Below are 231,893 nucleotides of genomic sequence, written 5' to 3'. Positions count from 1 at the left end.
TCAATATAATCAAGGTAAGACAGCCCGCCTGCACTGGACCGCCGGGAGTCGCCGTGTGTATCCATCTACTGCGACTCTTAACATTTGCAGTTGGTTTAACCGCATCGGCATCTAAACAAATTGCTTATTTACATAGATGCTGCCAGATAATAGGCCAGCATTCTATGCGAAATTATCATCCCTTTAGCAATTTGTGGCTTGGCATTTTGGAAATTTTGATTGTTTTCACTCGGATTATGTCAAAGGTCATACGCAGAATAGTTAATTTGGCCAATCATTCAACCATTGTGGCTGCTTAAATGTGTTTACATTGTTAACGAAAATCTCTTTAAATGAAATCTTAAGTAAGTGTCAGCTGCATCTCTGATTGGTTTAGTTGGGTAAATTGTTCAAATATTTGACTTTTAATTAGGCTGTCTATTTCGGCAACCATTTTGATACAGAATTCTGTTTTCAAGCTTTCAAGATTTTTGGCAAAATTCAATTAAAATGTTTTTAGCTTGAATTGAAATGCAGCACAGTTGTTGGTTCGACCCGACGGGCAGATATACTGGTGATTCGCGTGTGAAACGATCTGATGAATGGGCTCACAAACTTTTGTTTAAGGATCAAACTTCTATATAATATTCCAGGCACTTTCACAGCTGTGGCAGGTCTTGACCTTTGACACCTTGTTCCTTGTACCTTCTGAAAATTGAATCTTGCTTAAATTCTTTGTCCCATCAATATTCAGTTTTCGAACTGAAATTAAAAGTAAAATAAATTACCCGTGCATAATATTTGTCTGGCTTTTTAATCATTGCCACAAATAATTTTGATGATTGGATTGTTAGCGGAAGAATCTAGATTTTCTCACAATCGTTTAGCTAGTCAAATATGCAATTATTTTAAATTAAAATTTCAAACTAGAACGGATTAAATTTGTTTGTCACAAACGTCCGTTTGCTCTCGATACGATGGAATTAATCAATTTCCAGTGCAAATCACCATGCAATATGTGTACGTGCAAATCTTTATAAATCCCAATTTAGTTATTGACAGTGTGTATTGAAATTTCGACAACAAATTAAATTTGCAAAACAAAAAACATAAATGCATATAAGTATTTTGCCTGTTGGATTTCCAGATTTCATACGAATCTCGTAATGATACCCTGCTCAAATTGTTAAGAAGGTTATGTGCAGGCTGTGCAAATGTTCGTAACAGGCAGTAGGAAATGTGGTAGTTATCTGTCAACTGAGGGCTTACTTAGACCAATTGTTCGATTTAGATGTGTGATTTTACATACATGGAGAGAATATAAATAAATGAATTATGGTAATTAATAGTGATCTAAAATATATAAAGTCAGCTTTAAGCTATATTATATATATTATATTATATTTATATATATATATTATATATTATAAATAATATTAATGCCACACAGTTTTCTCAGATTCAGTTGAAGTGTATTTTGCATATTTCTACAAAGTATATTATACCCCCTTTTAATTATAACATAATCTTCTAAGAAATTCCAGAAAATTACACCCTTTCAGTCTTTCTTTCTTTGATTCTGGGAAAATTTAGTTGCCTGGCTTCAGAAAAGCAGAAAGTTCTTGGTATTTGGTTGCAAGAGTTTGGATTGAATCCTTTGCTATGCCTCTATGCATGTTGCATTAGCTACACGGTATTTGCTAGTCGAGCACACTTATCGACAACATACTTATTTGGGCTTTTCTGACAATTTTGTAAGCTGCCGCTCGTTTTTGACTGCAAATCTTTTTTCTTTTATTCGCATTTACCTATAAATGCGAAAATTGTTTTCGCGCATTAGATTAAAGTATGTCAGTTGGCAGCAACAATTTTTTATAGCACACACTCAAACGTACACACGCGCACAAACTTGTGGATAGCCCCTGAATATAGTACATAAATTTAATTACACGTCCGTTTTGGCATATTTACGAGTCTGTTTGTGTTTGTGTGTGTGTGTGTATGCGCGACACACACACATCTACGCATATGTTTGTATATATATATTTGGCACGAAAATGTATTTATGGTCATGTCAAATAGGCTAAAGTTCTCAATGCCATATAAATTGAACACACAAACAAACACAAATCAAATATGCAAACGAACAAATTGCTGTGTATGTGAGTGTATGAATAATGTCGTTGTCGAGGTGTTTGTGTCAAACAGCCTCATCTAAACCCAACGAAGTTTCAACCACAACTCCCTTCTAGTCGGGGCCGCAGCTTTGTTGTTCATGCATATGATTTTGAATATTTAACAGGTGCCACGGTTTCTGGACTGCATCTCGGCTCACTCGCTTCTGTTGCATACTTTATGGCGTGCGCTATATGCATGCGAGTATAGCTCAGTCGACCATGCATTTTCCATTTTGTTTAGCAACAACTGTGGTTGAAACAAAACGAATACCAAATCAAATTTGCAGGGTATTGACATGCGATGCAGCATTAACGCTTGCCCAGAGCAACACCTGCCATTGAATACGTAAGAAGTTGAAGGTTTGGATTGTACAGAAAAAATTTCAGTTTGAAAATAATTATTAAATAAATGTAGTGTAGCGTACATGGGGTCAGTCTGTTGCGAGACATGTGCTGACTGCATCTGAAATGCTTTGTAAAAAGAGTATTGGACCGTCGCGTTTATATTTTGATTTCCAATTTCCATATTATCATTCCATTCCCCTCTAGAGTATGCCTGTATTTGCATTTGCTGATTTTGGTTAGGATATCTTACGAAACAAACATGTTTTCCATAAAAAAATCAATTCTTCCTATAGAGCTCTAATCATACTTCATCAGAAGTAGTCCAATGTTGATATGTCCGGAGCATGGGAGTAACGCCATTAAGGCTCGGAAATATACCAGGAATGACCAGCTCGAAGGATTTTACTGTAAGCAGCATTGCATAGCTACGAAATATCCCACGAGGACCACAAAGGCGCCCATTTTATAAATATATATTTCTTTAAAATACTCCTTAAATTGCCCTCAAACATTTTTCACTACATAAATAACAAGTCAATGTTCAAGCTTGTACGACACGCTGTTAATTTGAATTCCCTTAAAGCATATTCATTTGTTTGCTTTTGCTAATGCCGCTTGAATTGAAACAAATGGCCATAATAGTTATTCAGCAAATAAATGAAATTAAAAACCATTTAAATTAAATATAGTTGAATTGCTGGTGACTTAAAGCTGCAGATGTCATTAAATCAACAAGAAGGCAAAATGGCTATGCTGCAAATAGTTTAAATTCCTTTCGCTCGGGGCCCACTGTCAAGAAAAAGTAGCAGGCGATGAAAGCTATGCAGCGACATGGAAAAGACCACAGCAGGGAATGCAGCTAGAGAAAATAGTGAGATGCCACTGAGGCTGAGGATAGGGGCTAAGACTGAGACTAAAGCTGGCGAAGCGTTTGAGCAGCTGTCTCAGGCTCAAATCCCAAATGCATAGACAGCTGCTCTGCTGTATCTGCTGCAGCAGCAATGTGGGCCAGGAGGTCAGGGGGGGGGGGGAAAGGGGCAGATGGCCAACAGTCGACGAGTGCTGGCTACCAGCTTGAAAAAGCAATTCAAGTGGAATTTAATGCCATTTTAATTGAGCTCTATGTCTTTGCTACTGAATGTAGCTCAGTTACTACTCGTTCTCTCTTGCTCCAACACTTTCTCTCTCACTCTCTCTCAATCTCCATCTCTACTTTGCAGTTTGGATTCACTTAAGTTATTTATGGTAAACACGTTGTGTTAAGAGGTTTTTCACTTGCCATTGCTCTAGGATGAAAATTCGATTTGCATTTTATTCAATCGGTTGCTTCGAATTGGCAACTGCTTTGAACTTGTTGTTATTATTGTGGCTAACACATAAATTTGTGCAACCACAATGCATCAATTTTAATTTGCAGCCAGTCGGCGAGCATATTTATTTAAAATGCATAAATAAATTACTCCAAATGATGCGTTACATGCTGCAAATGAAAATAAAACTCCCTAGTTCTGCCTATCATAAGCCCAGCAACTTTTGGAATCCTTCGCTGTGCACCCTCATGTTTAGACTCAGCGTAGTTGATGTGCAGCATCAGCAAGAAGACAATTTCAATTTATCATAATTTGCTCGCAAATTACTTTTTCGCCAACGCTTGCCAACTCACGTTGCCAATTTGGTAGCGCCGCGAGTCGAGGCCGACGACAGGTGAATCGGGTTTCCAGTTGGTTGTAGAAATGTGGAAATGGGAGCTTGGCAAATATGGCAGCCATTAAAGTGATAAACCTCAAGCCAACAGCTGTGTAAACACATTGGACCCATAGGCATTTGTTTGGGCCTAAGCAGTTTTCCATTTGTGTGTGTGTGTGTGTGTGTTGGTGGGTGGGTGTTGGGCATGTATACATGTATTTTGTACATATAAGTGCGCAGTTATATATGTGTGTGGGGTATGCACAAGGGCTCAATTTGTCTAGACCAACTGACTGTGCTCATGTTCTGGTGCACATTGATACCCTATCTCCATTTAATAGTTCAAATATGTTGCCCTTGGGCCAAACATGAAGCCTTTATTGTAGCTGTTATTAAAAGCAATTGAATTGTAAAATTAGCCTAGCTAAGGCTTTTATACGCATATGCTGGAAGTCTGTTAATGATAAAACCATCCGTATGTATGCCTATTCCCTTTATAACGATTGACTAATATTTCAGCTAAATTGTTTTTGTTGATGAGTCATTCAGTCTAAGATCGTAATATATTTAGATCTTATGTAAATACGATGGCTTAGCGTCTGTGCATCCAGTTATAAATTCAAAATTGGGCTCCTTAAATATAGAATACTAAGTTTATAATAAATTACATAATTTATTTAATGAATTTGTGCATTTGTATTTGTGTTTCATATTTAGAGTTCTTAAACTTACTGTGGAAACTTAAGGGTTTTATAAACTAAGATTAAGTTCAGGTTTAGTTTCATTCAAATACTATTCCGATTTAAGGCTTCGTTCGAGGTACACAAATAACCCGGATTCCAGGATCAAACCTGTTTACAGCCATAAAAATAATGACATGGCTTACTTTAAAATAACATCTGACCTTTATTCAATTTTCATTAACACTTTTTTCTAAAATGAACTTTGCGGGGTATGTTTCAGTCAAGCATGCCTCATATCTTTTTGTTGATTGTATTGTTCAAAGCACTTTGTAGATACACAAGCACCCACTCACAGATACATTCGCACTCTCACACACACACTCACACACAAACGCACACCCACACGCACTCACACTCGCTGCCAACGAGCTGTCATAAAAATTGAGAAATGTGACTGCGATGAGTGTGCACCATTTGGATGTTGTTTTACTTGCTTGTTGTTGTTTCGTGTCGCTTTCTATATACACTTTTGTTGTCTACCCTGCGTGTGTGTGCTTACCTGTGCACGCCATTTGCCTTTTTAATTGTTTAGGTCAGACTTAACAATGGGGACTTGCTGAGTTCTATTTTTTTTTGTATGTGATGCAATGTTCGAGCACCCTCCAAAAGCGGTTAGCCTCAAAAATTGTCTGTCATTGACTATGTCAGCTGGCAACAGGTTTTTTTTGTTGCCGTTGCTGTTGTTGTTGTTGTTGTTGTGCACACAGTTCGACTTAAATGGTTGATAGAAGTGAATGCACTGTGACACTTTAGTTTAGCACTATTCAGTCTAGGCCTTCTCCAGGGTTCACCGATTTCGAGCATCTCACATCATTTGTCTGCTGACAACGCAGATGTTTCCATGATTTTGCATTTATCCGTCCGACATTTTGCACCTGAGCATGGTCTGAATTTAAATTCTATCTGAAAATCGAATCTAGCGCATCCTTGGATTATGGTCGTGCAATGCCTCCTGTTCGTCTTACCTTGGGGCCATCTTTGTCTCGGCTTTGTTGCTTCAAATTGGCTGCCTGACTGCCTGACTGCCTTACTGCCTGGCTGATAATATAAATATCATTGCTGCTTGCACATAATTAAGCAGGAGAGTAAATGGAGCTGCCGGTTGCTGCTAAGCCTAACGAGACCCCGTAGAAAACTTGCTGCCAATGGCTCTACTGGCATTAATTCTATTTGTATGCGTAGCTGTCTGTGTGCGCCTGTATGTGTGTTTGGATTTTGGCTTAATGCGCCAGTCTGTTGACTTTCAGCTCTGTCGCTAATTAAGCCTGTTTATCGGCGTTAGTTTGGTGCTCAACTTTCTCAGTAGACATCATCGGGGCAGGTTTTATCAGGCAACTCATGTGTGTTTGCTGTTTCTCTCTCTCTATATATATATGCCCAGCTCGCGTCTGTTGTAACAAGCAAGTACCCTTCTTATGCGTATCGAGATGCCAATTCCCATTTCGATTGCCATTCCCACTTCATATGCCCCTACTTCTTGCAGATTGAGTGCAATAATAAAGCGATTCTCCCAAATGCCACAAAGCCTTCAAGTTCTAGTCTAATTGAGTAAATTGTCCAGGGAAATGAAAATGGCATAGCACATGAGTCTGTGGAATTGTCATTGAAACACACACACTGACACACAAATAAACAGACGCACATCTAAGTGCCTCGTTTAGTTGTGTGCGTGTGTTTTGCTGTCGTCTGTTTTGTGGTCGATGCGCAAAATCTCAAACAGCTCGCAAACAAAGCAAAAAATGCAATTTGAAAACTCGCACACACACACGAACACACGTACAGACACACACACCACACACACACACACACACACACACACACACATACGTACTTCGAAGGACTCAATTGTTTGTGGCTTGCGTGGCCAGTGACATTCTATTAGCAGATAAAACTAATTACATGAAAATCTATTGCGAATGACAGCGACCACATTGCGCAATTTGCCAGCACAGCCCGAAAGTAGGCAGCACTTTCTGTCTGCTCGTAAAATAGTAAAGTTTGTGTGTCTGTTTTTTCCGGCAACTTTAACTTTTGCCTGCTGCCATGTTTAGTGGTCTCTGCAAATGAAAACATTTAAATATGCATCACACATGACCACGCACACAGACAAGAAATTTTATCGCACAGGGGTCACCTGGCAATTGGGCGAATAACCAAATGATTTATCACGTTGATGCATATTCCCAACTGCTGTTGCAGTTGCCATTAAACTGTGGCACAGGCACTTCTGCATGCTGACAGTTTTGTAACCTGCTCAATTTAACCTTTGACCAGCCGGGCTGTTTAGGCTAGACACGTGTGAGTGCAGTTAACATACCCTGTATGTGGCTTAAAGCTATGCCAAAAACAAAGGGTAACAGGAATAATTTAATAATAATGGCTTGCACAATATAATAGATTCAAGTGTATGTTAATTTAACGGAAAAGAATTTGCAGAGTGACTTCTAGTCATGCATTGGCTAGAATATATTTACTGAATTGATTTATTTTTTATGCACTTGTATACGTTTTCTATTAGCTTTATTTATTTGGATTAAATTGCCTTGCAAAAATCCAACAATTAAGTCAAGGTCCTTTTTAGTTATGTGATTTGGGCTTTTATATCCTGTAAAAAGTTAAAGTTATGCTAAAGAGTGATCAATCTCTTTTGTTGGTTGTTTAAAAGGGGAAGTTCCAATAATTTAAATGACAAATTTCTGTCAAAGGGCAGTTTCTAGGTAAAAATAATCATGCAGTTACTCCAGCATACTGGGTATCTATTCTTTCGAATCTATAATTCCTGCCTGCTTTAAATAACATTTTCCAAGGAAAAGCCTGCAGTGAACGGAAAATGGTCAACCCATTTTTTAAACTTATTTTAGTTTGCGGAAAACGTAAAATGTTTCTCAGATTGATTTTAAACGGTATTCAAAGCATGCCTGAGCTTATAATCGAATTACAAAGTGTGACAAGTGGGGAAGGAAAAATGTGTACACAAAAGCACGGTCAACTATTTCCGGTTCACTCGGCATTTCACTGGCAAAAATTTTATTGTTGTTTTTGTTGTTGTTGTTGCTGCCATTGCGGCTCGTTGTCAAGTTAAAACCGAGCTTACAATAGTAAATACCATGTGTATGTATATCGATTGTATGACTGTGTGGCAACGGTGCGTATGATTGTTGCTTTTGATTTACCTGTGGGATAAAGTGGGATGTTGTTGTGGGCAGAGCGGGTGGCTTAGAAGTTAGTAAAAATAGAGACACATATAAATTGCACGTTAGACATGTTCGAAGGTACTCGGCAATATCAATGCATAGCACAGCTTTTCACCCCAGCAGGCACGCATTACCATGGCAATTAAGTAGAGCTGTCCAAGCACGGCAGCAGCCAAATCCCAGCCTGTAGATATCCGTTTTGTGCGCACTAGATATCTGTACAGTTAAAATTCTCCTAACGAACATCCTTCTTCGGCAGACACTTCCTCTTGAACCATTATGAATTAGGCCCTCTATTAGGCGCACACCCCTCTTGAGCGACCGTCCACGCGAGTTTTCACTGTACATGTTTTTGTCAATGGTTCCAATAAATGCTCTGCTAACATTTTGTTTTCTTTTGCGACCTCTCGTCTAGTGCAGTTTTCATAAATATTTGGGCAAATGGTGGCTCTGCTGAGTCCAGCATGCTTTATTGTTTCTCGGAAATGGCAATTAGAGTGATGTCTCAGAAAAGGTTACCAGAATTTGAGCTGGATTGATTTCCGCTTAATACAGATCTTCCAATTTTCGATTAGCTCCCCGAATTCATAACAGAGGAATTGTAACAGAAAAAAACGATTTGAAAAGTGTACAGAAACAGGACAAAATTTGTCATCTTAATATTAACATTAATAAATAAAGTCTAAAAGTATTAGAATTTTGGTTAGGGAATATCTGGTTATTTTCCAGCTTAATCAGGTCGGAAAAGGTTGGACTTGTTCGGAAAAATTCTAATGGGCAATCGTGGCTACCTTCCGCTTTGCTATTAGCTCTCGGCAGAATGCATAATTATTGTTTATAGAAAATGAGAAAAGCTTAAACTACAGTAATTTGCACTGTTCACTTGATGTGCAACAAGTTATGTCTGCTTGTTACTTATCTTGACGCTGAATAGGGGAAAGGGGGCGTTGTATTTGGGCGCCGGCTGCTCGGCGTTGTTTGTTGTTTTCCGTCGAGCACTGATAAGTGAACTTGTTGACATAGAGCTGCTGATGCTGCTGCTGCTGCTGTTGCTGTTGCTGCTAATTAGACTAATTGGCGCTTGCTGCATGACAAGCCACTGACGCACAGGTGAAAGGAAATTCTTGTAATTGCCAAGCTCAATGGCTTGGCTATAAAAGCGGTCGCTTGGGATGCCTACAACAATATTCGAAGCGGCAAGCTCAGTGATTATGTTGCAACTGAAGCATTTGACGCTATTTTGCGGACTGCTCGCTGCTGTAATTAGTTTTCAGGATCATGTCCAGGCTGATGTGCAAAATAGGGCGCCCTCTCTAGGCGGCGGCAAGACCACCACCACGTGTGAGCCTGACTTAGATGAAGACAAGCCTGGAGACAATTTTGGAGAGAATCCTGGAGACGACGATAACAATGGTGATCGCGATAACGAAACTTTATGCAACAGCTTCCAGGCACTGCGTGCGACCATCGAAAAGGATACTCTGGTGGATCTCATACAGTCACACTATCAGTGCAATTCCAAGTTTCGCAAAGCCTTGTGCTACTACAATACGACACGTTTCCAATTGGTTGCCCAGGAGCTGCAGCAAAGCGAAGTCTTCAACACAATGCTGGAAGAGCTGCGCAATGCTGGTGTAGACACTACTGATATTGAGAATATTGTGGACATTTTTGCCTGCTTGCTGGTGCCGGCACCGCAGCCCGACAAGAGCTGCGATTGCAAGGCACTGCGCGGTCACACTTTCGTCGGCGATCTCCTGGCTGCCATGCCCCAACAAGCCGTGCATGACTATACGACATCTGCCCGTAAAAATCAAACCAATTACGCCCGGTTTGTGGACACTGTGAGCTCGTCGGGCTTCCAGTCCCGTATGCGTGCCAACATGGTGAGTATTTGAGGTACCTCAGACTGTTAACTTATTGCGATAACTGTTGACAGATGAAACGCGATGTGACACGTCCACTTCGTACTCTCCGCCGCAATGGCTGGGATATGCCGGAGCTGCTGCGCGCCGTAACGTCCATTCTCTCCTGGTGAAAACGAGGACAGCAGCTAAATAACTTCCATTTGTGACATGGCAATTCATTGTATTCCAAATATAGCAAAATGTCTAGTAAAATGAGAAGTTGAATTAATGTCTTAACGTAGCTTCTTTACTTTATGAGGTCGCTGCTCAGGTATACAGCATTGCTAAGAGTCTAAAAAGAAGTCGTTGGTTCAAACCAGAGTCTTACCTTGATACTTGGTTTGTGAACCTGTTTTTCTCAATTTATCGTCATTAGTTAAATTTACGTCTACCTCTCACATGTTTAGAATGAGCTTTAAGTAGCTTTTCATCCTACGGGGTCGTTGCTCAGGTATACATCATGTTTCAAACCAAAGACTTACCTTGATAGTTGGTTTATGAACCTGCTAAATGTATCGTGCATACGTAAAATTTAATACTCTCCTCCGAACACATATAGTATATAGAATATATATATTCTTGTTCAGGCTGTTCGACATGCGAGCTGGTCTCTCTGCCGACTTGATTAAAATTCGCATCGTTTCATTTTGAGTTTTTGTTTATTTACGCACTCGAAATTCCATTTAATTATTTTATGAATTTTGTATTTCATTTATAAACTTGTCTAAGCATGCAATTAGGACTTATTTAAGACAATTATCGGTTTTCTATAAGCATCTATGGGATATTTAATTATGTCTAAATTGGATATAAAGGATGCATTATTTAATGTAGCATCGCTTGGCACAGCTCCCAGTTGGCTAGTGTGGATTTTGGCGCACTGGACTCGCATAATTTCCATTTAGCGAGCCAAGTGCCAGCTCAGGCACTTGGCGCGCTTGACAAACAAATTAACGCTCGTTACACTTTCATTGCATGCGCTCAATTTACGGCCCAAACGGACGACGCCGGGCAGTTGCTAGTTTCCCCGATGCCAGCTGTCGTTTTGCCAAGCAACGGCAACAACATTTACAACAACAACAAGAACAATGGGCACGCCGATCCTTAAATACCCTTGCAGAATTCGGGCTTTAAAGTCGTATTGTGCAGAAGCTTTACATCTCACCTATTGTATAGTAATTCGAGTATTAATTCATTTTGGTCATTAAATTATACAAGAATTTAATTTCAAACCAATTATTGCGATGGTTACAATATGATATATGCATATATATCTTCGATCCTGATCAAGAGTGTATTCTATATGCTCTATAGGATCAAAGACGTCTACGTCTGCTTAACATATTTCGTGGAATAATTATAATATTCTCTGCCAGGTTACAATAACAACTGTAACAAGTGCAGAGGCTGTTCGGGCTACTCCTTGGCATACGCCTCCCTCCTTGTTGTGGTTGGGGTGTGGGCCTCTACGTAGAAGGCATGCAGTTTTCATGTCGCTGAGCGCCTTCTCATGGCAATTGATTTATGCGCGCGACGTGACTTCATTTTGGGCAGATGGGCGGGCAATCGGGCGTGGCTGCGGCACCTGTTGTGTGTCGCCGGTGCGCTTATTAAATTAACAAAATAACGATCTGTTTCGCTATCTGCGTGCGCGTCTGCCTGATTTGTCTCGTGTGCGTGTGAGCCAAATTCAATGCCATTATGCATTATAACTGTATAAACAAATCGCACGCCCACGTGTACGTGCGTGCCCAAAAATAAACACAGTCACGCACACACACACACACACATAGCAGCAGTTCGGGAAACTCTCCAGTGTCAATCAAGTTAAATGTTAATGAATTACTCGGCATCGGCACAAGGACATGCTGACAGGACAACGCTGGCAAGACTGACAAGTTGTTTTGGTTTCCATGTGCTTAACGATATTGTGGTCGCTTTTTTTTCTTCCTCTAGTGTTTGCTCTGCGGCCACTGCTACTCGAAGGGAGAATGTTTGTCGAGCAAGGCAGTGGCAGTGGAAGTCCGAGTGGTTGGCCTGTCAGCGCACAAAAGCGAAATAAATCGTAGCATACTTACGTGCGCAAAAAATTTTTCCCGTTTGCTACACCCTGTAAACATAGATTCTATAAAAGTAAGCGTGTAGTAGACGAATGAAAATTAATCAATTTCAAAAATTAGCTTTTTTCAGACAATTATCAAGACTTTAATTTCAATTCTTGACTTTTATCCTGTAAAGGGTTCTGCTTGTTGCACTTATATGTCGTGTATCGTATGGTTACTTAACTTTATTTAAAATCGTCTGTACACTTATTCGTTTATCATCAAATCGAGATAGACAGCAGGTAAAATCTGTTGTCCATAACTTTGTTATATATGTTTCAAATAAAAGTTTGTACTCGAACCCTTAGAGAGTGGGTGGGATAGGGTAACTGCCCGTCGAGCTCATTCGGTTGCTTTGCTTGGCTTCGTTTTCACTTACCCTCTCGTTGGATTTTCCACGTTGTTTTGCCGGGCAATACGTGTCATTGAATTCATTATGCTGTCAGCATGTTAGTCGCTTGCCGGGTGCCCGATTCTGATGGGGGCGTGGCTATGCTACGTGCAGCAGATTAAAAATATGCATTGCGAAATTAATTAATTAACGCTGCTCTTGTTAGCTGCCATTAAATCAGTTGGTGCTACTGGCATTTTTCACATTTCTCGCGTTTTATTTATTTATTTATTTTGTGTGGCAACAAGCGCTCGACAATTGTTACAAATTAATTTTACTGTGCAAATTGAATGCAAAAACATGTTTGATTTATGTTTGTTTAAATAACTTTACGTAAAACAAACATACTTTGCGAAATTGATTCAAAATTAATTAGTCCAATTAAGTTTAATGGCAGCTTTAAAATTCAAATTCTATAAATTAATATATATTTAAAAATAAAATATTGGGCGCATTTATGAACTTTATGAAGTGAGGCCAATTAACAATTATTTATTATAATCAGAATTGTTTTCTACATACATTTAATGACAAATCAACACAAATTAATAGAGCTGACGAACTTTATAATTGACAAGAATAAGGCTGCCAGATTTAGATGCCAAATTGATATAGAGGCCAAACCACGACCAAAGAGCCAAACATTATGAAACTCCGTTGAGTTTTGACCGAGCTATGAGGTTTGGAAATGTTAACCTATGTCTACATAATATATAATAATAATAAGTAATAATTGCGGATATAGCCCGGCCTTGCCCGTGGCACTTTTAAAATTAGTTCGCCCAAAGATATTTAAAATGAGTTTAAAAGCGATTTATCTTCATTGTTTAACTATATGAGATCAAAAATACCTGGTGACTTATATTTTCTATAAAATTCCTTTAAATGTTAATAGGATGCTCTTGTTAGACATGCATACTCAATGCTAGCATCCATTATTCGACCGACATAATTGTTTGAACCAAACTCGAATTCGAACACATCGCGTAGCCGCAACACAATCCAGTTGTGTCCTCCAGCGCCAGCAGTGTGCATAGGTAAATGAATTGCCCAACCCGTGTGGGATTATCAGCTTTCTGACAGGAAATTCCGTGCATAGCACTCCATTTAGTAGTTCAGTTTATTGTCAATCAAGTTGAACAGGAGCACGCGACTGGCCGTGCACAATGGCCACCGGAAACATGTTGGCAGTTCCCAAAACAACAATAGAAACAAACAAAAGCAGCTCCACAGGCCATAATTACCTGATGAGTTGATAATTTCACACCGCTTGTCCCATCGCCACGTTTATGTTCTCGCTCTCCTTGACGCAAGCCGATGCGCTAATTCGCCAGCGTATATTCCGTATAACTAGGCGTGTATGTGTGAATATTATGCAGAAAGTTTTTTAATATTGGAAAATTTAAGTCAAGTTTAAGTTTGAGTGCTTGAGAAGCAAGGCAGTAGTGCACTACTAACATATTCGCTGTGTGTAAAAATTAAAAGGTAATCTTAAAGGAGAGTTGTTTTTTTCCATGACTTAAAGGAAGTTAATACGACTTAACATATGCTCAATAAAAAATAATTAAGAAAATCATGAAAATTGCATAGAAAGGCGATATTTAGGGGAGAGAGAGAGCAAGAGAGAGAGAGAGAGATTGACTGAAAGACCCTCAATTATATATTATTAAGAGAAAATCTTAAGAAAATTAATTTTAATTTACATACACACGCTGGCTTGAATATATTTTCGAAGGAAATCAATTTGGTACTACAACAAAATTTATTTAAGAGACATTTATATAATGAATGTGTTATATTCCCTGTCAAGATTTGTTTAAGTTCACTTTTTCATATAAAAAAAAAAACGTGACCTGCATCCGAATTGTCTACAAGAACCTTATCTTAAAAGTTTGACCTGAATTCTTCATTAACCATGCAATCTGTGGGGGAATTGTAACAAATTGTTGGCTTGATTTGTTCTAAAATTGCATTACGGTAACGATCTGGGGACAGTGCCTCGATTGCAACTGCAACTGCAACTGCATTTGTGTGGCACTGGCTCTATATGGTTAGCTTGTGGCTGAGGCATTTCAAATGGCTGCCGCAATTGTGGCAAATGCGATTTGAGGCCCGCATTTGAGGCAGGCGAAAGGCATGTGGGCTCCCAAATGCATTACAGTTGTTCGATTTCCTTACATTTTTTTTTGCAATAAATTGAGTTTGTCAGTTTGCAAGTTTCTTTTTTCGACAACAATTCGAGTGACAAATTGTTCAATTCATTACAGAAAAGTCTTTTACTTAGAATGCATTTATAGAATTAAATTTAGCAACGTTTATTTAAATTTACCTGACTAAAAGCTGAAGCTAATACTGAAGACTTTGGTAATCGCCAAAAGATATTAAGTGTGTATAATAACATTCTACATTTGCTTTATTATTTATTTATTTATTCATTTACATAAATTTGATCATTTCCTCTTTTACTTTTAGATTAAATAAACGATGTGAAATTTGGAATTTCGAAACTATAAATTGGCAAACTTTTTCAATTTGTAAATTTACTCAAAATAACCAAAAGAACTGGAACGTAAAACACAATTGGATAAAAGTTGGTAAGTTTCAGTAACTGAACCAGTTACTTTGTAAATTTTTTGCGGGAAGTGCCACAAGGCATTACTTGTAGCTGGATATTGCACCGAACTGCCCCACCAGTTAATACTATCTCAGCCATTGGCCCAGCGGCAATGTTTTTGGTAGCTTTTTTGTTTTGTGGATTGACCAAGTCGGTGTTTGGTTGTGGATGGGGTTGAGCTTCCTGGTAATGTGTTCGTTGATAAAGCAACAGCTATTGCTCAATACTCGTAATGTTGAAGATTTATGAGGGAGCTGCTATCGGTTTGGTAGTTGGCCAGTTGGCCAGTTGGCCGGGAACGAACAATGTGTAAGTGAAACCAAGCGCAACAGCTATAAATAAATGCTGATGCTCGGTCATAGCTAAAGAAATGGCCACCATCCGGAGTATCGGTTGACAAATCTCATTATGGGCCACTGGTTATGATTTGTGGCTCCCGCTGGGCATCCAAATGGTGTTCGGCTGCTTATCTGGGAACTGCTGCAGCATTCTTGTTGTCTATTCGAAATCGGATTGATTGCCATTGATTCTCGAATGTTATTCTCTTTGATTCTTTTCTGTAATTGATAAATAAAATATTGCGCAACAAGATTTCATTACCGTTCTGCTCATGTATGCATTTTAAGTGCAATTTGCGGTTGTCAACAATACATAAATTAATTCCGTCTGTCCCGAGTTGCCGAGCTTGAAATGCGTACAATGGATACTGCCCCCCAAAAGTGTTGGCATTTTAATGAGCAGAACTGCACGACAGTCCAAAAAAGAGGGCTCCAGTGTGGTGTGCGCGACTAGCAGATACCCTGCACCAAGCGTCCAATTGCCTTAACAAATACTTAAGCTTTCTTTTGTGCACACATATAGAAAAGCAGAAATACATAGATATACACACACACAAGCAAGCACACACGCTGCTTGCAGCTCAGCTTAGTTTACGGCTTGCTTCTTCTTCTCTTCGCCTCACCCTATTTACAAGCTATAAATTCTCTACTGACTTCGCAGCTTATAGTCCGATCCGTATAAAATTCGGGGCTTAAACATGCCGCACAAAAGTGTATACGTTCCAAAGCACAAGGTTCTACCCTTAAAAATTAGGCCTTTCCTACAACACGTTTCACATTGCGTGACATGCGTATGATACCCTCTACAAGGATTACAAAAAATGAGTGAGAAAATGCATGCAAAATGGATAAAACAAAACAAAGAAAAATTGGCGAAATGCCAGTAAAAGTGAATTTAAAAAAAAAATGGGAAAAAAAATGGAAAATGTTTTTGCAAGGTCGATTGCCATGCAATTATAATGAAATTCGAGTGCGTGGCAGCGTGGCAAATATTGCAATTGCAATTGCTGCTGATGTAGCAGCAGCTGCACATCATGTGTGGCATACTTTCGGATTGTTGCCCCCCTATTTCGTCCTTTGGTCTGGCCAGTGCAGGGGCAGCTCTGACACCAGCAGCTCTTTTGTTTTTTTTTTTTTTTTTTTTTTTCGGTTTCTTCAGCTTTGTTTGCAGTTGCCGCTTATCTCAGCCCGCCTTTAAACAACTAGCTGAACTATTACTGTTGCGTTTGCTACAGCACCCGTTGCTGCTGCTGCTGTTGCTGTTGCCTTTGGCTTGGCCAAAGTGGCCATGCGGGATGTTGGTTCTTAACCAGCGCAAATATGTTAACCTACAACGACAGCAGCGCTACAGCTAGTTAAATAAATGCGCTCGAGATAAACTAGCGCTTTGTGTGCCATTTTCATGAGGGAAAGCTCAATCTCTGCCGTTTCAGTGATCTTAAAGCTCTGGCCATTGCTTAAAGTCTTCGTTGGCATGCAAAAATGTTTGCCACACGCCCAGTAGGCTGCCCAATATGCCGCACCGTCCACTGGCCCCGCTGTGTACGTGACTTTGGCGCCTGAAAACTACGCGCTGTACTCAACCCGAGCACCAGCCACGAGAACATTTGGTATTGTTGGTCATTAATTTGAAGACAAAGTCTGTTTTTGGGGCTTAACCAGCGCGAGCCTTTCACAGCTAACAGGGTGCACATTTCATAATTTATGGCATGATTAGAATAAGAAAATCTGCTTAATCAGTTTCCTTACATCTACGGCATCTATAACTAGGATAGATTTAAAACCATTAACCGGCAGATTTGCATGGAAGTCAAAAAACTAACGATAACCCAACGACCCAGCATTAAACTACGCGAGTTTTAAGCAATCCTTTTACGAATACTAAAATGTTCTAAATTTTTCACAAAGTAAGAAAGAGTTACTAGGTTGTTTAATGGGTAGATTACTGAAGACCTTTTTCAAGATTAGGTCAAGAATTTGAAATAAAATACTTCATACCTTCCACAGTTTCAAGGATTCACATAAATATTAAACAGAGTATTGCGCATTCGAATGCATCCGATCGCAATGTACTCAATAGTTTTAATTGTTCGTTTTGTCAACTGAGTGTACATTTAGGATTATAGGGACAGTAGAATATAAAACAAAGAAAATCAATACCGAGAACAAAAATATATTTAATCTAGAGTATCTGTTGCAAATGAATTTTCTCGCTGATTTATCAAAACTGTATTCCGACTGAAAAAATATGTGCGCGTGATGGATTAAACACAAAACGTTATGAACACAAAGAACCAATCCATATAATAGGAAGCCTTTTAAAAACATTGAAAAGCTTCTATTATATATTTCGCTCTTTACTGAAATTTCAATAAAGTGCACTATATCGGGAAAGCGCAGTGCTAGAGTGCAGTGCAGTGCATCTGCTAGAGGTTACTTTAGAAAGGGCGCCATCTAATCTTTCTCGAGAACCAAGTGTTTGCGATAAAAAAACACAAATAGCGTAGAGCACAAAGGACTTCTCCTTTTGACGAATGTCTGAACATATGCAAAAACTACGGATTCTCGCAGGCTTCCTGCGGACGATGATACGTGCACAGTCTGTCTTGAGATTGAATAAACTCCTGAGCCGATTCTAAAGGCATGTCCATGTCTGTAAGCCGGCTGAGGCATGCTCAGCTGCGCTTTGGAGAAATGAGAGCTTTGCAGGCAGGGGTCGCTTTTCAGTGAAAGGTAGAATAGTTTGTCACAGTGTACTTGACTCTAACAATCCATTTTTGAATATATGATTTTTCGTGCAATTATCACAAAATTCGCTATAGAACGTCTTATCTTTCTTTATTGTTTTATTATACTTTGACGGACAGAGACTAACTAACTAGTGAAGGCAAAAGGAAAGCCCAAGCCGCTCAAAGCTAGTTTATTTTATCTAGCCGTATTATAAGAAAAATGCTTTATAAATTGTTTTTACCGTTGGGAGCTTTCGTTTTTCAACTTTTTAAAAGGATTTGGGAGTGCATCAGTTTTAAATGTAACACCCTGTATATGTTTATATGTATAGCTGCTTTGTCACACAGCGCACGTACGTGGTACGTATGCTGGCTGAAAAGGATTGGAAGCGTCCACGCTTTTGGTCAGCGCGAGCATCGGTCTTGGCCATCAACTCGTTTTGATGTTGTGGTCTGGCCCCACTGTGGTTTTGTCTTGCGGCTGCCACCGCTGACCCGCTGTCTGAACCTTCGTCTAATGGCTTAGCGGGCGCCTGAGAGGCAGAGAAAGAGTACGACAGAGAAGAGAGAAAGGAGCGCGTAAAAAAAATGTTTTAGCAGCGCATTTTTGAGGTTAACAGCGTGGACGTGCTAGCAGGGGCACCAGGACCAGGACAGGACCAAAGGTGGCAACAAAAACAGCTCCATTGCGATGGCGCTGAGTGCTGGGGCAGCTGGCCAAGATTTATCAAGCACTGGAGTACGTGACGGCAAATCGTGTCAACTGCTTGGAGCGACACGAATTATGACGAATGTCGCCCTGCAAATCTCAACTGGCATTTGCAGACACATGCCAGCAAATAACTCCTAATTTTGTTTTCATTGTCTTGTCACAGCTCGCAGCACGCAGCTTGCAATTGCCTGCGAATCGCTGACCCAGAGCCAGAGGCTGCCAAAAAAGGTTTAATGGATTTTTGGTCAAACCAGGTTCAAGTTAAGCGCTTAAAATAGTAATTATAATATTGTGGGAGTCTCATAAAAGAGAGTTGGGCGGCATTGGGATATACTTAGAACCTACACTCTGTGTCAGAAGAAAGCTACATTTTGCGGAGATTATCCTATCGAGCTGCTTAGCTAGTCCGAGTTCCTTGCTAAAGTACTAGATGTTTCTCATTCCTTCATTCCATGACTTTGGCTCACACCATGACTTTGGTTCACGCCAATGGAATACCACATCGAGCCTCTGGCTCAATTGAGGGTAGCCTGACCCGGCATTTACGAGCCCCTCCACAACTTCCTTGCCAAAAAGCGTGGTTCGATAGCTGCAGGAGTGCCTGCAGTCAGCTACAAGTATCGAGCTTAAGAGCTTATTAATGGTTACTGGCAGAGCATTGTTTTTAAGGCGAGTCGATTCAGGGAGCTATTACAAAATTTACGATTGTCTGTAATCGGTTTGGAGCTCCTCTAGCAGCTACCCGTAAACCGAACCGAAGTTTGCGATTGCAAATGAAAGCCAAACGGTAGGCGTTTAATAGACAATAGGCAACTGCAAGCACTATTCCACTCACAATGGCGTCACTCTTGGCCAAACAAACCGCCGGCTCTGGCCTATGGCAAATGCCCCTGCCTCTTGGCCAATGCAATTTGCAAACGCCAAATACCAAGTATAGACCATCGAGAACGATTGTTTGCCAGACGTTATCTACGATTGCGCTCTGTGAGACCCAAAATAACAGACTTGGTTTAGGTTTTTGGCAATGCGCCGCGTGCTGTTGGCCCTGGCAACGATTTGCTGCATTCTCACGCATTGCGGGCTTTGCCCACACTTGCCAACACTCACACACACGCGCGCACACGTATCCAACCAAAGTCCAAGTTTAGCATTTAAATAGGCTCTTAATGCCTTAACACTGCCCGGCTGTTTGTTTATGTTGCAGCTTTTGTCCTAAGTGCCAACAGGAGGCTTAAGTTTCCATAAGCAATTTGCGTGCTGAAATTTTCCAGCCCAAAATCGGATCTGCCAGATTCCAGTCAATTGGATAGTGAATATTGAACCCATGCAAATACATTAAAAACTTGGCTAATTTTTGTTATTGGCAAGTAAAATATTTTATTCCAAAAGGCTTTTTGTTGTAAGGCTCACATATTCGAGCAAAAATTGAATTTTGATTTACTGAGCAGACACAGAGAATATTATATATGTGTGCGTCAGAGAAATGCGAGTGTCGAGCATGCTCAACTAGAAGATACCCCGTAAATAAATAAACCTTTAGCCAGAGGCTATATTTCTTCAAAACTCTGCTTCAGCATTTGAAATATTTGTTTCCAAGGCTTGAGACCTGTGAAATATCCGTGCGGCACGACAATTTGTTAACATAAAAAAAGAAGCGAATATGGGCAAGGATACTACTTATAGCCCTTATCGACTTATAGTTATAGCCCTTATTTTCAATGGGCATAGGTTCTAAGCACACACTCACGTACATACATATCCGCACACAAACACACCCACACACAATCACATCCACACATATCAATGCGGACTGATGCAAGTGGAGAGCAAACAAATTGAAATAGTTTGCATTGTTTGTTATAGTGACAATATCAACTATGCTTCTCAGTGAATATTTAGTTGAGGGAAACGAATACAAATTGCAAATTTGTCGACTGCCTTCTCATTTGAAATTTTTTCAAATAATATTTATTTTGTTGACTCGTTATTCCGATTGTTTAATATAGCACTTCTTTTTAAATACACAATTATTATAGTTATTTTATATAAAATTACTTTAAGAAGTTCTTTGGTAAAATGCTTTCTACTAATCAAAAGAATCTGCTGAAAAATATAATTTTCGCGGAAAGTTTATGTTACTTTAGTATGTTAATACCAAAAACCGTTCCAAGAATTGAATCAAGAGTTCCATGAACGGAAGGGATACACATTTTAAATAAATGTTGATTCAAATTGTTTGCATTACATGTAAATGGTAATAAAATGAATTTTGCGAATATATTCATGACATTCAAACAGTTCAAACAGTAATGTTATGTTTTAAAGCGAAAGTTCATTTTGACACATTTAACGCAAAAAATGTAAAATGAATAGAGTGGGAAGATAATTATGTTCACAACCGCATCTTTAAACTTACATGTGTGCACTGTAGTATATTCAGTTAAACATTAATGACGTTGTCAATTCGAGCCACCAAACGGCGCTGCTAGCAGCCCGGGGCCCAGTCACGTTTTCGCTTGGCTTCTCTTTTATAATAGAGCCCTGTGATATGTGCCTTGGCCTCTGTCGCCGTTGCTGCCAAGTATCCAATATATTTGATGTATATATACATATGTACCGATGTGTGTGGGTGTGAACAAACTTGCATGCGGTTGTCTGTGTGCAAGTGTTGGCGGTGGGCAGGAGGGAGGCAGGGAGGAAGGGAGGGGTAACCATCACTATCATAAACATTAACGGCTTTTACTTACCCGCCGCTCGTGGCTGGCAGTCACTTTTGCACTTGACACAAAAGCGAAATGTAGGCAAGCTGCTGAAATTCTTTTATGAAGCATACTTTTCAGCGTTCCTGCTGTGATTTTTCACAAGCAGCCGAGACATGTGGAGCACGTCAGGCACGCAAAACTTTGACCTATAGCCGAGCCGAGCAGAGCAGAACAGAGCAGAGCAAAGAAGACCCAGGCCCAGAGCGCTGAGGCATGTGTCAGGGGCTTATAATAAAAGGCGACAAAATGTTGTCGCTGTCTTGCCATATAAGTTCCGTTGGCACTTTTAAAGCGTTTATTTCTTATTTGAAAAGTTGCAACGAGTGTACATATATGAACTACGATGAAAGGTGGCCCTTTGGCACTTAACTGCTTACCGCGAACCACATAAAAGCACCACTCAAGACACACATAGGCGCCGTTTTGGTGGCCAACTTTTAATGCGGTTGCTTGACCACACTCCTTACGGTCACAGCCATCAAAAGGCAACCCTTGCCATTGGGGCGCTTACTTGGCAGCATCAGCATGCCCGGCACGTTCCGTTTCATTTAAAAGTTTGCCGGCATCGGGTAAAAATCAAATAGAATTAGCACAAGACGCGCATGTGTAAGTAATGGAAAATTGTTTTCAATTTGCGCCAGGTATATATATATATATATTCCTACACACGGCAACAGGCACCAACTGGCCATGCTACGAGTCTGAATGTCTTCAATGGAGAGCTTACACCGTATGCCTTAGTCGCAATTGTATAAGTAGTATATATAAGTTTGTGGGTGCTTCTTAACATTTTAAGTGCGCTTTAGCAAGGATTTACGCAAATACAATACAAATAGAAAGCAGGGAAAGCAAAGAGCGCTTGGAGGCAGGCTTTTGGATTAGACAAACTGTTGTGCTCTGTGACTAGTATTAATAATTTCCCATTTAATGCAAATTAAATAGCGACGCGCAATGCAGAGTAAATGATCTACGAAAGGCTCGTAAAGTGTGACTGTGTATATATAACAAATTGTTTTTTATTATTTGTATGAATGTATTTTGTCTACTCACTTGTAAGTTAAGTGAGAAACATATTCAAATAATTTAAAATGCAAAATATTGAAATTAAAATTCGACTTTTTGGTCATTTTAAATTAAACAAATACGAAGAAATTCTTAAACTCGAAGCCTAGACACAACATTGAGTTAGTTCATATATTAAATTAACAAGCAAAGTGATTACAATTTAAAGTAAATATAAAGATGTGCTGATAGCACACCAAAAATAAATTTGTTAATTCACACAAATTGTTGCACAATCTTTTAGAATTATTTACTCAATCAGCAAAATCGTCAGGTGATGACAGTAATTAAATGCTATTCAAATTAAAAGCTTGGCCATATTGGTCAGCTCATATTAATTTACTTAAATTTCGCATATGCATTTATTTAATTTTCGCATTTTGTACTTATAAACTTAGTCAAAATAAAGCCGATTAAATTTGCGCGTGTACTTTAATCAGGCATTCACACACACATTTACACACTCATAGACATACATAAGTGCACAGATGTCACGGGTTGCCGCGGCGCACTGGCATTCAATAAATATAAAACATATTCATCAATGTCAGTTTACGGGGCGAATTGTGCTTTAATTTTACGCCTATGTCCTTGCGGCGGCGCACTGGGCGTGGCTTTAAAGTCGCATATAAGATTTAATGTGCCGGCAGGATGTTAATCGAACCAAGGTTTATTAAACGAAGTTATTAAGCAAAGCAATTAAAAACACGTTTTGATTTTAGAGCCCGTTCAGCTTATAAAAATGTGTGTAATTCAATATTTTAATTCAAAACAAATTTTAATTCAAAATAAATTTTTTGCAAGAGTTAAACAATGTATAAAACCCAAAAAATGCCTTTCTTATGACTCAAACTGTTTTCATTAAAATTTTAGTTGGATTACTCTATCAATGAATATTAAAGAATTGCACTGTTCAGATAAAAGCGTTGTAGCTTATAGAGTCAAATCAAGCACTCCGTAAGACGAAAGCTCGCCTTTAATTTTACCATTTAATATTGAGAACGGAAGTTATTTAAATTAAAGTTCCTCTGATAATTATGTAATGTAATCAATGTACCAATGTAATATGGGTGGTAAAAGGCTTCGAAGCTTAACAGAACGAGCATTAATGACTTTATTTCCATACGTAGGGATTAACGAATTATAATTTGAGACATCTTGCAGCTAGTTTCCTGTAGCTCAAAGTCGCTAGGTGGGCCCCGTAATCTGTTCCGGCAAATATTGATAGCCAGTGCAGAGTGCCTGTGGATGTGGGCACGAACACGAGACACATTCATTATATTACTTAGAATATCTCTGATCGTTCGACAGACAGTGCTCCAAAATGTTGTAATGTCTAATGCATTTATATTGATTATATAGATATATATCTGTGTGTGAGTTTGTGTGTGTGCACTTAAGTTAGTAAATGCACCGATTGGCTTACTATGTGTACAACCGCACAACCGACTTTGGCGAAATTTCAAATTCAAATTTCGGCTAAGCAATTAGGGCGCAGCTTTGATGTGGCTTCTGGTTTGGCTTTGAATTTGACGACCATGACGGCATAAATAAGTAAATAACCAGCGCAAAATGTGTGTTTGTGTGAAAAATGCTCGAAAAATTCTTAAAGACCTACAACATTTTTCTTAAGGTACCCGCCGAATGTAAAACCTTGATTGCAGCGAGACAACGGCAAAGGGTATAACTTTTAATGGGTAATTAAGCAGAGTTCGAAAGGATGCCATTACCTGCCCGGCCGAGTGGCGTAATTGCAAAGTGTGCAGGTGTATTACATATGAAAAGAATGCTAGAGGTGGGCCAGAAGGCTGGACGAGCAGAAGGGTGTTGGCATGTGTGTGTGTGTGTCTGTGTGTGTTGCCTTTGCTAAACATGGCGCTCATCGGTTTTATTGAACTGTTTTTATTGAGTTCGCTGTGCCGCAATGTAGGCCCAGCCGATGAGTTTTTAATTAACTTTTGGCATGGCTGTTGCCATTGACGGATTCCTGAAAATCGTTTCGAAGCAGCGCTTTAATTAGTTATGCGCTTCAAAGGCGTTCAGAGGCTGTGCTACAAGAGAGTAGCCTAATGCGTGTGCGTGTGCTTGTGAGTGTATGCCTGTGTGTGTGTGTGTGTGTGTGCGTTCGTGGCATATGAAAAAATTGTAAAATTGCGTATGCTTGCCGGCGCACCACATGGCGTATGATTAATGCGAACATTTTGTAAATTTTATTAAATAAATTGTAATTTATCATTGTGCAACAACGCAGCGAAAGCAAATCAAATAAATTACGCAGCACTCGAGCAAAAACTTTGACCATTAAACGCTCTAAACAAACGGAAGCCAATGACGATATCAGCTCCCACTTTCCCCAACGGGGCGTTGGGCTCTTGTTTGTTTGTTTTTTTTTTTTTTTTTTTTTTTTTTTTGTCTGTGGTGTTTTGTCTGTTTGCTTTCTGTTTGTGTTCATTTGCTGGGGCATTTTATTGCAATTGATTTTTGGTGTCGTCAGCTGCACGCTCAGACGGACAGCCGGTGGAGAGATACGGGCTGTTCAGACTCGGACAAGTGTTGCGGCTGCGGCTTAAGTTTGTCGACAAATTGAAAACTTTTTCGTTGGCCAAGAAAAAGCAAACGCCCACAGTAAAATAAATGAAAACAGCATTGGCCAAGCCGCAAAGCCGCCAGCCAAACCAAAGTCTTTTGGCTGCCGCAACCCAAACCAAAATCAGAAACCAGCTAGAATGCCAAGCTGGCAGATACCCTGAGCCCAGCGCCAAGCTGTTGTTACCAATATTTTAGCTTTCTTCAATGCATGAGACGCAAAAACACCCATACCCAACAAATTCAAGCTGCTCACTTTAGGCAGCGGCTGTGCTGTTTTTTCCCTTGCTGCACGCTTTTAATGGAAAGTATATTCTTGATGAACTTCGGTGCTTATAGTCTGAACCGTATGAAATCTTGAAGGCCCAAATATGGTCAAATGCTATTTTTTGCACACTCGGATGTGATCTTTTCCTCTTCCCACGCCCTCTAGAATATATACATATTCCTGATTAACTTTGATGTTTAGAGTTAATAGTTATACCTAAGAATCATTCTACTTTTTAACTTTTTTAATTGAAATGGGAAGGTATCCAATTATGGAATATTATATTTCCTATTGCAAGTATCTAGCTCGGCACGTTAATACAGACAGATGACTAGATCGGCTTAGATCCTAACTCTCGGACAAAACCAATATATCCCTTTCAACTATTTTGAATAGGTTTAGTGTATAAATATGAAAAATATATACAATCAAACTAAGCGAGCAACAAATGCGTCTCGACTTTAAATTTACGCGTCTTTGGGCATTAAAGTTTGTGCTACGCAAATTGCGTACAGAAAGGTGCTGAAAGTTGTGGCTTATTTATAAATAAATAAACGGTTGCTGCTGCTGATGCTGCACAGTGGTCGGAAAGTAGTTGGCCAATTGTGCAGTAATCATATTGGCTACAAAAGGCAGTCGGCTAAGCAGCTTAGCCCAGCTATAAAACATGCATGCAGTATATGTTGTGTGTATGCGTGAGTTGAAAAGTTCAGAAGTATTTTCGTTTTTGCTCTAGGCGCCACCGGCAGAGCTGCAGCACACGCTGTAGATGGACTGTGGTCGATAATGGGGCACATGCACCTGGACATGGTGCTGCACCTCGTCCATCTGTACATCGCTGCTGGAGAAGGGTGAGGCGCCGGTTATCTGGTTAAAGCGCGACTCGTGTGTGCGTATGGATGCGATGCGTTCGCGCCAAGTATGCCAGAAATATTGCTTGTGTATGTGGCCACCAAATTCAAAGATCATGGGCTTTTCTGCCGGCAGATGTTGCTCCAGCGGCTGAACGCTGAGCATCATTAGGCAGCGTTCACGCTTGCGATAGAAATTGAAGCGTATATACTCCAGCGGCACCATGCTGATCAGGTCGAAGCACTCGATCTCCGGATCCTGGCCGAGACAATACCAGTTGGGCTCACTGCCGTATTCCTCGTGCTTAAAGAAATTGTCGCAGCCAAAGAGCAGTTTGGTACCGGTGAGGGCGATGTGATACTGGCGCAATCCCACTCCGTGTGCATCCACTAGCGTGAAGGGACTTTCCACCATTACCGGTTCGTAGATCTCCTGGTATTCGGTGAGTAAAACTTTTTGCACTCGAAACATCTTGTCAGCGGCAATCGCAATGACTTTGCCAACGACTTTGGCTATAATTTAATTGAAATGTCAATCAAAGTTTCGCTGCTCCTTCGTCTGTCTGTCCGGGCGGCCGCCTCTGTCTCCTCTGTCGATTTGTTTGTTTTGAGTCAAGTTTGGGTTTGGGTTTTGGTTTTGGGGTTTTCGGGCTTTTGGGTTCGGACTTGCCCCAGTCACAGTCACTGTCACAGTCGCAGCGCCTGCTCTGTTATCGAAACTGTGCTGCAAAGTCGATTAGGCGAATGCAAATCAATTCTGGCCAACCACATTGTGGCCCAGCCCATTTGCATCTGAATTTAAATTGGTATTTGTAATTCGCACAGCTCGCCAAATGCCTGCATTTCGTGCAGTCTGCTGACTGTCAAGTGTTAACTGACTAGATGGGCATAGAAACGCTTCCAACAGTCGAACTTAATAAATCTGAATGGAGTTGTGCTTGTAAATACTCTTTAATTGCTGAGATTCTACGTAGATAGAAATATAACAGATTTATTAGTTTTTATTTCGTACACAATTAGCAACTGATTCAATTGAATTTTAATTCAAAGTATATTAATTAGATAAGTACAATTTGTATTTAAACAATTAATTCGATTAACATATGGCAAAAGAGAACATATAAAATCTGAAAGCGATATAGACTAATAAATCAGCTCTTAATTCTTATTATTATTTTTATAATTCAATTTATACTATTATTATTATCATTTTATTTATTTATATTTTCCAACAATACATAAGCTTGTGATTCCAAAACCGAAATCTCGCTGGGAAGAAGACACTTTTTAGCTCTTGTTAACGACTTATCAACCTTTAGATAACTATCTAATTTTATTTTTAAATTTCGATCAGGGTATCAAGGTGCTCACGGGGTCGATAATAAATTTCATTCGCTTGTTCTTGGCTTCTCGCTGTCAGCGCAGACAATTTTTAGATTTTGTGATTTATGGCAAGTGTTCGCTGTCCATTACCTACGCTATCAAGTGTCGTTAGGGGACTTGGCTTTACACTAAACTGCAATTGGTGACAAATTTCTATAATAAAATCCTTTTAGTCGTGTGCCAAAAGTGCGGCTGCTGTTCACTTGATCTCAAGAGAGTCGAGAGTGCGGCTGAGCACGATGAGATAAGCAGCATATTTGCCATTTCCAGAGCAATTAACTTCTAGCAGAAACCCATAGACTTTTGTTCAGCTCAGGAAGATGGCATAATGGCAAATACTTAAAGCTGTCATATCCGCAAATGGTTTAGTTTTCAAGTGTGTCATGCAATATTTGCTGTGTGTTAATCGTCGATTGATTAACTTTAGTGGCAATACTGTCCAAATTGCCACAAATTCAATTGCACGCACGAATAGACACACAAATTCTGAAATTAATTAAAGCCATTTTCTAGGCAAAATTTATGATGGTGCTGGAGCCGTTAATGTGCCACTTACGATACGATAAATTCAAAGCCACAATGTTTCGAACCTATTAACAATGTTGCAAGTTGTGCTGCCTGCCACACATTTAGATGCGTTAATTAACGCAACAAATGTATTTAACTTATTTAAGACGCTTCTGTGATTCGCAACACTTGATTTCAAGTGCGCTTTGAAACAGTTTGCACATCTCATTTAAGTGGAGAAGTGCCTTAAACCACCTCATTGCCTTTGGGCCTTGAAGTGGGGCGCAAATGTAATACTTGGCCGGACCAGCCCGTTAGGGCCAGGTCACAAGAGCTTTCTTCCTGCCCACTCGACTGGCTGTACACGTCAATTGTGCTTAAGCATAGACTGAGTGCAGCAATTAGGTAAAAGTGGCTGTAACAACAATATTACACACAAAGCACATTTAAACACACACGTGATTCGTGAACTAGTGTCTAAGTGTATGTGTGTGTGTGTGTGTGTGTGTGTGGTTTATAACCGCTTTGAGCTTTTCATTACTAACATTTCAGGTTTTATTGTTAAATGCGACGCTACATAAAGTAGAGAATCCACCATTGCTCATATGCTGCTTCACACAGTCACAAATAAACTTACAAGAACAGCTACAGATACGTCTACAGATACATCTACAAATGCAGATACAGATACAGTTTCGTTGGTCGTGGTTCCAGGCGGAAATGTGTGGTGGCTACAATGCCCGCACTTGTATTCGTATTTGTATTCGCACATTCGTACGTACATATACACACCTTGTGCCATATACTGTACAGTTTCCGGCTCAGTTTCTATATCTATTGTACTATGTACCTGTCGCCGCTCTGCTTTGTAATGTGTACTTTGTGGCTCACTTTGCTGCACATTTCAGCCAGTGGGTTTTTTCTTTCTTTTTTTTTTTGGTGTAATGCAGAGTGCATAAAAGCTCTATTAGCATTAAAGTGCCGTACGATGTCAAGAGTGCGCACTGTAAATGGCTCGAGCTTTATGTATATATAGATATATGTATATGTATATTTAATACGATTATAAATGTATATATAGTCAACTGCTGGAGCAGCAGAGCAGACAAAATATGCAATTTCTTTGACGCCGTTTGTTTTTGTAATTGCAAGTAAAATACATTTCAAATTGCATTTGCATTGATGCCATTAAATAATTAACGCTTATTTGATCGGCATTCATAGTAGCTGCAATCTGTTTATGCTCATTTATATTATTTCAATTATGTTCATATTCTTCACATCACATGATTAAAATATTTAATTTAAATATAGTGCATATTGGATATCTTTAAATACTTATTTAAATTAATTATCAGATAAAATGGCTTAATACCCTTTAATAAATGGCTTAAAAGTGTTTAGAATATATATATAATATATACCTCCAATTAGTTTTTGCTTAATTGTTAGCTCTTTACCAGATATTATCAGATTCCCGATTGGATATACCCTGTAAAAAATAGTTTAATTTTTGAAGTCGATCTATTGCTGATATTTTGGCCTAGCTGTTATTATTAATTATTTAATGCTATTTAATTAAAATGAAACACAAGAGCAGCTTTAAAGTATTAAAACTGTCGTAAAAATAGAGAGTGAAACTTTGTATAGTCGACCCTGGGTAAGTGGCATTTCCCTGTTAAGTCTCTCGTCAGACGCGCTTCACTTTGACATTTGTCCCACACAAGCTTTTTATGTAATTAATCCGGTTTTTATTAATTGCAAACTTAGTTGCCTTGGGCGCTACCCACTCGCAAGTTTTACTCTAGCTAGCATCATAAATGGCTAACAGGTAGCTGCTGTTTCTTACCATTTGAGTAACTTTGACAAATTTGCTGACAAGCTGAAATTTGACAAATGGATTCAGCTCTAGGCATAATATGCATTTAAGACTTAAAAGCCAGAGTTCCACATATTTTTTGTAGTGTTCGGTTTTTCGTGGACTTCAAGTGATTCCTCTTCATTTCAGCCATGAAAGAAAATCTCATGTGGTTACATTTGCACGCTCAATTGAAGCAGCCGTTAAAATGCGTACTGAAATGGTGGATAAAATACGAGACAGCGTACAGCATGCATATGTTCTATTAAGTGGGAGTTACCGAAATGGAGGTTGTCAAACCAAAGACACGGCGCAGCCATAAGCTCGACACTAAAACACAGTTGCCGGCTAGTCCCTTATTCTGTTTTCTGATACCCTGTAAATGCTCAAATTCGAGAAAACGGATTTCTTGACTGGCATTTAATAGTTTGTAGTAGAGCGAGTAATATGGTTACTCTACTTAATACCCTTAAATCGAGTCCATCTATCCACAGTAGTTACCTATTATGATGCAAATGCTCACAGCCTTCGGCTGGGCATGGTCGTATAAAACTGTCTAGTTTTCTACTTTTGTCTTGCTGATTGTTTTTCTATTAAGAAGAAACTTTTCTTATATCGTACATCTTTATCCTTCCATGGATATGCAGCTAGTACGTAAGCGTAATAAGAAAAAAAAGTGAACCTCTTTTAACAATAAACACGGTATGTTTTACTTCAGCTCTCTCGGCTAAAATATTTTCGTTGGGAGTTTTCATTTTTTTTTTTTGTTTTCTTTCGGAAAATGGTAAAAATGAGAAGGAAACTATTTACACCCTTTATCTTTATATGCATCGCACAGTCGCCGAGCTTATACTCAATTTTTGCATTCGGCGCTTATCGCACATCCGCATCTCATCCAAATAGCAACCGACACATTTGCACAATTGCTTGTAACTGATACGTCAGACAGACAGACAGACAGACAGCCTGCCAGTAGTCATAGTCAAAGTCGTGACATAGGTAGAAGCCAATCCTTGAGTGCGGCAAGCTGCTGAACGGATGTGGGTACAAGCAAGGCACTTGGAGCCTGCCAACAATGTCTGTATTCAAATGATTTTGTTTAAGGGAGTTTGTGTGTGTGCGAATGTGTGTACGTGTGTGTGTGTGTGCTAGACAGGTGTGGGACTACAATCTTTGCACTTGAAGCAGATTTATTTTATACGTGCATATATGTAAATGCTGGCAACTTTCTAATGCAATTCACGTGCACACTCAAATGCAGTTGTGCGTGTGGCTGTTTCTTTTTCAGTTGTTTTTTTTTATGCACTGTTTTTTCCTAAAAGTTGGCCAAATAGGGTATTATGATTACCCTATGGCTGATGCAAGTGACAGGCAAAAGAAGGCTTCTCCTTCAAGAAGGCTTCTCTTCGCGTCTATCGCGGACTTTCCCAGACACAAGAATGCATTTTCCTCAGCGCAAGGCAGCAAAGCAGATGCCCAGCTCGTCAGTGCACTCAGTGCTTGGTATTTACTAGTCAAGCACGCCCGACTCGTGCCCTCTTAGTTGTTGTTTTCTTTTTGTTTTTCACTTTCCTTTTGATATCTAACTGGACTTGCATGCTGCACTCGTTACGCACAGGTAGACTTCATATAATATGTGAGTGCCTCAGTGCGGCTGCCAGGATAATGTATATATTTTATATGCAATAGTATGAAAATATATGAAAATTGCCCAGATGTCGGTTGGCTCGTTGTTATTCCCTTTCCTCGCTGCAAAGTGCTGTGTGCAGCATTTACAAAAAAAGCGCTTGAGTTACAGAGCTATGCAAACAGAGCTACAGATTAGTTTTTATCTGATCAAAATATTTACAAAGCTTTTGCCTCAACCAATTAACAGCAAACCAGTCGAGAGAACAGTTTTTAAGTCAGCTTTAAGTCACATGAGGACAAGTGGCCGCAATTTGAGTCTTTACTAACTGTCTGGCAGAAGCTGGAGGAGCAGAGAAAATGCCTATCGCCCAGCTGGTGATTGTTTCGCATTTTAAATACCCTTATCACAAACATCGAGTTGTATACACTCTTGAGTTGCAGTTGCAACTGGATAATATGATTGCATCAAAGGAATGTGGATGGATTGCTCTTAAATGCTATTAATAACCAACATTACTTTTTCTTTGATATGAGAGATTGAATACTTAAGAAAGTAATGAGCATTTATGTCAATGAAAGAGAAACATTTTGAAAAAAATCGAAAGTTAGGCTCTTAAAGTTAATCTGTTTAGTTAAAATAGTTAATTTAACATATGTGGGAAATATTCGTTATTCGTAATTATATAATGAAGAATTAATGTTAGCCTGCGAAGCGGAAGGCTTAGGTGTCAAGTCCCTGCCAGGTTAGGATATTTTTATTAAATTAAATTATATAATAATTATTTTTGATTTGAATAAATTGAAACAGAAGAGTTTCTTTTGTGCAAGTGAATTGAAACTAAATATGTAGGTGAATGCATAGATTTTCTTTGGACTGAATTGCACTTGAATTTTTAGCAATATTTATTTGAGCCTGACGAAAATAGGTATTTTGTTCTATTAATAATTAGATCCAGGTGTGTCTTCGCCTACGTAACTCATGCCTTCAGAATTTAAACAACTATTTGTACAGCCAAGTTGTATGTTATTCGTTATGTTGACTTAAATTAAATTAAATTAAAAGACAAGTTGCCCCAGGCCCAGGTCCATATTAGTTAGTTTTGCAGGGTATAGGCGCAACGTGGCAACAAAGATGGGGCTTCTCTTGTTCGCTGTTTCTTATTTTTTACTTTGCAAAAGTACAACATTATGGCAGAACAAAAAACAAAAAAAAAAAAAAGGAAAATTGAAAAGGCAACACGAGGAACAAGGCATTACTAGACGTCGAAACAAGTGATTGGGTCGGGTAATTTTCCCAATCTCTTGTTGGCTTTTCTCGTTATTATTTTTTTTTTTTTTTGTTTTTCCTTGATATTGGCGGAGAGACAGCTGCCGTTAATAAGGTGTTGTTGAGCAATTTAATTTTATTGGACTTCTTTTTTGGCAGTCAAGCAGACACACACCCACACACTCACACACCCACACACTCGCTTCTCCACATATACAGTCCAGCCTGTGCGTACTTTAATTTTAATTGGCCCAACGCACGTGAGCCCAAAAATGTTGTCGTCTTTGGTTGTTGTTGTTGATGTTGCATGTGCTGTGCCCTCTTGTTGTTTTTCTGTCGACATTTTCCTCTATCACATTTTAACAGAATGCTCAGTGTGTGTATTTTGTCGCTTTATTGTTTCGCATATAAATTTGCTCTGAGCTTTTTGCTGTTCGGTTTTTGCAATTTTTTGGGCTGCAAGTCGTTAACATGTTCTTTTTTTTTATATTTAATGCCATTTTGATGTGGCGCAAAGAAATTTCCACTGGCATTTATTGCCGTAATTAAGTGATGAAAAATGTTTGAAATTCTGCAGCCCCCCAAACTCTGGTCTGAATAACGCATTTACCAGTCGGCGCTCCTTCTCCTGCACGTTGCCATCAAAGGTCATCAGCATCGACATGGTTATAAATTCTGAACCACTGCCAAACAAAGAGCAATTCACATTGCTCTTAAGTGCCTTTATTCTGTTATTTAGAACGCTTCACCGAATGCTCTAACTTAGTCAGATCTCAAATTTATGACCAGCCAAAATAAAGCTCCTGACTTTTGCACCAATTACAACAGGCGCTTCATTAAATTTTTTTGTTGAAGCAATTTATATTTTTTTCTCTTTTTTTTTTTTGATAAAAAAAGAAGGTTAAATGCCATAAATTGAATTCCATAAGCTGTCTATTAACTTAATTTTTTGCATGCAACTTTATTAGTTTAAATTGATATACAATTGGTTTAAAATGTTATTAAGATATCCTGTATTTATCCATTTTTTGAAAAGAGGCATGATTAAATACATGGATAGGTGTGCAACACTTAAAGGTTTCATTCTTATGAAGTGCTTTGGTTTCTGGAGACTGCTCCTTAAAACCATTTCATCTTTCTACTTTAATATCTTGCCGGGTACGTGCTATTTATTATTATTTACTTCAAGTTTGGCACAGGGTACCTTTTTTTTGGAGCCAGCTGAGCCAGCGCATTGTTACTTGTTTTTATATATAGAGCTTCTTTTTTAAGTTCGTTAAAGTATTTTTTTGATATAGTTTTTATATAGTATAGTTTTTTTTTCTTCTTGCCTTTAGCAGTTGAAATTTTTATATTTGTTTATTGTTCGCGCTTTAACCATTTAAATGATACAGAGACTTTGAAATTGGTTGAGGTACTTTTCAGTAAATTTTTATGGTATAACTTTCTTGCTGAGAAAACCTGAAAGTTTCATTTAAATCGTCACGTACCAAGTGAATAAAAAGAGCTCATCGAGAGGCGATAAGAATACCTTCTATATCCAAGCCTGAAATTCAAATTTCGTTTTATATTGTTTCTTTTAAGGACTTAGGATATGTTTAGTTCTAAAACTTAAAAATTCTCTTGGCTATTTCATCATTTGCTTTACTTATTTTATGATGTTTTGTACGAAACTGGATATTTATTATGCATTTTAAGCCCTAAGATTTCCGCAAGGGCATTAAATAAGCAAAAATAATAAAAATTTTAAATGCGTGACGTAAGAGTTGCCTTTTCAAGCAGTACACCAAGAGACAGCTTTAAATTAATTTAAGTTAAAATGTTGCCGCTTCCGTAAGATGCTTAAAGTTCAATACACGCACTTTCACAGCAAGAGTCCTTTATAAACTTGATAACACTTGGGCCGTGTCGTATAATGGTTCACGCATGCGGGTGTGAGCGTGTGTGTGTGTGTGTGTGTTTGTTTGAGGGTCTTTAACAGAAACTGTCAGCCGGCTGGGAATTTTAATTTGGAAGGCAAACAACAAACATCAGATGAGGCGGCACTGAAAAGATCGACAGGCAAATGCTGTAAAAACATTTAAATTAACGTCTCCTTTAAAACGCTTCATATAGTCTATGTGTGTCTGTGTGTTTGTTTGTGTGTTGAAAAAGCATTCATAAAACGAGCCCATAAATGGCAAAAAGGGTCACACAAACACAAACAAACACGCACGCACATGCACATAGGCATGTCCATAAAGATAAAGACCATAACGTGCCCATAAACAGAAAGAGTCGTCGAGTATGTGTGTTATTTTTTGTCTCATTTTTCTTTGCACAAGCTAATGTTGCTGTTAGCCAATAGAGGTGTACACATACCTACCCGAAAAGCGAGCGATGAGCGATGAAAGCAATTTTCCAAACTGGCCACCGGGCGTATGCGTAATATTGCATTTGGGCTTCGATTAATGTCAGCGGCAGTAGTTGAATTCGCATTCGCACAGTTTGTTCCCATTTACAGATACATTTATATTGAACCTTTATTCATTTTTATATAGTTAAATAACATTTGCATTTTTCTCGTACATTGAATGTATTTGAAAATGTTTTTTTTTTTTTTTTTAATTTATAACTGCAAAACTTAACTAAATATTTGTGAACAATGCTAAATCAAAATTTAGCTGTATTTTTAGTTACAATTTATTTATAGTATTTATGCTTTTATTTGTTTATTTTTGTTTAGCGGGGCAATTGTTAGTAATTTTTAATTGTTAGCTATAATTAAACTAAGCTCTGAATTGTGAGCATTGTATTTATTTAACTTTAAATTTTTATTTATTTTTTATTTTTTTTTTGGCTGAGATATGTTTATTTTACAGTTTACAACTAGAAGTACGAAAAGTAATTATTATAATATTTAATACATACATATATTCTGCTCGATTAGAATGCCAAAAACATGTCCTAATTAATTATATAATTAATATGAATATTATTATTAATGAATAACATGTTTGCTTTGGCTGATTTTGGTTGTTGCTCTTTAAGTTTCTGGGCGTTGCAAAATTAGCTTAATTATTGCGTATGCAATTTAAATTCAAATTCAATTTATGGCGGCCTCTATTTACCTCTCCCTCTCTCGCTCTGCCAAAACGCATGACTTACAACAAAATGGCGATGCGCTGCTTGTTTACCTATGCACAAATTTATGTGCACGTGTTTGTGTGTGTGTGTCTGTGTGTGTAATTATGTGTGTTTGGCAAGAGCAAAATATTCACAACATGGGGCTCATTATAGTTGCAAATACTTTGCGCCTGCTTGCAATGCTAATCGCTGACCGTTTTTTTTTTGGCTTCACTGTAATCAGACGTTTTAGCCCACTCGCTCAAGTTATTATTATTATTGTTATGTTTTAAGCGCATAATATATGTATGTATGTCAAGTTAGTTGCTATATTAATACAATTAAATTTCATAAAGTCTTTTGTTATTTAATTTCCATTAACATAATCATTTACCGATTTGCGATCAAAGAACACGCCTCGCCCTATACAGAAACCTCCTTGGTGTATTTGGACCGATCGTTCAGGTCGAGCATCAGCTTGTCGGGTCGCTTGGGTCGACTCGTACCGCTGCCGCTCGTCTTGTCCGTTTGGCTAGTGGAATTGTTTGATGCGTTGGACACGTTGCCCAGCGACATGGTCGCCTCTGCCGATGGCTGTGCCATCGGCTGACTGTCGCTGTCTCCACCGGCCCCACCCGCTGCCAATGCCAAGATGTTGCTCGTATACAGGGCTATGTCATCTGTGGAGCGTGCCACTTTGGCCACAGCTACACAACTGACAACCGTCTCGGTACGATCCAGCAGCTCGCTGCTTCTCGTTTGTGTGGGCGGCGCCTGTGGATCGGCCTGTGTACAGCTGCCGCTGCGTCTTCTGCCGGCCGGGGCCGGCTTATCGTTAAGCCTATACTTACTTCTACAGTTATCACAAATTTGATACGAAATGCTAACCTCGGCTTCGAGTAGATTGCGGGCGCCACGCTTACAGCTGGTGGGCGGCGTATTGGTGGCTGCTGTGCGCGTGGCAGCGGGTCGTCGCTGTGACCTCTGCGTCTGGTCCAGATCATCCGACTGGGAGCACATGCAGTCCAGCTTGATATTGGCGAAGCTCAAGCTGCCCTCTTGCTGCGGGGAGCCCAGCTGCTCGCAGGCGCTGCGCGGCGGACAGCAATAGTAGTGCTCCCTGGACGCGTCCAGGCAGCGGCTGCAGATGATGTGCCCGTCGGCGCTGCGGCGCAGCAGCAGCTGTTCACGAAAATCATCGCCGCTCAGCTCCGTATTGGTGGCGCGCTCCTCGTAGGCAGCTGTGGGTGTCGGTGTTGCCGTCGAGGGCGGCGTCTCCAGCACCATGGTGGGTATGCTGCCACGCGCAGCGGCCGCAGCGGCTGCAGCTCTGCCATTGGCATTGTTGTTCTGCTGCAGCTGCTGGCTGTACTTTTGCATCTCGGCGTTGAGTGCAAGCAGCGGCAGCGCACTTTGCCGCGTGGCAGTTGCCGCACTGCCGCTGGTCGCATGCGTGGCGGCGGCAGCGACTATCATCATGCCACCTGGCGTCTTGAGACCATCCAGCAGGCTCGATATGGTCATCACAGCCACGCCCTTGGGCGGCGCCATTTCCTGTATGCGCTGCAGCTGCATGCTCAGCTGTCGAATCTCCTCCAGGGCCTCCTGGTCGGACAGCTTGGTTTCTGCAAATGGAAGCGATGGCTTAATGAAATCGTACGGTTTCTCAGCCCCAAACAATTGCAATTGTTGAATAAGTGCGGCAGTCACACAAAAAGCGTCGTTTACACGCAGCCTCAACTTTCAACTGAAAAAGTTGCTAGCCCAGTCCGGTTCGGCCCGGCCCAGATACCCCCCTCACAACTTTTGCACTAAAAAAGTTGCGTTCGTGTCAGAAGTTGCATAAGTAATGCCTGCTCGTTCTGCACCGCAACGCCCCGCGCTCCCGCGAGGACAATTTAAATGCGTATTCCTGTAGCTGTGGCAGCCAACAAAACAGGCAACATGGAAATGAAAATGGACGCTGTTGCGGCTATGAGTTGTGGGCTCTGGGTTCTGGGTTCTTTCTTTCACTCAAGACAGCCTACAGTGTGTGAGTGTGTGTTTTGTGGTGTGTGTGTGTGTGTGTATGTGTGTGCTGTTTGGATGATGATAAATGGCCGTTCAATTCAACTGAAAGCCTGTCAGTGTGATTTAAGTGAGTCCACTCAGCGCCACTTGACGCGACTTTCGAATACAAAAAAAAAAAAAAATAAATAAAAAAGAGAAAATAAAGGAAAGTGGCAACTTTTTGGTGGCTGGATTTAGATTTATGGCTGTGAAATTAAGCGAGAGCAGCGGCAGTGGCCAGAATTGAATTTATTATGTTCCCCAGCCCCTATCCCATGCAAGTATGCTACATATTTGCACAAAAAATATTTAAAATTCAACACACAAATACAAATTGTCTGCGTGTGCGTGTGTGTGTGTGTGAGTCGGGTATATTTGGCATCTTTGTTATTGTTTAATTTAAATATGCAAATTGACGGCAGGCCGCTTAAAAACGCGCACGCAATGAAAGCGCGTCTCTAGCGCAAAAATATTTTGAAATTTAACGCACAATTTAACTAACGTCTTGCGGTGGCAGCAGACGCTACCAAAATAGAAATACGAGCAATAAAAAATTAAATATATAAAAAGAGGCGCCAATGAGAAAAGGTCGCTCATAAAGCATTAAAACATAAAGCGGCACTTTCTCTCTCTATCTCCCCCACTCTCTCTCTCTCTCTCTCTCTCTCTCTCTCTCTCTCTCTCTCTCTCTCTCTCTCTCTCTCTCTCTCTCTCTCTCTCTCTCTCTCTCTCGCTGTTGGTAATAAACATCGCCGGCAAATTAAATTGCGGCACTAGACACAAACCGCTTGTAACTCGTCTGAATTACGCCCAATAATAAACTTTTTACCGGATCTTAATCAGTTTGGGTGGCCACGCCCAGCTTTTTCGCCGCCCCCATTCGATGCGGAACTGAAAAACTTTTGCCGCCGTCTAATTTGAACTACCTCGCCATTAAATCAGTGATTCGCTATTTGGCGACATCCTATCAAAAGAACATCATCAGGCGGCATTGAGAGACTTCTGGGAAAAGACCCTTAACAAATTTCGTGGCTCTTTTGCCAACGCTCTACATAAATAAATAAATGTATCTTTGAGATCTTCTGGGAAGTTTTCGCTTGGCTGCTGTTGATTCCTGCCACACACAAAGGCACGCACACACTCACACACAGACACACACACACGCTGACACACACACACACACGGTAGTTGTTAAGGTTAACCGCATCAAGCATGTGCGACATTTTGTGCGCACATAAATCAACGTTGAAGTTGACATAAGATAACTGCGAATATTCGAGCATATTCATATGCCATATATAATGTATATATATATAGATATATTTTTATGTTTTGTTTCATAGGGCTTCGATCCCTAAACTTTGTGCTCAGCCCAGTGAACTACGCAAGCATTTAAAGCTGGGCAACGATGCCAGCGATAAGCTGACGCCACTCGCAATCTGTTTATTTTTTAATTCGCCAAATAGAGTGCCATAAATAAAATTCCAAACGCCACAGATGAGTTGACTTAATCGGCATGCTTGAACTGCGTGTTGCCGTGCATAAATTTGGTAGGGCAATTGTGGCGCCACACGGACAACATGGAACATTTGTCAAAGTGGACAAGCAGCAATTTTCTGGCTGTCAGGACACGTCTCGTTAGTCATAAGCATCGATATGCAGTCGGCTTCTGCTGGCCATAATGATGCAATTAGTTACCTGCCGAGGTGGTGCCAGCTGCAGGCGCCGTTGATGTTGTCACCGAACTGGGATGGGCGAAGGTGCGCACTTGTGGTCGAAAATTGAATTTGGCACCCGATGCCTTGGCTCCCATGCCAATGTTTTCCTGATGCGACTTCCCGCTGCGTAGCACAATGTAAACCTGTGTGTGAGAAAAGCAAAAAAAAAAAAAAAAAAACGAAAAACGAAAAAGAAAATGGACAACAGCTACAATCCAAATAATCTCTCAAGTGTTTGCGGTACTACGTACCTTGCTGCCAAAAATGAGAGCCAGCAGCAGGGTCACCGTCAGCTGTGTGTGGCAGAAGAATATGATATAGAGCAGATCCGGATTGGCCGGCGACTGCAGGAAGAGCCTGTCAAGGATAAACAAAGAGTAAGGTAAATGTTAAATCAAAGAAAGCTCAGCAATAATACGAAAAACGCAATCGAAATTTAAATCGATAGCGAATGCAACTCCAGAATATTCAGTTTTGCTTTTGCTGACAATTGAAAACTTAGTACTTGGTACTTGGTACTTACATGGACACGTTGAGGAAGCAGGTGAGCAGAAACTCGTTGTATATGGCCATTGATATGAAACGGCTCTCGTTGAATTCCGAGGGAGCCTTCCGCACCATGATACAGAGTCGGACGCCCCAGGCCAAGAATAATACTTCCACTGTTTTTGACGGTACGGAGAAAAGAGAACCGGGCACAAGGCACAGATTTTTGCTGGTTAGTTGATTGCTTTGTGCATTTGTCTGGCTTTTAGCTTTGGCTTGGAGTTTTAATTAAAAACTTCAGCACTCAACGTGTGCGCCAGCTGCTTAATTAGAAGGCAATGCCTACGAGCCTTATGATTATATTATGTATTATAATTACATGGTGGTCTTCAGTATTCTTTACAAAATGTTCAAAAAGTCATTCAACGCACGTTTAACCAACACACAATGTTTCGATTCATTTTCAATTTTTGTTGCCCTGAACACGAATTTGCAGCATACTTTTCAGCGCAAAGTAGCAAAATTAATGCACTCGACACGCAGCCGTTTGTCCTTGATTTTTTTAATGCGCGTTTCGTATTGTCCCATGGAATGCGCACTTTATTAAAATAAAGTTAAAGCTCCCATTTCTGCCGTTGTCATAGTGCAGCCTGTCATCAATGCACCAAAGCGCATAGATACCTTTACAGAGTATCGAAGTTTTTTAATTAGCTGCCACTTGCTTCAGCAATGCTTTTGTGGCTGCCACCCTTTGCTACTCGGCTTTTTCTTTTCATACCGATGCACTATCAGTCAGTCCTATACGCCGGGCGAACAACCAGCGACCAGCACAAGTTGTGCGGGAAACTGCATAGCTCTGACTATGATTTATAAGTCACAGTAACAAATAAAAAAAAAAATTAAACTCTCTAGTATTAATTTTTCCTAGTTTTTCTTTTTTTTTTTAATTTCAATTAGAAACTTAAGCTTGAGTGCTAAAGATGTTCGCACTCAAAGTTCGTCATTTTTAGTTTTTAAATCGCTGAGGGCTTTTCTTTTTGTTGGAAACCTTATAAAATTCATCATTCATTTTATTCACGATTTATAATTTACTTAGATTTGTTTAATTAAATATTGCTGTATTTCTTTAATTAAGAAATATTAAGTTCTTGCGCTTGTTTGTGCGACGCTGAGGCACATGCACTTTACAGCCCTTTGACATCGTATTGGCAAATCCCACAGATTATGTCATCTGACTTCAGCCAATCATCTTGTCAGCCGGTCAGTCAGTCAATCACTCAGTTAATCAGTCATCAGTCAGTCAGTCAGTTTGTTATTCACTGCGTTAGTCAGTTACTCAGTGAGTGCAATCGCATTATTATTTATTTTATTCTCTTGTAAACTAAACTTTAATCTTATTCAGCTAGCCAACTGTTGTAATTGTAAATCTATCTATAAAGCATATCTTTCTCTGAAAATGCCTTTATAATACAGTTCATGTGACCTCCAAAATGGCGCTCACAATGAACAGCAAATGGGCATTTGGTGAATGGCAACTATTGCACTGTATATGGCTGACTTGCTATTTGCGAATAAGCGTTATACAGTCCGTGGGAGCTGCCTTTTGACGCATCACAACGGGAGCCACGGTCGCACAAAAAGTCGCATTTAGCTGCTGCACTGGCTGCTGGGACAACGGTCTGTGGCCTCGTGACTGGATTTTAATTTAAGCCCGAAGCACACACATGTTGTCAGCCGCCCTTTGCCCGTTGTCCTGGCTACGTTGGAATTTCAATATTTTTGCACTTTGCCTTATGTATTTCTTTTGCCATGGCACACGGTGCGTATACGTAATACTGCCTGCTGTTATTTTTTACAGCTATCGCTTTGTGTGTGTGTGTGTGTGATGGGTATGATTTTAAGTGGCTTCAGGCTCAATCAAGTGTACTTTATCATGTGTGCCAAGCATATCAAATTATTTTTGAATCTCTCTCTCCCTCCGTACTTACTCGATGTAAATGTATAGTCCCACCAATCGGTTTTGCATAGAAACGCTTTGAGGTCATCCGCAGTGCGTCCGACGACAACGTCCGGTGGCGATACTAAAGTCCGGACCAGCAAACATGTCCCAATGGCACCGCAGATTATGCCCAGGCGCTTGAGCAGCGCCGCATCTGTTATTTTGACAGCCTTCGCGGAGCGCACGCGGAATATCACCGAGATGCTGCAGAATATTTGGTTATGGATAAGTTAAAACGGCCAGAAATGGGCTACTACGGCAAGCCAAAGTCTAAATACTCTTGCAGACATGCGGCTTAGCAGTGTCCTCTATTGGAAAGCTCTGTTCATACCGACTTTTATTGTAAAGTTGTATAAAGTAGTTCGATCTGACATAATTGCTGAGCTAAGTCAAGATATTTTTAAAAGCAACTTAGTTCTTCATACTGAAGTAGAATATATATATTTTGTTTTCTTGGAGACGTCTCCTTCTACACGTTACACATTTCTCTTAGTGTATAAAAATGAATGCGTTGCCAACTTACCGCCAGGTTTTTAGCATCAGTGCACCGTAGGTTAGGGAGAAGCCAATCTCGCGCAGCCAGATGCGTGCGGTGCATGTGTAGAGATTCGGATTCGGGTACATTACAATGTTCTGTGTTGGGGATAAAAAAGAAAATAAAAGGAAATGCAAATAACTTAGACCACTCGAATGCCTGATTGTTGTCAGACCGTTCGGCCATTTAGAATTGCAAAATAAAAATGTATTTCTTTTGGCTGTTGCCAACGTCCTGTGACAGGAACTGGAACCAGACGCATAAATACGAATAGGAAATAGCAAAAGAAATAGGTACGACAACATTTTGTCCATTCAACTGTAAATTTTGAGCTATTCGAGCACAACAAAACAACATTCAACATTTTGCATGAACATTTTTTTTGTATTGTTGCTAGCTGTGCGTAAAATGTAATGTATTTCCGTTTATTCTGAAATATTAATAAATCGAGAGCCCAGTCAAGAACAACAACAACAGAAGATAGAGATCGTTGCTTTCTGCCACTAAGCGCAATTTAAAAAATCATAAAGCAACAAAATTCCTTCCCTCCGCACTTGTATCTTCGGTTGGGGCTTCACTTATTGTGTTGCCAAGTGGCAAGCACCTCGGTTCAGATAAATAGCACAATATATCTTTTGCCTCGCATTGTCTGCTGTTGGCATGTATACACACACATATATACATATATATATATATATAAATGTGTGTGTGTGTGTGTGTGGATAACGATGAACTCTCGTTTAAAGCTCTTTATTTGGCCAGTGTGGCATTATTTTTTGAGTCACGAGCCATAAATCAATCAAATTAAATTGTAAAGTAATCTATTTGAATTGGGTCCTGGTCATTGTTACGTGCTGAGTCAGTTTTTCTTAGCTCAACATGCATAGCTTTATCTAGCTACTAGTTATGCAAATTGTATTCTATGATGAATATGACAGTTTTGCCTACAATAAACCGAGTTCATCCTAAATAAACTTATTTACCTGTGGGCGAGTATATAAAATTCAAAAATATAATAAATACAAAATATTATGCTTGACTTCTCGAGTCCATTGCTGGTGGAGTTTCTCCTTTTGTCATTCAATTGCTACCCACTTGATTTAAGTGTATCCAAATAATTTAATCTGCTGATGTTGAGTCAATAAGGTTTTGGAAAGTAATTTTAACCGACTATTAAAGAGCCACTTGTCAGATTTTGGGCAGCAAGGCATATAAGGCTTCACGGTTTGACTGGGCTAAAGTGTTAAACTATTTGTTTAACACGAATTCGGAGGCTTAATTCACTCAAAAACAGTTTTTTTACAATTTTGACAACTTGCCGTTAATTAAAATTAAACTTTTTTCCTTATATTCGAAACTATTTCTAGAAAATATATATATACGGAAATTTATTAATATGATTTAAAATTTTCGAAATTCTTTTTCGAAATGTTTATTTTATGGGATATTTTTTCTAAATGGGATGCATTTATTTATTTTAAATATATTTTTTATTTGATGGATGTTTTTCAAAAGTTTAGATTCAAATTTGTACTTTTGCTACAAATAGCTTACTTGAAATCTGATTCAAGTATCTAAAATGAATTAAACGTTTTCATGTGCTTAGACACTGCCAAACCAAAATACCCAAATTCCCTTTCTGGGCACAGTGTGAAAACGAAATGTATGCGCCGCTATCAATTTCAAGTGCTCTACCCCTTTCGCATATTATTCAAATTGACAATCAAAAACTTTTACGAAATCTCTTTGTTTTAAGTATGCAATGAAGTTTACCAAGCTGTAAACAGTGTTGAGTATTTTAGGTCTAGCTTAAGTCTATGACTAAAGAACATTCGTATTGACTTACCGTGCAGTAGATAAAGAAGGCGCCCAGTGCGATGACCCGTAAAAGAGCTGGACTAGCGGCGCGCACAACCTGCAATTGTTAAATACAAAAAGTTGTTGAATGGCTTAAGACTAGTTTGAAGGCAGCTATAGTATATCAGCTGAGTGCTGAGCGGAATAAGAGTTAAGCACGTGGCGTGGCTTAGCTTAAATTCAAAATTGAAATCGTCTCATCTGCACAATTGCGCAAAGCATCAGCTACAAAGAGGTCACCCAAAAGGCGGAGAGCGTAGAGCTATCCAGACGCGAGCTATTTACTACCACTCGCAGTCACACTTGGCTGCTTGTCAGACTGAGTAGGACTTAGCGGCATTTAATTAGTTTTGCACTGGCACTGCCGACGGGGCAATGTAGAATCTACTAGCGACATCGACCTCGAGAGACGCCGACATTAATGCGACAGAATCGCATTTGAAATAAAAACAGTTTAGTTGGCTGACTGCGCTGATTCGCACCACTGAGGCACAGACAGAAGCAACAGGGGCAAAGGAAATTTAATAATTCACTCTGCTTGCATATAGAATGTACACATTGCCGTAGTACTACGACTTTCCCTCCCACATTGCGCCCGTTATAAAGTTCAAAACGGTTTAAAACTATACGCCAGAGACAGTCTCTGCTCCATGGACGAACCTAATGAGCGCTCAAGTGGCATCCGACCGGCCGCATTCGGCAGTCTGAAGTCGCTGGATAACTCTCCTTCCATCTCACTCCCTCTGTCTCTTTCTCCAGCTCTGTGTGTGTACGAATGTTTGCACTTCCGTTTATGCGGAACCATATCCTTTTCCGTTATTGTTGGTCCACAACGAGCACACGGATACGGAAAAAACACAGACGCACACAGCACGTACAAAATTAACTTGAAACTAACAATGCTAAGCAGCTTAGCATTCCAATGACAGCAGCTTAGGTTGGCCTCGTCCAGCAGCTGACAGCACAGCCAGTTGACAGCGGCGCTAAAGTCAATTTTGCTTAAGCCCCTCCACAGTTCGAGCGCTGGCTTATAAAAAGTTCGCTGGCAATTTCAAACAACCGGAGGGAGGAACACCAACTTACTTAATGTAGAGCTAACAGAATAATTCTATTTGGCCATTGCTGAGAATTGTGAAACATGTGCTGACCACTTACCTTGACTTGTTGATAGCGAAATGTGAACCAGGCGGCCGGTGGCAGCAGGCCGATGACGATGCACGCCAGCGCCAGGATGCTGGTGCGCATGGGCCAATTGAGGGCCGCAATGCAGGGCGAGGCATCTTCACAGGAGTCACAGCCCTCGGCACAGGGCTGGCATTCGTATTCGTTGTTGCTATTATACGTTGAGTTCTTGCCCTGCGGAAATCAGCCGGAGATATGGGGGTTACATTTTAAATGAGAGTTTCGGTTAAGCTTTGCCAATTACTGCAAGCACACCTGACTCAGCGAATTGTGTTATTCTGTGCTGCTTCCGTTACCATTACACAGACGATGTGTTGATGGTAATTTATACCGTAATATGTTTCAACCTACCAGCATCAGTTTCTCGTACTCCTCCTCAAGCAGGCTGCCATTAAAGAACTTGTGCAGCGAGGCGACGTCGGGAAAGTAAAAGCCCTTGCGGCACAGGCATTTGTAGGAGCCCCGCCGAAAGCCCAGACCCATAATCGGCTCGCACTGTGTGAAATTGAAAATGGAAATGCAAATGAAAATGAATGTGAAACCAATTGACTTCTGATTGCTGCTCTAACGTATTTTAACTACCCACCATTGTGGTGCGCTGTTTACACTTGTCGGTGCCGGCAAAAATGTTCAGCGGCCGTTTCGTGCCGGGTGTATGCCGCTGCGGGCATTGGTCGATGTCCACGCGTCGCAAGTCAATATCAATGCCAGATGTGCCCCTGAAAGTAGGCAACAACGAGCAGACAGAATGAGGAAGTGTCGCATTGATCAGTGGAGGGCATTAAAAATGTTCGTTATTAATTTATCAATTTAACAATCAACTGGGTGGCACTTAAGCCAAATGGCGTCATTTATAAAATCAATTCAATAAAACGTGCAGCCAGCGGCTCATATTTATGTGTTCGTAAGTAAATAAGTGTGTGTGAGGGGAAGGTTCGGGCCAGTCCATGCCAGACTAAAGGGCATTCTGTGCCCAGCCACAGAATCGCATTCTGTTGTGTGTGTTGGCTTCTTTTTTTTTTTATTTTTTTGTTTTGTACTGCGAGCGATAACAAACAATAAATTCCGCCTTTGATTGCGCATATGTGCGTGTGTGTCTGTGTGTGAGTCGGAAATAGAAAGGATAAAGGATAAAGGCCAGGCGGAAACTAACAAGCGTGTTATGGTTCCGGTTTCTCAATGAAAATGAACGCAAAAAAATAGTAGAAAATTATTTTCTTGTCCTACCGCTGTCGCTGCCTGCTGCCCTGTCGTTTCACAAAGACATAAAGCCATGAAAAGGGTGCACTAAGTCCGCCACCCGACAGCCGTTAAAGCCAACCCAGACGACTCGCACAACAGTCTAGAAATTCTATATGTGTACGAATAGGCATGGGCATCCGGCAACACCCAATTACACGCATTCCCAAGCAGCCCGGCCAGGCCAGCCGGAACACATCGAGAATTTTACGCATAATCCAAGGCTTACATTTGCACAGTGGCTCGAAATAATATATTATTAAAGTTAATTTTTTATTAAAGAGATTTTGTATAAAACTACGAGAAAAACTTAATGTTTTAGAAGTCTTTGCCGCATCTATCTACTTTTGGAATCTACTTTTTTTTTCTAACATAGTTTTGTTGATTATATATTTATTTTATTATATAATTATTTATTTTTTTTAATTTTTCTTATATTTTAAACCAAATTTTTAATGAATCTTTTTTTTTTGTAATTGAAAGAATTGTATGATGCTTATTTTCCCATAATATTCTTTCCAAACGAAAATCGTTTAAAAAGTATTTTAATATATGCGGGTCGTTTAATTTTATTTTATATGCACACATTTTTTTTGTATCTTTTAAATTTTTGTAGGACAAATTGATGCTTAATTGTGGTTATTTATATTTATTGATTGATTGCTTTATGCTAGCATATCATCAAGATAAATAATTAATTTTAACGGGTTTATGTGTTATCTTTAATGTGTTTTTTGGGCCTTTTATATTGCTTGGAACAGTTTAACCAGCCTGTATTTGTATGTCAATTATTTTGTATATTTCCTTGTCAATTGCTTTTCAATTCAAAACAGAACAAGTGGACAATTTATTTGTATATATATAATTATATATATAATTATATATAATTTTTGATTGCAATTTAAAAATGTTTGTAGGCCCAATGTGTCTCGTGTCGACTGCCCGTCTGAACGACGCATCAGTTGGGAGACCTTTTCTTTTTTTTAGCACACTCTGTGGCACACATAGTTAGGCCTAATGTGCGGGTCCCGGGTCCCGGGTCCCGGATCCCATGCCGTATCGGGTCCGGAGTTTCATGCGGCTGTCAGTTAATATTGACATATCAGTTTGTATTTATTTGATTGTTTCTGACAACTTATTGATTGCAAAAAGGGATATCTGGGCGCATCGGGGCGCACGATGTAGCAGAACTACACAATGCCCATATTACATTATAATAATGATTATGTTAATTCTCCTATGGTTGATCCCCGAACGCCTTTGTGTGTCGCACGACCAGGATCATTTTCTCATTGCCATTCTTATTTGGTTGCCTTTTATTTGCTGTGGTTTCGTTTTGTCAGCGCTGCTGATGTTGCTGTTGTTGCTGCTTTTGTTGTTGACAGTTTTGAAGATAATTTGTAAACGGATATCGGAAAATAAGCTTATCGAGCGGACCGGGTATGTGCCCCAATGAGTTTTGTGCGGCTTATATTGATTTATTAGTTTGCCGCCGTTGGCACTGTCTGCGTGAAGAGGATACATTGGCCATTTTTAATAGCAGCAGTCACATTCTGATGTGGCAGTGTGCCGTGCCTGGTGGCGTATACTTGATGTGCCTTTGATTAAGTGTTGCCCAATGCCTACAAATGAGCTGTCAATTAATGGCTGTCGTCAGATTTTGCGCTTCCGCTTCCAATTCTCTTTTTATTTAAATGCCTGTTGATTTTCAATTTTGTTGCAGAAGAAAAAACAATGCGGATGGCATGGCTTTTATTAAGCTTTTTACGTTCTTGGCCTTCTACTGGGCCATGGGGTCACTTGTGCCACAGCGTTCAGATGATTAGCATAATTGGTTTTTCCAGCTTGCGCTTGTAGCTGGCTTTGCTCAGCGTAGTCGTATTCGAAAATTGTCTAATTAAACGTTGTCTTTACGCGTAGCAGCTGGCAACAGGCCATAGAAACTTGAAATACACTTAATTTGCGCTTTAAAAGGGTATATTTATATTGTTGTCAGTGTTTGAAGTGAATTTCATGTAAATATTTGACTAGACAATAGCAAACAAGAACAGGATGCAGTAAATGATTACACTCGGTAGCTACTAAGCTTGAACTGTGTGTGTGTGTGTGTGTAACAAACACTTAAGCCCAGCCAAGCACGTGCACAGCTCACGGAATACGTGCACAGCTGAAATGCATTCTTGCAGCTTAAACAGAAAAACATGACACACACGCACAGCACGTGCGCGTCATTTAAAAATTGTGACAGCTAATACGCATACGCTGCCACACACAATCACACACACACACACACTTGCTCCCTCTATTGTTGTTTGTGTGTGTGTGTGTGTGTGTGTGCGTTGTTGTCGAGTGCATTAAGTTTGCTTTGCTGGTGCTAGTGCGTATTTTGGCTATGAGCACAACAACACATGAGTGTGTGTATGTGGCAAATGCCAGACCCTTTCACTCCTCAACACACGCACGCAGTTTGTAAACAACTCGCCTGGTTGGATTTGTTGCCGCATTACGTATACGCCATGCACGCACCTATTTGCCAATGTGCGGCAAACTACTTCACACGACAGTCAGGCAGGCGAGTGTGCGGCCTCAACTAATGCACATAATCAGCTTCACTTTTGCAGTTTTCACCTCGATGACATTGTTGGTAAGCCATCTAAATATGCGGTCACATGCCCAAAATTGATCCCAAAATTGTGCACAGGCAGAATCGAGGCTATGCAAATGCCAAATTTAGTAGTTGTGCTACGTTGAGTTCGTCTACATTTTAAATAGCCTAATAAACTGTAGGTCCGACAATTTGTATAACAGGTGTACATAAAATGGATGGAAGTGGGAGGAAAATAATGTTCGGGAACTGCTTGTCAGCAGGCAGGGGGATGGATGCTTAGCTGACCTGCGGAATAAATTAGTATTAAAATTGTTTTTTGGCCATTTTCCTTTTTGCTTTTCCTGCTGTTCCCCCACCGTGAAGAAAGTCTATACATCGAGTATAGTCCAACGTGTTCTTGGTTGATTTTTATCTGAAGCTAAGAAGACGCTGAGGGTAACTGCTAGTCGAGCACTGTCAACTGCATTACTCCTATTTGTTCAATTAACACAGAACAGAACAATCTTGAATAGAAAATATTAATTTTCGTTTTTCATGTGTGCATTGAATAGCAAAGCAATTTGCAATTATTACTTGAGTTCACTACACAAAAAATAGAAAACCCGACTGAATGGAGAAAGTCTTTTGCTGTTGTTGATTGTTGGCCTTTTGGCCTTCTTATTGTTTTTTGTCTTCATCAATTGGAAATAGCTGCACTTGGCAGTTGTGGCTGGATCAAAAGGCCAATGCGCTGGCAAGGACACGAGCTGTCTTTGTTGTTATCGTTGCTGTCGTCGCTGCAATGTTGCGTGTAATTGGCTGCTGACAGACATTGACATTGTGGCCATTGTATACATTGTCAAATGGCAAGTTGTTACAGTTTGAAGCAAAGTTGGCACCCTAAGCATAACCGGCAGGTGGACTTTAGTTGGAATGGTTACATGAGTGCGTTGACATGCAATATGAGTTGCACTAGGAATGTAAACGACATCCTTTGAGATTGGAGCGAATCTTCACTTCAGAGTTGGGCAAACAGGGAAAACAACACACCCACCCACACACACACACACATATGACTGGCATAAATCTAGCATGAGAACGAGCAGACTCATGTAGCAGTTAAGTACTTGCATATAGGTATGGGCGCCGGCATTGGCATCGCCAAGTCATAATCATGTATATTCAGACGTTGCAGCTCGACAGCTCGCCGGCTAACAAGCCACTGTCGATCATCCACAAGCCCCTGGCCAACAGTCGATGCACGTTGTACACACTCAAAAGGCGTGCTTATTGCAATATTTGATACATCCGGTTCCGTTTGCCTCATTATGCTTTGGCAGTCTTTGCATATATACATAACATATAAATATATATTTACAATGTCTGAATGTGTGTTCTACATATTACTGCAAATGTCAAATAAATACAACGCTCGGTTTATTTGAATACCAGCCCTGCAACCATAACCCTGTTCCGCTTCCCTGGCGTAATATTGTAAATTTGTTGCAAACAGCGCACGCTAAGCGAAACTTAAATGAAATCCAATAAAATTATTGCCCCAGCAAGAATGCCTGAGCAGACCACGCGCCCGGGACATCGCCCAAGCTCACTGGCGGCATGTCCTTTCTCTGCGCTCACAGCGGGCGCTTAATGTGATTTGTGCTTTATACTTATTTGAGTTCCAGTTCCAGTTTGAGGTTGAGTTTGAGGTGGTCGGTCGCTTGAGACGGTCTGGTTGGGGTTCTGGTCTCTGTTTGTTTTTCTTGCTCCTAACTAATGCGCATTTTGCTGGCCCTTCGAAGTGCCAAATAATTTTTAATATTATTAAGTTAATGTTGCTTGCCAACAATGGCCCATTGTTGTCCGCCTGCATTTATCATGGTATATAGCACAGCATAATACATAAATTAAATCAATTAGCAAACTTTGCTCGCCGCCGTCCCGACTTCAAGTTGGCCACGTTGGCCCGTTACAGTCAGTTGCTTCCAGGACGTAAACAAATTAATTTTGCGGCTAGTCTCACAATTAATGGAATACTGATAGCCATACCATTATTAACACGACCCAGTTGGCAAGTTCAACTTAAGCCTGCACTGGTGGCGAGCACCAACCTTTTTATAACCCTATATACATGGGGTGTTATGAATTAGTCTAGAAAAATTCAACGTACTCTAATGGGCGTATTCTATTAAATTAGTTATTCACATAGCATATATTCTTGATTGGCTTGTGAAACTATGGCCATATAGAGTGCTTTTCTATACATCCCAATTATTGTATTATTTTATTTTATTTTATATTATTTTATTTAGTTATAAACTATTTTTTTTTTGTTGAATAGCACTCTCGATCCCTCATTGTTCGCTTGCCTAACTGATTGGGTTACTTGGAAGTTTATATATTTTATTTGAAAATTTAATAGAGCTGACAGTATCAGACGAATTACAAATATAAAATTTATTATACCCAGACTAAAAACTAGTTTTGGGCTCCTATAAGAAATGTTCAAAATTATAAGCTATCTTTTCTTTAAAACTTAAGTTAAATAATAATTTTATTTAAAGATTCTTTACTTTTGATTGTCAAGTCTGATTTTGCCTATGAGTGTATCGTTGAAATTAAAGGTTTCTAAACGAAATATAATTTATAATAAAATAATTATAATTATTTCTTGTTTCAAATCAAATACAAGAAATGATAAGAAAGAATACAATAAATTTTAAATGTAAATTAGTTTAGTTTTATATTTATACTTGACATTAGTTTAACAAAGTTGTAATGTCGTTAGCAAGAGAATTAGATGATCAGGTTTCGTATGTTTAAAAAACACAGCTGTAAGGGCATTTGAACTTCGGCAGCTCTCAGTGCACTTTTCATTCAACTTAGTTGTTTATATATTTCCTTTTTCGCTAAGGTTCGACGCTGCGTTTTTAAGCTTCTGAAATAAATGAGCTTTGTTTTTGGCTGTGGCTGCTGCAACATAATGTGGGCGCATGGGGCAGTGCACCTAAATGAACTAAACGAACTTTTAACATTTCGACATTAATTTTGCTGCAGCCGTCCATTAGGCGGCCAAATTTATGTTGCAACTAATTGCAGGCAGTTACCGTGCTTCCGCTCTGCCAGCCAGCGACAGACAGTTGCCTTTTTTGATGCTTACAGGCGGTGTATTCGAGTGTGTGTGTGTGTGTGTGTGTGTGTGTGTGTGTGTAGTATGTGTGAAATTTATCGAGCGTGCAAAGTCATTGAGCATTAAATGGCGTATCTAGGCATGTGCGTGGGCGTTCGCCATGTCTGCTGCTCTTTATAATTGATTACTTTCATTTAATATTGTCTGCCACCCACCTGTGGCAAACTGAGCAGCTGTAACTGGAGCTGAAGCTGAAAGTGCTGCTGGGACACGGTGATAGGAACTGGCGCGGTTAATGAAATTTGGCACGCCTTGGCCGTGAAGTGACTGTAACTGTTATAATTACGGAATCCATTAGCAAAACTTGCACAAGCGTTAAATTTCATTTGTCAGTATTGCTGCAAAATGTTGTTCGACTCGTTGACAAGTCAGCTGCTGCTGCTGCTCGCTCTGCTGATGGCGACCATAGGTCCCCCACCAAGCGCTGGTACAAAAGAAAGTGCTCCACTCACTCGGCAGCAAAGACAGTACTACCAGTCGAGCTGTAAGTGCGCACAACGCCTCATCTGCTGATAATTGATGGCCGATTGGTTTCCTTACAGGGAAGCAGCGCATAAGATTTACCACTACACCGCAGCCTGGTTCTACGCCGGAACCAGAGGAGCTGCGTAAGGTTTATCCCTGCTACTGCTACAAGCCTCCGCAGCCAGGGGAACCCACAACCGAGGGCTATGAAAAGTACATGACTGAGAGCAAAGATATATTTATATTAAATAAATAAATACAAAGCTTATTGGCAAAGTAGCTCACAACGTTAAGCACAACCCAAAGTTAACTTTTATAATCGCGCTAAAAGTTTTTTTTTTGTTTTTTAACCGAACTGCTTTAGGTTAGTTTTCAAAGATCTGAGTAAAAATGCAATTCTTGTCCTTATCCGGTCTTATTTTCATGTAAGAAAAAAGTGATTGTCCAGTAAATCATGGAATCAACTGCCAGATATGTCTACGGCTTTACCGAATTTGAATAATAAATGATAGTTTAAACGACTATTATTTTAATTATCGTAATTAGTGTGGTCACGCACCATCATGACTATAATTACGAGTATTTAATTATACAGGCAATTTCAAAGACTATTATAGAATGATTATGAAATCGGGACACCAGCAAATGGCTCAATCAGCAGCAGAACGTCGAAGAAGGACTACGTCATGCTCATCAACAGCTTAAGTTTCTTCAGGAGTCACTGGACTGTCTGGAAAATAATTGGAGTTACCTACAAAAAGGTGAAATGGACACAGCTTTACATCGTCTATAGTCTCCTATCGAACCTTATAGTAACCGTTTGGTATCCATTGCATTTGGGCATAATGCTGTTTAGAAACAAAAACTTTTCGGATGATATCTTAAACCTCACGACATTCGCGACCTGCTTGGCCTGTTCACTAAAGACCGCTTTATACGCCTATAACTTTGAAAAGGTCGAGCAAATGGAACAACTGCTAAAGCTACTGGACTTGCGGATCAAGAGTGCGCCAGAGAAAGCCATCTACAGCCAGTTGAGAACACAGCTGAGAAACATTCTCTATGTTGTTATTGGCATCTATCTGCCAATTGGTGTTTTTGCCGAATTTTCATTCATTTTTAAGGCGGAGCCTGCTCTCATGTATCCGGCCTGGTTTCCCTTTGATTACGTCAACTCGACGCGCAACTTCTACATCGCCCACGTATATCAGATTATGGGAATTGGCTTTCAAATACTGCAGAACTATGCGAACGACTGCTTTCCCGCCGTAATGTTGTGCCTGATCTCAGCTCACATAAAGATGCTCTACGTGCGCTTCGAGCAGGTGGGAGAGGATGATGCTAAGGATGCTGAGGATCAGCTGGAGGCATGCATAACCGATCACAAGCGTTTGCTAGAGTAGGTAACCTCTCGAAAGCATCCTCTGCAGTATTTTATTGACTTTGCTCGTTTGCAGACTGTTTCGCACCATTGAGTCCTTCATGTCGCTGCCCATGCTGATTCAGTTCGCGGTGACTGGGCTGAATATATGTACTAGCATTGCGGGGTTGCTCTTTTTTGTTACTGAGCCCATGAGTATAACATATTTCTTATTTTATGCCTTGGCTATTCCGCTGCAAATCTTTCCCATCTGCTACTATGGCAAAGACAATGAGCTTTGGTTTGGAAAGCTGCACTATTCGGCATTCAGCTGCAATTGGACAGCGCAGCATCGTAGTTTTAAGAAGAAGCTGATGATGTTTGTGGAGCGCTCATTGAAAAAGAGCACTGCAATGGCGGGTGGCATGCTACGCATTCACGTGGACACATTTTTCTCAACTCTCAAGTTTGCCTACTCCCTGTTCACGATCATAATACGCATGCGAAAGTAATTGGTACAATAAAAGTCCGGAAAAATGTTCATTTATCTATCATATGTTTATATATATATATCTGTATGTGGGGACATCTGTATATGAGGGTTTTTGCTTCGCTGGATAACAACAAAAAAAATGTAGTTTTAGTAATCGCCTTAATGGATTGAAGTTTCAGTGTTATAATAAGTTTTATGTTAACTATATAGTTGTGTTGGCAATCTAATATCTGTTCGAATTCTAGCTATATAATTTTTATATTTTTAAGTTTTTCTCTCTTCTATATGTCTTTCTTTTTCATACTCTGATTCTAACCTCTTATTTCTCTTGCTTTCAGTGATGGATATTATAGCTAACTTCCTCTTTTTACAAATGATAATACGATAACCGTGCATGCGTATGTGTATTTTTGGGTAAGTACTTCTTTACTTACATGTTTAATAATAAATCGACCTGCAATGCAGACATGGGCATAATAAACGCAAACCGATAAATACAAAGGTTTTGAATTGTTTGACATTATCATAAAGCGCTTGAAAAATTGAAAAAAAGTTATTTGAACGAATATTAAGCTTAACCACTTTACTTCTGTATTAGATTCCTAATAATATTCTGATAACATCTAAATTCGTTCCTGGAAAACTACAGAAAATACTTAGATTAGAACCACAGGACGCTGACTAAAAAACAGATTGTCCGCTGGAATTTGTTGTTGTCCGTTGCCAAGCAATAATTACAAATTATGCATGAAACGATGTGGAAGTGCGTACAGCGACGACGACTGGCTAATTGTGCAGAGGCAGAGCTCTGCCCAACCCCGACATACTTCGCTTCACCTCACCCAAATCCCTAACCGCCCACGCCCGGCATGTTCGCAATTTAGTCATAAACAAGAGAATAGCTTTCAGCTGTCATTATGTTGATGGGGATGCAACATTGAGGCACTCTGTTTGATGTTGTAGCTAACTGTTCATTGGGGCTATACGATTTCAGTCAACCAGGCTGTAAATTGTGCACAAGTTGTTGCTATACCCTGTTTAAATTGCGAATGGGTAGCATAGGGTTTTGGTTTGGTGCGCTTGTTTACAAAAGGAAAATGAAGGAAGATCTTAAACAGAAGCAATATCCGGGATCAAGTTTATTTCACAAAATCTATTCAAATCGCGTTTTGGTTTCGATTTTGTGTATGTATGTGTACAAATTTGTACATGTAGGTTCTCAGATTGTATACACAGATCCAAAATATTCAAATTTCGGATATCCAACCCACTGCACATTAAACTGGAATGTATTTTAGGTGGTATATAATCAGTGTAGGGTATCGCCTAGTCGATTATTCCCGTCCAGAACACTTGTACACATTTTTATTTGTAGCTTCAGTTGTTTTAGTTTTTGTTGTTGCCCATCCAATAGCCTTGTTTATGGTAAAAGCCGCGTGCTTAGTTCCATTAAGGGTTTTTGGGCTCGCAAATATTTCGAATAAAGCAACTGACACTTACAGCTGATTTAACAAATTTAATGAAAGGAACACATCTTTTTGTATTGTCTGCTCACACCACGTCGCAGTCTCCTGTCAGCCAAGTGAATTAATTAGATATGCTCAAAGTGCACTCTTCATTCCCAGAGAGGCCCCTTAAAAAAAACGAAATGTTTCAAATTTATTGATTTGGCCAACCGTCTCGGGCCAACATCAATGAAATTTTCATTAAATTGTGTAACTTCCTTGAGTCCTCCTCAATTCTGACTTTTCCCACAGTTTGCCAACTTTTGCTATAACATTCAATTGAGAAAGTTTTCCCAAAGAGAACTATGCTCAAAAAGAAAATAAAGCGAACAAAAAAATTACAAAATTTTGTTAAAAGTAGAATGTTGGTGTGGGCAGCGCGTCATAAAGTTTCAGAAGTATGTATAGTGTCCATGTTAACGTATTCCGTTTGCCGGTGCGTGATTGAAATTTTTCCAACTGTCCGCCAAAGTTCCTGCCACTCCGGATGCTGCACGTTCAGCATAGGAAGCAAGATCTGTGGCACTCATTGTTATTGCTACCAATGGGTCACTTCTCAGCTACACTGAGACTGCTTAGCTGCTTAACAGCTCAGCTCTGGCAAGGAAAGGACATTACATTTCATATTTTGTCATTCGTGGCGGCAACTGTAGCTGACAGCGGAAAAATGCTGCCCGCCAAAACAATAAGAGCGAAAACAATGTCTTGAAGAACTGAGCAATGGCAACTTTCAGACCATTTAATTTTTATATGCATCCAGAGAATCGGGAGACGTCTTTGCTTTCACAAATAATATATATATATATAAATATACTAAATAAGTACTCATGCGTTAAGCCAAGCTTAGCTTCCTGTTTAAATGTTTCTCTCTCTCACTTTGAATAGGATGAAAAATGTCGGCATTTATAAGTTTGGCTGTGCTGTTAATATATAAGATTAATCTTATCAGAGGCCGACTTCTTTATCATATGATGACTGCTTTATCATCTATGGAAAAGATTTCGTTATTATTAATCAACGTTTTTTTTTCAAGATATCCTCAGCAACTAGCATATCTACAGACTGTCTAAAATTGTCCTACTGTTTTGTTATGGTTCTTATAGGAACAATCGCTGGGAAATAAATAATTTGTATAAACGTCCTGAAGGGTATTTAATCTTCGTTCTACTGCAGATAGCCATTCCTTCTTGTTTCTGCATCCTTTTTGTGTAAATTATTTATAAAATGGGCAACACCCACACACATTCATCCACATTCAGCCCACTTTGGCCATCATTTCCCTTGAGATCTACTTTCCGATTTGTGTATTGCAATTGTTTTTGACTTTTCTGCTGTTACTTACTTGAAGTGATAGCTGCCATTCTCATAGCCAAAGAATGGCACCGTGTACGTTAGCATCCAAATGTTGCCACCGCCGCAGTCGTAATATGGCTTTGACCATCTGCCATCCTCGTACTTCACGGCCAGCGTATCGTCCTCGACGCGTTCTTCGGTTCGGTTCGAGTACAGGTGGAAGGCTGCAAGGTAAAAAAAAAAAGCAAAAAGGTAACTTATAAAAGAATTGTTTGACTGAAATAATCGATAGACATGCCAAATTCTGATCAACTATGCATCAACTAGACACGAGCTTAGGGTAATGCGATTATGCAAGGGCACCGGTAACATTTCTGTCCAAACGCTAAGCGCTTTGTCCTGCTGAATAAGCTAATATAATAAGTGCAGCTCAAGTTGAGAATCCCTGACTGGGCTACTAGATTTGACATTTTTTACACGAATTGTTGAATAAAGGATTCACTTCTTAAATGCCATTTAAGCTTCTCGTAAATAGAAGAGCATTCAACAATTTTTTTCGAAATCTGCCAATAACTTGTTAGTTAATATTATAATTTTTGATCATCCAATTCCTTAGTGCTTGTCAATAGAGGAAACAATACAATGTTCGACATTTATTAGATTTGACTTGTACTCGTATTTTTCCTTAAAGTTCGTAAAATGTGAATCTATAATATAATTTTATTTATGCTAAATAGCATACCTTAAGAATTCAAAAGCTATTTCCTTCGTCAACTTTATTTTATTTTCTCCAGCTAAATAGCATACCTGAAGAATTCAATAGCTATTTCCTTCGTCAGCTTTATTTTATTTTCTCCAAGTTAATTTCTGCTAGTTTTCAGTTTTCCTAGAAGCCCATTCAATTGGCAATGTCAAAGCAAAAATCCACAAAATAACAATATATTTGCTGTTGAAAGGCTTTTCTGTAAGCGGTAAGAATATTCTGGTTGTCATAGCTAAAAATTCTCGGAAAACATAATTTTATTCCAAGCGACAAGTCAAGTTGGTTGTTGATCAACTAGACACTGCCAACCGATGGCCATTCTTGGAACTTGCCCCATTTATTATCAATAGTGCAGCTTTAAATTTATAATAATTAATTTTCAGTGTGAATCGACGAACGCTGGTGTTGATTTAATAATATCAACAGCATTCCTTATTCATTATATTGACCCAAACTTAGTGCAGAGGAATAATAATATTTTCAATTGAAACATTTACGTTCAATTAATTCTTAATATGAGCCATGCAAACAGCCAGTCGCGAGAATCGAGCAGCTGCCCAGCTTGTTTCACCTGGTACTTGTATAAAAGCCGCCTGCTGGTATTAGCTGCAAAACAAAAGTGTTTGGCTATTGCAATGGCCCCGACATTCAAGTTAATAAAACCAGCGCCGCTCACGGAGCGGATCGCCTCTCGGGATGGCTGCATCTACATGTATAGAGGCATGTGGGTAATTGGCTGGTTGCCACCAAAGGCGGGCAAGGGTCGGTATGTGTATCTCATCTGGACATTTGTGACCTACTTCTTTGGAGTGTTCTATCTGCCTGTCGCGTTCGTCATTAGCTATGTGAGGGAGTTCAGCAATTTTGAGCCCGGCGAGTTTTTCACCTCATTGCAGCTGGCCGTTAATGTGTACGGTGCATCGGCCAAGTCGCTTGTCACGTGCAGTTACCTACGACGTCTGAGCCAAACAAGAATCTTGCTGGACAGACTGGATGAGCGTTTGCTGAACGACGACGATCGCAAGAAGATTCACACTGTAGTGGCGCGCTGCAATTACGCCTTTCTGATCTATACTTTCATCTATTGCGGCTTTGCGGGCTCCACGTTCCTGTCGATGGTGCTTAGCGGTACTTCGCCCTGGGCCATATATATTCCATTTTTGGACTGGCGTGATGGCCCGCTCAGCTTATGGATGCACTCGATCCTTGAGTATTTCACCATGTCTTTTGCCGTGCTGCAAGCTCAATTGTCCGACACGTATCCGCTAATGTTCACGCTCATCTTTCGCGCTCATTTGGAAGTGCTTAAGGATCACATACGCAATTTGCGCATGAATCCAACCAGGACCGAGAGGGAGAACTATGAGGACCTTATCGATTGCATAATGGATCACAAACTAGTTCTCAGGTGAGACTGTCAATTGTGAAGGTTGCGTGTTTGAGCAATGTGACAAATAAAATCTGATCTGCTAGATGCTGCAACCAGCTACGTCCAATTATATATGGCACGATATTTGTGCAGTTTCTGCTCATAGGCCTGGTATTGGGCTTGACCCTGATCAACTTATTCTTCTTCTCAAACTTCTGGCAAGGTTTCGGTTCCGTTTTGTTTGTCCTTACCATTCTGCTAGAGACGTTTCCCTTCTGCTATACCTGCAATTTACTGATAGATGACAGCGAGGACTTGGCCAACACAATTTTCCAATCCAATTGGATCGATGCGGAGCCGCGCTATAAAACAACCATGATTAACTTCATGCACCACGTACAACAACCAATCATTTTTATAGCCGGCGGCATCTTTCCCATCTCAATGAACAGCAATATAAGTGTGAGTACTTCTGAGATATTATAAAGGTCACAAAATCTACAAAGGTCCTGCGAATCTCATTTTTCCAGGTGGCCAAATTTGCATTCAGCATTATTACCATAGTGCGGCAAATGAATCTCGCCGATCAGTTTCAGTAAAAAGGTTTCACTGTGCATTAGGGTTTATCCCATTTTATATTTTAACGTAAATTATCATCTTTATTTATTGCACCCTTAAACGAGTCTGGCGCGTGCCAAGTGCTCGTCTGCAATTGCCCCTCATACAGACGCCCCCCAGTAAAAAATGTAACACACACACACACACATGTATGCATACCCGCTTGGGTCGGCATTGTTTCGTGGCTGGCATTTGCATAGAATTTGTATATGTTATAGTTTATCTCGTAAGATTTAGCTGATTTAGTTGTGCTTTGCAATTGCGAGGCCCAAAATGGTAATGGAAATGAAAAGCCGCAAGCGAACGGAACTCAAATCCCAGCGGGAGCCGGGCAAAAATTTGCAAATTGTGTTAACAGACGGAAATTACAAGAAGAAGAAAAACAACCACAATCCACGAGTCCATGCTACCAATGTCATGAAAATAATCAGTGCACATAAAAAGAGCAGACAGAGTAAAGACGGCCATGGAGTGATGCTTCCTTTGGAAAGCGAAGCTTTCGCAGGAAATACGCACATACGTATTACTGTTTACATATTGTATGTGATTTTTATTTAAATTTTATGTTAAACAAGTGACGGGTAGACAGGAAAATATCATATCTATATATATGCATATATGCATGTATGTTTATCCACTCAGAAAACAAACAGCACGAAATCGGCTTTATTATTTGATCTTAAGCAATTTATATAAAAAAATATCTGCAAAGTAAAGCATGTTTTAAAAATCAAATAAACCATTGCTTAAATGCAGAAAATATATTTTATAAAAAGGCATATACAATTTTCTAAACGATATTTTTCAAGTTTATGTTTTCTTTATGTAAGAAACAATTTTAAAAATCTGTTCTCTGACATTGGAAAAGCTTACGTTTATTGGCAAATTTGTTTATTTTTTTTTTTAATAATGGAACAATTCTTTTTTTTAAGTGCATGCATATGCATTAAAACATGTAACGTAACAACTGAACCAGCCACGTTGACGGCAGCAGCAACAACAATGGCCAATTCGGCGTTCGAGAAAAATGCAAATATTATGACAAAGTTTTGCGGTTTTTCACACACATACACACCGACGCACATCAAATAAATGCAGCTGCTTTAAAAATGCATTTGCAGTCTATATTAAAAAAAAAGAATGAATATGTAACATAAGATATATGTCGTCATATGTCTGTCAAATGCTTGCAAGGCTATCATTTCAAATATTAAAGTTGTCTTAAAATGAGTTAGTTATTTTTTAATCTTTAGCATTATGCTTTCTTATTTAATTGCAATTCACAATTTTTTACGCCATCAATGCATGCGGAATACCAAATGTAAATGGCATAATTTGTGCGCATTAATTATTTTGTAGGCTATAAACAGCATTAACAAGCAATTCGTGTGCAACATTATGAAAATTATACAAAGAGAACAACAAAACTGATGTTTCGAATTTATTCATTGCTCCATTAATATATTATATTTCAATTTTGCATTGTGCTGGTTCTAATCAAGGGACGCGCGCTCTGCTAGTTGTATTCAAATTCAAATTGATTGCAATTGTTATAAATGATTTGCAATTGGCCATTTGCTGGTTACAAAATGTTGACGCTGGCACCGTAATTATGGCACATTAAGTGCATTGGCTTGGAATTGATTTTCATTTTTTTATAGTTACAATTAATTGATACGCGTCTCTTATTTATTTTTGATAAAATCAACTCTGGCAATAATTACGCAATTTAGCGCTGATTGCTGTCTAGCATGCCGAAAAATAAAATAAATTATGTAATGGCAAAAATGAAATCAAAGAAACGATTGCGAGTTTTTTTATACCCTGAACCCATTAAAATTGGGTATAAGGGTATATTGTATTTGTGCAAAATCCAAATGTATGTAACAGGCAGAAGAAAGCACCTCCGACCCCATAAAGTATATAAATTCTTGATCAGCACCAATAGCCGAGTCGATCTAGCCATGTCCGTCTGTCTGTCCGTCCGTTCGTCCGTCCGTAGGTATGAACGCAAGGATCTCAGAACCTAGAGATTTGAAATTTTAGATGTAGGTGCTTCTAGTGCCTACGCAGATCGAGTTTGTTTCTGATAATCGATAACATAATCCGTTTCCAAGCAATCGATAAAAATCTATATCGATATCCTGTTTTTTTTGGGAAATTTTGGTAAATAATAAGAGCTAGAGTCACCAAACGTGACATATAGCTTCTAAAATAGAATATATATATGATATAGGATTTTTCTTCATGGTTTTCCCTCTAGATTAATCTGGCATTCAAATCTGAACATCGATTTTTAGTCGAAATTCATGTCCAAATCTTACCCCAAGATTCGTATATAGACATGGGTCAAAAATTACCACCCCCATAACTCGGTCAAATCTCATCCGATTTTCACGAAGTTTGGTTTTTTCTTCATGGTTTTCCTTCTAGATTAATCTGGCATCCAAATCTCGACACTGATTTGTTGGTCGAAATTCATGTCCAAATCTCACCTCAAGATTCGTATATAGACATGGGTCAAAAATTACCACCCCCATAACTCGGTCAAATCTCATCCGATTTTCACGAAGTTTGGGTGTTTCTTCATGGGTTTCCCTCTAGATTAATGTGGCATTCAAATCTTGACACCGATTTTTTGGTCGAAATTCATGTCCAAATCTTACCCCAAGATTCGTATATAGACATGGGTCAAAAATTACCACCCCCATATCTCGGCCAAATCTCATCCGATTTTCACAAAGTTTGGCTTTTTCTTCATGGTTTTCCCTCTAGATTAATGTGGCATTCAAATCTCGACACCGATTTTTTGGTCGAAATTCATGTCCAAATCTTACCTCAAGATTCGTATATAGACATGGGTCAAAAATTACCACCCCCATAACTCGGTCAAATCTCATCCGAATTTCACGAAGTTTGGCTTTTTCTTTATGGTTTTTACTTTAGATTAATCTGGCATTCAAATCTCGACACCGATTTTTTAGTCGAAATTCATGTCCAAATCTTACCCCAAGATTCGTATATAGACATGGGTCAAAAATTACCACCCCCATATCTCGGCCAAATCTCATCCGATTTTCACGAAGTTTGGCGTTTTCTTCATGGTTTTCCTTCTACATTAATCTGGCATCCAAATCTCGACACCGATTTTTTGGTCGAAATTCATGTCCAAATCTTACCCCAAGATTCGTATAAAGACATGGGTCAAAAATTACCACCCCCATAACTCGGTCAAATCTCATCCGATTTTCACGAAGTTTTGTTTTTTCTTCATGAGTTTCCCTCTTGATTAATGTGGCATTCAAATCTCGACACCGATTTTTTGGTCGAAATTCATGTCCAAATCTTACCCCAAGATTCGTATATAGACATGGGTCAAAAATTACCACCCCCATAACTCGGTCAAATCTCATCCGATTTTCACGAAGTTTGGTTTTTTCTTCATGGTTTTCCTTCTAGATTAATCTGGCATCCAAATCTCGACACTGATTTGTTGGTCGAAATTCATGTCCAAATCTCACCTCAAGATTCGTATATAGACATGGGTCAAAAATTACCACCCCCATAACTCGGTCAAATCTCATCCGATTTTCACGAAGTTTGGGTGTTTCTTCATGGGTTTCCCTCTAGATTAATGTGGCATTCAAATCTTGACACCGATTTTTTGGTCGAAATTCATGTCCAAATCTTACCCCAAGATTCGTATATAGACATGGGTCAAAAATTACCACCCCCATATCTCGGCCAAATCTCATCCGATTTTCACAAAGTTTGGCTTTTTCTTCATGGTTTTCCCTCTAGATTAATGTGGCATTCAAATCTCGACACCGATTTTTTGGTCGAAATTCATGTCCAAATCTTACCTCAAGATTCGTATATAGACATGGGTCAAAAATTACCACCCCCATAACTCGGTCAAATCTCATCCGAATTTCACGAAGTTTGGCTTTTTCTTCATGGTTTTCCTTCTACATTAATCTGGCATCCAAATCTCGACACCGATTTTTTGGTCGAAATTCATGTCCAAATCTTACCCCAAGATTCGTATATAGACATGGGTCAAAAATTACCACCCCCATAACTCGGTCAAATCTCATCCGATTTTCACGAAGTTTGGTTTTTTCTTCATGGTTTTCCTTCTAGATTAATCTGGCATCCAAATCTCGACACTGATTTGTTGGTCGAAATTCATGTCCAAATCTCACCTCAAGATTCGTATATAGACATGGGTCAAAAATTACCACCCCCATAACTCGGTCAAATCTCATCCGATTTTCACGAAGTTTGGGTGTTTCTTCATGGGTTTCCCTCTAGATTAATGTGGCATTCAAATCTTGACACCGATTTTTTGGTCGAAATTCATGTCCAAATCTTACCCCAAGATTCGTATATAGACATGGGTCAAAAATTACCACCCCCATATCTCGGCCAAATCTCATCCGATTTTCACAAAGTTTGGCTTTTTCTTCATGGTTTTCCCTCTAGATTAATGTGGCATTCAAATCTCGACACCGATTTTTTGGTCGAAATTCATGTCCAAATCTTACCTCAAGATTCGTATATAGACATGGGTCAAAAATTACCACCCCCATAACTCGGTCAAATCTCATCCGAATTTCACGAAGTTTGGCTTTTTCTTCATGGTTTTCCTTCTACATTAATCTGGCATCCAAATCTCGACACCGATTTTTTGGTCGAAATTCATGTCCAAATCTTACCCCAAGATTCGTATAAAGACATGGGTCAAAAATTACCACCCCCATAACTCGGTCAAATCTCATCCGATTTTCACGAAGTTTGGTTTTTTCTTCATGAGTTTCCCTCTTGATTAATGTGGCATTCAAATCTCGACACCGATTTTTTGGTCGAAATTCATGTCCAAATCTTACCTCAAGATTCGTATATAGACATGGGTCAAAAATTACCCCCATAACTCGGTCAAATCTCATCCGATTTTCACGAAGTTTGGTTTTTTCTTCATGGGTTTCCCTGTAGATTAATGTGGCATTCAAATCTCGACACCGATTTTTTGGTCGAAATTCATGTCCAAATCTTACCCCAAGATTCGTATAAAGACATGGGTCAAAGTTTACCACCCCCATATCTCGGTCAAATCTCATCCGATTTTCACGAAGTTTGGCGTTTCCTTCATGGTTTTCCTTCTACATTAATCTGGCATCCAAATCTCGACACCGATTTTTTGGTCGAAATTCATGTCCAAATCTTACCGTATAAAGACATGGGTCAAAAATTACCACCCCCATATCTCGGCCAAATCTCATCCGATTTTCACGAAGTTTGGCTTTTTCTTCATGGTTTTCCCTCTAGATTAATGTGGCATTCAAATCTCGACACCGATTTTTTGGTCGAAATTCATGTCCAAATCTTACCCCAAGATTCGTATATAGACATGGGTCAAAGTTTACCACCCCCATAACTCGGTCAAATCTCATCCGATTTTCACGAAGTTTGGCGTTTTCTTCATGGTTTTCCTTCTACATTAATTTAGCATCCAAATCTCGACACCGATTTTTTGGTCGAAATTCATGTCCAAATCTTACCTCAAGATTCGTATATAGACATGGGTCAAAAATTACCACCCCCATAACTCGGTCAAATCTCAACGTAATTTCACGAAGTTTGGCTTTTTCTTTATGGTTTTTACTTTAGATTAATCTGGCATTCAAATCTCGACACCGATTTTTTAGTCGAAATCATGTCCAAATCTTACCCCAAGATTCGTATATAGACATGGGTCAAAAATTACCACCCCCAAAACTCGGTCAAATCTTATCCGATTTTCACGAAGTTTGGGTTTTTCTTCATGGGTTTCCTTCTAGATTAATGTGGCATTCAAATCTTGACACCGATTTTTTGGTCGAAATTCATGTCCAAATCTTACCCCAAGATTCGTATATAGACATGGGTCAAAAATTACCACTCCCATATCTCGGCCAAATCTCATCCGATTTTCAAGAAGTTTGGTTTTTTCTTCATGGTTTTCCTTCTACATTAATCTGGCATCCAAATCTCGACACTGATTTTTTGGTCGAAATTCATGTCCAAATCTTACCTCAAGATTCGTATATAGACATGGGTCAAAAATTACCACCCCCATAACTCGGTCAAATCTCATCCGAATTTCACGAAGTTTGGCTTTTTCTTTATGGTTTTCCTTCTACATTAATCTGGCATCCAAATCTCGACACTGATTTTTTGGTCGAAATTCATGTCCAAATCTTACCTCAAGATTCGTATAAAGACATGGGTCAAAAATTACCACCCCCATATCTCGGCCAAATCTCATCCGATTTTCACGAAGCTTGGCTTTTTCTACATGGTTTTCCCTCTAGATTAATGTGGCATTCAAATCTCGACACTGATTTTTTGGTCGAAATTCATGTCCAAATCTTACCTCAAGATTCGTATATAGACATGGGTCAAAAATTACCACCCCCATAACTCGGTCAAATCTCATCCGAATTTCACGAAGTTTGGCTTTTTCTTTATGGTTTTCCTTCTACATTAATCTGGCATCCAAATCTCGACACTGATTTTTTGGTCGAAATTCATGTCCAAATCTTACCTCAAGATTCGTATAAAGACATGGGTCAAAGTTTACCACCCCCATAACTCGGTCAAATCTCATCCGATTTTCACGAAGTTTGGCGTTTTCTTCATGGTTTTCCTTCTACATTAATATGGCATCCAAGTCTCGACACCGATTTTTTGGTCGAAATTCATGTCCAAATCTTACCTCAAGATTCGTATATAGACATGGGTCAAAAATTACCACCCCCATAACTCGGTCAAATCTCATCCGATTTTCACAAAGTTTGGTTTTTTCTTCATGAGTTTCCCTCTTGATTAATGTGGCATTCAAATCCCGACACCGATTTTTTGGTCGGAATTCATGTCCAAATCTTACCCCAAGATTCGTATATAGACATGGGTCAAAAATTACCACCCCCATAACTCGGTCAAATCTCATCCGATTTTCACGAAGTTTGGTTTTTTCTTCATGGTTTTCCTTCTAGATTAATCTGGCATCCAAATCTCGACACTGATTTTTTGGTCGAAATTCATGTCCAAATCTTACCTCAAGATTCGTATATAGACATGGGTCAAAAATTACCACCCCCATAACTCGGTCAAATCTCATCCGATTTTCACGAAGTTTGGTTTTTTCTTCATGGGTTTCCATCTTGATTAATGTGGCATTCAAATCTCGACACCGATTTTTTGGTCGAAATTCATGTCCAAATCCTACCCCAAGATTCGTATATAGACATGGGTCAAAGTTTACCACCCCCATAACTCGGTCAAATCTCATCCGATTTTCACGAACTTTGGCTTTTTCTTTGTGGTTTTCCTTCTAGATTAATCTGGCATCCAAATCTCGACACCGATTTTTTGGTCGAAATTCATGTCCAAATCTTACCTCAAGATTCGTATATAGACATGGGTCAAAAATTACCACCCCCATAACTCGGTCAAATCTCATCCGATTTTCACGAAGTTTGGTTTTTTCTTCATGAGTTTCCCTCTTGATTAATGTGGCATTCAAATCTCGACACCGATTTTTTGGTCGAAATTCATGTCCAAATCTTACCCCAAGATTCGTATATAGACATGGGTCAAAAATTACCACCCCCATAACTCGGTCGAATCTCATCCGATTTTCACGAAGTTTGGGTTTTTCTTCATGGTTTTCCTTCTAGATTAATCTGGCATCCAAATCTCGACACTGATTTTTTGGTCGAAATTCATGTCCAAATCTTACCTCAAGATTCGTATATAGACATGGGTCAAAAATTACCCCCATAACTCGGTCAAATCTCATCCGATTTTCACGAAGTTTGGTTTTTTCTTCATGGGTTTCCCTGTAGATTAATGTGGCATTCAAATCTCGACACCGATTTTTTGGTCGAAATTCATGTCCAAATCTTACCCCAAGATTCGTATAAAGACATGGGTCAAAGTTTACCACCCCCATATCTCGGTCAAATCTCATCCGATTTTCACGAAGTTTGGCGTTTCCTTCATGGCTTTCCTTCTACATTAATCTGGCATCCAAATCTCGACACCGATTTTTTGGTCGAATTTCATGTCCAAATCTTACCCCAAGATTCGTATAAAGACATGGGTCAAAAATTACCACCCCCATATCTCGGCCAAATCTCATCCGATTTTCACGAAGTTTGGCTTTTTCTTCATGGTTTTCCCTCTAGATTAATGTGGCATTCAAATCTCGACACCGATTTTTTGGTCGAAATTCATGTCCAAATCTTACTCCAAGATTCGTATATAGACATGGGTCAAAGTTTACCACCCCCATAACTCGGTCAAATCTCATCCGATTTTCACGAAGTTTGGCGTTTTCTTCATGGTTTTCCTTCTACATTAATTTGGCATCCAAATCTCGACACCGATTTTTTGGTCGAAATTCATGTCCAAATCTTACCTCAAGATTCGTATATAGACATGGGTCAAAAATTACCACCCCCATAACTCGGTCAAATCTCAACGTAATTTCACGAAGTTTGGCTTTTTCTTTATGGTTTTTACTTTAGATTAATCTGGCATTCAAATCTCGACACCGATTTTTTAGTCGAAATCATGTCCAAATCTTACCCCAAGATTCGTATATAGACATGGGTCAAAAATTACCACCCCCAAAACTCGGTCAAATCTTATCCGATTTTCACGAAGTTTGGGTTTTTCTTCATGGGTTTCCTTCTAGATTAATGTGGCATTCAAATCTTGACACCGATTTTTTGGTCGAAATTCATGTCCAAATCTTACCCCAAGATTCGTATATAGACATGGGTCAAAAATTACCACTCCCATATCTCGGCCAAATCTCATCCGATTTTCAAGAAGTTTGGTTTTTTCTTCATGGTTTTCCTTCTACATTAATCTGGCATCCAAATCTCGACACTGATTTTTTGGTCGAAATTCATGTCCAAATCTTACCTCAAGATTCGTATATAGACATGGGTCAAAAATTACCACCCCCATAACTCGGTCAAATCTCATCCGAATTTCACGAAGTTTGGCTTTTTCTTTATGGTTTTCCTTCTACATTAATCTGGCATCCAAATCTCGACACTGATTTTTTGGTCGAAATTCATGTCCAAATCTTACCTCAAGATTCGTATAAAGACATGGGTCAAAAATTACCACCCCCATATCTCGGCCAAATCTCATCCGATTTTCACGAAGTTTGGCTTTTTCTACATGGTTTTCCCTCTAGATTAATGTGGCATTCAAATCTCGACACTGATTTTTTGGTCGAAATTCATGTCCAAATCTTACCTCAAGATTCGTATATAGACATGGGTCAAAAATTACCACCCCCATAACTCGGTCAAATCTCATCCGAATTTCACGAAGTTTGGCTTTTTCTTTATGGTTTTCCTTCTACATTAATCTGGCATCCAAATCTCGACACTGATTTTTTGGTCGAAATTCATGTCCAAATCTTACCTCAAGATTCGTATAAAGACATGGGTCAAAGTTTACCACCCCCATAACTCGGTCAAATCTCATCCGATTTTCACGAAGTTTGGCGTTTTCTTCATGGTTTTCCTTCTACATTAATATGGCATCCAAGTCTCGACACCGATTTTTTGGTCGAAATTCATGTCCAAATCTTACCTCAAGATTCGTATATAGACATGGGTCAAAAATTACCACCCCCATAACTCGGTCAAATCTCATCCGATTTTCACAAAGTTTGGTTTTTTCTTCATGAGTTTCCCTCTTGATTAATGTGGCATTCAAATCCCGACACCGATTTTTTGGTCGGAATTCATGTCCAAATCTTACCCCAAGATTCGTATATAGACATGGGTCAAAAATTACCACCCCCATAACTCGGTCAAATCTCATCCGAATTTCACGAAGTTTGGCTTTTTCTTTATGGTTTTCCTTCTACATTAATCTGGCATCCAAATCTCGACACTGATTTTTTGGTCGAAATTCATGTCCAAATCTTACCTCAAGATTCGTATAAAGACATGGGTCAAAGTTTACCACCCCCATAACTCGGTCAAATCTCATCCGATTTTCACGAAGTTTGGCGTTTTCTTCATGGTTTTCCTTCTACATTAATTTAGCATCCAAATCTCGACACCGATTTTTTGGTCGAAATTCATGTCCAAATCTTACCTCAAGATTCGTATATAGACATGGGTCAAAAATTACCACCCCCATAACTCGGTCAAATCTCAACGTAATTTCACGAAGTTTGGCTTTTTCTTTATGGTTTTTACTTTAGATTAATCTGGCATTCAAATCTCGACACCGATTTTTTAGTCGAAATCATGTCCAAATCTTACCCCAAGATTCGTATATAGACATGGGTCAAAAATTACCACCCCCAAAACTCGGTCAAATCTTATCCGATTTTCACGAAGTTTGGGTTTTTCTTCATGGGTTTCCTTCTAGATTAATGTGGCATTCAAATCTTGACACCGATTTTTTGGTCGAAATTCATGTCCAAATCTTACCCCAAGATTCGTATATAGACATGGGTCAAAAATTACCACTCCCATATCTCGGCCAAATCTCATCCGATTTTCAAGAAGTTTGGTTTTTTCTTCATGGTTTTCCTTCTACATTAATCTGGCATCCAAATCTCGACACTGATTTTTTGGTCGAAATTCATGTCCAAATCTTACCTCAAGATTCGTATATAGACATGGGTCAAAAATTACCACCCCCATAACTCGGTCAAATCTCATCCGAATTTCACGAAGTTTGGCTTTTTCTTTATGGTTTTCCTTCTACATTAATCTGGCATCCAAATCTCGACACTGATTTTTTGGTCGAAATTCATGTCCAAATCTTACCTCAAGATTCGTATAAAGACATGGGTCAAAAATTACCACCCCCATATCTCGGCCAAATCTCATCCGATTTTCACGAAGCTTGGCTTTTTCTACATGGTTTTCCCTCTAGATTAATGTGGCATTCAAATCTCGACACTGATTTTTTGGTCGAAATTCATGTCCAAATCTTACCTCAAGATTCGTATATAGACATGGGTCAAAAATTACCACCCCCATAACTCGGTCAAATCTCATCCGAATTTCACGAAGTTTGGCTTTTTCTTTATGGTTTTCCTTCTACATTAATCTGGCATCCAAATCTCGACACTGATTTTTTGGTCGAAATTCATGTCCAAATCTTACCTCAAGATTCGTATAAAGACATGGGTCAAAGTTTACCACCCCCATAACTCGGTCAAATCTCATCCGATTTTCACGAAGTTTGGCGTTTTCTTCATGGTTTTCCTTCTACATTAATATGGCATCCAAGTCTCGACACCGATTTTTTGGTCGAAATTCATGTCCAAATCTTACCTCAAGATTCGTATATAGACATGGGTCAAAAATTACCACCCCCATAACTCGGTCAAATCTCATCCGATTTTCACAAAGTTTGGTTTTTTCTTCATGAGTTTCCCTCTTGATTAATGTGGCATTCAAATCCCGACACCGATTTTTTGGTCGGAATTCATGTCCAAATCTTACCCCAAGATTCGTATATAGACATGGGTCAAAAATTACCACCCCCATAACTCGGTCAAATCTCATCCGATTTTCACGAAGTTTGGTTTTTTCTTCATGGTTTTCCTTCTAGATTAATCTGGCATCCAAATCTCGACACTGATTTTTTGGTCGAAATTCATGTCCAAATCTTACCTCAAGATTCGTATATAGACATGGGTCAAAAATTACCACCCCCATAACTCGGTCAAATCTCATCCGATTTTCACGAAGTTTGGTTTTTTCTTCATGGGTTTCCATCTTGATTAATGTGGCATTCAAATCTCGACACCGATTTTTTGGTCGAAATTCATGTCCAAATCCTACCCCAAGATTCGTATATAGACATGGGTCAAAGTTTACCACCCCCATAACTCGGTCAAATCTCATCCGATTTTCACGAACTTTGGCTTTTTCTTTGTGGTTTTCCTTCTAGATTAATCTGGCATCCAAATCTCGACACCGATTTTTTGGTCGAAATTCATGTCCAAATCTTACCTCAAGATTCGTATATAGACATGGGTCAAAAATTACCACCCCCATAACTCGGTCAAATCTCATCCGATTTTCACGAAGTTTGGTTTTTTCTTCATGAGTTTCCCTCTTGATTAATGTGGCATTCAAATCTCGACACCGATTTTTTGGTCGAAATTCATGTCCAAATCTTACCCCAAGATTCGTATATAGACATGGGTCAAAAATTACCACCCCCATAACTCGGTCGAATCTCATCCGATTTTCACGAAGTTTGGGTTTTTCTTCATGGTTTTCCTTCTAGATTAATCTGGCATCCAAATCTCGACACTGATTTTTTGGTCGAAATTCATGTCCAAATCTTACCTCAAGATTCGTATATAGACATGGGTCAAAAATTACCCCCATAACTCGGTCAAATCTCATCCGATTTTCACGAAGTTTGGTTTTTTCTTCATGGGTTTCCCTGTAGATTAATGTGGCATTCAAATCTCGACACCGATTTTTTGGTCGAAATTCATGTCCAAATCTTACCCCAAGATTCGTATAAAGACATGGGTCAAAGTTTACCACCCCCATATCTCGGTCAAATCTCATCCGATTTTCACGAAGTTTGGCGTTTCCTTCATGGCTTTCCTTCTACATTAATCTGGCATCCAAATCTCGACACCGATTTTTTGGTCGAATTTCATGTCCAAATCTTACCCCAAGATTCGTATAAAGACATGGGTCAAAAATTACCACCCCCATATCTCGGCCAAATCTCATCCGATTTTCACGAAGTTTGGCTTTTTCTTCATGGTTTTCCCTCTAGATTAATGTGGCATTCAAATCTCGACACCGATTTTTTGGTCGAAATTCATGTCCAAATCTTACTCCAAGATTCGTATATAGACATGGGTCAAAGTTTACCACCCCCATAACTCGGTCAAATCTCATCCGATTTTCACGAAGTTTGGCGTTTTCTTCATGGTTTTCCTTCTACATTAATTTGGCATCCAAATCTCGACACCGATTTTTTGGTCGAAATTCATGTCCAAATCTTACCTCAAGATTCGTATATAGACATGGGTCAAAAATTACCACCCCCATAACTCGGTCAAATCTCAACGTAATTTCACGAAGTTTGGCTTTTTCTTTATGGTTTTTACTTTAGATTAATCTGGCATTCAAATCTCGACACCGATTTTTTAGTCGAAATCATGTCCAAATCTTACCCCAAGATTCGTATATAGACATGGGTCAAAAATTACCACCCCCAAAACTCGGTCAAATCTTATCCGATTTTCACGAAGTTTGGGTTTTTCTTCATGGGTTTCCTTCTAGATTAATGTGGCATTCAAATCTTGACACCGATTTTTTGGTCGAAATTCATGTCCAAATCTTACCCCAAGATTCGTATATAGACATGGGTCAAAAATTACCACTCCCATATCTCGGCCAAATCTCATCCGATTTTCAAGAAGTTTGGTTTTTTCTTCATGGTTTTCCTTCTACATTAATCTGGCATCCAAATCTCGACACTGATTTTTTGGTCGAAATTCATGTCCAAATCTTACCTCAAGATTCGTATATAGACATGGGTCAAAAATTACCACCCCCATAACTCGGTCAAATCTCATCCGAATTTCACGAAGTTTGGCTTTTTCTTTATGGTTTTCCTTCTACATTAATCTGGCATCCAAATCTCGACACTGATTTTTTGGTCGAAATTCATGTCCAAATCTTACCTCAAGATTCGTATAAAGACATGGGTCAAAAATTACCACCCCCATATCTCGGCCAAATCTCATCCGATTTTCACGAAGTTTGGCTTTTTCTACATGGTTTTCCCTCTAGATTAATGTGGCATTCAAATCTCGACACTGATTTTTTGGTCGAAATTCATGTCCAAATCTTACCTCAAGATTCGTATATAGACATGGGTCAAAAATTACCACCCCCATAACTCGGTCAAATCTCATCCGAATTTCACGAAGTTTGGCTTTTTCTTTATGGTTTTCCTTCTACATTAATCTGGCATCCAAATCTCGACACTGATTTTTTGGTCGAAATTCATGTCCAAATCTTACCTCAAGATTCGTATAAAGACATGGGTCAAAGTTTACCACCCCCATAACTCGGTCAAATCTCATCCGATTTTCACGAAGTTTGGCGTTTTCTTCATGGTTTTCCTTCTACATTAATATGGCATCCAAGTCTCGACACCGATTTTTTGGTCGAAATTCATGTCCAAATCTTACCTCAAGATTCGTATATAGACATGGGTCAAAAATTACCACCCCCATAACTCGGTCAAATCTCATCCGATTTTCACAAAGTTTGGTTTTTTCTTCATGAGTTTCCCTCTTGATTAATGTGGCATTCAAATCCCGACACCGATTTTTTGGTCGGAATTCATGTCCAAATCTTACCTCAAGATTCGTATATAGACATGGGTCAAAGTTTCCCACCCCCATAACTCGGTCAAATCTCATCCGATTTTCAAGAAGTTTGGTTTTTTCTTCATGGTTTTCCTTCTACATTAATCTGGCATCCAAATCTCGACACTGATTTTTTGGTCGAAATTCATGTCCAAATCTTACCTCAAGATTCGTATATAGACATGGGTCAAAAATTACCACCCCCATAACTCGGTCAAATCTCATCCGAATTTCACGAAGTTTGGCTTTTTCTTTATGGTTTTCCTTCTACATTAATCTGGCATCCAAATCTCGACACTGATTTTTTGGTCGAAATTCATGTCCAAATCTTACCTCAAGATTCGTATAAAGACATGGGTCAAAAATTACCACCCCCATATCTCGGCCAAATCTCATCCGATTTTCACGAAGTTTGGCTTTTTCTACATGGTTTTCCCTCTAGATTAATGTGGCATTCAAATCTCGACACTGATTTTTTGGTCGAAATTCATGTCCAAATCTTACCTCAAGATTCGTATATAGACATGGGTCAAAAATTACCACCCCCATAACTCGGTCAAATCTCATCCGAATTTCACGAAGTTTGGCTTTTTCTTTATGGTTTTCCTTCTACATTAATCTGGCATCCAAATCTCGACACTGATTTTTTGGTCGAAATTCATGTCCAAATCTTACCTCAAGATTCGTATAAAGACATGGGTCAAAGTTTACCACCCCCATAACTCGGTCAAATCTCATCCGATTTTCACGAAGTTTGGCGTTTTCTTCATGGTTTTCCTTCTACATTAATATGGCATCCAAGTCTCGACACCGATTTTTTGGTCGAAATTCATGTCCAAATCTTACCTCAAGATTCGTATATAGACATGGGTCAAAAATTACCACCCCCATAACTCGGTCAAATCTCATCCGATTTTCACAAAGTTTGGTTTTTTCTTCATGAGTTTCCCTCTTGATTAATGTGGCATTCAAATCCCGACACCGATTTTTTGGTCGGAATTCATGTCCAAATCTTACCCCAAGATTCGTATATAGACATGGGTCAAAAATTACCACCCCCATAACTCGGTCAAATCTCATCCGATTTTCACGAAGTTTGGTTTTTTCTTCATGGTTTTCCTTCTAGATTAATCTGGCATCCAAATCTCGACACTGATTTTTTGGTCGAAATTCATGTCCAAATCTTACCTCAAGATTCGTATATAGACATGGGTCAAAAATTACCACCCCCATAACTCGGTCAAATCTCATCCGATTTTCACGAAGTTTGGTTTTTTCTTCATGGGTTTCCATCTTGATTAATGTGGCATTCAAATCTCGACACCGATTTTTTGGTCGAAATTCATGTCCAAATCCTACCCCAAGATTCGTATATAGACATGGGTCAAAGTTTACCACCCCCATAACTCGGTCAAATCTCATCCGATTTTCACGAAGTTTGGCTTTTTCTTTGTGGTTTTCCTTCTAGATTAATCTGGCATCCAAATCTCGACACCGATTTTTTGGTCGAAATTCATGTCCAAATCTTACCTCAAGATTCGTATATAGACATGGGTCAAAAATTACCACCCCCATAACTCGGTCAAATCTCATCCGAATTTCACGAAGTTTGGCTTTTTCTTTATGGTTTTCCTTCTACATTAATCTGGCATCCAAATCTCGACACTGATTTTTTGGTCGAAATTCATGTCCAAATCTTACCTCAAGATTCGTATATAGACATGGGTCAAAAATTACCACCCCCATAACTCGGTCAAATCTCATCCGATTTTCACGAAGTTTGGTTTTTTCTTCATGGTTTTCCCTCTTGATTAATGTGGCATTCAAATCTCGACACCGATTTTTTAGTCGAAATTCATGTCCAAATCTTACCCCAAGATTCGTATATAGACATGGGTCAAAAATTACCACCCCCATAACTCGGTCAAATCTCATCCGATTTTCACGAAGTTTGGTTTTTTCTTCATGGGTTTCCCTCTAGATTAATGTGGCATTCAAATCTCGACACTGATTTTTTGGTCGAAATTCATGTCCAAATCTTACCTCAAGATTCGTATATAGACATGGGTCAAAAATTACCACCCCCATAACTCGGTCAAATCTCATCCGAATTTCACGAAGTTTGGCTTTTTCTTTATGGTTTTCCTTCTACATTAATCTGGCATCCAAATCTCGACACTGATTTTTTGGTCGAAATTCATGTCCAAATCTTACCTCAAGATTCGTATAAAGACATGGGTCAAAGTTTACCACCCCCATAACTCGGTCAAATCTCATCCGATTTTCACGAAGTTTGGCGTTTTCTTCATGGTTTTCCTTCTACATTAATATGGCATCCAAGTCTCGACACCGATTTTTTGGTCGAAATTCATGTCCAAATCTTACCTCAAGATTCGTATATAGACATGGGTCAAAAATTACCACCCCCATAACTCGGTCAAATCTCATCCGATTTTCACAAAGTTTGGTTTTTTCTTCATGAGTTTCCCTCTTGATTAATGTGGCATTCAAATCCCGACACCGATTTTTTGGTCGGAATTCATGTCCAAATCTTACCCCAAGATTCGTATATAGACATGGGTCAAAAATTACCACCCCCATAACTCGGTCAAATCTCATCCGATTTTCACGAAGTTTGGTTTTTTCTTCATGGTTTTCCTTCTAGATTAATCTGGCATCCAAATCTCGACACTGATTTTTTGGTCGAAATTCATGTCCAAATCTTACCTCAAGATTCGTATATAGACATGGGTCAAAAATTACCACCCCCATAACTCGGTCAAATCTCATCCGATTTTCACGAAGTTTGGTTTTTTCTTCATGGGTTTCCATCTTGATTAATGTGGCATTCAAATCTCGACACCGATTTTTTGGTCGAAATTCATGTCCAAATCCTACCCCAAGATTCGTATATAGACATGGGTCAAAGTTTACCACCCCCATAACTCGGTCAAATCTCATCCGATTTTCACGAAGTTTGGCTTTTTCTTTGTGGTTTTCCTTCTAGATTAATCTGGCATCCAAATCTCGACACCGATTTTTTGGTCGAAATTCATGCCCAAATCTTACCTCAAGATTCGTATATAGACATGGGTCAAAAATTACCACCCCCATAACTCGGTCAAATCTCATCCGAATTTCACGAAGTTTGGCTTTTTCTTTATGGTTTTCCTTCTACATTAATCTGGCATCCAAATCTCGACACTGATTTTTTGGTCGAAATTCATGTCCAAATCTTACCTCAAGATTCGTATATAGACATGGGTCAAAAATTACCACCCCCATAACTCGGTCAAATCTCATCCGATTTTCACGAAGTTTGGTTTTTTCTTCATGGTTTTCCCTCTTGATTAATGTGGCATTCAAATCTCGACACCGATTTTTTAGTCGAAATTCATGTCCAAATCTTACCCCAAGATTCGTATATAGACATGGGTCAAAAATTACCACCCCCATAACTCGGTCAAATCTCATCCGATTTTCACGAAGTTTGGTTTTTTCTTCATGGGTTTCCCTCTAGATTAATGTGGCATTCAAATCTCGACACCGATTTTTTGGTCGAAATTCATGTCCAAATCTTACCCCAAGATTCGTATGAAGACATGGGTCAAAAATTACCACCCCCATATCTCGGCCAAATCTCATCCGATTTTCACGAAGTTTGGCTTTTTCTTCATGGTTTTCCCTCTAGATTAATGTGGCATTCAAATCTCGACACTGATTTTTTGGTCGAAATTCATGTCCAAATCTTACCTCAAGATTCGTATATAGACATGGGTCAAAAATTACCACCCCCATAACTCGGTCAAATCTCATCCGAATTTCACGAAGTTTGGCTTTTTCTTTATGGTTTTCCTTCTACATTAATCTGGCATCCAAATCTCGACACTGATTTTTTGGTCGAAATTCATGTCCAAATCTTACCTCAAGATTCGTATATAGACATGGGTCAAAAATTACCACCCCCATAACTCGGTCAAATCTCATCCGATTTTCACGAAGTTTGGTTTTTTCTTCATGGGTTTCCCTCTTGATTAATGTGGCATTCAAATCTCGACACCGATTTTTAGTCGAAATTCATGTCCAAATCTTACCCCAAGATTCGTATATAGACATGGGTCAAAAATGACCACCCCCATAACTCGGTCAAATCTCATCCGATTTTCACGAAGTTTGGTTTTTTCTTCATGGGTTTCCCTCTAGATTAATGTGGCATTCAAATCTCGACACCGATTTTTTGGTCGAAATTCATGTCCAAATCTTACCCCAAGATTCGTATAAAGACATGGGTCAAAAATTACCACCCCCATATCTCGGCCAAATCTCATCCGATTTTCACGAAGTTTGGCGTTTTCTTCATGGTTTTCCTTCTACATTAATATGGCATCCAAATCTCGACACCGATTTTTTGGTCGAAATTCATGTCCAAATCTTACCTCAAGATTCGTATATAGACATGGGTCAAAAATTACCACCCCCATAACTCGGTCAAATCTCATCCGATTTTCACGAAGTTTGGTTTTTTCTTCATGAGTTTCCCTCTTGATTAATGTGGCATTCAAATCCCGACACCGACTTTTTGGTCGGAATTCATGTCCAAATCTTACCCCAAGATTCGTATATAGACATGAGTCAAAAATTACCACCCCCATAACTCGGTCAAATCTCATCCGATTTTCACGAAGTTTGGTTTTTTCTTCATGGGTTTCCATCTTGATTAATGTGGCATTCAAATCTCGACACCGATTTTTTGGTCGAAATTCATGTCCAAATCCTACCCCAAGATTCGTATATAGACATGGGTCAAAGTTTACCACCCCCATAACTCGGTCAAATCTCATCCGATTTTCACGAAGTTTGGCTTTTTCTTTGTGGTTTTCCTTCTAGATTAATCTGGCATCCAAATCTCGACACCGATTTTTTGGTCGAAATTCATGTCCAAATCTTACCTCAAGATTCGTATATAGACATGGGTCAAAAATTACCACCCCCATAACTCGGTCAAATCTCATCCGAATTTCACGAAGCTTGGCTTTTTCTTTATGGTTTTCCTTCTACATTAATCTGGCATCCAAATCTCGACACTGATTTTTTGGTCGAAATTCATGTCCAAATCTTACCTCAAGATTCGTATATAGACATGGGTCAAAAATTACCACCCCCATAACTCGGTCAAATCTCATCCGATTTTCACGAAGTTTGGTTTTTTCTTCATGGTTTTCCCTCTTGATTAATGTGGCATTCAAATCTCGACACCGATTTTTTAGTCGAAATTCATGTCCAAATCTTACCCCAAGATTCGTATATAGACATGGGTCAAAAATTACCACCCCCATAACTCGGTCAAATCTCATCCGAATTTCACGAAGTTTGGCTTTTTCTTTATGGTTTTCCTTCTACATTAATCTGGCATCCAAATCTCGACACTGATTTTTTGGTCGAAATTCATGTCCAAATCTTACCTCAAGATTCGTATATAGACATGGGTCAAAAATTACCACCCCCATAACTCGGTCAAATCTCATCCGATTTTCACGAAGTTTGGTTTTTTCTTCATGGGTTTCCCTCTTGATTAATGTGGCATTCAAATCTCGACACCGATTTTTAGTCGAAATTCATGTCCAAATCTTACCCCAAGATTCGTATATAGACATGGGTCAAAAATTACCACCCCCATAACTCGGTCAAATCTCATCCGATTTTCACGAAGTTTGGTTTTTTCTTCATGGGTTTCCCTCTAGATTAATGTGGCATTCAAATCTCGACACCGATTTTTTGGTCGAAATTCATGTCCAAATCTTACCCCAAGATTCGTATAAAGACATGGGTCAAAAATTACCACCCCCATATCTCGGCCAAATCTCATCCGATTTTCACGAAGTTTGGCGTTTTCTTCATGGTTTTCCTTCTACATTAATATGGCATCCAAATCTCGACACCGATTTTTTGGTCGAAATTCATGTCCAAATCTTACCTCAAGATTCGTATATAGACATGGGTCAAAAATTACCACCCCCATAACTCGGTCAAATCTCATCCGATTTTCACGAAGTTTGGTTTTTTCTTCATGAGTTTCCCTCTTGATTAATGTGGCATTCAAATCCCGACACCGACTTTTTGGTCGGAATTCATGTCCAAATCTTACCCCAAGATTCGTATATAGACATGGGTCAAAAATTACCACCCCCATAACTCGGTCAAATCTCATCCGATTTTCACGAAGTTTGGTTTTTTCTTCATGGTTTTCCTTCTAGATTAATCTGACATCCAAATCTCGACACTGATTTTTTGGTCGAAATTCATGTCCAAATCTTACCTCAAGATTCGTATATAGACATGGGTCAAAAATTACCACCCCCATAACTCGGTCAAATCTCATCCGATTTTCACGAAGTTTGGTTTTTTCTTCATGGGTTTCTATCTTGATTAATGTGGCATTCAAATCTCGACACCGATTTTTTGGTCGAAATTCATGTCCAAATCCTACCCCAAGATTCGTATATAGACATGGGTCAAAGTTTACCACCCCCATAACTCCGTCAAATCTCATCCGATTTTCACGAAGTTTGGCTTTTTCTTTGTGGTTTTCCTTCTAGATTAATCTGGCATCCAAACCTCGACACCGATTTTTTGGTCGGAATTCATGTCCAAATCTTACCTCAAGATTCGTATATAGACATGGGTCAAAAATTACCACCCCCATAACTCGGTCAAATCTCATCCGATTTTCACGAAGTTTGGTTTTTTCTTCATGGGTTTCCCTCTAGATTAATGTGGCATTCAAATCTCGACACCGATTTTTTGGTCGAAATTCATGTCCAAATCTTACCCCAAGATTCGTATATAGACATGGGTCAAAAATTACCACCCCCATAACTCGGTCAAATCTCATCCGGGTTTCATGAAGTTTGGAGTTTTCTTCATGGTTTTGCTTCTTGATTAATCTGGCATTCAAATCTCGACACCGATTTTTTAGTCGAAATTCATGTCCAAATCTTACCCCAAGATTCGTATATAGACATGGGTCAAAAATTACCACCCCCATATCTCGGCCAGATCTCATCCGATATTCACGAAGTTTGGCGTTTTCTTCATGGTTTTCCCTCTAGATTAATGTGGCATTCAAATCTCGACACCGATTATCTGGTCGAAATTCATGTCCAAATCTTACCCCAAGATTCGTATATAGACATGGGTCAAAAATTACCACACCCATAACTCGGTCAAATCTCATCCGATTATCACGAAGTTTGGCTTTTATACCCTGAACCCATTAAAAATGGGTATAAGGGTATATTGTATTTGTGCAAAATCCAAATGTATGTAACAGGCAGAAGGAAGCACCTCCGACCCCATAAAGTATATAAATTCTTGATCAGCACCAATAGCCGAGTCGATCTAGCCATGTCCGTCTGTCTGTCCGTCCGTTCGTCCGTCCGTAGGTAGAACGCAAGGATCTCAGAACCTAGAGATTTGAAATTTTAGATGTAGGTGCTTCTAGTGCCTTCGCAGATCGAGTTTGTTTCCGATAATCGATAACTTAATCCGTTTCCAAGCAATCGATAAAAATCTATATCGATATCCTGTTTTTTAGGAAATTTTGGTAAATAATAATAGCTAGAGTCACCAAACTTGACATATAGCTTCTAAAATAGAATATATATATGTATTTGATGTTGGAAGAAAAGGGTTCAGGGTATCGCCTAGTCGGGAGCTCCCGACTAGAACCTCTTACTTGTTTATTTTTGTATTCGTGGAAAGGCTCGTCATGATTTTCCGTTCGATAATTATTTAAAAAATACGATTCGTATTACTTAACACCGCAAAAAAATAATCAAATTAATTGCGCTTGAATTGGCCGGCAATTTGTTGTGCCTGCAAAAAATGTATATATATAAATGTCTATATGTATTTATCAGCTGGCGTGAGAAAATCCCTGAAAATTTAATAATCTTTCTTGCCGCTTGCATTTTATGGTGCAGCCGCAGCGCGACTTTTGCGCCAGGCCAAACTTTTCCCGATAAACTTGAATGCGGCCACGAGCACGCCAGGGGACCAAGGCGAACGGAACGAAACCGTGGCAGAGTCTTAGGCTGCGGCTGGGGCAAGTTCAAATATGTAAATGCATATAAATTGAAAGTCAGCTGCGCTATGCAGATATTTCAGCAGCGATGCTGACCTTAAGGCGCAATTTAGCGAGCTCTGGAGGTTGAGCTGTTGCGAAATGTCTGTTATCCACATAGGCACATATGCAAACACACACATGTGTGTATATACACACATTTATAGCTGTGGCTGACCGTAAATCATAGTGGCTATACCGTGAGGCATCTTTCAAATAAGTTTTATTCTAGCCACGACGACGAACCGAGGTCGCCGGTTGCCATAGATATATGACCCGCTGTCAAAATGGTGGTCAACACAGACACACACGCACGAGCATATAGACATGCATGCACAAGCACCCTATCAATGCATGAAAAATGATTTTGTTTTCTTTTTATACCCTATGGAACATTTCATAATTCTGCCACGAAATGTGTAATGGAGATGTTGTTTTCAGACTCATATAGTATACCTATATACATATATTGATAAGTAATAACAGCCGATTCGATATAGATTAACATATATCGCTAAAGCTATCGACCTGCTGCCTGTGTTTCTGTTGCACAAAGTTTATGTCGTAAGCAGCCGGATTGGACCATTATATCATATGTCACTCATAGATCGGATGAAACATTAGGGTTTTTACTAAAAAATACTTTGTTATTTTAACTTGGCATATAAAAGCTCTTCATATGAGAAAACGGTTATCAGCATCGGACCAATGTATCATTGAAGAGAACAGTTGGGGTATTTCCTCTTCGGTGCTCCGTAAATTCATTCCCATTTGTATTTTTATTATTTTATTTATTTAGTATTAAGGTAAAAAACTGTTATGCTGAACGCAGACTTTTTACCTGGATTATATAAATAAAAGCATATGGCTACATGAAAAATGAGACCATGCTTTTTCACTATTGGAAGGTGCGACAGTATTTGCTTTATCTTTTGAAAATATGAAACACCTTACAGGTTAAACAGTTCAACATATATGGGCTTGAATCCAACCGATTCAAGGTGATATTTAATATTTCCTGAAACGTCCGCTGCAAGAAGTACATTTTTGTGGCAAACGAGTCCGACAGGGGTAGACGACATGCAGCACGGCTTTGTGCTGAATATTTGGGCAAAAAATAATATTTCAACGACTTTTTTTTTCGGGTTTCAATTACCCCCCACTAGGAGCAACAGCGGTAAGCAAATAAACGGGCCAACAAATGGAGGGAACAAATGAATTTTCATCTGTGGCAAATAGTTGCCTTCCACAGCTTTTGTTTGCCTGCCCGAAGCAGGCTGCAATCTGTAGTGGCTCCCAAAAAAAAAAAAAAAAACGGCATTAGCATGCAGTGGAGCCTTAGCGGCAGGCTGTGTTTGTTTGCTTTCAATTCCGTTTGTCATTTCGGCGTTTGTGAGCTGGTGCACCATCGAGCGTAGATCACATGGAAACTGTTTTGGGGCAGCTGGAAAATGTCTGTCTGCCCAGCGCTAAGTAATAGTCGGGCACTCGCGTGCACAAATAGCACACGTACATTAAGTGTACATTGGTTTATTTGTATGCCTGCAGTCAAGCAGGCAAATAATTTGCATATGCCCAGCATGAGCAGCCCGCATCGCAAACACGACACGTGACGTATACGTAACCTTTAATTTGCTGGCTTCATCGACATGCATTAACAGCTGTGTGTGCGCGTGTGCGTGTCTCTGTGTGTGTGCGCGTGTGTAAACTGTGTGTAAATTAAAAGATTGACTGGCCAACTGTCTGATTGACTGATGAAGGGGACGCAACAGGCGCTCATAATTGAATGTAATGTGAGAAAATTGTTGCATTAAATGCAACTGATTGAAATTCGTTTTCAACTTTCAGTAAGTGTCCAAACGTGACTCGACTTCATAAGATTGAGTCGATGCTGAAATTCTACTGAAATTGTACGCAGTTAAAAAATAAAAGGAACTACGACACATATGTACATGCATAAATTGCACAATTTTCGGCTTGGTTGGTTCAGCTCAGCTCGGTCCCAGGTGCGCATTCAAGAATCACAACTAATTAGAAAGGCGTGACGGGTACGATACTTTTGGGCCCATTCATTTACATTTTAAGTGGCCTTCTCTTATACTATATATGCACATAGTATTTCGAGTCTATGCGGGCATTTTCTTCTTATTTATTTGCTTAATTGTTGGGCTATGATAGAAATTTGCCCAACTGGCAATGATAAAGCGACAGTAAAATATGCGACTCTAAATGGGTAGCGACGGCATCGCAATTAGGCAGCAGCAGCAGTAGCAGCAGTAACAGTCGCAGTAGCTCTCTTTTATGGCCTGGTGGCTCCCATAGCGTCTTGGCTAAATGTCCCTGATGTCGTCTGGACAGTGACTAATGAAGTCACAGATTAAAGCACGCAGCAAATATAAATATTCAATGCCATACACAAAGATCTATCGGCGCATAAATAAGCTGGCAAACAACCGGGCTCCCCTTCGCGCCAGTCCGCAGAGGGTGCATAAATCAGAAGCTACTTACATTTCAGGTATTGCTCGTTGCGTGCTATCACCTTCTCGGCGTTCTTGCGTGCGAGAAAGAACCATTCGGATGTGTTGCCCAGATAATGATACTCCATGGCCAGGTCTTTGGCAAATATGGCGCCCAGATTCGGTGGCGGCAGTCGATACGCAAACGGGCAGAATAGTCCCGGCTGCGCTGGATGCTCATTCCAATCAAAGCAATTGCCCGCCGCGAATATATCATCGTCAAACTCCACCATGGACAGGACCGAGGCGTGCAGCAAGTTGACATCTTCCTGCACCGAATGTGCCGTCGTCTTGAAGATTCTGCAGTTAAACGAATAAAACGAGAAAGCAGTTGAATTTACGAGCAGGTCACATTTCAAGCGGAAGTTGCATTAAAAATCCATGGAATATAATAGAGAGTCAGCCATAGGTTTAAGCACGCCAAAAGTGGCGCAGTTCACAGATTTAGTGGGTGGATGGGCGGTTGACACAAGACTTGTTATTGTTTGCCGGGCTTCCACTCATTTTGCGCGGCCTGTCATTTATATTTTTATAACGCTGCCCCGAACTGTCCCACTGCCTCGAATACCACGAATCGCTCCCCTAACTGCAGGGCCCGGCCCGGCCAGCCCATGGGCACAAACCCAAGTGCACTTATAGGCGCAGCCCATTATGCTGCTTCAAGCTGTGCTCAAGTGCTCCAAGCGCTCCTTGCTGCCGGCTACGGCTATTGTGCGGTCTCAGCTCTCTAGCTGTTGCAACTCTCCTTCTCTCTCTGTGTGTGCGTGTCTTTGCTTGTAAAAGTAAACGAGAATATTGCGTTCAAGACTGTGCCTTAAGTGCCATACGCCTGGGCCGCCCGTCGCCAAACTAACCGCCTGCCAGTGTGAATCCCAGCCCCAGGCTCTGTTTCCCTCTAGCCCGGACCTCTTGGTCGGTATTAATTAAAATGTCGCTTTAACATAACATTTGCTTCGGGGCAACAACAAAAACCACAGGATGTCGCACCCCCCGGCGGTTCCTGTGCACCGCAGATTTTTGTCTCGCCTTGATTTCTTCATTCAGTTTGCTTACAAAACTTGCCATTAAATTGTCAAATGGTCAAGGCTATGGCAAAGCCCAAGCAGACGTTACAGTCTGATATTATGAATATATTTTTATTTGCTTGAAAGCAGTCAAGTAGACATACTTATATAAGGAAAGCCATCTGGCGCCATTTAAGAATTGGTTAAACTTATTATTGTTTTGGGAGGGAAACTAACACAGAACTAGCTGCGTCATGAGCTATGCTATATGATGTAAATATACATATATGTATCGATACATGAACGGATAATCAATTGGTAATTTTGTTCGGGCTATAATCAAGAAATCCACCATCAGAATGTCCTCTTAAATTAACATTCGAATTTAAATTGAATTCCATTCGCCTTGAATCTCTTCAAAATGGTTTACAAAATGTTCTTCTTAAAGCACTAACAATTAAGAAAAAACCTCCAATATGTCTTCTACAATTTCGATCGCTACACACAGGGTATCATCTAGTCGACGCTGGCCAAAAATTAAATGCAATCTTATTTCTTTTAACCGAATTCGTTTTGTGCTGTCCCATGAATAATACAACACAAGATGACAACAAGTTATGTCCATAAAGTGAAAAATTTGATGGATGAACTGCTTGCTAAGTTTTGACAGGCAGATTAGCTTAACAGAGTATTCAAAATCCCAAAACATATTAAAAGCATTATTTCAGTTGACAGAAATATAGGTTGAACGGAATAAATTATTAAATATTATTTTTCAACAGCAAATTCTTTTGGGGCCTCAGATGCAACTGTGGCCGATCTATTTAGATAGTCACACATATTTGTTTAACTACAGGCCAGTAAGTCAAACACCTGGAAAACGGGGCTAGGGTAACACATCCTCTGGGACCAAAGAGCGTCCAAAGTTTTAATAAACATATGTAAAAAGTTTGGGAGCTGCTTTGTCCCTCGGGTTTTCGCAGACCTTATTTTCCAATCGACTGAACAGAGTCGCCCAATTCTTGTGTGATTTTGATACACTCGCTAACTGGGGGCGTGGCTCATTAATTAGTCGATCTGTGGCAAGGTTCATTTGTAAATGTCAGCGGCATTTTGTCATTCGACCAGCCCACCGTCATGGCTGAAAAGTCGCTCGCAGGCTTAACACAAAAACTTGAGCCCGGCTAATGACGACGCCAATGATGATGTTGCTGAGGCAACTGCTGACTATGCAACAATATTGGGTATGCTTTTTGGCTCTCACACATAATTTACGGCCATTGAGAACAGCTACTGTGATAAGTATATAATGGATGTGGGTCCGCGCAAACGCTGCGACGACATATGAGTCGACTAGAGCACAGCTCTCGGTGTGTGGCTGGAAATGTTTAATTAGCTGTCCACAAATAACTGAACAGCAGCATGATAGCGACTCTTTCTCCCTCTCTCTCTCTCTCGCTCTCTCTCTCTAGCTTTCTCTGTCTTTATTTGTCTCTCTTAACTAGTGTTCTCTGCCAGACCACTTGAACTCTTCGCTTGCATATGCTCAAACTGTGGCAAGACCTAAGTAACTGAAGCTGTGCAATTACGCACCATAGCCGATTCGCCTCTTCTGCTAGAATTTTTGAAATGTGTGTTAAAGACACTTCTCCCCACTTAAGTGTTGAAAGGGCAAAACAAGCACTAAGCTGCAGGTGCGTCTACCAACCAGGTATTTAGACAGACAGACAAACGGACAGACAGACGGACGGACAGGCGAAGTGTCAAAGCTGTTGTTGTTCCTGTCAGTGCACTCATGAGAAAGTAACACTCTGAGTGCAGGGTGAAGAATGTCTTTCCCTCTCTCTCTCTCGCTTGTTGTGGGCACAGCATATGCTACACTATGCTGCACTGAAGCAGCCGGAATTTTAAATGACCAGCTTTCGTGTGTGTGAAGAGTGTAATTACACAAAGCCGCCGCAACTTTTTCTGTTGCTGTTGCTGTTTGCTTTAAAAGACGCTGACGTTTAATTAACATTGACCAGCAGCAAGCAAAACCGATAATAGGGGCTGTTTATCAGCTATCTTTGCTATGCTCGGCGCTTGTCATGGCTTTCATCACAGTAGAGTGCCCCAGACCCCCGACAAAAAAAAAAACACCCCTCCCACTTGTGTATGCGTCTTGCGAATCTCTCTGACAGTCAAAATGGCGCCTAAGCCGCCATGAGCTGCGGGCCATGTTGCTTATTTGTTTTGCATATGGTGTCCGCAGCCGTTGCCGCACACACCATCTCCAAGAGTTGAAATACATATTACAAACTTGTGAAAGCTGGGATAAGTAGGGTAGGCTGTTGCCAGCCGCCCACAACAATGTGAGCAGCAGCAGTAGGCATTTAAGCCGCTTTTTATTTGACTTGAAAAGGCCGACAAGCAGCTGACACAGAATCCTGACGCAACTGAAACTGGGCCTACAATGCGAATATATTTTACAAATGCCAATTTGCCTTAAAGCTGATGCCAGGGCCGCTCTGAGCCGCAGTTTGGTATTGATTTTGCTTCGGATCAACAAAAAATGAAAATAAAAATCCAAAAAGAAATAAATAAAAAAGCAGCGGAAACATGGCTGTGTTTGCGCATCATGTTTCGAATTTCAATAAATTATTTCTATTACATCAACTTATTCGTTAAAACCAATTAATTATGTGCAAGAACGGCAAGCCAAAAGCAAAATTGGCAAATTAAATCGTTAAAAAGGTACCGGAGCGAAATCCTCAATCCCCAAACAATTGACGCTCGAATCAACAAAAACAATAATAAAACAAGCCAAAGAAAAAAATTAAAATCAAACCCAGCCCCGGGCTGCAGGCCATTTTGAGCATGCAAATACAGACGCAGACACACGCAAACATACAAACTCCAACTTCTGCAAGGACACTCTCTGACGTGTCCTTGGCCAATGCTCAAGCACCTTACAGTGTGTGTGTGTGTGTGTGTCGACGCTTGACGTCGACGTTTTAATTGAAAGCGAAATGTTTTAGTTTAATTATTCAAAGCACACCGTTGCGCTTGTTGGCCTGCAACGTCTGCCGTGCCACTTGCAAGGATCAGAGCAGCTAAAGCAAGAGCAAGGGGAGCTGGCATTGAAATTGCCTCGCCTGGCTGTCGATGTCTGTCCGCTTATCGCTTCGACCTTTTTGGCTGAAAACGCCTTTTGTCTTAAGTTGTTCGGCTTTTGTTGGCCAGCTGCCTGGCAAATGCAAATATTTAGCTTAGCCCATAAAGACCATGGCCTTTATCAATTTTAATTAGGAAATAATGAAATGTTCAAATAAGAAATGCCAGCCACGCGCCGATAAAGCGTATCTATTTGAAATGTGATGTGATGCAAATTGCCAGCGAATCGTATCGCAAACAAGAGATCGTCACTTTTTGTTATTGATAATCAAACTTCAAAAGGATTTAAAGATGCGCTCTATGAAGTACAAGTGTACGAACCGCTTTTCTGCAATCAATTCGAAATATTCACTTATACACCTTGAAACTGTTCCTATTATTTTGCATTTCAAATCATTTTCCAAGGACTGCATATCTAATAATTAAATTAAGTTCTTATTAAATGCAAGCTGAAATCGTACTGAAACTTGAACTCCCTTAGTTTTTCAAAGAAATTGATATGCAAATGCAACTAGAACAATCTTACAACTTTATGCACCTTCGGGTTCTCATAAAATGCATTCGTAATTATTCTCAATTATGGGCCCCACTCATCTTAAAGTTTGAATTATCTGTGTTGAAACTGAATGCTATACTAATAATCATAGCATAAATAATTAATAAATCAATTATTATTTATGTGGTCGGAGCAAATGTTTTTGATACTTAACCTTTGCACACGGCTACAGTGTATGTATGTGTGTGTGTATCAATTAGCAGAGGAGGGCGGAGTTTAATTAATTAAAAATGGGTTTCACTTGACTCCGGGGTCGATGGTTACGGCTGTTGCCGTTAGAGAGCTTAGTAAGTGGCTAAATGAATCAGAGGTGGAGGCAGTTGCTGTTGACATGTTTATGCAAGCCACAAGGACACGCTCCACACACACATACGCTAAGCACGCACACTCTCTCACACACGCTCACATACATACACGAAGTGAAAGTAACAAGCCGGCAACGCCCATTTACGTTGAATTTTGTTGTATTTCTTGTGCTTTGGCTTTTTTTGTGAGAAATGTTTTTTTGATTTAGTCCGTTAATTGCTTTCAAGTTTGGCAACTTCTTAGCTCGCGCCTGATGATTATTATTGCCGCGGCGCAGCAACAACAACGACAAAAACAACCAAAAAACTTGGCAAGCATTTTGGCCAAAAGTTTCTTTTGATATTCTTTGCCAAAGCCCAGCAGCAGCACGCAGCTCGACTCGGTCATAATGATTGCTTGCGTGTGTATGTGTGTGTGTGTGTGTGTGTGGGCTGCTCCGTGAAACTTTGGTGCCACAATGCGGCGCATGTCTATGACTTTTTGACTCGGTCTGCTTAGCGCCTTCTTGGCTGCGGATTAACTGCAAAAACGCCAGCGTTTTTATTGCGTAAAAATAGACTTGCCAACACGGCGGCTGCGTTTGGACTTAAATTGTTACGCATACGCCGAGTGGGATAGCAATGCGCTTGTCAGCTGCCTGGTTGGCCGACAAGCTTGTTAAGCTGTTAAGTTATGGCCACATATGTTGAGAGAATATAGCGCTGAAGACAAGACAGCATAAAGCATGCAGCCGACAGCGAATGTTGGATACGTTGACGTTGATGTTGATGCCGACTGGCGCTGCATGTAACAAAAGGCAAAACATTTACACTTGCATTTGCATCGGCACAGTCAAAGTCAGACTCGCTTAGGCAAGCCAAACAACTGGAAAATGGACCGCGCCACCAGCTCACTGGATAAGGCTCACTATGCCCAAGGCTCGGTGGCGCAGTTGCCACAGCAACCGCAGACACCGCACCAGTGCACGTTGTTGACAGTGGCAGTGGCAGTTGCAGTTGCAGCTGCAGTTGCACTTCCACAGTGCGGGCGGGCAACCATCAGTTGAAACTCACATTAGGAATATTTTGCGCGAAATGAAAAGAATTGCCACCAACAACCACCAAGCACAATGGAAATAGAGCGGCACGGCCAACCAGGCTGCGCAAGCGATTCACTTAGCTGGTGGTGCAGGCAATGCGGGTGGGGCGGCTGGCTGTGGGCGGGGCTGGGTATCGTTATTAGCACCACCCGTGGCGCAGAGCAAATCAAGCGGCACAAAAAGCCAAAGCAAAGTCGGATGTTGGCCATGTGTTTCATGTTTAGTATCTGTAGCTGTAGCTGTAACTGTATCTATATATATAGCTGCAGCTATATCTGTATCTAGATCTGCAGCTGTGCGTGTATTTGAGTCTCCCGCCAGTCCCTGTATCTACTGCTGCTCGCACTTACATATTTATTTGTTTGCACTGGCAAACTTTGAAGGATGTTGACAATGGCACATGAAAAAGGGTGTGCGCGGGGGTTGGGGCATCCGTTTTGACCTTGTTGTTGTCATGTCGGCGTCGACAACGCCATCTCAGTCGCGTTTTATTGCCGCGGGCGGGCAATTGCTCGTTGCAATTGCTATTGCCATTGCCATTGCTGTTGCATGCCACATCGCTTATGCAGATTTCGATTTGTGTAGCGCACAAATACGCACATTCAAAGCGGTGCTGAGGCACTGCGGCGCCCTAGCAGCTGTGCCCCCCTCTTCCCGCCTCTACAGCTTTTTTTGTGGCCCCACCAAAAGTTGGGCGACAAATTGAATACGACTTGAAGAACAGGCGATTTTGCGTCACTTGAACGCAAAAGTTCAAAATAAACATAAAGTCGAAATTGGCGATAGATGAGCCGTTGACAGAGGACGCGACTTCAGTGGCAATGTGCTAGCAAAGAGCAGCAGGCAGCTGAAACAGCAACAGAAACACAGAACATAGAACAGACAACACAAAGCCCGGAAACTCAATTTCGGTGAAGTGTGGCAAAGGGAGCAAAGGGCAATACGCGAGCTGCAACTCAAGCGACGACAACACATTTAAGTACTTAAAAGTTTGCTGCCAACTCTTTTTGCTCATTTTACACGTTTTGTTTTTGCGCATAAGGTGTGTGTGTGTGTGCGAGTGTGTGTGTGTGCGCTAGTGTGTGCTGCTTCTTTTCAGCCAGCTTGGCTGACTGGCAACACTTTTGTGGCGCGCACGGAAACTAAAAGTAGAAAAAGTGGCCAAGGCAAGAAAACACAATTGAAGCCCGTAATTTCAACTTGAATTGATATTGTTTTTCCTGCCTTCCTGCTTTCTTTTTCTGTCGTCTTCCCATTGCTGGGTGTTATTTTGTTTTCTTGTGTTTTCTTAACTTGTTTTCTTGTTTTTGTTTGCGTTACAAATAAACGGAAATGCTTAGACACAAACACCGAGCGCCAACAACAACAACAACAACAATGTGTCACAGAACAATAACTTCAATTAGTTTGTCGGTACGTGTGCCCGCCTAAAAAGCGCTCCAACTTCTGGAACCACTTACAGCCACGCCCACACTGCCGTGAGCCCTTCAGTTGCTTTTGTCTACGCCGGATGTTTTCCAGGCGTCGTCTCCCATCTCCGAAGGTCCGCGATTTCCCTAGAGTTTGCCAAAAAATCTGTTTAGATTCGCGGGGGTGACAGGAAGTCGTTGATTATGTTTGCACATGAAACAAATTGCGTTGGCGACCCAACGACCTATCGAGAACTGATTAAAATAACTGATGAATATCTGCGAAATTATGAGCCAGGGATTTGGGGCAACTGCCTCAAACCCTACTTTATTAGCAGTAGCTGCCAGTTGCCTGCCTGCCGGCCTGCCTGGCTGCCTGGAAGCTCTGCCTTTCTGCCTGTGCCCCGTGGCTTAATATTGGAGAGCAACAATGCCCGGGGGCAACATTTTATGCACACAATATAATACACAGCACAAATAAATGGCAAGTCCGTTGGAATGAAAACAAACGTCTAACATATGACACTAAATGCAATAATGTTGATCCTGTGCCAGGGCCCAGGACACAATTTAATTTATTGACATTTGATGTTCACAGCAGCAACTTTGGCATTTTATTGCTTTCAGGTTGAAACAGTTGTTGCTTTTGTTGATGTTGTCGTTGTTGTCGTTGTTTTTGTATAGCTATTTAGTCCTCTTGTTCGCGTTCCACTTAATTTGTCATGTTGTTTGCGCGGTTAATTGTTTATTTGTGTTTTTTGGACAGGCGACAAATGTACATTAGATTTGTCAGCCTGTCGTGCACGTCGAGGTTGTTCTTAATTTGTCACAAAATATGTAACACACGTCAACAACTAGTTTATATTTTATTTTTTTTTTTAAATTTACTTTTAAAACATCTGCATACTTTTTTTTATGCTTCCATTTATGCGCTTTTTTTAGCTCTGGGATTTTGCGATTGATTTCGTTTTTGACCTACAACTACCCAACAGCCAGAAAATCGAAAGGAGCACAAAAAAATCATAACAAAACTGCATTTCTCATCTGAAAACTGGGCCGAAATACTCTACATAAATCCATTCTATATTACATCAGCTAGTGTATTCTATATTCGGCACACGAAAGTTAATTGTTTTCTCCTAGATTCTGTTGTTTGTCTGGCTTTTAATAAATTACTTTTACTTTGGGCGAGCAAATGTCTGTGATTTAAGCGCCCTCTAATCAATGCTATGGGACACACATTCGTTAGCTTCATCTAAAAAAAAAGTTCTTATCGGCACTAGCAAATTATGTGAGAGCCATTGGCAAGAAAGTGAATACTTGCCTTTCACAGACGTTTCTGTTATTTTTTCATTTTTTTTTTTTTTGCCCCTTACGGTCGGACAACGAAAACGAAGCTAAGCAAAACATGTTTGGAAAAAAGTGGAAACGCTTTTTTGCAGAAAATCGCACATATATTCAATGTCTAATGTCTTGCAAGACGAACACACGCACACACACAGTCGCATGCAGGTGGCTACAGCAACAGTCATCCATGGGGCAGGACACGAGTGGACATCAGGCGGACTTGAGCCCACATATGTGCGCCGTGGGTCGAAACTTTGGTATTTATTGTGCCCGACTGGCCAGCAGAGAAGGACAAATGTCGCTCAGACCTCGCTACTGGTCAGGGTGGTTACGAATGGCACGATATCGACTTTGCGAATATCTAGAGGAATGGCATGTCCTTGAGATGGCCAGAGAGTCCAGTGTTCGATGTTGTCGGTGAACTGGGCAAAAACTAGGCGTACACACAGCGACAGCTGCGCATTCCTAGAAAAACCAAAAGAATTGCCATTGTTGCGGTTGTCAAAGTAAATCAAAGCCCTTGGCCCATGACCTGTGTCTGTCTTAGCCAACTTTTTGCCAAAGACCCTTTGCGCTTATTTCTCATTCACTAAGTAATTGAACTCTTATCAGAAGTGCAGGCAATTTCGCATAGTCAACGCCAGCTTTGCCATCCTACATAAGTAGTTGTTAATTGTGCAAACGTCGTGAATAGTACTTGATAGCAATAGCATTATGTAATGACTTAATATAAACAACAAGCTGAGAGCCATACAAATTCAACTTGAATTTTCATCCATGACAAATTGAATCCCTCAGACGTCTTTAGTACATTTTCATTAAGATCCCTGGACATTAAATGGAACTCGAATATTCACCCACACCTCATTTTTCACTTAGGGGAATTTTGAGAAAACCATGTTAATGTGTGTGAGCCCAATCGGCAAGTAAGCAAAATAGTTGCATTCGTCTTTCACCATAATTCCACTCTTGAGGGTGGAAACTTTTATATCTTACAACTTGATCTGTGCGCATCCATCAATCAGTCAGTGAGAACAAACAGCTATACAAATTCTATACAACACATATGTATATAAGACTTATGTACTATTTACCTACTCAATGGCTATATTTTTTGCACAACATTCAGTTCAATAAAAAGTCAATTTAAATATATATGTATGAAAAGTTATTCAATTGAATTCTGTATTTATCGCAAAGCTGATTTAAATTGTTTCTATTCAATTTTAACCAAACAGTTAAGTATATTGTAAATAGAATCATAAGTTCTTGGATTTGGGGATTGATTTTATTTGAAACAAAATAGTTGGTTTGGTGCATCATACTTTTGCCATGACAAGTGTTGCGTATCAAAGGAAATATAGGGTCGAATTCCAAAAAATATATTTTTTCTTGGTAACTAACAGACAAGCCTTTCCCGATTATCTGTTTATATGCTTGCTAGTCTTTCAGTTTTAAAGCTATCCACATGAAACTGCGCACAGGTTCCTCTTTCTATAACAGTCAGTATATAGTGTGTCAGAATCGACTGGATTGGACTACTATATCATATAGCCGCCACAGGAACGATAATAAAAATATGAGGTTTCTCTTTTGTTGAGCAGAATCAGCAAATGTAAGGTGCAAAATTGTACTCGAATATCTGCAAAATCGAATGTCAGGCCTAGGCAAGAGTATTTAAAATTCGGCGCATCGAAGATACACATTCTTTCTTGATTGAACCTTTTTGGTAATCGGATTTATCTTGGTAAATGTTACTTTTATGCTCTCTCAAAGTGTTTCTACACTAGCAGGTCAATTTATATACTTTACCCAAATTGAATTCTTCTGTTTATCGGAAAGATTCTGAGATTTTATATCTGAATCGGACTGAATATTGCTTGCTACATAAATTGCTTTAGTGGGATTTTCTTACACATTTCCAGTGAAATACATTTTATCTCCTTGAGCTAAACATTCAATTGAAAACACATTAAGTTTTCCAACCGCTCAGACGACAAGAACTGACAGCAGCAATTAGTAAAATATATTTGTGTGCGTCTCCAAGAACTTGTATACAATTTATGTAGCCACAAATATTTAGACGGCATGTCGGACTGTAACCCCAATTTGGCAGTGGATTAGATGGACTTCATCAGAAATTATTAAAGGTATTTGGACTTGACATATGGCTTTCACGAATTGAACTCTGTCTGGAACTATTCGCTAGCCGGACGCACATGTGCGGTGTTCCGGTCATTTGCGTGGCCATTTCACTTGGCTACACATTGCGCCGACTGTTGCCGCTGGCCAAGTTTCGATTGGAAAAGTTTGCCAAGCGTATAATATGGATATGTGTGTGTGTGTGGGTGGCGGGGTGAGATCAACTTTGACTTTGACTCACCTGGTCAGCATGTTGGCGCGATTGACGGCCACCTCGGCCTCGACACGAAATCGATCCTGTGCATAACGGTCGACCACACCCTCGCCAAGATTGAGCGAGGTGCCGGCCACACAATTGGAACCCATCAAATGCTGCTGTTCGATATATTGTAAAAACTTGGATACCAGGTCAATTTTATTATCGCGCGCATTTATCACATCGGCCGTTATTTGATTGGAATTAACGCCATCGCCCTCCACATCGTCAATGACCAGTGGCTTGGTGTTGTCATCAATCAGCACCTCGGGCGGATAGCCATCATCCATGGTAACCTCTGAAGTATCCAGCACTGGCTCACCCTCCGCCTCTAGCTCCAATTCCAACTCCGACTCCGAGCCGAAGTTGAAGTTTATCTGTTTAATTTCCATGCCCTCACTATCATGTGGGCTTGTGCTGGCCTGGGAGCGCACCTCTGCCTCAGTTTCCGGCCAGACGCCAATGGCGTACTCTGTGCTATTGCTGCCCTCGTGGAAAGCTTCCGTCGCATCGTCGTTGTCATCGACGTCGTCACCAGCTTCGCTTTCGTTTTCATTTTCAGTGTTTCCATTCGAGCCCTCGAGCTGGTAATCCGCCTCGCTAGACTCGAACGTGTTGGCTCCACTGCTCGCTGGTAAATTCAAATTTTGAGCAACTGTCGCTGTGGCTTCCGGCCTGCTGTTGCTGGTGCTGCTGGCGTTGCCGTTGCTGTGGCTCACTGGCAGCAGGCGGGTTCTGCCCACGACTCGCGTCTGCTGCAGCTGCCAACTTCTCGGGCCATTTGCGGCCGAATGACGAGGCGCAAATGTTGCCATTGGCGTGGTTGACAGCTCATCCTCGTCCTCAGCGCTATCCTCATAATTGCCATCATCACTGTTGGCACGCACAAATTGCCGGCCAGCTGCGATACCGATGCCACCCTTGGCCCCGTTGTCCTTGACAGCACCTGTGCCCCGCACTGTGGCAGGGGCCGTGGCTGGCTCGATGACCGGCGCCCTTGACTCCTTGTCGCTCAAGCCAACGACAACATTCTGGTAAGCTGACTCTAATGAGTTTTCCAAATCAATCTCGTCCGCCAACTGCATAACCTCGCTGAGCGCTGCAGCCGCCGTGTCATCCACATCGGTGGGCCGGCCCTGCAGATGCTCGGCCTCGGCCAGGCTGCGATGATTCTTTACCGGTCGCACTATGCCCAGGCTCTGGTCTACGCTTTTGCGTATGCTCTCATTGATTTTCTTCTTGTGCAATTTGCGTATTTTATGCGTGACGGCTGCTCCAATTAGACCGCCTTCGCCCGGCTGCTGTGTGGGCGCGGCTGTCGGCGTTGGCAATGGTAATGGTAATGTTGCCGCATCGCTGACCAGCGCCAAGCGCGTGCTGTTGCTCTTTTTGTTGTTGTTGTTGCTGTAGTTGTTGCTGTTGCTATTGCTGCTGTGCAGCATGTGCGCCCGCGAGCGACCGTGACGTATGTTGAAGCTGTCGCCGGCGCTGGACACGTTTTCCGTTTTAGCTTTGATACGAGCCCGCGCCGGCTGCGCAACATCGTCGATTCGACTGCTTGGTTCAGAAACCGACAAAGGGTCCAGTTCGGCGCGAGTTTTTGCCATGCCCACCATCAGCAGCAGCAGCAGCAGTGGCATCAGAAATGGAACTCTGTGCCGCATTGTCAGCGCCATTGCGCTGCTGTAAGCTGCCTTTTCGGGCAATTTACGGCTGAGAGACGATTAAAGTATCAATTTCGAGCACCTTTAAAGCTATGCACACTTTTATTAGGCTTTTTGCTGGCTGATCGATCGACCCTTTGTAAGATTGAGCTTTCTCTACAAATTGTTACCTTTGGCAGCGCATGTTCGACACAGGCTTTTGTTGTTGTTCTTGTCGTTGTTGCTGTTTGTTTTTTTAAGCTTCAAAGGCCACAGCGTAAACTTGGCGCCAGCCATAACCAGGCTGGGGACCGCGTTGTGCCTCGGGCAGCGGCGTCGCGGTTGTTGAGCTCATTTCCTTTGCCAACGCGAACTGCTGCAAGTCATGTAGCCGTGACGTCTGCTGCGCTGCTGCAATATCAATTTGATGTACCTGAAATGATTGAAGCAAAAAGAAAATCCAATGATTAGTCGCTCTGAATGCGCGCTTTGTGTAAGCGATTGCTCTGCGGGGGCAGGCTCCAAACGCGGTGAGCGGTTTGCGCCTGAGAAGCTCTATTTGGATTTCAAAACGTAAGCAAAATATTTGCTTTGATTTATGCGAAGTTTTTTTTTTTATTAATTTTTTCTTTCTTATTTACTTGTGCGTTCTAAAAAGGAGATTGGCTCAAGGACATCTCCGCAAGTTTTAATACATCTTGGCCCGCTCTTTTCTTGCGCGCCCGCTTTTTGTGTGTGTCTACAAATGAATGGGAGGGAATGTAAAGAAAACGCAGTTTTAATGCGCAAAGGGCGGTAGCATTAACTAAGCTAAAAGAACAACACGGAAACGTGCAACAAAAGCGAAAGCCATTTGGCAGCTACCGTTAAAGCGGTAATTAAAAATTTCCGCACGCCAACACTGCGGCAACAAGAACAACAGGGCTTAAGATAAATAGGAAATTGTTCTTGTTTTTCCCTGGCATGCATACAAACACCCAAACACAAACACACACATACACACAGACGCATAGAATTTCTCGCAAGCATTTGCAGCTAAACATTGCGTATACGCCAAGTGCGCTGCATTGTGCAGGCACTTACAAATTATACACCATTTTCTAAGATGGTAAATTCATGATGATTTTCAGCCTGGGACTCGAGCACAGTGGCACAGCCGAGCCACAAAAATGCCATGGTTACAAACACGAATCGCTCACGGCCCTTGTCAGAAGTTGTTGCGAGCCCCTCGAGCGGGCGGCCAAGTGAACATAAATATATGTATGTGCACAAACAGCTATGGGGATAGCGACAGAACCTACATAAATATTATGACGCAAACAAATTATATGCCATTTAAATGTAATACTAATAAGAAAATCCACTTCTTAGCTGCTACGGCTGCTGCTTGTTCCTTAGAGTGGACTGCCAGATTTTCACGCTTTGCTGGGATGAACACAGCATAAACATTATCTCCCTCTCTTTCTCTCTCTTTCTTTTTGTGTGTGTGTGGCGGCAGTTTCTAATTTCGGGTTTTATGATCCATAAAAATTGCGCCAAGGCGACACAAACAACAGAACCAGGAGCACACACCCACATATGTGGCACATACATGGATACATATAGATGTATGTGTGTATGTATGTATGTTAAATAAATAGAGATGAAAATTCGCAACAGCAAGAGAAATTGACACCCAATTTTAGTGCTGGGAGTTTGGATAAACATTTGTATACACGTTATTCGTGAGCACAACACAAAGTCTAGACTTCTTTCTTAATATGATATATTGTTTTTATAAATAAAATGATTTTTTTTTCTTTCTGATATCTTGTTTGCTTTTTGTTCTTCAACTTAAATTTATTGCAGTAAGTGGGGCATATCGCGATTCGACAATGTAAACGTGTAAACGTTGCAACTGAGCGCAAATTTAATAAATATTTGATATGTTCCATGTACTCAAACTCAAGTAGACCGCGACAAGCAATGCCAAAAGTTCTTGAATAACGCTTGGGGCGTCGTATTTATTATATTTTTTGTTTTCCTCCTTTGTAGCCCAGGCAATCAAATCAAAGAATCGATTGAAAATTTACTGATTTATATGCATACAGCAATTCAAACCGAATGTCGATAAATTTAGCATGCTTGCAATTTTTCAACACACCAAAAATTAAAAGAATCAAATCTCAGCCTTTTACTGCTTAAGTGTATCAAATGTAAAGTGCCTAGTAGTTGCATGAATATATATTTCCATGAGCTGTAGGAACCTGCTGAGATTTCAAATTACACTCCTCCTAATACCCGTAGCTCTTCCCCAACCTTTTAGGAAGTTTAGTCTTGAGCTTTGGTATTTATACATATTTGAATGCAATATTTATACCTCAAAAATGTCATCAAGGTCGGACAATTAATGCCGAAGTTACTCAAGTAAGCATTTTACTAGAGTCTAAGAGTCTAGAGGCTAAGGGAAGCAGTGTAAAGAGCTCAGCTCAACTCAACTGTGCACTACTTAATAGAAGGAAGAAACGCCAGCTCGTCGCTATGTTCAGGGTATATCCTAGTCGCACCCTCTTGTTTTTTATTGCGAAAGCCAAAAGCCTTTATCATAATATAGAAACGATACGAAAGCGATACGCTTTGATTTTTTATCCAGTTGGGCTACGCGGCAGTTACGGCGAAACTGAAACTCTCGTATCTTGTTTGGCAAGCTTTGTTTCCGGTTCTTGGTTAACTTTGAAATCCCTGACAGCGCTAATGCATTACGGCAAACGACAAAATTGCGACAAGGGCAACACGTGGCTGATCCAAAAGAAACAAAACCAGACATTCGCCCGAAACCCAAACCCAGGGGGCAAACTTGTGCACTTAACCTCTGCCGCGCCCAACACAGCAGGTTTCCATGTTCAGAACAAGCTGCTTAAATTGAGTGGCAGTAGCAGTTCTCCTCAGTGCTGCAAATGGGCGGAAATGCAAGCTGGCTTGCTTCAACTTTTGAGACACAATTACTAGATAGTTACATGTCGCAGACCCATCTGTTGATTAGCTGAGCTTAAGTTGTTACCTGTATATTAAAAAGCGTTTGTCCTGACTGACTCTTTGCTGATCAAAACAGAGATCTAGCTTCCCGAACTGGAAAGCAGATGTTTTTCTGAGTTGTCTGAGGTTACTCTCTCTTATTTCACAATCGGATTTTCAACTGTATGCGGTAAATTAGTATTAAAATTTCTTCACCAGTTCTTTTCGTAAAATCCAGCTGGAAAATGGCTGTCAAATGATGTTTAATTGAAAGTTAAATACTAGTTCGAGCTGTTTTAAAATAATTTTCGAAGAATGAAGTATGAATACCTGCTTTAATCTATCCCAAGTTGACGGAAAGTTTATGTTTTTCATTTCATTCGACTTTCCAACAATAAATTTGCTTTTAAATATTTATGTCTGCTGGTTGGCATAACGATAAGATGATCAGTATATAGACTCGGTTGCCCAGTAGAGTCATTTGAAATGCCTGCTGATGACATTTCCAGCATGTTTCACATACGGTTACGCTTAGCCTGATTAATGTTCAGCCAGGCATATGCTAAGACGACAAGCTCTTTGAACGCAAACTTAAAACAAATTGAATCATAAGAGTTATGTCATGCAACGTTGCCGAGGATTTGACTTTGGAAAGTTTCGCCAACAAACTAGCAACTGTCGCGCCCTATGGCAGATGGCGGCCATGTTTTTGTGTCTTAGCCAGATGTGAGTACTGTCTATAATACATATATGTATCCGTATAGATATACCGACCTCTGGCTTATATGCTGCTGTTGATGTACACGCCAAGTTTTCACTTTGCCCTGTTGCTGTTGAAATTTATGCAAACACATTAACAAACTCGACGCATTCGCGAGGTAGGCGGCTGTCCTTTCGACTGGTGACAAAGTTCCTCCGTTAAATGAAATTCATGTAATTTTTTTTGCTCTCTATCTCTCCCGCTCTGTCTCTCTGTTATTGCCAACGAAATAAAATGTTTCTTGCCAGGCGCGGTAAGTCGTTCAGTTTTGTTGTCATACTCTACTCGACTTATGCATAGCTGTGCTCAGTAGTCGCCTTCGCTCATCTACCTCTAACTCCAACTGCTCCTGTTCCATCAACATCAGAACCAACAACAGCAGTAGCTGAAGTGGCACCTTTGTTAGGTAACTCACATAATGTGATGGCAATGGCGGCAAACAAAAAATGACATTTGACTTTTAAATTGGATAATTTTTTTACGCTTTCATTGTTGATGTTGCTGGCTGCCAATCAGCAGAAAGAGATACATCCGCACAGACAGCCAGCTGCAAGCGACATTCAAAAGAATTATCAAATGCTGAAAAAATCTGCATTTGATAGTCGGCTTTCATTAATATTCACACACATACTCTTCAATCAATAGTAACAATAGCAACAATTAATATCAATTTCTTCTGTTTTAATTTTAAAACATACTTTAATATGCTCATTTGTAATCAGGCCGGAAATAATTTAAACAAAACCTGACATATTTTCATATGTTATACCTGCTTGAGTATGCACAGTAGCTGGAATGGCAGTGACTTTTACTTTATGCTTTTATATACTGCATGTGCTTTAAGGGATGCTCTCAATTTGCATATAAATGTTGCACAAACACATGCTCACGTGAGTGTGTGTGTGTGCTTTATAGCCACTAATGCTAGTAACAAAATTCGCATAAAACGCACGCAAATTGCACAGATTATGTGCCGCTTGGGCAATGCTCGAGGTCTATATGCCGAACGAGGGCGATTCAAGTTGAGCTTCTTACAACCATGTTTTTTTGGTCACACTTTGAAGATTTATTTAAAAAGACACAAAAACAAAGGGAAACTTTTACTGCACACACGAGCAAAGTAAAATGTTCAAGTAGCGAGGTGGTGCTCTATCAAAAAGCAAGTACGTCCTTAGCATCGGATTTACGGCTTAAACGGAAACATAAAATATTAGCCAGCATATTTTCATTACTTGTAAATCTTAAAGCAATTCTTATAACAAAACATAAATGGAATGCAACCCTAACTAAATGAAAATCGCAGAGAGGGACGTAGACTACTTTCGATTGTAATTATAATTATGTTGGCTCGCAAATATTTGAGAGGCCGCTTTTGATATTTGCTTTTCTCTTATAGTCGAAAAAAGTTTCGCTCATTAACTTGAATTTATGTGTTGCCATGTGATTACAGTGTGTGTGTGTGTGTGTGTGTGTGTATGTGTGTGTGTATGTGGGTATTTATAGATATGTATTTGCTTGATTTTGTGGGCGTCGCTTGTATTCTTTATATTTGGCATTTGCACGAAGGCTGCCAGCAGCGTGGCATGCATATTAAACATACTCAAATACATATTTCGACTGTACCACCCGCATCCTCACGCCTGTTCCGCGCGTCAATCATCGAAACGATCAAATGAAAATCGCTGGCTAAGTGACTATATGGAGAGGCGGCATATGTAAGTAGACTAAGTACTTGCGTACCTATAAATGGTGCGTTTGTCGGATTCTGGTGCCGTAGGAATAAAAACAATCGACTCAACGGGCACAATTCACTTAAGGAGCGTGTCGAGACAGATATTATTTCTACATAATTGCTTTTCTTTTTCTACGAAAACCGAGGACATATTGCATACTTTTGTGCGTCTGCTGCTCTCCAGTTGCGGCGCACGCATAATGGAATTTGGTGAAAATGGATTTGGATTTGCTTAGAGCTCACGGGCAATGCGATAAGAACAAAACAATGATGAGGGTGGCCCTGGTCCTGCTCCTGCTCCTACCTTCGCTGATGTGTGTGGAATCGTACGTGATGCCAACGGAGCCGAGCGCCAAATGGCAGATTATGTCGCCAGGCATTAAATCACTGGCTGCAGGTAAAATATGCGATGCTTAAGCAAAATCAATTCTATTTATACGTGAACGCATAAATTGTGAGCGCACAAACAAAAACAGTCTGGAGCCTGCCGATTGGCGACTGGAGACGCAGAGACCAAGCGGTACGTGCCACATGTTAAACGCGCAACGGCAATAAAATAGAGCAGTTGCCTAAATCAGAACCTAAGCCTAAGCCAGAGGTAAGCTGTTTATTTCGAGTGATATTTAATACTGGCATTACCAAGCGCCGACAACTGCCGCACGCCCATGCAAACAAGGGCAGCAGCAGTCGCAGGGGGGCTCCCTCTAGCTCACTCTCTCTCTCTCTATCTCTCTCTCGCTCTCTCACACGCTTATCTGAAATTAAACTATTGCTATTGGATTTTGTGGGCGTTGCCCGAGCAACGGCCAATCCTTCAGCGTGTCCTCCTAAATGCCACGTGTCGATGTTCATCTCAATTGTAAATGTGACATTTATGAATTCAATTAGTCAGATCACAGACCTGGCCCAAGGGCTACAGCATCAAATACCCAGCAATTGGTTGTTTTTCATAGAAAAATAACAATTGAACATTTCCGTGGTAGGTTATTTGCAATTGGATTCAACAGAAAAAGTAATTAGAGCTCATTGATATGTTATTCTAATGAAAAAAAAAAAACCGAATAATTTGAAAATTGCGATAAAGAATTTCGTGTCCAGTTATGTTCGGATTATGAGTTGCTCCTTTTTCCTAATCTGATATGAAATTTTAGAAGTTCTTTATGCTTTTCAAACGATTAACTGCCAACATTCAGACAATCAAGAAAATTATATGTAGAAAAGAAAATCGAATGTTCTTACAAATAGACATAGGTCGTCTCGGCTTTTTATATGACTAGGATAACATGTATAGTCGGAGATAGCTTCTTCGGCCTTTACAATTTCGTGATATGCCTCTAAATTCAATGTCTACATTCGTTTCACATAAAATTCTTTTAGATATCATTTTGCAGGGTAAGCACAGGAGATAGTTGGTGATAAATAAAGAAAATGATAGCGTAAATTAGTAAAATTTGTCAAACTTGCATAAAACATGAAATATACAAATTTCGGAAAATATTTTTCAACCGCTCAGCATAGTTTATAATTATATTGCTAAAGGGCAGTGGTAGAAAATATCCAATTTTATATTGTAAAAAGCACATGCTGTGTGTGAAGCATGTGTCCCTCTATACTCTGTAACTATTAAAGGAAATAAAAAGGGTATGCTGAATTGTTGTATGTATTATGCAGTAAGAGATAGCTGTATAAATTAAAAAGATTGCTGATCAAATTCGCGATCTTAGTTCATCAAGCTATTTCCGTGCTCCTTAAATTGGCCAATATATTTCAACAGAAAGTGCGAAATGATGTCACAGGGTACTTTCTGGACCGGCTGATTCGACTAGAGCGCACTAGATTGTTTTTCCTTTTAATGGCACGTCAGTGCAATAATTAATATGTGTACATATATATTTTGATTTAGAAATGAAAAAGCAAACTTAGATAGGAAAAACCACAACCGTTGGTTATTTATCATGCGCATAATTTTCGCAACATTCACGTTTCAATTTGTGGGTCGCCTGTCAAAGCGTTTTGCGGTTGCTGTCACATGCAACATGCTAATGTCTCATTATGGCTAAAACAGTACAGAAGCTGCACCCGCACCCGCACCAGTCACGAGCAGCTGGGAATTCATGGCATTGTTGCAGTGGCCATAAATGACAAAATGACATAACACTGAAAACAGCAAACGATTCTGTCCAAGACAGAGACGCAGAAACGCAGAGACGAGCAATAACCGGAGGGGGGATACAACACAAAGCGTTCGAAAATTCAATTAAGTCGTTTGCTAACATTTGAAATATACTTTTGTGAAATAGTTTTAGTATATTTGCATTAGCCTAATTGCCAGACATTTCGAAATGTTATAAATTTATGTCGGCCATTGTCTAGCCAATGGCAGAAAATACAGAAAGCAATTGCTGACGCTTGGCCTCACACATAACTCATACGCCATATAAACGGGAGTTTAGTTTGTCAATTGTTACAAAGCCGCTGAAAAGAAAACAAAACTGCGTAATGGACAAAGCGTGTAGCCATAAATTGGCCGAGGCAGTGGCAGAGAAGTTTACAAAACGGCATCAAATAAAATGCTCGCAGCCAGTCAAATAGAATTTTTGGCTTAATTTATGGCACCCGGCGTGCCTCAATAACATGGGCTAATATAAAACATGACGTCGCAGTTTATTGACCAAACAGCGACGCGCGCTCGTCAGACCAGAGACCAAATCCTTCAAAATCAAGACCCAAGCCGGAAACCAGCAGCGGATTTAAGCGGACGGCTGCCCTTTTATTCAAGGCCAATGCGCACATGCAAAATGGCCGCTGGTCTTTATGTTTATGTGTGTGTGTGTGTGTGTGTGTGTGTGTTTGTTTATGCTTTGAAAATAAAACCAAATAGCGCGCATAAGCAGCAGCAAAGCCAAACTCCAACTATTAAGTAAATTATTGGCAAACAATGCTAAGGACTGGAAGAATCAAAAACAGATACTTATATATTTGTGTGTGTGTGTGTGTGTGTGTGCTATACGATGACGCCAGCATTCTTGAACTTGTCTGCAACATGAAGTTTTAAAGCACACGACAGCGGAAATAACAAAAGTTAAACGCTCATCAATAACACTTCCGTTCAAATATTCCAGCCAGACAACAGCTACAACGATCTGGCGTGATTTATGACATCGTTTTTTGGGTTTGACGGCGTATCAAACCAGTTTGTGTGTATGTGTGGCTGTGTATGTATTTTGTCATGTATAAGTAATCAAATCCAATTGGATAATGGCTTTGATTCGTTGGCAAATTCGTGTTAGTCGTATGGCTGCTTGATAAAATATTTAATGTTGCGTTTAGCTTTTTTAGATGTCGAGCTTTGAATGCGAGCGAACTGAACCTAAAAGTATGCAGCACAAATTGTCAGCGCATGCAAAATGGCTGATTTTAATTTCCTGTCCATGTCAATCAGTGCGCCAAGCAGCCCACAAGAGACCTTGAACGTGAAACATGCCTGTTGTGTACGTGTGTGAGTGCGTGTATAAACTCACGTGTGTGCACATTGCGAGTAAAATACAAATTGAATATTCATAAATGCCTGGTGAACACTGTAGCGAGTGCCAAGCAAACGAGAAACAGATTGACTATGCATATGTATGGGATATATGGTCAGCATTATAACTGGCACCAGGCACATCCCTCTGTACATTAACTGGCTAAGAGTTGATCTAACTGCTGGTTGTCCTCGGCGCTGGCCATTAGGTTTTACTTTTATTGCCGGTCGTATCGTAAATTAACACAAGCTGCAGCAAAAACTGTACCAACAATAAGCACACATAAAATAAACAGGCCTGCCGTCGTCGAGCACAAACGCCTGCACGAGGCTGACGACAACAGACGCATTTAGCTTGAAAACCAAACGTTAAATAATATAAACGAGTCGGCACAAAGGCCACACAAGAAATGACTGAGCAATCAATGTACGGCAGGGGCCAGCTGTCGAAGGGGTGACAGCTTCATTGCCACCGCGACACAACAGAGTGTTTGGCCTGTGGGCCCCATTGTCGCACCACGGCACCGCATACACGCACGAATTGTCAGTCAGTCAGGCGATGGTAAAACGGTCGCGTCACGTCTATATGCCACCCATTGTGCCATAACAATGCAATACATATGCACACATACGTGAACGTATATAGTTGTGAAATGTTTAAGATGTTGCCTGATGTCTGCGCTGCTCAACCTTGACACTTGACGGCCAAGGCTGATAAATTATACGCTTGCCAGCAGAGTTTTAGCCGCGTTGCCAGACAATGCTGCATTTGCTGCTGCCTTAAAAGTCGCTTTTGCTTGGCCACTGACAACTGTCGCTATAATTTACTTTTGCAGCTGCCCGGACAGCCCGGCAATCCGTGCATCAAACTTTGCTAACGATACTTGGGCAAACTGTCTAGTTGCCAGAGCAAATACAGACACAGCCTGACTGTCCTTCAAGCGGAGCGAGTGACAAAGAGAGAGAGAGAGAGAGAGAGACAGAGAGCTGGGCAATAAAGCTCGCCTTGATTTAACTCCGTTGGCCATTTGTTTTCATAAGGCAATGGGAACTGTTGCTTTTTCCGTGAATCACAATCAAAGCGCAACCACAAAAGCTCCATGCCATAAACAAACTCAACTCTACCCAAATCACCTGCACCAAAGAGATGAAGAGAAAAAAAAACATTATTTATAGAGAGACAAGAGACAGCAATAAAGGCATTTATCGGAAAACTTCAAAAGGTTCCACTTGGCAGGCATGAGACCAGCTCCAAATCAAGGCGCTGACAGTTTTCATGTGACAGGGGGAAAAATTCCGTGAATCTATGTTACATTTCAATACTTTCTACTAAAGACGTTAAAGAGTATATTGGCTTAAAGCAGCGTCCAGTTTTTTTTCTCAAATCTGATTGAAGCTGCTGATTCCACATTTATTAAAAATGCCTCTCCAGGTAAGCAAAAAGAAAGAACGCCAGATATGCCAGCTTTTATATTTATTGTTTGATTTATTCTCCTGTGACTAGGGTAGCCAGCAGTCGTTGACTGCCGACTGTATGCTTGTACTTTATTTTCTTTAGATTGGCAAAAGGTTTAATGTGTGGGCTCTTCTCATATTGCGAATGGCCCTGGGTATAGGTATTCTGTTTCATCAATTGATGGAAATCCCCACATTAGTAAACTCTAATGAAATTAATTTTGGTTTCAGTTAAATCACATGTTTTGTATTCAATTGCAACTAGTAATTAAATTAAGTGTTTATTTAATTTAATTCATAATATATTTAGCAAAAAAAATAATTTATTATCAACAATGTTCTAATTAACATGTGTATATGCAATTATGGCAAATTACATGCGATTATGCTCACAACATTTGACTGCAAGCAATAAAATAATTTAAAGACCAGACTGCTAGACTACAAGTGCCCTGTAAATGAAAAAGAAATTTCAAATTTGTTAAATTTAGCTGTAACTAAATTCAAAAATGTATTCCGTTTGAAAGCTATCGCCTTTTCAGCTCTATTCTGCCCACAATTAATGCGATTTTATGTCCATATATGCCCAGCTGCAATCGGTCAATTAAATTTGTGCACAACTGACAGTTCATAAGCCAATCTACGCCTGTCGATGATTCATGACAGCTGAAATGGGTGTGTAATTGAACGAATTGGACATATTCGAGCAGCAAACCAAGCCAAAGTCGTAGTGGTTGACATATAGGCGGATGTGGCCAGTGTATGCCTACTTGCTGTTGCCTGTCAGTCAACTGGACATTGCCATTTAAGGTTGCTTTATAATAGATACGTTTCGTCAGGCCGCAATCAACCAAGTTAATTAATGATTAACACGCAACAGTCATAACTAATTTACTGCGAAACCAAAGAGCAGCCCATTGCACACCGCACACACAATGAACATGTGCATGGCGTGCTGTTAACTGTGCGTATGCGTGTTTTGCGGGGCGTGGCACTGACCAAACGACAAAATAACTAAATCGTTTAGCAATAGGGCGTGGCTTTACTGGCCGACACTTGACCTCCAGTTATCGTTCAGTGCCTGTGTTTAATGACTTTTTAAATGAAAATTCGATTTTTAATTGGGCGCTAGAAGCTGCCATTTGAAGGACCACACGAAAGAAGTACACAGTCAATTAGATTGATTGCCTTTGCAGTCTGGCCGTTGTCGACCAATTCAGGTAATGAGCCATAAACAGCTGCTAATTAATTGGTCAGCTGGCAATGCAATTAGTAGCCTTTGCAGCACCTGAGCGTTTCGCCTGGATAGGATGTAGCCAAACCTTAACTAGAGGCCCGTCTAATCAGTTCAATTTCTATTTTGATGTTTTTTCCATCAAGTAGGGCCACACGATACGTTTAAATTATAATTCCACAAATTGCAAAAGCGCACGAGTTGGGGCCACATAAGCCGACTAAGCACTCGTCTCATATAATTAATGGAAATTAAGTTGATTACGAAATGTGTGCGGCGAGTTAAGTTGAATTAAACATTTGCCTTTTTCTAGTGTACCATATACATGCATACATACGTACATTTATGCTGTGCATCCGATTTACCTGAGTTTTTAATTACATTTGCTTATGTAAGCAATTTAACGCATAAAGCGCTTACATAAAATAATAATTAAATTGAGCGCTCACATGGCGTATACACAATTCTGCTGGCGATTAAGTAGTAGTATGATATAATTATGCAAATTCTCAACCTGACCCTGACATCCACAAAACCAAAGCAAGCAAATGCAAAATACCCAAAACCCAAATCAAAAGAAACACCGGCAGCTGGGCTCATTGGTAGTCTGCCAGGTAAAAACATAATCGTAATATTCCCCAGTTGTCTGTATGTTGCCTACTTTTGCGGGCCGCCAAAAGTTTCGATCTCCTGCCACACATTTTTAGCGTATTAAAGCATATCTTAATGCCCAGCCCTTTGTGCACTGTCCGGCTGCACAGCTTAGCTCTGGAAAACTTTAAACAATCTCTTGGCAGGCAAACAAATAACAACAAACTGAAAGGCAAAACAAGTGCCAAGTGGGAGCCACGGTTCAGGCATTTGCTGTTCAACTACTTGAAAACAGTTTGTTGTTCTTGTTTGTTTTCGTTATTGCCCAGCTGCCAAGGTGGCTGCCAAGTGCGGCAAGTGCGATCGTGTGAATGGGTCCAGCTAGCAGCTAGCAGCTGCAGCCATCAGCCCGAAGCTGACTGAATTTGCATGCATAAAGCAGAAGCGCGCACTTAGCTCATTAGCCAGTTGCCCATTTCAAAACCCCTGTGCAGCCCCATTTGCATGCAAAATACATTTAAGAGGGGCTGGCAAATTAGACCCATGGCTGACGAAGGTGCCGCATAGTTTACCTATACACAAACAAATTCTGATTCGGAGTCACATTCATGATGTGCGTGCCACAAAACGCACGCAATTAAAAGCATAATCAGAATCAGCGACGGAAACAATCAAGTCGAATGAAGCGTATAATTATTTATTCTGTGTGAATGCGAATGTTCCAGCACACACACAAACACACACACGCGCACATCCACACATTCGCACGCTTATTAAACGCAAGCTAGACAAATCCCCTTAATGGCATTAAATATGACCATTTCCGGTTTTCTTATGCTCGCCCTGTCGCACTCATTTTTCTTTTGTAGCCCAGCATAGCAGGACATGCTTTCTTGACGGTGCGGGTTGCGGAGTGCGGAGTGCGGCAACGACTGATGAAAGAAATTTGCGAAATTAATTAGGCGTTAATTGTAATTTTGAGCAAACAAAAAAGAGTTTAATTAATTTACCTAACAACGGAGCGGAATGCAGAGCAAAAATATGTAAGCAAAAGTTGGCAACGTACTCAACGGCAGCCAAACACAATTTCACACTTCGCCTGGCGCCCATTGTGCCCAACCAGAACTCTGGCCTATGCCGTACTCCTAGTCGTATGGGACATTTTTTTGTGTTGCCAACGCCCGCTGCGTAACCCTACCCACATCTCCGATGGCGCGTCAGGTTCCCACTCAGACGCTATCTCTAGGTCTGACTTTAATGTTTGTTCTTTTCTGTTTTTTTTTTTGTTTTTTTTTTTTTGCTTTTAATGTTCACTTTTGCTGACTTTTTGACTGAGTTTTCTTGCCGCCCTTCTGTGTCTGAGCCTGCTTAATTAATTGACTTGCTGCGTTGGAGCTGTAGCCAGGCAGTTCCTGGCCCGGCTCTGCCAGCTGCTGGAAAATTAAGTCTCTGCGTTTTCATTTCGCTTTGTGCGTGCTCTGTCCATGGCATTTTTCCTTACTCCTTTCCGGATGTGGCACAAAGTGCAACTGCCAATTGGCCGCGCAACTTTGCGAATTGAAAAATTGCGTGGCATTTAATGCAAAAAACAAGCGACAAGTACGATGTGAGTAAATACTACATATATACACAACATTTACACAGCATTATCTCATTTAAGTGAAAATGTTGAAAAGTATAAGCTGAAATGTTCACGGAATGCAATTTGAAGACATCATTTTAAATTGCTTTGACCATAAAGCACAATTATTATAAATTGAAAATCAAACGGGCAAAATATTTGCAATAATTATTTTATCAAAGAAATGAGAAAATAATTGATTTTAATATTATTCAGCTGCAAGCAATAAATGACGTGAAATGAAAAAAATATGCGCACATATGTGTGCACAATATATAAAAAGAGATAAAGATACATTCAACAATCCAACAAAAATGGGCAAAAACAATTCAATTATTAAACTCACATTGGGAATAAGGAAATCTGAAGCGTTTCAAGAATTAAATGTTGTTTGATTTTAATTTTGAAAAATTATTTACATTATTACCTAAATGTGAACACAATTTTCCAAATATACAGTAATCAAGTTAGAGAGAAAGGTTTTTTTAAGAATAAGCATTTTTGTTAGCGTCTTTTGCTCTTACTTTGAATTTGGACTTTGTAAAAAATAGATGTCTTACAATATTATTGTATTCAACAATTCTATTTGTTAAATGAAATTTGTTTGTTGTAGTTACATATTTCACGCCTTTTTTTCAACTTCCCCCCAATTCAACTGAATGTGTTTTCGAAACATATTAGTTTCAAGCTGTGTGCAGCTGTTTATGCGCTATCGGGTTTTCATTTTTTATAACCGAGCTCTCAGTGTAATTGAATTGAATCGAGACCTTTTAACCCCATGTACGCCACTATTCAATTGCTGTCCTGGGGGAATAAAATGGCGACGGGCCTTGGCAACGTGCAGCAGCCAATGCAAGGGACAACAACAACAACAACAGCAACGCATTTGCACGCTACGTTAAAATTGTGCAGCTCACTGAGCTGGGTTGAGTTAAGTTGAGTTCAAAGGCCAGTTGGAGGATATTATTTTATAATAAGTGGCCGAACAACATATGTATGGGCTTTGGGCGTTCCATTCATTGAATACCTATTTACAATTGAATTGCCATGGGGCGGTTGCATATCAATTGCATTACGCATACGACCGAGTGGCTGCTGGTATTGTTTGTTTATGCAAATCAATCAATCAATAGAAAAGAACTTAACAAGGTCAAAAAGCCGTACCCTGTCCTTTTGGGGCTCAAGCGAATCGGCTTAAAATCGTATCAGACCATGCAGATTGCAAGCATTTCTGACGAATTGCAATGTTTTTCTTATTTCAATTTCTCTTTAAGTTATGCATCTATTATTTTGTCCCAACAAAAATATGAGAAATACCAAGAATTTCGTTTTTTAATTATTGTTTCATGTGAATGATATTTGCAATATATACTTTTTTTTATTTTGCGTTGAGAGCTGAAGTAAAAGACATTTACTTACCTTTGCTATGATTTTATTTTAATACCGCATTTATCTAGTTTATTTGCACAGATTTTAAGCTCCACTTAGTATAATATATCTTAAGGCATTGTCATCGCCACTTCCATTTCACACTTGTTTTATTTGGGCTTTCAAAGATTCACAAATATATTTTCGAATAGTTTCACTTTCACTGCGCTTTGAAAAGTTTCGCGCCTTTGAACTCTGGTCCGTGAGGCTCTGAGCCTCTGTCTGATTATGGTTTTAAACGCTGGATTCACCAGTTGGCACACAACTACGAACCGCCGCGTTTCAAAACGTACTGCACATCGTTGGCCGGGGTCCAAGTCCGAGATTCGTTTACGGCAAAGTCGTGTACCGTAATTCACCACGGCAAACACGAGCCGGACACGAGCAGAAGCTCGGCTCCGACATGTGGGTCTGTGGAGCAATAGCGAAAGCTGTATAGCCGAAAAGTGAAAGCATCAGCACGGATTGATATTGAGGCAGGTTAGTAAGTTCGTTGAAGCCCTTTCTCTCGCTCTCTCGCCTTCTCTCGCGAGGACATGTCGGCTTATTCCTGCGATGTTTTTTGATTACATTGGAAGTGCGATGTTATTGGTCAGTGATAAGAAGCTGCCGTTTCAAAAGTAAACTGTTGCGTGCATGTACAATTATATTTAATTATAACTATAAGTATTTAAAATTATAATTTTAACTTATTTTATTATTATAATTTTCATTATTATTTCTATTATTAATATTTGTATTATTCTTATTATTATTATTATTATTATTATTATTATTATTATTATTGTTATTATTATTATTATTATTATTATTATTATTATTATTATTATTATTATTATTATTATTATTATTATTACTATTTAATAATAAATAATATTAAATAAAACTTTTCTAAAGAACCGTAAAAAACTGTATTAGAAGCTTATATTGATTTTAAGATTAAAGTTTAAATATTTCTAGTTTAAGTCGATTAATGGTCATTCACATATAAGTAATAGAAGTTGCAACACGGCGGCAAAGCAAGAAACCTCTGCACAGAACTCACTTAGAGTAAATTCTTTAATTGTAAATCATTCGACTGAGTGAAATGCTATGTTTTGATTACACACAGCCTCAGTTTCCAGGGCATGCGCAGAGCACTCGGAGTGACAGAGGCACAGCTGTTGAGCATTGTCCGGCGTGGTGAATACAGATCCAACTGATAAGAGCTGATAAGAATGCATGGCAGGTGCAGCAGTGGGCACGGCAACAACAATAACAAGCCGCCGAGCTCGCATTGCAAGTGTAATAATTACATCATGATTTAATCAGCGCGGATGCCACAAGTCGAGTAACTGGCAAATGCCCGGGTGAAGGTAGCATTATGATAGGGCAAAGGGTACCGGAGGTTGCCAGCAAACTACTAAATGAGCTTCGTTACAGACGCAATTAATGAGCAGCGTTGTACAATTAGGGAACTGCCTCAATTATGCAGTCCGCAACAGTCGGCGCCGGCAGATGCGAGCAGCCCTTCGTACTTGCCCCACAATTTTCCAAGTTGTTGTCATGGTTGTTTTAGTTGTTGTTGTTGTTGTTCTGGTTGGTGTTGTTGTTGTTGCATGTGATGGGGCTGCTTTTAATAGCAAATTTGTGGCCATTGTGACCGTTTTTTGGCGCTGGTTAGACAAGGCCAGCTAAGGACAGGGGCAGCCTTTTAATTATGATAATTACATTGTTGTCGAGCTCATTTTCTGTCAGCAGCGCTGCCGACGATGGCCGCTGCGTGTGGCAGCTGCTGCGATTTGTACGGTTCGGCATTCACTGCACCATCCCCACTCACATTCTCCACTCTGTCAGTCGCTAAACTATTTAATGCATCTTGCTGAATTTTCTGCATGCTTGCTGCCTGAAAAATTCATGGTCTACCGGTTCACCGGCATAATGCATGCCAAGCATCATTTTAAATGCCTTATTAAAGTTATTATGATTAAAAATCTGAATGAGAAAAGGTGCTAACGACAAAGCAATATTTAGCCCGAGTCGAGCAGCTTAATATTATAATATATTATCTATGCATACTTTTTGCAAATAGTGGGTAATGAATTTTACAGCTTGATGTTGTAATTCCAAGTCGAAAGAAGCGAAGCGAAAATATTGTTCTACTTGAAGTTGTATTAATCGTAGTTTATATATTTTAGTTTTAAATTGTAAGATTGTAAATCAAAATGACTTTATTGGATTTTTTCCAAGCTTGTCTGACAAGGCTCGTGAGCAAGCTAATGGCTTTAGTCAACGTTAGGGTATAAATGCATAGATATGCATACAATATGATAGTTTATAAATTCGAAAAAAAAGGAAAAAATAGTGGGAATGGCGCATCTAATTGTGTTTTTATGACAATGGGGTGCCGGCGAACACCGAACGGATCTGTTGAACAAAATTCTTTCTGCATTTTCGAGTAATTGGATTCTGGTTTGAATAGTCTGTCGCGACTGCCCTGGAGTCCAACATGGTCTTTGCATGGTTAAAGCAAACATTTTGGCACTCACACTGAATATGGCTTAAAGCCAAGGTTACATGGCTAAAGCGTAAATGAAATGACGTGCCGCAAAAATTAATAGCACGCTTTGCAATTCCGGCAATGCGAATATGCTGTGGCCCAACACATACGTCTATGCATATGTGTTCAAACTTTGTTGTTGGCAAGCCGCCATTTTGATATTCGTGCAACAATTTATGGGTCTGCCACCAATATTGCAACATGTTTTTGGTTGACACAATGTGAACGGTCGTGTGCGTATTTGCCTGAACATGCTAATTGCATGTCCCATCAACGCGATTCCGGGTGCGTCAGAGCTGGCAGCGCGTTTGCTTTAGTTTTCAACCATCAACTTATCAAAAGCTTCATAACTTTTTGGCTGCCCCAGGGTGGGAAAATGTCATGCGAAAATCGACAATGAGCGCACATAAATTCTGTAGCACACTTTTAAGCGCGACGCTGTATATTTGACATTCGACAAAACCGCTGACAATGGCAACAACATCCAAACAAGCACTCGTGTCGGTTTTATTAATTATCAAAAGCATTCTTTTTTCGCATATTTTCTTCTTTTTTTTTTGTAGTTTTCCATATGTGCTTTTACAATGCAAAGTTGTCGCATTGCAAACATGAAACTTTGCTCTATGACTTCATCTACAATTTCTCTGCACTTTGAGTCAAATGTGCTTCATTTGGTAAAATGATTAAGCTCATTATAATTTTGTCGCAAAATGTGCGACCTATCCGCCCTCTATAATTCATATTCTTCTGTCTGTATTTATATTCGTAGTCGTGTACAGATGGACAACTGTATATGGCTGCCATAGGAAAAATCGGTCGATAATTAGGTTCTTGGATTAAAACCTATTTCCCATTCAAGATATCATGATAAAATCCATCAACAACGAGCTGCTTAATAAATCTTCAAATTCGTATCAGATCGGCCTGCCATTTTATATGGCTTCTATGCAAATAATCAATTGAAAGTAAACCATTTCTTAGCCACATTTAAACAGATTTCTTTAATCTTCGGCTTACGGAAGATAGACGCAAAATATGAAAGCCCAAATGTAGTACATTGTTTGGTCTATGCAATATTCGAAAAAAATGCTGGATATTTAGGAACTTTGCAACTAAAAACGCAAACTCGGCTATCAATCATATTAAAGGCTCAAGAGAATCAACACACAAACTATGCATCGCCTACAGTTTCGTTGAGCCTGTTGGTAAGCATTGGCTATTTTTGTTGAGTGCGGCCATGAAGCAAAACTCTTGCCTGCTGTCTGAAGTTCGCAGGAAGTATAACTTTGACAAAAAAACGAGCGTATGAAATAACAAAGGATTACAAAGAGTAAATAAACAGAATGTAGCAGGCTGAAACAGACTATGTGGGAGGCAAAAAAGCACACGAAATGGCCAGCAAAAAATTGTGAGGAGAATTATAACCAATTATTCCACTTTAATTACAGTACATACATTTGCTTAAACATCAGAATATATTTCATACAGCTACTGTCATTATCTTATTGTTTTAAAATTCTTATAAAGTATGTCCAGCATTTTAGTCAAAGAGCCAGAATATATACCCTTGCTTTAAATTCAGAATTCTCAATTAATCTGTTTTGGCACATTTTAAACAATCCCAACAGGTCAAGCTGAATTATTACAGCTGCGAATAAGCATAAAATGTGAATTTAAAAATAAAACAAAAAAAATTGGCTCACAAAAAATGGTTATGAATGGAATCACGGTTACGAACTGCCACATAAGCGGCTAAATGAAATTTAAATGCTGACCGAACCGAAAACGTGTCGTTAGTTCAAAGGGAATACATTTTATATTGAAATTGTAATTATTGTAATTGATGCGGACACACGTTAGCGTGCTTATAATTACTTAATTACATAATCAATTTCAAAAGCAATTATAGAATCAATATAAAATATTGAGACACCAGCAAATGGCACAATCAACAGCAGAGCGTCGAGGGTGGACAACGCCATGCTCATCAATAGCTTGAGCTTCTTCAGGAGTCACTGGACAGTCTGGAGTGTACTTGGAGTAACCTACAGGCAGATCAAATGGATGCAGCCCTACATAGTCTATAGTCTCGTGGTTAATCTGTTGGTAACCGTTTGGTATCCACTGCATCTGGGCTTAATGCTCTTTAAAAACACAAGCCTTACGGATGATATCTTGAACCTAACAACATTTGCCACCTGCTTGGCCTGCTCGCTTAAGTTTTCCATTTACGCTTATAACTTTGACAAAGTCCAGCGAATGGAGCACCTGTTAAGCCAACTGGACTTGCGAGTCAAGAGTGCGGCAGAGAAAGTCATCTACAGTCAGTTGAGAACCCAGCTGAGAAACATTCTGTTCGTCTTCATTGGCATCTATCTGCCTGTCGGTGTTTTTGCCGAATTGGCATTTATTTTCAAGGATGAGCCTGCTCTCATGTATCCGGCCTGGTTTCCTTTCGATTGTGTCAATTCCACACGAAACTTCTACATTGCCCACGTATATCAGATTGTGGGAATTGGTTACCAATTGATGCAGAACTATGTGAGTGATTGTTTTCCGGCCGTAGTCTTATGTCTGATCTCGGCTCACATAAAAATGCTCTACGTGCGCTTCGAGCAGGTGGGCGTGGATGATGCCGAGGACGCTGAGTATCAGCTGGAGACATGCATAACCGATCACAAGCGTTTGTTGGAGTAGGTAGCATATCAACCTGTTCGGAGTGCGGCATTTAAATATGTTGTTGTATTATAGACTATTTCAGACAATCGAGTCCTTCATGTCGCTGCCCATGCTCATTCAGTTTGCTGTGACTGGGCTAAACGTCTGCATTAGCATTGCGGGACTTCTCTTTTTTGTGACCGAGCCCATGACTCGAGCATATTTCTTCTTCTACGCAATGTCCATGCCGCTGGAAATCTTTCCCATCTGCTACTACGGCACAGACAGTGAGCTCTGGTTTGGAAATCTGCACTATTCGGCATTCAGCTGCAATTGGACAGCGCAGCATCGGAGTTTTAAAAAGAAGCTGATGTTGTTTGTGGAGCGCTCACTGAAAGGGAGCACTGCGCTCGCTGGTGGCATGCTACGCATTCATGTGGACACGTTTTTCTCAACTCTCAAATTCGCCTACTCACTATTCACCATAATAATACGCATGCGAAAATAAATGTTATAAGCACAATTATTCTTGAGAACTGAACAGGTTTGGGCGAGCAACTGGCCCAACAGACATCTAAGCATTCGCATTAATACTCAACATAAAGTGCATGGCAAAGATGATTTGAGATTTATAATTTTATAATTTAGTCTGCCAGTCAAGACGTTTCACAAGTTCTTGGCTAAAGTCTTCAAGTCTCTGCAGTTTTTTATAAAAATTTTGTAAGCATGAAGAAAACTTGGCAGACATAATTTTATTATTATTAACTTGCAACAAGATTATAGAATTTCATATCTAAAGATTTTCAATTTTAAAATTTTAAATTAGGATAGGTTTGATGTGTAGTTGAGGCGAAACAACGCTTTTCCATTTAACGAGAGATACTATTTATTTCTGGCTGTAAAATTGGCTTATATCGTCATAGATGCAGCATAACCAGAAGCCTTACAAATAGTATCTATAAACATGATAAAGCTTTTGACAATGTGATTTAATTATTTGTGTACAAAACAAATTAAAATATCTATCCACATACCTAAATAAAATAGGCACACACATTGGAATGCCTTTGGCAATAGAAAGTATATCAGTTAACTAATTCCAAGACTAGACTTAGTTCTCAACTCAACACACTCCAACTTACATAAAAAACCAAAGAAGTTTTAACTTTTATTTGAAATCATAAATAACATTTAAAAGGGAAATTCTTATATGAAAGGGCTAACGAGAGACAGAAAGTTAATAAAGCATAACTTTTTGCTGCAGACAACTGCGCCATAGGAATTACGATGTGTTTCTGCGTGTGCATGTGCGTATGCTTATGTTCGTGTCTGTAGAATTTAAAGTAAAAAATAATGTTCCTGTTAATGAAAGTAACTTCTTCATTCACCTACGATTAGAAATATTATTGGCAATTTGAAGTTGAAGACATACCAGCTCATAATATTGCTTTGTTATTATTTTTATCCTGCATTCAAAAAAATAGACAATTTATTGTACTCAGGCTTTGACTTTATAATACCATCTCAATTTTAGGTGTACAATTGGAGAGGTAGAAAATATTCATAAAATATAAATGAAGTTATAAAAAAGGTATGTCTGTATTATAGAATGTGGAGTGTATATAAGGGTACATAAGTGTATTTGAAAGCAACACAAAGTCGACAAAGCCAGTTAAATCGTGGGAGTCTTAATCATTTTAGCTGGTCTATTAAATATTAATTATAACAAAACACCAATTGCAAATACTTGAATCTAAAGAGATCGACTGAGAGATACCTCATAAATTATACTATTTATTTGTAAAAATAATTCAAGTGTACTCAAAAACATATATAAAATTAAAACTTCACTTATGTCGATATTGGGTGATCGATATGATATTTAGAAACGGTTGCTGACGCATTTTTGGCACTTTGTACTGTCTGTGAAGCTTTTTCTTGTCTGCTGCAATCAGTCACGTCTTCTTATAATAAGTATTAGGGTATAATAATTGATAGGGCCACGCAAACGGCAATTATAATTATGTAATTACATAATTATTAAAACATGTCCTGCAACCATATAAAAAGCAACCACCTCTACCAAAAGAACCCGAGTCAGAACATTGAGCCGTTCACCATGCTCATCAATAGCTTAAGTTTCTTTAAAAGCCACTGGAATGTCTGGAAACTAGTTGGATTGACCTTCAGGCAGACCAAATGGACAGAACTGTACATCGTCTATAGTCTCATGCTAAATTTGTTGGTCAGCATCGGTTTTCCGCTGCATCTGGGATTATCGATTTTTAGAAACCAGAACCTCTCGGATGATGTCTTGAACCTAACGACCTTTGCCACCAGCATGGCCTGTTCCCTAAAGACCGCTATATACGCCTACAACCTTGATAAGGTGAAGCAAATGGAGCAACTGCTGAGTCAGCTGGACATGCGGATCAAGAGTGCGGCAGAGAAAAGCATCTACATAAAGCTGAAAACCCAGCTGAGAAACATTCTTTATGTTTTCATTGGCATCTATCTGCCTGCTGGAGTTTTTGCCGATTTGGCTTTTATATTCAAGGCAGAGCGAAGTCTCATGTATCCTGGCTGGTTTCCATTTGATTGGCTCAACTCAACGCGCAACTTCTATATCGCCAGCGCGTTTCAGATTGCAGGTGTTAGCTTTCAGCTGACGCAGAACTATGCGAACGACTGCTTTCCCGCCGTAATGTTGTGCCTGATCTCAGCTCACATAAAGATGCTCTACGTGCGCTTCGAGCAGGTGGGAGAGGATGATGCTAAGGATGCTGAGGATCAGCTGGAGGCATGCATAACCGATCACAAGCGTTTGCTGGAGTGGGTAACATCTCGAAAGCATCCTCTGCAGTATTTTATTGACTTTGCTCGTTTGCAGACTGTTTCGCATCATTGAATCCTTTATGTCGCTGCCCATGCTCATTCAGTTCGCGGTGACTGGGCTGAATATATGTACTAGCATTGCGGGGCTGCTATTTTTTGTTACCGAGCCGATGACACTCACATATCTCATATTTTATTCGCTGGGTGTTCCGCTGCAAATCTTTCCCACCTGCTACTATGGCACAGACATCGAGCTCTGGTTTGGCAAGTTGCACTATGCGGCCTTCAGTTGCAATTGGCTGGCACAGAGTCGAAGTTTCAAGAAGAAGCTGATGCTTTTCGTGGAGCGCTCACTGAAGCGCACCGCACCCTTGGCTGGTGGGATGCTAACCATTCACGTGAGCACCTTCTTCTCCACACTCAAGTTCGCCTACTCGCTGTTCACCATCCTGATTCGCATGCGAAACTAATGGCCAGAAATAATGCCAAAGTCAATTGCATTACAGCGCGGCACGTGAATGCACACCAAATGCAAATCATAAGCTGACAAAATTCACTTGTTAAACTCCCGGGACAATGGCGCAGCGGAAGCCACTCACATCCAGCGGCTTAACATGGCAAGTGGTTCCGCTGCACCGGAAGTTGCCACATGGAATGCTGCCACTGGCAGCTAAAATTCGTTATGAAATTAGCCTTGTATTTTACGGATTGTTTGACTAATACACACACATACTATATACACTGCCAGTGGGAGTCGTAGCTAATTGAAGCGTGTATATTAACTTTGCCTGGTTATTTTTTTAGTGGATATTGCCGCGTGGCTGTTGCTAGCCCGGTTAGTTGTTGTTGCTGCTTCTTTATTTATTTGCACCAAGATAAGACATTAAAAGACTTTCCGGGCTTTGGCCGGGCCTAATGCGCTTAAGTCGGCACTAAGTCATGTTGAATCTGTAAAGCCAACATTGTAACATTGTAAAATGGCGATCCAAGCGGCCAACATCGGCCAACCAAAAAGGGCCAACTGGCAATCCAACCAATTTATAGCCAAAGGTCAACTGCGGAAGAAGGTCCGCTGTTGTGACCCAGGAGCAGCAGGAGTCTGGGCGCAAATCGATTTCGATGATTATGTTGGGCGCAGGCAGCAGCAGGCACTAAGTTGATTTGAATTTATAACAACACGCATTTGGCTCACTCACAAAAACATTCAGCAAACGCCTCGGGACTGGCAACTAGTTTGGGATGCTGCTGATGAAGCGCATGCAAAGCACGTACCGCTGCCGCTGCCGCTGCCACGCCCACTTGCTGTGTAAATTCATTCCGTAGCAGGTACTAAATCGCTCACCAAATATGAGAGCTGCTTTAATTTTTAATCAAGGGAAGCCAACTCACACCCCGCTGCACACTTTTTTAAAAAGGAAAACTCAACTCGAAATTTGCAACGAAACTACTTTTGTGCTTAAACTCGACTGCCTGGCCAGACATTTGGAACGTTAAGCAGACTCAGCTGTATCTTTTGCCAAGTCAGAAATTATATTTCGCCAGTTGCCTCATTTATTTTGAGCTTGCAAACGTTTCTGTCGCCAATCTGTCGAGACCATCATCATAACCATCTTCTTCATCATCATCATCAACGTCGTTGTCGTCATTATCATTGGGCTGCTTCTTTATCTGTCGCTCTCCAACTGTGTAAGTCATGCAAACTCCAACTGGAAAAAGTCCAGCAAGTCACTATATTTAGTTTGGAGCAACTTACACAGCTCAAGTGGCCCATTCCATTGGCTCTGTGCATAGCAGTAATCGTCCTACCCGCCGGCTCTTTCTTTGCTTATTTGGGATTAAGCTGCCCGTGTCCTGTTGCTGTTTGGCTCCTCTTGCTGCTGCTCGCCTTCTCCTACTGCCTGCTGCTGGTCCTCGTCTCCTTTAGCTGCTCGCCTCTTCCACCTGATGCTCGGGTTTTCCTGCTGCCGACCGCTTTCTCCTGCTGCTGCTGTCCGCTTCCTCCAAATGCCCATCTTCTCCTGCTGCCTGCTGCACGCTGCCCACTGCCCGCCTGCAATTTGTTGCCAAGTTTAATGTTAATACACTTTTTGCTGCAAGTTGCTGCTGCTGTGGCAGCCACAAGTGGCCACTGCACCTGATGTAGCCCAACTTGGACAAGACCATGATGTAGCTGCTTGTGCCAAAAAACTTCTGCAAAAATGTACAATAGGCATATACAAATTCAGGCCAACTTTCAGACTCAATTCGTTTAGCTTTAAATTGAAATTAGCCAACGAAGTGTCTTCGCCGAGAAAATAGTTCACAACTTTGGCATGGAATTAATAGTTTCCTTATGACGGGCGGACGCAACCCAAAAGTTTTTGCGCATATTGTCAAATTTCAAGTAAATCGAAATATACGCAACTATGCATTTGCCCGGAAAACTTTTTGTCAACGTCTTGAGTTGGACGCCTCGACGCACGCCCGACATCCATCCGCTTTTCCAAAACATTTCCATCGCTTTTCCGCTAACTAACCCACGTGGCCTTGGCAAGGGCCGTTGGCGTCGGCGCACAGAAATGTACTCAACTAAATTACAGGCTTTCATAGTCTGCAAAATCTTTGGCATTTACGTATGCTATGCACACACACACACAGACATGCTCGTACACATATGCAGAGGCTCATATAAAGCTAGAAATTTTACAAGCAACATAAGAAAGTCACTTAACGTAGCCGTTGGCGATGGCAATGGCACATTATGCGGCTGGGATCTCAATGTGGCGAGTGAAACTTAATTTCTGTGGGAAAATGTGAGGGTGAATATGTGTGTGTATTTGTTTTCTTGGCCCGCCAAATACATAGAAAATATACGTATACGGATTTTCCTTAACGGGCTTGGCATGTGTTTTTGGGTTGCGCCAGTGAAAACATTTGCCTAAACTATGCCATTAACATGTTAAACTTTCCGGGTACTTGTAATCGGCTGCCTGGTTATGCGGCTGGCTCGTCTGCCAGCTCTCCAACGCAGTCAGGCAGGCGCTGTTGCAGTCTCAGTCTCAGACTCTGTCTCTGGCAAATGAATGTTCTGGAGGGGCACGTAAATACTTGCCAGAAACTTGAGCGAATTAACAACAAAAGTTCGTCCTGCTGCTGATGCTGCTGCTGTGACGGAAAACTTTGGCAAAAATAACTGAAACTGCTGCTGGCAAGTGACAATAACAGGAGGCAAAGTGAAAGGCTTGACAGCGAGTGCCAAATGTCAAACAATTTGCGGTGATGCCGCCCACAGCCCGACGCTCTCCAACCGCATCAACTGGGCTCTATTTAAAGCGTATGCCCGAGGCGTCCAATGGCCGTTTATTAATAGCTGCAAAACTTAACGTGCACCAGCATCGGATTCGGGCTTGCGGCCCCGGCCATAAAAAGCAAAACACCATCCGCATAATGGCCGCTAAAGAGCCAACTAAATGTAGTCCGAACGACGAGTATAACTCATTATGGCTAATGAGTGTTATTTGTGCCTTGGCGCATAACAAACTCAATTTTGCATGAGAGAGTCGAGTCAGCGCCATAGGTCGGAATTAGTTTGACTTGAAGGCGCAGACAACTTGCCCCACACACACACATACAGCCGGTCTTGTGGCAAGTGAATGTCAACTTTGGCTTTGGCAGCGGCTTACTTTTACTGGCATGGGCGGGCGTGCGACAAACATAATTACGCCCACATTTAAGGACTTTTATCTTCCGCCTGCCTGTTTTTCAGAAAAACTTTGCAGATTTACACAATGTTCAGTTAAACGATTGCAATAAATTTCCTTCTGATTAAATGTGCTGATTATAACCCGCCTGCAATTGACTTTAATCACATGTAAAAATGGCCCAAAAAAAGAAAGGAAAACAATAAACGTAGCTCCAAGCATATGCAAATGTCAATAACTAATACGACAAAGTATACAACAACAACAAAAATAAATAAACGCACGCTTTTGCCACCCGCGTTGACCTCCTTTACATTACAAATACGTTGAGTATACGCGGCGTTGCCGCTGCCACGCGGGCCAATTATTGCACGTGCCACGCCCTGAATGAGCCAAGCGGCCAGAATTGTTGTGAGTGTGGAGGCGTGGCTGACGCGCGGTTGCACGCCTCAATGAAACTGGCGGATTTGCGTAAGGCAAACGTTACAATTGAAATTTCAAATGCGTTGCCGGCGTTGACAGCCTTTTATGTTGATGATGAAGATTCATCCCGCGGCGGTCGCAGCTGTGCTCTCTGGCTTACACGGATTTAACGTATTGTCAAGCTGATAGCAATAGCTACGCATGTCGGCCTACGGGATACATACACACACACACACACACACACACACACACACACACACACACACATGTAATTGATAACGTGTGATTTAATGTGTTTTTAACGCGTTTTCATGCGATTTCCAGTTAAATGAGGCGTGACATTTTCAAACATCGCCACCGCCCAACACTTAGAGCCGCCCCTTGATTTGCAAGCCCATAAACATGCTTATGCCATGACGCTGTATTCGGTATAGAAGTAACTTTTGAATTTTTTTGATTGCGCAAACAAAAATGCGACCGCCTGAAAGTATGCAACACAAATGCATGGCCACCACAAAAACAAGAACTAAGATTGATTAAGTCCAAAATGTTCGGACCAGCTGCAAGGTGTGCTGATTGGAGTATGCATAAACACAGCAGAAATGTAGCCCCTCCTCCCTCCCTATAGGTCAACGCCTGAACGAGCAAAGTTGGCAGGTTGAGTTTGTACGACCTTAAACTTATTTGCAAAGCTCGGCATAAAATATATAGAATATGTGTTTTACTCCCAAGTTCCCAAAATGTGCGGAATACTGATGTATGCAACATTTTTTACTTTTTGTGGTCTACAACGAACTCATATTTTAAGAGTAAAATTTCAATAAAGACGTTCTCCGCCATATTCTCTCATTCGTTTGCATATATCTGTTCATGTATGTATGCGTGTCATTGTTTGTATGTAGAAATGCATGTTCCCTTATGCCTATCACATCACATTTTTTGATTGCTCGAGCTACTGAGGTGAAAATTTCCAAGATAATAAAAAAAATTTTGAGAAGCGCCTTAGTATGCGATTCTCATGAATTTAAGTATGCCTTATAAATTTGTTTCTTTCCTTTTAACTCTTATGCTTTATATTACTCCCTCTATCTTATGCTACCCTCTCTTTACATCGCTCTTACTTTAACTTTCCCTTCACTTCTTTTGTTCTTTTAGGAATGTGCATATATAACATAAAAGGCTGCCTCCAGCTACTGATAGATGGCATGACGTGTGTATGTGACTTTAAGGTGAGTAACTATTTAAAAATATTTTAAGGAATAAATAAGAATGCTTCAGTTCTGAGCAAGCGCTTTCTACTATGGTAAACATATATGTATGAGCATTAGACTGTGAAGCAGGCGAACTATTCGAGTTATTCCAAAGTAATTCGAGCCATTCTGATTGGTAAGATTGCAGTCATAATAGTTTCCATATACCGACGTAGCCCAAAGAAATAATGTCTACACTATTGCTGAGAGAACGAAAAAATAGCCCACATTAAATGAAAATATAAATTGAAAATATAATAGGCATTAAATTGTGTTGGCAATGCGAATCACAATAAATAAATGCCTGCAGATCACACACACAATAAAGTCTGAATAATATTTGATTTCGTCTCGCATACCCTGTGTCCTGTCCAATGCCTCGTTAAGTTTTTACACACAATCAGTTCAAAGTGGTGCAAAATTTCGAGACAATATGCATCATTCAATCTGAATGCTTGCTGTCATTCACCAATCCACATCTAGATTGAATTGTAGCTAATCAATGCTGGATAAAATGCTTTACATTTCTATATCGATTTGTATTGCTCTATTTGCGTATTGTGGCATCAGGAGTTTGTCTGTGTGTGTGTGTGTGTGGGTGGATTTGGACTGTGCACGATTGAACGCATCGCATAAGGTAAATTCCCATATGAACCGTAAAGTATTGTTCGTTTTATTGTGCCATTTTCACGAACTGGCATCGAAATGGCAACAATTTTTTAGCTACATGCAAAAAATAAAATGCTTTCGAATGCTGTTGTTATTTAATCAATTGAATTCATGAAAAAATATGCTACCTCATAATTCTATAAAATACTATTAAAGCGCTTTGAGCCTTTCAATGAATCCCAATACTCGCCCCTAATCCATTGACCTTGACACTGATGCCATTGCCGATTCAAGCCACGACTAAATTATAACTTTGCGCACCCCAAAATAGATAAGCATCTGTCAAAATTACGCTAAATTACTTGAATGTCGGCAGGCGAGTAATTTAAAAGCAATTTCGCGATCATTAAATGTCACCAACAGATGTCGCTCAAAGCTCAAAGCTCAAAGCATTAACTAGCCGAGTGCCCCGACCACTCCGACTGAGCACACGCAGCCATATTTACAAGTACTAGGCAGCACGATTTGTAGACTTAATAAGGTCTGCTTAACAAATCGAATAGTTTATCTGTCATTAATGAATATGAATATTACGAGAATAATCAAATAACTTACAGATGCTCAGAGAGGGCTTCCAATTTACACTTGAACTCTCTGTTGTGAAAGCGGCATATTCAAGCCTAATTTTGTACCTTCAATAAAAAACATATATCTAATTTTTTTAATATTAAAACTTGTAATTGATAATCAATATATAAAAAATGGTTTTTCCTCATGTGAAAATTGTTTCCTCAAATATCGTATGTAGACATAGGTCAAAATTTCCCACTCCAATAACTCGGTCAAAACTCATATAATTTCCATGATGTTCTGCTCTTTGTTCATGTTTTGGCCTGTAGATCAACTTGGCATCTAAATCTGGCAACATTAGTCTTCGTCAAAATTATTGTAAATATGGTACCCTCAAAGTCCTTTAAAGTTCTTCTCAAGGCCCATTTTCTTGTGTATATAAAACAGAGAAAAGCTTTGCAGACATACATATCTGGTTTGGTGATATATTAAAGATCTCTTTGATAACTAAAATACTTCAGGTAATAATAACAACACATACAATTGCTTTAAATTCAGTTAAAAATGAATTTTAAAGCTTAAGTCTCCGACTCCCTCTAGCTCATTACAATTAATGTTTCTTAGTTATATGAACAATTTAAAAATTTAAAATACAAAAAAAAAGCTATCATTTTGGTTGATAATTTAATTAATAATATTCACAAATTTGGAAATACCCCAGATACCAGTCGCTTAATTCTAACCAATTAATATTGTTCTTTGGAATTCTAATTATACATTTTTGGCAAATACGTATATGAATTTCATACCTTCATTTGATGATATATTGTTATGGAGTCGTGCTGTGTGTGATATGGAAAATTGAATGCTCCGCTGCTTGGCCAAAAATTATTCAGGCACAAGTTGAAAAGCATTGAAAATTAGATGCTGCTAATTTGGCTTATTGCATATTACATTTTATATGCTGTACCTTGCGCTGCTGCCAATGCAGTGCCATTGGCATTGAAGCCCTTCCCAACCGCCCCCGCCTCCCCTGCATCTGCTGACAATTGCAGAGATTTCGACAAAACCACTAAACCACAACTACACGTAGCCAGCGGCTGTTGATGTTGTTGTTGTTGTTGTTGTTGTCGCATTGTTGCTGATGATGCTGTTGTGCTAAGGTCATTGGCGGAAATTATAAAAATTGCGTGCCGCAAAAAATGGCAATAATAATAACCGTGTGAGGCGTGCAACAAGCCAGACTCAACTTTTGAATGAACTCTGTATATGTATATATATATAAAGATATGTAAACTCTGATAGCTCGCAGCTTATCGGCATCTTTGGCAACAGTTGGACCACTTGTGACCAGTGTTGCCTTCTTTAATGGAATGTAGCTTTAGAAAAAGCTAAACTAGATTAGCAAGCATTTGGGCTCAGAGGTGGGATCGGTGCGAGAAGATGAACGGAACGGGAAAGGGCAACGGGAACGGAAAGCGCAAATAGTTGCGGGATGGGCGGAACGAGAACTGTAAAACAATCCGGGATTAGCAAGATTTTTTGATAATCCCGAAATTCCAGCAGGTCGCGATATTTATTTTCTATCTGAAAAGTCTAACCGGATTCCCCGCATTTTTCAAAAAAAATCATTACCTTTAGTACTTAATGTAGGTGTGTATCTGTATTTTTCAAAATGTTACCAACTTCCGCTTTTATTTATAAATATAAAGTAAAAGAACGTATTGAAAGAAAAGTCGGCACCGGCAGGATAAATTTGATGAAGAACAATCTGTACGGGATAGTAAATTTATATTTGGGAACGGAATTGAGCTATCTTTCCCGTGAGTATCCCTCTTGCGCATATATAAAGGAAAAGAGCTGCCTCCCTTTGAGAATTTTTTCTCTAAATCCTTCCAATTAACGAGCTGGTTTGGGCAATGCATCCAATATAATTTTGCAATACGTCAAATAATACTGTCTTTCTGCTATTTTTGTATATTTTTGTAGACAAACTTACATAATTTTAATGGCAAAAAAAGTGTTAATTATTATATTGACTATCAAATATTTCACGAGATAGCTATGAAAAGTAAAAGTAGCTGCGGCAGTTTAAAAACAAAAAAGGTGGCATTGCAGGCTTTCATCCGACAACCATCCGACGTCAGATAGCCAAATTTAGCTATAGCTTTAGCTGATTTGGCAACAATGCGCAAGACGAATCTCTTGGCACAATTTCCGCTTGTGCCAAATTGAACTATTTGTGCTGTAGTGGTCACATCTTGGAGATTGTGTGCTTATCGTCGCACAGCTGGCCGGAGTGCAGCCCGCCATTCCATCTGACCCATTCCACTCGTAATGCCATGTTGATTGTGGCTAACACACAGACACAAGTGACAATAATTCAGTTGGCAAATGTGTACACGTGTGCACGTTGTCGCAAACTCTGGACGCACCTCGGCATGTGCCGCATACTCAATCTGCGGACAGCAAGGCATTCATCTGCTTTTAGCAATTTGGTTGCCTAGAAATCATTCGTTTATTCATACCATTCCGGCGTAGGCCTTTGCCCCAAAATAGTATCACGTACGCTTTCAAACAATTATTGTCCTTGCACACGCACACACACGCACACACAGAGAGAGAGGAGTGGGGAGAGGGAGTCATTGATTATGCAGGATGTCTTGAAATAAACTCAAATTTGATTTGAGTTGGCCTCGCAAACAAATTGAAGTTGACTTTAATCAGCTGCGACCATAACATTTGTTTCGCCAGATTTATCAATATCTGGTTATGCTCTAAATCGCTTTGGCTTGGCTGTGTTTTAATGGCCACACAATTAAGACAAATCGCCATGCAAATGACCTAAATAAATTCAAATAGTTTTTGACTGTGCAATGCTGTGCAATAAATAACAACACGCTTCGGGATGCCTCTGCCAGTTCAGCAAAGTTTCTAGACCAGTGCGCAGTTCAATAAAAATACAATTTATTATTAATGCAAGCCAACCGAAATCTAAAAACCAAAAAAAAAAGAACAATCATCGACTAACTACTGTGGCAAACAAGCCAAGCGTGAACCATTTGCAAACAGGTAAACTATGTATATTCGCAAATATTTACAGCTTGCAACGCGTCACACGCGGCGTATGTGTGATGCAGTTGCTCGGTGTGTGCACAGCCTGATGAGTCAGCCGCCGGTCAGTAAATGCTCGTAAAATGCGCTCGCTCGTTTCTGTTTGGAGTTAAGCACGTAAACAAGTTCACTATTTATCGTTGCGGTGTGAAAATTTGCGCATGACTGGCTGGCCAGTGAAAGTTGATAATTGTTGGCCTAATATGCAGTTTGCACTATGTTGCACCATGGCCCAAAAGCCACTTTATTGCCGCATATGCGGAAAAGAAAGTAACATTGTCGTTAGCCAGTCAATGGCCGCACCATCAATGTGCGCTACAGCAAACACATTATTCGGTCAGGGCAACTGGCAATCGGCAAACGTAAATCGTTAAATGTCAGCCGGGCAACGCCAGCTAATCAGCATGTCAGGCGCGCAGCCATGCGTGGTTATTTCTGTAGCTAAAGCAGTTGCTGTTGCTTTTTATGGCCTATACCCTTTAACAGGCAGAAGACGGCATCTTCGACCCAATATATTCCCGATCAGCAAGAATATCGATCAAGCCATGCCAAACCATCAAGCCATAAAAGACAGACTTTCTGTCTATTTGAAGGCGCAATTCTCGGAAGCTTTATTTAATTGATATCGCTTTGCATTTCTACGAAATCAATAGGAATCAATTTTCAGAACTTTTAAGACCAACGTCCACCGATTTTGTATACATAGGTCAGCGTACAGTATACTGATCCAGAATATTTCAGTTTAATGATAGCTAGCTTATATATAAATATATAGAAGTCATATTTAAGTATCAAATTAAAAAATGTAAGCACCTCAGAGAACACATTTTGCACACACTGGGGAATCAGGGTATCATCGAGTTAAGTACAGGGTATCTGCCAGCCGACTAGCTCATTCGTTTTTTTGGTCACACTGTGAAACACCTCATGTCTAAGCCCCTCAATCGCTTACACAGCGCGAAATAGTTGCGAATACGCAACAGCAGAGCCAACTACGCAGGCGCAATGCTCAAGTATCTCATGGATACGTGTGCGAAACAGCTGAGATACGCTGAGCGCGGGAAGCCGCGCGAATCGCACTGCCGCCTGCCGCACCGCACCGCACCGCATAATAAACACGTTGGATGCGGCGCCGAGACGGAGACGGAGACCGAAACCCAAACCGAAACCGAAACTGAAATCGAAAACCCGCCAAGCGACCAGTGAGAGAGAGCAGCTGCGCGCGCGCGCGTTCGCTTCTGTTGCCGGCTTTGGCGGGGCCCCAGACTTATTTGAGTATCTGTAAGAGGCTCTTGAGTACTCAGTTGCGAATTTCATACAAAACGAGACGGTCGCCTGTGCGTGTTCTGTGTGTGTGCGTTGTGGGATGGAATTTCGGCTCGCATCATCTGTTTGACAGACCTCAGAGCAAAGGCAGCGAGAAGTTACGCATTTAAGCGGAAATTAGTCAAGTCAATAAAGTGAAGTTCTGTGAACAACCCTAAGAACCCAATTAAATTAAAAAAAAAAACCCCCCATTGATACTTTGTACAAACAGACGCCGAACATGATCGAGAGACGCAGTCAGCTGGATAAGGTAGGCAAGCGAATCCAACTTGGGCTAAAGCAAAGTGCTTACAATTAAAATTGTTCGGCTTAATTTAATAATATAGTATAGCTAGTTGATTGATACTTTGCTACAGACCCAAACATTTTACAGTTGGCTAAGGTCAGGTTCAGGTTTAATTAAAAATAAAATGTACTATACACTTTACAAGTTAAGCGTCAATTATCATAAGGCTAACCATTGAAATGCGAGCTCAGAACCTTATGCAACAAAATGCAAACAAGTTTCTGATAACTCGCGGTGTTTATATAGTATATTGTAGTACATTGGGAGGCACTGTACCTGCTATGATCTGAAAGTCTTACCCAACGCTGAATTCCTTTAGATACAATTTGTTTAAGTATCTTCGCAACTGATAAGCCGGTTTCCCGAAATGTGTACACAGTGAGATCATGGAGGCTAGAATAATGTTTCGTTTTGTACTCTAACAGAATTTTTGTATCTCTCCATCTGTAGTCGGATGTCTATATGTATATATGTATGTATATGTGCCCGACTCTGGGTCTCTGAATGAAGTTCGAGTCATATTTTTATTTATTATATACATATATTTAAAAATGCGAAAACTTTTGCTTTTGTTGAGCCAGCTCCTCTGCCAGCTTCTCTGCCAGGTGGTTCACTGGAAGATGTTTGTAGAGCGCTTTGAAATTCTAATTAATGACGTGCTTGTCAGTTACGTAAGCGGGCGCAAGGGGCCAAGCAAACGCTGATATGAATAATTAATGAATATCAGCATTGTGCGAGTATATGATTAATTTTTTATTCTTGTTAGCCTCCCAGCCAGATGATACAAAGTAACTGGCCAGTTATTTATACAGTCCCAAAGTTAATAATTATAAACATTTGCCGGCCGCAGCTCATCAAATGATTCTCAAAAACATATTTAAATTCTGTGCTGTAGCCGTTTTTATGACTGAATGTTTGTGTGGGTGTTTCTTATCTTTGGTCAATTGATCGAAATTTATACAGATTTATTTTATCGCTATGTACTCGATTAACGAATAGACGTCAGCACTGGCAATAATTTTGGACACTGCCCATTCACTTGGCTCGGGCAATCATTTCAGACGCTGCCCATTCACTTGGCTCGGGCGACTGTGATCCGTGTCACGTAAGCGCAACTGTCGGAAGTGCACTCCACATAGAAATAGCAGTTGGGGGAACTAGGCAACAATTATTCCAAAGTCAGGCAACTTAACGTGAGCCATTCGAAATTAGCATGAGAGCCTGCCTGACTGGCTGGTTGGGTATGCACGTGCCGAGCACCGACTGGAGTTTTCCACTTGTTGGCCCGAGCACTCGTCTTCGGATTGTTTGTCTAGTTTGTTGATTTTAATTGAGCACCAGGCGCACTTTGCACAATTAAGCTAATAGGAAATAATCAGAGTCCCACATTGGTTAGGCTGTCATCCATCAGGCCGGGTAGTCAGTGTTAGGAAGAGACTTACATCCACATGCAATGACGAAGAGTGCCAGCAAATTAAGTGGAAACAAGCAAGAGTGCTCCAATCGGGAGTGTCCGACTAGAAGACATGCCTCTTTAGCATGGATTCACAAATTAGCTCATACCTATTCTTGCCTTAGCTCCACACCATATCAAATGAATTATTGAATAAGATCGGGGCTTATAGTCCGAGTATATACAAATTTTGAAACATAAAACTTAAGCTGAAAGCAGTGCTGTTACTTTTCAGTTATGAATATGATCTAATGAAAAAAAAGCTTAACTAATCTAAAGCGAATCGAGTGATTATCAAGAATATATAAAATATATTATGTATGTACATATATGGTTTACGGGGTCAACTTGACCTCCTTCTCTCTGTAACCTTTATACCCTTCGTACCCATATTGAATGGGTATTTCAATAAAAAGCAAAATTACAAGTACTGAGTGCTTGCTACACTTTGGTATAATAAGCATAATCCGCATCCAGCACAGATACTAGACAAAGTTCATTAACCAAGCGCAAAGCAATTAAACAAGTCACACAACTTTGGCAAGAGATGATTGACAGACAAGCTAACTTAATCCCATCGGAAGCTGGCCAACGGCTCTGATCAGACCTGAAGTTGACTTTATGAGCGCTCCCCAACAATGATTTGCTTCACATTCACATTTTAATGACCGTTAGACAGCTACTTGTGTTGGGTCTGCTGTAAAAGTTGTAAACTTTTAAGCACTGTAACTAAATACATTTATTTAAAACCGTGTTCAAGGATTTTTAAACCTTAATCAAGTCTCTCAAGTTCAAGTCTTAGCTCGAGGCAAACAAAAAGTAAATAAAACAGTTTTCAGTTTTAGCTTGATTATAAATAAAAAATTATATTAAAATTAAATAAATTTTACAAAATTCAAAAAAATGATCTCCAGTTCTTATTTATGGCAGATTTTACTTAACGAGCTGTTTACCTTAAAGATACATCATCTGATTGTGCTTTAATGAGTCTTAACAACACTCTCGGCGATGCGTTGGGCACTTTTTATGCTTAATCGATATTACAGATAATATATCAGTAAAAGTATGCATAATTGAATTTATTAAAACCTTTACAGGTTTTTATTGCACGTGCCACATGTTTAACATTCAACAAATTACTTCTTTTGTTTTTCCCCCAGTATTTATTTTGCATAGACTTACCTGTTATACTCTTTCGGAAAAGAAAAATTGGGCAAATGGGGTATATTGGTTCCGTACAGTGTCCATTTAGCTAACCATAAGAACAACTTCAATCTTGAAACATATTAAAGGTTTTAGAGAGTATTTAGATTAGTTAGCTACATCTAATGGAAGGCCTGGCAATTAGCGAAAATTAATACATATATTCCACAGATATATATATATATATATTATGGATAGAAATAATACATTTTAAATGAAGATAATAGATAAGCTCCGCTAAACATTTATGTAACTGTAAATTGTTTAAATCAATATCTCTTGAACAAAAATTTGAACTGTGAAGGAGTATTAAGCTGTCGGCTATGCCCGACTGCAAAGTTCTTACTTATTATAGGTTGAATTTATTTAAATATGCACATTAATTACGGGCTGACTGAGATAGTAAATGCAAGAACATACAGTTAACTGTTGTGTGCACCTACAAATTGTTTTTTTTTTTTATATTGCGACCCCGTGTGTGAGCGTATCTGTGTGTGTGTGTGTGTGTGTGTGTGTGTGTGTAATTTAATTATTGCAAATTAATTACCTTGATTATTTGGGTATTAAGTGGCTGTCATTTCTGCGGCTCTTGCGGCAAATTACGGCATGCGCTGCGCATCAATCTATCTGCCATAGGGCAAACATATAGGTGCATGTGTGTGCATGTGTGTGTGTGTGTATGAATGTGGGTGTGTGCATGGGTGCTTGATTTACGATACACTGACCCGCCCTCTCTCTGTGAAACTTGGCTTAGTGTAATTGTAGTTTCACTTTTTATTGAGCTCGCTTCATTTTCTTCTTCTTCTCATTTAACTAACGATACTTAATTAAGTCTTTAAGCATCAGCACTTAAGTGGCCAAAGTTAATTGAATTTACTGCTGTTTATTATGTGATTTTTCAAGTCCAGCTAATAGAGCTCACCTGAACCTTAAATTGTAGAACTTTTGTTGGGCTTGGCGCAGTTTTCTACACTCGAATTTCTACTTCAGCTAAAGTAAAGAATTGTCGGAAATGTAAATAACCTAAAATAACGACTATGTGAAAAAACAACAACAACAAGAAGAAGAAAATGAAAACAAAAATCGCTAAACAAATTATAAAAGATACTTGTTAAAGCTAAAGAAACCGCAAAGAACGCCGCCGACCATAAGATATAATAGAACTCTTCATATTCTACCGAATCTATATACAATGTCCACACATACATGCATAGATAACTGGGCTCATAATCATATTTATCTTCAAACAATTGCGCCGTGTTTCTTGCACGTGTTCGAGTTCAGGTTCAGGGCTTCGGACAACGATTAGCGGGTGATCTATCTGGGAGTTACAGTTCGTGTTTTCCGCTAAAAGTTCACGTTCTGCGGCCGCTGAGAAAAGAACAAACACAAAAAAAAAGTTGTAAGTAAATCAAAATTAAACGCGAAAGAAAATAACGCCAAAGCCAAAGACAACAATAAACGAAACACCGAAACAGAGGCAGCGGCAGCGGCAGCGGCGCAGGCAGAGGCAGAGGCAAAAGCGTATGGCGGTAAATGAAATAAAAGCAAAAACAGGTAATAAAATATAAAAGCTGACCGTGAGCAATGTCAGGGGCTCATGGCGCTTAGGCGCTGTGCATTTGTTGTTGCCTTTGAATATACATATGTATGTATGTATGCTGCCTGGGAATGCTGGTAAGTGTGACCAGACCAAAGGTGCAAAACCGTTGAACGAACGCTCGGCCATTGTTTGAGCATACAAATTTATGCACTGTCAGCAGACGGCAGACAGACAGAGACAGCAACAGAAACAGAAAGAGCAAAGAGCAAAAGAAACAACAGCAGCCGGTTCGGCCAAATTCAATTTTACGCTTTATGCCGCTTTGTTATTTGGTTTCTAGTTCAAGTTTGGGGTCAATAACTGTCGATTGCATTTTAACTAAGTTGGTCGAACAGTTGCTGCTGCTGTTGCTGCGGCTACTGTTGATTTACAATTTGTAAAATTGGCAAACAAACAGTTTACAAAAATACATGAAAAAAAACAAATGCGCGAAAATCAGACTTAAACGCACAGCGACACTTAGTTACCCTTTTGCTAGTTACGCAAATAGACTAAGTGCAGATAACTATTTATGTACTTTTCTGTATTTGTATTTTTATGATTATCACATTTTAGTATTTTCTAATAACACAGTATTTTTCCTTACCATTTCCCTATTTTTATTTGGTACATTAATTAGTACATTTTTCAAAATGTTTTTTAAAATCATCACCATTTGTTTCTACCAACAATCTTAAAGGCATACTTTGTATAGACTGAGCAACCAGCAGAACATGCAAACAGCTGTCAACAAAAACTCAAGAGTCTGTCCGATCTATTCGTCAGCCTGTTTATCTTTATATCTGTGTGTACGTATGAGTGCACTTTTGATTTTTGTTTATCTTTGCATAAAAAAAAGGGCGCGCTAAGTGAATCACGAGTAAAGAAAATGCTTTGCAATAACAACTCATCAGCCGAAAGCAGGTTCAATGGGATTGCGATTTACGAGCAGCATCTTTATTGCAGGTTCAATGCATTATCCAGCTGTGTGTTTGTCTGGGATAATGCTAATGGAGGTTAAAGGTTTAAAAGCTGTGTGTGCAAAACTTTACCGCATTTATCTAGAAGCTTCCAAATAACTACAAGTGCGTAGACACAGTGCAAGTAAGCAGTATGCTGTAGATAAAAGATTTTAATCTTTATAAAAATCAGATCAGGTGTAACACTAAGAAATATATTACAGTATTGTAGATTTTAAAAATATAATTTAACATCAGCTGCTCGATAGTTTTCTTTTATTTCCCCCTTAACTACTGGGACTAACAAATATATTTCTCATCTTAATTCTCGAAAATATATTAATATCCCTTGCATTTACTCGTATAGTTTATGCTTTAAGATTCCAGGCGATATAAACTCTGCAATTTTACTGCTGCGTCTCAGCTTTATTAATAACTTGATGACGTAATTGAAGAACACGGCCATAACCGTAATTTAAGCATTTTTCCGCAAATATGTTTTTTAAGTCCTATTTATAAACATGATTCCCTTTTTGTGCTTTTCTGCCTTCAAATGTTTCCGGCCTTTATTATGCTTATTGAATTAAATTTGTGTGCTCAACCTTTTTTCCTCACTTTTTATTAGAGCCCATCCCGAAATATGTGGCTGGAAAGAAGGGTATAATCAGGTTGTGCAAAATACAGGAATACTAATATATTTTTGCTTTTATAAAATTCACTTAAGCATATTCAGCATAAGCGTCAGTGTTGCAAAATGATCAAAATTGGTCTATTTCGTCCTGTCGATAGCTTTCAATGTTCAATGAAACAAAATAGATATCAGCAAAAAGGAATCGAGGAGAACAACGGAGAGAGCTCTTGACATAGCTGTGTGTTTCAGTTGCAGGGTATCTCCTAGTCGACGCCCAGTGAGTTTTTGCTTGTTTTCTTTTAGCCGCAGCCGCAGCCTTTTTTGGGGTCTGCTTCGATTATCGCATCGCATAATTAAATATGCAGCTACGTTCGAGTTCAAGGTAGTTCCGGTATGATGACAGGCTTTGCAAATGCCTCGCTGCATATGTATATTGTATAAACGGCATTATTTTTCGACCTCATCCGCAGCAGCAATCAGGGGCTTAATGATGGAGTAGAGCACGCGTAAAATGCGACTGCGACTATCTGTGATATGATGTGTCAATGTGTGTGATATGTGTGCATGTGGTGGACATTGACTGCTTGGCATTGTTTGGGCGCCGAAACTCGGTCAGTCTCCGAGCTTGAGCATACGACGTAAGGTGAGCAACTGATCTGTACGGGTACGGGTTCAGTGAACTTCACTGATTTACAGATCAATTTACAGCCCGCACGCTTGTGGCACTGAAATTAATACAGACAGGCTCTGAAGTATGGTTTTTTTTTTATGTTTTTGCTTTAGTTGTTCAGTTGGCTATAAAGAAATTATAGATCTGATTTCATTAAATCGAAACACGTAAGTGTGTCAGCCAGTCGACGCCAATTGCGCTGAAAGCAGCCAAGCCACTTTAGTTGTTGTGACAACACCCGCTCGCGCCACCCACCCCTCTGGCCCCATGTAACGGCCAGGTTAAACCAGTTTTCTTTGACGCTGAGAAAGCGGCATAAAGAAATTCTCTGCGCTGGCGTCGCAGTTGCGCTCAATTTCATGTGCAAACTGAGGCCCGACTGCAGCTGTGCCGTATAACACAACTAAAACTTTGAGTGTAGTGTCTGTGTGTGTTTTTGTGTGTCTCTGTGCAAGATCAGCTGTCTCCGGCAGCTGCAGCTCCAGAACTGTGCTACGTGCTGAATATAAGCAGCGCATGCGCTGCCCAACGTCAGTTGCTGCGCAGACGCGTTCATGTGCACTTCACGTTCACAATAGTTGACGTTATCGACCCTCTGATAGTTGTAAAATATTGAAGCCACAAACGTTCTCGACTTGTTTGACTGATTGACAAAATGGCAGCGCGCAGTGCCTACATCACAAACGAGGTGAGTTCCTGCTTTGCCACAAAGGCCCACCTCAGGTGCCAGAAACACTTTTGGCCGCCTGAAGAGTCACTCGAGAGCAACTGCTAATTAGTGCTGGCTCATTAAGAGCGGACACTGTCGAACAAAAGCTCGCAACTTTGCCAGAACCGCAGAGAGAATTTGAAGATGTAGTAACTGGAGTATGCTTAACCGATGCTAAGTCTTTAAATTATGAATAATTAATAAACCCCAATAGCGTGTAAGCAAATGCAAACAAAGTCCCGAAACAGCGAAACTATTGAAACTGAAATTCTTCAAGTTTCCAAACCCGTTTTTAACACTTTTGCTTTTCAGCTGCTTGTGATTCAGTTTGGTCGATTTGGTTCTGCCGGGGGGAAAACTTTTACTCAACAGCGCAAAGTTTGTTTTATCTCTATAATTACAATAAATTAGTATTAGTTTTGCAACAGTGAAGCATAAACAGCTGCGGGGTCCAAATCCCAAAGAAATCGATAGAAATTGCCATAGAAATAGAAAGTAACAAAGATAAAAACGGATGCGATTGGAGCCTTAAGCCGGAAATATAAACGGTTCCAAAACTAAGACATTATGAATCTGTGAATCTGCTGAAATGTTATTAAAAGTTATTTAATTACAATATAAGCGCAATGAGATATTGTCAACATTCCCAGACAAAACAATAATCTGAATTCTTGTTGTAGATCAAGCGAGAAACAAATTAAAAGTCGTTTTTTTGTTTTTTTTTTTTTTATTATTTTGTTTTGTTTTGAGAAACATTCCGTTAATCGATGTGCTTGTGTGAGAAATGAAAACACAATTAAGTATTGTGAATCTATCAACAACAGAGCTGAAAGTTCACAAATATATATTTTACATATTCGTAACCTCTTGAGTGTTAAGTAATATTCAGCTTGGCTGACTCAAGGTCGCTGTTTATTATTATTTTTTTTTTTTAATATTAAAGACTATGACCACCAAAATTTAAGCCGGTATTTCAAGAACCTTCCGGCACCATCGTCAGCAGACTTTGCTGGCAACTCTGCCTTGCGGCATTAACTATTTGGGAATTATAAGCGGCAAGTAATGAAAACTATGCAAAGTGTGTAAAACGAAAATCCAATTTCTGTGTGTTTATTACTAGGGCATACAATTGGGTACTGATTAGACAGCCTCGAATTAGGCTTAAGCATACCTTCTCCTATTTTTCCTAGAAAGAAAACTAATTTGATACCAAAACTCTTGAAATGAACTTGAAATATTCACAAGTGGGCATTCTACACCCTGGAGTTCTTGGAACTTAAACAGGAAAAACAGCAAACTTTGATGAACTTAATATAACTTTGATAAAATTCGCTATGGCATAACAATATATATTTAGAATGCGTTTCAAGTTTCAAGATAATGTGTTTACCAACTTGCTTTAAGACTTGCCCGAAACCCGATGCGATTTAATTGATTTTATTAGTTCGCACCTCTGACGCGCAATTTTATGAAAATTTATGAATACCTTAAAGCGTTTTCTGTTTTCAAAATTAATCGGCTTAAATTGTTTTTTTGTCAAGTACTAAAGAACGTTGTAAACAACGTGCTGGCCATAGGCATACTCGCATTTCACCCTCAGACCTGCCCTCTGCTCGCTATGCAAGCAAAATAATTAACGTTTATTGGCATTTAGCAAACAAATGAGCCGAACAAAGCCGCGTAGGCGGCCGACTTTCAGTTGATGAAACTTTTGCCGCCACATTTTCTTTGAAGAAAATGTATTCCGTATAATGTGTGACTGGCATGGCCTATGCGTGTGCGTGTGTGTGTCTGTGTGCGTTGCTTAGCCTGTTGCATATCCTGACAAATCAGACAATAATATGACGCCAACGCTTCGCAGACAGACGCCACCCACTTTGCATTATGTGCTTACTACGCGATTTTGCCTCTGTTTGCACTTTCAATATTTGCCAAAGTTTTGAGAAAGAATAACAAAAGATTTTTTGCGCGTTATGTAAACAAACTGTCACTGGCATAGCCAGATAAACAATAAACAAAACAAACGAAGCAAACACATACAAACTCGCGCGTAAATACGTTGCAGACGGCGCTGCGCTAAGAGTTGCTCCATGGCCGGGTCAACGTTGAGTATACGCTACACATAACGTATACGCCGGGTGCACACACAATAATAACCGATGTCGAAAATTGAGAAGAACACTTTGCTGCAAAGTGCGAATGTCTTGCACAACAAATGTAGTCTTGAGTGTTCGGCAAAGTGACCGAAATCTAATTTGCAAAACTCAAAACAAATTGAAATTAAATATCAGAGAGACAACAACTGAAATGGAAAATATATGCGCATAAGCTGTTTAGGTAAATACTTTGGGAGAACTGTACAACAATTTCAACGTAACCAGAGACCAACAAAAATGGCTATGTTCCAACCACTGGAGAGCTGCACAGCTTCATTTGGGTTATTTCTTTCACAGACATTTTTGCTATGCAAATGGAATTTAAGCAAAAATGCATTTGTAAGGGCTTTCGTGTCCCAAGCAAAAGCTTTGCATATAAATCAAAAAATATATATTCACATTTATATATACAGTTGCCTTGGACAATGCTCTGTTAATAAAAGGTTCCTAATTACACGAAACAAAACTATTTGCAATATCAAGGACTTCCATAAAAGACAGACAACCGCATTTAACAGAACTTAACATTTGTATTGCCAACTGAATGGGCTCCAATATTTTCCATTATTTATTGATAATATACTTAAGCAACAATACACATTTTGCAATCAAATGGAAAATACATGAAGCCAATCGGGAGTATCTGTTTTTGATTTGACTTGCAAAGCGTTCAAGTCTACGTTTTCTGACATTGACAACGTCTTTGCTGACCTTTTTTGGTCACCTTTTTTAATTGTATGCCCAACCACATAATAAAAACAGGCAAACTTACAATTTTGTTAGTCCACTTAAAATGTGCATACAAAATGATAATAAATCAACAAGTAAAAGTGCAAGCTAGAGCGCGACTAGCAAACACCCTGTACCAGACGATAAATTGCCATTATTATGCAAATAAGTAAGTTTCAGGGAAAAGAAGAGTATTCAAGATATATTTTAATGTATGTGCTCTATATGAAATACTAAATATTGTGACTATAGAGCATTGACAAACCAACCTTAGCTGACAATCGAAATTTCCACAGCTTTTCTAATCTGTGAGCTCGTTGCATTCCGGCAAACAGACAGACATTATTAAAAATACATATGTGTAAATATATACTTTATGTTGTCTGGAATGAGATGCCTGTGACATAAATTTTGCACGTAACCATTATACCATTCATTTTGACCCTTTTCGAGGGGCATACAAATTGTAAAAACAAAAAGCAATACAACTGTCCAAAAACCACGCCCAGTCTAGCAGCCAACTCAAGTTTGTTTAAGGCCCGTATATTTATGCCAATTTTATTGCCTGCTTATTACACTTGCTCACAACGCGCAAACGGGTATATTTGCTTGTGGCCGTCTGTTGCAATTGCTAATACAAGCTGTAAATTTGTAATATTGCCACTCTCTAAGTCGAAAAGGGGAGTATTCGGCAGTCGGTTGCAGCCAACTTAAAAAAATTGACTGAGTTTGTTTACGTATTTTTTGCCCTGCTCAAACGTTGACGCTTGGGTGAATCACAGTTTTCTTGATTTATGCATTTCCTAAACGAATGTTAATAATTTCAGCATTTAACTGTTCAATGTTTTTGTTAGCTTTAATTTGGGCTCTGACGTTTTTTTGGTTTTTGTTTTGCATTTTTTAGTTTTTGCAGTTTGTTTGCGCACAAAAAATGAGCCAAGAGAATCTTTTAAGCCCGCCGAAGCAGCAGCCTTCTCCTTTTGACAAGGGTCATGGCTAGAGCCAGCATTTGCTTAATTATTTATTTAATTACCCCGTAACACGATGCTTTATTGTTATTGTTGCGCCTTGCCGACAATCCATGTCAAGGCTGCGGCAGAATCTTAAAGCGCCAAAGTCAAGATGAGTACGAAAAAACAATCACAACAATTGTACAATTGTACAATTAGACTTGGCACACTTACAATCGCCGGGCTGGGCTCAGCGTGGGCCAACTATGCAAAGTCGCTGCCCCCACAGACTTTTGAAGGTTTTGCAGCTTTGATTGCAATCAAAGGAAACGCAGAGATATACAAAACGACGCGGAGTCATTCAAGTGTCGCATTTGATGCGGGACACACAGATATGTGTGTGTATTTTAAAAATGTATTTTATTGGCTGGCATTGCGTTGACCTTTGAACTTGCACACTAGTGGGTGGCAAATAAACTTGCTGCCTGCTGCCTTCAAATATTACGCATACGCCACTTGGCCCCTCGCCTTGGCCAAGCTTTCTGCTGGCGGGCTGTGACAGCTTTCAAAACGGACTTAAACGGGCGGAAAATGCGCGGGCAATGGAAAAACTGCTCGCACTGCTCGATGCACATGAAAAACTGGTTACGCCTGGCAAACGCCACGCGGCAAGCTGGCCTTGTGCTAATCCACATTTCAGAATCTCAGCCACAACAGTCGCAGCAGCCCCAGCAGCCGCAGCAGCTGAAAATTCTGCGACTGCTTTTAAGCTGTTTTGTGAAACCAAACTCGAATACTCGATGGGGGGGCACAACTGCTGCCAGTGAATCCATGGGCGCAAAACCATTTAGCTGGCTGAGAACGTGATCGGCGTTTCAGTCGGAGAGTTGCGATCGGATTGGACACTACTGCATCAACTTGACTTTGAGTTTAGTTGTTTTCGTTAATTGCAAATTGCCAGACTCTGGTTTCACATTTAATTGCAAGATCAATGTGCCAGCTGCCAAATATAAATAAACAATTTAAATGCCGCCAATGACATTTGACAACGATGTACGTTTGATTGCATTAGTTTCTAATGCATGAGTATGCATTTAATCAAGCTGTTTCCCTTTTTTATTCTTGCAGATAATTATCACAGCCATGGACCGTTTTGTCTGGTTTGTGCTGCTGGTGGTCATGACGCACCTGGTCACCGAATTTACACGCGTCACCGGCTATGCGAGAGGACAACGCAACGAGCTGGTGCTCATCAACGATGTAAGTAAGCGACGTCATTTGCCCAACCACACTTTTAACTAACACTAAAGTAAGGGTATCTGCTTCTTGTTTAAAACGTAATACTCGCATAGACATGCGACTTGTTAGTGGGTTAATACAAAAGCTTTATTGCCAACCAATTGCTGCGTTTAGAGCTTGCAAGTTTCAAATTTTTCTGTTGCATACATTTTAGCGCCCTCTAAAATTTATTGAGAGCATTTAGTAACAGATTATGAATATAGAGAAGAGAGAATGAGTATTGGAATTTATTATGAGCATTGGTAGGCTTAAAAACCACTCCATAAAATATTTAAAAAAAAGTAGCACATATGCATTGGTAATAATTATTATTTTATTTCTGATGACGCTAATAAAATTGTTTATCACAATCAGTAAAAACTCTATTCAACAAGCAGATTTTTCTACTAAATGCATCCACTTATTTCTAACATTCTTGTGTTTCAATTAACAATTTAAAAATATCATAACAAATTAAATTAATTTATTTAAATTTGGATTTTGACGCTCTTAAAACCACTTATATACATTGAATAATCAACTCAATTTCCATTATTTTTTTGAAAAGTGTTAAATATGTAGACTAGGTTGAATATTTTAATAAGTATCTAATGCAATAAAAATGTATACACTTGCGGCTTATTAAAGAGTTCGCTCTTAGGCATCATTTGACAGGCGTTTTTATATATCTACTGTCGATTCTTTGCAGACTCTGCTGCAGCCGATGCCCGTACAGAATATGCTGCTCTATCCTAGCCAGGAATACGCCCACTACGAGCGTCCCCAGTCCGCAGTCGGCGGTGGCAATAGCATACAGCAGAATGCGGCGCTGATGCTGGGCAATTTGGCTGGCGGCGGTGGAAGCGGTAGCGGTGCGGTCGGAGGTGCCAATGCGGCCGAACCGAGCTATCCGTTCTTTAGCCTGCGGCCATTAATTGACAGCATTTTCGAGGTAAGTGTGCGCATTTCCATAATCTATGTGAAAGCCCGCAGCGCCTTTGCTGCAGACAGCAATTTACCAATCGATGCCTAACTAGCCCGCTTTGCATTTGCTGCAGATACCAATTTCCACTTTGCGCGCCGTCAACAATCTGGTGGGTCGCCTCACGGGCAGCTATCGGCAGGCGCCGGCACCGGATGAGATGCAAAAATCGGTGGCCATAGAGTCGGACGCACCACTGCGCCTGCCGGCGGCCCATCCAGTCGCTATGCCCGGCAACTTTAGGCTCTCAGCAGCAACAACAACAACAGCATCTACGAGCACAGCTAAGCGCCAGCAAATGCGCGAAGAGCTGGCGTAGTTAAAACAGAGAAAAGAAAAAAAAAAAACAGAAACAAGCCACTTGACATTTACATTTACGTTTACATTGTTCGTAATTAGTTTGTAATTCAACTTCGACCTTTGGCCAAGCAAGGGCAAGGCGCACACGTTTCTCAGTGTTGTGTGTTAAATGGGCATTTCTATTATTTAGTTTAGTTAAAACTGTAAGTGTTTGTGATTGTTTTTATTGTTTTTGCATGTGTGCATGTGTCTGTGTGCGTGCGTCTTTATATTGTTAGTTCGTAAATGTTGTCGTTTTTAGTTTTGAATTTGTGATATATGTAAAATTGTTGTAAGTCGTATTTTATTGTATTTATATAACATTAAAAAAAAAAAATACAAAATATATGTATAAAATTTAATTTCAATACTTGAGCTCTTTACAAAAATGTTGACTATCTTGATAGTTGTCAAACTTTTTTCCTATTCAAATAGTTGTTATTCAAACAATTATTTCCAAAAAACACAGTACAATAACCTTGTGTTTAAATTTCTGTAAAACTCCCAAAAGTATGCTTTCAATATCCACTGGCACCTATGAATTTGGAAAACACATCATTTTTAACGTATTATAATTCAATCAAAATATATATTTTCTAAATTTAAAGCGTCCGCCGATGATTCAATAGAAAATGGTGGCATTTTTTTGTTGGTTTTATGTGTGCAGCCTGAAAGTGGGCAACGGTTTCGTTTTGTATAATTAATTCATGAAAAAATGTCGGGCGAAAAGTGGAGCATACTTTCGAGCGTCGCACAAAAATGCCAGCAGCTTTTACACTGAAGAAAATAAAAACAAAACAAAGTGCGCTTGCAAAAATGTCAACAGCCGCCGCCTGGCCATATCAGCGGGGCGTCAGTCATTGAGAAATCAATGTTTAAAGATTTCCTGGAATGCAATTTTAAATAACACCAAAAAGATTAAAACATTGCCAAAGCTTAAAGGTCTTTAAACGGCAATTAATAGAAAGTCTTTCAAGTAATTTATTTATAAATTTAACAATTCCAGGAAATATATCTTCAATATTTAACAAATTTAAATGACACCTAAAAGATTAAAGCATTTCAAAGGCATTTAAACGAATTTAAATCAAGTTAAATTGTAGCTAGTAATTCTGGGAAACATATGTCTGACAATTAACAAGATTATTTTTGTAAGTATGTATTCGTACAAATGTTGAATGTTGTTTATGAAACTAAACTTTAACATTTTATCTAGAAACATTTTGTTCACAATACTAAGAAACGGTGTTTGAATTCGGGCATTAAATAGATGTGAGCAAAAAATTGATTGGGCTTTTTTAAAGCAATTGAAATCAAATCATAAAAATAAATTTAAAATTCATTTTTCATTTTTCCAGCATACAAATTCATCAACCTGCTTCAGGCCTTATTCAATACTGATGCAAACTTGTTTTAATCAAACCTCATTTAACAACAGCTTGGCGTTCTAATGATCCATGTATGTAAGTAAATATATAAAATGCGTATACTTGATATGTTTGTGCCTGACGACAATCAATTAGCGAACGAGTTTAGTAATTTCCCAATGTCACAGACTAATGATTAAATTTCATTAGGTTCGGTTTAGAGACGCGTGGCAAATAACTGGAATTAATATTGAAAAATAGAGCTTAATTCAAATGGCTGTGATCAATTCAAGGAAGAGTCCGTCATGCACGCCGATTGAGCCTTTGCTGACTATTAAAAAGGCATTGACTGCCGCCAAATCTAGCGTATTTAATTATTTCGCTGAATGCGGCCCTTTTTTATGGCTATTTGAATTCGTTCACGCATTTAAATTTATCAAGCACGTGCCTCCGTGGCCAAACGAATCAAACAAAAGCCAAATACATTTGCCCAAATGCCTGTCCAGAGTCATGCCGCTGTCATTTGAATATTTAATGAGCGCTTATTAGGACAAGAAAGAATAAAAAAAGCGTTTCACCAGCTTCAAAAAAAAAGGCCCACACCAGCTGCAAAGATAAATGGCCAATGGCCATGCGGCTTTTAGCATTTGGCATTTGGCATTTGATTCTGTGGCAGGGCGTTTCGTGGCAAGGCTTAAAGTGCAGTGCGTGGAGTCTGCGGCCAGTTCGACCGCATGCGGTGCACATTTTAATCCACAGTGACGCATAAAAGTGCGTTTCCATGCCACATTCGCCAGTTGAATAACTTCAATGCGACCGCAATGGAAACTCAGCCGCGACTTTATGGTCAACTGCAGCCAGCGGCCTTGCAGCATTGCCAAACATTAAACGAAACAACTGGCTCGAAGCGAAATAAAAGCTACACTCCACGGCTCAAGTGATAAAATGAAGTTAATAGTTAATGCAATACTCGGAACCGGTTGCCAGCACTTAAATACTTGCCACTGGGGCGTATGCGCAATTGCAGCCATTCACAGCTAAATGCAAGAGTTCATATATTATATACACAGAGAGATATACACTTATAGAGGGTAGCTTAACTTTGCCATGAAACCTAAGCGAACCACTATATCACTATATCGTTTACATGGAAATGATCGTTCGCTAATTAAGTTCTGGTATGAACAACTTTTCTGATTATCAGATATCTTGACCAAGCTCGCGACTTACTAGTCTCCCTATGCCCTTTGCACATAATCCAAGTTCTATCAACATCAGACAAAGCGGTTCGGAATTGAGTATGAAAAATGTTCGGTTTTCAAGTTAATTTCACAAAACTTGGCATACCAAGTTCACGCTACATTTCTGCAAAACCTTACATCATATTTCTACTAGGGTATTTCATCTTCGGCGTGTCGAAAATAGCCCCTGCTTTCTTAATATACTTACAGCATTTTTGTACAGACTTTCATCAGATTCGCGCTTATCTCGCGCACTGTACGGCTATTCTATTTGTCCATTATAAATATGCAAAAGACATTGAACGAATAAATTCCTATATAAACAGATGTTTGCATTTTAATTGCGACTCAAATCCAGCCCAGCAGACATCCAATTCCAGTAGCCAGTAGCCCGAGTAGTCCCCGTCGCGCAGGCAATTTCCATTACGCGTTTCAAGTTTAAGCCCAGCTCAGACTTAGACTCAGACCCAGACCCAGACTCTGACTCTGACTCAGACTCAGACTCAGAGTCGTACTCAGTGCTAAACGACAACGCGACGCGAGTGGACGGGTTTCTTTCGAGTCTGAGATTTATTAAAGTGCAAGAAGCAGAAGCAAGCTCAAATTAAAGGCAAAGCCATCTAAAAAAAAAAAACAAAGTGTACAGGTACAAATTGACAGAACATTTCTACATAATAAGCAGATGCTATGTATGAAGAGACTGCCACGCCCAGAGAGTTGTTGCCCAGCTGGTTTTGGCCCGACTACGCCTCTGTGCTGGGCTTGACTGGCTTGAAGAATTCACATTCTCGACTGTCCGGCCGGCAGGTGGACGCGTTTCGCATACCAAAACAGACGAGTCTTTTGTTTTTTTGCAAGCTTCTCTTGCAACGCAGAATAGAGAGCTCACGGCTTTGGGCTGTTTGGCAGATGTTGGCCAAGCAAGAAATTAATTTTGTTTCACCTGTTTTTCAGCCGCAAAATGTTTGCCCAACTCGGAGCAGTTTGCCTGCTGCTGCTGCTGCAAGCCGCACTGGCCCCGGCACAGGTGAGTTTTTACCAACTAGCCACTAAGTATGAAGCATAAAGTTGTATATTCTTGTTTGTACTTTGAAAACACCTTTCATAACTACGCACTCATGTGTGCTATGTACTGTGTGCTGCGAACTTTGTGATCAAGCTAACCAACTTCATAGCTAACACTCGCAACAACTTCGACCGGCAGGGCCCAGCCCTGGGCAACAAAACCATTTTGTGGTTAATTTTTTTAGCAATTTTGGTCGGTCCGTTTGCAAAATGCAAATATTTCAATTATTTTCCATGGAATGTACGCATACGCGGCCCATCAAACGCGAAACCTCAAATTGTTTTATTTATTTAAAACTGTGCAAAGATTTGCCAGTGCAAATAAACATCCACACTCACAATCAAATAGAGGGTATATGCGGCAGAGCTTTTCAAGAATTTCCCATGAAAAAACGATATCATTATACTATCATACACTTGGTTATTCGCCTGAAGTCTGCACATTCTACTTCAACGAAGGGCTCTTAAACATTTTTATCATTTCATGCCCCAGACAAATTTACCTAGCTTTAAAGCTCTTGAAGAACTATATACCCTTGCAAATATGTGGCAGCTGTCAGGTATTTTTTCATATAAACACTTTATTTCCAAAAGATTTTGGCTTTAGAAACTATATGATATGACAATCAAATGTTGGTTGGAGTTTTTTAAAGGTTTAATCATGATAGAATATCACTTCTTATAAGAGTTTAAAGATTTAGTTAAAGATCATCTAGAAGTTATCTGAACTTAGGTATATTAATCAAGAACTTATCTGAACTTGGGTATATTATTTAAGAAATTGAATTCGCGTGAAAAGAATTTTTATCTAACGAAAAATATAATATAATATAATATACAAATTGTTCTTCTCTCAAAGTACAAATTGAATTATATGTTAGACAATGCAGCTTTTAGGGCTGAGTAATACAATGGATTTACCTAATAATAGCTGAATGACAAATTCTCAAACAGAGTTTCGGCATAAACTTGAACAATCAAACTGATTGCCAATGTTGCACGAGGGTCAAGGGTCAAAGTAAGCACAAATACTGGGTGTTGATTTCATTTGCGGTTCACTGCACATTCAAACGATAACGGGACCAGCTCTTGATTTGCGCCATTTGGCGAGGGCTGGACAATGGGAGGTGGGAGGTGGGAGTTGGTTGGGCAATGTGTGGATTTTGGGCATATTAAATTGTTGCGCAATGCACCGGCGATTAAATGCGGCAATGGAGAATTTTACTATATGGCTATTCAGCAGTTCGTGTAATTGCATATACCAAGACGCAAGCGGTAATTACTTTTGAACATTAAATCGCCGCGCGGGTAACTCATTAACCCACAAGCACGACTAGAGTGTGCAAGTATAGTTCGAGCATCGTTCAGGTGTGTGTGTGAGTGTGTGTGCTGCTATGTGAGTTTGTGTGTCTGTTGAGTTCACTCCTTAGCCGGAGCTAACGATTATACATATATCATTTTAATAACAGCGGCCACCTTGAACTTTCAACCAACCTATGTGCAATTTGATATGGCTTTGAGACGAACACAAATGGAGGGTAATTATACCCTTTGACGAACTCTTAAATGGAGTATATTAGCCTTGTGCAATGTCCGTTGGCGTGTCTGGCCGCTCGCTTGTTTGCTGCTGTGATTAACTTCGCAACGTATAGGCCGATCTTTATGAAATTAGAAGCTTCTAACTGAAACCGAAAAGATTGATACTTGCGGGACTGTGTATACTCTAAGAAATTCTACATACCAAAGTATGTTGTCTTCAACTCGTATAAGCTTAGTTTAATGATGAAAAACAGCATGTCGAAATGGTTTCCTATCGATTTCGATTATTGGAAATAGACTCAATCTTTTCGCGCAATCGATGAAAGTATAATCTATATTTCAAGCCAAGTACTTATGGACTACGGGAAATGAAGACAGGCGGACATGGCTAGATTCACTCATCCACTTACTTTAAGGGTTCAGTGAAGCATTCTTCTGCATGTAACATACGATTGCAGGATTCCTTTCCACCCTTTTTATCCATTTTCAAAAGGTTCAGGTTAGAGAAAGGGACTGATCATTCCGAAAAGGACTCAATTGTCACGTTAAGTGCGAAGAATTATAAGGCTACTCTCACAGGGACAAATAGCATTAATCAGTGTCTCACACAATTTTATATCATATAGACAGAATCGTTACCTCTTTATTTATTTGGCGGGACTCTGAACGAGTATTAAGCAGTCGGTTGCACCCAACGACCACGTTCTTAGCAATTTTTAGCTAATTACGCATACGCCGCATTGTGCAAGCCCCCGCCAAATGCGGCGCATATTTTCACTGCAAGACAACATGTATGCATATGTATGCATGCTTGTGTGTGTGTGTGTAAAACACTTGTCCGCATAGCAGCCATGCTGTCGCGTGTCCTGTCAGTTTTTGGGTGCTCACTGCATCCGTGCCGCTTGTCAGGGGGCGCTCAGGTGGCAAAAGGCCAAAAGTGGCCCGTTGTGGACGGCCTCGCCGGCAAGTTGTAAAACATGTTAGCCCGCGGGGTGTTTAGGTGCTGGGCGTATCTTCGCGCCGCACTCTTTGTTTGTCTGCTGCAGTTTTTTTAAGTCCACTTTTTTTTGTTGCTCGCCGGATGTCGTCGAGCCAAAGTTTTCGGGGTTGCCGCAAGCCGTAACAATTTTGGGCACTTTGCGCGGCGGCGACCGCAACTTGAAAATCTCGGCAACTTGGGTTTATTTCTATTTGTTTACGGGCACGGCGCTGGCGGGCGACTAGAATTTAGATTTTAATCAACGCATGCATGAAATTTGCATTTGTTAGGCGGCCAGCAAAAAAAAAAAGAAAAACAACCCAAAAATAAATATATACATATACAAAGCCACAGCCACTAAATTGTGGTGTGTGTGTGTGTCGTGGGAATTGTACACAATTGAAATTGAAATTAAGGGCCGCGTAATGGTCTTTTTTGTAAAGGGTTGCAGCCAGAGTTATAATTTTGGCTCAGCTTTCATGGTAAATTCATGCAAATACTCTAAGCGCTTTATTTTGGGGCCAAATACTTTGCGGCAGCAACTCACAAAGAGTTGGCTGTGGAAAATTATTATAGGTCAAGAGCCGAGTTACTTTAAGCATTGTCTGTGGCCTTAGGACCGCTGCAATCTGCAATCTGCAGCGTAAATTAGCACAACACAATGTCCCATTCGGGTCGAATGTTTATATTTTGGCAGCATTCAAAGAATTGACGCTCCGATGTTTATCAGCAAATTCTGTCAGCTCCGTAAATAAAGTGCAAATATAGACATTTACAAGCAACACACTCAAGTTATCAACTCAATTGCCGAGCCACAGAAAAATTCAATGAATTCGTGCAAATATTTAACAAGCAAACAAAGCACAAACAGCTCTTCACATAATGCCAAATAAACGTTTTCAATTTAATGCAGCGGTTCAAATAGTTCCTATAAATTAGATGTCCTTTTGTTGTTGAGCTGACTTCAGCCCTAAGCACAGTTGGCATCTTTCTTTAGAACGTTTCGCGGAACAATGGCGAATTAGTTTCATAAATTATAGAAAGATGTTGCTAACTTTTCAAAGAAGCTTTTGGGAGTTAGATGTGAATGTCATCTTTTACATTGTATTGAGGGGAATATTAAACAGGTTTTCCAGATAAACACAAAAGAATAGCATATATTAGACGGTTATAGAGTGAGATAAGTAAACTAGATAAAAACAATGTCAGTGCATTTGTATATAGTCCAAAGGTAATCACAATTTATTTATGACTCGTGAAGGCATTTGTGATATATAAACTTGATAGCGACAATGAGCTGTTGAGGGAGGCGTTGGGCTCAAGGTTCAAGCCATGGATGGGAGTGTACTATTTGAAATGTTGTAATATTTTTAATTTTTATAATATAAACAATAATTAAAATGACAATAATAACAACAGTTGAATTTAAATTATAATTTTTTAAAAATATATAATTTTTATTATAGATAAGTTAAATTAACAAGAATATAAATGAAAATTGGGTTATTTGAAAAACAGCAGGATAAAATAACAACAACAAATTTAAAATGTGATTAGTTAGATTAATTTAAAAATTTCAAGCTTAAAAAATGTTTTTGATAATTTAGAAATATATGTACATAGACTTAACTAAATAAATCGATTACTTATCGTTGTCAGGCCCAATTACTATCGCTTAACAAACCTTAAATATCGAATCGCAAGAATTCAATTTTTCTTTTGATTATAAATAATATGTAAATCATCAATTAAACTAAATACATATTGTATAATAATAATATGTATAAATATCGTATTGAAAAAACGATTTTTATCGATAAAGTTATCGTAGCTTGCAGCCCTAATATGTCGTTTAAAGGCCAAAGACAATATAAATAATACAATATTTGTATATTCTAATCAGATAAAATGCTAGTTTTGCTAATCTATTGATGAAACTCTGATCGGGCAATTAATTATTTTCTATAGAGAACGCAATTGTTTTGTTATGATTACCGTGCATAAACTATCGCTCGTGTGAGTCATTCAATTAATATCTATTGGGGCTTAACTTTTCGTAAAAGTGGATTAATTGAATGCATATAGATTTACTAGTCACAGTCACTAATGACATATATGAATACTTAATTAAGTTGTGGGCATAAAAACAGCCATTCGGCAGGTGGAAATTGCCCAGAAACGCCCACAAGTCGCTGATTGAAGTCGAACAGGTAAAAGCAAAGCGCAAAATCAGCTCTTGAATGATGCGATTGCTCACAACTATAGATATATTCTTTCTTAATCGGCCTAAAGCCTCTTACGTGCATATTGTAGTTTAAGTGGCGCTGCAGGGGGGAGGTAGTTTTCGAATTAAGCTGCATTTATCAGGCGCTTAAAGCGACATACGCCTGCAAACCAAACCGCTAAGCGGCTGTCTGTGTGTGTGTGTGTGGATGGGGGGGTGCTTTTGTGGGTAAGGGTGTGTGGGTTGGTTGTGAGTGGGCGCATTTGCATCTCATTACGAGTAGCTGCAACAGCAGCATCCGCGGCTTCTGTCAAGATGTCGCACAATGTTAAATTCCGACGTGTCGTGTGTGTGCGTGCGTGTGTGCGTGTGTTTGTGTGTAACTTATAATGCAATTTTCAAATTTTTCAACTTAATAAGCGCAACTCATGCTCTTAATTATGAAATTATTATAATATAGTTAGCAACTGTCTGTCGCCGAGCAGGAAGCCGACTGCGTCGAATTCCAACTTTAATTAGAAGTTAATTAAGTTGTGAGACATAAAAAAAAAATTGTTAATAAAAACACAGCAGCAGCAAAGTACACAGAGCGCCAGTGCGTGCGAGCTAGATGGAGATGGGAGAGTGCAAATGAGATGGGAAATATGGTAGAGTGGCAACTACTCACCTCAGCTGTAACCTGTCACGCGTTCACAATTCGACACCATAAATGACCAATTGATAGTGCAACACGGGCACCGATCTGTGCCGCTGGAAACGAACCGTGGCAAACTGTTGGCCCACACCGCCGCCCAACAGCTGCGCCCGCCCGCCATCGCCCTCGGGCGGCGTCATATCGTAGGCGTGCACCGCCGTAATCGTATAGGCATCGACAGCTTCGGGATTCTGCGTGTGAACAAGTCCATGTAGTATAACATACATATTTCCATGCTGTGTGTACACATGTTTATTACGCTTACCTGTGTGCCATATACAACATCCGTGACATTCACATTCGCATCCGCGAGGTAAACATCTTGTGCATGCAGCGTGCTGGCGTATTTGTTCACCTGCCCCCAGGTGACCGTGGCGCCATCGCAGCGCAATGCCGCCAACAGCAGCAGCAGCAGCAGCAGAAGTGGCAGCAACTGGCTGCTGCGCTTGATAAGCAGCGTTGTGTGTGTCAACATGACGACAGGTGGCACAAGCACACACACAAACACACCCACACAGACACAAAGACGCAGTTGCCCCCGCCCTGACAGATTCGCGCAACGCGCTAGGTGTGAAACTCAAATGATTCGCCTCCAGGTGACCAGGTTAAATATTGTCGCTTTGTCTACCTTCAAATTGCTTATCAGTTGCACGTATATTTATTTCGCTTTTGTTTTTTATTGTTTTACCGCTCTCTCTTGGCTGGCAGCAGTCGTGCCTCATTTATTGCACATTGTTTTCTTTTAACGCGCGCTCCGCTCCGTCTGTCAACTCTGATAATATCGTTTGCTGAGGCTGTTGTTTGTTTTGTGTCTTGTGCAGCCGGCGTTCTCCACAAGGCAGTCTGCATTCATACCCATTATATGCTATACTGACACATTAAAAACTCGCTCGCGACTCGAGTTGCGACTGACGCTTATCAGCTTATCATTAACTTTGATATAGATTTGTGTGTCGGTTGCGCTCCCATTTACGTAAATGTTAACTGTTTAAGCTGATCAAATATGAAACAACAACTGCAAACTGTGCAAATATTTAAAATTTATTTTAAAACATGTAATGTGTACGTTTACAAAGGGAGCAGCCCACACAGGTACACATATGGGATTGGGAAATCGGAATTTTGGGCCTACGCTGCAGAGAGTGTATGACGGAAAAATCTATGACGAAATGTATAGACTAGTAGATAAGATGAGGGACAGATATTGGGGCATAGAATATTGACACTTTATTCACTTAGAAATCCAATCAATGTCATTATTTTGAGGAAAATATGAGGTTGGCCCTAGTTATTAGACGTATTAAATCATAACAATGCTCTTCAGCAAACCAGCTTATTTAAGAGGCTCTCGATTTGTTATACATAATAATATATTAGTACAATATAATAATAACATGACATTAAATTGTTATGTTAGGGAGCATTATTTTTTGTCATTGAGGAAGATATTTCCTTTGCATAGGTCCAATTTGTGCTTGTTACGGAGAGCACACAATGGAAGCAGACTGGCCAGACCTCTTTGTGTAGCTCATCCCATCCTGAGCTGAAAAGAGGTCAACACCTTACTCAGCTGCAGAACTAAAAATAAATTAGACTAAAGACCAATAGCTGCCGGCTAACAAAAAATTATTATTTAGCTTTGTTCTTTCTAAAATGATAAAAGGAAGTTGGGACACTCTATGGAAAGTGACATAAATAACATTCTATGCAAAGTAAATTACTAAAAGGTTTCAAAAAAATTATGGGTATTAGACTCTCAGAGGCCTTCTATTACTAACTCTTCTTATATAAATAACTGCTAAAATTGATTTATGTTTTTCGAAAACTAAACAAACTTACTATTAAAAGACTTTAAACTACCATTCAAATCGTATAAATCATATTTGAGGAACAGAAGTTCTGCTCTAATTGAAATTTATGATTTAAGAGCAGGTCTCATTGATATTTTGCTCCGTATATGGTAAATGCCGTAAACGCAGGTGTTCAATCGAATCTCGTTCGTATTTCGGTGTTTTTTAAGAAAGTTGGCAAACCTAATTTAAATTGATTGAAGCTTTTTGGCAACTAGATCTTTGGGGCAGAAGGCAGTCGGCACCGCGCACTGCCCGGTAGCCCGGGATTATTATGTGTGTAAACTTGTTGTCCACCTGTACCTTTTGCAGTAATGTCTGCAGGTGTTCAGTCAAAGTTTTTGGGCGCAAAAACTTTTACTATTTGTAAAAAATGGCGCCGGCATCTTTTGCACAAAGTTTCGGCGTGCCTAAACAATGAGCGCAACTTTCAATAGCATTAAGTATACGCCATGTATAACTAACTTTGGCCAACTCACTGCACCGCACTCTGCTCATCTCACTAATCTGTATCGTATCTTCGTCCCACAGCTGATTACACTGCGCGACGGTAAGGTGGGCGTTAATTTCGCCGGCTACCATGCAGATGCCGGACTCGGCGGCTTGCTGACAGGCAACTCAGCCCACGGCGGGCTCAGCGCCTCGGCGGGCACACCTTGGGGATCGCGTGCCGCAGCTGGTATTGGTGGCGGTCTTAACGGTAATACAACGCATTTATCAATTTGATTTTAATTTGATTTTAATCCAACACATTCGTAGGACGCACGGCGGGCGGTGCATATGCAGCGGCTCAGGCCAACGATGACATTGGTGCCAGCGCCCTGCTCGGCGGCAGTGTGGGCGAGCGCGGCTATATCGGTTCTGAGGCGCACGTTCCCGGCAAGGTGTCCGTTCATTCCGCACAAGTCAGTCCACAACATGTGACCTCTGGTCCGCCAGCTGTTGAAGATTTGCCTCCAGTGCTGCCAACGGCTCCGAGCCATATCCAGAAGGTCAAGCCGCCCAAAAAATATTCGCTAATTGCACAACATGTAAGTTAATTTCGAAGATTTTGAATAGAAGCTTTTTAATGTCGCAGTGTGGAACACCTACATCGTCTGTATATTGGTTAATATAATAATATGCGATGTCATCATTCAATGGCAGGGCTTTTATAATTCCAATAATTGGATGAAATTTGCAAGCGATTCAATGTGTTAATATTAACACATCATCAGCATATGCTTAGACATCCGTTCTTATTTTTTCAGTTTACCATCTGTTTTTCATTAAGAAAAGGAATATAAACGCTTAGTGATGTGGTCGACAATATGCCTACAAAAATATCTCATATATATAATAATTGCAAGGTCTATAGAAGTGTGTACAATTTTACAGATTTTAAAGCTTTAAGCTTGCCAGATTCCAGCCATCATTTGCCAAATTTTGCATAGATAGAGAAATATTTATATTTATTTTAGAGAATAAACCAATTAGCTTGATTTGCTGGGGATATTTCATCAAGATATCCAACATTTTTTGTGCCCATAGATATTACTAAAAAATTAGCATTATGCTAATTAACAAATGCTGTCTGACAGCTTTGACGGCCTTAACTATATTCGCGCAGCTGTCAAGTTTGATATTTTTAATGGAATATAATTCACTTATTAAATATAGCTTAAAGGCATATTTTAGCCAAAAGCCAATGCTCAGCGCAGGAATACTGTGTGCCGGAATGTGTCTGCATGTGTTATATTTAATTTAAGCTCGGGTTGAATGCCAACAGCACACAAATCGAAATGTGTGCATGTGTGTGTGTGTGTCTGGTTGTGTGTTGAACCCTACCTAATCTATCCATGTTCAGTCAGACCACAGTACGACCACTCAAATCAATGAAAATCATGTTCAGACTGCTGCAGCTCTGCCAGCCGCAGAGGTCGGACTGAGTAGGCAGGAGCCGACGCCTCTAATAATTGTGAAGCGACCACGCCTACGTGTGAAACGCCCACGTCAAAGGCAGCGCACCGTTTACAGAACGCAGGTGTTCGTCGAAGAGGATCAGGAGCAGCTTCAGCCACAAGAGGAGCACCAAAAGTCACACTCTGACGAGTCGGCGAAGGTAACAAACTGTCAAAATAGCCACGAGAGCAGCGCAAACAAACGCAGACACAGGCGTTGGGCGGCAGAGAAAGCCAACAGCACACGCACACAAACAGACATATGCACACAGACATATGAGCACACACACACACACCCGCACACAACACCCACACAGACAGCATTTAGATATGGAAAATGGCCAGAAGCAACAGCTTTTGGCTTTTGGTTGCAACTTTTGCTTTTGGGTCAAAATATTTGACCACTTTATGCTGTAAATTTATTTAAAACGTTTTGTGGGCGCTTTTTATTTTGGATTTTTTTTTTTGTATCCTTTTGGCGCGCCAGCAGCTGCTGCTCCAACTTGTTGAAATATTTTCAATAATTTTTGCATGTGTTTTACATTCTGATTATTATGCTCGTTCACGGATTGTAAAGAGAGTATATTGGATTTCTGCAATGCCCGCCCGTTTGTCTGAATTAAACTTATGATAGGATCTGGAAACAGACCAAAAAGAAAAATGCTGGATAGGTACAAACTTATTGCCAGATTATTGGCATTTACTGTATTTTGTTGTGCTTCAGCTTAAAATTCAATTTATCAACTTTTTCTTCAATATATTTCGGCTCTCCTGAAGTACGACTTCCATCAGAACGGAACTTACCCAAAGATACTCCCAAAAATCTAGCAAATCCATACATTTATCGGGTAGTCCATTTTCAGAATTCTATCAAGCTGTGAACGAGTATTACGCAGTCGGTTGCAATCGACTTGTTTGAGTTTTGTTCGTTTAGTTTTGGTGGCAGCGAAATTTAATTTCTAGCATTTATTTAGCTTTCGGTTTTATTAGCCATGTTTTTTGCCAGCCATTTATTTTCATAGCCAGCATGAATTGGCAATTTTTTTCGTTGTCGCTATATATAAATATATTTTGTTTTTGCACTCACAGGCGACGCCCAAGAGTGAAGCCAAGGTGGTGCAGACGCGCAAGTACGCAAAGGTCGCCAGCCAGAGGCCGCAGGGTGTCGACGGCCACGTCATTGCGCCGCAGGCCCAAGGAGTTGTGGGCAACGCACTTGAGGTGAGTAACTTGAGCTCCCATCGTCGTTTACTGTGTAAATGTCCATTTAATTGCTTGTACATATTCAAACTTACCGTAGATACCCATTGGCATTTTGCGCTCCCTGCAGGTGAGCCTGGGCGCCTTGACGGGTGGACAGCCTTTACCGCAGCAGGCCGCTCAGCCCTTCCAGGGTTAAGTGCACATATATAGCGCATAAGTTTATACTCAATGTCATATAATCAATAAAGCCAAATTAAGTGGTAAAACAATAGCGAACTAAGCCCCTCCTCACAAGCGGGACAAAATCAAAACTTGAAATTAACTTGTAAATGTGGTTAATCCATCATCTGTCCAATTCTACCATTTACTTGCCTTGAAACAGGTTTGTGTCAAGGATGCTCGAGATAAACAAGATGTACTTAATAGGATTAGAGCAGGGATTAATCGCGTACTTAAAAAATCTGAAAGTAAATAATAAACTTTAATTTCGCATAAGAAAGACAATGACAACAAGCTGAGTTTGGCTGACTTTTGCAAAAGCAACAGTTTTGGTAAATAAATCCTCATGCTCTTTGTGAAAATTGAAGAAAATTGCTTTTATAACAAACACGGGTAAGTTCATTTTCCTCTTTGAATGTATGTATGTATTTATTTATGTGTGTAATATATATGTATGTAGTTATGTATGTAACCTACTCCCAATGCAAAGTTCACTTCAGATTTTCACTAATTCCCCCGTTGCGCTTCAAATTAATAAAATCAAACTCGCATCGCCCTTCTATGCAGTTTTCATGAATTGAAATAAGACTTAAGAACGGCATGCTTTGAGTTTAAATGTTTTGTTAAAAGTATTGTTGTAATTTTAATAAGCTTTGCTCTTGTATGTACGTAAGAGAATATGGTTCTGCTTATGTGCATGTAAGCAAGTGTCTATTTATATGTCTGTTCTTATTTTACCTATTGTACTTAAGTCTGTATGTATTTATGTAGGTATGTTCCCCTTTAGCAAATGCATAACAAGTAAACTTTCCATTGCGCCGCTTTTTAAATGCAGTTGTTTAGAATTAATTTTTAAACAGCGCCCTACTATGCGATTCTCAAGAATTCAAGTAGACTTCCGGCATTCATGATTTTATTATAAGTACTACACGATGTGTGTGCAATTTAATCAACCTTATCTCTACTCACACTTTTACTCTAACTTTCTTGCACTCTCTCCCTTTCTCACTCTTCATCTCTCTCTCGCCCTCTCATTTTATTCCATTTCATTTACTTTTAGTGATTTGCATTTAAAAATTTTGGTCGCTTTCAACTTGTAGATGGAAATACACTTACCAAGCGTCTGTGAATTTTAAGGTATGTATATTTTTACACATACATTTATGTTTTAAGGAAATCCAAACCTGGGCACGGATTATCTCATATCATATTATTAGTTTATCATATAGCAAATCAGTCGAGCCCTAAAGCATTTTACATTTACATTTTTCTTTGTATTGGCCATTTGGTGATAATAATTTACCTCTTGCAGCTGTGCTCAAATTAACGTTAGCAAAAATACATCCAAAGACAAATGTTTGCACAATTTATGGGAAGTTGTGTTGAAATGTCAAAGGCGTGCCGAATTTAATTTAAGATGAGCCATTTTATTTGAGTCCATTTACTTGGTGAAAAGGTCGCTTCATAAACCGAAAAACCGCAGCAATGCCAACAACTACAACATTTACAACAACAATACACTATATAGTTTCATAAGAGAGCTCTAAGAGAGCTCTAGTTTCTATGAACTTGGTATACGTAGAACAGCAAATACGAATTGTTCGAAAACATATTGTGCTCGAAATTCAACTTTATACAGGAAATACCAACGCGTCGGACTTGTTTATTTAGGAGCTGCTGGGCAGACCCTCAGATAAGATACGGCGGACAAGAATATACACACATTCAACTAACACATACTAGTCGCGTGTGTGTGCGCGTGTGTATAGTGGCTGGGGGTTGTGTGTGTGTGTAGGATGTGGCAGAGCAAAATATTTCACACTCTGTAACCACAGGCACTTGTGCGAGGGGACAACCAGCGGGTAACAGTCCACACATGTCTGAATGCTTAACACACACACACAGACACACACACACACACATGCACATGTGTGCTGTATGCACGTATTGTGTAAATATGCTTAAACACCTCGGGCTTTTATGCTTATAACCCTTTGCCGCATAAAGTCGCCACTGCATGAGTGTGAATGCGCCAGTGTGTGTGTGTGTGAGTGTGTGTGTGTGGGTGTCCGCGAGTCTGTTAGCCTTAGCGCCAGTTTGTTTAGAGCAAAATGAATGCCCAAGCGTCAGCTTGTGGCTGCCCTTTGAATTTCTTAATTAATGTTGCGCTCGGAATATATTGCCATTTAGCGCCTGGTGCCTGCTGCAAGTTATGCCTAGCCCCTGCAGCTGACCCCCGCCCTAAACCTAACCCCTTATGGACATTAGAAAAAGTACACGTAAACATAGAGCAAAAGGAATGATCCGTTAATATAAACACATACATGACATAAAAACAGCTTAATTTTAAATTGAAATCAAAACAAAAAAAGGCAGGCATGTCGGGCATTACCCGGCTTTACACGACCCAAAGAGTTAACTGCAAATTTCCAAACATTTCTTGAAGTCGGCAAAATAAAAAATAAGTGTAAAAATAGTTTTAAAAAATGAAAACGCTTAAATCAAAATATAACTTTTTCTCTTAAAATCTTGGGAAATGTCTTTGAGCCCAAAAGCTCGTCCACTTTCCACCATGGAAAGGTAAATTATCCGATATTATTGAAACACTTCTCAAATGAATGAAATAAGTTTCACCCATCCGTTTTCCACCAATTTTCCGCAAGTATTTCAGCTTCCCAGCTCTAGCTCAGTCAATCAGTCCATCAGGCAGGTCCAACAGTTTTATATTTAGACAAATATGTGGGAGTAGTTATGTATTCAGGCATTTCACATCAAATTGAGTCAACACATAATTGTTTGGCTCAGTTGCTTCTGGGGCCAGCAGGGTTAACAACGGGCCGCAGAATCCACAATTTGTGGGCCGCATTAAACTTAACGCACGTGCGGCACAAATTATATTTACAGTACATTTGTACATACCCATGTATGTGCTTATATTCGTATATATGTATTAGCAATTTCTAATTTATAAAATAAAAAGCCAGCTGAAAATTGAAAAGGTTTTTTGGTTTTGTTTCGTGTTGCCAAGCCTTGAAATTTTTTTTTTTATATATTTGTGCCGTGGGCGAGGGAAAATTTCAAAAAGAAATAAACCAAAGCAAAAGGCAAACTTGTATACACATGCCAACACACTCACGCACACACGCACACACGCACACACTCAGGCCCAGACGTGCGACGAGCTTGCGCGCGCCGAAAGGTAGGCAACAGAAAATGGTGTGCACCATGGCGTATTCATGATTCGCTGCGCCGAGCTTGAAAACTGCAAGTTGAGCTGCTAAGGCATTTACACTATGCTGCAAAATGTTAACCAAAATTGTAGCCAATTCCGATTATCGCGCTTTTGTCTATAGCTATCTTTTAAGATTCTCAATTGCCGGAGTTTTACCATTTGAGTGTGATCCATGCTTTTGTGGGACTCACTGTTGACCAGTATAATTACTGTTTCTTGCTTAATGCATTGTTGTGGATTTTGTATTTAATCCAAATAGCGACCAGTGGGCAACTAATTGTAAGACGAACAGAAGATGGTTTTTCAAATGCCGGCAGGCAAAACTCCAACACATACACAATGTTGAAGGAAACTTACATAAAAGTGCCTGTTGGCGGTTTAGCTCACCGAGCTGGCGTGGCATTTTATAAATATTCATTGCCCGAGTTTGTGGAAATTGAGTGCAAACAGGTGAATATAAATATTCATATTTGGCTATATACACTTTACACAGCGAGACAGAGAGATAGATAGAGAGAGAGAGAGAGAGAGAGAGAGAGAGAGAGAAAGGGAAGCGCCTTGGAAATGCCCAGAAGCTTTCCATCTGAAGTAATTAAAGTTGCCTGGCTTGTGTGTTCAGCTTTAATCCTAATTTTATTGTGCAATTATAAGCATATAAGGTATACATACACAGATTTGTTTACTTACGCCAAAGGCATATTAAGTTGGAATAATTTAAATTTGTGCATAATTAATTAGTCGACACCATTTAATTGAGGCAATGTGATTGCAGCCCCAAGCTGTAGACTGTAGCCATATGCAAATTCGCAAGTTGCCACGTGCTACCCAACAGAGCTTTAGTGTATCAACACCAGCATAAACAGCTCATGAACACACACGCACACACACACACACACACACACTCACACACACACACACGCGGCACAACACAATATGTACTTGTACGTCCTGTTCAGATATTAACCAGCATGTGACATCATTTTATGCAAATGCATATGGAAATGTGAATGAGCTGGTGAGTGATAAGTTATATAAGTATATAGCATCGGAAGTAACAATAAAAGTAAGCTTTTAATGTAACCTTTACAATCTGTGCAGCTAGTTGTTATGCTAATTGAATTGAAGATTTATACTTTTGATCTCACACATGCTAAAAATTAAATTTAATTAAATTAAATCTATAAATTTAGATTTAGATTTAGCTTATAAGCTACAAAGGGTGAAGTTTAATTGGCCTATTTCCTTATACAAAATAATTTTTCCCGAGTGAGAGCCCGAACAGTAAGTGCTAGGATTTTGAAATTTTTACTGTAGCTACGTTTCTTGATAGAGGTGCACGATTAGGCAGGGTTTTGAGAAATTCCAGCCGCAAGTGTGGAAAAAATGCGAATATTGGTTACATAAAGCATTTTTTGTTGTCTATTGAATCAGCCTCAAGCTCAAAGATCAATCTTCCAATTCAATTCAGAGCTGTCCTGCTTGGATGAAGAATTCAGGTCAAAGCAAACTTTTATTTCCACTGCAAGGTCTAAGATGATCAGAAAGTGTTGATTGCAATGATTGGTTCTCAATTCCATAGATTCCACTATTCGCTAGTTTTTGTTTCCTATTTTGTTTCCTACAATTGAATACATTTTCTTTAATACATTTCTTGATAATATCACTAAATATTTATTACTTCGCCGAACAGCTGCATCATCTTATTTGATTCTGTTGAAATATAAATTAATATTCATAGTTCTTCGCATGTGTGAGCTGTGGGCAAATTAACAGTAATAATAACATCTTTTAATTTCCATAGAACTCAATTATTCTAACACCAAAAATATGTATAAATGTTGCCTTGACAACCAGACTCAAACGTTATCCCACATCTTCAACGAGCATAAATAGGTTCTAAATATGTATAAGCTGACACCCCCTCCCCCCACCCCCCCTCTTAATATAAGCATATTAATTGTGTGTTACACACACACCCATACACCCACACACACACCCACACACACAAAACAAAGGCAAGGGCTTAGCAGCTAAAGTCTGGACCATATCGTCTGATAAACCAGTCATCATCAAGGGCTAAAACATAAAGCACAAAGAAATAAAACTGTGCATGAAAAGCCAAGAAAAAAAATAGAACAATTTTTTATAAATTAACTTTTCCACTTGTGCCCGAAGGAGATTTTATTTAAGGGCAATGATAGTGATGCGTAGAAATCGGAGCTTGCTTTGTTTCTTTGTGAACTCGGGCTAGTCATGATGAGATGTAAAAAGTTAAAGAACAACTTTAAAGGGAAACACAAACTTTCACGGCGCATTTTACCGGCTGAGCTATGCAACGCGCTGCCGTAATAAAATTATAAGTTCCCGACCAAAGCAACGCGAATAAGAAAAAAAGAAAAAAGGGGAAAATTCGAGTTTTGTAGCTGACTTTTGCCAGTGCCTTTTACCAGGAAGCGGAAATGATGTTGGGCTGTCTTCGGTTAAGGCTTTGTTATCTCAACCTTTGAGCTTTTGCCTTTGCAATGAGCGATTGCAGTTTATATTTTGCCATTCTTATTTTATTTGCTCAGTTGTACGGAGCATGCTTTCAGGTCGCTGCAAATTTCAGCTTTTTAATGGCGACTCTCATTTATGAGATTTAGTTACCTTTTGCCTTAGCTTTGAATCTTCTTCCCTTTTTGCACCGGTCACATTTTTATGGCTGCAGGAGCATAATTAATTTTATTTTACGGCACGGAGCCTTGAAGAACTGCATATACAGTCAATTAACTGAAAGAGCAGCAAAAAAAACTAATAATAATAATTGTAGCTTAACTATGAATGAAGTAGAGCTCTTTGCCGAGATGGCTTTTAATGAAAATATTAACATAAATTCTTGCTTGAGCAAAACATAAAAACTTTTTACAAGAAGATTGAATAAATTAAATAAATATGGTAAAAAGATACTGTATAAAATAACTGAAATGAAAATGAAATGAAATTGGAGCGCCTAATAATCTTCAATATTTCTAAATATTTGTATACTGGAAAAAGGTGAATCCCAATTGATAATTTTTTGGCTTACTAAATCTAAATTTGTTTTTATAAGCATTATTAATATATTTAAAGACATTTCAATAGTTTTCAAATTTGGAATGGCAGCCACCGCCAAATCAACTGCATTCAATTGAATTTCTGTTGAGACGTAAATTGTTACGTTTCTGATGTTGCGTCTACGTCGCTGATGTTGCGCTTACGTTTTAGCTGTGTGCTTTCGCTGCTGTTTTTTTGCGTTGTTAGCTCATTTTTGCGTTAGCGTTGCTCTTGTTTGCGCTTGCACTGCTGACTTTACGTGCGCCACAAAGTTTGTTTACAATTGCTGCCGTGCCGCATGAAAACAATTTAATAAACAAAGAAATAAGTAAAGACAAACCAGCATCCTTAAAAGACGCTCGAAAGAATACATTGATGCTAAATGACTAGCACGCATAGCAACAACACGGTATTTTAAGAGCACGCGCGAAGCTCCCATACTGCCGCCAAAAGGCGAAGGTGAGCGCAACGTGGAAAAGGTTTTGTTTTTTTTTGGTGTTCAAAAAAATGCCGCGCCTTCATTCGAGTGGTGAACGAGCTGGCGAAAGGACACGCGCGTCGCTGCATTTAAAAGTGGGATACTTGTAGTGCCCAAACAAACAATAAATCGTGTTCCTGCTGTGTGTGTTCGAGGGAGTAAAAAATTCACATTCGGCTTAGTGACTGACAAAAGTTGTCCTGTTTAACTGACATTTGAACCGTTTCTATTTCAGTTGAACGGCCCTTACATGGAGGACTTTAACAGCATTAAGCCGAACAGTTCGGTGGTAAAGATAGCCGCTTGCTTGGAGAAAATCTACAATAAAATCGTTGAGTCAAAGGAGAAGCAATTGGCCGAGCACCAAATCAAGGAAATCGAGTTCCTTAAAACCCAATGCAAGCACGAGCACATGCAACTCAGCCTGATGAGCTGTCAGACCCTGGTCCGCCTAGTCGACGAGGGTGTCCTAGATGCCAACAGCGTACAGAACACGCTCCTATCAATGCTGCCCAATGCGGGGTATGTACGGAACCAAACAAAATACAAGCACACACACACCAACACACACAAGCTCACGTCTTAGGGGCGCGCCCTGGCCTGGCACTTCCGCTTAATTGGCATGGCAAAGGAGCCCAGGCGAATGCACTTGCAAAATTGGTAACACAAGAGCATAAATTAGCATTCTGTCTGCATTGGCGCATCACCGACAATTGAACAATTGGTTGCAGCATTTGATTAGCTAACCAATTGTAGGGCTTGCCTGGGCCAGTGGCCATGCCCACCTGGCAATCCCTCGCACTTCCGGCTGGCGCGTGGCTTGTGCCCTTATTAATTGGCATGTGATAAATGCGAAAAGTGAAATACACGGCATGCCAACTAGGAAATCCAAGTTGTTAATGCTTTTACACGCACATTGACATTGACTTGCCAGGTGCGTGAGCAATTTGCATAGCTTCCTGCCGCTGACCCACTGGCCGCAATCCTGCTGCCCAGCAGCAACAGTGACACGAAGCAATTGAAATGTACGCATTACGTATGCAAAACGCCAAAAGAAAGCAAAAAAATCTATTAGCCATTTCCGTAATGCGACTCCCAGAGGAAGCCTTTTATCAAGGACAGCGTCTTGGCCTTGTGGCTGTAACTGGCCATATTCAAATTACGCGCCAGGCTACTTGCCAGGCAAATATTTGATATGCAAGCCAGAGAGAAACGTGCGCGGCATTGAACTTGAAATGTTTTCACATTCCGAAGGACGCCCGCGCCCCCACCCTAATGGCAACAACAACAGCTATCAACATTGGCCAAAAAGGTAAAAAGTAAACAGCATGTAATACGGAAATTAACCTTGATAAGAGCCAAGTGCAGGTGCCAGTAAAAAGGATTGCATATTAATTGCCCCTTGCACCAGAAACAGCAATTAAAGCAAGCAGCCATTGTGCCAGCCGCGCGAGTTGTAATTATCGCGTCAAGCGCAAAACGATTCGCCAGCAAGTAGCCAGGAGCAGCTCCAGCCCGAGCCCTTTCCCTTTCTCTCTCTGGGTATGTGTGTGTGTGTGTGTGTGTGTGTGTGTGTGTGTGTGTGTGACGGAAGTGGGTGCTAAACGCTAGTTAAACCCGTTCAACTAACAACTGATATATATATATATATACCTTACCTGCAATTGCAATTGTACTTCACACGCAGCACGCCTTTCTCTTGCTCACTTTGATGGTCAGTTTTTTGTAGACACGCACGCAAAAGACTAGCTTCGATTTTTAACTATTCCTTTTTATACCCTAAACCCATCATAAATTTAGTAAAGGGGGTATTATGACTTTATGCAAGTGTACGTAACAGCCTGAAGAACCATCTCCGTCCCCGTAAACTATATGTTTTCTTTAATGTACAATTAAAGAACTTTAAGATAAAATTCTATAAGATTCAAAACGAATGCACATTTTGCTTAATATTACAACAGGCCGATGCATTTCGCAATTATTACGGAGAGCATTCTGGGCCTGCAGCTGCTGGGTCTGAAACGAAAGACCTCGCTGCTTAAGGACAAGGAGGTGTATCAGTGTCCCTATGGCTTGAAGACGCAGCTGCATCCTCTGATATCGCTGCTGCAGCACAGCAGCGCCAACATGCATGATGTCAGCAACAAGATTATTGGCGTCTGCCAGCATCACGACAAGCAGTAAGAACCAGCTTGTAGATAGTTATGATCATAATACTAAAACATATTTATTTGATTGCAGCATTCGGAACTACAGCATTGAGTATCTGCGTCCCGTATTTCTGTATGTGCTGTGCAATCCCCAGACGCTGCAGGACGTCAAGCCCATTTGGACGTGCTTGCTGGGCCTGAGCCACAGCCAGCCAGAGGCAAGAGCTCTTATGCAGGAGCTGCTGTCGTGGAGCAAGTTCAACAATGCGAGCACCTGCCGATGCACCAGCATTCTAGTCATCGAGGCCATCGACTACTTCCTGCAGCAGGCGGACCATGCCCAGTCCATCGATCTGTGCATTTACCAAGCGCAGCTCATCAAGCAGCTGGCCCACTTTGGCATCGATCCGCGTCCCAGCCTGCAGTGCCTGTTGCGTGTGTTGCATGCCACGCGGGAGCACACGCGACATCACTACCATGTGCTGCTAGTGCTGCTCGCCGAATGCCTGCACGTGCTGTCGCCCTTCTACCTGGCTGATCTGCTGCGCATTATTGTGTTTGTGGTGGTGCAGGAGCGCTGTGGCCATGAATACATTCTGAACATGTGTCTGGACGGCATCATTCAGTGGATGTCTCAGACTGCATTCATACCCGCAGAAGGCCTGGCGCTAGCCAATCAAATTGTGCAGCGCGTGCTGGAGCAGCAAAAGCCGCAAGAGGATGGGAAAGTAGAATTTGCGACGCGCATCTGCACCAAGGAGCTGCAGCCAGCGCATATGCGAAACTATCATCCGGACATAGCTATTGCCTTCGATCTGGCCAATCTGGTAGAGTCCTTTGATGTTGCTGACAACAAGGACGTGTTTGCCTTCGTCGACGCTCTGAATGTGAAGGCCAATACGGCCTTTTGCCAGCGACTGCATTTGTTTCTGCGCGCGCTTTTCCTGTCTCGCGAACCGCCCGTCGACTGCTGGTTCAAGATCTACGAGGTCATATTACAGATCATCAAGGTTAACGAGACCATCGCCTACGATTTCCTCATGACGTACATTTTCAAGCTCGCCCACGAACACAATCCGGAGCTGCAACTGGAGCTGCTGCGCGGCCTGGCGAGCTTTGCAGTGTCCAAGGTACATACATTTGCCATATTACTTGAACTGAACTAATCTGTTGCCTTTCGCCAGGATAATGTGCCCATGATACTGAACACCATTCGGAATCTATCAACTGACAATGCCACCTTCTGTGTGGATTTGTATTTGCGACTGTGGCGCGTAGAAACGCGCACCTATCCCTTTCTGTTGAAGCAAATCGCACAGCCGTTGCCGGACAACGATAAACGCTGGGAGATGGAAATAGCACGAACTCATGCAATGCGCGAAATCTGCCAGGAAAAGTAACTAATATCTTTACAAAGCTTTCGGTTATCTGAGCTCTAATTACTTGTGTATATCTTGCAGACCCACGCTGCATGGCTCGGAGCTGCTGCCACATTTGAGCAACACGCTGAACAGCTGCACCGATGAATCGGGCGACTTAGCCACGTCGCTGGCGTTGGACGCCATTTATGCGTTGTGCGACAGCCACACCGTAAACATTGCGTCCACATGGCAGGCGCTGGGTAGCAAGTTTCGTAGTGAACAGCGTCCCCAGACGCTGAAGTCGCTTTATCACCTGTTTGGACTGGTGCCGCTGCTGCAAACACCGACGCTGGAGTACGAGAAGCTGGCGGATGATGCACTGGAGCAGCTGTGGCAGGCAGTTAGCCGCCCGAACACAGACGCTACACAGGTGCGAAATGCACTTGTTGCGCTCAAGAGTTATGAGCCAGGCAACACGCTGTGCCTGCGCCACATACCGCCGCAATTTCGCTTCGAAATAACCGGAGTGAGCGCTGTGGGTGTGGCTACAGGAGCACGTGAGGTGATCAATTTGCAGCAGCAGCAGCAGTCCATTCCAGGCGAAGTATGGGTGCAGCTATTGCAAAAGATACGCCCCGAGTGCGGCGATGCGGCTGCTGATCTGGTGGCCCATTATATTGGCAATGAGATCAGCGGCTTTCGCAGCGGCGTCTATCGTCTGCCCGAGGGCAAACCGGAGCCACGCAAGCTGGCAGGTCTCTTTGCCACCAGTCCGCTGCGTGCTGTCAGCAATTATCTGGTGAATCAGTCTCGTTTTGGCGACTATGTGCCAGAACCCTATGCCGTCACCTATGCTCTGCGTGCACTCTCCAAACGATTCGCCAAGCCGATACCACCGATGGACTGGAGCTGCCTAACCAGCTTTTTTCACCTGTCGTTTGATGCTCGCAAATACTGCATCATGATAGCCAAAAACCAGGCGCTGCACAGCGGCACTGCCCGACGGCTGCTAGAAAATTTCCTAGCCGATTTTGAACCCAATTGCTTTGAGGAGGATCTGCTGCTATTGTTCTCCCTGCTGCCTGAGATTGGCAACAGCGTGAGCTTGCAAATACTGAAGAACTTTGCCGAAAAAGTAGCTGTATACTGTTTCAAGGAATCGCAGCTAAACGACTTTGCGGAGGGTAAGCCTATGACCCATAATTGCATTCAGTGCCCGCGACTAAAGTGTGCTTTCCAGGTTGCCTATTTGAAAAGTTCCTGGACAGCGTAAGGTACATATACACCGACAAATGTGAGATACCGGAGGTGCTGGACGTATTCACGCTTATAGTGGAGCGTTATATGGACTCCATGAACTTGGATTCAAGATTGTTTGAGCGTTACACCGAAGTGGTCTCTGTGCTGCATCCCAATGCCATCGATGGGTTAACCACGCCAGCGAATTGGTGGGAAACACCGGCGGGTAAACTTAAGAAGGCAACCATAATCCGCTGCTATCTGGTGCTATATAATGAAAAGCTGCCGAACCCTTTAAAATGGCTAACGCCCATTATCGACGCCTACGAACGCCGTGCGGAGGAACGCCCCTTCTTCTATCGCCATCTGGCGACTACACTGTACGCCTTTGGCAGCGATGAGCATGCGTGCAACTGGACAATGGAAATCTTTTTGGAGATTCAAATGCTGCTCGCCGAGGCTTCCAACAAAGAGAAATTGAACAGAGCGCTATATTTGCTGGACATTTTTATACTGGCAGTGGATGTGTTGTCCGGCTGTGCCGTACTGCTGGGCAGTGTGGATGTCGTGGCCACAGATGGCAAGGAACGATTTGCATTATTCCCTGAGAGCTTGCAGTTTCTATGTGATCACATATTTTGGAAGGATCAGGAGGCAAAGGCAAGATTTTAACCCATGTATCCCCTTAATATTGTTTTTAATTTTGTGCTCATTTCAGATTTATGAATTTCTTTATAATCTTTATAAGCATGCGTCAATACCGCTAGCATATGCTGCCATTTTTAAAGAAGCGATTATTTGTTCGCGCAACAAGCCCTACTTTGATAACAAAGGTGTTTGGACCAAATACGTGGGTTTGCGTAAATGAGTTATTTATTCACACACTCGAAATGAACCCCACTCAACAGAAAGTGCACTTATTGTTATATAGTTGAAATAACGTGAATCCATTTGTATAGCTTGTGCGATATTTGTTGACTTTATTAAATGAATCTTAGCATCATTCAAATTTAAATTAACGACATTGACCGTTGCCAGACAGCTGCATCGCCCACAGAACTTCTGCACTCAGTGTGGCAACACTAGAGTTAAGAACGACCACTGTCTATCGCCCAGCCGCCACTCTCTTGGGCACAGCCTAAACAATAGTATCGTATCGAAAATTATGAATCGGCAATATCGATACAATATCAACAATCTTAATTTATAACTATTATAAACTGCAATATGTTTCTGGCAAATATATTAAATCTAAATTAATTAGTGCGTGAATAATTGATCAAATTTGCCGCGCGAGTGGAAACGCGAGCCGTTGCGCGACCGTAAAGTGTGTAAAGCAGCCAGTTAATAGTGTAACCATCAAAAAACGTAAACAATGGACGATATCAAGCTGGCAAAGGTATGTAAATATGTAGTTTAATAAAGAGCGGAATTTGCTAAGCATGTAGATTATGCCTGTTGTAAGCCATTTATCAATTTTGCGCACCTATCCTGGCGCCAGCTGTGAGTCATGCACTTGGAAGCTTTTATGTTTTATTCAAAATCGATGGCCAGGTAAAACCCTTTCCTGTGCTAAAAACAGTAACAACAAACGCGCATATATGACCCGGCAGGGGGCAACGCCAACCCTTGCCCCACCTAAAAGCTAGGTGGGGCCAAGGACGAGGCAGTCGCGTTGGCCAAGTGGCGTTCCAGCCAACGGCGCCTACACCTGTTCATAACATATGTACATAAACATAGCTGTAAATCATGCGCATAAGCGGGAACTGTGTGGTCGCAAACAAACCCCGTTTGCAGTCAACAGTTATGTTTATACAATTTTTACGACAACTACGCGACCGAGTGTAAGTAATTACGTTTATTTGTAACGTAAGTATATACGTACGTTTACATATACGTATGTATGTATGTATTTGAGTGGGATTGCGACTACCTTATCGCACTTTGCTAAGAACTTGCTACCGTTTTTCTGGCGGCCTCAACGCCCTTTTTATTAAACAATCGCACTAGCGATATTTACCATAACTTATCAATAAAAAAAATATTACGTAAACTAAGTATGAATTAATTGAAATATTAAGTAAATCAGGGCTGCATACCCCAAATAAAATGTATGGTGGTTAAGTTTATTGTTCGAACTGACTTGTTGCCTTGATGTTCGGTTCGTGAACCTGGTTCGGCTCGGTTCTTGGACAACTGGTTTGGTTCGATTCAAACCTGTTAAGCAGCCTTGCCTTAATATTGAATTATGTTTAGCTGAAAGTTGGGTCAATTCACATAAAACTAAGTTTGAGATTACTTCTCCTTTTTCTTTCTTCTTCTTCTTTCAATCATAAAGATTGATATAAGTTTGCTGACAATTATAAGAGAGTTAAGTGCAGTTTAAAACTTGCAAAGTCGAAAATTGACGTTGGCGATAATTAAAATGGGAATATCGTTAAACTTACTTGTTCAACGATTCTCGACTGGAATATGCCCTATACTCGTTGCGCGTATTCTTACCAAATTCTTTATAAAAGTGTCTCTATCGATTTAAATTAACGAGGAGCATATGCTGAGTAATAACAAGTACTATATTTACTACAACTTTATTATATTTATCGATTTGGGGAAAAAGTTAAAACACTAGACACCATCGATAGCCTAAATAGATTCATTAAAGTATTTATATCGAAATATTTCTAATATCCAATACGATTTAACCATTTATTCCGCTTTCTGTACTCAAAACAAACCTAAAATTATTTAACAGTAGAATGACGTAAAGCAATTGGGTATTAAACCCGTTAGAAATACTGAACTCGCCCTTCATATGCTCGTGTGTCCTTAACCTAGGGTATTAAAATGGTCCCTATTTATTTGAAGGCGTCCAGCAATGTGGCAGAAAATTTCCCATTTTGCAAGAATTTCCCCAACAGAAATGTGCAAAAGCGCGCTCGTAGCATGCTTTTAAGCGCGCGCCTTTCGCAGTCGTCACAGAGTTTTCGTTGGAAACGGTTATCCGGACGTTGCGCGGCACACTGACACACACACGCACACACAGCCGTCCATGGGACAGCAGTATCAGTGGCAGTGGCAGCAATAACAAAGTGGCACATATATATATTAATACACACACATAAATAAATATGTCGGGTTAGACAAATAAGTAGCGTACTCGGGCTTGTGTGCTGGGCAAAAAAGTGAAAGTAATATAAACGACGCAGCGCCCCGCCGCCCTTCTCCCCGATTCACGTGATTTGATTTAAAAGCCAAGCCAAAAGGCTGCTTGGGTGGCTGCTCCTGGTGTTTTTGTTGTTGTTGATTTAAAATCAATAAAACGTTTACCCAGCGCAAACAGTATCTGCATTATTTTTTTTTTGGCAGTGCGTGTGTGACAATGGATTTTACAAGATTCATGAATAAATTCAACGAAATCGAACGCCAACTTTCGCCCACATCGGCGCTGCGTCTGAGCTTTGATAATATATCGCCGGAGAGCGAGGAGCCGCCCGATGGCAAGCGGCTGTGGGGTGTGCCAGTGCCGCCATTTGTCTCCGATAAGGTCGTCTCCTGGATCGAGGAGGAGTTCAACGAGGCGCCCGTTTACTACAACGGCAACTGTGTCCTAAAAAAGGTAACCCAACAGCCCGGCTAGCTCCAAACTAATTTCCTTTGTGTCATTAGGCAAATATGCAACAAAGTAATCAACAGAAATCCAGCTTATTTTTCTTTTGCCGGCAGCTCTCGGCCGGAATATGCAAATTGCGAGCTTACCCGGCAATGCGTCGAGTTCCTTGACTTTGGCCGGGCTAGGAGGCAAAACTCTCGCACATATATATTTTATGTAGGTCGCCTATCAGGACCTTATCGGTGCTCCCAGGGCCATTCATCCTCATCCTCGGGCCATTGCGTTCCTTTCATTCTCAACCGCCGCAAAATGCCTGTCGGAAAATTTGAAAAACAAATTGTTGTCTTGTTGCACGTGCCACAAGATTCCAGCTGCCTGACTTGGCAATTAAATAAATTTGGTTTCAGTGCACTGCAATGAATTCTAATCAAGCTGCATAAAGCGCACAAAAGACCGACATTTATGTAAAATAATCCCTTTTGAGGTTTTCACTTTGCGGTTTGCGACCTTTTGAAGCTGTTCTGAGCAAAGAAATCGAGTAAATTGCAGAAATTTCTTAACCTGAATATGATATTCTTATTTAAAGAACTTTTTCTAGTAGCCAAGTTCCACAAGACTCAAGTGCAGCATTCCATAAATTCATTAAGAATGTTTCAAGCATGCAAATTCTTGTAATAGGCATTTTATAACTAAACCCATTTGTTTTGTTTATTTTGGTAACATCAGAGTCTAAGTTTAGGGAAATATTTAAAGCCGTTGAGTTCTTTCTCCTTCATTAAAACATTTTATAGAGTTTTTTCTCGAGTATATATGTATATAATATATATATATTAAGAAAGCCAATTAAGCGATGATAGCGAACTTGTTGGCTGCCAGAGCACAAAGAAACTGTCGACCTTTTATAGAGAAATTCACCTGAGTCAGCCTTGTTCTTTGTATTCAATTCATTCTAATGGACTTATTCGTACTCAGTGAAACGGCGTCAATGCGGTCAATTCGCAAATTGAATAGTATAGTCGATTATAGCCAGCATATTGCTTTGAATTGTAATCAATCTAAAAGTCGTCGCAGATGTTGCATTTATTTATGCTTTGCGTTTACTCCTTCACTGGGGAAATTCAGTTAATGTCACACACAAATCTCGGCTATTCAATTTGTCTCCTCTTTTATTTACAATTCAATATGGGGCTAGATTGCATTGGCCACAGAATAGGGAATAAAGAATATTGTTGATACAAATTGTGATTTGCTGACTTGCATTGTTCTCTTGTTTTTTTTGATAAAATGTAAGCTTCCTGAGATACCATCAACATGCACATTTTTCATATAGTCAGAAGAAGAGTGTTGCCGCATTTCTTATAAATACAATGTTAATTTTTTTTAAGATCTGGCAACCCGAAAGCCATTTAAAGCTAAGGTCAATTTATAATCATGAGACGGTTATGTTAAGGACTATTTAAAATATGTTCGATGATTATTTTTATAGAAAATATACAATTATTTACATAAAGAGAGAGCTAGGAAGCTATCAAGCGTAATGAAAGCCCATATTTTGTGTTATTTTATACCAGTTTGTCCAACATGAATATTATTTATTATGTTGTAATAAAATAGTTGAAGCCTAGGTAATTGAAAGTTGCTTAACTATATTTGTTCAAGGCGAACTTTTGCTCTCAACGGTAAGACAATAAAATTGCTTTCCCCCATTTTATATTATTTACACACAGTTTTGGGCTTCCGTTTGCTTGTGTGTGTGTGTGTGTGTGTGAGTGTGTGTGAGTGTGTGGGTGGCTTGCTTGTTTGTGTGGCTGCAACGGTATAGTGCAAATTGTGGGGTGCTTTTACAGCTGACGTCAGCGAGCGAGCTCTGCACAGAAGCAGCTAAAGGGAGCCAAAGGAGCTGGAAAATTATTGCAAACTATATATATATACATAGAAAATATTTGCTGAAGAGCTTATAACTTGTAGTGCTAGAAAAATTAATACCATTCTTGGGCTTTATTTAACAGGTGGAAAATGTGCGCATGATTGATCGCTACAACACTAAAAATCCTACAGTTGGCACTTTGTATCTGACGGCCACGCATCTGATATTCGTGGAGCCCGACAGCAATAAGGAGACCTGGGTAAGTGGAAAGCCCGCAAGCACTCCCCACGCCCCCCGCTATGACATCATCAATTATTCGATGAGCCACCCGGTTCGAGTGCGCCTTAAGCTCCTTGTGGACCTCGTCAAGTTCAAGCTAAAAAGTTTTGTGCAATTTCTTTGCAAACAACCTTTTTCTGGGTTGACTTTTGGGCGGTCGCCACGCCTCCCTTCTGGCTGTGTGTGCCAGTCCTCGACCAACCGCAAAAGTATGTTACGGAAATATAGTAGACCGCAGAGGCATGCCACGTTTCGTTTTGTTGTTGCTGTAGCATGCCGCAAACATGTTGCTATCCCTTCTGCTTACCACATAAATCATGACGTTATGAATTTATTCATTTTTAATATTGTAAAGGCAACAATATTGTACTTCGTACCCCTATCGAAAGTACCCCAACTTATGACTTATTTATGAATTGCATGCAGTCGTTTTATTGCGAATAAAAAAGTAATTGCAACTAGCTACTAGACTCTTAAAATAATTCATACATCCTGGAATAATTCAGGGCACAATTCAGAATTATGCACAGCTTATATGAATATCAGGGATTGATAAAGAAAGATCTTAAAGGAAATGTAAATTGCAATAATTTTGGTTTGGGAAGAAATTCTTTGAATTTAACTTGTATTCAGAACATTTTTAATATTTCATATACTTTTAAACTTCAGATATTTACACATATAACTTTCTACCTGTATAACTTTTATTATACTCTGTCTTGTGTTTCTTATGCAAACAACTTTAATAGAAAATCAAATAATATTATATTTTTGTAGCCAAAGAAACCTGTGAATTTACTTAAAACCAAAAAGAAAAATTACCAGAGCTGATAAAATATATGTTTATTTAGCTAACGAAAAAAGTATTTAACACACAAGCAGCTACCGTCAGAAACGACGAACGTGTTTAAATCTGCACTTGGCGTCCAACCTTTTGACCTCGCTTGTTAAACATTGGAGCAGAAGCAGATACCTGGCAGCTTAAAGGCTGCCTGGGTCTGGCATTCGTCATAATACAAAAAGTGCTGGTGCTTCTGCAAATACACATTCGCCTACGCATAGCATGTACATGTACATGTACATGTGTGTGTGTGTGTGTGCGTGTTTGTGTGCCTCTCTGACAGCTGCATTGCCCGCACTTCCGGCCACTTGGCTGAAGAAGTGTGCGTGTAAAGTTTCTTTTCTTAGCAGGTGCCCCCAAGGCTGCTTAAAACTTGTGCTTGCTAAAGTTTTTGTCGGCTTTAAAAACCAACAGAGCTTAAGCTTAATTAAAATGTGTTTGTCTTTGGTTCGCTTAACAGAACTAGGCCCACCCACACAACTACACACAACAGGCGCACGCGGTTTGCGCATACGCCCCATTGCACAAATACAAATTAAAATACGTTGTCGGCGTGCCCGCTGTGCGCCGCTGTGTTTGTTTGTGTGGGCGTTTATTATTTCCAGCACAAAACATGCATTCATTTCGTGTTAAGCCATAGCAAATACAAGAACAACAGGAAAACACTCACAAAGCGCAAGAGAAACATTGAAAATACAACACAAATTCACTGCCAATATTCCAAATGTGCTCGGGGACTGACGGACTGACTGACTGAGTGACTGATTGCCTGACTGATCGACTGACAGAAGCAAACAAATTGCTGCTAAGCGACTGCATTTCCATTTCCATTCATACAAAACTAGCTGTCCCAGCGACAAAAGGATACGAAGACGAGTCGAGTCTATGACTTCATGCGTGTGAATGTGAATGTGTGCAGCACAAAAATACAAAATTTCAAGCTTTAATTAAAATTTTATATTTTATTCAAAGTTTACCAGTTTAAGTAAAAATCATTTTAATGCAATACGAAATTAACAGTAGTGTATATAATCTTACAAAATTCACATAAATTTCACTTCTAAATATATTTATGCAATTCTAGCTTCTATAAACAAGTTTTACCTGGAACAGGTATTTCCCTCTTTAATTTTTCACACTTGTGAGTTCAGTATTAAGAATCTTAAAAATGAAGAGTTTATTTTACATTCAACTTTGCGTAAAAAATTGAAAGTCAGTTTAAATAATCTTAAGAACTGGTGTGAAATTGATTCCACATATTTTCCGCTATTAAATTTGCACACTTGTGGATAGTTAGTATTAGAAGAGAGTGTTAAAGTTGGAGACGAAGATATAAAAAATACATGCTTAACGGGAAAATCTCAAAAGCTGTCAAGATTTTAAAACGACGTTCGAAATAAATAGCTTTTCACTCATTTTCCACGCTTCTCTGTCTAATTTTTGCAAATTCCGTCTTGGGTTGAGAGAAAGATTACGTGAATACTTAAATGTGTTGAATATACAGTCAATATAAACAACCTTAAGTAAATATATATAAATGCATAAGCATAACTATATAAATTATATAAATTCATTAATATGCATATACGTATAAGAAAAAAATCCAACATGCGGCATTCTATCTCTATTAAAATGAGCTGCTTTACTCTGCTTCAGTATGATTCAATTTGTATGCAAAACCAACGCAGAATATGTGCATATTTAAGTTGCGCAGTTATTTAATACATGTTTGATTTAACTACTAATTACTGTTTGATTTATTTTTTGGTTGATGTGTGGTTCTGTGTGCATTCAGGCACTGCGATTTTAATTGCCTCACCATAATTATATCAATTATGCACTTTGCAACGGCGCGACAAGTGGCCGCAAGAGAACGCAGCAAATGAGCAGATTAACGTTACGTTGAGTCTTTCATGTTCGTAATTAAAAGTTAGGGCACTCGTGTGTCGAGCCAGCTGCCAATTATGAGCTGAGAAGGCTTAAAATCGATTTTCTGGCTCGTGCAGAGACTGAGCGACACTTTATAAAAGTTTCAGTGCCTGACCTGCGGGCAAATATGGTATTAACTGGGTGCCGCTCAAAGTTGAGTGATTAGAGTGTGGAGATTGTCTATTGAGTGGCTGTTTATTAACTATCTTGCCTTTACCATTGCTCATTACAGATTCTGCACATGCACATTGCCAGCATTGAGAAGCTGCCGCTTAGCACAACCGGCTCGCCGCTCTTGATACGCTGCAAAACCTTTCTGTCGGTGACATTTGTCATACCCAAGGACTCCGAGTGCCATGATGTTTATACTTCGCTAATCAAACTCTTTCAGCCGGGTAAGCAGCACCACAATAGTTTGTTTAGATGTCTAGTCTTAACAATTCGTATCTCGTAGTCTCCATCAACAAGTTATACTGCTTCAACTATCAGCCGGCCAAGGATGATTACCCCAAAAATGCTGGCTGGGACTTTTTCAAATTGGAGGCAGAGTTTAAGCACATGCTGGTGCCCAACGACAACTGGACGCTGTGCTCCATGAACGAAAAGTACGAACTGTGCGACACGTATCCGCGTCAGATCTATGTGCCCAAGGAGGCCACCACATTGATGCTCATAAGCAGCTCACGTTTTCGTTCCAAGGGTCGGCTGCCCGCTTTGACCTATTTGCACAACAATAAGGTGACTGAAAATCTTGCGAATCTCATCTGAAGCTATGCAAATAAATGTGCAATAACTTTTATCAACAGGCGTCCATATGCCGCTGCAGTCAGCCATTGTCGGGCTTCAGTGCCCGTTGTCTCGAGGACGAGCAAATGCTGGAGGCCATACGCAAAACCAATCCCAATACCGATTACATGTTCGTTGTGGATACGCGACCGCGCGTAAGTACAACAAATGCATATAAAACAATATGTAAATAACAAGCCGATTGTGACCCCTCTTGTTTGTAGATCAATGCCATGGCCAATCGTGCCGCCGGCAAGGGCTATGAGAACGAGGCCTTTTACGAGAACATCAAGTTCCATTTCCTTGGCATTGAGAACATTCACGTACAGCGCGCCAGCCTACAAAAGGTGCTGGAGGCTTGCGAACAGAAATCACCCACAATGAGCGCATTTCTGAATGCCCTAGAGTCATCCGGCTGGCTAAAACACATTCGCTCCATATTGGACACATCGAGGTATGTAAATACTCAACAATTTAATATAATTTGTTCTTCTTTTGTTTGCCTGCCACTTAGGCACCTTAACCCACAGCAAAAATATTACATCAGCTCACAAGAAAATGCAAATGTATTACATTCAAGTGACCTTTATTAGGGCATGCTTTCACTTATTATTTATTCAATTAATTGAAGTTCATTCTCTTAATTTTCCTTTGCAGCTTCATTGCCAACGCCGTCGACAAGGGCGTCTCCGTGGTTGTACACTGCTCGGATGGCTGGGATCGCACTGCTCAAGTGTGTTCGCTGGCGCAGCTCATGTTGAATCCTTACTATCGCACAATTAAGGGCTTTCAGGCGCTCATCGAGAAGGACTGGCTGGCGTTTGGGCACAAGTTCAGCGAACGCTGCGGCCACATACAAACGGATGCGCGCGAGGTGTCGCCCATCTTTACGCAGTTCCTGGACTGCACCTGGCAGCTGATGTCGCAGCGCAGCGAATCCTTTGAATTCAATGAACGCTTTCTGCTCATACTCCATGACCATGTGCACTCGTGTCAGTTCGGCACTTTTGTGGGCAATTGCGAGAAGGATCGCCTGGACCTGAAGCTAGCCGAGCGCACATTCTCGCTGTGGGGCTACATGGCCAACCACCTGAACGAGTACATAAATCCGCTGTACAAACCCAACATAGACGAGTCGATCAAAGCCAACCTGGCGCCACAGTGCATCAAGTGAGATAGCGTTCAATTGATTGAAGCCTAAAAAATACCTAATTTGTGTGTTCCATAGGTTCTGGCGTGGCATGTACAGCCGCTTTGAGAGCGGCATACACCCACGCGAGCCATTGGGTGATTTGCTGCTGGACAGCAAGGAGCACTGTAACTCCCTGGAGGATCATGTGCAGCACTTGACGAAACGCATTGCCAGTTTCAAAAACTACATTTCCAAGTCGGCCAAGAAGCTGCAGGATGCCACCACCACAACCTCCACAAAAGCTACCAAGGAGGCGGCCACCAACGAGATCAATGACAACAAGTAGCCAGAAACATTGAATCCTGTATTTTTGTTAATGTCTAATCATATTAATTATGCCTTGCAGATACAATTATGACAAGAAGCTAAGCGAATTGTCCGCCGCTGATGATGATCATCCGCTTAAGGCGAGCAACATGTCATTTGCCAATCTCTCGTTAAATGCCGAACAGGCGAACACCCAGACTTTGACCGAGGAAATCTCTTCCGTGGCCCTTGATTGGAAGTCCATGCGAAACGTAACCACCTGCTCCTGCTCCACTCCCTTCGATCAGTTCAGCAAGAAGGTGAGTAGCATCCACTGCATCAGCAAAAGTTCATTAAATTCACGTGCCTTCCAATCCGCAGACACATTGCTGGCGTTGCGGCGAGATCTTCTGTGAGCGTTGCATTGATAAGAACGTGGCGTTGCCTGGACACGATAGCGGCAAGGCGGTGCCCGTTTGTCGTGGCTGCTACCGACAGATGCAAAAGCAGAGTCCATAAGCCCAGTTCTAGCATAATCCTAGTTATAAATTGTTGAGCATGTGACGATGAGTGAATGTGGACAGCGTGCAAGAGAGTGGACGTATTTGTTTCGGGTGCGTTTTTGTGGCATACTATACATATACACATACTAACACAGATATACATATATATATACATATTATTATAATATATTTATTGTTGCATTTGTAGTTGTAGCTACTTAAAAGCACCCTCGAAATTCGAGTTATTGCGCGCAAATCAAAAAACATTCTAAACTAGCCGTGCACCAAAAATGTGCCGAGTCGGGCACAAAACTATTTTATGTTGTTGATTTTGAAATTTCTAGGTGTCAGACCTGTTCCAAAAGTGGAAATTCCCAAATATAGTTCATATTTCAAAGGGATTGACTCAATCTGCAGCCTTGGCTGGCATTTACGTATTACACTTTTTTTTAGTACGACTAACAAAATCAAAAACTATATCTTAATGTTACAGAATCTCTATTCAGACAGCATTCCAGATCTACATTTGTTCTTTAATAGTTTGAACTATCAACGTATTTTCTACAGGCTCAAATATTTCTGCCTATTTTACTGTGAGATAGTGTGCGAAATTTGGAGCGGTCTGTTCTTGCCTCATTTATCTCACACAATTAAGAAGTACAATTGCTTACATATTAATACATACATATGTATACTTAAATATACTAGCGTACAATTGCATGGATACAGTTAAATATTAGAGAGAAAACTATCGTAACGTGTACTACACAAGCTGTCAGACAATTTATCTGCTTTACAAGCCGTAAATGGTACTATGCAAAAATGTTTGATCAAAAGTATAATAAAAAGGATTATTTATTCAACAAATGCCGCACTGACTCGAGACACGGATTTTAATTTCTCAATAAATTATACAATTCTTTTGTCGACTTCGTGATAAAGAAAGCAACAAGATGTGAAGCTCTAATAGCCAATATCTGGTTTAATACGCAGAATGACGGGCACGCTGGTGCAGGGCAGAATGGCCACCTCGGTGACAACGGCACTGACCAGTTCGGGAGGCGTTATATCGTAGCTCAAATTGAGCGGCGTTAGCCGGCTCTTGGTTTGCCAGTTATGGAGACAGCACTTGGCGCCCTTCACCAGTTGATTGGGATCGCACAGTTCGTTATAGACTATAGCATCAGTTTGGAAACGCTCGCTGAACTTGTGCGTCTCACAGCAGACGAGCACAGGAACATTATGGGAGTTAGCTACGAGCGCCACTTGGGCGGTGCCCGTTCGAGCCATAACATATCCATTGGCTAGCAGTGCATGCGCTCCCAGCATCACTTTGGTGGCCTCCGGCATCACATAGCTGATGGCGTTGATCAGCACATAGGTGCAGGGTATGCCGCAGGCGTGAAGTCGGCGCAGCATCTCCTGTCCCTCACAAAAAGGCAACGAATCTACAACAATGACACGAAAGGACACCTGGCGGCGTTTGGCCTCCTCGCAGATAAACTGTATGAGCGAGGAACAGGCAAAAGTGAGCAGCACATCGCCGTCTGTAATCTTCTCCTGCATGGAGCTGCTGATGGCCTGCGCAGCCTTGCCAATCTGATTCTCAATGTAGGTGTCTATAAAGTGTCCGAGTAGCTCCTTTAACTGCAATAGATAACAAATGCAATCGGCTGTGATTGGAATTTTTGCAAGCTGCGCTTACCTCCGTTTCCGGTTTGTCCGGCAGCTGCGTCAACTGGTTCTTAAACTGCTTATAGGCATTGGATACGGACACGGCCAGCGGTCGGCACTTGTGCAGATGTTCGACATGATGCTTGACTGCGGCATCGAGACTGCGTCCAAACTCTTTCTTCGCGGGCGTCTCAAAGTCCTGCACCACCTGCCGCAGCGCATGCAGGAAAGCGATACAGCGCGCATTGGAGCCAACAATAGTACGCTGGGAATACTGGACACCCAGCCGAGCAATGCTGGGATGCACACTGGCATCGTTTATGAATAAGCTAGCGTCTTTGTCAGCGCTCACCAAATGATTGAACAGCTTCACATTCCACTCTCGTTCTGCTTTCTGCGTTGTTGGCTTTGACGGCGACTTGGCGGGTGATTCACTCTCTCGTTTGGGCTCCTTAACAGGCGTTGCACTCACAATAGGCGTCGCCTTAACGCTGCTTGCCGCGGCTTTAGCTACACCGGGCGTTGGTGTCCCCTTTTTGTTTTGTCCCTGTGCCTTGGCCGCGCGTTGCGCCTCCTGTATCGCACGACGCTCCGCCTTGCTTAGCGCTGGTTTTTTCTGCAAGTCAATTAGGATCGGATTAGGAGTAAGTTGGCAGCAACTTAAGTGAATAGTGATACGATTGTCTGGTTATGAAGATTTCAAAAGCTAATACAACGGGTATTGGATTGTTATTGCATTAGCCTGATGGCAAAAGGTCGCTGTAATAATCAGCATATATATATGTAAGGCTGATTAAAGCAGCTTCGTAACATGTGAATCGGATAGGAATCAATTTTCTTACCTTGTCTAGATCTGCTGCTCCCGCTGCAGCAGTTTCGGTAACTGCCGCCTTAGGAGTGAGTTGCACGTGGTTTAATTGCTGAGCCACTGCATCCACGTTGTTGGCCTTGTTGGACTTTGCAGCATGTTTGGCGGCCTTTTTCGCCTCACGTTCCGCTTTGATTTGCTCGCGCGTTTTTTCGCCAGCTTCCGCAACGTTGGTCAAGGAATCTGTTGAGTTTTGTGCTGTGACCTGAACTGCGTTACTTGTGACGGTGGCATCAGTTAAGGGCGCGGAAGCGGCTGCTGCTAGCTGGAGTTGGTTTTGTTCTTTCGTCGTTGTTGTGGTTGTGGTTGTTAGCTTTTTTGTGATGGTCGTTTGCTCTACTTGTGTTATGATTGTTGTGGCTGGCGTGTTGGGCTTCTGCTTCTTGGCCTGCTTCGCTTGCTTTTTAGCCTCTCGCTCGGCCATCACCTGCTCGCGGGTCTTATCCGCCGCTGCATTCTGCTGTGGATTACTGTTAGATTTTTGCATTGCACTGTCGCTGCGTGGCTGAGCCTCGTTATCTTCCAATCGGTTGCGTTTGTTTCTGGGCCGATTGCGTAGCCGTTGCTTCTTCTGCTTGTTCGCTGCAGAAGTCGATGAGTTCTGTTGAAAGCACACACTGAGTATTATTGGGGGCAAGTAAGATTTATTAGATAAACATGCCAAATTAAACAACTTATATTTCAAACTGTACAAAAGTTATTGAGGCTACATATGTACCTGTTCGCTCGTCATAACCATTTTGTTGGCTTGAAAAGACAAAAGCTTGGGCAGTTTAGTGTTGAAGGGACCTTAAAACATTACAATAAGGGGTCTATGTTCGATGACCCATTTTTATTTACCTTGTTAATGAATTTGTTGTAATACAACTTTACAAACTTTGCTCACGATGGCAATTTTCTACCAGCTGGTTGCTAAACGTTGCCACACTAAGTCATAAATGCCTTTCAAATAAAAATAATTGCAGCCCTCTACGACAAAATGTGAATGGCAAAAAGTCGTCGACGTTAAAGTGAATGTCTGCCGAACAAAATAGCAGGTTATATTTTCCTATTTATTTAATGAATGTAAAGTCATGTCCGCTTTAAATCATTTATTCACCAATCAATATTCATGTTAAGCCAACTGATGCAGCTTTGAAATGTATATAGATGCAACTTTAAACAACTAAATCAATGACAGCACCGCATAGCTTAGCAAATCAATGGTGCGAGGCAGCCTCCTTCGCTTGGCTTTCAGCCCAGGCCTTCTTGTTTTCGGGCGAGTTGGCTGCAATAATAACAAATTTTAGAAACACGTGCAAACCAATTCAAGATTCTTAGGATGGCCACTTACCCAACTTGCTGATCTTGTAGAAGACAGGAATACAAGCAACCACTGAAATAAAGTAATAGCGCCAGATCCACTGATTCTTAATATAATGCTTGATTGGGAACTGGGCCAATTTAGCCGAGAAAGTGTATGGATATTTCATTGGACGTCCAACGGGTTTTTCAGCAGCAGCTTTGTCGGCCATGGTTGTGATTTGGTTACTGTGTATTTGATTAATTTGCAAAATATGAACAATTATGTAATTTTCGGGCCGAATGCCACAGTTACGTACCTTCGCAAGACGTAGAGAATACCACAATATTTTAATGTGCTACAGTAGCCCTGAAAAAAACGTGAAGTTGGTTGCAAATTCTGAGGACTGCCAACTTTTGCTCTTTTGAAGGTAATATACAATCCAAAATTTTTGAGAAAAATATAAGATTTGCTCTTGATATGTTTACTGTAATAATTCAAATTGTATTGTGTAGCCTAAGAGTATGTATACATATATTTTAATTATAAAGACTGCTTCGATTTCTTACTGTAACGTAAATGAGTCCAAAAAAATGTGTTTGTTACGGTCACACTCTTTGCCATTCACAGTGTTAATGTTGTTAGTTCCTTGCCGGTCGTGAAACGCGCTAATTTTATGTTGTTTTTTCTCGTAATTTTAACATTTATGCCCAAAGCGTATTGTTAGAATGCTTGTTCATGGAATTGAAGTATTTAATATGCACCCTACTCGTTTTAATATAATTGCGTTTGTTCGGTAAACCGCACGCGCCCTGCCAAAGCACATAAACGTTTACCGCTCACAGAAAAACACGTGAAACCAAAAACAACAAAACGGAATACGGCCATGCCTGAGAATTTGGATTTCGAGGAGTTCGATTTTCTATTAAGCACACCACAAGAACTGTCGCAAAATGAAATCAACAATAGCTTTCCCACCAATGGGAAGTCCACGAAAAAGCGCCTACGAGTCGCCGACCTGATTGCTAGCAACGATGAGCTGGTGCGCCAGGTGAAGGAGCTGCAGGAACAACAGAAGCAGCTCTGTGGCATGCAGCGAACCGCGAGCGAGGTAACCGAGCTATACCAGCGGGAGAAACAACAACGCATCGAGCTCGAGCGCCGTGCACTTGAGCACAGCGAGCGCTGCGTCGATCTGGAGAAGCAGTTGGATGTTCAGAAGTTAAACTGTGAGCACTTGCAGGAAGAGCTAAAAAACAAGTGGCTGCCAGTTGATGCCAAAGAAATGATCATTATTTTCATGCAGCTGGCGCAGCGCATTGTCGGCGATCCTCATGCCAGCGGTCTAACCCGCTCCGAACATAATATGTTGCGCAAGCTGAAGGACTACTGCAAGTCAGCGAATATTTCTATACCCGCGCCAAAGAGCCCCACAAAGAAGCGATCAAAGGGGGTGGCAGCTGCATCGCAATCAACTCAAACACAGCCGCTGCCGATTTTACTAACGCCTCCTGCACCCACCAAGCCAGAAATGTGCTCGATAGCCATACAAAGTGAGAGTTTTGTGACCACTCGGGATCAGGGCATACAGCACAAAAACACAACAACAACGCGCGGAACTACGACGGCCTCGTTCATCCAAATGCATGATGTGGGCACGTGCTTTCCAGAGCCTAAGCCCGCCCTGAATGCTCATCAAATATTGGATAAGGTTCTCTCGTGGACAATAACACCGCTCAGTCCCATCGGGGATCAAACACCGCCAACCGAAACGTTGCCCACAATCAGTGTGGGCACCTGCACTGATCTGTGCAATGTGCAGCGTGAGATTGACTTTCTGCCACAGCTGCCAGCACAACTGAAGCGCTCCGATTCCCGGCCACCGTCGCGGGCTATGTACGACAGCGTCAAGGACGAGTTAGCGATACCTGCGGATGCAGCTGCTCTTGATGGCAATAGCCACCACATGGCCAAGGAGCTGCTTAGCTTTCTGCCGCACAATCAAAGCGTTCTCGCTAAAATGCCGCCCCAAGTCTTTGAGGAGGTCTGGCAAGTGATGGGCCAAATGGTGCTCGTTGCCCTGCAGAGTCGCTCCGCGAGCTCCATTAGCCAAGCCGATTTTCGCAGCTGGTTTGATACGCTATACGAAACCCATCAGGCACAGAACGTGGCATGTAGCAGCAAAGGCAACCACAGGGGTAAGACCTTAACATTGAATTCACTTGGACACCAACTGAACAACTTGATTGCAGAACCCTCCCATTTTCTGACAGAGCCCGAGGAGCGAGCGCCGCTTGATGTTTGCATTGATCCCATAATAGAGCCGCCACCGGAAATTGGCGTAGACCTAACACCGATACGTCTGCCGATCAAACCTCAGTTCAGGGCAAGGCCGAAGCCCAAAACCAAGCCAAAGAGGCAAAACCGACGCGCTAGACCTTACTCACGACCAAAGCCGCAACCGCAACCGGAGGCAATTGCAAAGCCCAGCACACCCACAGAAACTGCGGTAGATTTCCTAAGCAATTTAAATGCTTTCCATAACATCAACTGTGATAATCTGCAAATTCAATTGAATGCAGAGGAGCGTCAATGGCTGCGATTGCCAGCTGCAACAGCAAACAATCAACAGCCGCCGGACACACCGGTTGTTTGTAAGCAGTTTGCCTCACAAAGTCCTGCAGCACAGTCACCCGATAGACTGGACGTGCAACTGGCTGCAGAGGAGCGTCAATCGGAATCAGAAGGGGATAATCCACAGTCGCCAGTCACAAATGTCCATTGTGAGCAGGCTGCTGTCGGAGATCAATGCAGCAAAGCGCAATTGTGGTCCTTATTTGGCAGTGATTCCGATTCGGAAGATGGAGAAGCACAGCAACATAAAACTGAAGAAACGTGTCAGCAAGGGAAAGCAGCGATCGAAGCAGCAAACGATTTTGATACGCACGGCATAGACTCCACAAGTCTAGACGTCGATGATGGCCTTTTGCAAAAACACCATCTTGTAGATATAGTACAACCAAAAGCTGCAGAGGAATTGCCGACGGAGTTGGCCAATCAAACAGCAAGCAACCCCAGCACATGTGAGTCGCAGCCGGCATCAAGCGAAGAAGAAAGCTCTCCTATCAGCTCCGAGTCACAGCCAAAGACAACAAGCGAAGAGGCATTGGATTCAGATGTGGACAGCGTGGATAGACCTTCAGTCCTCAATGAGTGTAATGCTTGCAACGACTGCAAACACCACGAGGAAGATATAAAACTGGCAATTGTTGAGCAGGCGCCTGTTGGCAAACGCGTGCGAAAAACAAGCGAACGTTGTGAATCCGAGTCGCAGCCGGCATCAAATAAAAAAGCTAACGATTCGAATGTGGATAGCATGGACAGGATATTGGTTACCAATGATGGTATTAACAGCGTCTCTGATCATCACCAGAAAAATGTAATAGTTCCAAATGCCGTAGCGAGGCTCCCTGTACCGAGGCCAGCTGCTATTAGCAGGCGAAAAGTCAACAAGCGCAACACATCCGAGTCAAGTGAAACAAATGATTTCGATGCGGCCTACACGGAGAGCAACTTAATCATCAATGATGTGGAACTTCGCAGCAACCTCGATGACCACAATAAAGTCAAGACGATGCCTCCTAACGAATCCATGCAAAAAGGAAACTCGCGTGTCAGTTCCGAGTCTCAGTCAGCGCCATGTGAAGAAAATGCTGACAATCAAAGCAACTCCGATTACCACAATGATCAACTGAAACTGCCAAATGTAGAGCAGTCGCATATGTGGATGTCCGTTTGCAAACGAAGTAGAAATTCAAGCAAGGGCTGGTTTGATTGCACATTCGAGTCTCAAGCGGTGTCAAGTGAAGAAGCAAACGATTCGGATACGGACAGCATGGACAGGCCTTTAGTCATCAATGATGGTTATCTATCCAGGGGATCGGATCCCCATGATGAAGATATTAAGTCTTGTAATGATATAGGTAAGCTGACTGCGACAACGCCTTCTGGCAAACGCAAACGTGGAGTAATTACGCGTAGCACATGCGAGTCTCAAGCGGCGACAAGTGAAGAAGCAACCGACTCGGATGCGGACAGCACGAACATGCGTTTGGCCAAATATAGTGATCTGCACAGCGATTCAGATCAACACGATGAAGAAATGAAACTTGAAAATGCTCTTGAGCAGCTGCCCTTGAGAATGCCCGCTGGCAAACGCAAGCGGAACTGGAGTACGCGCAGCACATCCGATTCGCAGCCCGTTGAGAAGCGTCTGACGCGACTCCAAGCCAAGCAGCTGTTGCTTGAAGCAGGTAACCAGGAAACGATCAAAGTCACAAGTGAAACGCAGCCCAGCTGCATAGATGCTTGTTCGCCCATGTCGCCGGTTGGCTGCGAGCAGGTTGACAGCGAGCCCATCGAAATTCCACTGGAGCCGCCCGGGGGTGAGCACAGCGCGAGCGTGCCAAAGGCATTGTTATGTTTCCTGGTGAACGCTGTCAAAGCCAATGCCAAACAACGTGGACACCGCAAGCAGAAGCTAAACAAGAAACAAATGGAGCAACTGCAGCCAAAAATGGTTGATTACTTGAAGCACTCGGTGCCGCTGGACTTGAGTTCTGTTCAACTGGAAACAGCCGATGCCCAGGTGCTTGTAAACGTGCTGATATCGGCATATGGAGAACTGCAGCTGGAAGCTGCAGATGGCAGCGCCCAGGAGCGTCTGCTGACTGTGATTAGGCAGTTGGAGTGCCAGAGCTGCACGTTTATCGAGCTTTTCATGAACACGCTGGAGCAGCGTTTATTTAGCCTGAAGGAGCGACTCACAGAGCCGGTGGCAATCAAATTTGTGAAACTCTCTTTGCAGTTGATTGGACTGCAGGCAAGCCTAACGAGTCCCGTTGAGAGCTATGTTAATCCCGCACGCTTATTACTGGCCAAAATACTCTATCATTATAGCAAGCAGATGTCGCAACTGGTGCTAGCGGTGCTATGCCATTTTCCAACCGTTCTGCCGCATCGAGAAGAACGAGATTATGATCATGCGGATCCATTGATTACGGTCATTAAGCATCTGCTGATGAGCCATCAGTACAATGTCAGCGATCCGCATGGAACCGATCGTGCGCTAATCTCCAAGCTACGCTTTGAATATCACTTTCAGCCCTTTGAACCCACCAAGCAGCAGGTGATCGAGAATCTGGTAGAGAAAATAAAAGCTGGCCGCGCCCATCAGCTTAGCTATGCCTTTGCGCTGTTCTGCAGGCGAAGCGCTCATCTGAATGTGAGCAATGTGCTGGCGGAACATCTGCTGCCGCTGGCCAACAGCTATTGTGATCTATGTGTCCAAAGCGAGGAGTACGATGCGCGGCTTGAGTGCCTGCTGCAGTGCATCTCAATGATTGTCAAACAGCTGCCGCTGGATGGCAAATCTGATATCTCTGGCTACATAGCGCTCTTCAAGCGTATACTCGTAGCGGCGCCACGACCCCTTGTCCAGCAAGCAGCCGTTCAAGCCATATTGCGCACACAGCGCTTCGGCTACGGATTTGCTCTGGACGCCCTGCAGGGCTATAGGCCGAGCTATCAGCTAACATCTCTGACACGTGCTATGCTGCGCAGTTTTGTTGAACGCCGGCATCAGTATCTGCTGTATCGCTAAGGATGGTTTCCGAATTTCGAGTTGGTAAATTGTATGAATTGAAACTATTTATTTATGTATATATTTATATATATTATTTTGAATTAAACTAAATGCTAACTGCAATTGATATCTTTACAATTTTTCACTTACAGCTAAAATGAACATCGAATTAGCAAGGAATACACACATTAAATGTAGAAATGATTGCACGGTAAATGGAAAAAGCGTGGAGTTGGTGTTAAACGAGCAGCACACACATTTTAGCATAGTTGTCAAATGTACAAAATAGAGCGGTTATTTTTGTTGTAGTTTCCCGACACTGTACAATGGGCTACACATATGTAAGTATGTCCAAATATTGCAGTATGATATTTAAGTATTATTAACAATGCCCTCAAGTCGAAATGCCTTTATGCAGCGGTGAGCAATAACCTGTGGCTAAGTTGAGGTAAGGTACTTGTGAACTTGGGCTAAACGGTTCAGCTCTGATTTTAGTAGTCTAGAAGCGTTTCATTGCAAGGCTGCCACCAGCTGCCGCTGCTTCCGTAGAGTACCAACAATTCTTGCTAGATCAGCTTGTTTAGCTGCAATCAGGAAAATATATAAGACGGTTATTTTATTTAATTTAGTTTGAGTTTAGAATACATACTAGTGAGCGCCGCTGGTGCTCCTTTTCGAGGGCAACCTGTGCCTGCTGGGGCGAAAATTTCAGCACTGCCGATATGACTTTAACCAGAGTTTCGTTGTTTGTATTCCCGGTCAAATACTGCAAATATAGAAAGATTAATTTTCAAAGTGTTACATACTACAAATATTATAAAGATTAATTAACCAACTGTTACATTGTAACAGTCGCAATGCCCGACTAGGAAATACACAAAATAAGAAATTATGATTCTTTGTTGTCCGATCGTTATATATTTCTACAATTAAGAAAATGGGATTTAGGTATGTGCAAACACCAAAAGACTAACAATTTATGTATACGTATACCTTTACCTTACAAATCATTGAACACTTATATAAGCTCTTATGACTTTGTCATGATATGTGTAACACAGAGACGGAGACATCTTCGACCTCATTGAGTTAATATATTCTTCAGCCGTGTCAACAGCTGAGTCGATGTAGACAAGTCTGTCCGTCTGCCTGTCTGTCCGTCTGTCTAAGATAACCTAACCAAACTGGGCATTTACCAGTTCTACCACATGACCCAAATCCTATCAACATCAGATACAGGGAGTAGACAGCCTACAGCCCTTTAAGGCGATTTAGCTACGTTTTTTGTGTGGACCATGTTGCTGCCTACCTGGAACATGATGTTGCGCAGATACTCGAATTCCGTGTTAGCTGGCACGCTGTCGCTATGCTGCATGGATACCTGCAAGACGTGAAAAAGCGGTTTAGCATATGAAAATAATCTTTGGAATTGGGCACTTACCAGTGTTTCATCCAATTGCCGCGATAATTTTGCGTTTTGCAGCTTCAGACGCTCATTGGATTGCTCGAGTATGAGAAAGTTTTCGCATTTTTGTTCAAGAAACAGGTTCCGATTGGTCACATCCTGCACCTCGTTCATGATGTCTTTCAGTTTTGACTCCAGCTGGGCTTTTTCATCGTTGGCAGCTGCCTGCTGGACGCTTTTGGGCGCCAAGCTGGCCAGCAGCTGCTGTGCCTGTATGCCGGCTCGTAACGTTTCCAGTTCCGTGATGCGTTCCGTCATTTCCTTGTTGTTGGCCTGCAACTCATCGATTTCCTGCTGCAGATTTGTCTGCTCCCCGTTGCTTTTATGCTTCAGATCCTCCAGCTCGCGTTGCAGTTGTTCGTTGAGGCTGCGCAAATGCTCGGAATCGTTGGACAGTGCTGCTGCTGGCTGTGCCTGTTCCTTATCCTGCTCACTCTGCTGCTTGTCCAGTTGCTCCTCAAGGCTGAGACAGCGCTCTTGCGCTTTCGAAAGCTCAGCTTGGCGTTCCTGCAGCTGTTGCTGTGACTGCAACAGCTCCTTTTGCACCGAGTCGTTTTGTTCGCTGACAAATTTGGCATGCTCCACCTGGCGTGTCAACTCTATAGTTTGCTCCTCCAGCGCGGACTTCAGTTGCGCCGCCTCCGCCTTGGCAGCGGCCGCGTCGGAGTCCTTCTCGGCTAGCTGGCTGGCATGCTGCAAGACCTGCTCCTGCAGCACGTACAGCTCACACTGCAGCGACTTCAGTTTCTCGCCGCTGTCGCCGTGCGAGGTTAATGCCTGCGAGAGTTCTATTTCCAGTTGTTTGGTGTGCTTGTTTAGGTATTCGTTTTCGATTTGTAGCTGTTCGTATGCGGACTTCTCATGCGTGGAGTTTTTCAGCGTCTCGATTTCCCGCTGCAGTGCGTCGTTCGCCTCGTGCAGTCGCTGCACATCCCCATTGGCAGCACTCCAACGTGCCTCCAGCGTTTCCAACTGCGCTGCATGGTTAACGCTGGCAGCCTGAGCTTTTTCGAGCATGGCCTTCTCCGCCTCTTTAAATGAATCCAGCTGCTCGCGTAAATTGTGGACGGTTGCCTGGAGTGTGGCCACTTGCTCATTGCTGGCCTCCAGCTCAGAGCAGCGATGCGTTTGCTCTGCCAGGTGCTGCTCCAGTTCGCGTTGTCGCTCGCGCACCTCTGACAGCTGTTGCTGTGCTTGATCCAGGTCAAGCTGCAGGCTACTTCTTTGCGCCTCCAAGGTATCTTTTTCTTGTTGCAGGCATTTGAGCTCATCCTTTGCTATGAGATTTTCCTTTTCATAGGCATCGCATTTGTCCTGCAGCGTGCGATGATCATGCTCCATAATTTCCTGCGCATTTTGCAGCTTAGAGTGCTCATCGAGCACCTGCTGCAATTTGTTCTGCAACCTGTTGAGCTCGTCCTGCTGTTTCTGCAAGTGATTATTTTGCTCCTGTAGCAGACAGTTGTGCTCGGCCAGTTTGCTATTCTCGCGTTCAATCTCCTCAAGCCTGGCCGACGACTGCTCACCATGCGCATCGCGTTCCTGCTGCTGCTGCTGCAGTGCCTCAATGTGTGTTTCCAGTTGCTGCTTTTCGCGCTCCAGTTGCGTCTGTGCAGCCTGCACTTCCTGCACATGGGCTTGCATGGTTGTGATCTCTTCGAGTATGACATTGACGCGTTCCTGCAGCTCTTGCTTCTCGCGCCGCAGCTGTTCAGCGTTCGCCGCCTCTGCCTTGAGCTGCTCCAGGCTGGTGCCTTGCTCGCTATGCTTTGCCTGCAGCTGCTCGTGTTGCTTTTTCAGCTTGTTTAGTTTGTTGGCGACCGCCTTTAGCTCCTTTTCCTTGGCCAGCGTGCCGGCCTGAGCAACAGTCAGCTGTTCGTTGAGTGCTTCGATCTGCAGCCTCAAGGCTGCCGTCGCCTCCGACTCATTCTTATTGCTGCTGGCGTATTGATCGCTCAGGGCTTGCAGCTCACGCTGCAGCTTGAGCGTCTGTTCCTCAGCTGCTGATTTTTCGGCGCTGAGTGCGGCAACTATTTCCTGTTCGACTTCCAGGGTTTTTTCAGTTTCAAGCACATGCTGCTCTTGCTCCCTCAGTCGAACTCGGGCGTCTTCTAGCTGACTCTGCAGCTCATCCAGGCTCGACTCATTTTGCTGATAGCGCTGTACGATTTCATTTAGCTGAGTATTATGCAGGCGCAAGTCTTGCAAACTCTGCTCGCTGTCCGTTTTCAGTGTGCGCAGTTGCTCCTGCAGCGCATCCACCTGTTGCTCCTTTGCCGCATGCTCGATTTTCAGTGTGTTCAGCTGTTGTTCCATGGCCAGCAGCTGGGCATCTGCTGCCTGTTGGGCACTGTGCAGCTGCTCCTTGAGCTCATCTTGAGTATTGGCGGTATCGAGCTCAGCTTTTAGTTTTGTAAGCTGCTCCTGCAATTGGCACAGTTCATTCTCCTTATGTTCCAGCTTGGACTGCAGCTGCTTTTCCTGCGTCGCTGCCAGTTGTTCCTTTTCGGTGTGCTCTAATCTCAGTGTATTTAACAATTGCTCCGTTGTAAGCAACTGAGCCTCCGCTGCCTGTTTGGCATTTTGCAGCTGCATTAATTGTTCTTTGACAGCTTCGGCTTGCGTCTCCCGACTGTTTGCCATTTGCAACTCGGCTTTTTGCTGCTTTAACTGCTCCTCCAACTGCTGCAGTTTGCTTTCTTTTTGTTCCAGCTCAGCTGTTGTTTTCGTAAGCTGCGATGCCACTTGCTGCTGCTCTGCTTGTTGGCCATTTTTGAGAGCCTTTAATTCCAGTTCTGTTGCAGCAAGTTTCGCTTCTGCTTCTTTTTTGGCATTCTGCACCATCTTCAGCTGTTCCTCCATGTCCTTTGCCTGCGATCCACGGCTGGTTGCCTGAGCCAGCTCAGCTTCTTGTTGCTTCAACTGCTCCTGCAATTTCTGCAGCTCCTTCTCTTTGCTGGCCAGCTCGGACTCTATTTTCTTTTGCTGTTGCTCCTTTTCCGTGTGCTCCACTCTCAGTGTGCTTAGCACATGCTCCGTTGCAATGAGTTTAGCGTCCACTTCCTGTTTGGCGCTTTGTAGTTTCTTAAATTGCTCCTTGATGTCAACCGACTGCGTTTCCCTGCCATTGGCCGTGTCCAATTCAATTTCTAGCTGCTTAACCTTCTCCTGCAGCTGGCGCACTTCGGCTTCCTTATGTTCCAGCTCCGTGTGTATAGCTTGTTTGGTCTGTGCCAGCAACAGCACATTCTCCTCCTCTTGCTTACGCAGCGCAGCAATTGTGCTGTTGGCCTCCTCATTGGTTTTGCTCAGCTGCTTTAACTGTGTCTCATGCTCGGCCAGCGATTGCTTAAGCTTCGCCAGTTCTTCGTCCAGCTCCAGTGCAGGCTGACTGCCATTTGCAGTTGGCGCTGTTTCAGGCATTATTATTGGCTCCTCAAGGTCGATCAGCTTGTCCCCCTGGCCGCGCTCCAGTGCGGTGGTCACGTTATCCGGATTCTCGCCTAGTAGCTTTAGTTTGGTTTGGTAGGCCTGCATCTTGCAGCTTATATCATCCATTTCGATGCGCAAAGCTTCCTCCAGATGTGCCTTCGCCTGCTGCTCCAGGGTGCATTGTTCACGCAACTCGCTGATGCGGCGCAGCGCCTTATCCTGCGTCTCTACGAGCACAGACTGAAAGCGATATGTGATTAGAGGGGTTTGCAGTTGGCGAAATGTTGCAACATTTTAAAGATCCCTTGTAGACGGTATTATTATTATGTCAAAAGCTAACCCAAATAATATATATTTATGTTTAGACACAGGTTCGACTTATATTGAAAGGAATTTCGATTTACTTCGCAGAGAAGATTATATAATTAAACTCAACTGGATAAACTGGTATAATAATGCATAAAACTTAAATTAATGTGGAGTATCATATATATATATATATTGGAGATTCGTTTCTATATCTTTAAACTACCTAAATCGTGCGAAGAGAACTTGATATTGGAAGATCTATTTAGACAAAGCTTGAATATAGCTCCAATTGACATAATTATTAATACTTGTCTGCAAAGTTTCAGCAAAGTTTCTCATTGTTTCTCATACCCTCGCTTTGCTGCTGTCTCTCTCCAGTTCCTTGTATTTCTTGGCCAGATCCGTGTAGCGGCAGCGGTATTTATGATAGCGGTCGAGCGACTTCTTGTACGCATCGTATAGCTGATCTTTAGTGATAACATCCAGGCGTGCCGTCGATGCGGAGTCATCAAATTCGCTACTCGTCTCATCCAAATCCGATTGCAAGTGATACGTCTGTTTAAATAGAGTAGAGTTAGTCGGGGGTCTAATGAGACACATTTGTAATTTACACGCACTTACCGGTGGCGCATCATAGGTGGGCAAGCGGAACGAGACATCGCTTGCCATGGACGAGTTTGATAGCTTGCGGGTGCGCGGTATGGCGCCGCTGCCGCCCATGCCATTCAGAGACTGGGTCGAAGCACGTCCGTAGCGCGGCAGCTTCTGTAGGCGGTAAGGCGAGTTTTGTGGCGTGTCTGTAGAGAGGAGAAACAAATTATGATTTAACACTGATAAAGAAGAAAAATGAGTCGCAATAAATGTTACCCTCTTCCGTGATGCTGAAGAAATTCTCATTGGTGCCGGTGTCGGTATTCTCAGAGCTGTTTGGTGTTGTTGTGCTGGACGATGAGCTCACGGCGGCCTATAAAAGCATACCGATAAAAGTCATGTATGTGCTGTGTGTGTGTGTGTGTGTGTGTGTGTGTGTCATGCGGTGTGATTGTGTTTGAGTGCGCTTGGGGGGTTGGGTGTGCACACAGCTGCTTGTTTCTGTTAAATGGGTCAAATAAAACAGTTTTTGCAAATTGCACTGGCTGTTTGGGTGCATCCCCTTGCCCGTTAAGCAGACACATACTAACATACACACGCACACACAGCCAACAGTTTGCTTGTGTGCGTATGTTTTTATTAATTTGCATTTTTTTTTGTTACTTGCCTGGGCTGCATTTGCAAATTGTTGGAATTTGGACGGCGACGCTTTCACCTCCTCAATGAGTTTATTTTTCAGATTGGCAAACATTGTTGGACAGCTGCTGCGCTTGTTGTTTACTGCGTTGTTTACTTAATTTAGGCAGAGTGCAATTTATATAAAAAACATCTAATATAAATAAATACGTGTCTGCAGGTATTGCTCCAATTGCCACTCTGTTTAAACTACTGAGGTGTGGCATCACTCGCACAATCTAGAGTGACCATATTTTCGTTACTGTTATTTTCTGGCATTTTAAATGATGATTTTCGTTTTATGAGTTTGGTCACCTTAAAAAACGGATGCAGTGAGTAAATTTCTGAAAATTTGAATTCATTCCTGCTAGCCCACGTAGCCGTTATTTTTTTTTATCTGTCTAGGGTTTGGCAATATTTTAAAGAATATTGTTAAATCGCTGCAATATATGAATCGCAAGAGCCCAATTCTGTTACGAAATACTTGCTTGCGCACTTGGTTTGACTTTTAAGAGCAATCAGGCATGTGTTTCCAATTGGCACAAGAAACTCACAAAGCTGTCAAATTTTCAGAAGCTAACAAATATTTTAACTTGACATTCAGTAAATATTTTTATAAAGACACCTATCTCGACTACAGCAGTTTACATACATATTTCTATAAAACTTTTCTCTTGCCTTTACCAAATTGTATGTTGCATTTGTCGAAAATGTTGTTAAATAGTTTTACAATTATGCGCGGACTCAGCGAGTTCAGCGCAACCGCCTTGTTCATGGTTATCAGCTGCATGGGTTGCAGCGTACGCGATCAGGGTGCCAGTGGAAATCTCATCTCAAGCTTGAACTACGGATTGGCCACAGTTGTGGTCATGCACATCTTTGGATTTATATCTGGCGCACATGCCAATCCTTGCGTTTCGATCGCTTGCTGTTTACTGGGCTATATTGGCTCCAACATGATGTGTATTTATATTGCCTGCCAGCTGGCGGGAGCTGCATTTGGATATTTTATGCTGCTGCAGATGCTGTCACAAGGCTTGCTTGATGCTTACAAACAGGGCGTTTGCATGGTGGAGCCAATGAATAGTCTTTCGAGTATACAGATCCTGAGTATTGAGGGCTTTCTCACATCGGTGCTGATCCTCGCCTGGAGTGCACTGTGGGATGTGCGCAGCGGACGTTTTCTCGACTCGGTCACCTTACGAATGGGCTGCCTTGTGACCGTTTGCAATTTGGCAGGCGTACGTAGACTGTTACCTTTTTCTTATGTATAGTTTTTAGAAACCCATTTGCAGGGCCATCTTACGGGTGCCTCAATGAATCCGGCAAAGATACTTATTCCCACACTATTCAAGGGCAATCCGGAAACGGTATTGCTACAGCTAGGCGGTCAAATGTTGGCTTCCATCATTATACCACAGCTCTGGATATTTGCCTACACACCGAGCTATCGGCCCCTACAGATTGAAACCCCCGAGAGGCACGCATCAGAATTGTATCTCAGCCCATAAGAATGATGCTCGTCAAAATAAATTTGTTATATACTATTCAAATACAAGTAGATCTCTGTTATCAACTCGTTCTGGTCATTTAGCAGCAATTAGTTGGTTCCCTGCCAGGTCTATTTAAATCAAAGGTTCTACAAAGGCCACCGGCTAACAAGTTGCCATGTGGATTAGAGGAGCTTTATAATTGTGATAAATTAAAAATGTAAGATAAATTTAAGTATTTCTCATTGTGCTTATCTACATAAGCAGGACTGTCGTCGTCTTTGCTAATACAACTTATTAAAAATAATTTATAACTTAACAGTGTCAGAAATGATTGTAACATTAACCAACTAGATAAGATTCGACAATAATCTAATTTAAAATAGCATCATGTTGCGCTCCAGCTGTAATGGAAAATTTTCAAAATCTGTTGCAAGGCATCTAATATTTTAATTCTATGAAATCTATTCTTTCTTTGGGATACAGTTAACAGTATGGGATATTGTTATACTATCAATGTAACCCTGTTTTATTTTTTTATTTTTATTTATGTATATAGCACTCGCAATTGTGGGAATCCGCTGAGGCAGACAAATACTCGCCTGGGACTCAATGAGTGGGTCACTCTGGCTGATCATCTACTGAGCCCTGCTCTTGTCGGAAATATATTGTAGAACTACTTACCAAAAACCCAAGGCCAAAACAAGCTTTTAGTGAACAAAATAATTTGTCGCCTGCTGTAATTTCTGACAGAACCAATTCAAGAGATGTTCGCAACACGCAAAGGTAGGAATTTTCATTAAACTGATTTATTTTATTGCCCTTAGGCCACACGGCATACATATTTATTAATTGTTATTTGGTTGGGCGACCTTTCTAATGTCTGGCTTGGATGTTAAGCTGGCTCGAGTTCGGGGTGTTTAGTTTACCTTCGGCATTATATTTCTGCTTTAGTAAAAACCTTGAACTTGTGCCGGCTAAACATGCAGCTCTGATAATTTGTACCGTTATTGTTTATATCGAATTCACTTGCAATTTAAATATAGCTAGACCTATTCACGTAACACTTTTAAAATTTATCAATGCTGGCTCCTACGGCTGAGACTCGTTACCTTCGATCGGTTTTTCGGCGTCGTTTACTTGGCGCCGGAAAACATGCTTGTAGACAAGCGATGTGACCAAAGCCGCGGCCAAGGGACTCACCCAGTAGACCCAGTGATTCTCCCAGGCATTGTTCCATACGGCTGGGGCGAATGAACGGGCTGGGTTCATGCTCGCGCCCGTAAATTGACCCTATAATACATGTGGATATAAATCAGAGTCAATTAGTATACAATGTCATAGAGATTGGGCATGTCTGGGAGAGGATTAGGGGTTGAGGAGGGGTTAAATACGCACCGCAGTTAAAGATAAACACGCAATGGCCAGACCAAAGCGTACGGGCACCGAGTCCTGGAATTTAGCGTTACGTGGATCCCAAACACCGCAACAGATGGTGATCAGCACACAGGTGATTAGGAACTCGATAAGGACAGCCTGCCATATTGCGACGCCGCTGGCGACGGTGGTCAGACAGGCACCTTGTGGGGTTATGGAGCTGCAGATTATATTGTCGGGCAATGATGCTTTCAGCAGTCCATATCCAATGAAGGCACCCAGCATTTGGGCCACGAAGAAGGCCAGAGCCATAGGCAACGATATCTGCCTGTACACATAGCTGGCCAATGTTACGGCGGGATTGAGATGCGCTCCGGACACACAACCGAAGCACTGAATGCAGATGAGCACGACAAATCCAAAACTAATTGCACTCTGGATGTGCGAGTTGACGATCACGGTGGTCTGCACACAGCCCATGCAGCCCAGGTATATTAGGAAGGCCGTCGCAATCAGTTCGCCAAAGATGATGCATACCTTGTCCAGAACCAGACTTCTGCAAGAGTTGTAAAAATTGGCAAAGGATTAGACTTTAATCACACTAAAAAGCAACAGCAGCACCCGCCTTCGCCTCTTATTCTCTCCGGCCATAATGGTAGTAGCTACACGTATGTAAAAATTACGGACTACCAACTTTTTACCCCGACGCACAGCACGCAACTGAATCGAGCCTCCACGTCAGAGACGAATATGAGAGTGCACTATGGCTTTGCACAGTGGTTTCAACCGGCCGCGTAAAGATAGCATAGCATTTTGTACGGAATGCGTAAATCAAATGAAATGCATTATCGGAATCCAATAAATCAGTTATAAAACTCCGATCGAAGAAGCATTTTAGGACAAGGAAGTTATCAGAGGACGAGATGAAACTAAGAGTGTTTATGTCATCCCTTGTGCGTTTTCTCGATTTATTTCTTTGGATGAGATTCCATTCCTTCTTTCTCCAATATTATCACAATTGGCAGAGAATGGCTTTTGAGGTATTTGAGCCCACGGATAAAGATCAACAAAGTCAAATGTGGTTTTTCTATAAATTTTCGGGCAGTATTTTCTTTATGCATATAATATTAGGTATTACTAGTACCAACCTTGGCAATACCTACTAACAATCCCATTTCGATTCGTATTTCCGCTGACAGTCTCTATAATTATCTTCAAAAGAGCCGCTATCTGCTTTTCGAAAACCTCTCCATTTGGGAATCTATAAGAATTATGCTGTACACACTTGATATACCTAATCCGTAAACGGTTCATAATTCATATACAAATATGTTGGGCTACTATTTAAAGAGTTTTCTTCAAGTGGAAATCGTTCATAACTTTTGTTTGTGTTCTACTGATGTTGGAGTAAATGTCGCAGTGAATTCCGTAGTAGGGAATTTTGCCATCAATTAAAATTGAGTATGGACTCTAATAGAGCTTTTATGTGTGGAAAATTTGAATCAAATACTCAAATGGAGAAGGAACTTTGGGACACTGTGCGTGTTCGCTTGTTGTCGTTGGCTGATTAGCTCTGTCACTCGACCCATTGACAGGTACTTGCAGAGCTACTCACCTCTCTCTCTCTGAAATCGCGTCCATGCTGGCGACTTTGAATTGCCACTAATCTTCAACAATGGCTATTATCAATTATCAAATTATCAAACGCTAAAGCCAATTATCAGCTGACTCTGTTACTTATATGCGTATTTATTTATTACTGCTGAGAACTTTGCTAAATATTTATATTTTTATGGCAGACCAACATGTTGAGAGTGAATTTTATTGGTAGTGCCGTGTTCCTCAAATATTGATTGCAATCTTCGACATGCACTTATGCGAAGCAACATTCCTGATAACCAAATCCATTAGATCTAACTGCTAAAAACAAACTACAATACGCTAGTCGAAAGTGATCGACTACTAGTTACCCTCTCCATTTATAAAGCACTAAAATAATCGATAACTTCGCTTCCCCAAAGTCGATAGCTATCGATTTTTAGACGCCTTTTGAGCATGTAGATTCCACAGGATTGAAATACTTATAAGGTTTTTGGCGTACCTAGACAAATCAAATATAATATATTTATAATAAAAATTATTATTTAGAGCGGAGCATAGCGTAGTTGCTAGTTGGTGTCTCTTGACTTCTACTACTCTTGACTACAGTACTTTTAATAAATAATAAAAATCACGCTGCGTGATTCGAGCAAAATTGGCGTTCAGACTTAATAAAAATAACAATCTTTATTACACAATGCGTGGGTTCTTAAGGATAGATTTTAAACTTAAGCTGACCTATATAAAGATTGTTTCATAATTTATATACGTTATATATAAATGCCGAACACTTATAGACTCAGAGAGTTCTTTACAAAGCTGTTGTAACTCTAAGTCTTCCATTTACAAAATTTAATTTCACATTAAATCAAATACTTAAGTATTTAATAACGCAATCTACAAAAAAAGCTCATTTATAGGTAGTAAGAGTAGATTGCATTCCAAGGAATATCGCAAGGCCATGAGGTTTCTATTCACACATTTCCTCTCTTCCATCTACAATGTGCTCTGAGAACTAAAATTAAAGCCTTGGCGTTAGCTGTCATTGCACCAAATAGCAAATTTAACATTTATTGAGTATTTGCTATCAGAAGAATCGACAGCTAATTCTGTATTAAGTGCAGTTCAAACCTCAGTCTTATGTATAGAGTCATGTGGCGTTACCGACTATCAATTTGTTTAAAGTATTTAACTTAATCAGGACGTTATCATTAATATTAAAAGTCGATGAACGAGTTGATGTCTGTTTGATTATTATTATTTTTACGGCTGTGGAGCCAAGTCTCTTAGTCATGACGCTAAGCAGCTAGTAAACTTAGTACCGACATCTCTGATAATCGTATTTTTTTATTTGTTTTTATTTTGGGTGACTATTAAAACTGGAAATCCCAGATTTATAATTATTGATTATTTTTTTGACAAAATAAATGCTTTGCATTGAAAGCTAGCCACCTGTCGTTGCATGTGCTAATGAGTCACACTCTTACCCTACTAGATTCGGTTCGCCGTTCTATGCGATTTTCATAACATCGAGTGAGTTCTGACCTGTTTTGCATTTGAGACACTTTTTATTTATGTTTCTCGCACAGAGACAGAGATTCCCCTCGCTGAGGTATTTGAGCCCACGGATACAGATCAACAAAGTCAAATGTGGTTTTTCTATAAATTTTCGGGCAGTATTTTCTTTATGTATTTAATATTACGTATTACTAGTACCAACCTTGGCAATGCCTACTAACAATCCCATTTCGATTCGTATTTCCGCTGACAGTCTCTATAATTATCTTCAAAAGAGCCGCTATCTGCTTTTCGAAAACCTCTCCATTTGGGAATCTATAAGAATTATGCTGTACACACTTGATATACCTAATCCGTAAACGGTTCATAATTCATATACAAATATGTTGGGCTACTATTTAAAGAGTTTTCTTCAAGTGGAAATCGTTCATAACTTTTGTTTGTGTTCTACTGATGTTAGAGTAAATGTCGCAGTGAATTCCGTAGTAGGGAATTTTGCCATCAATTAAAATTGAGTATGGACTCTAATAGAGCTTTTATGTGTGGAAAATTTGAATCAAATACTCAAATGGAGAAGGAACTTTGGGACACTGTGCGTGTTCGCTTGTTGTCGTTGGCTGATTAGCTCTGTCACTCGACCCATTGACAGGTACTTGCAGAGCTACTCACCTCTCTCTCTCTGAAATCGCGTCCATGCTGGCGACTTTGAATTGCCACTAATCTTCAACAATGGCTATTATCAATTATCAAATTATCAAACGCTAAAGCCAATTATCAGCTGACTCTGTTACTTATGTGCGTATTTATTTATTACTGCTGAGAACTTTGCTAAATATTTATATTTTTATGGCAGACCAACATGTTGAGAGTGAATTTTATTGGTAGTGCCGTGTTCCTCAAATATTGATTGCAATCTTCGACATGCACTTATGCGAAGCAACATTCCTGATAACCAAATCCATTAGATCTAAATGATAAAAACAAACTATAATACGCTAGTCGAAAGTGATCGACTGTTAGTTACCCTTACTATTTATAGAGTATTAAAATAATCGATAACTTCGCTTCCCCATAGTCGATAGCTATCTATTTTTAGACGCCTTTTGAGCATGTAGATTCCACAGGATTGAAATACATATAAGGTTCTCGGCGTACCTAGACAAATCAAATATAATTTAATTATAATTAAAATTATTACTCTGAGCGGAGCATAGCGTAGTTGCTAGTCGGTGTCTCTTGACTTCTACTACTCTTGACTACAGTACTTTTAATAAATAATAAAAATCACGCTGCGTGATTCGAGCAAAATTGGCGTTCAGACTTAACAAAAATAACAATCTTTATTACACAATGCGTGGGTTCTCAAGGATAGATTTTAAACTTAAGCTGACCTATATAAAGATAATTTATATACTTTATATATAAATGCCGAACACTTATAGACTTTGAGAGTTCTTTACAAAGCTGTTGTAACTCTGACTAAGTCTTCTATTTACAAAATTTAATTTCACATTAAATCAAATACTTAAGTATTTAATAACGCAATATACAAAAAAAGCTCATTTATAGGTAGTAAGAGTAGATTGCATTCCAAGGAATATCTTTAAGGAATGATTCGCAAGGCCATGAGGTTTCTATTCACACATTTCCTCTCTTCCATCTACAATGTGCTCTGAGAACTAAAATTAAAGCCTTGGCGTTAGCTGTCATTGCACCAAATACCAAATTTAACATTTATTGAGTATTTGCTATCAGAAGAATCGACAGCTAATTCTGTATTAAGTGCAGTTCAAACCTCAGTCTTATGTATAGAGTCATGTGGCGTTACCGACTATCAATTTGTTTAAGGTATTTAACTTAATCAGGATGTTATCATTAATATTAAAAGTCGATGAACGAGATGATGTCTGTTTGATTATTATTATTTTTACTGCTGTGGAGCCAAGTCTCTTAGTCATGACGCTAAGCAGCTAGTAAACTTAGTACCGACATCTCTGATAATCGTATTTTTTTATTTGTTTTTATTTTGGGTGACTATTAAAACTGGAAATCCCAGATTTATAATTATTGATTATTTTTTTGACAAAATAAATGCTTTGCATTGAAAGCTAGCCACCTGTCGTTGCATGTGCTAATGAGTCACACTCTTACCCTACTAGATTCGGTTCGCCGTTCTATGCGATTTTCATAACCTCGAGTGAGTTCTGACCTGTTTTGCATTTGAGACACTTTTTATTTATGTTTCTCGCACAGAGACAGAGATTCCCCTCGCTATTTTCTACCGGCTCTCTCATCTGCTTTTTCATTCTCAAAGACATTACAATTTTTGAGCATAACCTAACTGTTACTTATGTTCTCGTAAAAAACAAAAGTAGGGACTCTCTCTCTGTCACTCTCTCCTCATGCACTCGCGCTTTTCTCTCTTACATGCCGCCTTTCTATGCGATTTTCATGAACTAATTAGTAGTTTATTAAACTTAAGCTTAACTTAAAAACTAATGTGGCTTCTAAAGCATAAGCCCAACCGCTAAACCTTATCAATAAATTGTATTTTGGCATTTGAGCTGCGGAGTTCAATCACTTCTTCGCTGCGACCCTTGAAAGCGAATCGGTAGATGAGCGAAGTGAGTGCGGCACCCACTAAAGGACCCACCCAGTAGATCCAGTGATGCTGCCAGGAATTGTTCCAAACAGCCGGTCCTAGGGATCGTGTCGGGTTCATGCTCGAGCCGGTGAATAGGCCCTGTTGAAAATTCAATTGATATTGCAAACTGGCCAAGTCAGAATTGCGTGCTTCATACTGACCGCTGCCAAATTAAGACTCGCGACTGTAAGGCCAAAACGTATCGGCACCGAATCCTTGAGTCTATCATTGCGTGGATCCCAAACCGAGCAGGCGACCATCGTTAGGCAGCTGGTGATTAGAAGCTCAATGAAGACGCCCTGAAGCACCGAAATGTCGCTGCTGAGAACCGTGACACAGACACCAGCCGGTTCGTCCACACCAACGATAGCATTCAGGGGCAGCACGGCCTTCAGCAAACCGTAGCCGATGAGAGCACCTGCCACCTGGGCCACCAAATATGCAATGGCCATGGCCCAACCAAGAGCGCCATAGATTAAGGCGGCCAGTGTGATGGCCGGATTCAGATGGGCGCCCGAAATGGCGCCAAAGCTCTGTATGGCAATCAGTATGGCGAGGCCAAAGTTAAGGCTCAGTTCGAAGTGGGAGTTAAGGAATATGGGCGTGGTCACACAGCCCATACAGGCGATGAATATGAAAGTGGCCGTGCCCACCAGCTCGCCAAAAAAGGCAGCTATTCGCGATCTGTGCTCCGAACGCAACCTCAGATATCTCCATCTTGAGTTGGGGCTGGAATTGCTGATCCTTAACCTCTGCTGCGACATACTGTCCAAATACAACTGAGTGGGCTGGTTGGACTGGCTGCTCGTGGTAGCAGCGGGCCCCGACCAGCGCAAGGTTTCGACTTTAAAATTTTGGCCCTAATCAATCAATATGAATTATAAAACCTTAATGCTAATTATTATGCGGATATTTTTATTTTGCCTAGATAGGGCAACCTACGCCATTTGGTATTGTCGTCGTCGACTCAAGCCCAGAAGCAAATTAATAATTAATTAATCATGTCTGGAACTCTTTAAATGGGGTCTACCCAGCCAGAATTTCCAGTGTGGATCGTTGTTTAACTGGAATTGCCACACTGCATGGCATTTAATGCTCAACCTTATCTAACTAAGATGGTCAACAGCTGCGAATATGGCGCCTTGGCTTGGCCAATATCGCAATGGCCGCTAAGTACATTTGATTAATGACAGCGAAACGCCGCCCAATGCTGGCCTACTTTGAGGCGCCTCCGGTAAGCACGACGGGCACATTGAAGTGGCAGGGTACATGCTATTATTGCAGTTAATCAGCGACCCCAATCCACTTTACTTGGATTAAGACTGAGACCCAATGCGATATAACCACCTTCACATTGTTTACTTGGCACACTATCAGTCTGGCAAACACTTAGTCTGTCTGTATTTCTGAAAGGTATTTTTTCTGTCTAGAGATTTCTATGAATTCTAGAGTTTCTAGATTTATTTTCCCTTTCTATTTGAAAACGTAAGTCAAGTTGTCTTGTTTTCAGCGTATTGTGTAGTCGTTTACAGTATTATTTTGAACAAGAATAATGTTTCCAGACTGAGATGCCAAATTGGGCTGTTCGTTGATCACCAATCAGTCAGTCAGTCAGGACAAACATTTTGATATATAGAGAAGAACTTATTGAATGTGTGATTCAGCGATTTTAGAAGTTCCAATATTAAATGTATTATCCAGATGGTAATTCGTACTCATCATCCAAGAATTACATTTTTCGTATGATCTGAGTATTAAATTATATATGAGTCATACGCCTTCAAGTCTTTTTGTCTTCCGCATGCCAAAATAAGGGTCACAACTTTCGAGTTTAATTGAAACATCATCCTATAATTCCATTGATATAAAACTTGCAAATTCATTAAAGTTAAGCGCGAAAAAAACGAGTTTTTGAGATAGAAAAAATGTCTATGTGCTTTATTTATCGAAGCTTTATATTAGTATACAAACATTTGTATTAATATAAAATTCGTCCATATTGTTCTTAGCTTACAATTAGTTAGATTTGTTTAAGTGGTTGCCCATGCGCTGAAAGAGCAGCACAGAGCAGTTTTGGCACTTGTGTCACATTGGCCTATGAGAGCTGAACATCCTCCAACTGGCGCAGTTTCTCTTCGGACATGATCTGCGCCTCGACAACCTCTCGTCGGAAGACGGCCTTGTAGGCAATGGCAGTGACGGCGGCACCGCTCAGCGGTGCCAGCCAGTAGATCCAGTGGGCATCAAAGTTGCCGTTCCAGAGTGCTGGCGCAAAGGACCTGGCCGGGTTCATGCTGGCGCCTGTGAAGGGACCCTGCAAGCCACAAATCAAATATTTGATATAGATAATTACTGCAACAGTGCGGCACAGACTGCAACTTACCGCTGCGCAGGCCAAACCGGCAATGGCCAGGCCAAAACGAATGGCCACGGAATCGTGGTGCTTGGCATTGCGCGGATCCCAGACGCCGCAGCAAACAATGATCAGAACCGAGGTGGCCGCAAACTCAATGCCAAAGGCCTGCGGGCTGGAGACTTCGGCATGGGGCAGTGTAACGCACAGGCCATTGGGCACATTTATTGTTGAGTATGGCAGCAAGGCCTTGAGCAGGCCGTAGCCGATGAAGGCACCTAACATTTGGCCAACAAAGTAGACAAACGCCATGGGCAAAGTGACCAGCTCATAGATAAAGGCCGCCACGGTGACGGCGGGATTCAGATGGGCACCGGACACACAGCCAAAGCATTGGATGGCAATGAGAACAGCAAAGCCAAAGTTAAGAACTATCTGCAAATGATTGTTGGGAAAGATGTCCGTTTTCACGCAGCCCATGCAGCCGAGGAAGACCAGAATGCCTGTGCCCAGCAGCTCGGCCAGGAAGCAGCTGATTTTATCCAATGTCGATGCCTTCATTTTGAACACCTTCAAACAACTGAAATGCCAAATGGTTAGCGTTTAATTAGCAAATGCCAGCAACTAAATTCGTTTGCTGTTTCTCTCTATTTTTGATAACTAATCAAAATGTTGGCTAACAGTCAGGAGATTGGCGCCTGACTTGGCCGCAAAATATCAAATCAAGTCCATCAATCATGCTCGAGCATTAGCACCCGCCCATCCATGCAAAAGCCTTTCAATTAAATTTGATCTTTCATCCACATGCTGACATACACACATCTTATCTACCACGGGTGTTGCTTCTACATTTTGACTCATTTGTGTACAATGCGCAACAACTTGGTGAAATTAGATCTGTTGCTCAGTTGCTGCAAGAACAGATCCTGTAACCTAAGTTTATTTCATATCTGACTAAACATAGCTTCGGCTATGAATTGCTGAAAAGGCCCTAAATCTGTTGTCAAGGCTTGAGGCCTCCTTTCTATGGGAACGCCCTGCATTCAAATGATGTCGAGCAAAAAAATATTCTGAGGGGTTGTACTCTATTGTCGTATATAAAAGAGTATCATGTATAAATATATATTTGAGAGTATGAATATATGAATATTTACGAGAGTAGCATATGTATGACACATATATAATACTCTCATATGTATGACATATATGATACTCTCACTTCACCCGTGTGGTTGGCGGGCTCTAGAATAACCACCACAGTATGTCACTGCTTGTCGTACGAGGCGACTAAAAGAGACATTTTATTTTGATACCCCCATTCGAGTCTGTTGAGGCTGAAATAGGGAAGCCACACGAGTCCTTTAGTCGTTACAATGATTTGGACAGTTTCAAGACTGCAAGCTGAGGTGGGTTTAGGTTTTGTTGATAGTTACGGGTTTATTTTAGTCTATGTTGTGAACATTTTTACATGAACGCTCTATCCAGGCTATATAACTTGTACATACGAGTCCCATAGTTCTAATCCCCAATAAGAAACAGGCTACTTAAAAAAAAGTTATATGGGATATATTTTGGGAATCTGGAACTCTACTCAAGTATATAGAGGTATATCTTAGGTGCCTGTAGCCTAAGTTTTATCTAAAACATTCAGCATATGGCAAACAATATCTATAAATGTGCTATTCGAACTCATGAATTCTTAAAAGTATTCTGAAGCTGAGTGAATGGCGTCAAAAGACAATATTGACACTCAAATTAAACGAAAAATTCTTGTTGTTTACGTACTTTTTCGTCGCAGCATTTGATTGTTAAAGATTGTTAAACATAAATAACAGACACAATAAAATATTAGGTTAAGGATATTCAAATATTTAAACACTCCCACTTTAAATTTGCAGCTTTTGCTATTTTTAAATTTAAACACAAAATGAAATATTGAAAAAAGTTAGTTAGGCCAGTTGTAAACTTGTATACTCGACAGTAAACCCAAACTTGTAAAACTTTTAGTTTTTTTTTTTTTTGGAAACAAAACCCCGAATTTTCTCTTATTTTCTATGCTTATTTTTTGTTTATTTGAAGGTCAAACTGGATGCCAAAGTTTGCGTAAGTTGTCAAAAAGCACAGTCTAAATTATTTTTATAACCACAAATGTATACAGAAACATTTTCTATGGAAGTTTATTTTTGATATTTACCGATCAAAGCACTCGCGACTCATTCTGACAATATTATGCTATAAATATGTAGGCAATTCTTCAACACGCCAATATTTCTGATATAAGATAGAACTCCTAACGTTTTTGATGTTTAACGATCGCAGGGTATTGTACACAAAGTGACAGCTCCACTGTCAATGTCAATCTGAGCATTGGAGTGCCATAGACAAATATTTATATATGTGTATCCACATTGTGAACATATATGCATATATATACATTTTGCGTAAATCAAAAGCCCATTTTTAGACGCGAGAGACCCTAGAGAGGCGAACCGCAATTAGCAAATCCTCCGCAGCCAGCGTGTGAGCGAGGCGAGCATAAAAAAAACAGCTCCAGTCTCTAGAATTGTTAAGCGTCTTAAAAAATAAGAGGGCCCACTGTGTCTTTCGCTCTCTCTCTCTCTCTATATATATGTAAATATATATATCTCCTGACTGCACGTTTTACAACCTCTCGTGCGCTCTGCTGCCCAGTCATTTAAATATTATGAAAGATAAATTTAAAAATAAAAGCAATATAAGCAAATACGCGCGTTGTTATCAGCCGGTATTAGCGGGCCTTAACACCTGACTGAAATGAATGGGTATCATGAGCAAAAGTTTACCCGCAACACATCTGCAAGTATTTACTTTGACAGTAGCTGAATGCGTGACGTTTGCTGCAATTGAAACTCCAAAGGTCTCCTTATCAACCCCCGGGCACTCGAGCCCCAAGTACTGGGCTGTCCATCAATAACATTGTCGCAATTGCAGCAACAATTGCAAATTGAAATTGCGTTTCATATGCTACGCAATGTGAACAAATAAATCAGTGCAACGATCTGTTTCTGATCTGATTCTGTGGCGTTTGTCTATCAAAAGTGGGCCCATAATTGCACGCAATTCGCGTTAAATGTCTCAATCGCAGCGCATTTTAATTGAGTAAATGGGCAAACAAGTAAGAGTGTTCTAATGGGGAGAAGCCGGCTGGGAAATACCCTCCTTCAAGCGCCAAGTTGCTGCTACAGAGACTAACACTCACACACAAGCACGCACGCTAGCTGGGAACTTTCCGCAGCGGCTGTGCTTCTTCTTTTAGACCCACACTATACGTAAAGCAGTCTTGATTAAATTCGTTATTTAGAATCCGATTTTTATGAAATTTTCCATACTTTCCGAATGGCATACAAAAATGTGTATAAATTAAAGCACTAAGATCTATCTTTAAAAATTAGTTGATTTCTTTTTAATTTTATGGAATCTAGTAGATAAATTAAAAAAATGAACTATTTGTAACTATAATTGTCATAGTATTAACATCTATATTTATCGATATTTATCGATATTATCAACATCGATATATCTATATAGATATTTAACTTTCTGCCTCTAAAATTTCCTAGGTCGAAGCGTTCAAATAGAAAGGCGGACATGTTTAGATTTACTTAGCAAGTCGCCCTTTATGGGTGCTTCCTTTTACCTATCACATACATTTGCACAAAAGCATAATGAACTTCTTAATCATTGTCATTAGGTTCAGAGTACACAAATATTCTGAATGAATGTGGAGATTGCACATCTTATATAAACACACATATATATAATAAATAGTGTATATATTTCTTATATAGCTACTCGAGCGTGTCTAAATATAAATGTATTTTTTATATATATGTTTTTACTGCACAAGTTGAATCACGATAACCTTTCTGATCTTAATCCCGTTCCCATAAAAAACTGTTTAATGCTGGCAAACAGCCGCCTACTCGCAATCTTGTCTAGGTAAAAAGGCAATAGGAAATGTAGTCTGCGACAGATCGTGCGAGATATGTTTCTTTATAGGTTGTCATATGTCAGAAAACCATAATTATTTTATAGCCACACAAATATGTGATATTTTTCTTTAGTCTCGCGGCATTTGAAATGTGCAATTGCAACTCGGTTTGATTAACTGCTTAGCGCTTTTCACAAATACCCAATAACAATATTTGCAATTGTCTTTTGTGTACGGCTTACGAGAAACGTTTGGCAAATAGCCAAAGTAAATATTTGGTTAGTTGATTGACGGACACATAAACGTATGTGGGCGAAGTCGAGAAAGGGCGAAAGAGTCGGCAGCAAAAGAGATCGATCAATGTTTGGCAAAGGGCGCAAAATAGACATAATAAAAACTTGAGGGCATAACTCTCACCTGGTGATAGTCGGTAGAGGATTGAATATATTGTAGAAATAGAGTTTAGAAGTGCTTTGATACAAAAGCTGCAAATTTGAGTACTATTTGAGTTATATTTGATTACTTGGAAGAAATGAATTGTCAAATTTCTTTGTAGCTATAGGATAAAGTGATTGGATGTTAAAAAGATATTTCTCATGCTTTTCTCATATTGCTCTCACATAAGAAGCTAATACTTAAGATATCTTAAAAAACAAAAGGTTTGCAGTTAGAAACCTAATTTTTGAAAATTAATTGGTCTAATCCGGCCGACAAAGTTACATATTTGATCAAAGTTTTAACAATTGCAACAAAATGAAAATACTCTCTACAATAGTATAATAAAAACAAATGAGACAAATAAAAAGTAAGCACGCATTGGTCCAAAAAACAATCGAAAACAATTTCTATGCTTTTATTTCGTACTCAAAATGCCAGGCACGTTGTTTTATTAGAGTTTTGGCAAACGAAGAAAAGCGAAACAAATCAAAGCAGAGCTGCGCTGCCTAAAACGGAACTTGTCCAGGTTGTATTTACCCGTGTCCAAGTGTGTTATGCAAATAAATCAATTATCCATAGCGGGAATCGTGCGCTGTTTATTATTTATAAACTTAAAACAAACTGCTAATTGATATGCCCAGAAGGATCACGCAGTAGCTGCGAGAGTTGTCATGAATCGGCTGCATGCAAAACGATTTGATTCGATTAGCGTTCGATTCAAATGATTATAGTGCTATTTATAATAACAAAATACAACTTTTTGTTGTAGTTTTATTTTGGAGAATAATAAATGTGTTAATGAAAGCATAAGATTTAATATTAAGAATGACTGAGCTCAATCGCCATTGATAAGCGCTGAAAATGTTTTTATGAAGCGTGCGAACCACTGTGCGAGCTTTTTGCAGCTTTTATGTAGACTTTTTAGACTTGCTAAGAGGACTGTGGAAAAGCTTCTTTAGCTTTAATCTTTGGTAGAAGAACAAAAGCTTTTAGTAATCTCGGCATTGAACTTCAACTTTAACTTATCTAGAAACGAATCTGGAAATGTTTTTGTGTAAATTCCAAGCAGGTTGAGTCAGTGAACTACAAATATTTTTAACTAACCCTACACATATTTATATTTATATTTACAAGATTATCTTTATTACGAGCTTTTTTAAATTTCAACAATGTAAAACTTTTCAGGCTATGCCTATTATAAAGAGGTTCGGTCTTAGCAATATTTTGGTAAATAAAAAACCAAACAATAACGTCTGATATCTGTCTGCATACACATACAACGATACGAATGTGAGGTACAAAATTGCGTTATAATTGGGTAATGACGAATTGTTCAATTTGGACCCACTTAATTGGGGTTTTGCGTTAAATGATCTGACAGCTATGCTACAGCACACACACACCTTATCGCGCCTGGGATTAGATATTGACATTATTATGCTATACACTCATTGAAATGGGTAACAAGGGTATAATGCTTTTGTGCAAATGTATGTAACATACAGAAGATAGCATTTTTCATCCAGATGACGAGCTGAGTCGATCTAGCGATAGTTGTCAGTATGAACGCTTCCATCTCGGAAACTATAAAAGCTTTAAAGCAGAACAAGTGTATAATTTACTTCTTGAAATCTTTCTCTATTTCAGTTATATCGATAAATACCGATTTTACGATAGATACACCAAAATTGGTATGTGGAGTCTCGAATGTTATACACATTTTAAGAATATTTCACATTTTCGATACCTTTACCCAAACAATAAAAAAACCCTATATATATATGGGGTTGCCTTGCACTTTGGTATATGCCCAGATTTTAGTTTCATATTTAGGCCCAGAATATTTTATAATGATCGGACTTTAAGAACCGAAGGAGGCTTTTCGCTGTACTCAGGGTATCTGCTAGTCGTGCACTCCCGACTAGAGCTCTTTAACTTTTTTTTTATTGCTAAGCAAATTCCAGCGCAGTTTGACAAGCAGACAACGTGTTTTCACTTCCCCATTTACGAGCTACGTATCTATTTGTTGAAGCGCATCTGTTTTGATACGCTTGTCGCGTTCAGACGAGCTGCATCTTGTTTCCATGGCACATTGATAACCAATTTAGCTCATTATATTTGCCACGGGCTGCCAGTGACTACTTAATATGCTGATAAGCTCTATTGATCATCATTGACGGCAGCGTCCTTCCCTGTCGAGCGATTCGAGAGTACGTATACTTTTAGTACACACTATATACACATAGATCCACATAGCTGCTGCGACTTGTGGCTGTTGCTGTAAGGCGCTTATCAATGACATTATTATCAGTGACAACAGTTGACGTTTTATTGCGCAAAACGTTAAAAGCCAACAAAAGCGTCAACACATGCTACTTCAGAGTGTGCCCATAGATTCTTTTTATAGACCCCGTGCCTATAGCCCCTCCGATAATGCCTCCAAAATTGAGAAGTTTACGCACCGAATAGAAAAATGAATAAACAAAAAAGTGGCCCAGTCCGAATTGCGATAGGCCCCACTAGCGCGCGAGTGTTCGTATTAGCGCCTAGACGGGAATAAGTCATGTGTCTGCTGGCCAAGACAGCTGACGAACGCCAAAAGTTAGTGAACCTTGTGCCTTATCAGACATACTGCCTAAAGCCAAAAGTCTGTCAACCCCTACAAAAATAACGCGCAAATAACACACGTTTTATTTGTAATTTTACTAAGATTTAACATTATGCAAATACGCGAATGCTTATTTATTTTTGGTGAATTATTTATAATTATATGCACTGTAATTACGACTTCATCATGTTGTTTGCTTTGGCTTTGACTGCGACTCGTGCTTTAATTAACACATTATCTACACTATGCTACTAACTGAGTACTCAGTACAACAAAAAAGAAATCGGCAGTGATTTTCTGTGTCGAAACCAATATTGCCCTAGGCTCTAAATGCCGTTGCCGGCTAACACAGAAATGTCAATAAAATTCGATTTGTGTTCTAATCAAAGCCCATACAATAAACCATAAAGTATTATTAAGCGGCGAATATCTGTAAGTGGTTTCCGATAATGCCGCCATAAATCAAAGTGCAACTGGAAAATAAAAAAAAAACCGAATGTGGGTAGTCGCATTTAGGTGGAACTAAACTAAAAACTGGTCACGGCCTAAACTGATTGAATTCCACTCAAAATATTCGTCATATTCTCAAATGGAATGCGGACTAGAGTATTTGATTGGCTGCAAGTTTGCTGACTAAACCGACGGACTTTAACTCCCACGACTTTATATACGTACTTGAGTTGCTTTTATCAATGCAGAATTATTTTAATTAAATACTCGTCTATGCTCTCTTAAAAGGTATCAAAGTTTTGTCATCGAATTAGGCAGGAAAATTTGCCGACTTCATTTGGTATATATATTCTTGAGCATTATCAACAGCCGAGTCGACGGCCCGTCTGTCGACTAAAAATCTCGTTCACATTAAAAATTATCAGGAATGAATTTTGCAAACGATAGGAATATAGAATCTATATACCATACTATAATATATTATATTGCTGACATGTGGTTGTTCAGTCGAAAATGATGAAAAACTGTCTGTGACAAAATATCTTGAACAAATTTGGTATTTATTAGTTGCGCTATGCTCCTTACATATACGTAAAAGTCGGAAGTTAATGCTATCCTTTTAATTACCATATATCTAACAACGATAAATCGATAGACTATCGATATACACACATAGATATGAACATTAAGTAATGTAATTAACAATTATTCATTACAGTATTATAAATCTAACAAATATGCATTATACAATCAACATCAGCCTATTATAGCATATATGAGCTTCAAAATTCTGCTCGAAAAACCACAGCCATATGTTTTAGAGGGTATTGTAAGTTCGACGTGCTTAAAAATAGTCGTTCTCATAATAATGAAACGACGATCGCATCTGTGTAAATCACATTAGAAAAGATAATAATAATCGCACTCATAGGGCATCACGTGCGTATACTTAATGTCAGATTGCTTCAATATTTCAACCATAGAGGAAGGTGTGTAACACATATTATATACTTGGAGCGATAAATGTGACACCTCACACCTCAAATTGTGCGTTTCCTATAAAATCTTCCACGTCAAACCAGTTTAGCGATCATATGATAATCAAATTCGGCGTTATTTAAGTTATCAAACAGATTCATATAGAGCAATGTTATAAAAATATTATTCAAATGCGTGTGACTCGAGCTGTTAAATCGAACACGCGATTCGATTAGCTTTATTACACATTTTGATGGATTTGTCAAATTGTTTAGCACGAATTAACAAGTTGCTCGTGAGCTTCAGGATATGTTTCAATTAGTCAATCCATTAAAAACTCTCAACCCTGTCGTCATGTGTCAGTCGCCGTGTTAATAGCTTGTCTTATATAATTGTTTGTTGCATGTCAATTAAACCTTTTTAAACACGCCCACCAAAATAAGAAAAATGTTGAAATTTGAATAATTGACATAGCGCAATGGAATATCAAACAACTCATGTGTTAGCCGCTAATATTTTAGGTAAATATCATTTTGGCAATAAATCAAATAGTAATAACAAATTGAATTGAACAGCTTGAATTGCGTCAACACGTGTCAGCACACGGCTGACTAACGCCGACGCTTTGGATATCCTGTATGTAGAGTGTTGAAAGGGTATGCTAGCCTGCAAGCTAATGTAAATACTTGTTGCTAGATTCCATTGAAGTTTGGTTGTTGCAGAGCAGGTATCGAAATTGCATAATATTAAAATCAGTGCTGTCCAGTTTAAAGTCGGTGAAAACCCGAATGTTGTTGACTGCAGGGTGGACTCGACTATTGATGCCCTTTCAAATTGAATTCAATTGATTTTCATTATTTAAGTATATTGATAATTCCCTTTATTAGAGCGTTAACAGAAATAAATTCCGATATCAAAGTTCTGTGTCAGATACAAATGTGGATCATACCTTAACTTCCCTAAAGTACAGAGTATCTGCTAGTCAAAAAAATCTTTATTCTATGGCTTCAAATTTTTTGTGTATTTTAAAATTATGCTTTAAAGAAATAAAGGCACATAAACATTTTATCTGGCTGCGTGGACGCCAAGGCAAACAAATAATATTTGACTGGCTGGTTCTGTTCTTATTTGGCATTCAGATAAAAAATATATGGGGCTAAATATACGCATGCTAAATATGTGAATTATACTGTGATATTGACATAACAATTCGGCTTGCCAGACTAAGCTGCGCCGCGATTAAAGCATAAACAAGAATTTTATGAATTGGAGTTTAGTCTGCGGATCGTACGATCCACTTTGTCCCATGCAAGGCATATGGCATATGGAGTATTTGGTTATCAGAGACGACTTTTTATATATAGTTTATAGAATTGTTGACCTTATGCCAAATCAAATTGCAATCTTTATTTTGTTTAATGATAATTTTGATAACAAGCGCGCACGCCTAATTAGCAGGGAATACTTGAGCACAAGTTTGTGGTACATACAAATATATGTGACATATATATGTATGGCATATGTGCGTGTGTGTGTGTGGCACACAAAAAGTGGAACAGCATACATATATTTACATACGCAAGTATCAGCGTGAATATTTCCAAAGAGCTAGACTGGCATGTTTTAAAAATAAAATTAAAAAGAAAAAGGAATTTAAATGAATATAAAAATACGGCAAATTCAAGGCAATTGCACGAAAGTGCGGTTAAAAACCGTATAATTTTTTCAGTTTTGTTGTTGCTGTCGTTGTTTTTTGTTTTTTTTTTTTTATTTTGATTTACATTGAGTGTTAATTGAATGTCATTTCGAAAGCAGCTAATGCACTTATACGAATATGGAATATGGAACGGACATTTGACAGACAACTTTGAACTCCAGTCGAATAAATTCGATTTCAATTCGATTCGATTTCAATTCACCTCCAACTCTATTCGAAAGTGTTGGCAACAAGAAATTGTCCGTTATGTAATGTGGCTATTAATTTTATGCGCTATCTCTCCCCCACGTGCAGGTCGAAACATTTGATTACCAGGCGCATTAAATGCAAAATAATGCACATAATTATAAGCTAATAATGCGGTAGTATATCAAAAACAATAAAAACCCAGCAGCAACAACTTTGCTAAATATTGATAGGGTAGGTGTGTGTACATTGTTTTTGATATTCAGGCAGGCGTGCACAACAACAATTAAATTCCATTTAATCAATATTAAGTACATAAAAATTCTACATGTGTAGATAGCGTCTGCCCGACAAAGGCCAGGCCCAAAAACAAAAACAAAAAAAATGAAAATTATACACCTATGATAAGCTTGGATATGAACAACATTTTAGAGCACAGTTCGAAATTTCTGACCAACAACATTTACACTTACATTCTACTCAAATTTATTAAGAAAGCCTGGATAAAGTGCTAATTAATCAACTTAATTAAGGCAAAAAACACACAAGAAATAAATGACAATTACCCAAAGGCACAGGATATGTTGTCTAGAACTAAAAACCGAAACTTATTTCACAATCTGAAAGTTGTTCAACCGAAACTGAACAGTCTTTGCACTGGAAGCCTTTTTATATAGATCAAAATTGCTTCAGTTAGAGTCACAGCAGCGGCCACAAGAAGAGAGTTCACATTTCTCTTATTCTTTTTAGTTAGTTAATTTTGCTAATTAATTAATGCCTTGACTTAATATCAGAGCAATATCAGGCAACAGACACACGCACTGCCAGAGACCACAAACGGGAACTAACCTGCGCTTTTCTCGATCGTTTGATTGCAATTAAAACTCTCAGCAAAAGGCGCGCGCGCGATCAACTTCGGCGCCACAAAAACACAAAAAAAAAAAAGCAACAGAGCTTCGGCTGGCCACCATGGCGTATTATTGCTGCTCGAAAGCAGCGCAGTCGACGCCGAAAGTTTTCTGCTTATCGCCCAAAAAGAGCGAGAGAGAGTGAGAGCGCAAGGGTGCGCGCGCGCGCCTGAGAGCACACGAGTGTCAAACGAGAGAGCTTGCGCCGTCTCTTTTGTGTACGTCAGTGCTGCGAGCTTTTTGCAGCAAGTAGTCGCTGAAGGTTGCCCACGCTGAAGATTAACATTAAAGAGGAGCTTTCCGTTCTATGTTATGTAATGAAATCTATATTGACAAAGCTGTTTAATTCGGAGTTCTCTATTTGTATGCCCAGCACGTCTGGAACGACAGTTCTAGACTCTGCTAATTAGCCAAAATGTAAATATATATAGATGAATATATGAATATTTACATTTAGTATTTATGACTTAAATTGTTTATTGGGTTAGTGCAGACCAGGTAAGCTGCTGCTTTATACATATATATGATATATTACTATTCAATTTTTATAGCTGTTCGCTTGCAAAATTATTAAAAACAAATACACAATAGATGTTTTAAATTTTTAAAATGCATTATATCATTGTTTTAATGTGGATATTATGCGCTTTAATTTTGCTATCAACAATATACTTTTTTAAACAAAGACACAAAGCCGCTGTATCAAAGCCATTTTCATTAGCGTGAGCTTAGACTAATTAATTCTTGAATTTTATAGCCAAAGCACTGAACCATAAAATATAGATAAATAGACATTCTGTTGTATCACGATAAACTTCTTTTTTTTTTAATAATTTAAACGGATTAGTGTTGTCTGTTCAGCCTTTTTTCCGCCAAATTCGTTCTTTTTTTTATTTGTAGAATAAAAAAGTTGTCATTATTTATAAATGCTAAAAATGGAAAAAACTGAGCTAATTTAGGAAATTTGCACTGGGCTAATATCGGAAAATCTTTATAAGGCTTAACGACAATAAATTGGGAGCGGAAGTCGTAAAATATGAAGACTTTTGTTGGCAAAAACGGTTTCAAAGTTTTGCCGACCTCTGCCAACCTGATGTATCTTCTGCTTTGTTTAAATGACGAGGTCAATGGAGCATTTAGCCAGGTCAAAATTGAATATATAAACAAAAACGGCATTAACAGTTATGTATATATTATGTTTATGGCAATCTTGAAAATATAGAAACTTTAAATTATAGAAACGATATGTATATATACATTTATATATATTATTCAAATTAAATATTAGATTTCCGTTGAAATATTTTTGGATATGTTATATCACATATATTTATACCCTAGTAGAGGGTATTCTAATTTGGTTTTTGTCTATCTTTGAATGAACACTTTACTAGAATCACAATAAGAATATTGTTTGGGTATATAATGAAAGATTTCAACGCGATGTTATTGAATGCACGTTATGAATAATTATTAGTTTCAGAATCTTTTTAAACCCATATTTCTATTTAAAATTCGTTTTTCGTTCTAATATACTTTCTTGTACCTGAACTAAAATGTTCCACTCATAAACTTATTTGTCCCATTGTACGCAGTGTCGCGCCCTCTATTGATAAGCACTTTAATCTGCATTAGTTTTTTTATCGTTCACATGGGGCATTCAAATCGGGTAACCCTCATTTAAGTCAAAGCCCATACTTACCTCCTTTGCGACCTACCTGCGTGCTCATCCGGGGCTGGAGTAAAGTTTCCGTTGGGCTTGTTTGCCAGGGCAGCAGTAAAATTTCACTTATCACATATCGAACTAAATTCTATAAACACTTGACGTCACATTTTTTCGAAACGGAAAACTTTATCAGTGGGTCATGATAAACGCGATGTCTTTTCCATGACGCGTTTGGCAGCATTTCCCGTAGAGACGCAGCCTTGACTTTTATGAGACGAGGAAGCGTTAAATTGTAAGAAAATCGTGACTCAAGCTAAATATATATATATGCAAAAAGATATATATCAGCGGAGTATGTTAATGCTGTTAAAGTCAATCAATAAATAAAAGTAAAAATAAAACACAATGAAGCGTTGTCAAAGCATGTCAAATCAAATGCGCGGCAAGTTGACGAATAACTATTTTGGGTCCATAATGGGTTAAGCGGCGGCTGACATCGTGAGCCATTGAGATTTTGCGAGTATTTCTGGTTGTGCCCATTCATGTGATTTATTATGGTGTCTGGCCAGCGGACACTTGACTCGAGTCGAGCCGAGCTTGTTAATAAAACTTAAACTGGTTTTTCGGCTATTCAGGAAAATGCTAAAACTTCAATCAACGGCGGCGCCATCAATTTATTTCTGTTTATATTTCTAAATGCAATTTTTACAAAGCTTTTTGGGTGCCAAAAATAAAAAAGGTATAACGAAAATAAAGAGACGCCGAAAAGCTGAGAGCACGTGACGTATACGCAACGTGGCCTCTGCGCGGGCAGCAAATGTGTGTCAAATGTTTTATTTGTTTTCGTTTTTGTTTTGTCTATTGCTTGAACTTAATTTGTGTACTTAATAACCGTTGCTAACTATACTAAGCGCACCTTTTAATCATTTTCTTCTCGGACAGCTGAAATTTGCTGGACGGCGGCTGCTGTTCCCCGCGATGCAGCTGCTGATTGAGTAAAGCTGCGATTGTGGGCACCGATTGTTGTTGTTGTTGTTGCTGTTGTTGTTGTGACATGATTTCAATGTATTGTTAAACGCACTTTAGCCGTTCTTTTATACACACACACTCGCGCGCACACACACACACACGCACGCACGACGCAAACACTTAAAATGCAAATTGGTTTTTTATGCAAACAAAATTGCAGACGCGACGAGGAACTTTAGTTTTTTTTTTTACTTTCTGCTATTTTTTTTTTTATAATTTATACTTTGTTTTTGTTCGTCTTTGGTCTCGATGTTAGTCTCAATGTTGTTTCGCGAATTATATTTCTGCGTTGTATCTGTTTCAGTATCTATATGTCTGCATGTTCGCTGTTGCGACGCATCTAAATTTTTGCTTTTGGTTTGCCCAGCTACAGCGGGCTGACTGACAGAGTAACCGTCGACACGTCGACTACGAAGCTTAAATTCACCGCAGATGGCAGAGGCAGCCAATAAAAAAACATGTATAAATACCAACAAATACAAATACAAATGCAACAACATCAACAGCAACAGCAACAACAGCCAGAAAATGGCAACAAGTGTCGTGTAAAACGGCTTTTGGCGATGGGTGAATTTGTTTTTCTACTATTTTTATTATGGTTACAAACGGGTATAATGGTTTTGTGCACATGTATGCAACAGGCAGCATTCAGCAGGCAGCTTTATATATAGTATTTATCTGATATATTTTCTCGGCCTCAACAGACAAGTCAAGCTAGCCTGAGCGCGTCGACCTCAGAATCCAGAAGAGCCAGAGACTTGAGATTTGGAAGAAAGCACGCACAGATCGTTTTTATCAAATGATTTAATTATTATTTATTAAATTAACAATAATTCGCGCTGTTTTCACGTTCAGCCCCTCCTCCGTATGTGCCAAAAAAACTTATGCAGTTATGACCTTGAGCTTAGGTATGTGCGCACTTCTTAATGTCATGCATATGCACTGAAAGTTTTATATAGATCGGACAACAAACACCTAAGTTACTTGAGAACGTATTTTTTATAGAGTGGATAAGAAGAAGCACAGACACTGTGCACGTTTGTGTGTGTGTGTGTGTGTGTGTGTGTGTGAGTGTGTGCACAGTATAGAGCGAGAATGTTTCTTAGGGCAACATGGCGCTTGGTATAAGGTATCTACTAGTCGGACACGCCCCCAAATAGAGCACTCTTACTTTATTTCTCTTTTATGTGTAATTTTTATTATTGTTGACTTTCGTTCTCTACACACTTTCGGTTTTTGTTTTGATTCTAAACTTTATGCGAAACGCTGCGAGAGAAATGGACGAAAAGCTTTTCGGGTCAAGGGTCGAGTGGTTTTCGGGGTTTTTTGCTTACAGCTTTAATTGATGGGTTAATTGAACTTGATTTGGCTCGCTCGCTCGCAACAATAGCCTCTAATTTCTCTCAGTGTTTCATTCACTGCGCTAATGATGCATATTGTTTCTATCTGCATTAGTAAAATATCCGCCCCACTTTACCACCTAGATATATATAAATGTATATATTTATTTTCATTCATGTGTTTGGGACTTCGCTTCAAGTGGCTGTTCATCATAAAATTGCAATAACAAAATGTTTTCGATACCGACATCAGCTGCTATATACGCAGCAATAAATTGGGCTTGAGATAAGACCAAAGCTGCAAATAGTATGCAAATGAAATGGACAACTTTTTCTTTATTACTTGGCATACGAATTGATTTGCGTACTTTTATGTTTATTATGCGATAAGCATATAAATAAAATAACTAATACACCAATCGACACTCTAATCAGTTCAATATTTTTGCAATTTAATCATATTAAGCAATGCAAGTGCTCGGCCACAAGATAGTATTAACTGATTTCGGTTTACAGATAACTTCGTAATGTTTGACAACTTATCGAATACTATTTTAAGTGGTGCCTGCTCGAAGCAGGCACTTCTTTATAAAGTGCATTTACCGATATTTGCCAGATCAGTGATAAAATTAGGTTTTATCAAAAAAAAGATATGCTCTCAATGTGAACTTATCGTATTTAATATATTTATTCTACGCTACTTTTGCGGCTTTTCTGGTACAAAAAGTGCTGCATAGTTTCGGGCTGCTCGCTAAATTGGTTTGTGTCTGTGGAATCGGTAAAAATAGCGAGACTTATTCTTATGCTATATTCCACTTTGGCTTGTGTCTGTGGAATCGGTAAAAATAGCGAGACTTATGCCATATTCCACTCTTAACACACTTATTTCCCACAATATCCAGTCAATTTTTGGCTTCATTAAATTTTAAACAAATCTATGCCACAAATTATTGACTTATTTGATTAAATTAATGATATATATGATATTTTCATTATATTCGATATACTCTTAATTTATAGTAAGCAAAAAGTTGAATCAAAAAAATGTTTATTAAGTGCAAACAATTGTAATTAATAATTACGTTATATACGTGTTCTAAATAGCCAAGTTAGTTTCGACTTAGCCTGGCTTTAAACTACGAAAGCTGCTTGCTTTAAAGCTTTTTCATACAATTGCTTGAAAGCTGCATGCTCTAACACCCAAAAGCTGCTTGCGCTAAGACCTTAACCGCATTTTGAATTGCAAAGCTTGTCTAACGGCCCAAACCCATCAACTGAGCGAGTTGATTGTCGTATAAGATCAAAAACCTTAGCATTAGCAGCCCGCATCAGGCATAAGAACGCGATTAGCTGGAATTAACATGTGCCGCATGCATCGCTAAAGTCGTTTCAATATTGACACGAGCGACTGGCATTGGCACTGGTCCGGGCTGCGGGCCTGGCTATATCCGGTCTTAACAACTGACCGCCGTTGACTGGCTGCTTAATGTATGTAATCGATTTCACACTACTTTTTAATCACTACAAAACATTTATTGTTTGCGCACTGCGAGAAAAGTTAAACAAAACTAGAAGGGGTTCACCAGCACAAGAGTGCGACGGGTCGGGGTGGGAGTTGTACAAATTGACTTGGCCACATTATTGGGCATTTGGCCGTAGACTGCACTGGGAACTGGGCCCGAAAGTATCTCACGCAGTTGTTGCCGTTAACACACACACACACACAGATACAAACAAAAGGTATTTATTGTGCGTATTCGTTGACAGCTTCAATCGTCGCTTTGGGGCCCAGACCCGAGTGTGCCGAGGGTTTCGGCCTGTTGTGGGATCGATTTGGGGGCTACGGCGTAGTCGTCGCCGTCGTTTGTTATATTTGTTATTTATTTTGCGGTTATAATACTTATACTCGCCTTTTTTTTATTGTATTTACAGAAAATATTGTCGGCCATTCAGAGCCGCAAAAAAATACAAAAAAAAAAAAATTGAAACAAAAAAAAAAACAAAATAAAGTTTTTACAGTTTAACTTTGGGTTTTTGTGTTCGCTGATGATAAATTAGCTGTGTACGTAAATTCGAAAAGAAAATCTGTACGTGAAAATACAAATATATGCATGTACATGCCGGGTGCGTGGAGAGGGGAGCGGGAGAGGGGCGAGGCGCGAGAGGCGAGTAATTGTGTAAATACCTTGTCGCTGCATGACAATAAGCCGATCCCGAGCTCCGAACACTCCATCCATCCATCCATCCATCCATCCAGCTCCGGCTCGTCCGGTAATGAATGCCGCATTATTATTTTGTACTTTGTCAACTAAACAGCAACCCCGAATGGCGTTGATGCGATGTGATAATTCAATGTCGCGCAACCAGCGCACGGACACGTCAGATACAGATACAGATACAGATACAGATACAGATACAATATCTTTTTTATTATATATGCATATGTGTGTCTGTGCTGGAGCTTATGGCTGTTGATCTTTGTAGCGATGACCGCAGTTTTTTACCTCTTTTTTAACATGCCAAAAGAATTGTAATTACGCGACTGTCATCTGTATATGTATCTGTATCTGTATCTGTCTCGGTATCTGTATCTTAACAATGGCATCAGCATAACAAAGAACAAATTGCTGTAAGCTTCATTTCAGCTCTTTAACTCTGTGGCCTTAGCCCAGCACGATCTTCATATATATATATATATATAAATTGAACACCCGATTTTCTAGCTCTCTCTTACTCGCTCTCTCTCTCTCTCTTTCTCTCTCTCTGTCTCTCTTGGGCCGTGGCACATTTAATAAGCATTGAGAAAAGCGCACAAAGCGCCTAAATAGTGTCAATGATTAATTGCTTTTGTGATTATGTGGAAATTTAATAGATTTTTTATTGCGCTCGCTTGCAGACCAAATTGATATTCTATAAAGGTGCCACACAGCAGAGCTCAACCCAACTGTTGTAGCTGGGAGGCACGTATCCATTGACTGCAGCATCATTATTACCCTCAGTTATTTGTCAGTTGTTGTTTTTTTTTCGTTCTTTATTTTTGTATTTGTTTTGCTGCTGCTCGTATGACAGTTGATTGTTGTTGTTGTTGTTGTTGTTGTTGCTGCTGCTGTTAAAAAAGGGCCGCATCATTGTTACAAATTCACATTTCAAATTCAAATTTGAAATTCACACGCGTCACGCTGCCAACTGCAGTTTGCTTGATTTGCTTTGGCTGGGGGGGGGAAGTTCTTTTTTCTTTGACTCTGGCAAAACTTGTTAGCATATTTGTCGCATGCCCCACGGCCAGGCACTACTTATATTAAATGTAATGCCACCGCAAATCCTCTAAAGCTGACCACAGAGCACAGCACGAGAAAAGGACACCCAAGCGTTTGCCAGACCTTGTTGGGCCGCCCCCCAAGTTCGAGTCCTTTTCTACACACAACGCCAATCTGTTGAAATCCACACAAAGTCACAAAGAAAATACACATTGAAAGGGGAAATTCAAGTGGAAATTACTCAATTACAACGGGCGCAAGAAAATGAAAACGAAACGTACCACATGATACCAGATATAACCCCCCCCCCCCCCCCCCCCCCACTCACACACCCCCCTCCCCACACGTTGACCAGTGGCTTAACTGTGGACGGTTCTGGCCTTACTTTTAGTGCTTGGCACTTGTTCGCCTTTGAGAGCGCGTGTGTCCTTGCTAGAGCGGAGTACGTGTCACGAGTTACAGGACAGGAGTTTGTCAACTTTAAAACATTTACAAATTTTCTCTTTAACCAAAACGAAATTATTTTAATTATATCACAATTGATTTTATGTTTGAGCAAGCTATTCCCAAGATATAATAGATTGCTAAGCGGTTGACAATTTTTTTTTAAATTATAATTTTTCAATTGAAAAACTCTTGTAGTTTATGCCGCGCTTGCGCTATCTTAAGCTCTTTGATAGATCTTCAATAGATTCCTTTGCAATTCATATTTACGCATTCATCGAACAATTTCGTGCTCGTGCTCACGCCCGTGCTGTGTGCGTGACACGGGAACAGCGCTCATGCCTATTGATAATTCTGTAACATGTAATAGCTGAAGACTGAAACCCTACAAAGCAATGCGACGATGTGCGCGATAATTACACCCCATAAAATGGGGGAGCCGAAGATAGCAATACGGACATTATAACAGGACAATTATGTAACCTGATAAGCGCAAGAAAAGTCGCAGACAAAGTCGGTGAAATTAATAACTTGCACGCCCCCCTCAGCCAGTTGGCCAGCCCGCCCGCCCTTGCCCTGGTGGCCAAACATATTTATTACAAATAAAGAGACAAACACAAAAGACAAACAAATAAACAGACTAAACAGGCGGGCAAATAGCAAGTGCCGTGAAGAAGACCGGTACAACAAAGCGTTTGGAGCATTTAATAGGCTTAACTAGGGAAGTCGCCGGAGAAGGAGGAGGAGGCGGAGGAGGAGTAGGAGGACGAGGAGGTGGGCTGAAAGAAGTGTTGACATGTTGGCATTGTTGTTGCAACAATTTACACTACAATTCAAGTACAAAAACCAATTGGGATTTATTTTTTTTTTTTTTGTGTTTGGGTGGGGCACAAGCTGTTTGTTCGACTTAATAAATTTGATTAGTTTTGCGGCACGTTCGGCACTCGACGCTATCAATTATGCATTGCGATACATGCGCTCTGCTTAGTCGCTGCCGCAGCGCAGCTTTCGGTTTGCAAGCTTCTGATTGGCGCATCGCCATCGGGCTTTACATTTGTTTAATGCTCGCGAGCATCTGAGCTACTCGTATTACGAGTCAAGTCGCCACATAAATGGACTTGGCATGTACATAAATACATGCATACAGACAAATGAATATCCGCACACACACACACACACACACACATATATATATTTATACGTATGCATTCGTGTTATCAACGCTGTCGCTCGTTTCATTTCCAGCATTTCCATTTATAATTTCAATTCCAATTCCAAATTCAATTTTTATGCGCACGCTCTCGCTCGCGCGTGCCTTGGTCTGTGTCTGTTCTCTCCGCTTGCCACTCCACCGTTCCCAATGCCTAGACGCTCTCTCTATCTCTCGCCTGCTTCCGCACACGGCTATGCGCTGGCTCTGCTGCTGCTGCGCGCCTTGCTCGCTCGCTCGCTCACACACTCTCTCTTCGATTATTTTATCTGGCGCTCGCTAGCCAATCGCATGGCCGTTTCATTGCCAGGTGAGCTATTGGCGTTTTCGTATCAAAACGAAATTCGTATTGTAATTTGTTGTCGACGCCAGACAATTGAGTATATATATATATATATAATAAACACGTGCCACACCCAAAATAATGGCGAGGTGTGCCCAATAAATCAGCCACAATTAGCAATGGCTTAGAATTCAAGCAGCTCCGCCCGATTGCTTAATAGCCGCAA

The 231,893-nt window shown here is 40.4% G+C and overlaps 20 protein-coding genes and 1 long non-coding RNA gene across 34 annotated transcripts; 11 read left to right on the top strand and 10 right to left on the bottom strand.

Annotated features, from left to right (window-relative positions):
• Window positions 1-9,306: 9,306 nt before the first annotated feature.
• LOC115760945 lies at window positions 9,307-10,244 on the top strand. The gene is made up of 2 exons (XM_030702527.1): window positions 9,307-10,010; window positions 10,064-10,244. Exons 1-2 carry the CDS (start codon window positions 9,336-9,338, stop codon window positions 10,160-10,162), a joined length of 774 nt encoding a protein of 257 aa, XP_030558387.1. The 5' UTR covers window positions 9,307-9,335; the 3' UTR covers window positions 10,163-10,244.
• A 4,756-nt stretch (window positions 10,245-15,000) lies between these two features.
• Window positions 15,001-147,467, top strand: LOC115760947. Of its 4 annotated transcripts, XM_030702529.1 has the most exons (6): window positions 15,001-15,118; window positions 55,694-55,769; window positions 127,516-127,589; window positions 145,686-145,817; window positions 146,545-146,787; window positions 146,894-147,467. In XM_030702529.1, exons 3-6 carry the CDS (start codon window positions 127,518-127,520, stop codon window positions 147,134-147,136), a joined length of 690 nt encoding a protein of 229 aa, XP_030558389.1. In that variant the 5' UTR covers window positions 15,001-15,118; window positions 55,694-55,769; window positions 127,516-127,517; the 3' UTR covers window positions 147,137-147,467. The 4 variants fall into 4 exon arrangements, with proteins under 4 accessions (XP_030558389.1, XP_030558391.1, XP_030558390.1 ...); XM_030702531.1 differs by lacking the exons at window positions 15,001-15,118; window positions 55,694-55,769; window positions 127,516-127,589 and adding an exon at window positions 133,242-133,479; XM_030702530.1 differs by lacking the exons at window positions 15,001-15,118; window positions 55,694-55,769; window positions 127,516-127,589 and adding an exon at window positions 140,581-140,701.
• On the bottom strand, window positions 25,160-27,097 carry LOC115760948. The gene has a single exon (XM_030702533.1). It carries the CDS (start codon window positions 26,916-26,918, stop codon window positions 26,328-26,330), a length of 591 nt encoding a protein of 196 aa, XP_030558393.1. The 5' UTR covers window positions 26,919-27,097; the 3' UTR covers window positions 25,160-26,327.
• LOC115760699 lies at window positions 36,525-98,920 on the bottom strand. The gene is made up of 14 exons (XM_030702164.1): window positions 98,014-98,920; window positions 97,230-97,875; window positions 85,986-86,293; window positions 58,203-58,377; window positions 46,608-46,740; window positions 46,373-46,516; window positions 45,995-46,195; window positions 44,829-44,897; window positions 42,971-43,080; window positions 42,437-42,651; window positions 40,486-40,624; window positions 40,214-40,319; window positions 39,943-40,105; window positions 36,525-37,820 (listed from the first exon to the last, which is right to left on the bottom strand). The coding sequence occupies exons 1-14, from the start codon at window positions 98,918-98,920 to the stop codon at window positions 36,619-36,621; spliced, it is 4,518 nt and encodes a 1,505-aa protein (XP_030558024.1). The 3' UTR covers window positions 36,525-36,618.
• Window positions 53,377-53,807, top strand: LOC115760949. The gene is made up of 2 exons (XM_030702534.1): window positions 53,377-53,521; window positions 53,580-53,807. The coding sequence occupies exons 1-2, from the start codon at window positions 53,383-53,385 to the stop codon at window positions 53,756-53,758; spliced, it is 318 nt and encodes a 105-aa protein (XP_030558394.1). The 5' UTR covers window positions 53,377-53,382; the 3' UTR covers window positions 53,759-53,807.
• On the top strand, window positions 54,189-55,379 carry LOC115760655 (odorant receptor 59a-like). The gene is made up of 2 exons (XM_030702122.1): window positions 54,189-54,901; window positions 54,960-55,379. The coding sequence occupies exons 1-2, from the start codon at window positions 54,189-54,191 to the stop codon at window positions 55,372-55,374; spliced, it is 1,128 nt and encodes a 375-aa protein (XP_030557982.1). The 3' UTR covers window positions 55,375-55,379.
• On the top strand, window positions 59,552-60,884 carry LOC115760654 (odorant receptor 59b). Its single transcript, XM_030702121.1, has 3 exons — window positions 59,552-60,324; window positions 60,390-60,747; window positions 60,816-60,884. The coding sequence occupies exons 1-3, from the start codon at window positions 59,552-59,554 to the stop codon at window positions 60,882-60,884; spliced, it is 1,200 nt and encodes a 399-aa protein (XP_030557981.1).
• On the top strand, window positions 118,745-122,727 carry LOC115760698 (odorant receptor 59a-like). Its single transcript, XM_030702163.1, is given in 4 exon segments — window positions 118,745-119,457; window positions 119,516-119,924; window positions 121,512-122,276; window positions 122,278-122,727. Coding segments are annotated over 4 exon segments (2,337 nt in total).
• A 2,716-nt stretch (window positions 147,468-150,183) lies between the features above and the next one.
• On the top strand, window positions 150,184-161,524 carry LOC115760741. 2 transcript variants are annotated; one of them, XM_030702218.1, is made up of 7 exons: window positions 150,184-150,410; window positions 150,719-150,791; window positions 158,647-158,815; window positions 158,875-159,146; window positions 159,962-160,216; window positions 161,145-161,276; window positions 161,356-161,524. In XM_030702218.1, exons 2-7 carry the CDS (start codon window positions 150,726-150,728, stop codon window positions 161,452-161,454), a joined length of 993 nt encoding a protein of 330 aa, XP_030558078.1. In that variant the 5' UTR covers window positions 150,184-150,410; window positions 150,719-150,725; the 3' UTR covers window positions 161,455-161,524. The 2 variants fall into 2 exon arrangements, with proteins under 2 accessions (XP_030558078.1, XP_030558079.1); XM_030702219.1 differs by lacking the exon at window positions 159,962-160,216 and having other exon boundaries at window positions 150,257-150,410.
• Window positions 154,843-157,099, bottom strand: LOC115760742. Its single transcript, XM_030702220.1, has 4 exons — window positions 156,954-157,099; window positions 156,531-156,893; window positions 156,239-156,456; window positions 154,843-156,177 (listed from the first exon to the last, which is right to left on the bottom strand). Exons 2-3 carry the CDS (start codon window positions 156,738-156,740, stop codon window positions 156,262-156,264), a joined length of 405 nt encoding a protein of 134 aa, XP_030558080.1. The 5' UTR covers window positions 156,741-156,893; window positions 156,954-157,099; the 3' UTR covers window positions 154,843-156,177; window positions 156,239-156,261.
• Window positions 161,525-165,941: 4,417 nt separating the features above from the next.
• Window positions 165,942-166,833, bottom strand: LOC115761007. The gene is made up of 3 exons (XR_004017697.1): window positions 166,706-166,833; window positions 166,388-166,464; window positions 165,942-166,327 (listed from the first exon to the last, which is right to left on the bottom strand). It is a non-coding gene; the product is annotated as an uncharacterized LOC115761007 (long non-coding RNA).
• A 1,211-nt stretch (window positions 166,834-168,044) lies between these two features.
• LOC115761046 (focadhesin) lies at window positions 168,045-173,997 on the top strand. 2 transcript variants are annotated; one of them, XM_030702660.1, is made up of 8 exons: window positions 168,045-168,240; window positions 168,495-168,781; window positions 170,221-170,439; window positions 170,501-171,539; window positions 171,594-171,805; window positions 171,870-172,954; window positions 173,011-173,669; window positions 173,728-173,877. In XM_030702660.1, exons 2-8 carry the CDS (start codon window positions 168,510-168,512, stop codon window positions 173,875-173,877), a joined length of 3,636 nt encoding a protein of 1,211 aa, XP_030558520.1. In that variant the 5' UTR covers window positions 168,045-168,240; window positions 168,495-168,509. The 2 variants fall into 2 exon arrangements, with proteins under 2 accessions (XP_030558520.1, XP_030558521.1); XM_030702661.1 differs by lacking the exon at window positions 168,045-168,240 and having other exon boundaries at window positions 168,510-168,781; window positions 173,728-173,997.
• Window positions 173,998-174,206: 209 nt separating this feature from the next.
• On the top strand, window positions 174,207-184,300 carry LOC115760566 (myotubularin-related protein 6). 3 transcript variants are annotated; one of them, XM_030701977.1, is made up of 10 exons: window positions 174,207-174,408; window positions 178,629-178,745; window positions 181,768-181,930; window positions 181,990-182,273; window positions 182,342-182,476; window positions 182,546-182,775; window positions 182,979-183,491; window positions 183,550-183,795; window positions 183,860-184,079; window positions 184,141-184,300. In XM_030701977.1, exons 1-10 carry the CDS (start codon window positions 174,385-174,387, stop codon window positions 184,276-184,278), a joined length of 2,070 nt encoding a protein of 689 aa, XP_030557837.1. In that variant the 5' UTR covers window positions 174,207-174,384; the 3' UTR covers window positions 184,279-184,300. The 3 variants fall into 3 exon arrangements, with proteins under 3 accessions (XP_030557837.1, XP_030557838.1, XP_030557836.1); XM_030701976.1 differs by lacking the exon at window positions 174,207-174,408 and adding an exon at window positions 176,374-176,625; XM_030701978.1 differs by lacking the exon at window positions 178,629-178,745.
• Window positions 184,301-185,202: 902 nt separating this feature from the next.
• On the bottom strand, window positions 185,203-187,724 carry LOC115760568 (translation initiation factor eIF-2B subunit delta). 2 transcript variants are annotated; one of them, XM_030701980.1, is made up of 4 exons: window positions 187,645-187,724; window positions 186,779-187,405; window positions 185,968-186,552; window positions 185,203-185,909 (listed from the first exon to the last, which is right to left on the bottom strand). In XM_030701980.1, the coding sequence occupies exons 2-4, from the start codon at window positions 187,289-187,291 to the stop codon at window positions 185,226-185,228; spliced, it is 1,782 nt and encodes a 593-aa protein (XP_030557840.1). In that variant the 5' UTR covers window positions 187,292-187,405; window positions 187,645-187,724; the 3' UTR covers window positions 185,203-185,225. The 2 variants fall into 2 exon arrangements, with proteins under 2 accessions (XP_030557840.1, XP_030557839.1); XM_030701979.1 differs by lacking the exon at window positions 187,645-187,724 and adding an exon at window positions 187,523-187,608.
• A 156-nt stretch (window positions 187,725-187,880) lies between these two features.
• On the bottom strand, window positions 187,881-188,561 carry LOC115760751. Its single transcript, XM_030702230.1, has 3 exons — window positions 188,406-188,561; window positions 188,138-188,334; window positions 187,881-188,071 (listed from the first exon to the last, which is right to left on the bottom strand). The coding sequence occupies exons 2-3, from the start codon at window positions 188,316-188,318 to the stop codon at window positions 188,004-188,006; spliced, it is 249 nt and encodes an 82-aa protein (XP_030558090.1). The 5' UTR covers window positions 188,319-188,334; window positions 188,406-188,561; the 3' UTR covers window positions 187,881-188,003.
• Window positions 188,562-188,728: 167 nt separating this feature from the next.
• Window positions 188,729-193,763, top strand: LOC115760765 (little elongation complex subunit 1). 2 transcript variants are annotated; one of them, XM_030702250.1, is made up of 2 exons: window positions 188,729-190,284; window positions 190,360-193,763. In XM_030702250.1, the coding sequence occupies exons 1-2, from the start codon at window positions 188,973-188,975 to the stop codon at window positions 193,746-193,748; spliced, it is 4,701 nt and encodes a 1,566-aa protein (XP_030558110.1). In that variant the 5' UTR covers window positions 188,729-188,972; the 3' UTR covers window positions 193,749-193,763. The 2 variants fall into 2 exon arrangements, with proteins under 2 accessions (XP_030558110.1, XP_030558109.1); XM_030702249.1 differs by having other exon boundaries at window positions 190,339-193,763.
• A 470-nt stretch (window positions 193,764-194,233) lies between these two features.
• Window positions 194,234-200,381, bottom strand: LOC115760766 (myosin-11). The gene is made up of 8 exons (XM_030702251.1): window positions 200,195-200,381; window positions 199,804-199,900; window positions 199,558-199,733; window positions 199,288-199,491; window positions 195,172-198,867; window positions 195,040-195,111; window positions 194,380-194,496; window positions 194,234-194,314 (listed from the first exon to the last, which is right to left on the bottom strand). Exons 1-8 carry the CDS (start codon window positions 200,276-200,278, stop codon window positions 194,297-194,299), a joined length of 4,464 nt encoding a protein of 1,487 aa, XP_030558111.1. The 5' UTR covers window positions 200,279-200,381; the 3' UTR covers window positions 194,234-194,296.
• A 429-nt stretch (window positions 200,382-200,810) lies between these two features.
• On the top strand, window positions 200,811-201,880 carry LOC115760768 (aquaporin-2). Its single transcript, XM_030702256.1, has 2 exons — window positions 200,811-201,443; window positions 201,498-201,880. Exons 1-2 carry the CDS (start codon window positions 200,895-200,897, stop codon window positions 201,711-201,713), a joined length of 765 nt encoding a protein of 254 aa, XP_030558116.1. The 5' UTR covers window positions 200,811-200,894; the 3' UTR covers window positions 201,714-201,880.
• A 629-nt stretch (window positions 201,881-202,509) lies between these two features.
• On the bottom strand, window positions 202,510-225,258 carry LOC115760767 (aquaporin-like). Of its 4 annotated transcripts, none has more exons than XM_030702252.1 (3): window positions 225,021-225,258; window positions 203,091-203,625; window positions 202,510-202,985 (listed from the first exon to the last, which is right to left on the bottom strand). In XM_030702252.1, exons 1-3 carry the CDS (start codon window positions 225,158-225,160, stop codon window positions 202,785-202,787), a joined length of 876 nt encoding a protein of 291 aa, XP_030558112.1. In that variant the 5' UTR covers window positions 225,161-225,258; the 3' UTR covers window positions 202,510-202,784. The 4 variants fall into 4 exon arrangements, with proteins under 4 accessions (XP_030558112.1, XP_030558115.1, XP_030558114.1 ...); XM_030702255.1 differs by lacking the exon at window positions 225,021-225,258 and adding an exon at window positions 208,396-208,406; XM_030702254.1 differs by lacking the exon at window positions 225,021-225,258 and adding an exon at window positions 206,214-206,335.
• Window positions 208,714-209,594, bottom strand: LOC115760653 (aquaporin). Its single transcript, XM_030702120.1, has 2 exons — window positions 208,992-209,594; window positions 208,714-208,929 (listed from the first exon to the last, which is right to left on the bottom strand). Exons 1-2 carry the CDS (start codon window positions 209,592-209,594, stop codon window positions 208,714-208,716), a joined length of 819 nt encoding a protein of 272 aa, XP_030557980.1.
• Window positions 210,752-222,456, bottom strand: LOC115760770 (aquaporin AQPcic). Of its 2 annotated transcripts, none has more exons than XM_030702258.1 (3): window positions 222,380-222,456; window positions 211,214-211,763; window positions 210,752-211,144 (listed from the first exon to the last, which is right to left on the bottom strand). In XM_030702258.1, exons 2-3 carry the CDS (start codon window positions 211,742-211,744, stop codon window positions 210,926-210,928), a joined length of 750 nt encoding a protein of 249 aa, XP_030558118.1. In that variant the 5' UTR covers window positions 211,745-211,763; window positions 222,380-222,456; the 3' UTR covers window positions 210,752-210,925. The 2 variants fall into 2 exon arrangements, with proteins under 2 accessions (XP_030558118.1, XP_030558117.1); XM_030702257.1 differs by lacking the exon at window positions 222,380-222,456 and adding an exon at window positions 222,097-222,334.
• Window positions 225,259-231,893: the final 6,635 nt, after the last annotated feature.

The sequence above is a fragment of the Drosophila novamexicana genome, unplaced genomic scaffold (assembly GCF_003285875.2).
Source record: "Drosophila novamexicana strain 15010-1031.04,08,12 unplaced genomic scaffold, DnovRS2.1 tig00000462-arrow-pilon, whole genome shotgun sequence".
Taxonomy (NCBI): domain Eukaryota; kingdom Metazoa; phylum Arthropoda; class Insecta; order Diptera; family Drosophilidae; genus Drosophila; species Drosophila novamexicana.
The sequence above is the reverse complement of the archived record's forward strand: the minus strand, read 5'-3'. Positions and strand labels throughout refer to the sequence as shown.

What these genes read in the sequence shown, in the direction of transcription:
- LOC115760945 (XM_030702527.1), top strand. Translation starts at nt 9,336, where the DNA reads ATGTTGCAACTGAAGCATTTGACGCTATTTTGCGGACTGCTCGCTGCT. An exon ending in CCCGTATGCGTGCCAACATG is followed by an intron (nt 10,011 to 10,063) that starts GTGAGTATTTGA and finishes AACTGTTGACAG; the next exon opens with ATGAAACGCGATGTGACACG.
- LOC115760948 (XM_030702533.1), bottom strand. Translation starts at nt 26,918, where the DNA reads ATGTTTCGAGTGCAAAAAGTTTTACTCACCGAATACCAGGAGATCTAC.
- LOC115760949 (XM_030702534.1), top strand. Translation starts at nt 53,383, where the DNA reads ATGTTGTTCGACTCGTTGACAAGTCAGCTGCTGCTGCTGCTCGCTCTG. An exon ending in ACAGTACTACCAGTCGAGCT is followed by an intron (nt 53,522 to 53,579) that starts GTAAGTGCGCAC and finishes GTTTCCTTACAG; the next exon opens with GGAAGCAGCGCATAAGATTT.
- LOC115760655 (XM_030702122.1), top strand. Translation starts at nt 54,189, where the DNA reads ATGCTCATCAACAGCTTAAGTTTCTTCAGGAGTCACTGGACTGTCTGG. An exon ending in GATCACAAGCGTTTGCTAGA is followed by an intron (nt 54,902 to 54,959) that starts GTAGGTAACCTC and finishes GCTCGTTTGCAG; the next exon opens with ACTGTTTCGCACCATTGAGT.
- LOC115760654 (XM_030702121.1), top strand. Translation starts at nt 59,552, where the DNA reads ATGGCCCCGACATTCAAGTTAATAAAACCAGCGCCGCTCACGGAGCGG. An exon ending in GATCACAAACTAGTTCTCAG is followed by an intron (nt 60,325 to 60,389) that starts GTGAGACTGTCA and finishes CTGATCTGCTAG; the next exon opens with ATGCTGCAACCAGCTACGTC. An exon ending in CAATGAACAGCAATATAAGT is followed by an intron (nt 60,748 to 60,815) that starts GTGAGTACTTCT and finishes TCATTTTTCCAG; the next exon opens with GTGGCCAAATTTGCATTCAG.
- LOC115760699 (XM_030702164.1), bottom strand. Translation starts at nt 98,920, where the DNA reads ATGGCGCTGACAATGCGGCACAGAGTTCCATTTCTGATGCCACTGCTG. An exon ending in CGCGCCAACATGCTGACCAG is followed by an intron (nt 86,294 to 97,229) that starts GTGAGTCAAAGT and finishes GTTTAACTGCAG; the next exon opens with AATCTTCAAGACGACGGCAC. An exon ending in CTCTCATTTTTGGCAGCAAG is followed by an intron (nt 40,106 to 40,213) that starts GTACGTAGTACC and finishes TCTCACACACAG; the next exon opens with GTTTACATTGTGCTACGCAG.
- LOC115760947 (XM_030702529.1), top strand. Translation starts at nt 127,518, where the DNA reads ATGTGCATATATAACATAAAAGGCTGCCTCCAGCTACTGATAGATGGC. An exon ending in CGTGTGTATGTGACTTTAAG is followed by an intron (nt 127,590 to 145,685) that starts GTGAGTAACTAT and finishes TTATTCTTGCAG; the next exon opens with ATAATTATCACAGCCATGGA. An exon ending in TAATTGACAGCATTTTCGAG is followed by an intron (nt 146,788 to 146,893) that starts GTAAGTGTGCGC and finishes CATTTGCTGCAG; the next exon opens with ATACCAATTTCCACTTTGCG.
- LOC115760741 (XM_030702218.1), top strand. Translation starts at nt 150,726, where the DNA reads ATGTTTGCCCAACTCGGAGCAGTTTGCCTGCTGCTGCTGCTGCAAGCC. An exon ending in CCGCACTGGCCCCGGCACAG is followed by an intron (nt 150,792 to 158,646) that starts GTGAGTTTTTAC and finishes TTCGTCCCACAG; the next exon opens with CTGATTACACTGCGCGACGG. An exon ending in ACTCTGACGAGTCGGCGAAG is followed by an intron (nt 160,217 to 161,144) that starts GTAACAAACTGT and finishes TTGCACTCACAG; the next exon opens with GCGACGCCCAAGAGTGAAGC.
- LOC115760742 (XM_030702220.1), bottom strand. Translation starts at nt 156,740, where the DNA reads ATGTTGACACACACAACGCTGCTTATCAAGCGCAGCAGCCAGTTGCTG. An exon ending in ATGTTGTATATGGCACACAG is followed by an intron (nt 156,457 to 156,530) that starts GTAAGCGTAATA and finishes GTTCACACGCAG; the next exon opens with AATCCCGAAGCTGTCGATGC.
- LOC115761046 (XM_030702661.1), top strand. Translation starts at nt 168,510, where the DNA reads ATGGAGGACTTTAACAGCATTAAGCCGAACAGTTCGGTGGTAAAGATA. An exon ending in TGCCAGCATCACGACAAGCA is followed by an intron (nt 170,440 to 170,500) that starts GTAAGAACCAGC and finishes ATTTGATTGCAG; the next exon opens with CATTCGGAACTACAGCATTG. An exon ending in GCTAAACGACTTTGCGGAGG is followed by an intron (nt 172,955 to 173,010) that starts GTAAGCCTATGA and finishes TGTGCTTTCCAG; the next exon opens with GTTGCCTATTTGAAAAGTTC.
- LOC115760566 (XM_030701976.1), top strand. Translation starts at nt 176,389, where the DNA reads ATGGATTTTACAAGATTCATGAATAAATTCAACGAAATCGAACGCCAA. An exon ending in CTGGCGCCACAGTGCATCAA is followed by an intron (nt 183,492 to 183,549) that starts GTGAGATAGCGT and finishes TGTGTTCCATAG; the next exon opens with GTTCTGGCGTGGCATGTACA. An exon ending in TCGATCAGTTCAGCAAGAAG is followed by an intron (nt 184,080 to 184,140) that starts GTGAGTAGCATC and finishes TCCAATCCGCAG; the next exon opens with ACACATTGCTGGCGTTGCGG.
- LOC115760568 (XM_030701979.1), bottom strand. Translation starts at nt 187,543, where the DNA reads ATGGTTATGACGAGCGAACAG. An exon ending in TGGTTATGACGAGCGAACAG is followed by an intron (nt 187,406 to 187,522) that starts GTACATATGTAG and finishes TGCTTTCAACAG; the next exon opens with AACTCATCGACTTCTGCAGC. An exon ending in GAGCAGCAGATCTAGACAAG is followed by an intron (nt 186,553 to 186,778) that starts GTAAGAAAATTG and finishes ATTGACTTGCAG; the next exon opens with AAAAAACCAGCGCTAAGCAA.
- LOC115760751 (XM_030702230.1), bottom strand. Translation starts at nt 188,318, where the DNA reads ATGGCCGACAAAGCTGCTGCTGAAAAACCCGTTGGACGTCCAATGAAA. An exon ending in CTACAAGATCAGCAAGTTGG is followed by an intron (nt 188,072 to 188,137) that starts GTAAGTGGCCAT and finishes TTATTATTGCAG; the next exon opens with CCAACTCGCCCGAAAACAAG.
- LOC115760765 (XM_030702249.1), top strand. Translation starts at nt 188,973, where the DNA reads ATGCCTGAGAATTTGGATTTCGAGGAGTTCGATTTTCTATTAAGCACA. An exon ending in CAGCAAAGGCAACCACAGGG is followed by an intron (nt 190,285 to 190,338) that starts GTAAGACCTTAA and finishes ACTTGATTGCAG; the next exon opens with AACCCTCCCATTTTCTGACA.
- LOC115760766 (XM_030702251.1), bottom strand. Translation starts at nt 200,278, where the DNA reads ATGTTTGCCAATCTGAAAAATAAACTCATTGAGGAGGTGAAAGCGTCG. An exon ending in CCACCTATGATGCGCCACCG is followed by an intron (nt 199,492 to 199,557) that starts GTAAGTGCGTGT and finishes CTATTTAAACAG; the next exon opens with ACGTATCACTTGCAATCGGA. An exon ending in GGCAATTGGATGAAACACTG is followed by an intron (nt 195,112 to 195,171) that starts GTAAGTGCCCAA and finishes CACGTCTTGCAG; the next exon opens with GTATCCATGCAGCATAGCGA.
- LOC115760768 (XM_030702256.1), top strand. Translation starts at nt 200,895, where the DNA reads ATGTTGCATTTGTCGAAAATGTTGTTAAATAGTTTTACAATTATGCGC. An exon ending in CCGTTTGCAATTTGGCAGGC is followed by an intron (nt 201,444 to 201,497) that starts GTACGTAGACTG and finishes ACCCATTTGCAG; the next exon opens with GGCCATCTTACGGGTGCCTC.
- LOC115760653 (XM_030702120.1), bottom strand. Translation starts at nt 209,594, where the DNA reads ATGTCGCAGCAGAGGTTAAGGATCAGCAATTCCAGCCCCAACTCAAGA. An exon ending in CGAGTCTTAATTTGGCAGCG is followed by an intron (nt 208,930 to 208,991) that starts GTCAGTATGAAG and finishes AATTTTCAACAG; the next exon opens with GGCCTATTCACCGGCTCGAG.
- LOC115760770 (XM_030702258.1), bottom strand. Translation starts at nt 211,744, where the DNA reads ATGAAGGCATCGACATTGGATAAAATCAGCTGCTTCCTGGCCGAGCTG. An exon ending in CCGGTTTGGCCTGCGCAGCG is followed by an intron (nt 211,145 to 211,213) that starts GTAAGTTGCAGT and finishes TGTGGCTTGCAG; the next exon opens with GGTCCCTTCACAGGCGCCAG.
- LOC115760767 (XM_030702252.1), bottom strand. Translation starts at nt 225,160, where the DNA reads ATGTCACAACAACAACAGCAACAACAACAACAACAATCGGTGCCCACA. An exon ending in GAGAAGAAAATGATTAAAAG is followed by an intron (nt 203,626 to 225,020) that starts GTGCGCTTAGTA and finishes CAACTCTTGCAG; the next exon opens with AAGTCTGGTTCTGGACAAGG. An exon ending in CGTGTTTATCTTTAACTGCG is followed by an intron (nt 202,986 to 203,090) that starts GTGCGTATTTAA and finishes CATGTATTATAG; the next exon opens with GGTCAATTTACGGGCGCGAG.